General features: G+C 40.2%; 4 protein-coding genes across 9 annotated transcripts; 2 read left to right on the top strand and 2 right to left on the bottom strand.

Annotated features, from left to right (window-relative positions):
- Positions 1-2,025: 2,025 nt before the first annotated feature.
- On the bottom strand, positions 2,026-80,158 carry ddx31 (DEAD (Asp-Glu-Ala-Asp) box polypeptide 31). Its single transcript, XM_067969781.1, has 20 exons — positions 79,827-80,158; positions 75,797-76,071; positions 74,911-74,986; positions 74,356-74,399; positions 72,970-73,040; positions 71,456-71,520; positions 68,818-68,862; positions 67,708-67,749; positions 65,925-65,989; positions 64,658-64,777; positions 63,896-64,002; positions 62,771-63,003; positions 61,953-62,129; positions 58,568-58,627; positions 51,299-51,349; positions 46,245-46,384; positions 39,281-39,359; positions 30,588-30,696; positions 26,357-26,540; positions 2,026-3,493 (listed from the first exon to the last, which is right to left on the bottom strand). The coding sequence occupies exons 1-20, from the start codon at positions 79,938-79,940 to the stop codon at positions 3,343-3,345; spliced, it is 2,208 nt and encodes a 735-aa protein (XP_067825882.1). The 5' UTR covers positions 79,941-80,158; the 3' UTR covers positions 2,026-3,342.
- A 273-nt stretch (positions 80,159-80,431) lies between these two features.
- On the top strand, positions 80,432-95,229 carry gtf3c4 (general transcription factor IIIC, polypeptide 4). Of its 2 annotated transcripts, XM_067969780.1 has the most exons (5): positions 80,432-80,713; positions 82,622-84,436; positions 89,115-89,245; positions 91,861-91,949; positions 94,377-95,229. In XM_067969780.1, exons 1-5 carry the CDS (start codon positions 80,438-80,440, stop codon positions 94,439-94,441), a joined length of 2,376 nt encoding a protein of 791 aa, XP_067825881.1. In that variant the 5' UTR covers positions 80,432-80,437; the 3' UTR covers positions 94,442-95,229. The 2 variants fall into 2 exon arrangements, 1 of the variants encoding a protein (XP_067825881.1); XR_010958139.1 differs by lacking the exons at positions 91,861-91,949; positions 94,377-95,229 and adding an exon at positions 88,479-88,634 and having other exon boundaries at positions 89,115-89,196.
- Positions 95,230-103,182: 7,953 nt separating this feature from the next.
- Positions 103,183-215,326, bottom strand: ak8 (adenylate kinase 8). 2 transcript variants are annotated; one of them, XM_067969774.1, is made up of 13 exons: positions 215,073-215,326; positions 208,722-208,806; positions 205,596-205,645; positions 201,138-201,251; positions 198,118-198,186; positions 173,013-173,094; positions 168,505-168,576; positions 165,110-165,310; positions 161,732-161,863; positions 154,863-154,952; positions 142,346-142,487; positions 121,310-121,390; positions 103,183-103,997 (listed from the first exon to the last, which is right to left on the bottom strand). In XM_067969774.1, exons 1-13 carry the CDS (start codon positions 215,154-215,156, stop codon positions 103,751-103,753), a joined length of 1,449 nt encoding a protein of 482 aa, XP_067825875.1. In that variant the 5' UTR covers positions 215,157-215,326; the 3' UTR covers positions 103,183-103,750. The 2 variants fall into 2 exon arrangements, with proteins under 2 accessions (XP_067825875.1, XP_067825876.1); XM_067969775.1 differs by lacking the exons at positions 173,013-173,094; positions 205,596-205,645; positions 208,722-208,806; positions 215,073-215,326 and having other exon boundaries at positions 201,138-201,225.
- spaca9 (sperm acrosome associated 9) lies at positions 214,618-251,984 on the top strand. 4 transcript variants are annotated; one of them, XM_067969779.1, is made up of 6 exons: positions 214,618-215,418; positions 216,740-216,880; positions 228,828-228,973; positions 232,152-232,354; positions 241,922-242,074; positions 251,832-251,984. In XM_067969779.1, the coding sequence occupies exons 3-6, from the start codon at positions 228,830-228,832 to the stop codon at positions 251,863-251,865; spliced, it is 534 nt and encodes a 177-aa protein (XP_067825880.1). In that variant the 5' UTR covers positions 214,618-215,418; positions 216,740-216,880; positions 228,828-228,829; the 3' UTR covers positions 251,866-251,984. The 4 variants fall into 4 exon arrangements, with proteins under 4 accessions (XP_067825880.1, XP_067825877.1, XP_067825878.1 ...); XM_067969776.1 differs by lacking the exon at positions 251,832-251,984 and having other exon boundaries at positions 241,922-243,782; XM_067969777.1 differs by lacking the exon at positions 251,832-251,984 and having other exon boundaries at positions 216,740-216,894; positions 241,922-243,782.
- The last annotated feature ends 5,226 nt before the right edge of the window (positions 251,985-257,210 follow it).

Genomic DNA, 257,210 nt, shown 5'->3' with positions numbered 1-257,210 from the left:
TGCCATCACTAGTGGTGTTTGGATTAGTGCTATCCCACTACTGTATTAGGCCCTGTAAAACATCGTTATTTTCCCAGTAAAGAACCAACCACACACCTTACCTTCCATTAAATTATAATAATTTGGTAGAACTCCCCCACCCCCCATTTCAATCATGCAATGCAAAGTCACACATCATATCCAGTCAATCAGCGTGTAGGAACTCGCACCAGGATTGGAAAATAGTGGAAGTAGCGGAGTACCTAAAATTGGAAAGTTTATTAATGTAGAAATTAAAAAAAACAAACACAGAAGTGCCGGAGAATGAAGATATTCAGGTTCTGGTGGTTTGACTGCCTCTGCCTCCTCCCCCGCCCCAACCTGGCTCAGGTTCTTGTGTTGCAACTCACTCCCGGTCTTCTGTTATTCTGTATATAATGTGTACCAGGTATGCTATTCTCCAAGAAGGAGCAGCTATATGTAACCCAGTATCATAGCAGTTCACATCTCCTAGTATGTTTGATTCAGGTCACGCAACTTTGTGGCAGGAGCCTGCTGTCAATTGCAGCCAGCTAATAATACCCACCGCCAACAACAACAGAAAACACAAGAGGTGGGAATAAACCCCCTCCCCTGAATTCCACCTGTACATTAATTGGAAATAACACAGGTTAGAACATGTTTCACGGACTGAACACGCCTCAGGTTTGAGGTGGCACTGAGAAACTGCTCCATCTTTGCTCTTGTGGTTTAGGACATTATCTCAACTCCTCGCTGCCTTGTAAGGAATCCCAGTCCGGAGGTATCCTCTATGCCATACGCTTTAGCCCCTTCTTTTTCCCTGGGTTTCAATAGTTTCAAACTTGTGGAAAAGCACAAACTTACTCTTAATTCGGTCATTTTTCTAAAGTGTTTTCCAGACCCAATCCCCTGGTGAATTATACACTGGAATAAAATCTACCTGTTCCCTATTTTAATTTCTGTAATTATTTCCTCTCCACAAATTCACATTTCATCGTCGATTTGAGTAAACTGACGGCTTTGATGTCCTGATGAATAAAACTGGTCTCAAATGGAATAATTAGGGAAAGGAAACATAGACATGGCTTTAAAGAAAATACAATAAAACAAACGATTCAACAAACCAGGGGAGTTTAGTTTGGCCCTTTCATAACTTTTATCTTTTGCAACCTTCAGAATCCACAATCATCTACAATTCAAAAAGAAAATGCTCCATTTCTAATGTTGAAAATCTGAGCTGCGAGGAGCGCTTTGCTGTATTCTCTGAACAAAGATAAAATAGAATATATATTGGTGTGTTTACATCGGTGCAGAAAGGCTGCTGCAGCTCTCTAAGGGCTTTTTGAAAAAAAAAGTTGCCCGAGTGTGTAGGAGAGTTATGGCTAAGTGCACAGCAGCTGATTAAATCAAGATTTTTTTTTATATATATATTTATTTGGAGAAAATCCGCTGTTTATCTGTGCTTGTTAGCATGTGAAAGGGTCTGGCAAATCCCCCCGGCCTTGGACAGGATTCTAGCCGACTCAGGGTTAATGAAGTGACGGACAGAGTCTCTCTGAGACTCGCAGAACAAAAAAGCAGCACAACAAAACGAGAGGATTCTGCAAGGATTGACTTAAACCCAGGGGATGATGAGAGGTTTCTTATAATCTCATTGCTTAATAATGAAATCAAATAAGGGCACAACAAAGTTTTTTTTTTAAATTAAATTTATAACCTCTCACTCCCTCTCTCAAAGAATAAAAAAGAAACACTCCACTGGATGAGGTTTACAACTAACCTATAATTAAAATCTGAAGATTAATTCGCTTTTTTGTTTTGATGAGTTGCGAAATTAACCTAATAGCTTTCAAAAAATGTATTATGTATTATGTATACAACCCAGAAATGAAAGTCCACGTCAGCCCAGCAAGGCAGCCGAGTTTGAAAACCTTCAAGAAAAACTTAAATCAACATTAAACGTAATAAAAGAACAGATCTTTAAAAATCCGAGGCTTAAAACTGGACAACAACTGAAATGGATCAAAACATTTCGAGTTTATTTCTTTTCCTTTGTACAGTCTCAGTCACTGGTAATACTTGCATCAATTAAAGACATTTTGGTTTTAATAAAACCATCAAGGTATGAAATTGAATTAAAAATAAAAGCCTTTTGATAAAAAGCAATTTTAAGATGAAATCCACATTTTAAAATTTACAATTTGTTTAATGTGTATAAAAAAGACAATCTTGAATTTTAATAAAAGGCAGTCCTATCCTTTCATACAATCTTCTTTCTGCCTGTTTTTTAATTTCATAACAGTCACTGAGTTTTGTCATCCTTCTTTGAATTCAGATCACAATTAAGTACAGGAGTGACAGTATCCTGATCACAATTCTAGGTTATGGTACGCCTTTAGGCTGGATTACAGGTATTGTCAAAAGGGACTTCAGACTGCCTGAAAAGTATTACGATGTAGGTGGAACACATTGTATTGCTGAGCTGCAAAATGGGGAACTAATACAGTACAATCTGGGATATAAGTCACCATCTGATGTCTATTTCAAGCCCTCTCACTACAGGGCAGTGACTTACAAACTTGTGTGATTTATGGAACATGCATGAAACCAAGGTTCTGCAGATTATGCACCAGATTTGATAGACCTAAGACTTTGCTATCTGATTACCTGGTAAAAGGAATGGGATGGTTTTAGCTGGTTAGGGTCCTGCATTAGCCAGCTATCTATTGTCTAGTGGACATGGTGAATTTTCTTATTCTTTGCTTTAGGCGCAGTACTTGGAGTATTGCAACTGTGATTTTGTTCCACTTTCATGCACACACATCTTCCATCTCTGATACGGATCTGCGTGTAGGGATGTCGAACACTGCTCCTCTTATCTCTGGTACCTGGGTTTGTATCCAGAGCAGATAGATGGGATGAAGGTCTTCTCTCAGATGTGTTCCTGCTTATCAGAGTCTGTTAGAATACTGACCTTTCATCTTTGGGACCTGGGTTTGTATCTGATTTAGGAGGGGACTGGAGGATGTCCTTGCTCCAAGAGCTGCAAAGCATCCTCTGTGAAATTAATTCAAATCCATTTTAATTCAAGTCCATTTTATTCACCTCCACGTAAATATGAGTTGCAAGCAATTGTCTTAATGGCTTAAAAACACGCACGATTCCAACAAACACAGAGCATCAGTTTGTCCCACCCTTCAGTTTAGTACAGAGATTCAGGACAGTGATGATTCTGGAATTCACTGGACCTAGCTCAGTGTTGATAGCTTCATTTTGACGTCACTTGACCTGGGTTAATAGCATCACGTTTGACGACGTGTCCCCAGCTGTTTGTAGCTCGCTTCAGATGTTTTCTGACTGCGGTCTGCGGCTTTTTAAAGGCTTTCGTTGCTTCTTTCCCCGAGAAAATTTTGCTCCAAACCCATTTGAATATTCAGAATATAGTATTGAAGCCACTTGGCTCTTAGCAGACAGATTCCCACCCAAGCCAGACCTAAGGAAGGGAGAGAGAAAGCAAGACAAAAATTGAAAGAAGCAATTGTTTCGTACAGGTAACGTGCGAGTTTAGACACCAAAATACTAAAGACAGTAGGCCACTTTTGTGCAGGACAATGTATACAAATCTGAATTTCATGGAGATTCCCTCCATATCCAGACCCCTTTACAGTAGCATTAATTCAAACAGTCCCAATTTTATATAACCATGATATATACAAATTCCACATCTGGTGCAAAAATATAGCAGCAAATATTTTAAGTTATAAAATTGCAATGCAGATATGCATATCAATATTTCATACACGTACCCAGAGCTTCAGTCCTGTTTCCACATTAGATATTTATCTATGACCACCTTAAAGATTAGAAAAGAATTCTGCACTTTTATATTTTGCCCATCAGAGGAGGCCAAAATATGAGAATATTGGTGGAGCAAACTTCTGGGCTGAATTTTTGAATTAGGAAAAGTTTAGCATGGGACACAAGATTTTGCTTACATCCATTATTTATATAGAAATAAATATATTTGGGAGATTTTTTAAAAAAATGAACAGACTATATGGACATTGGAAAGAAGTAGTGGTATAGAAATTGGATGGGAGAGAACAGAATGGAATTGACACTACAATTTGAAGTTTTTAAAGAAAAACGTTTATTTTTTATTTGGTAATGATTCCTTTGTATGCTGATGGACCACGGTTACATGCAGTTGAGGGGACCTCTCCTATGAGTCATTTGCCTCATACACAGCAAAGCACCCGATGCTTTTTAGTTTTATTATAGGGAAGTAGTTGCATGTGAAATGTTACATACTATATATTTTTTTTTAAATCAATGCATTGTGTTTCTTCTGAAGGGCTGTTTGTATTCCAAGCAGCATAAGTCTATTTAGTTTAATATGTTATGTTAACTTCGCCAGATGCACAGCATAATAACTATAAATTACTGCTTCAGCACACATTTTAAAAAGTCTATGCTGACCATGTATATTTCTAGACACTGTTTTAATATCTGATTTAATTGGTATTTTCACACTTTTTAAACTGATGAAGTTCACAATATTGACTTGCATGCTCTACACCCAAGGTAGAATGCTCATTAAAGCAATCCAGTTTTAACTGTGCAAGAAAACTTTGGAACACAGCAAGGACCCCACGGCCCCATAAACATTCTAGTTAGTGATCTGACAAATAAAAGATGCTAGTACTTAATCAACAGTTACTCTGATCAGCTACAGAGAAAAAATGATGTAGGAAGGGCTTAGCTCTCTGGCCCATCACAGGGGGAAAAAAACCTTCTTATTCACACTAAAAGAGATGGGATTCCTTTAGTGCTGACCTCTCTAGGCTGTGCTTCAGAGATCAATATTAGGGGACATGCAACATGGCTGTTAGTGAAATATTGAAACATTTGTAAAATGTGGTAAAGGATCCTACAGGGACAAACATTCAGTTTAAGAAGCTGGAGAATATGCCCCCATAAATAAAACATCCTCTACCCAGAACAATTGTTTCTCCTATAGGGTTCCATATTGCATTTTTAAACAGCAAGTAAAATTGTTAGTCAGCTTGGTTACCTCTTAATATTTAAACAATACTCTTAAAAATTTACAATTCCTGATCAGGAAATGAGCTCGGTCTTCTACTGAGTCTATGCATTGATTGACACCTGTACACCTTATTCACACTTTAGACATTTTTTATTCCCCTGGACTTGTATCTTAAAAATACCACTGTCAACAGTCCCTCATGATCACTTGACAGCATGTGTGCTCACATCAACCAGCTCAGTCTTCATGCCATCTGAGATAGGGTGTCACACAGAGCACAGAGCACCAGCAACCTGACCAGGAACTGAGGACATTCTGGCTCAGTCAATGGTAATAGGTCCAGGATGCTCTGGGACCAGTACCACTGCCTATTTGATTGGGAATTAGGTGCTCTACCTCATGTATTACTATTTTCTCTTATTTTTGTAATTATTTGCAGAATAATAAATAGAAAACCTGAAAATTTAACCCTCATCTAGTATCTAATGGAATGATGGAAATGCACAGAGTGACAGCACATGAATGCATCTTGTGTACTCTTTCATTTTGAAACAATACATGAAAATACACTTAATATGCATCTTGATGTGGTTCTCAATTACAGACCTGTGCCTGTGTGTTGTTCCTCTTGCATTCTGAGCAATGGTCCAGGTGACAGGCTGGGCAATGATTAGTTGCTTAATCACCTTATTTGAAAGGTTGGGGTCAGTAATTGCTGTCTGTGACAGTGAAGAGCACAGGCAAGCCTCATCAAATTCATACACACACCTGTAATTAGGCCACGGACTTCTCTGATAACCAAGTCATTAGCACTGCACTACAGCCAAGCAAAAGGGGCAGGCGGGCGGACATCTTTAAAAGGGTAACAAATTATTTTAATCTTATTTGAGTTCTGTATTACAGACTCTGAATTTGAGTGACCTCCATGTTTTTGAGGGTCTCATGAGCTGGCATCAGGTTTCCAAGTTAAAACCAAAAAATGAGTGGAGCAGGATGCCTTCCCTTTTGGCCAATGGGAATCACATGTCTGCAAACTACATTAGGTGTGGCAGCAGGAAGAAAAGTAAATCGGCCAGGTGGTACATGGAGATGGCAGCTCTCCATATCATGCTGCTCCGCAGATCAACTTCTAATATGTGAAAGTGCTAGTCAAGCCATAGAGGGACGGATTGACCACCCATCAGTTCAATTACACAGTCATACATGAACATGTTGACCAGTAATTGCTACCAGACCATAATTTACATCAGACACACAAGAGGACAGACCAAGCTGATCATTAATTATCACTAATTGGCAGAAGGAAGAAGGTTCTCCCTTCACTCCACCAGTCTCATTACTGAATTGGTCGGTATTATAATAGAGGGATATTAGATGAAACTCTATAAAGAAACTCCATTAACTGTAAAAACATTCCAGACAGCTTGTAATTATAACGCACCTCTTAACATAAAGCAAAACAAAACACAATCTCTATTGAAAAAAACTCTCAGTACATGAAGACAATGATAAACATACTTTGTGATTCATGTTTTCCCCCTTCCACAACATACCTTCATGTAATTAAACTGCTCATCAGGGGCAATCAACTCCAACCATTTCTGGAGCTTTTGAACAGTGTATGAAGGGCAACCCTGGGCAATTTTGCCCTCTCCACTGACGGTTCATTTAGGAATTGTGACACACCCCCTCCAGAGGAACCAAAGAATGAATGACAATCAAGACTGGTCTTCAACATTAACCTGCCCACTGCCTTAACATTAATTAGAAGATTTAAGGATTTAATTTTCTGCCATCAAAATCCAGCTCATACTGTAATATGATTAACAGGCTATTGCGATTTGCAAAGCTGGGCAGGGGAAGGGAGAAAGAGAAGTGTTTTGGGGATATGTGAGAAGGCAGTTATGTGAGGATAATCTACCAAAAAGGGAAGGGCTTGGTGGGTCTAACAGCCTTCTCCTGTTCCCAAAAATTCTTATGCCCTTTAACCGTTCTTTCATCAGCACAAAGTACTATCTAAATTTGAATGGAATAGCTCATGAACAGCACTAACCTAGCTTTCAGTATGTACTTAAGTGTTTGCTCTGCAATCAAAATTGCACATGCAGCTGACCTTATGTGAGCGAAATGCTCAGGAACAAGATCAACTCAGCAAGAATTTTAGCACAGCCAAAAAATCATAATGATTATGAAACCCTAACACAACTCTCTCAGGGCCCAATGCAGCTCGTCATTCAGTTGGCTCCTATTCTGATTGAACTTTACAATGGCATAGGGTCCATTGTATTAGTAGTTGGTAAACTAAAGGTTAACTCAGATATAGTTGCGTCACTACAGGGTGAATGGCATGTAGACATTTTCCACTGCAGTTGGTCAGTGGAAGAAGGGTTAAAATCTACTGTCCCATAGTTTCCTAAAAATTCAATTCCAGTTTCATTTTGAAAGTACATTACACCAAATATATGTCTCAGCATGTAATTTGAGACAATGTGGACATAGACTGCCCACATTTACCATCATGTAACTGTGGGAAGAAAGAGGAGTGGAGTAAGTAAATAGAATGCAGCCTGAATTATATTCTGATCTCATGTAAAAGTGTTACAGGGAATAATACAGGGAACCAAGCAGAAATAATAAAATTACATATTACTTGATGGCACCATCATCACTCTGGAAATCCTCTTATGTGGACTTTAGACTTCTGCTATAGGTCAGTAAAGGCAGGCAATCTACTGAGATGCACACACTTTCTTCAAACTACCCCCACCCAGGTGCCACACTTCCATCTCTGACTAGGAGTTCTGGACTATGAAGCTCCCCAATACCACAGTTATTGCTGGTACAAGGTACCACTTCCATGGCATGGGCAGTCCCCCTGGCCTAGGCACCCGAGATGTATTTCAATGTTGCCATGAAAAGCGCCAACTACAGGCCCAATTGAGACCGGGTGAATCACACCCTATGATACAGATGAGCTTGAATACCAGTCAAATCTGGGATTCCCAATAACACTCTCTAGATTGCAGTCTAGAGCTTTACTCCGAGAGCAACCACACCACCTGAGCAATCATTTGAAAAAGAGGGATGCAGTAGCACAGTGCTGGGTTTACAGCGATAACTGCCCTCAGGTTAATCATCGAGTCTAGAAAACTTGGCTTTTAAACATTTTACAAGTTAAGCCTTTTAATAAAAATAAAATATAATCCAAGTTATACAGTGTAATTAAAAATGCCATACCTCCTCTTGCACGGTCTTATTTCTCCGTTTTCCGGTTCTTAATTTTACTTTTATTTATAACAAATAAAGTTTGTTTCATTTTCCCATAACTTTTTTTCTTAAATAAGATAACTGCAATCAGTGTACTGACCTTATCTCCCCCCTTTACCTCTTTGGTTCCATCTTCCATTCTGAAAGTGGGAACCATATTGAAAAACAATTCCCTCTGACTGGCTGAAAACTGGCTCCAATTTATCAGCTAATCAAGGCCTAGGGCCTTTGTGCAACCAGATCAACACTTAAAATTATTTTTGAATGTCAAAATAGGAAGACATGTTGCTGGTAACTTTGGCACTGCAACAATACGTCAATGAGATAACTTACTGGTCGCACTGCATTGGGTCGTAAGTCATTTTGTGTCCAGACACTTCCTTTTCAAGTTATGTTGTATTTTCCTCACATTTCTTTTTTTGGGTGGTCCCTTGCTGAGCAGACACATAGGCAATGTATTTTATGCCTAACAATGCTAGCCTGTAACCAGCCACTAGGAGGCACTCAAGTCCACCCGGAGTGGCTTGTTTCCCAATTCTCCTCCTCCCCTCCTCACTTTGTAACACCAGGCCTTTACTAACCGTCTTCCCAAAAGCACAGGCAAGATCAGTAATTTGACATTTCAATGGCCTGTGTTTTTCCATTCTGTGGAGGACCAATTATTTGAACCACCATTCCCCACCCTATACCTACTCAAGGTACAATACCCTATACCTACTCAAGGACAAGCACAACTAGAAAGAAAATAACAATACCACATACCTTTATAATTCAAAACACTATCTAAGCTAGTGCTATCCAACCATTTTAACACCAAGCTGACAATGCCCGTAGAACAGATTCACACTATATAATAGCGCATTCAAATTGTTCTTTCACTCATGAGACAGTCACGGGAGAGGATTTATTGACATTTCATGGAAGCAAAATGTTTCAGTGCGTGGTTGATGAGCTCTCTCCCCAATGGATTCTTTGCCTGTAAAATCCTTTTTCCAAAGTCACACTTGAGAGAGCAATGACAATACACCAAGCATAATGTAATATCCCACATGAACCTGGTTAGAATTTTTGTTCGGAACAGAAATAGTTACCAGTCCTCAAAGGGTTAAAGCCAACAGCAAGCTGTGTAATCCTGTGACACACTGCTGTCTCTCCTCACGGAGCATCTCACTGCACTAACGACAGTCAGTGCATTATTACTGAGGATCAAAGCCCCCAACCCTGTCTCACATGCTCTTTATCAGCTAATCACTCTATTCATCTCTGAATAATCACTCTGCTAAATCCTCTCCCTATCTCCCAGCACATGGGTATTTGATTCCTGATGGCCATCTGCCGGTAAGGGTCAAGCAGCAGAGTACAGCCTCTTGTCCCCAGTGGTTTCTCTAGTCAAGTCTGGTCCCTGTCACTACTTTCTCCTCAGCATTACAGATACATTAGTAAATGGCTGCAAGTGAGTTAAAAGACAATTAGGGAATCAAGGTGATGTCACCTTGTGAGATATGTGAAGCTGCATTTAACCCATTTGTTGCCATAATTACAATCAAACGATAGTGATAATTTATTTTTAATTGTTTATTTACTCACATGCTAGTTAATTTAAGTAAACACATCATGAATAATGCAATATGTAAGGATAGGTAATTTATTGATCTGAATGGGTAGAAAGGTACGGTCAGGCCATTTCTTGCAGTAGGCTTCAATGGTTTGGTTACATGTTCGTGTGAAATTCTTCTGTTTGCAGGTTTAATAAAGTTGTTAGCCCGTTTGCAAATTCTTTAACTGATGTGTTACAATGTGGCACAGCAGAATTTAAATCACCATTGTCCAGAAACTTAACTGGACCAGCCATATAAATACTGTGGCTGCAAGAGCAGGTCAGAGGCTGGGTATTCTGTGGCGAGTGACTCATCTCCTGACTCCTCAAAGCCTTTCCACCATCTACAAGGCACAAGTCAGGAGTGTGATGGAATACTCTCCACTTGCCTGGATGAGCGCAGCTCCAACAACACTCAAGAAGCTTGACACCATCCAGGACAAAGCAGCCCGCTTGATTGGCACCCCATCCACCACCCTAAACATTCACTCCATTCACCACCGGCGCACCGTGGCTGCAGTGTGTACCATCTACAGGATGCACTGTAACAACTCGCCAAGTCTTCTTCAACAGCACCTCCCAAATCTGCGACCTCTACCACCTAGAAGGACAAGGGCAGCAGGCACATGGGAACACCACCACCTGCATGTTCCCCTCCAAGTCACACACCATCCTGACTTGGAAATATATCGCCGTTCGTTCTTCATTGCTGGGTCAAAATCCTGAAACTCCCTTCCTAACAGCACTGTGGGAGAAACTTCACCACATGGACTGCAGCGGTTCAAGGCGGCGGCTCACCACCACCTTCTCAAGGGCAATTAGGGATAGGCAATAAATACTGGCCTTGCCAGCGACGCCCACATCCCATGAACGAATAAAAAAAACTGTCGCAAAACTTCCCTTAGTTTCCCTTTCCTTCTACAAATGACAGGCCATCAAAACCTAAGCTTTGCACACTGTATTCACTACTACTTTATCTATCTCATTTCCTCGCCTATTCCTTCTCACCTTAGCGGTGTCCTGCACTATGGGTCTTGGCTCTTCTCCTAGGTCTTGATTAAAATAAAATTCTCATGATCTTTCCAGTTCGCACCTCATAGAGGCACTTAATGGATCCCAAATTCATATGAGAATGGAATACAAAACAAAACAAATATCAGTCTGAACTGAAAGGTGGCCATAATGAGAATTATCTAAAGACCGCATCTTTATTCAAGTACAAGAGTCAGGAGTTACCCTGAATGCATCAGGAATATCAACAGTAAAAAACTTTCTAGGGTATGCATCATTCTTTTACCAACACTAGATGTCACTAGCACGATCTATAAACATATGATCGAGTGACATCAAAGGGCTGTATGTGAATACTGCACACACTGTTTTGAAAAGAAAATTCTCCATATTAAAGCCCATGGGATTAAAGGGACAGTGGCTAAGGAACAGAATGCAGAGAGTAGTGGTGAATGGAAGGGAAGTATACAGTGGTGCTCCCCAGGGGTCAGTATTAGGAACAGTGCTGTTTTTGATATACATTAATGACCTGGACTTGGGTATCCAGGGTATCATTTCAAAGTTGCAGATGACTCAAAACTTGGAAATATAGTAAATAACGTGGAGGATAGTAACAGACATAGACATACTGGTGAAATGGGCAGACACATGGCAGATGAAATTTAACGCAGAGAAGTGTGAAGTGATACATTTTGGTTGGAAGAATGAGAAGTGGCAATATAAACTAAATGGTACAATTTTAAAGGGAATGCAAGAGCAGAGAGACCAGGGAGTGTATGTACAAAATCTTTGAAGGTGACAAGATGAGAAGGCTGTTAAAAAGCATATGGGATCCAGGGCTTTATTAATAGAGGCATAGAGTACAAAAGCAAGGAAGTTATGTTAAGCCTTTATATTAAAAAAAAACTGGTTAGGCCGCAGCTGGAGCATTATATTCAATTCTGGGCACCACACTTTAGGAAGGATGTCAAGGCTTTAGAGAGGGTGCAGAAGGGATTTACTAGAATGGCACCAGGAATGAGGGACTTCAGTTATGTGGAGAGACTGGAGAAACTGAGGTTGTTCTCCTTAGAATAGATGTGGAGATGCCGGTGATGGACTGGGGTTGACAATTGTAAACAATTTTACAACACCAAGTTATAGTCCAGCAATTTTATTTTAAATTCACAAGCTTTCGGAGATTTTCTCCTTCCTCAGGCAAATGTTTCAAGAGCTCCTTGAAGCCTACGCATTTATACATATTGAACAATACATGGTGTTTACAGACTGCCCCTGCAACTGCCCGTTGCCAAGGCAATCACCGTGTTCAGACAGAGAGGTGTCACCTGCAGAACCCCCGAATACACATTCAACAAAAAAACAAACAGGGAAAAAAAAGAGAAAAAAAAACAGAGAGAGGCAGAAACATCCGGAAGGCAGAGAGAGCCAGCAAATGACCCATTATATTAAAAACAGATAACATTTGTTCGCTGGTGGGGTAACGTGTAGCGTGACATGAACCCAAGATCCCGGTTGAGGCCGTCCTCATGGGTGCGGAACTTGGCTATCAATTTCTGCTCGACGATTTTGCGTTGTCGTGTGTCTCGAAGGCCGCCTTGGAGTACGCTTACCCTAAGGTCGGTGGATGAATGTCCATGACCGCTGAAGTGTTCCCCGACTGGGAGGGAACCCTCCTGTTTGGCGATTGTTGCGCGGTGTCCGTTCATCCGTTGTCGCAGCGTCTGCATGGTCTCGCCAATGTACCATGCTCTGGGGCATCCTTTCCTGCAACGTATGAGGTAGACAACGTTGGCCGAGTCACAGGAGTATGAACCATGAACCTGGTGGGTGGTGTCATCTCGTGTGATGGTGGTATCTGTGTCGATGATCTGGCATGTCTTGCAGAGGTTACCGTGGCAGGGTTGTGTGGCGTCGTGGACGCTGTTCTCTTGAAAGCTAGGTAGTTTGCTGCGAACGATGGTCTGTTTGAGGTTGGGTGGCTGTTTAAAGGCGAGTAGTGATCAATGAGGACAAACACCTCGCTATGGCCATCCCCACACCTCCACTACTCGCCTTTAAACAGCCACCCAACCTCAAACAGACCATCGTTCGCAGCAAACTACCTAGCTTTCAAGAGAACAGCGTCCACGACGCCACACAACCCTGCCACGGTAACCTCTGCAAGACATGCCAGATCATCGACACAGATACCACCATCACACGAGATGACACCACCCACCAGGTGCATGGTTCATACTCCTGTGACTCGGCCAACGTTGTCTACCTCATACGTTGCAGGAAAGGATGCCCCAGAGCATGGTACATTGGCGAGACCATGCAGACGCTGCGACAACGGATGAACGGACACCGCGCAACAATCGCCAAACAGGAGGGTTCCCTCCCAGTCGGGGAACACTTCAGCGGTCATGGACATTCATCCACCGACCTTAGGGTAAGCGTACTCCAAGGCGGCCTTCGAGACACACGACAACGCAAAATCGTCGAGCAGAAATTGATAGCCAAGTTCCGCACCCATGAGGACGGCCTCAACCGGGATCTTGGGTTCATGTCACGCTACACGTTACCCCACCAGCGAACAAATGTTATCTGTTTTTAATATAATGGGTCATTTGCTGGCTCTCTCTGCCTTCCGGATGTTTCTGCCTCTCTCTGTGTTTTTTTTTCTCTGTTTTTTTTCCCTGTTTGTTTTTTTGTTGAATGTGTATTCGGGGGTTCTGCAGGTGACACCTCTCTGTCTGAACACGGTGATTGCCTTGGCAACGGGCAGTTGCAGGGGCAGTCTGTAAACACCATGTATTGTTCAATATGTATAAATGCGTAGGCTTCAAGGAGCTCTTGAAACATTTGCCTGAGGAAGGAGAAAATCTCCGAAAGCTTGTGAATTTAAAATAAAATTGCTGGACTATAACTTGGTGTTGTAAAATTGTTTACAATCCTTAGAATAGAGAAGAGAAGGTTAAGGGGAGATTTAATAGAGGTGTTCAAAATCATGAATGGTTTTGACAGAGTAAATAAGGAAAACTGTTCCCAGTGGCAGAAGGGTCGGTAACCAGAGGACACATTAAGATCGGCAAAAGAGCCAGAGGCGACATGAGGAAACAATTTTTTTTACGCAGCGATTTGTAATGATCTGGAACGAAAGGGTGGTGGAAGCAGATTTAATAGTAACTTTCAAAAGGGAATTGGACAAATACTTGAAGGGAAAAAAATTACAGGGCTATGGGGAAAGAGGATGGGAATGGGACTAATTGGATAGCTTTCAAAGAGCCGGCACAGGCACGATGGGCTGAATGGCCTCCTCCTGTGCTGTACCTACTATGATATTCACTTTCCAAGGACAAAATGCTAAAATCAGCAAAGTAGCTGAAAATTCTTATTCCTGCTTAATATATAAGCATTAACATTACTTATTTGTAACTTGAGACACACTATTTTCATATTTGTGAAACCATGATGTAATATGCCTTAAGATCCTTGAGAAAAATGTAAAACCAATGGGAGCGCAGAGCTTTCTCAGAATGTGTGGAGCTCTCATTCTTGAAAAATAAAATCGAATAATGGGCCATCACCAAAGTAAAATACAACTGCTGCCTCGCTCTGCCACGCTTTCACTTTCAAATGGGATTATGGGATAACTGGATAGCATGAGCTGTGGTGTCTGCCATGGCTGTCATCAATGCTGCTTTATGATGGACAGATGAGAAGCACGCTTCCCCAATGGCTCATGTTGTGGCGTTGGATATTGATTCGCCAAAAGGTCTAGGCAAGAACTGGCAAAACTTATCCAATGCACAAAATCTAGCTCAGATTCAAACTTTGGACTCTAGCGCTACAGTTATGGTGAATTTGTAGCGAACTTCAATTTAAAAAAAATCATTTTGCCTAAAATACAACACAGGATATAAAAGGAATGACTGATTTTACAATGCAAGGTAGAACCCTAATAATTAGCAGATGCTGGTAATTGCAGTTGGTTTAATTTCTTGCTCAGTGAATAGGAACTCTACTGCAACACAAATACTGAAGGCTTGTGTTAAGCTGGTCAGACACAATGTTACGGCTTCACATACCATCCAAATTTCTTGGCAGAAGATATTTTACACAGTGGTTGTAATGGGAGATACTAGAAGTTTTATCTCTGTATTTACAGGAGGAAAGAAAGTTATATTGGTACAAAGTCAATAAATCTAGGCCCCTAAACTGCTGCCAAACAGTCATAGCACAACAGACATAAAATTCAAAGAATAGCAGCTACATGACAGAACGATTCCCCACTGTTTCTGTTGTAAGGATTATAGAATAAACTCTCAGGGATCCCTGCAACAGAGGATGCACCATTCAGACAGCAGCATGAGAAGCTAAATACAATCTGATCAGCTGAATGGGAGCCAGTTAGTCGCTTACACTGGGAGCAACCACCCAAAGCCACTTTTGTTTTGTTCTCGCCCTTTACTTTTGATCACTGATTTCTCTGTCTTGCAGGCCGCTCAGCACAGGTTCGTCTCGGGTTTGTACAATCTGGACCACCTACTTTTCCACAATTCATTTCAGTCCCATTCTACTTTCAGCCAGCAGGAGGTGCAATTCAACTGAGGCAGTGTTAGCAAATTTGACTATGGTGCTTCACCCAGCACATTAATCAGGAATTAGTGAAATACCACAAACTGAGGTAGAGAGACTTGAGGACCATACAATGCTGGAATTTTAACCTCTGCTTGCCGCCTTAATGCTGGTTGACAGTTGCTACACAGCTCATGTTATCTGATAGTTCAACATTAAATGTACAAAGACCATTATTAAGGTAGATATTTAATCTGAGGATGTTGTTATTGGAGTGCAGCTCAGTCGCCTGACTCTAAAGATTAGATTACTGCATTCAATCCACCCCCAGTGTCAGTTATTTATAATGTTAGAGTAAATTCCATCTTCTGGTAATTTTTCTCTGGAGTTCTATTTTTTTTCATTGGCTTTCCAATCAGTTGTTTCTTGATTTTGTCACATCTTATGAACAATTCACACCTGTTATGTTTTTAGGTTCATGAAGGGGTTTACAAGGGTGCTACGATTAATAATGCATTTTGTGCAGACCAATCAACTAAGGATGTCATGGCATATTAATAAATGACAAGGTTTAATACTTACGTAATAGCATTTATATAGCGTCTTTCATGGCCTCAAGATGTCCCAAAATGCTTCACAACCATTGAATTACCAGTGAAGTGTAGTCACTGTTTTAATAGGTAAACATGGTAGCTAATTTGTGCATAGCAAGGTCCCATGAACAACACTAAGATAAGTGATCATTTACTCTGTTTTTGGTGGTGTTGATTGAGGGATAAATGTTGACCAGGACACTGGGAAAACTTTTTGGAATAGTGCCATGGGATCTTTTACATCCATGGAAACAGGCAGACAGGAACTCAGTTTAACATCTCATCCAAAAGATAGCACCTCTGACAATGCAGCACTCCTTCAGTACTGCATTGAAGCGTCAGGCTAGATTTGTGTGCTCATGTCCTGAAGTGGGGTTTGTACGTATGACCTTCTGACTCAGAGGTCAGACTACTACCACTGAGCCAGGCTGACACTAATAATAGAATTCTGCTTTGAGATAACGTGACTAGCACAAAGCATAATAATCAAGGTAACAGCAAGAAAGTGAAAGTAGTTCAGACTGTACCAAGGTAGGATTAAATATAATTCCATAAAATAATCACTGTCAACATAATGGGAGTCTTAAAAATAGCTCATTAAATTTATTTTCCTGTTCCTCTTTTAGGTCCTTCAATGCCGCACACCTGGCTAAAAATGAGACAAGTGACTGGGAAACAGCCAATCCTTCCTTTCGCACCTCCCTATGGCATATTCAAGAAACACCACAATCACCCCATTGCCCCTGGGCTGAGGGAGGGGGAGGGATGGAAAGGAGGTGGTAGAATCTGATCCTGATTGACATCATGTGACCCCTTCTGGAAAATGCATGTTTACCTATATCACGTAAGGGTACAATCAGGCTTAGCTGTGATGCCCCCCGTGGTAAAATATCCAGTTAACACTCATGGTCTAGGCTTGACAACAAAGACACTAAGAACTGGCATTTATATACAGTCTTTAACTTAAAAAAGTCAAAAGGCGCTTCACAGAAGAGATATTAAAGAAAGAACTTGCATGTATATAGCGCCTTGCACAACCTCAGGACATCCCAAAGCGCTTCACAGCCAATGAAGTGCTTTTGAAGTGTAGTGACTGTTGTAATGTGGGGAAATGTTAGAAGGGGGTGACCAAATGCGTGGTCAAAGAGGTGGGCTTTAAGGAAGGTCTTAAAACAGGAGAGGGCGGTGGATAGACAGACGGATTTAGGGAAGAAATTCCAGAGTGTTGAACCTAGACGGCTGCAGGCATGGCTGGCAACGGTGAGACGAGGGGAGGGGGGGAGGAATGCACAAGAGGCCGGAGTGAGAGGTGACAGAAAGGTGAGTGTGGTACTGGACTGCTGCTGTCACCCATGAAACTGTACTGCAGCAAGTCAATGCCTTCAGGAGAGGTGGGGAAAATCTAGAAAACAAATCAAAACAATTCCTATACTGACTTTGACATTTTTCAAAATGAAGATCATTAATTCATTTAAAGCTTCTAGCCAGAGGACAAGTATAAATCAATAGGTCAAACCTGCAAAGGCTGTTAAATCATTAGAACACCCTCATTTACACAATAGGCTTGTAATGGAGCCATGATGTGGTAAGAATCACACCAAAAAAATTAGATTAAAAAGAATTATAAAAGGGCAAAATAAAAAAAACTTTAAAAGTCATGCTTCAATTTAGTGAACAGTGGGTTCAAAGATACAGTTACATCAGTCTACTGCTATTCAACAGTTATCAACAGCTAAGCAATACAAAAAAATAACTAATTATAGCTCAAACTTAGTCACTTTAACAAAAGTAGGTTGACCGTGGTGTATCTTCTTCACCAGGGAGCCCAACAGAACCAAATGACAATGTTAGATTTTAGTCAAATGAAAGAGGCCCAACTTGCCAGCTGACAGGAGCATCCTTATCGAACAGGTGCTCAGTTTACACAAACCTCTTTTTGCTTATTGTACTAGGTAACAGCTGTTTACTGCACCAGTTCCCCCCCCCCAGCAATCCCCCGACACACAGAGGGAGACAAGTGAGTGTTTTGAATCGGGTCAAATTTAAATCGTTGTCTATTCTATTAGTTGCAGCACAAGCTGTGATCTGACACATTACTACAGGCATTACAGAGAATAATAAAAGGAAGTTATCATCAGTAAACAGGCCTTTTAAAAATAGATCCTTTTAATTAACATTACTCCTTTTGACTAGCAGGAGAGCGGAGCAATTGGGGCTCCTCTTTTTACATAATGGCTTTGATTTTTTGCTAATAGTGCTCCCCCCACTCAGCTTTTTAAAAGCTCTTATTTCTGTGTTATACCGTGCAGTAATAAGGTGCAGTTACATGAACATGAAGGATTTTATCTGGGGGCGGGGAGACATTTGTAAAGATAAAAATCTCTATTCTTCCTCTTATTGTAAAAGATGACTGAATCAGGTAGAAAGTTTGCTATATTAAGATTTTCTACTTTTACAGATGATACTCATAGTTCAACTTAGAAAACATGGATGAAGTTGCTTGCTTTGTATTGAAGTGTTTCTGGAGTTCGTACTGTGTCAAGGTAAACTGCTGTCGGAAGGAAATGGAACTATTCTTTTTCCATTGACAAGATTTTATTTAACACAAAAATCAATTTACACCCCCATCCCCCAAAAGATTTTGCTCCTTTTTCTCCTAAAGGCAATGATTCATGCTGAGGTATAATTACATGGGTATCGACACCTCTCCGGTACCATGCCAAAGCGTCACCTTCTCAGGGCAACCAGGGGCGGCAATAAATAAACATGGAGTTCACAATCAAGCCTCACAATTTTTAAATCAGGTTACGTCCCTCCCTCAGCTCTGAAACGGCCCTAACTAAAGTCATGAATGACTGTGACCATGATGCATTATCCCTCTTCATCCGTTGACAGGTTTGATCACACCATACTCCTCCAACGCCTCTCCTCAGCTGCCGAGCTCAGTGGGATTGCCTTCACTCGTAGCTAGAGTATCTCTCCCAATGGCTTCTCTTTCCACCTCTGCCCTGTGACCTCAAGAGGCACCCAAGTATAGATTCTTAGCCCTCTCCTCTTCCTCATTTGCATGCTGCCCCTTGGCGACATCATCCGCAGATGTGGGGTCAGCTTGTGTACTGATGATACCCAGCTCTACCTCTCCACTGCCCCTTGACCACCACCAATGCCTCTATATGGTCAGACTGCCTGTCCAACACCCAGTCTTGGATTAACCATAATTTCCTCTAGTTAAATATTGGGAGGACTGCAGCCATCATTTTCAGCTCCGGCCACAAGTTCCATCCCCCTTCCCAGCCTCTGTCTCAGGCTTAACCAGACTGCTTGCAACCTTGGTATGTGACCCTACATCTGCTCCATCACAAAGACCATTGACTTCTACCTCCAACATCCCCCTACCTCAGCACATCTGCTGCTAAAACTCCCATTTGCAATGCTCTTCTGGCTGGCCTCTCATCCTCAACCCTCCATACACTTCAGCTCGTTCAAAGCTCTTCTGCCCATATCTTATCCCGCAATATGACCCGCTTGCCTATCACCCTTGTTCTCACTGACCTACATGGCTCCCAGTCCTCCAACATCTCAAATTTAAAATCCCCATCTCGTGTTTAAATCTCTCTCTCTCTCTATTACCTCCTAAGGGATTGCAACCCTCTCCCCGAGCTCTCCATTCCTCTGACTCTGGCCTCTTGTGAATCCCTTCATCCGACCACGGAAGGCCGTGCCTTCAAAGTGCTAGGTCCCACGCACTCGAATTTCTTCCCAAATCCCCCCAGCTCTTCCTCCCTCTCCTCCTTTAAGGAAATCCAAATCACTGACATAGCTTTTGATTACTTTTCCCAATATCGCCTTCTCTGGCTCGGCACCTATTTTTTCTTTGTACTTCTGAAGTTGAAGGAGTTATATAAATGTAAGTTTTTGTTGTTGTGGACTATTTGACTTTGTGACCAAACCGGTCATCACTTGATGCCCACACATGCACATTCTCCAGTAGGGCACTGGATAGTGATCAGGTGTGGGAAGTACTGGACTATTTTGTCTCCTTTGCTAGCCTGGGTAAAGGAGGCTATTGTGGCACTCCATTACTGCCTTGGCTGAGGTCAGCAAATTCAGCTGAAATCAGATCCCCGCACTTCCTGGTCTACGTGGCTCAGCTCCCAGCACATGGCACAACGGCAGGGGTTGAAAGGGTGCGAAAAATATGTTAACAATACTAAATCAAAGTATTATATAACATAAGGACAGAATGTATAACTTTTAACTGCATTTATTATATAAGCGTGTTTTAATTTTCACATTCCCTAATACACAGTAAAATGATGAAAATAAAAGTGACAATCTTAAAAAATGAAAATAACTCAAAATCTCTACACATCGGCTGTAGCCAAATGGCCAGACAAAACAAACTATCTCGCTAGAACAGACTGTCTATCGAGAATATAGGCTTTCAAACTGGGGTCCGTGAAGGCCTCCCAAATGTTTTGTAGGTTTGATTTCTGTCATCTGGGGCCGGGCATACCATACACCATGGCTCAGTGTCTCCTTTAAAAAAAGTGTTTTCTTCAATAAGTACTGTTTTTCCTTTGGGTATCTGACAGTCTTTTATAAGTTATAATAAGGATTCCCTGAGAATGTGTCAATATTTGCAAGGGGGCCCTCCCACACAGAAAGGCTTGTAAACTACTGATCTAGAAAAGACTAACGCGTTAGAACAAATATCACAACAATTACATAGAGTTTTACAGCACAGAGACAGGCGAGTCGGCCCAACTGGTCTATGCTGGTGTTTATGCTCCACAAGAGCCTCCTCCCACATTACTTCATCTCACCCTATCACCATATCCTTCTATTCCTTTCTCCCTCATGTACTTATCTAGCTTCCCCTTAGGTGCACCTATGCTATTCGCCTCAACTACTCCATGTGGTAGTGAGTTCTACATTCTCAGTACTCTCTGAGTAAAGAAGTTTCTCCTATAATGAATTCCTTATTGGATTTATTAGTGACACTAGTTTTGGGCATCCCCACAAGTGGACACATCTTCCCTATCGAACCCCTTCATAATTTTAAAAACCTTTATTCGTGTCTTACCCTTGATACTCAATGATCTTCATTTGTAAAGAAGTTTCTCATGCAGTACTTTATCATAGGCCTTTTGGAAGTCAAGGTATGCTACATTGCACGGCTCCCCCGTCAATTTGGGACGTTACATGCTTGAAGAGTCAGAGGTTGACTGGGATGAAAACAGGTTGGGTCTCCACTGTGATGGACGCCCCCCCCCCCCCCCAACTTTTTAATAATCTGCTGACACTCACTATCTAAACTCGCACATGAAGAATGACCAGAGGAAATTGGGGGGCAATCAGTGCTTATGGAATGGTAACACCACCTCACCCCCCCCAAACATAAGAGAACATCACCATGGGCTGGGGAGGAAGAGGAAAAAAACAAAAACAAAAAAAAACCCTGGTGCTTCTAATGTTGTAACAAGATTTACTGAAAACTTACATCAGTATAGTTTAGGACTCATTACCATAAATACATAACTAGTTTTGCCCAGGATAATTCTGCACTTCAGTTGAAGACAATAAAGCAACAAAAGAAGAAATCCCATAGCCTCTGTGACAGGTGCAAGCACCACCCAGCACCATCGATATTAAAAATTTTATGTCTGCGCGCAATTCCATTATAGATTCCCATGTGCACATTTATAATGGAGGCAGCCTGCGCAAACATATCACACTGTAATTACAGCTTCATACTAGTGGCGGTGCTGTATCACTTTGGTTTTGTGTCTCCCAGCTTCTCCCTGTACTGCAGAGAAATTCCTGTGCGCCAACCCACTCTACTTCCCTGCTTCCCAAACTACTGTAACTTTTGCTAATTAGCTATATTAACACAAGTATTACATAAACATAAGGACAGAATGTATGACTAATTAAACTGGGGACCAAATTACATCTGCGCACCCTGGTCAAATTATACCCTACCCTCTAACCACGCTTCATCTAAAGACTGGAAAACTGATTCATTTATATCATTGAACAGCCAAGGGTATAAACAGCAATATACAACTAAAACAAGGAAATCAGCTCTCACATTGGTGCACAGAGTGGAACTGATGCATTTAAGCTGTGGAGAATTGAACATATACCCCTCTGTCCTTCACTTCACTCACCACCTCCCCTCCCCACCACCTCAACCTGTTGCCTAGAGCCCGAAGAGCATGAAAGCGAGATGGAAGTGAAAGAAGCAAAACATAAAACACGGCAAAAAAAAACATTCATCAATGTGGTATTTATCTAGCTTTTAAGATAGTGAACACTTTACTGGGCTCAAATGTCAATAACAACATCACAGTTTCAGGAAATCTATCCAAAATATATTAAAAATCTTACATCGTGTGCATTTTCTCTCCACGAATCCTTACTTCGTGTGGTCATGTTTTTGTCTCACTTCTGTCAATTTTTTTCCATCATAAAGTTCTATGTCCACAGCTATAATGGAAACTATCTATGTAAAGTTGTCATCACATCCTCCCATCAATGGTGGTGCTGTAGCACCTCAGTGCCTCTGAACTCCACAGCCTGCACTGTAAAGAAATCCCTATGTTCCAACCAACGTTACCTTTCAGCTTCCCAAATAAGGTTAGAATGTATGACTTTAAAATGGGCAACTGAATTATGTCTCGACAGACCATTTGCAATGCTACAGCAGATCAACTAGTATAAAATAAAAGTATTATTAAAAAAAGGAAGGATAGAATGTATGACTTTAAAATGGGGACTGAATTACATCTGTGTGCCCTGGTCCAATTATGTGCCGCTTATCAACTCCGCTTTATCTGAAGATTACACTTGGCCTTGACTTCTCATGTGTAACACCATAGGAGACCAATTAGTGTTATAAAATATTTTTATATTAAACCTCCTCAATATGAATTTTAGGTAGGCCAATGCACTGGATTTTAAAATGGAGATATGACTGTTAGCATTCACTTTGTATCTCATCTTGAGGCCTGTGGGTAAATCCAATACACGATATTGGCTAAAGACAGGCAGGAGATAATTGTCTGTGATTGTCATAGCCACTCAAGAGGCCGTCATGGCAGTCAAAGTTTCCAGTAGGCTTTGTTTCAGGCTTGAGTCAGTAAACAGATTATCAGACAGAGAGGAAGGTGCTTTTCACTTCTCACCCCTCCTCAGGTGATAGAAATAATTAGTATTCATCACCAGCCTGTTCAGAAACAGCATGGGCTTTCTTCAGAAGTACTTGCCCAATATGAAAGATCTTCTTTGACCTGAGGTGTGATATGCTCCTCGGAGAGGTACTTTTTGTTGCTAGCTCTCTAAGTTCTTGAATTCACTCAGCTCAATTGTATTTCCACAGCACAGTGGTGAGGCAAAACTTTATGTTACATTCACTCAAAATTAGGGTAAAATACTCTTTTTTACAAAAAAGGGTCTCTTCAGAATTTTTAAAATGCTTTGTTATTTTGTGTGAGCTTGCCTCAGTCAGGTTGAAGGTTCATGCCCCTCTCCAAGACCATAGCATATAATCTAGGTTGACATTTCAGTGCAGTACTGGGGGAGGTGCTGAGGGGATTGTTGGGGGTGCCATCCTTCACGAGATATTAAATGTTCAGATGAATACAAAAGATCCCATGGCACTATTTGTAGAAAAGGGGCGTTTTCCTAGTTTCCTGCCAACATTTATCCTTCAACCAACACCACCAAAACAAATTAACTGGTCATTTAAGTCATTTGCTGTTTGTGGGACCTTGCTGTGCACAAACTGCCAACATAACTGTGACTACATTCAAATGTAATTCATTGGCTGTGGAGCACTTTGGCACATGCTGAGAATGTGAAATGGGCTATACAATTATAAGTTCTTTATTTATTTTAGTTTCAGGAAACTGTGTCAAGCATTGCTGTTTGTTAAAAACTGTGTTGCTGTTTATCTGCTGTATCTTGCTACTGTTTAAATTTATGTCTTCTAATGAATTTGGTTTGTGGTTTTAGCTGGCACTGTATGGTTTATCAGTGCGGAGATTTTCTGCAATTAGGAGTGTATGATAGGCACCGTCTACATCTTCCAGCGCAAAATGACTTGGTAAGAGAGTCATTGTTGATCCTGTGGCACATTAACCTATTCGCTCCAAATATGAGGTTTAAGAGTTTTGGTTTGTAGCAGACACGGGCCTATCTTGGAAACTAACTGCCTTGTTACTTTGAGCATGAAGAGAGTCAGGGTGGGTACTAATTGTAACGGTATCATCTTTGGAATCACCAGTGTTCATATTATCAATTGCAAAAATGTCAATCTTTTTCAGTTGTAAACAATTTTACAACACCAAGTTATAGTCCAGCAATTTTATTTTAAATTCACAAGCTTTCGGAGATTTTCTCCTTCCTCAGGCAAATGTTTCAAGATCTTGAAACATTTGCCTGAGGAAGGAGAAAATCTCCGAAAGCTTGTGAATTTAAAATAAAATTGCTGGACTATAACTTGGTGTTGTAAAATTGTTTACAATTGTCAACCCCAGTCCATCACCGGCATCTCCACATCAATCTTTTTCAGCTGAAACAATTACAAAAATTGTTTCCATCTTTTTTCCACATAAATATATTAAAAATTTATAACAAACAGAATCTGTACCAGTCCCAGGGTACACCTGAATACAACTGCAGTTGTGACTCTTGTGAGTTTGTTATTTTTTTTACTGAATGTTGTAATTCAAGCTGAGGAATGTTAGTGCTGGGGAAATTAAACACGCTTCTATTTTGGCCACATGAATCAGCAAGGATATAGACAGATGCAGAGTAAAACTCCATCCCAATGTTGTGCTTTAACCCTAGCCACAGTGAAACACCCCCTACTGCAACAGTACAAACTCTGTGTCCTTGTGGTTTCTCTGGCTTGTGCCAAAATGTGGACAGTTTTTTGCTGTGGATCCATGCCCAGTAAGAACAAGGTTTCTGAGAACTGAGGGGGAAGAAGATTTTGATCATATATGTCTTATCTGAACTTGAACCTGTAACCCAGAAGTGAAAGAACAACATGCCAACCCACTGTGTCACCCAGTTCTTGACACTTTTGAATTATGGGTTTTCCCATTTGCAAGACTACGGCAGTAATACATGTATTTGGTTCAGTGTCTACTACTGAACTGTAGAGACAACTTATTATAAAACAAATCCATAATGGACCTGTAAGGCTTATCCTGGAGGGAATGAGAATCCCAACTGAATGCAGACAAGCATAGTGTTTACTGTAGCAGCTAGTAGATCCATCACCATGCAATGTTAAAACCCCCGACATAGACTTGTGCATAAAGCGTCTATGGCATATATGTTCGTCAGAATGAGTGCACTCCAGCCAAGACTGGAAAAGTACCAAGCATTCTGGATCCCTGTCAACAAGACCCAGCTCACAAGTGACATAGCACATACCTAGAGTGTGGAGTGGCTGGACACAAGAGGGAAGATGGTAATAAACCCATCACCTAGCCCCAGGGTAGGAATACACCCACCCTAAATGTACAACTAGACAAGTGAGAGCAGCCATTATACATTCTATTCAGTCACCAGTATCAAAACATCTCAGTGCTGAATTTCCTCTGGATTTCTCCCACTCCGCTGCTGTAACTTTAGTGGATGATTGGCAGAAATTCCATTTACGTGGCTAAATGGGAGTTTCCGCCAAAGTTACGGCAGCAGAGCGGGAGAAAACCAGAGGAAATTCACTCCCTCAATCCTGAAACATACAACGTTACTATACAGTATATGGAATGAAGACAGGGTTGTTGGATCAATTTACACTTCTGAAAATGCCAGCCAAGCAAAATTTACAACTGCACTCGTAAGTAAACATTGTAAAATTCAAATAAAACTAACCTATCTTCATAATTAGGGCAACACAATCTCATTTGAATGCTGCACAAGTAAATGTAAAACTAGATTATACAAAACTGAAAGACCCTGATAACATGCAACAATTACAATTTTGTTTGGAACACTGCCGTACTTTTGTGTGTAGCATTGAAATTGAGGTCGGAAATTAAATAACAATCAGCTGCTATATTTGTAGTCATATTGTAGCTGTGGACTTTATAGGTAATTAGAAACATTTAACGTACAAATATGCAGAACGTATAATGATGTATAATTATATATGCGTGTGTATATATATTATGCAGACATACATACACACAAACTACTTTGATCTTTTATTTAGTTACTTAACAAAAATAATAATTGATGTATCAGAGTCAAGGCCCTCACCTTTTCACCCTTGGTTTAAAATTCTGCTTCTGTTGATTGGCCATTATTGTGCTACCCAGGTTCTGTGGAGCATCTCGGAGCCCAAAGCTCTTGGCAGTGTGTCCAAGGTGAAGGGTCTTAATATGGAAGATCTGCTTTAGGCTTGCTGGATATGTGGCATATGCTCGAATGAATGACTGCAACGCTGAAAAACATTTTTAAAATGTGATTAGAAATCAATCCGATTGTGGTAGCAATTATACATGAAAAATGAAAATAAATGCACAAAGGTTCTGTCTTTTAAGGGAGCCTGGAAGAATTTACAATTTCTGTGCCACACCTCTGATTGAGATAGAATAAAAGGTGTGCCAACTTAATATTGATTTAAAATGTTGCATAGTTGAAAATTATGAAGCAAATTCATTGAAGAATTTTTGAAGCACTTACTTCACATTAAGTGGAAAAATAGACTAGGTTGTGGTCTGCTACAGGTCTAATGCACACACTAAGTTTAGTGAGTCTTTACTATCACGGTCTGCTACTGATGTGTCATGAATACCAAGCCTAACGCCTTATTAATAACCTGGTGTGCAGAAATTGAATTAGTGACATCAAACCAGGTGAATCATTAGTACAGTAATGTAGTTTGATGCAGGCATATCAGCAACACCAAATTTACCAATTTATTAGATTATTCGTGGAGTAGGACATAAACTCACACTTTTTTTGTAGGAGGAGGAAATTCTTCTTTACTGCTTGTTTTAAGCATGGATTGCAATTTGAACCTAAATTATTCTTATACAATTAGTCACATGTCATCAGGGGATTAGAGCGACAGCCCTTTCACTCCCATTCAGAAGACACATCTATATTGTATTAAAAATCTGCAGCACCACCACTGGCGAGAGCATGTAATTACACAGACAGTCAATTATAAATATGGACATGGAATTTATAATGGAAGTAGAAAAATAAAGACAGAATGCATGACTTTAAAATGGGGACTGAATTTCGTCTGTATGCCCTGGTCCATATATCCCCTGATCTTTAACCCTGCTTTACCTGAAACCTATACTTGGTCTTGACTCCCTGTGTACAACGCCAAAGGAGACCAACCAGTTACTAGTTAGTTTGGGGGGTTATTCCACAAGAGAACTTACTGAACGACAAAAGAATACAAAGCAGGCAGGATGCTTCTTTGAAGCAGCAGAAAATAAAGAGCAATTTGATTCCATGTTCAACTGTTTCCTTTTGGCATCGCCTGCAGTCAAGGATCAATGGGAAGGATTCACAATCTACTCATCCTGCCTCCAACATTGCATGTACTTTAACCCTTTCCACTGCTGAACTCCACTCTCAATATTCAGTACATGGCTTCCACAGGCAGAAATTTCATAAATTTAGGATTAATAGATATTGGAAACTATAAGCAAGGGAACATCAAATATTGCTAAGTCATCTCTTTTTTTTTTAAAAACGAGTTACTTAAAAAAAAGAGACCAAGTGCTACCAATTGGTAAGAACAAAGTCTTTTCACCTCTGGTACCTGGGTTTGAACCACCTCAGGGCTGATGGGATGAAAGTCTCCTTTCTTTGATTCCATAAGGGGTTTATATGGGTAGGTCAATCCCTGAAGGGGATCATGCGTGAGTGTACAGCACAAACCGGTCCACAATTCAACATCAATTCAATAATCTTGGATAGGCCACCTGATGCTTGTCAGTTGTCAGCAAGAGTGATATTCCAAAGCAGGAGTTTACACCAACATTGGGCCTGGGAGAAAAACGCTTATTTCTCTGCCTCTAACCTGTGCTGTATGAGCACTTATTACCAGAGACTAGGTGTTAGAATGTTCCACTGCCCAGAAAGGACTTCCCTCACCTGATGGGCACAAACATTTGCTGTACTAAACACAGTTGAGGGTTGAGTGGGAAAACTGGTGCTGGGGGAGGGGCTGTAAAGTGGTTAACTATAGGCTCCTTCTTAATGGGAGCGTTTCTAAAAAGTCCACAATACAGTTGAACTGTGACTGTGCTGAATGGAAACAGACACTATACATAAAATGGGAAATCAAGCCCAATACATTAGATAGGTACAGCCTGCCAGAGTATCAAACACAGCAAAACAGGAGTTCAGTATCCTTCTAAAAGGAAATTGGATCACTGCTTAAAACAGAAATATAATGAGATAGAACTACAAACTGATACTGAAATAGCCTGTTTAAAATCAAATCTAAATAGTAGATTGAGAAAGTAAAATTTAAAAAATATACATAGATAATGGACTGTAGCCACAGGCATTTTCTACTGTGGAGAATTTCAGGCTGAAAACCTGTTTGCACAAAGTTTAAGTACAATTGAGTGAGAGCAGCAGCACGTCAGTGTTTATGAACAGTAATAAAATGTGTCATTTTATGGATTTGTGGCTGACAGGACCTAGGGAATATTTTAAAGCTCTGTTTACAAGTAAAAGTGCGCTTATTTCAGATCGATACCATCTGAGTCAAAGCTGCAATGCCTTCTAAGCACTTAAATAATTCATTCACCTTTTTATCGCGCACGTGTACTCGTTAAGGTGAGAGATGGCCAGAATGAGAAATGAAGCATTTTCCCAGTCAGATTTTACACACAGGCAGAAGGTGCATCAAATTTACTTTGAATTCAACATTTCCTCACTTTGCAGCAAATAATTTACATGGACCTGGTTCAGGCTGCCATTAATTCAGCTTAAAAAAAGCTCCCACAATGGCAGGGCAGAGTCTGCTTTGCTTAGTGCAGAACTAAACCATTCAGACGAGGAAGGTCCCAGGTCTGATTTCTGATCTGTGTAGCTGAGCTGAACCAGGGCAGCAGAAGGGATATCACACTTGGCCTCTAGGTCCCTGGGCTTGTTGGGGGCGGTGGGGGGGTGGGGGGGGAAGCGGCAGGTGGAGAAAGAGGAGGGAAGCAAAAAATCAGCCAGGGTTATCACTACTGATTGCTATCTAGCTGCTTCCTGTGGATGTCGGGTGAAGACAGGGAGGAGGGAGAACTGCTATGTGTACTAACAATGTAAATGTATTTAAAAAGAACCAGAACAATTTCTTCCCTAGAATCGGGCTCCACTGTGTGTTTAATGTATTGTTTGGTAACAAGTTCAAATTAAATGAATGATAAACTACTCATGAAACACTACGCACACGATGTATAATTTAGCAAAAAAAAAATACAAATGCAACATTCCATATTTATTTTTTTAAATGTCACAAGTCTAATATGTACAGTATCAATATCCTTAATCCTGTTAATGGGACTGTTAGATAATCTGTAACAATAAACATTCTATAGCCCGCTAGTTATACGTGCACAAGAACAACATATGCCTTCTTGCTGGTTTTATTTTCTCCCCCATTTTCACATTCTCATAGACCACTATCAGGGATTTCTCCAGGGTTATAAGATGACTGCAGGGAGTCACATTTGGCATGCATTAAAAATTAAGAGTAAATTTGTTTTATTTCAGAAGATATTTGCCCATTTCAATTATGGAGTTTCTGCACTGAAATCTTCTGTGCTGGAGGGAGCAATGCATCCCTTCGGCTGGGACAGTAAATACAAAAACGAATTTAAAAAATTTGGCACCATTATGTGTTAGAAATTGAGGTAAACTTGTTTGCCTTACCTGCAAATACAGGTGCGACAAAGTCATACATTGATCAATAACATAGTCTCCTAATTTTGATCCGTGTGTGTGACTAAAGATTCATATCCAACCTATAGTCCAAGAGGATGAGTATAGATATTATGAGGTACTTTGGCTGTGACAATGAATACTGTCAGTTGAGTAATGTGTTCTGTACTCTTTGTGATAGCAACTAATCAAATAGTTTGTTCAGTACAGGTAAAACAGGCATTGCAAAAAAGAATTCCACAAGACATATGCAAACAATGACTGGTATAGGATAATCCAGTTCTGCTCCAGAGCCTTGACTTGTTTAGTCTAAATTTACCAGTTAGTTCTTTGGTTCTGATGTGGATTTATTGCTGTATCCATTATCCCTTCTTCAGTTTCTTAGTTTAGAAAACCGTGGATATCAAGTTATTCTATTCCTTGTTTTGTTTGTGTTTGAAAAATGAGTTAAGTGCTAGTTTCTTCATTAATGATGAACTAATCAAAGCTCTCCGTTTATAAAGATCTCTAATTCTTGTTTGCCAATGAAAACCACCAAAGGTTTCATACTGTTATAACCAAAGAGTAGTAGATGGCAACTGACCTTTCTTGGCTTGCAGGAGGGTTTCTTTGGTTGAATGGACGTAGTTCTCATACTCTTTTTGCAAGGTTGTTGCTGATTCCCTTACTTCCTGCAGGATAACACCTTCCGACTGCGTGTGTGAAAAAAAAAGGTGCTCATTAATTATTTATGTTCATTTATTTTTAAAACTTGCAGAATACACCTGGGTTACCCATCAAGTAACATCTGTGACAATAATAAGCACTCATTTCTAAAGTAATTGTAGAGAGATGCGCCAAATCCAACAATATTTCTTCAGTCAGTATTCTCTGAACACTTAAAAAAAATTAAAATCGTAATTGGTGCTAGACTTTCATTCCAATTGACAAACAGCACAACAGTCCTTGAAGGGTTAACTAAACAACGAGTGTTTCAGTGAGAAATAATGGATGGGTTTATAACAGATTTAATAACAAGAAAATTACAGAATAATCACAAAGGGGCACGGAGGTTAATCCCTTCAATATTACTGAAAAGAAATAATATAATGTAGCTAAAGATCACATTGAATAAGACAGCTTGGTGTTATTTGTGGACTGCAACAGCTCCCACCCTGTGCCTCTTGCAATTTCTTGGCTTTTAATATGAATGTCAAATTACTTTTTAAAGGATGATTGACCTTTCCCCGAGGACCTAGCGTTATGTTATTAAAGGAATAAAGTTTTTAATAATGGAAGGTATGTTTTTTCTTTCCTTTTTACTGTTTAAAATTAATGAGAAAGTGTAACAGTTGCTGGCATGAGATTGAACTCAGCAGCCAGTACCAAATAAGAGTGGAAATCCTTCTGAGCACTGAGCAAACATAGATTCAGCTGCTGAGCCCTGAGCTGGATATTGTATACAATGTGTTACACGTCTTCGAATAGATCAGGGGGGCCTGACTGGTGGAAAGGTTTTAGAATTCTAATAACCACTTTTATATTGAAGATGGCCTCCATCAAGAGCTGAGAGCTTGCTGTGGATTCCAGCAGAAATTGGGTCTAATCAGAGGCTTGCAAGTGATATTTGTCTGGGATATAGAATGGGATTTAAGCCCTTCACACACAGTATAAGATTGGGTTGTAACAATAACTGTTCCGATTTTAATGAGTATGAAGGAAACACAATCACCTTCAGTACGAGGTGCTACACAGTACCTTGATCAATCACATATACATCATGACTTACAAAATGTATCTATTATTGCCAAGTTATAATGCCAAGTTATAATCATTTTTCACTTCATAAAAATCAGCCAATTATATTTCACATGATCCTATCAATGCAGTATTTTGAGACCATGAATTTAAGAAGCACGTGCTTTCCCCTTCCCCTACAATTCTTTATTTGAGGAATGCTCATTCAAAATTAATTTTTAATTTTGGAGTTAAAAACTTTTAAAATAATCATAATGACAGGTTGTGTAATCATGCCTATCCACCTTGCAGTAAAACTGAAGGTACAAGATGGGCACCAGCTCCTTATAGCTCTGTGGGTAAAGGCGCCGCCTAGTGTAGTACTAAGCAAATAGTATTAAGTCCCACAGATCAGAAGGTCCCAAGTCTGATCCCCAGTCTGTGCTGAGTTAGCTCAGTAGTAAGACTGGTTCAATTCGTCTCAATGCCCCTGGAGTGGAAGTTGGGTGAGGTCAGAATAAGGCTTGGCTGTGATATCCTTTATGGTTGTTACATTTGCCAATTTCTAGACCAACACACGGAAAAGTAACAGAGGGCTAACCAGCACCCATGGAACCATTAACCCAGTAACAAATCAGTGGCTTCGAGACAAAATGGAAGAAAAAAATTGACATGATTAACTGCATCATAAACAAAACACAATTACAATTTTAATTTATCTGTTGCTCCAATTCTCCTACTCCCTGGTAATTCTCTTCACTTCTGCTTTTGACCAAGTGAGTGTCCAGGCCTCAAGAGGGATCGCAGGTGGCACGTGAGAATGCCATAGGTAATTATCTCCTCCAATTTATTTCACACACCTCAAGGGGAACTACCTTGTCTTTCCCCAGACAGTGCAGCAGTGATTGGAACTCAATGTATGGGGAAAGTCACAGCCACAAGGCAGCAGATTAGTGGTCAGTGACACAGCAACATTAGCAAATCAACACAACGCACAACCATATTGTCCATGCTCCCTATTTCAACAGCTTCGATTTTCAAAACAGAAGTAATTTTTAAAGTTTTGAACTCTATCATTTAGCTCGATCACACAGCAATATTATTGAAAGAAGTAACGGCGTACTACAGTTGCTATTGCACTTACTGGAAAATTTAGAACAGCGCTAATAGGGCAGTTATACTGCACATATTGTGCTCTTAGGTGTGATGCAGCTTACACAAAAAATGCACTAAAAGTGGCAATTTGAATTTCCTGCATCCGGGGGACGTTACGTCACACCACTTCAGCCTCAGCTTGGTTTGCAGTTACACTGCAATCAGTATAAAGCTGAATCTTGAAATTTTTCAAATGGTGATAAAGGGCCCTAAAGTTTAATGTTAAACTTTCAAGTTAAACTTTCAATGAAAGTAAACAACTTTCACCAGGAGGCCAGCGAAGGGAGCATTGTGCACATGTTTAAGTATACGTGCACAGAACTCTGTATTGCCCAATTAGAAAGTGGTATAAGGAGGCAGCTTAACTGCTCACCCTCCTGGCGGGGAAGAGACTTGTCATTTCCAGACAGTCCAGCTGAGAGTTGAATAAACTGTGTAGGGGAAGATCACAGCTACAAGCCAGCATCCTACAAGTCAACAGCACAGCAACATTAGCAAATCAATACACTTCGCCATTTTGCCCATGTTTACTATTCAACAGTAGGAACAGAAGACATAAATTTAAATTAGTGAGAAATAATTTTAAAACTATATTTGTATAAAGAGTAAATATTGTGAGAGAAATAAATTATTAGAATGATCTGCCAGGCAAGGTAGTAGAGGCTGAAAATAAGGTTGGATGTTATAGTAAAAGAGTTGGCGTACTAGAGGGATGAGCTTTGGTAGTATGAATGGCCTTTTCTAATCCATAAGAATTGTTTTGTTTGTAATGTTCAGATTGACAATTTGCACTATTCAAAAGACAGTACTGGTGTCAAACAGCACTTCCAATATAACTACACCACAATATCTCACAGGCCTCAGGTCTAGTTTTAGGTCCAGTGAGAATAATTTCAATAGTGTGAAAATATTTGTCCTTAGGTTTATCATAATTGTTCTTTTCTTGATAAAAAGTGACAGATGACAATATTTAGAGATGAAAACATTCTTCATACTCAGTGGTACATTAGGCACATCCAGTCATACTATGGCATAAATTAGAAGTTCTCCTACTTCATCCTCTGAAATACACCCCCTACGATACTAGTTTGATACTTCTGTCGCATTAGCTATCCTCACGCTTGTTGAGCAAGGTTACCCAATTAATGCAAAATATTACAGGTACTTTAAAAGGAGGCAACATATTAGTACTCCTGCAGTAGTCATGTTGCTCACCTGACAGACCATGTTGTATTAGGTCTAGTAAGAATAAAACTAGACAGACTTAAGATCGAAATTCTGTCCCAGTGTTCCTATAACACCCACCTGATCCATTTATTTCTACACACAATCATCCCATGGAACTGCAGACACCACGTGTCTCCAGCAAGTTTTGAAAACAAACAAAAGATGTTTCAGATTTTTTTTTTTAAAAAGTAGGATGCTTGTGATGTCATAAGGTTGTTTGGATTACTCCGTTATTTGAATCCTTGTGCAATTCAATTATTTTTCTACAGTTCTTTTAAAAGAGTTTCTTTTATAGAATGACAAATATGCCATGGCAATTTATTATAATCCATTAAAAACAAATTCATAATGCAATATATGTATTAGATTTGGTAAATCGTGATGTGCTCTTTTCTGCAGGAAAATGCAGATACTGTTTCAGTAACGTACCAGCTATTGAAATGTTGCTTTACTTTCAGTAGTAGGATGTCACTTCGTTACTATGCAAGACTCCGACTGCACGCTTAACCAGGAAGTAGTACCATTTTGATGGCTTAATGTATCCAAATACTCAATTTGTCATTTCATCAATCAATACAACATTCAATTACAAAGAGAATCAGTTGATAACTGCTTAATGTAGCAGGCCCAGCCCAGCTGCTCTAGATACCGAACTCCAGCAGTGCACATTAAATGCTGGGGAGACAAGAGATGGCAGCCCTAGAATTACTGCCTGAAGCTTAATTTCTCAGAAAAACATAAGTAATACATGTCTTAACTTTGCAATGTAGAGGGCATGAACTGCAATTCAATATATTTTAGGAACATATTATAAACCACAAATTTCTTTGATTTTCTAAGTAAAGATCAAGTGTTGGTGTTTTAAATTGATTTTTCTTATTGAATGCAAGGACCAGAATATTACATTGGGCTACTCAAAGTATATCAGGACATTATAGCGGAAGAAATGCAACTAGTCAATTCATGTTAACAGCAAGCTGAATTTACCAAGGCACAAAAATTACCTTCTACTGTGGATTTTTAAAAACCAGGAATTTTCCCTTTGTATCAATACAATATTTGATCCCAAGAACAACACAGCATGCTATTAGCAGAGGAAACCTAGAAAGTACAACCCATTAAATCCCAAAGCTTTTGGAGCTAGTTAGAAATTAGCTATTTGACTCAGGTGCTCCCATCAGATATATTGTTGAATATTTATTCCACTTGTATAATTCACTTATGGATCAAGTAGTCTTCATCACTGATAGAGTAGATACATTGTGAAGATCCCAAGAAAGCATGGAGTAAGGAAAGGACATCAGGCCCAACAGCAGCTTCCTTTATAGCCCACCGATTGAGCAAGGCTTCCCACTAGGGGTGCACAAAGGTTTGGAGAATTGGCACTACAGTGTTGTGGCCCTATCTTTGAAACGTACTCCCTCCAAGCCAGGTTCCCTGCTGAGTACAAGACTGGCGAAATTTGAATTTAAATTTCCTAAGTAGAAGTTCTGCAAATTTTTTGCCTGCCCTCAAAAGCACACTTATTTGTGTGAAATCTCAAAAATATGAAGATAACCTCACAACCTTATTATTTAACTTTGGTCTGTTGCTTTTCAGAACAGCACTTCCACCAGCCCAGCTGTACAGGAATATCACTCTGCATGAAATAGTTCATCATCTCTTTTTCTTATCCCTATAACTTTCAATCCCACTCCTAACTACACACTCATTAAGCCTTTTCTATCTTTTTTTTAAAAAAAAGACTCCAAAAAACAAGTTAACCACTATGCAACTAACTGCTTTTGCTGGGAGGCTGCTCCACATATCCACTACTCTGCAGGGCTGGGGGAAAAGAATCTTCTAACCTCCACTTGAGGCTTCTTAATTTTAAATTTGTGCCCTCCAGTTCAGTACTCGCCTTCCAAATTAACTGCCCTGCTTGCATTTACATTATCAATGCTCTTCAGCACTTTGAAGATATGGTTCATGTCTGTCTCATCAATCTTTTCTCCAATGCAAATAAACTGAGTTTTTCTTCATAACTTAAGAGTCCCTAGTTCTAGACTCATCCCTAGTTCTAGAATCCCCCCTATTGCTCTTTTCCAATGTATCAATGCCTTTTAGAGGGCAGGGTGTCTAAAATAGCATGCCTATCAGAATATACTAGGAATTTAGTACCATTAAGATAAATAAGCAAAAATCAGTGGAGAGAAGAACAAGCTTCTCATCAGGATTGCTCTAACAGAGCAATCGGATGAACAATGCTTTTGTACTGAATATAAAACTCTACATGGGAATCCTACTTAGTGGCGATAGTTATGGTTTCACTAAACAATGACATTTTAATACTGTACTATTGTAGCTCCACAACAACAAATAAATGCGGAAAATTTGGTTCAAGTAGTTTGTGGCACCAGGCAGCAGTATACCAATGGTGAGTTAGATAATTAAACAGCAATTATTAAAGTTTCTTAAATGTGCTTTTCTCCCCCCAAGTATTTGGAGGATAATACTATCAATAATACTGTCTCCATGAAAAACATGTTCCAGATGACAAGGAAAGAATGGCAGCTGTAATAAGTAGAGACAAGCACAATTATATGTAAGTAGTAGGATTTGCCTACTGGAGTATGCAACTCCAAGGGCAAGTACTTGAAGTATTTACCCCTAGATGTGTTCCTGGTATTACTATGATTTCCCTACAAATTGTTTTTTTTTAAATAATCGCCTTTTAATTGCCCCTCTGTAGAGTCCTGAAGGTAAGCCATTTGCTGTGGGAAACAATGAAGCGGACGTAATCGAGTGATGTCAGCCAAAGAGATTCCCGCCGAGCACGCCTGTGTGTTCAGTCTGTTTCTTTCTCCATCCTGCGACAGAATAATTTTGTTTTTGAGAAAAGATAAAAAAATGCCAAAGGAGTAGGAGAAAGTGGATTTGAGCTTTTAGTCACAGCTGTTCCACATGTGGGAGTACAGGGCAGAGAACAGGTACTTCCACACTGTCAGGATTGGAAATAGAGTAGTCAGCCCAGGCAGCTCTCGTGGTGTGCATTACAGAGCGGTTTTGGCACAAGTCACCTACCAGCCTGCCTGCCGGCCTGCCATTTTGTGGGCCAACGGAGCGTGGTGTGTAATGGAAAAAATAAGTGTACTTAACATTCAAAAGTCCCTACTCTCTTCTCCTTTAAAGCTCATGTTTGGCATTGATAGACTAACATCTATCCTAACAGCATGGCAGTACAACAAGTTGGTGTACCAAGATGTGGAGTATAACCTTCATTTAAAGAATGACAACTAAAGTTAAGTACTAAAGACTTTCAGATTACCTACAGCCAAGCAATCTACCACTTTTCTTCATTTGTTTGTCCTTGACACACCATGGTTAACTCTCTCACAGTGGTACCTCACAGTGGGAGAACTTGTCTGCCTGGGATCCATGGCAGGGCTTAGCACAACTATATTGACCTGCAGATCCTACTTTAGCAATTAGAATAGGCATTAACGTTTGGTGAAGGCAGAGATTAGTCTGAACTGTTCTGCATTTCAAAACGCCACCTGTCTGAAGCTTACCCATTTAATAGCTACTGCACAACGAGAGTGTCCGCCCAGCTTCTTCACGGAGGTAGTTCTGGTCCTGGCAACGTTGCAGAATGCAAGTCAGTGAGCCAGTCGTTTTTGGATATTTAACCTCCTAATATGTGATAGTCTGATACAGCCCCAACTCTACAACTTGGATACAGAATATACTTGCCATCAGATTACACCTTTCTTCATGGAGTGGGTTGGGGGTTGAGGGTTGAGGGTTGAGGGGGGGAAACGCCACAATCCAACAACCATGCAATGTAATCAACATTTCTTCTCATACATTAAGAAATAATGTAAGGAACCATTTTAGCCAGCAACTTCAACTGTTATGTGACTCTATTCACATACAACGCAAGCTTGCAGTTTGCTGACATGGAGAGCTGAAACCAGAGCCAAGAGAACTGCAGTTTTCAAAAGCAGTAGATTTTCTAAACCAAGAAAAACTACATCAACTTACATGTGAAAAGCAGAAACAGTCACTGGGTATACTTTAAATAGACTTGGTACTCAGTCTCCCATTGAGCATATGCCCATTATTTAGAATATAGCCAAACCTATTCCTTGACCGTGGTACTACAGCATCAAAGTATTGAGAGGCCACCAAAGTTGCAAGGATGTGGGGGAGATTGATCTCTAAGAAGTTAGTCCACTTCCCTCAACAGCTAAGCCACAACTTCATGGGTAACTGTCAGAACTTCTCTAATTTCTTGTACACTACTGGGCAGGCAGAGTTTTCCAGCAGTCCACATAGAGACTTTTTACAGCAATCTTCAATGGGTAAGTGAAAATGGGCCAATCATTTTTCCTTTTAAAAGGAACTTCTTCACGGTTCTGTGACCCAGGATGAGCCCTTTTACAGACTACAAAACAATGAGTATAAAACTCATTCATCTCCTGGTCACACGGCACACATTCTCTGTCGCTTGGGTGCAATAAATCTGTTATGCCGACCAATGGACTGGTTGAGGCCGACTTACTCCATTCATATATCACCTTTGATCCTACACGGCTGTGAGACCTATATAAAGTCTTGACACCACAAGAATTGGCAGTGATTAAGTCAGGCCTCCTAGTCTATTAAAGGAACAGGAAGCTGCTGAGGCTGCACCAATATTTTGTACCCATTCAAAAAATTAGTCACAAAATATGAGTGCTAAAGCTTTGTTTTTTGCTTCATGGCATTGGGACTTTCTCCCAGTCAGTGCAATTGCTTGTAACTCTGTCCCTTGTATGCAGAATTAACCAGCTGAACCAGAGTAGTTGGAGCATTTGTGAGGGGAAACCCTCGAGTTGCCCACCGGCATATCAATTTTCCAAATTGTGTGCTCCTGGAATGAATTCACGCAACATTTTTTTTGAAAAACACAGCTGCCTGTGGTAACAACAAAAACAAGCCGTTCAGTAGTGGCTCATGTGGAGATTGAAAATGCACTGATTATAAACTCTGAAAAATGGCCTGTCACCTATGTTGTCCAGGATAAGGTCCGAGAGGATTGGTGGCAACTGCCTTTTCCCATCCAGCAAATTTCAGCACTATTAACACAAGACTCTTTATACACTGTTACTTGAACACAACGCTGTAATGCAAAGGGCAACAAAAAAAATCACAAACCTTGTGTCCAGATTTTTTTCCATTAACGTGCTCCATCAACAGACTCGAAAGTATGCCCTCCATTTTTATTTCAGAGATGCTGAAGAAACAGGAAAAAGTAATTTAATTTATCATTTCCCAATCAGCTAGTGGTAATGCAGTACAGTTAAACAGATTTAATTTACCTGTGATCTACTGTAGGCTAACGTTATGGTTATGTTCCAGGAATTCAGGACCCCTGCCCCAATTTTCAGTATCTCACTGAAATTTGGGGCACCCATTCAAAAATGTGGAACTCCTCAGTCTAGAGTTGCCAGCTCTTATAGTAAACCTGGGTATGGTAGCCTAGTGGTTATAATACTAGGTTAGCAACTCAGAGGTCATAACTGTACAAATCCCACCATGGCAAGTTATGAAATTGAACTCAATAAATCTGGCAATTTGTGGACTGGCACCAGAAAAGTGCTGGATTGGTTCACTAATGCCTTTCAAGGATGGGAATCTGCCAATCCCTACCTGGACTGGCCCCCATATGACTCCAGTTCCACAAGACCCTAAATGCCCTTTGAAGTGGCAACTAGGGAAAGGTAATAAATGCAGCATCTGTTGCTTTTCTGTTCTCCCCACCCCCCCCCCCCCCCCCCCCCATATTCTTTTGGTCCCTCATGTCCTTATTTCTCATTTGGTCAGTGTTCTTATTTCTCTGGTTTCCATTGATTGTTTTCCTTTTTATTTTTACTTTGCAGATTGCCCTTTTTCTCCTTCAAGCTTAAGTTATTCGAAGTTCCGTTCCAGGCTGTTCTAAATGCACATTTCCTCTTTAACTGACTATGTATGTGTCAGGGGTACACTTAAGTGAAATGTACTGTATGACAATTATTGTGAAAGGTTAATGAAAACATCATGGATTAAAATGGTGGGGAGGAGGGGGTAATAGTGATAGCACTGATGTCATGCCATTCTCTCCTGGCAATCTGCCAGGCACCAATCTCCAAGATATTTGAACTGAATCACAGCAAGAAGCCATCATCCAAGTGCCCGTGCCAGGCTGAAGCCGCACTTGTCTTAATGAATCAGTGAATGAGCAATCATAGAGCTGAGAAATTGCAAGGCTGGCTGTGGAGCTTCTGTGAGCAGTTCACAAACAGAGCATGATGTACGTGATATAGCAAAGGGCGGGGGGGGGGGGGGGGGGGGGGGGAAGAGACAGTGCAACACAAGACTATACAACAGTCTTCAAATTTATAGCCAATATATTGCAAACTGAAATCTAGCATAATCACTAAATGACAAGTCTTCCCAACACTAGGGAAAACACACAGAATAATGCATAGTTTTTCAACTGCTGTGCAAAAAGATTTTAATTGTAATTTTGATTAGAATTGCTAATTAAAAATGGTCATAGGCCATCCTGACCAGCAATAAGTGCAGCCCGAGGCAAAAAGCCAATGGCACTGACAGTACGGGGATAGCAGGTGGTCTATTCTATTGACCTGCTCATCCTTCTTCCTGATTGGAGGAAATATGAAAGCAAGGCAGGAGTCTGGATTATTCTGTTACAGACTCTACTGATTTACTGCAATAAAGCTCTCATCTGAACAGGAAGTGCGTCCAACGTTAAACCTTCTGTGTAAAAGAATATAAACAAAATTCCAAGTACAACCATCAACTCCAGGTCACTGCTTCATGTAACACATCCTTCCCAAGGGTCTGAAAATCCTGCAGCTCCTTACCATCCTCCTACAACGGCACCAGCTAACCACTACTTCTTGATTTCTTTTCTGCTCTATTCACTGTTGGTGATGCTCTGCATTTACTGGCTTTACTCTTTACCTAGGTTTCTAAAATGAAAAAGAAACATTTATAGCAGCTATCCTACACTCGTCCACATTATTTACTTATTTAAGCACACACTGACTCACTTTAACACAAACCCATGAACAACTATTCACACACATCTGACACACCAGGCTGCAGTTTCAGTGATCTTTACACTTATATTTGCTAACTGAAGAGAAACTGGAACAAAAACCCTTCTGCAAGTCTAAAAATAAATAAAAATCCTGCTTACAAAATCTTCACTGATATACAAGGCTGTAAATAATCCTTGTACATTTTTAGGTTTTTAAAGCATTCCAATTAACGATTTGCTTCATTTATTTTCAGGCCGTTGCTTTAATAATCATTCCCGAAAACTTCTGCGACAGACACACCAAAGAGTGCGCAGTATTGTTGCCCTCAACCAGGAGCAGCATTCCTCCTTTTCACTTAATTACTAACCCCAGCACTGCAACATTTTTGTAGCTTTCTCTTTCTTTCCTTCTCTTCCCTCCCATCAGGCAGTGAACCAATTCAAACAGTTCTATGTAAGTGAAGAGAGAGAAAGTTAAGTCAAAAGAAATGAAATACTCTCTCCCATAAATACTAAGTTATTGAGGGGAATTTTACCCCCCTCTCCATGATGGCGGAAGAGAGTCGGGGGTTAAACTGTTAAAAATGTGAAACCCGATCCCAACCCGCCGCGAACGCGTCTTCTTCTGGTTTTACCATGGTGGGTTGGGGGGCGGCCGAGTAACCAGCTCTGGAGAGGCGGGTATTTAAAATCTCTCCCTCCTTCCTCGCTGCCTTGCTCCAAGCCCCCCCTCAATCAACCCCAAATCGTCTCGATTGCTGAGGACCGTTCCCAGTGGTAAATATCGGGCCATTGTGTCCGCTGGTCAGATTTGAAACCATGCACTTGAATCGCAGAAATTTCAATTTCTGTGGCACAATCAACATGATTTGGTACTTTTCATGAAATAGTTGAAAGCATCGCATGGAATTCTGCACCTAAGCTGCAGCTACTCAGCAATTAAATTGCGAAACAACAACATTCCCAAGTAGCCTGGCAAGATACTGATTCCATGTAATTTTAGGCAAACCAGATAAACTTTACTGATAGTAGCCGATTGCTGAGGTAATTACCAGTAAACTTTAGGGATCTGTTACAGAATGGGTGATATGAGTATTTTTTTTTAACATGTATGCAGCAGGTATTATCCAATACTGAACACCAGAGACAAAATCAGCAGCTACAAATGTAATACTCTGCAACGATTAAATAAGTGCTACCTGCTGATAAACATTTATTCCATATTTATTATGTGCATATGAATTAAATATTTTTGTATGTAATTCGTTATGAATAAACCAGACACTGGAAAAAACGTTCAAAGGTCAATGTGTAAGCTGCAACCATGAGATGTCAAAGTTTCATGTTGTGACTCTTGACTTGTGGAAGATAGAAGCCTGTATCTGAAACATTAGTTACCTGCGAGGACACAGAACAGAAAACATAGTGGACCACTGCAGCATGTTAGAGTGATAGGACGGGTTAGTACCCACAACCTTCTACGCTGTGAGTTACCTGCCTCTGGAGTATCCCCACAAGGAGACACTGAACAGAAGCCAGGAACTTTCCCATAGGGAAGGAGACAGAGTCACGCTGGGTGTCGACATATATGCCCTCGCCACCTGTTTCAAAGTACCCCTCAGAAGTATGGGAGCAGATCACCTGGCTACTATCGGTGAGAGCAAGAGGGGTAATGAGAAAAATACCTTAAAATCAGGGAGTCTTAGGCTTGAAAAAACAACAGTGAAAGATCAGTTAGATCAAGATACTGGACCAGTCCACAACCTCGCTCTTTGTCAAAAAACATTTACAGCAATCATGCAGAGTTTAAGAATTCTTAACAATGGGAAAAACTTAAAATCCCTCTTTCTAAAGTTAAAACAAATTACTTAAGAAATCTTTTTTTGCCTTTTCCCATTGCAAAAAGTATGTTTACACTCTGATTTGAACTGTTTTAATAAAAGTTATAAAAAGCATTTTAGACTACATTGAAAACATAGACAAGCTAGGCAGCAAGCCCAGGACAGCTCAGCTTGCAATCAGTGCTGGGACCTATACAAAACTGACTCAGTGAATGAATGAGCGGACTGTGGGAGCTGATGAATTGCACCAATGATCCATAAGGGCAGCTTGCAGCATGGTGTGACACATGCCGTCAAAATAAATTGCTGTCCGGTATTATAAACAGAGCATTATGGAGACAGCTCTGACAATTTAATTTAAGATTTGGGCCAAAAACTCAGTATGTAGTTTTTTTTCCCCCAGTACAGAGGACACTAACGCAGTGTTTTTAAGGGGTTTGCAGTTTCATGATCTTTGCAATAGAAGTGCTTAGGACAAGAGACTGACCAATACTAATGCAGGACTCCTCAAGAAGCAGGGGTTCACCAAGTTACGTAACTAAATAACTGTTGAGTACTGGTACAAATCGCCTTTCAATAAAAACACTTGCTCAGTGGCCTTGGCTAGGCATGATTTTATCAATCTCCAGAGTATACTTCGGACCCAAATTTATTATAGCTGTACTATATTGGACGTGTTCTATTGTTAGAGTGAATACAGTAAGACTAGTAACATTGTTGGATATTATATCGAACTCATTCCAGCAGATCAAATCTCTCTAGTTCAAAGAATGTCTTTCAAAATAACAAAAAAAAACAGCTCGACAGACAGACTATGCTGCTCAATGGAGTTCAGGGGCAGAAAAAAAAAGCACAAAAGTTTATTATTTAAGGAATAATGGACAAATAAGCATGGGCAGTCATTTGTAATAGGGGTTTCTCTTTCAACTTCCATTGCATTCACATTACAAGTTTCGTATCAATTCAAAATGATTTTGGCTTTGCATCAATGCTAAACCCACCCTCGACCCTACTCTGTCCTTGCAAACTGCCGCTCCATCTTAAACTTTCTTTTCCTTTCCAAAGTTCTTGAACATGTTGTTGCTTCCCAAATCCACGTCCATCTTTTCTGCAACTCCATGTTTGAATCTCTCCAATCAGGTTTCCGTCCCTGCCACTGCGCTGAGACGGCCCTAACCAAAGTCACAAATGTGACTGACCATGGTCCATTATCCCTCCTTGTCCTCGCTGCACCCTTTGACATGGTCAACCACACCATCCTCCTCCAATGGCTTTCTTCCGTTGTCTAGCTTATTGGGATTACACTCACCTGGATGCACTCTTACCTATCTGATCATAGCCGGAGCATCTCCAGAAATGTTTTTTTCCCACCCCATTATTTCCAGAGTCTCCCAAAAATCCGTCCTTGGCGACATCATGGGGTCAGCTTCCACATGTACGCTGATGGCATCCTGCTTTACCTCTCCACTACCTCTCTTCACTGCTCCATTGCCTCTACATTGTCAGTCTGCTTGTCCAATGAGCTACAAGTTCCTCCAGTTAAACTATGGGAAGACTGAAGCTATTGTCTTTGACTTGCTCTATAAACCACATATCTTTGTCACCGATTCCATCCACCTCCCCAGCCATTGTCTCAGGCTGAACCAGACTGTTCGCAATCGCGATGTCCTATTCAACGCCGAGCTGAGCTTCCAACCTCATATACTCTCAATCACAAAGACTTCCCAAATCCACCTCGGTAACATCGCCTGCCTCAGCCTATTTGCCACTGAAACCCTCATCCATGCTTTTGTCACCTCCAGATTCGACTATTCCAATGATCTAGCTGGCCTCCGATCCTCCATAACCTTCAGCTTATCCAAAATTCTGCTCCTTGTATCCTATCAGTCACCAAGCCCCGCTCATCTTTCACCCCTGCTCTTGCTGACCTACATTGGCTCCTGGTCTCCCAACATCTGCAATTTAAAATTCTCATCCTTGTGTTTAAATCCCTTCATGGTCTCACCCCTTCTGATCTCTGTAACCTCCTTCAGCCCTATAACGCCCCCCTCCCCCTCCCCAAACGCTCTATTCCTCTAACTAGCCTTTTGTACACCCTCCTTCACCCCAATATTGGTGGCCTTGCCTGCAGTCCACGCTCTGGAATTCCCTCCACCTCCCTCTCCTCCTAAAAGGCCTCCTTAAAACCCACCTTTATGACTAAGGTCATCCCTTCTAATATCTTCTTCCCAGGCTTGCCATCAATATTTGTCTGATTATGCCATTGTGAAGCACTGTGGTACATTTTGCTATTTTAAATGTGCTACATCATTCCTTAAATAGGATGTGAAAATTCAATCCAACTCCTACCAAAATGGAGCATGGCTCTCTAATCCAGTGAGTCTCACTCTACTTTGTTCCAGTGTCAGGACGGAAACAGACACTGAATTCAGGGGCATTTACAAGCCTCAGTACAAAGTGAAATCGCTTTTCACCAACACTGCAATTGTAGTATAAACTCAGCCTTAGATGCTTCTCAATTCCACAATGCTGTATGACATGAACTTATTACCATTATTATCAAACTGGATGTTTCAATTTCTGTTCCATTATTTTTTAATTCTTTCTTTGAACTAACCAAATGCTATACTATTTTACGACAATCTGCAGATGATGTTGGCAAGGGGCAGCATGTGGTTTGTTGGAACAAGGTTACGGAAACTTTATTCAAGGTTTGGTTGTGCCTAAAGTCAACACTTGACATGGACACCAGTGCCAAAGTGAAAGTGCTCTATTTCCCAACACACCTTTGAAAATTAACCAAAACATAAATTGAGCAAAAAGGAGGGTGTCTTGAGATTTCTTCCATAGCTGTGAAGCAATATCCAAAGATTTATTACATGCAAGAGCATACAGCCTCATTTCAACTATTATTTTAATTGACACAGAGCTATTCCAGCACTGTCTATTTGGGTGGGTTTCAACAGACAGACAGTTGATTTGAATTGTAATTGAATTGTTCTATAAGGCTTTCAAACTAAAGTATACACTGCTTTAAATGAATACACACCACAATCTGAGTATTCTAGGGTGCTAGCTACCAGACAGCCGACAAGTACAACTTTGCAATGCTGAAGTAAATGTACCAGAAAAACTTTAATTTCAATAACAGGACTTTAAATAATTAAAAGTTGAATAAATCTGTACTGTAACTTCAGAAAAAAATTCTTTGTTCCTTTTTGATATGACTGACCTGATTTGGTGAGACACAAGGGCATGTGCATATGCTGCTTCAGAGGGTGTGAGAAAAAGGAGACTGTTTCCAACAGAACCAATCCGGGCTGTCCGTCCCACTCTGTGAACATATTCTGCAGGCGAGGTCGGAGCATTATACTGAAAAAAGGAGAAAAAAATAAATTGATTTTTAATTCAATTCGCTCCAAGGCTGCTCAGTGGGGTTAGATTTTCCGCTTTCCAAAAAATGGGAGAAATGCCTGATTTTCAACTCAATTTCTGACTCGCTAACAGAATCACAAAACTTATGAGGGTCGATTTTAACCCTATCTGCCTGGCGAAAAACAGGCATGTAGGCAGTTAAAATCGACCAGTTGACATACCTGCCCCCTGGATCCTAGCCTAGTCTTCGATCTTAAGGTACTCTTCTAGACATGCAGAAAAGGCACTTGTCTAAAGCCGGCTGAGTCCGATGACATCAACAGGCCGCTACTGCTATTTTAATTCTGACTTGAGTGGGGAAGCCACTGTGGCAATCTTGCCAGGTGAACCCAATCAGAAAAGGATCGGAAGCAGAAGAGGCCATTCAGGGTAAGTTTTTTTCTTTCCTTTGTGGGGCCGGGATATTTGGCGAGAAGACCATAGGAATAGGAGTAGGCCATTCAGCCCCTCAAGTCTGTTCTGCCATTCAATTAGATCACAGCTGATCTGCGCCTCAATTCCATTTACCCATCTTCGCTCCATATCCCTCGATACTCTTACCTAACAAAAATCCTTTGATCTCCATCTCACAAATTTCAATTGACCAGCAAATCCCCAAATAAGAAAAGGATGAACAAGTTTATTTATGTCACTGAAAGAAAAAGATTAAATCTATTACATGAAGAAACTGATGCCATGTGAGGTAGCAATCGAGACAGTCTGGAAGGTATTGGGACTTGGAGATTGGAGGGGTGCACAGAACAATCAATTTATATATTTATCATGTATTCTATGATCTGCATATTATTATATCAACATGTTCATTCAGCTAATCATGCTTAAATTATAATAATACTAAAATAGATAATTATGCTTAGACACTCAATGTCCATTGGGTTTCTTCAGTGAAAGGAGAATCCAGTGGTTAACCAGACAAGCTGAAAAGCAACACACAACTGAGCACCAATTACCATTATCCTTATATGAAGCAGGTACTGTCACAGATTCTATACCAACTATAGGAGAAAACCATAATGATGCTGAGGCGGAAGGAGATAATAAGGCATTAAGCACTGTTGATGAAGGGACAGCAGTGGTGAGGGTTGATGAGGGGCCAGCTGGTACAGGATGGAGGTGTAACATGCTAAGTTTCCCTCCTGGGTTGTATGACACCATGCCGCTAGTGGGCCTGGTTTTCAACCAAGGTTGCTGGAGCGTCAACACTGTATTTCAGGGTCACTTATTCTTATTTTGAAATTACACTACATTGGAAGATAGTCTGAATTGCTTGGGGGAGTCCAACACCCAAATTCTCACGTCTCCCACAAGTGACATCAGACAGCAATGGTTATCTCCATTACAGTCTGACATTGACAAGTGTTACTACCTCCTGCACCAGGAAACCTGGCTACTCCAAAAAAACAGATCAACGAAGAATGTAAGCATAGTCTGGATCCGGGTGAGGATTTAAAAGAAAATGAAATTAGTTTGCTTTTAAGAAACAATTTTTAAAAATGCTATTTCATCCATGGTCTACATCAATGATTTTCATTATGAAGCTTGGTGAGGATATTGTGATCTATCTGAGCAGCTCCTCACTACCATTTCAGCTTCCGTGCAAATCACTGAGCGAATGGGAGCAGTTCAGCAAGATTAGCAAGAAAATGGACCATTGCTAATCTTGTTAACATGATCATCTAAATGAAGATTAAACAACTTGTCCACATATTCATAGAAGAATATACACATCTTGGATGCCTCATCAGCATGTTAACGCTATTTCAACAGTGTAAAAAAAAATATTGGAATTCAACAATATCAATTTTTATTTTAAAAACAGAACAATTGGTTTGGCCATTTTGGTTTTGGTAGGATTTTTGTGAATCAAACACTATGACAATTGCAGCTGTCAATTTCAATTGAGAAGGGCACTGCAGAAGTAAGTGTATAAAAGACTCCCACATATTAAAACACAACACACATATGCAGAGCTCAGAATACAACTAAATAGTAGGTATACTGTGCATGATAACTATTTCCCAGGTTAAAACCATAGCTAAATCCCGCTGTTGAAGTGTAGGTACAATACTGCTTTGACTGCTCTATGACTAAGAAAGACATGGAAGGATTTCAATATGGAGTTAAAATGTGTTCCTCACAAGATTTGCAAGGTTGCTAATATGACCATTAAATAAAAACATGTTTGTCATTGAAGGGAAAAAAAATATGCATACATATGCCAAGGTTGCAGGATTGCCATTCATCTCCATGGCAACAAGAGACAGCGATGTCACAGTTAAACTGTGGCTGAAGCCAGTGAAACAGACCCAAAATAGCCCACGCATCTTACACCTCGGACAGGTTTCGACATCCTGGCCAAGTTGTCAAGCTGTTGTAGTTCTAAGTGCTTATTTGTGAAGGCAAATAATTACTCCCTAAAGGTCACCTTCAGCGGACAGTGCCCCTGAGCCTGTGTAAAGTTCCTATACCTCCAACCACGGGGCCACGGGGTTCCCTGCAAGGGATATTATAGCCAGTCTCCTGGATTGCAATTACAGTCCAAGTTCATTGTTCAGTTCTTGGAAAATGTGGAGTACAATATGATACTAGATCTCATTTATGTGGCAGGGAAGGTGGGAAGGTACTGAGTTTCTTGGGAAATTCAGTTGTGGAGTTCATTACCACTCCCACTATGACATTTAGTTCTGCAGAATCCCTGCCTTCAAGCTCATTGGGAATGCACAACTTGAGTTTAACACCCAATCTGAAAAGGCAATACCTCAGAGCATGCAGCCAAATATCACTTTGTTTGGGAAGACAATAAACCAATGAAGTTCACTCCAAACTCAAAACTTTTGCTGTGTTTAAATTCAGTCAACCCCATACAAATCTAAACTCCCTATAAGGCAGCACAATGGTTCTTCAATACACTGTAGTGTTGCAAAGCACAGAAGCTTACAGCACAGGAGAAGGCCATTCAATCCTTTGTGTCTGTGACAGCTTTTTGCTAGAGCAATCCAAAATTAATCCCCCGGCCCTGCACTCTCCTCATATCCTTGTATCTCCTCTACTTCAAATATTTATTCATTTTGCTCTTAAAGGATGCAATGGTCTCTATCTCAGCTACTACCGTTGGCAAATCACTTCATATTCCAACAACCCTATGCGCAAAGAAATATCTCCTAACCTCTCTCTTCACTCTCAGCATTAAATCTCCTCTTATCCTTTCCTGCTCTGTTAGAAATAGTTCCAGTATCTCAAGCCTCTGCTCATAACTTTGGTTTTCCTCATCTTGGTGAATCCACACTGTATGGCTTTATTTTCCATTCTATAACAGGGCACCCAAAACTGTGCACAGTGCCCTAACTTGGGCCTAAACATTGCTTTGTACAAATTTATTACCTCTTTAGTCTTGTATTCTATGCCCCTACTTAACCCCAAAATACTATTGGCCTTTTTATGGCTTTATCTACATGTATTTGCAGAGTATCATGTATCTGAACCCTCGAGGTTCATTCACTCCCTTCAGCATCTTTCCATTTAGTGTATACATCTAGTAACCTCCTAGAAGGCTTCAAAGATGTACTACCTCACATTTCTCCATATTAAATTGCATCAGCCACCTGTCTGCCCATTCCACTAACCTGTATGTTTTCTTTAAGTCTTTTATAATCATCTTCACTGTTTGCCTAAACCCTAACTTTTGTGTTGTCAGCAAATTTAGATATGGTGTTTCCTATACATAGAACAAAAGTGGATCCAACAGTGATTCCTGGGGTGCACAATTTCCACTCCTTCTCCACTCCAAGCGACACCCATTAATCCTAACCCTTTGTTTCTTGTCCAGAAAGAATTTCTTATTCATGCTAAATTTCCCTAATGCACATGAATTTTTTTAACACGCCTTTTGTGATACACCATATTGTATGTCTTCTGAAAAACCATATAGACCACTTCTAATGCATTTCTTTTAACTATCCAATCAGCTACTTCTTCATTAAAACAATTAACCTGGTCAAACACCACTTGCCTTTAACAAATCTGTGTGACAACACTTGATTAATCTATGCATGTTCAAATGCTCAGTAATTTTACCTTGAATTATGGATTCTAAGAGTTTGCCCACAACTGCCATTAGAGTAACTAGGCTTTGGTTATCCAGTTTACTCATCTGCCTTCATGAACAGAGATGTTACCTTGAATACCTTCCAGTTCCCCGACACGATGTGGCTTCATACTCATGATTTTAAAATGTGTCAAATTTCAATCTCGGCTGTACCATTACAGGATGGCATGAAGCAGAGATCAGGCTTGCCCTCAGGAAAGAACTGGTCACTGGAACATCCACTTGGATCACTGGAGCAGATAGATGGGGCCTCAGTATAACACCCGAAAGATGCCACCAATGACAATCCTGCACTGAAATCTTTGAGTGGGGGCTTGAACTCATAATAGATTGCTATCAATTGAGCCAAGCTGACACTGGCTTAAGCTGTTTGCAAAGTGCCACTGGCAAAGGCCTTCGAATAGAGAGTGGGATGGTATAGCATAAAGGCCGGTGTTTATTCCCCCCAATCATTACTTCAAATTTTGAAATGAATTAGCTCGAATGAAGAAAAAAATCTCGGTAGATTTTGTTTGGGAAGAACCTTTGCGTAACCGAAAGCACAAAAATATCTGTTAGTGATGTTACTTTAAAAAGTAAAATACCACCGGCCCTTTATCTCACAGAAAAATAAAAAATGAGTAAATAAACGACTAACGTACAACAAAGAGAGTGGATCAAGGATCATTTGACAAATACACAGTGCTTATAAATCACGATGTACTTTATGAAGCAAGGCTGTAAGCCTCTTAAGAACTGACTCTTACCTGAACAATCCACGTGACTTCTGGCAGGTCCAGCCCACGTGCTGCTACGTCCTTTCAGAGGAAAAAGACAGACAGAATAGAAGATTACATGGTGCTGAGACAAGACCCCAGCATGCCACTTGGTAGGCTACATGATGCCTGAAAGTACAGATGGACCGCAGGGCAATCGGTGCCAGCTTGTCAGTTGGATTCAAATGACTCATTTATTTGGTGCAGAAGCTTGCAAAGCGAGCAAGCTAATGGGGAGAGGGAACCTAACGATTCACTAGGAGGGGCCACCATTTTGCCACTGTCATCCCACCATCCTGCCAAAAGTCATTATTGCCTTTTGCAGAAAGCCAGCAGCAGGGTAGTGGCCCCCGTCGTCCAGGCGACAGATTGTATCGTGCTATCAGTGAAGGAATAAGAGGGAGTTAAAGCTGTCAGAAGCGCCTACAACTGCTTGAAACCAGAGGAAACTGGCATCTTAGGTTAGCTCTTCAGTCCTAGGTGCACACAATTCATATGAATGACCTTTTCTAAAACTGTACCATTACCAAAAAGAACAGGGTCCAAATGAACAATTACACAGACAATATTATATGTAATTAAAAATCTGTGTAACATTTTAATGTGAGCAGGCTTGACTGAGGCAAGGCTGCATTTCTAGGAATAAATCCAAAATGAACTGCAGCTTTTTGACCTCAAGCTGGGAAATTTTTCATTAAAAATGGGGAATCTGCATAGAGATTTAAACAAACAATTAAAGCATCATTAAAGGTTATTTGTAAATGTGCATTAGCTGATTGAAGTTTAACTGCTGCAAGCTCCATTAAATTTGGGTTTTGTGGGTCACATATGCAATGCAAAACCGACACAGGAAGCACTGTTTAAACATCATCCTGCCATGTAGGAGCAAAAAATTGAATCCATCCCAGAGAAAGGAGATGAAGGTCCCTTCCCCCACAGAAGTGAAGAATAGAAAGTCAAACAATTTGGTTAATTTCATTCCAGTTCTTTGTGGACTCACTCACACCCACAGCACAGCCCTAAAATCAACTTTGTGGCATTATTCCAACAATTTTGCTTGAACAGGTCACTAGGACAGAGAGCAACGGGTGAATGGAAACGTATACAGTTCAAGAGGTAATAGTGCCTATGGTATTAAGTTCACTGAAAGGGCAATTTGTAACGGGTGGGGATGGGGGAAAAGAGAAATGGAGGGGAAGGGAATATCCACCTTCCTCTGGTTCTCACTGTAACACTATCACCAGGAGAACACATACACAAAATAAGATCAAAGGAGATTTTCTCTGGTACCCATGCCAGAAATGGGCTTCAAATTAGTACCAATCAATAAGTGTAAATAAGCATTTAGTTTAATAAATAAATAATGCACTCTGATGAACTATTCTGCATTGTCCTAGAGAAGGAGGGAAAACTAAAGGACAGGTCAAAATGCAACACTCTTGCACACCCTCTAGCAGCATTAGCAGTGGCCCATCTACAGGCTGCCAAACAAAAGTACAAGCGAGGGGGGAGGATATACGTGTTTGGAATTGTGAGGAAACACTTAAGATTCTACAAAGTGAATGGGGTGTGTGTTGGGCTGTTACAGGGGAAGATCAGTGTGCCGGTGGGTTTCTCAGTGTGGATCTGTTACAGTTTCAGAACTGAGAGAGGACTGAAGAGACTGGTTTAGGTATTGGACTGAATGGTTATTGATAAGAGGAATTTCAGCATTTTAAATTTTGTATTATTTACTGATCGCTGTGTTAGATGGAAAGGGACAGTCTGGCAGTAACCAGCACTGAGTGCTGTCAGGGGTTAATCGAAGTGACATGCACCAAGCTGGATTAAGCTCATGCTGAAAGTTTACTTGGGTCATCTGTTCTGGTCACAATGTTATTCAGTGGTTATAATTTAATGGTCCTTGCTGGTACAGCCCAGCTCAGAACTCACCACATGGGGAATTGTGGGCATGGGCCCATATTCTGCCACGCCATGGTACACCACTACAATATATGAGTCCCAACTTTTAAATAAAAATTTAATTTCAAGGATATGAAACAATACAATTTTCCAGCAAAAAAGGCAACACTGATAAACTTCAGGTTACAAAAGTGACCAAACGTACAAAGCCTTTTAATACACTTCAGTACTTTTGTACGTCAAGGTCAAAAGTTAACACTCTTGCAGCACTCTGTGCACAAGCACACGCGCAACCACCCCCCCTTATCTTAACAGGGTTTTGTTTTACCGTTTGTATTTAATCTGGTTACGGCAATATATTTGCAGCCATAAACCATTATAAGTTATAAGATATTATCTTGTTTAATTTTTCTGATGCCGAGCAAAAAAAAGTCTATAAATATATGAAAATCCACAGGTAAAAACATATATACATAAAGGAAGCTATTCAAAGTTGTGTACATTTATGCAAGTCTTAGAATCTCCAAAAAAAAATCTTAATGTTCAGGTGTTTTACAGGGAACCTCAACAGTGCATATTGTAGCAGGGATGATAATGTATCATAGAATGTTATGCAGAGGGATGGCTCAGCATAGCTTTTGCTTTTAAGCTGCACATTTTCATAAATTTATAGACTTAAAATATTTTTACTAGGTACCTGAAAAATTACACAACATAAAACCTTGTGCTGAAACTTGAAACGTACTAACTAGATTAAGCGTGAAAGGCAAAGTAAAACCCTACACAGTAATACCCTGTGCTCTTTACTCAGTGTTGTTTCTTTGGTGACAGCTTGCCTTGAAGGAGTGCGTCATTACAAACAGGATGAGCTCGGAAGGGTTTATCAGCGCTAATTACTCCCGATAGCTGTAATTTACACTTTTTCGGTGGGTGGAAATAGTCAAGATTCACACGTTTAGAGATCAGCATCTGCCACCTTTGGAGTGCAGAATGCCACCTTCTGCAGCCTAAGCAGTAGCAAGGAGAGCCAAAACAATCCAACACACGGCTCAGGTTAATACCTGACAGCAGCAGCTTGGTCATTTCTAGTTCTAAGTGGACAAGACACCTGTCTCTTTATTATACGAGTGCAATTAGTTCAAAACAAGCAGAAAGGCAGAACAGAACAGAATGAAGTTAGTGCATGGATAGTCTTAAATTTACAAAGCATGACCTTACTAAGTGCTAAGGAGACGAGACCTGCAAATACAACCCCATTATTCCACTGAGTTTTCGATGAAAGCCATGCTGTGTTGGGAGATGCCAAGCAAAGGCCTGCAACCCTCCCATAAAGGGAGGTCACCAGGTTACCATCACGTGCCTTCTAGCAAGCAGATGAAGAGCATGGTTAGTGCAGGTTCGGAAACAAGTCAGCCACCTTCCCTCCTGGCTGCAGGAGGTGAGTGGCCTGGTGATACCGGTGTGGAAAAAAAGGTTGAAGAAAAGAGATTTTGTATCCTCACTTAAAAACAAATCAAGAACACATTTTTTAATATACAAGATTAGCTTATTCTTTACATTTTTTAGCAGCGTTGTTTTAAAGAATTTAAGCTATTTTATCTTTTATAGTCTCGCCAAACTTTGGAAGGAGCTGCAGAACTATTCAAAATGTAATGGAATGAAAGTTTTCCAAGGTTTTGGGCTAGTCTAATTCTACAAAAACTAGCACTCTGGACATCTGCCTTTATTATACCTTCAGTAAAATTATGGTTTACTAAAGACCTATCACCCATGAGAAAATGGACCTCATGATTTCCGGCAACTGACATCAATCTGTAACAATGAAAGAGAAACATAAATACTATTGTCAGCTGACATCACACAAATATTCCTGATTGTTTTAATTTTAAGTGAGGGTACAAAATCTCTTTTCTTCACCCTTTTAAGATAATTGGCAAAAGAACCAAGGGGGAGATGAGAAGAATTTTTTTTTAATGCAGTGGGTTGTTATGATCTGGAATGCACTGCCTGAAAGGGTGGTGGAAGCAGATTCAATAGTAACTTTCAAAAGGGAATTGGATATATACTTGAAAAGGAAACATTTGCAGGGCTATGGGGAAAGAGCAGGGGAGTGGAACTAATTGGATAGCTCTTTCAAAGAGCCAGCAGAGACAAGAAGGGCAGAATGGCCTCCTTCTATGCTATAAGATTCTACGAACATAGAGGGCTTAATTACTCCCTTCACCGCTTGGGTGGTACTGGGTGAGTTCTATAATGGGTGGATGATTACTCTGCCAGTTTACTGCCCTGGCAGTGATGGTTACAACTCCCCTTTAACTTTCTCTGTTGCTGCCAATGTGGTCAATTCACAGAAAAGGGTTTTAGCACAACGTTCCAGAGTAAATAAACGATCAGAATGTGAAAATAACGGACCGTAACTTTTAAGCACATTCCCACCACAGATTCCCACCAGGTTGTGATATCTAGAAGCTTTCAGTCAGTCCTTTCAGTCAGTCCTTACTCTCTATTGTTTAGTTTTTCATATTTAAGTCTCAGATATAATAAATAATGATGGCGGTTCTCAAGTTTTACACTAATCTATCAGCCCTCGAATTACAGAAATGACTGAACGTGCGATTATAAATACACACTTCGACATTTCTTAAACCTTTGAGTGACAATTTACCACTAACAGTTCCAAACTTCAACCATCGATTAATTCTACAGCCAAGATAGAAATTATTAGTTGAATTCATAGAAAATTTAAGTTTAATTTACCTCTGTGGAAACAAATTTTCAGTTATCTTCGTCATTGATCCTGAAAATAAATTTGGCCTCTGGAGCATTACAATTTTTAACTGTCAATTCTCTGATATAAAAAAAGTTATGATGAAGGGCCTACACTTCAAAATGAACCTGCTGTTTCTCTTTTTATCTGCTGATCTAAGTATTTTCATTTCACATTTCCAGCACTTGCAGTTTTCTTTTCTGTGTGTCTTTGTTAAGCCAGTCCATCCACCTGTGAAAACTTACCTCAATGTAATATTTAGAACCGTTAAAATAAAGAGCCATTTTTAAATCTAAGTGCAATCCGACCTAAGTAGCACTGGAAGCAGCAGGTGTGTAATGTCACCATAGCATGTGGTAGTGAGTTGACTAAATGGTCGCAGGTTGTGGGGATTGGGTGAGAGAAAAAAAATGAGGTCTACAGCAGACAACCCTTGGAACTGCTGAGTGCTACTCACGCACGTTTTCCTTTAATTCCAATAGTGCTACACAAGCACTAAACTGGGATACCCAGTAATTTACTCTTGCTGATAACACCAATTTGCATATATAAATGACCACTTTTTAGGCTTCACTCTAAGTCCTTAAAGAAAAGAGTTCCATACTGAAGTGCTATGAAAAGTGGGTGATTTCATAGCAGAGCTGTCTTAGGATGCATTTACACTAGATTTTGAACACAACGCTGATCAGAAAATTTAGGCCACCGGTTTAGCATCGGTGTGAAGCAACTTGAGACCAATGCTAAACTTGTAGTGCAAGCCTGGAGTCAGGATCCGATCTCACTCCAGAGTGAAGTGGAGTGAGACACCCTGGAGGGGCTAGCTTTGGTTTAACATCGTATGGAGTGTAAATTCAGAATGGCGTCAAACCTAATTTATAAATTGCTCAGTGAGATTACTGAATTCTCTGGGCACTTTTTAAATCTACCTGACCACAACTTAAATATTGAAAAAAATCAGAGATTCTCCCTTCTCTGCTCTCTAAACATTAAATGTTTTAACTGTTCTAACTAGCCAGGCAGCAGCCAAGCAGTGTGAACAGGGTTCTGCCTGACTGCAACTTAATCTGGAGCTAACAATCCCAAACTGGCATCTGCAAAGTAAATGCACCCTTACTATGTGGGACTAGCCATCCTAAGAAGAAGCCCATCATCACCTTCTCAAGGGCAACTAGGGATGGTTAATAAATGATGGCCTTGCCAACGACACCCATATCCCAAGAACAAATAAAACAAAAAGTTTCACGTGGGCTATGGTAAAGATTTTCCAGTATCTAGTCATAACTACAATCTTGTGGACCCATCATTAATTATACCCATACAGGTTGCTACCTCATTAGGAAATCCAGAACTTAGGGCTATACTTCATCTCATTGCTATTAGTTTAACTCGTAAGTCAATAAAATACACTGCTAGCTCCTTACTTCATGGCTTAGTATGGGGTATAATGTATTATACATCATTTACATGGTGGATAGAAACCACCGAGTTAAATAAATTAAGTTAATCCATAGTTTAAAAAAAATGGAATACAATGAAACTATATTTATGTTGTCCCCAAAGCTGGCTGGCAGGCATACTGGAAATTCTCTGATCTGAGCAGGAATTTAGATTATCAAACCCCAAATAGAAAGGAAGATTTGCATTTATATAGCGCCTTTCACAGCCTCAGGATGTCCCGAAGCGCTTTACAATCAATGTAGTACTTTTGAAGTGTAGTCACTGTTGTAATGTAGGATACGTGGTAGCCAATTTGCGCACAGCAAGCTCTTAAAAACAGCAATGTGATAATGACCAGTTAATCTCTGGTAGAAAATGTAACCTATCTAGTGCTGGTTGAACTTTTTGGCTTTGTGGCACAATAGTAACTTTGACATTTAAAAAATTGCTTAGTGAGGTTTATATTTTATTCCAAAAAATACAAAAATGTAAATTCCAGTTAATAAAAGTAATTTCAACATTTACTTGAGAGGGCAGAATATGTTTTTAGGTGTTTTATTTAAAAACATATGGGCTGGGGGGTTAAATTGGTTAACTCCTGAAAACCCTCTGATGTACCATTTTAAAAACCATTACCCCCACCACCTTCCCAGGACAATAAATATAGCGTTGTTCTCCAATTGTTTCCTACAATTGGAGAACCAAGTAAAAAAGAAAAGAAAATCAAGACAGAAAAGGAAATCAAGACAGAAAAAAACTCACAGCACCTCTCACAGCTTTCACATAAGTCCCAAAGCATGACACTGAATGAACTATATTGTGCAGAGTCACAGTGCTTCCCTGTATTCCCTACCCCACCAGTGTGAATTTGTCCACTTCTCTCACTAAACATCCTAATGGACTTATGGCAGTGTGATTGCCAATTTTGGTGATAAATTATGGGCAATTTTGTTTTGTGTATCCATACCAACTGCATCAGCCAATCTGTCTGAGTTTTTTTTTCTTAATTATGCAACCAAGGGTTTAACTCGTTATTTTGAAAGCTATAATTAGCTTTATTTTGTATAGGCCACTAGAAGAATGATTTTCACTTACCCAGTCAAAAATAATCTAAAGAATTAGAGTTTCTCCATTCTTTTCAGAGGTGTACTTACTGTGCAAAGAAGGACACCCATTTTTGATTGCGAAAACTCCAGAAAAACTTGCTTCCGTGCCTGCAAGATAAAAGCAGCAGACACTATTACCATAATCTGAGTGTGCAATAGTATATAGTGCATTCCTATACTCATCACCAACATTCAGCCCCAACAACCATCATCAGCAGAAGTGCCAAGTGGATGATCCATCTCGGCCTCCTCCCAATATCCCCACCATCACAGAAGCTAGTCTTCATTCAATTCGATTCACTCCACGTGATATCAAGAAATGGTTGAGTGCACTGGATACAGCAAAGGCTATGGGCCCCAACATCCCGGTTGTAGTGCTGAAGACTTGTGCTCCAGAACTAGCCGCGCCTCTAGCCAAGCTGTTCCAGTACAGCTACAACACTGGCATCTACCCGACAATGTGGAAAATTGCCCAGGTATGTCCTGTCCACAAAAAGCAGGACAAATCCAATCCGGCCAATTACCGTCCCATCAGTCTACTCTCAATCATCAGCAAAGTGATGGAAGGTGTCGTCGACAGTGCTATCAAGCGGCACTTACTCACCAATAAACTGCTTACCGATGCTCAGTTTGGTTTCCGCCAGGACCACTCGGCTCCAGACCTCATTACTGCCTTGGTCCAAACATGGACAAAAGAGCTGAATTCCAGAGGTGATTTGAGAGTGACTGCCCTCGACATCAAGGCAGCATTTGACCGAGTGTGGCACCAAGGAGCCCTAGTAAAATTGAAGTCAATGGGAATCAGGGGGAAAACTCTCCAGTGGCTGGAGACATACCTAGCACAAAGCAAGATGGTAGTGGTTGTTGGAGGCCAATCGTCTCAGCCCCAGGACATTGCTGCAGGTGTTCCTCAGGACAATGTCCTAGGCCCAACCATCTTCAGCTGCTTCATCAATGACCTTCCTTTCATCATAAGGTCAGAAATGGGGATGTTCGCTGATGATTGCACAGTGTTCAGTTCCATTCGCAACCCCTCAAATAATGAAGCAGTGCGAGCCCGCATGCAGCAAGACCTGTACAACATCCAGGCTTGGGCTGATAAAGTGGCAAGTAACATCTGCGCCAGACAATGACCATCTCCAACAAGAGAGTGTCTAACCATCTCCCCATGACATTCAATGGCATTACCAGCGCCGAATCCCCCACCATCAACATCCTGGGGGTCACCATTGACCAGAAACTTAACTGGACCAGCCACATTAATACTGTGGCTACAAGAGCAGGTCAGAGGCTGGGTTATTCTGCTGCGAGTGACTCACCTCCTGACTCCCCAAAGCCTTTCCACCATCTACAAGGCACAAGTCAGGAGTGTGATGGAATACTCTCCACTTGCCTGGATGAGTGCAGCTCCAACAACGCTCACGAAGCTCGATACCATCCAGGACAAAGCAGCCCGCTTGATTGGCACCCCATCCACCACCCTAAACATTCACTCCCTTCACCACCGGCATACTGTGGCTGCAGTGTGTACCATCCACAGGATGCACTGCAGCAACTCGCCAAGGCTTCTTCGACAGCACCTCCCAAACCTGCAACCTCTACCACCTAGAAGGACAAGAGCAGCAGGCACATGGGAACAACACCACCTGCACGTTCCCCTCCAAGTCACACACCATCCCGACTTGGAAATATATCGCCGTTCCTTCGTCGTCACTGGGTCAAAATCCTGGAACTCCCTTCCTAACAACACTGTGGGAGAACCTTCACTACTCAGACTGCAGCAGTTCAAGGCGACGGCGGCGGCTCTCAAGGGCAATTAGGGATGGGCAATAAATGCCGGCCTCGCCAGCAACGCCCACATCCCAGGAACGAATAAAAAAAATTGCACAGTAGCTTAGACTTATTGTGGGTTTCCCAATACAATAATACAAATGAACCATTCTGAAATAAAGTCACCTGGTAAATTGTGGGAGACTGAATCACAGTCCCCATTTCAACAAAGTCGTAAACACTTTCATCTGATTACTGGAATAAGAAAATGATAAAACGTGCATTTTTAACATGCACGAAAATGGTCTGGGAGAAAAAAGGCCAATGCATGGAAATTACAGTGACATTTTCTGATAATGGGGATATATTGAATGGACAAATTAGAATAAGTAACGATAAGCAGCAAGTGACAACAGACAATGACAGTAAGAGGAATCTCACTGTATCTGAAATGCAGCAGTGCATCCACTCAGCAGTACCATATGGGGTATGCTATTTAGCTCCATTGAAGCTCTAATTTGAAGACATAATGCACTAATTATACTCAGGGTAATAAACATTAAAATTCCTCCCCTGACACCCATCCACTTAATCTTTGTTTTGCTAGGTAACAGCTGGTCAGGGTGTGTGCGGCCTTCGTACCCGGCCTGTACTGACTCTTGAAGTGCAATAGCTACAATGGGTATCAAACTGTCACAGCAGGTTTGTTTTCCTTAAAAAAACAACTACTTCTTTCTCCATATCCACACCATCTTCCTCAATCACAGAGGTAGGGTGGTTGTGTTCCAGTAATGCAGGAATGAACCATTCTCCAGCCAGTTTTCCCTTCCTCCCTTACATTGTCGATTTGACTCACTAACAAGTTAAAATCCTAACCATTGACTAATTATGTTTCCTCATTGGAAATCTCAGGATTTGAAATGCTGTAGCAATCAGAATACCTGGAACATTTGTGTTTTTTAAAAAAAATGTAATTGTCCATAGGCAGCCACATTCATAAGCAACCATTTGAGTTTTTCCAAATGATAATGCTATAAATGCTGCCAAAGAATCTGGTCCTCAGAGCACAGATGAAATAGAAATGTCTCAGGCTGCATCTAGAAAGGTTGTATGCCACAGTTTAAAGTTATACTATAGCATCTTACACAGGCTGCAGCACTAATGGCAACTTAAAAATAAAACTCTTGTCTTGTGGGATAGGATGATTCCACATCCCCCTCCTCCCACCATGATTTTCTTCACCTGCCAGAGACAGAGCTCTGCAATACTCCAAGGCTTTCCATCTAACAGCCTCGCCAAGAACCAGTGAATCTCATCAACTGGGGATTTTCTGCAACCATTTAAGTGAGATCCAATGGCTGTCTGGCGACCTGCTGATGCACATTGCATGCTGCACCATGATGCTTCTTCCCTGCAGTTCCCCACACAGAGAGTTTCTGATCTCACCCACGCAGTCTGGGTGATAAATAGTAGAATCAACCATGGCACTCCTGCACACCCCTTAGCAGCTGTTTCAAGAGTAGCCCAGGCAGAGGTTGCGGAAACTGCCAGGGTTAGTGAGTGGTGTTGGAGAGTGGGGATCAAAGGAGGCAATGGAAAATCATTTCCTCATGTCAGGTGTCAGTTTCTTCAAGCCTCAACGCACAAATAAAAGCACACTCACCTCCTGTTCCATGTTCCCATGCAATCGCAGAAACAGCATCTTACAAGCTGAGAAAGGTAATTGTTTTAGCTCCTTGTTGTCGGAATATGAAGTAAGGGCGTTTGTGAAAAGGGTGTAGTGAAATTCCACAGACTCGCAACTGGAGAAAAATATGATAATTTTCTGGTTTTTTTCAAACTGTAAAGAATTGAAAAAAATATCAGACATGTGGCAGGGTTTGAAATAAAAGTAGTTCCCACCAATCATTCACAAATGTAATAAGTAGAAATACTGCACAAGGAAATGCGACACTGAATGGTCTTTTGTTCTTAGGAGGAACCACCTTGGGATTGAGTCTAAGCTTATTCTGTGTTAAACTGGACAAAATTAATGGAATCCTTTTCCTCTGGTGGGGGAGTCCAGAACAAAAGGGGCATAACCTTAAATTTAGAGCTAGGCCGTTCAGGGGTGATGTCAGAAAGCACTTCTTCACTCAAAGTAGTGGAAATCTGGAACTCTCTCCCCCAAAAAGCTGTTGTGTCCAAGTCAATTGAAAATTTCCAAACTGAGATTGGTATTTTTGTTAGGCAAGGGTATTAAGGGTTATGGAATCAAGGTGGGCAGATGGAGTTAAGATACAGATCAGCCACGATCTAATTGAACGATTGAACAGGCTCAATATCCTACTCCTGTTCCTACAAGGATTCTCTTTTTGATGCCCATCCTCCAACTGAATTCAAATTCTCAAACTATCATGGCATTTGAACTTAGTCCAAGCCTCTGAATTACTAGTCCAGTAACATAATCACAACACTACTGTATTCTGCGTCATTTCTTACTTTGCATTTTTGGAGTATAAATGCTGAAAGCGTAACTAGTCGCAGTTTGCTGGGAACCAGCACCATAAACTGTTGAAGTTGTTCTGGAATTGAATAGCATTCTGAATCTTTCTTGATATTCTCTTGCTGTGTCTTCATTCCTTTTGTCTCAAATGCAGGCTTGCACTGATTTGTCTCTGTGATGTGTATAGTGACTGGCTCTTTTAAACTGATCCCAGCTAATCGATTCACTCCTGGAGTAGAAACACAGAGCATTTAGAAAAAAAAATCAAAAGAAAATGTTCATCTGAATTTTAGATTCTCTGTGATGTGCACAATTCCATTAAGTCTTCCAAATAATATTCTTGAATTGAGTGCTAGGAGGCAAAATAATGACTTGGGGTGTTGCACAGTGCCTGAAAAAAATGGTCCTAAAAACAATAGCAGCCTCGAGCAGAAAATAATTATATTCCGATAACTTTCATTTAACTTCAGCTCTGATTTTTATTAAAAGAGTTAATTAATGTAGTCATTAATTCTGGTTTAACTAAAGCTTTTAAAACCAACAGTACTGTGCAGAGCCAAAAGACTGATTCCTAGCATCAGAGGGTTGAGTTATAAAGAGTCCAGATCCTAGTCATGCACAAACTAAACAAATACAACATTTTAATAGATTTCATCATACACTACCCATTACCTGTTAGTGCGTACCACAATGGCAATATATAGAAAAGTACAGGAAAGTGCAAGACCAAAAAGGCTCTGCAATCCATCTGGCAGGTCCCAAAGACAAGTGAAATGTTTTTTTTTTAATTCATTCTGGGGATATGGGAGTCGTTACCAAGGTCAGCATTTATTGCCCATCTCTAGTTGCCCTTGAGAAGGTGGTGTTGAGCCTTCTTCTTGAACCACTGCAGTCCGTGTGGTGAAGGTACTCCCACAGTGCTGTTAGGTAGAGATTTCCAGGATTTTGGCCCAGTGACAATGAAGGAAGCGAAATTCATAACATGTGGATGGCAGATTCAAATTTCAAGCAGTCCTGGGACAGAAGCTAGCATCTAGTATTTTAATGGCTGTACAACAGCAGAATAGAAACCCCGTTTTAAAAAAAGTGATATATTTATTCATCAGGAACCAAAGCCTTACCATCTGTTAGGGTGGCAGAGAGGAGAACGTTTTGCCGTTTCTCATGTGCTGCGTTTAGAGCATTCAGTATCACAGTGATATCCTTTTCAAAACCCAGGTCCAGCAATCTGTTCGCAGGGAGAAAAACACATTATAAATAATGTTATTTATAAGAAATTTTTTTGTGGTCTCAGTAAAATATTAAATGACATGATGTTGGATGGAACCCAATGGTACTCAGACATTAGTTAAGACTGCAAGTAAGACCTATAAATTCAACACATCATGAGTGAAAATTAGTTCACAACCTGCCTGAGTTCAATTTACATAATTAGGTTACCCCCCACTCCAGAAAATGTTTCTCAAGTTTGTTGTGGTGATGCACTGTAAAGTACAATAGAGACATCTAGTGGTTGTAAAACATTACTACAGAAGTTTAATTTTTTTAAACTTTAGCTGCATAGTTCTACCGTGGCAAACATTAGCAGACAGGTTATTCCTGCTATCGCTTAATGTTACAGGCAGCAGAAAGAAAGAAAGGGATTCAGATGCTGCTCCCAATCTAAGAACACAACTTGACAAATCTCCTCGCGACAGGGAATACAGGGCTGGTATTAGGTCTCTTAGCCACCATTTCAGACAAGGAATCGTGCATGATGGAGATGAAAGAGAGAGAATTTTAAACCCAATTTTAGTTTTAACACAAAATCTCAAACCTCACTCAGCTATGAGTTAGCAAAAACTTGCCTACCTCTATTGAAGTACATGCATACACTCATTTACCTGTCAGCTTCATCAATAACAAGCCATTGTACACGGGCAAAACAAATATTCTTTGTGTTTTTTATGTGGTCCACCAGTCGCCCTGGAGTCGATACAAGAATATTTATACCTTTACGTAACCTAGAACAAGAAACCACAAATCTTGAGAAATTTGCATTTATATAGCCTCAGAAACTTCTCGAAGCACTGCACACAGTGAATTACTTTGAAATGCTGTGACTGATATATAGGCAAAATCAGCAGCTATTTTGCACATGGCAAGGTCCTACAAACAACAATGAGAATAACCAGTTAATCTGTTTTGAATGCTGTTGAGAGAGGAACGTTGAGGAGGACGCGGGGAGAATGTTTTGATTTTCTTCAAATAGCGCTGTGGGATCTTTAACGTCCACCTGGATCACTGGAACTGGCAGACAGAGCCAGGGTGTAACATCTCATTTGAAGGACAGCATGTTTGACAATGCTGCAATCCCTCAGCACTGCACTGAAATGTCATTGGAATGGGGCTTAAACCCACAATCTTTTGAATTTAAGAAAGGACTCCAACTGATAGCACACCTCCTACAAATTGAAATGCAACAATATTCTGACACAGCAACGTAGCACAATTTCATATTACATACGCACATGTACACTTTGACATACATAATGGATAATATTGTACTCTCATGCTTAACTCATTCCATAAAGAAGCCACTTACTTGAAAAAAAGGAGTTATTTTCTATATGGAAGATAAATCTTCAAAATGCCAATAAATTATCAATTTGCTCTTTTTACTCTGTGGTACTGCTTTCCTCAAGTATCTTAAGGTTGCAGTTTTTGATGCTCCAGTATCATTACAGCACACCTCACAAGGCCAACAATTTTGTTCATTTTAACGGGGTGCTATTGTGAATGTCCAATAACAGAGCAACAAAATGAGCCTCAAAAGAAAAAGTTGGCAACCCCATTCCAGCAGTCCCATGGCAGGGTTACAACACACAAAGCGTTATAAAGAGGGGGCAAAATCTAGCACATTTACTACAAATAATACAAGCAGCTGTTCCTTTAATTCTACAAATTTCTCTATTTCTATTAATACTGCTAAACATGGACAGGAATAAAATGTGCAAATAGTTAACTCAAATAACTAGTGGAGACACACTAGTTACTGTTCTCATTTTTCCATCAACACCTTCCTAATAAGATAAGAAAGCTGTGCTTTACTCAGCAATTTCATGTTTGTTTTGCTTTCTCTATTCACTTCACCGATCAGGCGAGACATACCTGGCTTTCTCAGATTTTCGTTTTTCTCCTCCCATCAGCACTCCTGGTACAATCCATGTAAATGGCTATTAAGTAAAAAGAAATTGCTGTAACTGCTCAAATAAGAAGTCAAATAAGAGCATGAACTGTACGATTGTTTTTTGTCCGCTTCACTGGTTTATTAATGGGGCACAGAAGTAAAGAAGTAATGATAAATTGTTACAGACATTGGTTAAGCCACAGCTAGACCAATGTCTGCCATATTAAGGAAAGGCCATTAGACCCAAATAGAGCATGCAGCGTAGATTCACTAGGATGATGCAAGGGATGGAAAAGTTATGAAAACAGACTTGAGCTACTGGGACGATTACTACTGGAGCAGCAAAGGTTAAGGTGGAGGTTTAATAGAGGTTTTTAAAATTATGAAGGGTTTTGATAAGGGTGAATAGGGAAAGACCATTTCCTCTGGTTGGGGAGATTGTAATGAAGGGTCATCAAATTAATGTTGTCACTGAGCATGAGGAGAGGTTAGAAGAAATGTCCTTACACAGGAGGTTGTTGGGCACAGATTGCTTTGCTGCAGTGAGTGGTTGACTATTGCATATTTTCAGGGAAAACTGGATCAATATTTGAATCAGAGGACGTTACAGAGCTAATGAGAAAACATGGGGCAGTGAGATTAGTTTTGGATTGCTCTAGCACAGACATGATGGGCTGAATGGCCTCCTGTGCAGTAAACTTATATGGTTCTAGGTTTCTAAATCCTGTTGCCTCCCCCCACCCCACCAATTTTCTCCATTCCTCTCGAGGACACTGATTCTTGGTAGGATAGGGTTCGACAGACTCCAGAGGCCATTCACCAAAGTCCATCCTTCACAAGTGAGCCTAGATAGTGAGTGTCATCAGGCACTACAGCTGGGACTGATCTTTTCTCATCTGATGTAAACACACAAAACTTTCCATTTTGGGGCACTGGGAAGTAACCTGTTTCCCCTCCATAACTCTGGGTGGAGGGTTCTGAAGTCAATTAATAATGCCCCAAGCCAAATAGCCCATGAATCAAACTTGAAACTTTGGTGGTCTGATGGCTAAGTACCCAGTTGGGTAGTACATTTTTCTATTAAGTCATAGGGGGAGTTGCAATTGTTACAATTATCACACTGATGATCTCTACAGCTTATCATCTGACAAGAGTCAAAGCAACAGAACTAGAATGGAGTCAGTATAAAATTATCTATCTCTTATTGCAATAATGATGGTGCCATCCTTCGTGGCTGTTTCTATGAATTACTGTTGCCATATGTTTTTCCATGGGCACTGAAAATGACCTTATTACATCAATAAAGACACAGTCGATTAACCAGATAAACGAAGAGATAAATCGTAACATGATGATTGTAGAAGAACAATAATGTAAAGTTGGACAAGAACAGATTTTCTTTGCCTATTATCCACTTTTGTAGGATGATTCACCTGTAACACCAGCCAATGATACTTCACAGGTGTGGCTGAATTCAAGTGCAGTCAGCTTATGGTCTCTAATAAAACTTCAAAAGCAAGTAGGTGGAGATGGGCTTAGTATGGAGATAGGTGAGAAAAACAATCTACAACATATACCTGAAATGACAGATGACTCCCTTTTCTCTTTCCCCCCTCACCCTGGTGCTTTCTAAAACGCTAAATCTTAATTGCTACATAACCAGGTCATGGTATGAGTCATTTCGTGAAGAAAATTTCCAACTAAGTCAATTTGGAAAGGAATGTGCATATATTAGTTCTCATTCCCGATGAGATGTGCACTTACCTTGAGCAATGTCTGTATGGTAACAAAGCTTTGCAAGGCCAACTGACGGACAGAATAAACAAAATATTAACATTTAATTTTTCTGAATATGCAAATTGCATCCTACTTTTCTTTAATGCGTGCATGTTTATTCTTGTTGAGCACTGGACAACAAAGAATTGCTCATTTTACACCTAGTTACAGCATCAGTCACTCAAGGTCAGGTCACTGCAGGCTACTTCCAACATTACACTGATAATGTATCTAAATGGTAGCTTTTAAAGATCTTAGTTGGATTTCTTTTTACACTATACATACAGTAAAATACATCTCAACTGCCAATCAAAATGTCATTTCACTAAGCCATACAGCTTTTCAGACAAGTCATTTTAAAACCTATGGACAGTCCCTTAATAGAGGAGACGTTTATCTCAATCCATATATTCCATAAAATAAATAGGATTTCTAGGGGGAGGTGCAAATAGAAAGGTGCAAAGGAGAATATTTTTCTTTCTCCCTGATGCTGAGATTGGGGAGAAAGAAAAATATTGCAGAGCAACTCATTCCAGTTCACTCTTATAAATCTTCTTGTTGATGGTAAGTGAGCAACAGAGGCCTGAGACCAGGTCCCCTGCCCACCCTCTCAGCTAAGAAAATGCATATCGTATGGGGAAAACGAAAGGGGCTCTGAGAAGATAAAATATACAAATGGGCGCTGGGGGGAGGGGCAAGGGAGTTAGTAGACCATCCTTCTGGCATACAAAGACATAACAGGGCATGTAAAACTTCCCTCACTGTTGGCTGTGAAGGCCCAATGTGAACCTGAAGTCAGTTCCTGGTGGGTGCAGTCTCTCAGCTCAAAACTGCCCAGTATTTGGCAATCTCACTCAGGCAGATGCAAGAGGTGGAACAGTTCACAGTAGTGCATTAGGGTGCTGTTCGGAGGTTAGGGGTCAGGCTTCCTGCTGGGTAGAGTAAAGCTAGCATTGCGATATAGCAGGTGCATGCTATACTTGACCTAGTAGTATTTGATGCAGAGAGAGGATAACTAAAACATAAAAGTATTTCACCCCCAAGTAAATTTAAATGCAAACTATTTATAAATTTTACATCTTTTTTGGAAAAACGTACCTCTCTGGTTGGAACGACGACCACAGCATATGGTCCATGACTGCGCTATGAAACAAAAACGAGAGAATATTTAAGGGATTGAGTATCATTATTTCCCCACAAGAAGTATTTTTTTGGTGGAGGATGCAATGGACAATTTACTTTTCCACTACAAAATGTTCGTTGATTCCATGTACAGAAGGAGCTCCAGGTTTCAGCTGTCCCACCAAGAGAAAAACAGTTCTTGACCAGATGAAATCCCTTTTTAAAAAAAAAGGGAGTCAGCCCAGATTGCTTTATCGCATCTCCATCTGCGAGCTCTCAGCCAGAGGAGGGAAAACAAAACACACACAACCCTGAAAAAAATAGGTGTGTTAGGAAGACTGAAATTTACTAACTACTAATCAACAATTGATGTTACGGACCAAAAAAAAAGTTTACCAAAATTAGACATTAGAAAGGTTTAGTCCATATTACCTACTAAGGGCTATGTGAAGAACTAAATAGATTCTTCTTTGCATAACCAGATGAGCCTTTTAATGTGCAGCCATTCTTGGTGTACAACCAGCTCTGTAATACCCATCAAGTTTTAAGATGTTATATATCAGTGTTCTATCATCACGTGCCTTAACAGCTCTATGCCCTAATCCAGGGCAGGGGCCAATTCAAATTGATACTGCAGCATAGGAATATATTAAAATTATATTTAAATTATACAGAGGGTTGAAAACATGAGTCTTTTGGGGGAAAAAAAGAGTATTTTCTTTCAAACATTTTTATATAAGTACAGGAATCTCATGCAGTGTCACAGGTTCTGAGCATTGGGGAACAGGGCAGGAGAGGAAGTTTTCAGGCTGGGGAGCGATAGTTGTAGACTGGCTGCTAAAGCACATGTCGCTTTGGGTCAAACAAACAGGAAGGCACCAGGTTGGATTGGTGTCAGATTAGAGGGAGAGGTCAGGATGGGATCAGCTGGAGCACAGAGATCATGTTGGATATAGTGGCTAAGGCTGGGACCCCAGCATACTGCTGTTCTCGGAGAAGAGGAGGTCTTAGTTGGCAAGAGTTGAGAGGTTGAGCATGACATGACATAGTTGCTAGGGAGAAAAAAGGAGAGGGAAGAACATTAAAATGAATTTTAAAAAAGGAAAACTAAAAATAAAATGTAGAGAATTAAAATATGGCTGCCTCTGGTATTCGTCTGGGGATCTAGCTGAATCTGAATGGTCAGTAGTGTCACGTGGACCAATCACATCAAGACAGACTCAAGATTGTCTTGAAAATCATCCCCGTTGATCCGCCCCCCAGATTCGTGCCAGCATAAGGCCCGCGCCATTTTGAGGCCCCGGCCTCATTAACATACCTGCAACGAGCTGCGACTGCCAAGTGGACGCGCTGCTGCAACTCACCAATTCTGGGAGGGCAGGAAATCTCCTGCTCCTCCTGGGTGCACCAAAAATTCTTTTTACAAGCTCCCTGGCTGTTTTTTTGAGCAGAATCCTTCGGTCCCTTTAAGGGCCACTGGTCAGGCCGATCACCGCCTGATAAGAAGTGGCTAGATCCATTTGTACCTGGAAATTGCAATCACGGTCCTACAACCCCGATTTGAATATTTAAGCAGCCTTCTGCCTATTCCAAGTGGGTGGGCTGCTCGCCCATTTACAGGCCCGCCTGACAGCTGCATCAGGTGAGTCGTGGGCACTAATGGAGCAGCTTAGGTGCCCCCCCAACCCGATTTTTAATTGCTGGCTGCCTGTTTTTCAGATGAGAAATGGGCCGCTAGCAGTTAAACATTGTCATTGCTTTCAAGAGCGCTAACAATTCTAAAAAAGCACCATTACTGATGTTAACCAGCTTTAGATCACAGGACATGTCAATTTTATTTAGTCTCTTTGATAATCTTTGTTCTACAATGGAATGATTGCATTCTTTCACAATGACACTAAATATCACTGCAACTTCCTTACTGATTAAATCATAACTGGCTTCAGAGAAATAGTCATTAAATTAAGCTACTTTACTACATTTTTACACTGATATGTTAGATATAGAGCAGGAGAGAGAAGAAAGGAACAAGCAATTATAAACTGCAAAAAAGAGGCAGTGCAGTTCAGTTAAAACGTTACTGTTTCAACATTTCAGCTTGCGGCATCAACTCTCATGCAGTTCTGTCAGCCTTTACTGTCTCACACACTAGCTAACTTGTGAAACTGCTTCATTAAATAACAGAGTAGTCTTATGGAACAGATCCCAGTTTAAAGTACAGCCTTTGAGAATTACAATCTTGTGCTTTGAAGCCAGGTCAGCTGTACTGCTGCAGCCTGCAGAGGGGTGTAGTTGCAATCAATTGTTGTACAGGGCTTGCATAATATTAATTCCTGTTTGCTCAATCTCAATTTTAACTATAATAACTGCAGGTCTTGGTTAATCTCTTTCACTGCTATACACAGGGCATTGTCAATCCACAAAAGAAACAGTAGCAATCAGTATTGGTATGTTCTTCATAGGTTTTACTTCCAGAACATTACATGGATTTTAACAGATACAGTAGCATTATGTAACCAATTAGAGCCCTAACACACCTCTTACATAAAACTGAAGATGCTATGCAACAGTTGGCATTCAAATATTTACTGATCATCAGGTAAGTACAACTTACCTGAATTTTAGGTTGAACAGACTGCAAGGACTGGACCAGAGGGACACCATATGCTAATGTTTTGCCTGCATATAAATGACAAAATTAGATTGGACAAGTGACACTGTTTTTTTTTCCCCTTTGCAATAATCAGCTGCTGTTATACACTAATTAACCAAACCTATAATTATAGCTTCAGATTTTTTAGATGAATTGATTCAGCTCAATCATCCTTTGAAAATCAAAATTTAACAATTTTTTTAAATTAAAGAAAACAAAATCAGAAATACATGGGAGGGCTACCATAATAGAGTTGCTTAACTGACATGTTTTTTTTGTTAATCTTCTATGATTTACTAGGACCCCTCAGCACCAAGTACTCAACTTGTACAGTTATGTAATGGTTAGCTGATTCAGAACAGCCTGTAGAAACAAAGATGAATTCCGATCTGTTGAACTGGGGCAAGAGCTCACTGAAACAACTCTATGGCTATATCAGTTGAACATATGCTAGGGCCTTCATTCCACTAATAATGGGAGGTTCCCATAATGGTGCAGCGCAATGTGAATTATTCAAAATTCTGTAAATGTTATTTATATATAAGTGCGCATCCCCTCTTTGAAGTCCCTGAGATCAATCATGAGTGGATACACAATGATCACTTGAATAGCCTGTAAAATTACGCTGGTCCTTTCCACTTTTGACTGTCGGAGTCCTGCATTATATATGAACACAATGCATTCCAGATAACATTCAGCATACTTACGTTCACCACACTGTCATTATTTTTACTCTACCAACAAAATGACATGGTAGTCAATGAAAGACATGCATATTAAACAGGTGTCATTCCATAGGAAATTTTAGAAAGCTTATGAATTCACTGTTAGTTTTGACAGACAATGAAACATTAAAACATTATTTGACACTATTCAAATCTCAGTGTCGTAGCAAACAGTGGCAGCTTGTGAAGGGGTAATCCTCAGCTCTTTTACAGGATTTCTACAGCCCTCTCATTCTTCACAGAACATCATCTTCCTTTTTCTTAGTGTTATTGATTTCTTTCCTTATTTCAGCAGTTTGTAGCTTTCTTTTGAAATGTTATTTGACTACTATAACCTACGTAATAACACTATATATGAATCTTACAGCACAGGAGGTCATTCGGCCCATCGTGCCTCTGCTGGCTCTTTGAAAGAGATATCCAATTAGTCCCACTCCCCTGTTCTTTCCCCATAGCCCTGCAATTTTCTCCCCTTCAAGTATTTAGCAATTCCCTTTTGAAAGTTACTATTGAATCTGCTTCCACCACCCTTTCAGGCAGTGCATTCCAGATCATAATAACTCGCTGCGTAAAAAAATTCTCCTCATCTCACCTCTGGCTCTTTTGCCAATTACCTTAAATCTGTGTCCTCTGGTTACCGACTCTTCTGCCAGTGGAAACAGTTTCTCCTTATTTACTCTATCAAAACCCCTCATGATTTTGAACACCTTATTATCTTAAAATAATTAAACAAAAAATTGCTTCAAGTACCTGAGCCAGTCTGTGATTGTACCAGAGCATCCTTCCCATCAAGCAACACCGGAATTGCTTGCTTCTGAACGCTTCAGAGAAAATGAAAAAAATGCTGATTATGAAGGATTATTATTTTCAAAATCAACCTGGGAGAAGAAATGCTCTTTCTTCAGTTTGAAGAAAGAACTTGCATCTATATATCATCTATCACGACCTCAGGACGTCCCAAAGTGCTTTAGAGCCAATTAGGTCCTTTTGAAGTGTAGTCACCGTTGCAATGTAGGAAATGCGGCAGCCAATTTGCACACAGCAAGGTCTCACAAACAGCAATGAGATAAATGACCAGATAATCTGTTTCTTAGGTGTCTATCGTCATTCAGTGGGGGTTTACAATTGGCTGAACACTACACTTACCCATATAGAAACAAATGAGAAGGAAAATACTGCAAATGCTGAAAATCTGAACTAAAAACAGAAAACAATGGAATCACTGTGTTTTTGATGCTGACAGATCTGCTGTGTATTGTCAGCATTTTCTGTCTTTATGATAGTGAAAAGAAATATTTGCATTTATATAGCATCGTACTATGTCAGCAAAACATCTCAAAGTGCTTCACACAATGAATTACTTTATGGCGTGCAGTGACTGTTATGTCATTCTGCATCAACATTGTCCTACTAAAAGCAATGAGATGAATGACCATTTAATCTGTCTCTGGTGGTACTGTTTGAGGAAGGAATGCTGACCAGTATACCAGGAAAACAACCTGTTCTGGGAGCTTGAACATCCACCTAAACAGGTAGATGGATGGAACTTTGATTTAATGTCTCATCTAAACAGCAATTCTGATTATACATCACTCGCTCTGTACTGCAGTGTCAGGCTAAAATATGTGCTCAAGTCTTGGTGAGATGCTCAAACCCACAGCCTTTTGAACCATATGTGAATGTGCCACCACCTGAATCAAGTCGACGCACAGTTTATTAGTAATTATAGACTGGCAAGAAAATATATGACTTAAAAAAAATATTGAGATGTAGGTAATGGGAGAATGGACAACAAACGCTGGATTTATTATCGCAATTTTTAAGTTAGAACTGGAACCTCTTTCGCTGCAAGTATAAATCTAGGTCTGCATGTATCTAAGTTTATCCAATCCCAGCCTGGTATTCTCAGGCTATTACTAGATTTTGATTAAGAAAAACACTGGATTGTTTCAGATGAGCTACCAGAAACAAACACAAATGCTGATCCTGTTGAACTGATATAGGCACATGCTAAATGGAAGTCCATGGGTTATACCAATTGAGCATGGGCAAGAGTCTCCACTGCAGTAAAACCTTCAAATGATAACCAAAAATATGTAATGCAATACAAAATAAATTTAGAGTTCTGGGCCTTACCTTGTCATGTTAGAGAGCTTCAGGATATTGTTGAGTGTGGAGACCTGAATAATAAGGCAGAAAAAGAGTCTTTGACCATAGAGGATGATGAATTTTATGCAGTGAATCTAGATTAAAATGATCCTCTACACCTCAGTCCTCAAACACCACATAAACCAATTATGGATTACCACTGAACGCAAACCTCCAAATACAGCAGCTACTGCGAATTAGGGGTACCTGTGCTGCTCTTCAATAAGACAGAAGAAATACATGTACTAGTTTAAAATCAGACCATTGGCCAGTTCTATTAACAGACCAGTTACTTACTTTCCAAGTTGAATATACTAAACCTGATCTAGGATGAGACTGGTATCCAAATTACCAGTCCATTTCAGTTCATATTTTGCTTCCTACCATCACCTGCTATAAAACTAGAAATTAGAACCTCAAGATCAGAATTACAGAGGTCAGTACATTAAGTACCCACACAAATAACAAACAGTCCAACTTTAGTCCATCACTACCCTGAACCTTGTGGATGAATAACTAAAGGCAGATAAACCCTCTACTGACCAGATGGGAATGGAGATCAAGCTCACTGAAAGAATTAGTTGTAAAAATCTTTTCCTTCAATGTTTTCACCACCTGTCTGAAAATAAAATCAGAACAATGAGAAAATTAGAAAACTTGTAAAGGTAAAAATATTCATACACTGAACTTCGAGGGCAAATGATTCCCTAGTAGTAAATGATGAATCCAATTTAATTTATTACTAAATATACCTTCAGATTGACTAACTGATCATTTAAAAATCATTGGTACTGAAACTGTGTTCACAAAGAAAGCAATAATTTTTCTTTTTAATTTTTGATTACCTGTTAAACACCTTTTGTTTCCCATTTTGCTATCTATGTCTTCCATTATCTTTTTGTTTTTGATTCTCTCTCCCGCTATTCCACATTTTTATTTTATTCATTAGCTCATCTTTCTGCCAGGGAAAGTTCATGCGTTTAGGAGACTCCATAAAAGGGATGGGAAGAAAAACAGAACAACAAAAATAAGTTCTTCCCGTCTCTTGTGGAGGTGCTTACTCACACTGGGGTATGGTTCAATGGGTGCCAGTAGCCCTCCAGTACCTGTCCAATGGCCTTTCTTCATGTGAGCTATATGAACAATGGCCATTCCAGTGACTGGCTGCAGATTATTCAACTATTTGGGGAATCACAACCTGGTTCTCACATATTCCCCCTCCTCATCCCCCACCACCATCTCCACAAGAATCATTTTGTTGATCAGGAAACAATATTACTGGGAATCAATGAGCAAGCCATGGTCTGCTCTGTCCCACTTTTCAGCTTAAAAGGGGCTAAGTGAAGATTAGTGACTGTGTCTTTTTGAAAAAGAAAAGTACAGAAAATACATTACTTAAAAAAATCCCTATTTTACGCTCAGCTCTTACCTATGTATCTCTGGGATCTCGGGGTTGTTTCTAAATAAAGAGGAGGTTTTGACAGGAGCCACCCCCTTTTTCTCTTCTTCCTCTCCTGGCTTTTCCTCGATTTTCCTTTTCTTTGGAGCCAGGCTGGGTAACCCGCCAGGTGGAGGTTGTTTCTCTGAGTTCTTGTATTTTCTTTTAGCAGTAGAAAATGTTTTGTTTGCTCGTTTTAAAGAGGAAAGGTCACTTCTAGAGCTCTCCTGTAACCTGTGTTTCTCTTTTTTGGGCTGCGTCTGTTTCTAAAAGCAATAGAGAAAACGTCAAAGCTTAGCGAAAATGCTCTGATAGAAAAGATTTTGCATTTTCACATGCTCAACACCCCTCCCTCCTCTCCTGCAACTCCCCGGACACCATGAATCTTTTTGGATCAGTAGAGTTGCTTTATTACTTTAGATACTGATGACATGACTAGAAGTTAAAAATACCAGGTTTGGCGCAACAAGACCTCTTCAATGGTTCAGGTCGATCCATTGTCAAGGTGATGCAGAGGCTACTTTGTGTTGCATCTGATTGATTTGATACTTGACCTAGAATACTCAATACCGTCATCAAGAGCATTTAAAAAAACTCTATTTTTACCCAAACTGTCAATCATTTTGATACCTTTCCCAATCAAGTATTTTTAAAAAATTATTTGTTCTTGAATTGTGGGTGATGCTGTCAAGGCTGCTTTTAATGCCCATCCTAGCTGTCCCGAGAAGGTTGTGGCCACATTCATTCCCATTCCCTGTAGCCCTGAGAAAGTGTTGGAGGACTAGGCCACTTCAGAGGGCATTAAAAGTCAACCACTTTTGTGGACTAGAGTCACGTATTGGCCAGACTGGGTAGGGGTGGCAGATTCCCTTCCCTGAAGGATGTTGATGAACCAATTGGGTTTTTACGACAATCTGGCAAATTTCATGGTGGTGTTTTCTGGTGGCGGCCCAAAAATGATCAGATTTATTGAATTCAATCTCACAACTTGCCATGGTGGGATTTTAACTCGAAGCATCTGGGTTCAGTACCATAACCACTACACTACCATACCCAATTTCCTCAAAAGCCAATTAAGAGATTCCCCTCCCTTCTCCTTTCCAAAAGCACTACACCAAGATACCGCTACTTCTCCCCAGTGAATTACCATTTACGTTTTGTTACACAAAATGGTACAAAATACCGTTTACGTAGTTGCTGAACCGCGTACCCGTGAGTGACAATGTTGCAAATATTACATCAGGTCAGATCCACCAGTCATGTAAAATGTAAACATCAGGAGCCTGTCCTTCAATGTTCCATTTTTCCAATTTTTCTTTGTGTGATTACATAAAATATGAAGAAGTTGTTTTTCTTATTTTTTGACAAGCATTAACTTGTGCCAGAGCAATGGTGGATGGATGTGTTACAGCGGTTATGGGTGTCACTGTGGGAGTTGAGGGAAAGAAATGAAGAGTAAAGCATAACTGTGATGATAGAAAAAAGTAAAATAACTATCTTATGGCCTGTGGCATTGCTTAAGGACAAAAGTAAAATAAAATCTTTGTCTCTCAGCATTCACCCCTGCTCTCTTTCTAATTTAAAAGTAGAAGGTTAAGTAGACAAAAAAAACAGCATTATGTGCTTTTGTGGGCAAGATTGGTCCATGCTAACCAAGTGATTTCACAGACTAATTGGCAACAGGAGAGCCTCACTGCAGTAAGAAACAATGGCAGAATTACTGACACAAGATATTTAATACAGGTAATTCCCAAGAGTAGAGACAGAAAGAGAGAAAGAGATGAGGTCATAAAGAGAAAACCAAGCTTGTTAATAGAAAAGGTTGACAGCAAGGATACAAACTATTTTTTCAAAGAAAATGGTATTTTATAAGTTTTCCTTCATTCTTAGGTTACATGTTTGTTTTAGAAGATTCAGTGTACACATCTGTTGTAATGCAGCCACGGAATAAAAGTAATCGCATTGTGAAATGGCATGGCTTCATTGGTTGGTCTGTGCCGAGCTTGCTGATCTCAGCTAGGTCAGCAGTTGGGGTCAGTGCCTCTGGACGAAGGGAAAAAAAAAATTCAGGCGGGATTCCCGTTCCTGATTGCTACCTAGTAACTCCTACTGGAAAGTCAAAGTGGGCATCAGATAAGGACAGGATCAGGCTCGGGCTCGGCTGTGATACAGTCTATGGTGAAATAGCCTGTTGACCCGTGCAAGGTCCTAGCTCCAACATGAACCGACCCGGTTTTGGCAAATACCAGAGGGTTGTAAACACAAGTGGAACTCTAAGAGTCACTATCATCAGCTGAGAAAATTGGAAAGAGGAAAACGGTAAACCCTATAACACTGTGCATTCAGATGTCCGATAGGCATTTGATAAAGTTTTGCTTGAAATATTACTAATTAAGCTCAAAGCTGTGGGCATTCAGGGAAAAACTTGGGTATGGATAAGAAAGTGGGGGAAAGATAGAAAACACCAGGTACTGGTTACAGGAGTAATGTCAGGGTGGGGATAAGTACTGAGTGCGGTGCCTGTACCAGCCAACATTTATCCCTCAAACAACATCAGTAAAACAGATTATCTGGTGATTTATCTCTTTGCTGTTTGTGGGACCTTGCTGTGCGCAAATTGGTTGCCACGTTTCCCTACATTACAACAGTAACTACACTTCAAAATACTTAATTGGTCTTGAAGCACTTTGGGATTTCCTGTGGTCATGAAAGGCAGTATATAAATGCAAGTTCTTTTTTTCCTTTCACTACTGTTTCTAATTTACATCAATGACTTGGATTCTGAAACTCAATGCAAATTGGGTAAATTTGCAGATAACATACTCTGAAGAGCAGTATAAAAAAAACTACCCAGAAACTACAGAATGAGAAAGGCAAAATATGTGAGTGTGCCAGAAAATGGCAGATGAAATTTAATGCAGACAAGTATTGCACACAGGAAGGAAAAATGAGCACAGGCATACTTCTTGAATGGTGATGAAACAGTAAAAGATGAAGTTGAAAGAAACCAAGGAGTCTTAGTAGATACATTTCCAGCCAATGCAGAGCAGCAATCAACAATGCCAACAGAATGTTTAACTACCGAGTCAAAACAGTAGAATACAAGTCAAAGGAAGTACAGTGCTCTGGTCAGACCACACCTTGAGTAATGTATCTAGTTCTGGTTGCCGAGAAACAAAGGAGACAGTCAAGCAATGGAGGTAGTGCAGAGAAGAGCCACCAGGCTGGTCCCTCATGTCAGGGTCTGAGTTATGAGGAAAAACTGGAGAGATTTGAGCTTTTCAGTCTGGAAAGGAGGCACCTGAGAGATGATTGTATAGAAGTATATACGATAATAAATGTTATGGAAAAGGTTAATCAGGAATTCTAGTTTAAATTACATTATGGAAGTTGAACAAGGACACATGGGTTCAAACTAGTAAAAGATAAACTTCAGGAATTATATTAGGACATTCTTCTTCACACTGGAAATGATCAACACTTGGAGTGGACTTCATAACAGAGCGGTAGAAACAAAAACGGTACAATCATTTAAGAAACTGATTCAAGTTGTGGGACCAGTACTTGAAGGGGGGAAATTTGCAGGGCTATAGGGAACGAGCAGGCGAGTGAGACTAATTGGATAGTTCTTTCGAAGAGCCGGCACAGACGCGATGGGCCGAATGGCCTCTTCCTGTACTATATCATTCTATGATTCTGTAAAACAACTAGGTGCAGCAATGACGGAAGTGTTGGGCTGTTCTAGATGGTTGGGCCGAATTGCCCTCCTAATCTGTAAATATCATTAAAAGGCATAAAATGCCAGCACGCTGCTCTCTGAGACCAAAACCACCATACAAATGAGCCACCATCCCTGGTATATAACAAACTCACTTTTTAAAAAAACTCTTCGCCTCAATTTAGCAGCTCAGTAGCTCACAGCGGCCACTTTTACCATCACTTACTTACAGCAATATTAATTCTTAATACTAACAAAAGACTAATTAAATATTGTGCATAAACCACATGAAATACACCTTACCCAACTTTCTGCATTTCTCAAAGTCTTGCGCTGATCATTCTTTTTCTTTCCTTGATGAAAAACGGGTGCCTTGGGGTTGTTGGTAATATTTAACATTAAATCATCATCAGCCATGTCTTAAATTTAATTTAAAGCTCGGTGTTCACTGTTGACAAATCTCCAGGAGCTTTAGCTTCTCAATCACACCAGCGACACGTGAGGAACCAGGCGTCGTGCTGGACCCCAAGGACTGCTCACAGCTCCCATCAAATCATGACGAGAAACGCGCTATCAACGCGTGTTTCTTTACTTATAATAATTACCAAAGATGATTTCTTTCACAAACAAAATGCATTAAATATAAAGTACTAGACCGCGTTCTAACAAAAATGGAGGCAAGGAGGACTCTCCAATTTATTTTCAGTATTTTGTAAGTTGGTTTCGATACAAATTTTTGTTTGTTGATCTTTCAATCCGAGTTATTACTGTTTTTAAGTTTCTAGCTGGTTGGTGATATCAGGCACTATAATCGGGCACCGTGGTTACTAAGGCAGGTGGGGGGGGGTCTTCTTGGGGTAAGCGGTCGCAATGTTTCAGCGTCAGCTCCGGGAGCAGAGGTGGGTTTATTTAAGATGGCGGCGGTACCTGCGGGCTCTGTTAAGAGAAAGAACAGCAGCAGTCCGGCCGTTGGGGTCGTGCTGACAAGCAAGCGGGAACCGAGTGTCAAGCTTCAGTACCCGGTGAGCGGCCCCGAGCCGCTCGGTTGGTCTGAGGACAATCGGCTCTCCATCACCACCGGCAAAAACATATATGTCCTGGAGCAGATCTGCGACATTCATAACAACGGGCTGGACATGGTGATCCACAGGACCTCGGTCCCCGCACCCAGCCAGAGCTGCTCTCTGAAGGTAATTCTTAGCACGCAAACAAGGAAGCAACACCTCACAATCGCTCTTGGATTCCTTCTAGAGAGAAAAGTTACTATTACCACCCATCCCCCAAAATCAGATGCATCATTTGAAAGATAATTTGGATCCATTATACACTCTTGGGAAGCATTTTTTAAAAGATCACAATTTTTCTGCTCAATAAACTTGCGTTGCACTTTAGGTAGGCATTCAATAGCAACTAGATTTACAGTTGAATTGCTTTAGGATAATTAAAAGGATGTGAACTCTAACAATTCACCTCAGGGGTTTGTTTTTGATTTGAATTTAGTTTTGAAATACTGGGGGCTATTAAGATAGCTCTTGTACAAGTTTGAGTACTTCTGTGGTATAGTTCTCACCCGATGTTGCTATTCTTCAGGGGTGATTGGGTAGCCCAGGAATGCTTTACTTTCAATCCATTGTACCTGATTTGTAGAGCTTGATGACAGTGCAGACTGGAAAGATGTTCTATTCTTTTTATGGTCATCCCTCACTTTGGGTACCTGGGAACATAATCAGACTTCAAAAGCAATGAGAATGTGAGGATCAAGAATGTGAAACTTGGATATAACATAGTTAGATGCAAAAGTTCCCTTTATACTGCCTTAGCCTAAGAGAACCAATGTGTTTTTTCCATTTTCCATGCCATTTTCAATTTCCTATGGTGTTGAATGTGATTGCATCTAATTCAGCATTAATTGATAGTTTTCTGCTGTTGGCCCACGTTCACAAGGAACTGGATTGTGATTGCCCAAACTCATTTCATGAAGGATCCTTGCAACCACCAGTCAGAAAACATTTATCCATTCATCCTTTCAGTCTGAACTGGATTTGAACTATATTCCAAGTTTCTGTGGTCCAACTTTAATTGAAAGTCCTTGTTTTTAAAAAAAAAATCACATGACAACTGATTACCAATTCATACCACATTTTATGAAATTTTAGCCCTGTTAAAATAAAGTACATGTATACAAAATAATACAGCACTCCCCCTAGTCACCTTGAGGATCAACTTCTCCAAAGCTCTCCATGCTGGCCTCTTCTCCTTTACCATTTGCAACAGTTAATCCAGAATTCTCTGGCCCAAGTTCCCTCTTGCAGAAATTCCTGCATGCCCATCATCCTCATCCTGGCCAAACTTCACTAGATCTCTGCCTCCCAGTATAATGGTTTTGTTTTGCTTCACTTCTCTGGCTATGTGTCCTAGTCCTCACCCTCTGACTCTGAATTACTCTTTGTTGTCTGCTCCTATTGAAAGCTATCATCTTTTGCTCATTGTCTGCTTTTTAGAACTTCCTTCCATTGCTACCTCATCTTGCTACCTTTCTACCTTCTTTCAAAAATCTCCTAGAACTTAACTCTTAAACTGCTTCCCCCTTTCCTGACGCCTTGAATCTTTTCAGTCTTCTGTTTGATGTTTTGCTCTCTGCTTTGTGTTCTGAAATGTTCTTCCAGTGGTGCAAGTTGTTGCACTCTCACTATAAACACTTTCTAGCTGTAATTTTACTAGCAATTTTTTATTTTAAATGGGGTGGGGGGCAGGGGGACCCAATTTCAGTGAACAAGTCCCAAAAGGAACTTGAGACTTGAAGTGAATCTATGGTTTAAAATTACTCTGGTATTTGACAACTAATGATTTCATATTATGGTTTGACTGTAGCAGTATGCCCAAAAGTTATGTTTTCTCCAACATTCATTCGATATTAGGTAAGGGTATCAAGGGATATGGATCAAAGGCCGGTAAATGGAGATGCGGTCCAGATCAGCCATGATCAAATTAAATGGCTGAACAGGCTTGAGAGGCTAAATGTTCTACTCCTGTTTGAATGTAACAAGAATTTTCATGCTGAAAGAAAATGCTAATTTTTATATTTTATATATTTTAAGGTTGGCTCTCAGGCAGAAGTAAGTGGCTGCAAGGACAAGTTCCTGAATAAAAAAGATCCAACTCTAAGTCACTCCCTAATGATGGACAGGGTCTTTAATCCTGAAGGAGGTGCTTTATCGCCATTGCGAGGGTTTAAATTTACCAGTTGGTCTCCCTTGGGGTGTGACCTCAATGGAAGGTGTCTATTGGCATCTTTGACACTGGACAATAGACTGTCCATCCAGGTGAATGTGAATAGATTGCAGTGGACGCCAGCTTTAGATATTACAGAAGTGTATGGTGAGATGCTGTACGAGAACAAATATGGGCATTTGGATGCGGACCTGGGTGGGGAGTTGAAGAATTTCTCTGAATTCCGAAGGAGACATTATATGCAGACTCCTGTTAGAATGGAATGGTCCAGTATCTGCAATACCCAACGTGTAAAAGCCAACAATGAGTGTGAAGATGTGGGCACCGTACTGTTGGCTGTCCTACTTGAAAATGGCGATGTTGTTATATGGCAATTTCAGATCCCATTTCATGGCAAAGATTCTATCATAGCGTGCAGTACCATTGAATCCGGTATTAATGACCCAAGTGTCCTATCATGGTGGGAATATGAGCACGGTAGTCGCAAAATGAGTGGGTTAATTGTTGGCAGTTCCAAAGGACCTGTTAAGATTCTGCCAGTCAACTTGAAAGCGGTGAAAGGCTACTTCACTCTCAGACAACCAGTGGTTCTTTGGCAAGAAATGGATCAGTTACCTGTGCACAATATTAAATGTATCTCTCTCTACCATCCCTATCAGAAATGCAGCTGCAGCTTGGTCGTAGCAGCCAGAGGAACGTATGTTTTCTGGTGCCTGCTACTGATATCCAAAGCTGGACTGAATGTTCACAATTCTCATGTGACAGGCCTCCACACTCTTCCCATTGTGTCTCTGACGGCCAACAAGCAAACTGGGAGTTTCTACACTTGCTCTGTTGATGGAACCATCCGAAAGCTGACTCCCGTCTTCACAGAGGTAGCGGTGAGGTTTGATCATATCTTAATCAAATTGCCAGAGTCGATTGGCTCAGTGAGGCTTCATGGGATATGTCTCAGCCCCAATGATGCATACCTAGCACTTGTGACAGCAGAAGGTATAAATAATGGTCTCCATCCAGCCAGCCGCACATACCAGGTGCAGTTTATCACGTTAAAAACTCCAGAAGAAGCAGCTTCTAAAATTTTAGAATCTTCCGTCCACAATTTATTCAAACAGGTGGACTTACTTGATCTTATACGCTGGCGAGTGTTGACAGAAAAACGTATTCCTCCAGAACTTGATGAAGCTCTAGACCATAAGCTCGAGACAAATCCATCTAACTACTTATGGCGGTTAAGACTTTTCCTCTTAAGGATTTTATTTCAGACCCTACAGAAGGCACCCTCTGAAGCACTTTGGAGACCAAGTCATCGTGAGTCAAAGATTCTGCTTTGTGACAACTCTGCATTGTTAAGTGAGAATAGTCGACAGCCAGATGAGGCAGAGACCAGTGCAAAAGGTAGCCAACCAAGTAGAGAGGTTGGGAGCCAAGCAGAGGGCTTGGCAGTGGACCCGAAGGAAGCCAATACTGAAGAACAGATTCGAGAGAAGATTTCAAGGAAATTGAATGCAATTCAGACTAGGATTGACGTAGTGGAGCTCCACTTGACTCGTGAACACATGAAACGAGTTCTGGGTGAAGTGTACCTTCACACCTGGATTACTGAGAACACCAGTGTTCCAACCAGAGGCATTTGTGACTTCTTGTCCTCTGACCCCAGCTACGATGATAGGACAGCCAAGGTAGGTCTCACTTGGGTGGCAATAAATTCATGTTAGGCAGAAGTTTGTACAAGTTCTCTTCCTGCCACCCTACTGACCCCTCCCCTATGACTTTGGAGCACTTTCAGTACAGTGTTAAGTACTGGTAATGCCATGCAAGGATTTGCTTTTTGGTTTAATTCTCTCTTCCTCCCCTCCCCCCCCCCCCCCCCCCAATCCCTCTTCATTAAAAGTTATGTGAATTTAAAGATGTTATGGTGATCACTCAGTCCATTGGAACTCTGCCACCTATGATTCTCTACTTACCTCACTAACTGGGAAGAACAGAGATGTTAGATTCTTCTGCAGCAGAGAGGGATCACCAAGGCTGCTGGACGCACCAAAGTAAATCTGTGCAAATAGACACAATCTTAATGGCTCTGTCATGCAGCATAAAAGTAGTCTCCAATTGCACTACTTTCTTCTTTTATTTCTCCACCAGTATGCTTTTCATTGGAAAGCTCCTATGTCTGTACACTATTAAATTCTTTGGAGTTTGCTGTTGATGTTTGAGGCAACATTAAAAATAATTTTGACCAGAAGTTCCAAAGTGGTCCTCCCAGTGCTGGCAGTCATTTAAATCTGTCTGCCTGTTTTTTTTTCCAGCCTTTTAAATTAACTTATGGAGGCTTAACTGAAGTGAGGCTTCTCAAAGAAAAATATAAAATTGATGGTGGTTCCTTTTGTTTTCTTCTCTGCTCCCCTTCCTCCCCAAAAAATCTTGAACTTGAATGTAATTTTTTGCTATGGAGCCAACAGTACCGTAAGGCAACATGGCAGTGCAGTGGTTACAGTACTGGGCTAGCAACCTAGAGGTTGAGTGTTCAAATCCTACCATGGCAAGTTGTGATATTGAATTCAATAGAAACGTCACTACAACAAAGAATGTTCACCACCACCTTGTCAAGGCAGTTAGTGATGGGAAATAAATGTAGCCTCGCCAACATTGCTGACATCCTGAGAACAAAATTTAAAATGAAACATAGGGGATGAGAAAAGTCCATTCAGTCTATTGAAGTCCTCCTGTTAGTATCCCAACTCACCTTGCTGCCACTGCATGTACTGACTGAGACAAAATTGACCAAACTATCCAATTGAAAATGGCTTCAAATAAGCTCTAGGTCTCAATACATATGCATGTCCCTAGTGCTGCATGGGGCTACAATGTTGATTTAAGATTTTTAGTCCTTGATTCAGTCATTTGTGTGCAATCCCTTGCAAAAACTAAACTCTCCAGTTAAGAGGACAAACAGATAGCAAATGAAATTTAATAGTGACAAATTAAAAACACTGTACAGTGGATGAAATAATGTGTAAAGTAAGTACAACGCAGACCACTTTTTTTGCTGGAGTAGGTAGCATAATGTAACAGAAAATGATGTCAGTAAATGGCAATAAAGAAAAAAATTGGAGTAGCTTAATTTGTCTTGGACCACATCTGTTGGTGTGTTAACAGTTTCTTCACTATATGATTCATAATTATTACTAATCTCACCTGTAAGAGGCAGCTCAGCCACCTTAGCATTTGCAGCAGTAGGAAGATAGTTGTAACTTGAAGCCCAGGGTTTACTTAAAGCCTTTTTCCATAATATGAACAAGTTTGTCGGTCACTAGGTGCAGTGCCTTGCAAGAACCAAAACCTTCAATGGGAAGGTAGAGAATTAGGGAGCAGCATCACCAGTGGCAGAAGCTGAGCTATCACCATCCTTGCAGCTGAGAAAGGATGTGTTGGGGCAAGAGGTATTGTTGGGAGGCAGATATTAACAGTAAATTTGAGAACAAAAAACATTTAATTGAAACAGAACTGCCACTAGCTCATTTAAATCAGCAAGATGCCTTCTCCGCTGTTACAAATGTCTTGCAGATTGTAGAAATCGTGTGTGCTGCCTCCAAAGAGATTGCTACAATTCCCAGCAGTGTGATGGTGGGAGAGATTGAATTGAGACCAGAGAATTCGTTGCACTCGCCTTTTGTGAGCAATCCTGGTTTTCTAAGTTGAACATGACTTTTTGCATGTAAAACTCATGCCTAGAGTTTCTGTAGATTTGATATTTAAAATGGAGCCATCAGCTCCTGCCCCTCTAACTTTTGACGCATACTTGAAAGCTGCATGTACACAAAAGCTTACCAGTTTTAGGAAGTGGGACATGTATTCTGCACCACAATCATTCTTTTAAACACTAAAATGAAATGGAAAATGGTCTTTAGTTGTGTAAAGTCAGCAAGGAAGAGAGACAGTATTCTAGATATTGCAGGAATAACGTGTACTTTATTAGCTGCAGAGAGAATTGCTCCTTGTTTGCACAATAAAATTCTGGGAATTTGTGAATCATTGAGTACTCACTTGGATATGACTTTTAACCTTAAGTAAACCTATTAAAACTTTGCCTCTGGCATGAAAAAGAATATATTTGAAGGTTCTGTCTTGACCCCTTTGATATTAATGTGCTGACCTTCCCCTTCTGTTTACCAGATAATTACAGATGAGGACCATTTAGCTCATTTTAATTCATCCATTTCTGAGAGACCTTAACAGTACCTCCATTCCAGCATCTAATTGTTTCTTGCATGATTCCAGTGCTGTATCTGGAAGTCCATTCCATATGTTTCACTCTTTGAGCAGAACTTCCTGATATCAGTCCTAAATTTATCTTTTATTAGTTTGAACATGTGTCCTCTTATTCTACTCACAATTTGAAAGTGCTTTTCCAGATTTCCCATTTCCATACCCATAACTATCTTTCAAACCTCTTAAATGGCTCTTTTCTAGGCTGAAAACACCGAACTTCTTCAGCCTTAATTCAACTTAGACCTCTTACACTAGGGATCAGCCCTGTAGCTCTTCTCTGGTCTGTCTCCAGTGTTTGTTTCCAAGAAGTCAGAGACCAGAATAGCATGCAATATTCAAGGTGCAATCTGGCCAGGTCACTATCAAGTTTGATCACTACCTCTTCTGACTTATAGTTTACTGTATGTAGTTCAAGATACTGTTGTCTCTGTTGATTGCTGCTCTGCATTGACTGGATGGTTTAGTGCCAGAGGGTGGTAGGGTTCTGGAACTCACTGCCTGAAAGGGTAGTAGAGGTAGAAACCCTCATCGCATTTAAAAAGTACCCGGATGTGCACCTGAAGTGCTGTGACCTTCAAGGCTACGAACCAAGCGCTGGCAAGTGGGATTAGGCTGGGTGGCTCATTTTTGACCGGCGCAGACATGATGTGCTGAATGGCCTCCTTCTGTGCCATAAATTTTCTATGATTCTATACAGACAGCAAGTGAACATAGTCACAGCGGTAAACAAACTTCACTTTCCTCAAAAATGAAAAAAAAATCCTGTCCTATTTATGGGCTGGCTGACTTGTTTTTGGCATAACATTTTCTCTCTAGACAATTTTTAATTGCAAAAACTGATCTCCTGTATCCTAACTTCAAGTTCAAGGCCTTTTGCACCTCGAGTCTCCTGTTTAAACCTGACTGCTCATGTGTCTCTTTCCTCCTATTCATTTATGTCCCGTTGACCTCACTCCCCAATCATAATTCGCCAATAGGCTTGTGAATAAAACCGACTACCTCCCCTTGTGGTGTGGGCCTCGAACCATTTCCTGGTATTCCCAATGAATAGGGACCATCCTGGCATCATGAGTCAATTGACTTTCATTGTCTCTTTCAAGCAGACTGTGAGTCATGACATTCCACAAACTAGTGGCTACAACCTATAGCTTTTTAAACCTGTGCAAATTCACCTTGTTTTAAAACACATCACTTAAAACTTATTGCTAAATCCTTTTTATGGGGGGAAAAACTCCAAAACATGGCAATCTCCATGGGTTAGGTGCCCCTCCCCCCCCATGCTCCAACAATGTGCCTTGACTTGAACTGAGCTCCTCCACTGTACTGTTGTGATGGTTCCATTTTGCATATTAGACTTCTGAGTTTACAGCAGAGATTAAGCTGGGTTTGAAATCTGCTTGAATGTATTCCTGTTTTAAGTACAAAATTACTAAATCTGTGAGTTTTTGTTTTTAGTCCCAATTTCCTTCATGAATGTCTATGGTGCATACAGAGAAGTGAAAGGCTGCTGCAGGTGTTTGCCCTCCTGATGTTCTTTTTGAAGTGAGGTGTGAATAACTATGGAATCATACAAGTTCAGTTGTGTACCTGATCTTTTAATGTCAGCCAGTGGTGAGCATTTTTTTCTTTTGGCCAAAAGTGACAAATGATACATGGCTTTACCAATACTAAACAAATAAATAGATACATTATTAGTTATGCTGGTTATGTGGCACAGCTAATATAATGAAGTTTATCATTATTGTTGCTTCTGTGTATAATATATATTTTGTTCCTCTGACCAGTGTAATTAGATCCTACTATGTAGAAGAAAGGCGGTCTTTCAAGTGAATAAAAGCAGATTCCATTATAATATGCCAAAACTCAACCTTCTGTAATTTATGATTTTACTATTCTTCAAACCAAGCATCTATAACAATTATGACCATTTGATCTCGCTGGTACTGAAAATGAGATTGCTTTACTGGAGCTGGTTGAAATAATGTGAAGAAATCTGGAAAATGAAAATTCTTTGTTCTGAACAGAATTACATTTTTGATGTGACAAGTGCTTGATCGTTCTCTCTTTCTGTGTTTTCCTTTGGGGTTGTAGGTTCTGATTTCTCACAATTTGAAGAAATTGACCAAACAGACGTTTCCCGAACACTGCTCTCTCTGTAAAGAGGTTCTGCCATTTACGAATCGTCGCAAGGCTGTCTGCCCCAATGGGCACATTTGGCACAGGTAATCACTGTCAGCAACCAGATGCTAGAGGTACTGTATGTATCCTATAAGGGTAAACTGATGACTTGTGTATCTTGTGCATGTGTTACCTTTGCATTTTTATAGTTAAAATTCACGGTGGCGTTGCAACACTTTCTGCCAGTTTTGTAGCTTTATACAAAGATGTCGTGACAAGAACTTAATTCTGCAACCTTTGGGAACACTTCAAAATTTTACTTCATTTTTTGCCTCTGAAATTTTTTTTTTTAAAAGCAGCTTTTGACAATGACAATTGTACCTGAGCTTTTCTTTTATACATGAATATTGACACAGACTGGTATAAATTAAATACATATTAGAAACAGAATTATAGCACAAAATGTACATACCTGTGCTGTTTGTAGGTTATGTGGCCTTTCACCACTTAGTTTATTTTCTATAGTCCACCACTTCTTACGATGGATACTTCATAGTGGGGGTGTGCAAGCTTTTGCCTTGATGGGCCACATAGGTATGTACCATGGAATCTCAGGGCCACATATAAAGTCTCAATCTGTGTTCTCATTAGTTTTCAAGTTACTGGTACTGACAAATTGTGGTCTGATTTAGGATATATCCATCAATGAGGCAACAGTGCTAAGAACAGCTTTTCCCAAACCTCTAGGCTCTCAAAATGCAAACAGCAATTAAGAAAAATAAGTGCCAATCGGACTGCATTGCCTGGGTTTCGAGAACCCGATTGCCACATCTTGGGAGTCGCAGGTTGGATAGCCCTGCTTTATACTATTATCCTCATTATAGTGTCTCTTACTTGTTTGGCTTTCAACCTGTTGTTGGTTGGACTACACTTGTATAGGGCTAGAGATTGCATGATTTTTTTTCTCCCTCTCCTGGATGAAAAGAAGCTAATGTTTAATTGTTCCTTTTCCCACATTGAATACACTATTGAAGTGTAGAGAATCATTTTCCATTTATACCGTGACCTAGATTTTCTGATCCAGGCATAACACTTAAATGATCCCAGACCAAGCATAAAACGTTCCTCATTACTTATACTTTCATTGCTCAGCACCTTGATGTATTAGCAGCCCACAGAATAATTCATCTTCTAGCCCACCAAAAGCTTCTGAAAAATTATTTAACAGTTTAAAATTTTAATCCATTTGCAGTATGAATGATTAAATAGAATGGGGTACAATCTTTTTGATGAGCATTTTATAGAAATCTAGCTCCATACCTACAATTTCTTAGCAATCTAGCTGGACACTTCTCAGGATTTGACTATAATCTCCGCAGTAGACCAACAGTATTCCAGTCAGTTTTTATTTTACTTCGTATTTTTGCACTGTTAATTGGAATTTTAAAAATATTGTTCTTGGGCAAGGCTCCATTTATTGTCCTTGTGTAGTTGGCCTGAGAAGGTGGCAGTGGGCCTTCTCCTTGAATCGCTGCAATATTTGTGCTGATGGTACTCCCACAACGTGTTAGGTGGAGAATTCCAGGATTTTGACCCAGTGACAATGAAGGAACAGTGATGTATGTGCAAGTCAGGGTAGCGTGACTTGAAGGAGAACTTGGAGAGTCGAGCTTTCAGGGCTAGGAGGTGCTGTTGAAGTAACTTCGGTGAGTTGCTACAGTACATCCTGTAGATAGTACATAGTGCAGCCACAGTGATGGAGGGAATGGGTATTGAGTCCAGTGGTGGGGGCTCCCACCAAGTGGACTGCTCAGTCCTGGATGGTGTCGAATTTCTTGAGTGGTGTTGCTGCTGCAACCATCTGTGCAAGAGGTGAGTAATCCATCGCACTGCTGACTTGAACCTTGTAGATAACGGAGAGGTTTTGTAAGATCAGGAGGTAAGCCACTCGTTGCTGAGTACCCAGCATGTGTCCTGTTCTTGAACACTGCACATAAATGCCATTGCCTGGTATTGACTGTACCAGTATGGTGTGGTTGGCTCTAATGTGGTTCTATGCTGCTGTCTTCAGTCAGACTGATGCACAGAAGAGTTGAAGTATAAAATTAATAGTTATTCATCTTGAAATCAGCAACATCCATGGCTTGTAAAAGTCTCAAAAGGTGGGGTTTAATCAGCTAGTGCATTTTTTGCTTAATTTGAAAGGCCCCTTAATTTAACGCTTTGGAAGCTACATCTTTGAACAGGAAGAGGCTAAATTTTGTGCCTGGATTTGCTTGGATTATGGTTCATATTGATCTATTTAATATGTTAAGATTGAAGTACATTAAAATGGGAATAACTATGGGTCTTTCTGGCAAAATGATAATTTACAGTATTTCCCTTTTTTTTTACTAAAATGGGGTACTCTTCAACTTGAGTGTCAGTAATGTTTTAAGGTATCTGCCTTGGCTCAGTGGTAACACTCTTGCCTGAGTCAAAAGGTTGCGAGTTCAAGTCCCACTCCAGAGACTTGAGCACATAATCTAGGCTGACACTTCATTGCAAAAGTGAGGGAATGCTTCATTGTTGGAGGTGCTGTTTTCAGATGAGACGGGGTTAAAGCAAGGCACCGTGTGCCCTCAGTAGGTGGAATAGAGTCAAGTAATGGAGCTAAAGGTATAATGATGTAAATGGTGCATTAGTAAAGTATAGCCTGATGATCTAATTCACTTTACAGATGTGTTTTGACGTACCATGCTTGCCAGAGTCTGACCTATCGCAGATGTCTGCTTCAAGACAGCATTGCTCGACAGCAGTTACCCTCAGGTGAGCTATTTATAAAGAAAAGTTCAAAACCTTTAAAGCAACTGATTTTAAAATCGGAGTTTTTGAAATTTTATAAATGTAGGTAGGTGAGCTTGAATGTTATGTTGCTGAGTGTCAGTCTCCAATTGATTAGAGAGAATACATGTTCTAAATGAACGGAAAGATGGAGGAGCAATGCACTCTTGCGGTTTTTGTTTTAAAAGTGTACGTGTGCTTCGCATTGCTGATGTCTCTAGCATTGGACACTGTTCGTTAACTGCAGTGTTGTGCTTCACGTATTTGGCTGTTACAAACTGCAAGTGACTATCTATATTAAACTCACTTTAATTTGTTCCTCTTCAAGGAATACTATTGTTCACATAAATGGGTGATTCCAAACAAAACTTGTTTTTGTTGCAGGAAAATAGTGGAAATAAAGTTGCTAAAAGAACTGTTGTGCAGCCTGGCAGCACAGCTCGCTTATATATTAACAAACTATTCCCACCACGAAAGAGCGTACATTTATTTAGCACCTTTCATCACATTCCAAAATATCTCACATACAGTAAATTATCATTGATATGCAATGAGTGTTAGGTAGCTACCTGATAGCTGATCTGCCTACAAGCAATAATGAGCTTAATGACCATTAATCTGTTTTTGATGGTCTTGGTTAGGGGAAGAATGTTGGCCAGAGTACGGAGAATTTCCTGCTGTTGTTCAAATAGTGCCACGGGATGTCTACCATCCACTGGAACAGACAGATGGGGCCTCACTTCAATATCTCATCCAAAGGACAGCACCTGTGACAGTGCAACACTCCCTCACTCCTGCACTGGAATATCAGGCTAGATCATGTGCTCAAGTCCTGCAGTGGGGCTTTAACACACAACCGTTAGGTTCAGAAGTGAGAGTGCAACCAACTGAGCCATGCTGACACTTCAGCTGGTCGATAGGATGTGGCTTTACCCCTGCTGTTTACCACATGACGAGTTCTTTTTACTCCAGAGATACTGAGGCAAATTTATACAAGTCAACAGTGTAGTTCATCGGTATTTCAAGTTCAAAGGCACCATTCACAAAAAGTTGTGAACCAAATCCCTGGTACTCGGGCAATGTTTTATGATTCCTAATAAAGAACAGGAAGAGAGAGGGGGAAAATCTTGCAAATTGTTAAATTCAAAGCTCAATTTTAAGTTACAGGATCCATGATCTTTGTGTTGTTGCATCAGCACCAAAAGAACTGACAAACCATTGCAACTTATAACTTAGCCGAACTTCTGAAAGTCAGGAGCTTTTTAAAAAAAAAAAATTCTCAACTGCTTCGCATCATTTTTTTTGCTCATTTACTAGAAGTGTTAAAAGAAATAGGACAAATTTAATTTACACTTAATGCTTCAGCTAGAAAATTTTAGTGAATATGGCCATCGTAAAACCTGACTCTTCAATAAAAATACAACTTCATGTTGAGGACTGAGATTGCATGCTCTATTAAGTTGCTTACTGTCCAGTTTAGAATGTAAATTGATAAGGTTTTTACTTGCTGTCTTGGGTTTGGCCATTAATTTTGGAGGTGGGAACCACATCATTTAAAAAAAAACTGGCCTATGGCTGACATTTCTAGTCTACTGGGGACTAGGAATGTGAAGATTGACTTGGTTATGTCACACTTAAACCAGGTCAACTTTTGATGTGATTATATTTTTTATGAATGAAGAAGGAAATGCTACTGCATGCAGCTCCAGCAGTACAATCGAGTCTCAACAATATAATTTGTTGGTAGTGCTCCCCAGGTTAGTTCACACAAGTTTGGATCCTGGATAGGGATTTTGCTGAGTGCCCACAGAATAGTGTATCTTTACTGATGACCTCTAATAAGACAGACAATTGATGAACTACGAGTTTCAGAGTTGCAAGTAAACTATGAAAGGCCACCTTGAATTTGCCTTACAGATGTGATTCTACACATTCCCACATTACTTAGAATGTTGGTACAATGCACTGTATAAATAGTGCTGCACAGCATTTGTGCATCACCACTGCATGATTTTTCTTTTAAAACATACATTTTTCTTAAGATGTGAACTTTTTAATGAAAACATTCTCTTTAAATGAGTTTGCCAAGGTCTGTTTCATGCAAACTGGGGCATTTTATATAGCCTCCTATTCAACTACATTTTTACAATAATGCATATAACATGCAATATTTTGATACACATGTTTCATACCGTATTCTATAGAATTTTGCAGATTGTGCCACTTTAGTGGGAAACGGTCTGATTGTAGTGATTTCAGGGAACTGAACATGTCATTATAACCTGAATTCAATAACCACCAGTCTTGCAAAACCAATGTTTCAAAAATGGAAGGTTTTTGATTTCACTCTACTTAACACATTTATTTGGTGGTATGATGCTTTGCATTAATTGTTTTTTTTTTCAATTGCAGACCCTGACTGGATAAAGCGCCTGCTCCAGAGTCCGTGTACATACTGTGACTCACCTCTCTTCTGATAAACTTTCAAACCATCGAACAAAGGAAGATCAGAGCGCACATCTGTATCTTAAGTTTAGCATTGAGAAAATGATGCTTAAGATATTTACTCTGCTCTTGGGGGAGAATTGTTTATTCGACAGTGGCATTGTCTTCTATCCAGAGAAGTTCAGAGATGCAGCTTCGATGGGACACAAAGAAAAATTGGAGGGTTCCTAGCACCTTTCCACCAACATCATGTTCATGAATTTCAAGGGCATTGTAGAGAGGACAGTATGTTAATCTTTCTCATCCACTTCCCTTATTCTTCAAGAGTAGAAAATGAATGTAAATTATTGCTTCAGTCTGAGAATATTGAGTGCAGTAGATTATGGGAATATTTTCAGCACAATTGAGCATAGAATGGAGAACAGGAATAACAAGGAAACTATCTGTTCAAAGTAGAATCAGATTTGAACAGGTGAAGTTTTACTCTGTCTCAATCAAGTTTTCACTCAATGAATTGAAATTACTGTCTGAAAGTTGACCTATGTCACAATTTTCTGAAGAACGCTCACCTACTTTTGCATCTGCAAAAACAGTTACTCTAGACTCTAAGATTGTCTTTGGGAAGAATACAAAAAGGAAGCTTTTTATATTACTTCGCCATTAGAGGATTTGAGTAATGTGTGATGTGTTGGAAGTTGTGGTATATCCAAGGTGGCTAGGGTATTTAGAAGTCCTATTCCAGTACGAGTCTCTCCTGACCACTGGTGAATGAATGGCACAAATACCAGGCCAATAATGGAACTATAATCCAGGATGAGGGTGGGGTGGGAGGGGGTGGGCAGTGGGGGGTGGGTACGTACTAGAGTTGGACAAGTAGCAGCCATAATGTACTGTGACCCTGTGTTTAAAAGTTAGGCTGGGAAAAATGAAGTACAATAACATGCTATTGGCCTTCAGAGGATCTGTACCAATCATTAAGTGGCTGGTTGGTCGCTAGCTTAGGACAGTCCATTAGACTTTCTCTTTGTCTTTCTTCATTTAATGTATGTTTTCACATATTTTAAAGTTTTGTTTTAATTTTTGTTTAACGACTGCAACTATTGCGTACATTTGTGAACGCAACTTAAGACTTGGTAAACTACTTTTTTTTGTACAATAAAAATTGTTTTCTCAATAAATCTCAGTTACTGTTTGGATAAAGTGTACCATCTTGTGAAATATAAACAAAAGTCTCTTGGGCATCCTGTTTTTTTTTAAAGTATGGTTGAAACTATTAAATAGCACAATTTCATTATCCTATACCAATTTTCAGATTACCTCCATGAAGCAAATCCTAATGGCACTCATTTCAAATAGTAAGATGGTATTCATGTAGTCTTTTTGGAAAGACAAAGGATTGATGGGTATTAATATTTTTGTCAATTTATTTTCTCAACCCTCTTCATACTACTGTAGGAACCATTTATAGGTTCATAGGCTTCTAAAACCAATATCATGGAACTAGATAACTGACATTTCACACCTGTTCCTGCTGCATTGATGTTGGCCAACAGGTAAATGCTGCCTACCTGTAATAAGCAGTGTTGCCTTTAGTAGGCCAACTAAAAACTATTTCTGGGACTGGACCCTATAGTTGTTGGAAATATCTGTCTGCAACATGCACAACAGAGTCAATGTGAACTGTTAGACTTTAAAATAAAATTCAGTGCAAATGAATTTACTATATCACCCTATATAAATATTGTATGAAGAATACAAGGTTGAACCTAACTCTTGTTTTCAGATCAAGTCGTGGAAAAAGGTGACCCATTCTTGGTCTTTTAGCATCTCCACTTTAGCTTCAGACTGTAGAGCCACATACATTTGATGGAACTGAGAACCTCAAACCCAATCAATGGCATTAGACCCTGGAATGGTGGGAGAACCTCTTTAACTATGCATTGAGAATTGCAATCTTGCACAGATGCCTTCTGTTTAGGCTGAATTGGTCTGGGTTTAGGATGTGCAAGGAGTTGATTGGGATAATAGCCTATCAATCTGATCAAACCATTGCGAATGTTAGCAATAGATCTGCTGATCGCCAGTTCTTTGTGGGTATTCTGGAGACTTGGACCCAGGTGACAAATCTTTGACCCCTTGTGGTTCCACTAAAAAGCTGAGTTTGGCCTTGCCTTTTTTGTAGATGTTTTGCTTTGGAGGTTAGCTCAGATCTGGACTGATGCTTCTGCTTATCTTGAGCACGTCCTCATCTTTTTTCAAAGAGCAATTTACCCTCAAAGATTCTCCCTATGACCATCCAGTTGAGTAGGGTGATAAACAGTATCCGAGTGCTGGAGCTAACCTCTCACGATTCATACTTTGAGAAGAATCACACTCTTGAAATCAAATTCTCTATTACTCTATCTTGTGATAATTGTAAACAATTTTACAACACCAAGTTATAGTCCAGCAATTTTATTTTAAATTCACAAGCTTTCGGAGGCTTCCTCCTTCCTCAGGTAAATGTTCAGGAGCTCTTGAACATTTACCTGAGGAAGGAGGAAGCCTCCGAAAGCTTGTGAATTTAAAATAAAATTGCTGGACTATAACTTGGTGTTGTAAAATTGTTTACAATTGTCAACCCCAGTCCATCACCGGCATCTCCACATCATATCTTGTGATAGGCTGTGAGGGCCTGCACCATGCTTTCCAGGTATATTATGTACCCAATGCCATTCTGCTTTTTAGATTTTTCTGAAGCAACATCAGGCTGCTTTGCCCTTAAACTGCTAAAGAGTCAAAGGGGATTCTCAGCCATTAGTTTTAATTGATACTCCAGAGAGATTTCCTTCATGCTACCCTTTATTTGCACTTCCTCTTCCCTACCATGCTCACAATGATTTGATGGTGTAAGCACATAAATTGCAATGAATACAATTGTATTTCAACCTATTATTAGAAGAATCTTCAACTACTGACTAATTTATCTAGTATTAAAATCACAATCATTAATTTTTGGAAATATGTTAACCTTTTGTACCATTTTATTTGTTTTCCAGAGACCTTTCAAACCAAATTCTATTTAATTCACTCCTAAATTAGGCAGTGTTGGAGATTACAAAAAAAAACTTTCTGTTAAAGACAAATGGGTGTCTCCTTTATGAAATTACTTTGCTAGTTTTGTAAATCAAAACTTAAAATAGAACGGTTGGGGCTCCTCAGTGTTTAATGAAGCAGACTGCAAAGGTTCCAGGCTTGATTCCCAATCTGCTGATTCCAGCCAGGGCAGTGGTAAAGAAACTACAATTGGCCTCGGAGAGGAATATCAGCCAGGGTTTGGATTTCAATCCAGTTTCTGCTTGAGGTAGTGTGAATTGAGCACCCTGTTCAAGTGACCCACTCACCAGTAAATGGGACAAAATAAGTTCTAAATAAAATTGGAGGGGGTCAGAATTAGCTAGAACTGCAACATGCTGAGAAAAAACAGTTCCACTGAGATTTCTTAGCAAACAGCAGCTCCTGCTGAATTCCTAAATTCATTGAATTATTCTTGAAGCATTTCTGAAATTATGTTTTTTTTTAATTAAAAAAAGTATCAGCAGTGAACTTGAGCTTCCTGCTGCAGGTTGCTCAAATTTTGATTCTCAGTTCCATACAAAGTAGAGGAAACCTTTACAAGGGATTTTGGTATTGTGTCTTTATAAGGACATGGAGAAAAAACAGGAGAGAGATCAGAGTGCTGGGCAAGGGGAATGTATTTTTCTTTTTGTTTTTTTCTTTTTCAGATCCGACATGTCTTTCAGTTAGCATAAGAGAGGGTGGCTCCGTGAAACACTGTTAAGTATAGAACTGGGATCAGGTATGTGGGGCTGGGAGCCCTGATTAGAGGCTTCAGGTTGGGGTTGAGCTCAGATGAGTGCACCTGGCTCCAAGATATTGGGTTACTGGATCCCAAAAAGCAGTGCTTACAATAAGCGAGAGGCCTGACCTCCATCAGCATTATCATGGTGAGGTTTCAATGTAATTCTTCAGGGATACTGTGAATAAAAATACCACTGACATCCCCTCTTCCTGCCCCCCCCCCTTTCCCTCTCAATCTATGTCTGAAGACCCTTTGGGGGCAAAAGGGAAAAAGAAGACACCCATTGAGGGGGAAGGGAAGAATCCATGTTGAATGCCTGAGAAGTGGGAAGAGGAGAAATAGTGAAAGACCATGTTGGCTGCTGGGGGGGGGGGGGGAAGAGAAAGAGAGGCACAATTTGAGACAGGGACAGGAGAGAAAGATCCTGTTGTGGGGGGGGAGGACCAGAGAAATAGACTCTATTACAGGGTAGTGAAATACTTGCATTGTTTTTCTCAGTGTCACCATGTCTGTATGTTAGTCAGCAAAAGGAGGATGGCAAACACTTGGCATAGGATGAGGGTCCAGTGTGTGGGCAATGAGGCGGGTTCCTGAACAATGCAGATACAAGTGGAAGATTAAGGCTGGGGTTGAGGCTCAAGATGAGTTTATCCTGGCCCCATGCTGTTGCCTATAATGTAGTGGAATTAGAAGGACCAGTATCTGAAGCTAATTTGAAAGCTGGATGCCTGCCCCCCATCAGGCATTGTTTCAGTAGGAGCAGGTAGGCCCAACCTCCATTAATATTAGCAGGGTGAGTTTTGTGTGTGCCTTCTCCTCATAAATACCACTGACTGTACCCCTCCTCCATTGCGTACTGCCTGAGAACCTGTTTGGGTGATGGGAAGACACCCTAGTGAGGAAGTGCGAATAGATCCTATTGCGAGGGAAAGGGAGATCCAAATGAGCAGGGATAAGAGAAAGAGAACCTAGTGGGTGGGGCAAGATCCTGCACAGAGGTGAATGAGGCTGTACTGAGTGGGGAAGAGAATGATACACCATTCCACTGGGGATGTGATTGAATCATGGGTTTGGGCAATGACTTCAGCTTCAACATCCTACAGGTGTGAGAAACACAAGCTCGGAACTGGGCAATGTGGCACTGGAGGGTTCACAGTACAAACATAACAGAAGGTGTTTCAGCCCTAAGTACGAATTACTTTTTATATGCAAGCAATAGCAAAGATGAAGACAGATACAGAGACAATGACAGAAATTGTGCAAGGAGCATGAAGAGAGAGAGAGGAGACTGAGTAGAAGATAAAAATAAAAGAGCTGGAAACAAAGAATTATGGAGTTACAGAAAAAGAGGCACTTTTCTAACTGAGTGCAATGCCATAAAAGATAGACTACTTGTTTTAATTACTACTAGTTCAAATGTTTTTTTTCCTCAAAGATGTGCTATACCATTTATGGCTTACAAACCAGAAATTACAAGTAAATTAACAAATTTCTAATAATGCATTAAAGATGGTTGTGGTCAGGCAAATTTTGCTGTAATTCTTACAGTGACTACACTTTTAAATAGCAGCACGAATGATAATGGCACAGTAAAGAATTTCTATAATTGTACTTTAAAAACTGCTATAAACATTGATGTTGTAACTGTCATGGAGAACTTCCCTGTGTATATAATTATTCTGAACTGGCTGCAGTGTCTACACAGGAATTTCTGCTGTTGAATTTTAACAACAATGCACCTTTAAATTGAAAACATGAATCATTCATTTCTCAGAAATGTGCCCTGCAGTACTATCTCCTAACAAGCTTCCATGCACTGCTAGGCCATATACAATGTAGCACCTAGAGAGAATGTACTTTAGGTGGTAAAAGGTAAGTAAATAGAACAGAAATACAGGTTAAGGACTGTTTTTTTATAGAAAACTGGATTTATTGTATTTTCTTGTATGGACCAGGCAGGTTGTGGCATCTTCCTAGGGAGAGGTCTCTACTCAAGCACATGACAAGCCTGTTTGGTGAAGGCAGGTGGTGTCAACCTCTTGAAGCCCTTTTATAATGTAGTTTTAAAAGGTTATTTCTTAATATTTCATTTCTGATTTAGTTTTAATTTTCAAATATATTTTTGGATCATAAAATGGCATTTGTAACAGCCTAAAAATATCCTGGTATTTTAACAACATTCCTCTTCTGTATTTAGGAAATCACTACTGCTTCTGAAATTAAAGCGTTTGCTATAGATTGTCTGCCTTTAATACCCAGAGCAGTAATTAGGCTGACTTGGTACACAGTTATAACGAAGAGCAATCTCTGTTGTTCTCCATTTCTGAGGGATCGTTAAACAAGAGTATTAACATGTTCTGCTGCCCCACGGCTCAGTGCTTGTTCTCAGTGCTTGTTCCCAGTGGATCGCAGAGGGTCACTGACTGACCTGAGTCTGCATGTACAACATGGAAAGGAGCAGTCGCAGAGAGCACGGCTCCTTGTTTGCATTCATCTGTGTACTCACCAAAGTGGAGAAAAAAAATGGAGACACTGCATAAAGCAGGTTTACTACAAATGTGCTGTCATTAAGAGAATAGCTTATTGCATAATTGGTATATTTACTTAATGTATTTTATCATCAGCTGGCACAGCACAGTGTCAGTGAAAGAAACTCCATAAATAAAAGCAGCATGTATTTAAATAGCAAACGCATGTCATTTATTTTCTGTTTCTTTGATACCTTCTACCCTTATGTTGCATTGTTGCTTAAGTACCTTAGTGGAACTAATGAAAGCAAATACCAGTAATTGAATATAAAATTACACAAGTGTAAGATTCAGCAGCTGGTGAACACAGACGATTCTAGGTTTGAGTCCCAAAGCTGCCAATCTCTTGAATTCACCCGGATATTATAAGTAGGCACCTATATGAAATAGCTGGGCACCTGGGACACTCATGTGCAGGCCCCAACAAAAGTGCTGGCAGGCGGATTACGAGCAGGAATGGGGCGGTAAATTCAGCCGCTCAATTTCCTGAGTGCTACCGCCCCATTCCAGCCCAAATACAGGGACATAAGTCACGCCCTCACGGTCCCCGTATCTCCTAACTAGAATGGGTGGTCAGCCATTTACTGGATTCAAAATGACATTTGGCCCCACACATACAACTGCCAAACAAATATTTACTGTAAGCAACCCCACAAGATGTTTGGAATTGAATGGAATGACTTGATCCGGTGATCAAAAAAATAATCCATCAGAGATAAAAATGCTTCAATACCAAAGCATTGTCTTGACCTTCCTCAAAAAGATTTTCCCATTATTGATCTCAACCTTTCACAGAAGAATTCTGATACTCCTCAGGATTGTGAAGCTTTTTTTCCCAAACATTGATCACTCAGTGATCTTGGATTCCAAGTTGGTGAATCACAATGAGAAAGATATGCTGTGTTTATATCGGGATGCGTATTTTAGCATAGAATGATTCCATGAATCTCTATCCTAAATCAATGTTGGGAGACTGTATTTCTCCAAGGTATGTCATGACAGACCAAAGAACCATCTGGATATAAATTGCAAAATTATGGTACATGTTTCTTCCTTTATTCTTAAATTACATACGAATAGGCCAATGATTTTTCTGAACTGGCTGTGTTTTTTTTTTGAGGCCACCAGCATGCTATCTTCAAGAGAGCAGGCCAGATAGTTTGATCTGGTAGTTGATCAGATATAGAGGCAGTGTGTTTGTATAACAAAGGCAGGCAGATATTACATCAGCATCAACAGTTTCTGAAAATCACAGGCACAGTGCGTCGTTGTTTGTTAACATGGTATTCTGCAATTATGTGTGTATTTGATTTTGATCGATAGTTCTGTATCTGAATCTGGAAATAAATGTGACATCAGTTGTGGTTGCTTCAGTGTTATCCTACTTTATTGTTGCGTTATATGTGCTGGGGGATGGTAGGGTGCTCCATGAAACTTGTCATCGCAGAGGCATGGACCAAGTTACACAAGAGAACTCCTGTGCTTTAGAACTCTTATTTTTTTTTAAAACAGGAATAAATTATCTAAACCTACTCTACTAGTTTTGTTTCTGTTTAATCTTATTTCTGACTAAGCATGAAGTAGCTTTAGTCAGAGACAAAGCTTTATCAGTGTGTTTACCATCAATCAGGAGTATATGGTGGTATCTCATTCTGTTTCAATAGTATAAGCGTTCATTGTTCACCAGATGCCCAGTATCTTAAGGTACTTTTCACACAAGGTTAAGTTTCAGTTCATAGGAAATGCATGCTTGCACAATATTAGCAAAAATTAAAAGTATCTGAAGAGAGCCTGAACTATAACGGTGCATACAGCAGAAACTGGAAATGAAGATTGCAAGTAAGTAGGTCTGTAGTGGATGTTACACAGAAAAGGGTTTCAATCAGATATCAAATCTTTCGGCAGTAAAGGCCCAGGTCTCTTAAATATGCAAAGAGGGACATGAGTCTTCTCACCATAAGTTGAAAGCATAATTTTATGTGATGGACACCATATCTTGCACATGTAGTCTGTCATTGGCTAATTGTTACCACAGATCACTCAACTGAGTCAGTACTAATGCCACTTAACACATAATTGGTCTCTCCCCTGATCTTATAACAATAGTGCATATAATTTTGACTTGTAGGTTGTGCAAAAAGTTTACAATAAACTGGTAAAGTAACGACAACTGATGCAAGCATCGACCGGCAGTTTTATTTACCTTTAGAACCAACCATCAGCTGGAGGCTGTTTGAACTTCAGTGACAGAATCCCAATTTTTCTGGGCTAGGATTGGCCTTGGCTGGGTCCTGTTTACTGATGTACTACAACATCACGGTGTTGTCCACATAATAAAGAGCTGACTGATTATGTATCTGGTTCTGGAAGAGTTTTAACATAAGGTGGGTCCGGAAGCAGAGCATTAACGTTGTTGAAAACATTTTTATTTGTAAACAGCAACAGAAATAATATGCTTGCAAGTCAAAAAATGCAGGATATTAATAAAAGGACAGATCGAAATCTAATGACCTTGCAGACCCCCTGAGTAACGCATCAAGATCAGAGGTGGTGATTGCAGTTTGCACCCTTGAAAGAATATTTTCTCAAGAGTTCAACCTGTCGGGTTCAATACTCAGACTTAGTTTACCAACAAGTAAATGATTAGAAGATCACTGAGATCATAGGTTGAGTTAGACCATCTTCATTAAGAATCTTTTATATAGCATTATTGTAATGGCTGCAATCCTTGGATCAAGAGCATGTAATAGCTATTTTTCCTACCAAGCTATTTGTAATTTAATTTCCAATGGTTAAGGCTGTTGTAAGGCAAGATCTGATAGCAAGGAGAAAAATAGAAACCAAATGTGTATTTAAGGGGAAAGTCTGAAATTAAATTTGTTGTTAAATAAATGACTATCAATAGGATTTAAATATGCAGAATATAAACTGTAGGAAATACATCACAGCAACTGTCTTATCTACAATATCACTCAAATGAAGATATTTGTTTCTTTTGGTAGAGGATTGACAACACAGCTCTCAATGTATTCAAATACTGTGTGGGGATCCTGGTCTGCATTGACATGGATGACAGGGTTGTAGAATTGCTCCAACTCAATAACATTGGCATGATACACTTCAAGCGCTGTTTGTACATTTTCATCTGAATCCTTGGGATTTATTTTGCAGTGACCGTAAACCTCACTACTTGGTGCTGGTTTGTATATGGAGTGATATCTAGAAAGCAGAATAATAATTACATTACAAAGGAACCAGTATCACAGGGAGTTAGAACTCTGACCACTTACCTTCATAACCTGGATTTAAATCAAGCCCAGACAGATGTTATTAGGATTTCCAATTTCTGATAGCCAAGGTTGTAATGGTTAGTTTCTATCTGGTTCCAATCAGAAATTAGTAGAACAGCCCTAAATAGTTTTTAATTTAGCACTAATTCTATATTCTTACTCGGGACATAGGGTTGAACTGTTACGGAAAAGGATCTGCAGAAATTTCAAAACATATCACTTTTATAATTAATTCATCCTAATTTGAAAACTTACTGAAGATATCTTGAGAATGTAATAATTTTGTTGTGTAGTTCACAGACAAGGAAGGGGAAATTTAATAATATTTGTTATATAAAAGTACAAGTTAATAAATTAAACATTAATATTAGGAAAAAGTGCTGAAAATATCGAATGCTACCATAGCACAGGGACATCAATGGGATAAATCTCATAACATTATCAGGGAATATTCAAAACAACTTTGAGGACATTAAAATTATGCATAACACATTAGAGATAATAACCAGATCTATAGCAAATATTTATGCTCAATCACATGACAATGATTTAAATTGAGATAATACTCGCAATGACTAATTAAATATATAATGTAATAAATATCATAAATTCTTGAGCACCATGCTGAGCTGTGCTGTAGTAAATGGAGCTGGACTGATTAGTTAATGTATATTATTGTTTTGTCAAATATATTTGACAAAAAATTAGTACTTCTATAAATAATTTATCATGTGGTGTAATTGGAGTTGGCTCCATCAAACACAAAAACAAATCAAACCTAAAAGAAAAGCAGTAACAGAAGACACGGAGAGCACATTATCAGTAGATATTAAGATTGAATGCCCACGTTAATTGATGCCTTTGAAATAAAATTGCATTAAACATTTATCCAATTTGCAAATACTGTAGGATTTTTTGAAAAACTTTGAAACACGACTGAGAAAAGTCAAGGCATCCACTGGCCAGTTAGCACTGTACCCGTCTGGAGCCTGCTGAACATTCATTCAGAAAAACATTCTACTGTGATGCAAAAGTGGGAGTCATTTATGACATTGGTCTATTGAATGGGTGTCTATTCGCAGTCCACATCCAGAGATTTGGGGGGTTTCGATCAACTAAAGAAAATAATGGAAAATGTATTCAATTTATTTTATTCTCCACCTGTTTCAAGTATAATGTGTTTAAACTAAACTCTTTGTCACACTGTAATCCAACTACTTCAGAGAAACATTAGTACTCCTAAACACAGTGATTATTTAAACTGCAATGGAAAACATTCACCTGCAGAAAAATAACAAAATCAATAAAGAATAGGGCTGTTTTGCTTTATTTTTGTTCACAAACATCATCTTATCTTTCAGTTTCATTTTCAATTATTGCTAAAAATAAACTAACCAAAAATAAGAGCATTTTGGCAAAATTCCATAGTAGAAACTAAAGCCAATGTGGGAAGCATAAAATACCAAATTTTATAATCCCAAAATTGAGGGATAGAGAGAAGAAAAATGTTTCTGAGAAATGTTTCTGAGAGAAGGAAAATGCAATTCTTACCTCTATTATAAGGAAAGAACAGAATCATAGAACGGTTACAGCACAGAAGGAGGCCATTCGGCCCATCGAGCCTGTGCTAGCTCTTTGTAAGAGCAATCCTGTTATTCCCATTCCTCCGCACTTTCCCTGTAGCCCTGCAATTTTTTTTCCTCAAGTATTTATCCAATTCCTTTTTGAAAGTCATGATTGAATCTGCTTCCACCACCCTTTCAGGCAGCGCGTTCCAGATCATAACTACTCACTGCCTCAAAAAGTTTTTCCTCATGTCGCCTTTGGTTCTTTTACCAATCACCTTAAATCTATGTCCTCTGGTTCTCGATCCTTCCGCCAATGGGGACAGTTTCTCTTTATTTACTTGATATAAACCCCACACGCATTTATATAGCATCTTATCAAATCTCTCAGCAACATCTCAAAGTGCTTCACATACAACAAATTAGACAGGCAAACACACCAGCCATTTTGCATGTAGCAAGATCCCACAAACAGGAAATTAGATGAATGGCCAGTTGATCTTTTTTTGATGGCATTGGTTGAGGGCCAAATGTTGGCTAAGATAGCAAGAAAATCCTCTAATTTTTTTTTCAAGTAGTGCCATAGGACCTTCAATGCCACCACAGCATGCCAACAAGGTCTCAGTTTAACATCTTATTTGCTCTCCATTTTCTACACTCCTACAAAAGATGAGGCCAGGCATAGAGGCATGGATTGACGATTGGTTAACGGATAGAAAACAAAGAGTAGGAATAAACGGGTTATTTTTGGGTTGGCAGGTTGTAGCTAGTGGGGTGCTGCAAGGATCAGTGCTTGGGCCTCAGCTGTTTACAATCTATATTAATGACTTAGATAAGGGGACCAAGTGTATTGTATCCAAGTTTGCTGACGATACAAAGCGAAAGTAAGCTGTGAGGAGGATTCAAAGAGGCTGCAAAGGGATATGGATAGGTTAAGTAAGTGGGCGAGAAGGTGGCAGATGGAGTATAATGTTAGGAAATGTGAAATTATCCACTTTGGTAGGAAGAATAGAAAAACAGAACATTTTTTAAAAGGTGAGAAACTAAGAAATGTTGGTGTTCAGAAGGATTTGGGTGTCCTTGTACACGAATCACAAAAAGTTAACCTGCAGTTACAGCAAGTAATTAGGAAGGCAAATGGTATGTTGGCCTTTATTGAAAGGGGATTGGAGTATAAGAGTAAGGAGGTCTTGCTGCAATTGTATATGGCTCTGGTGAGACCACACCTGAAGTACTGTGTACAGTTTTGGTCTCCTTACCTAAGGAAGGATATACTTGCCTTAAAGGGGGTGCAACGAAGGTTCACTAGATTGATTCCTGGGATGAGAGGGTTGTCCTATGAGGAGAGATTGTGTAGAATGGGCCTATACTCTCTGGAGTTTAGAAGAATGAGGTGATCTCATTGAAACATATAGATTTTGAGAGGGCTTGACAGGGTAGATGCTGAGAGGCTGTTTCCCCCGGTTGGAGAATCTAGAACTAGGGGTCATAGTCTCAAGATAAGGGGTCAGCCATTTAGGACCGAGATGAGGAAAAATTTCTTCACTCAGAGGGTTGTGAATCTTTGGAATTCTCTACCCCAGAGGGTTGTGGATAATGAGTCGTTGAGTATATTCAAGACTGAGATCGATAGATTTTTGGACACTAAGGGATTCAAGGCATATGGGGATAGGGCAGGAAAGGGGAGTTGAGGTAGAAGATCAGCCATGATCTTATTGAATGGCGGAGCAGGCTCGAGGGACCATATGACCTACTCCTGTTCCTGTTTTTTATGTTCTTATTATACCAAAGATTTTATCATGATGGTTATCAACAGTATTATGTATTCACTGGAATCAGACCTTTTAGGGAGTCGAGAAAGCTGGTTCACTGATGATTTGACTTCACCTGAAATAGCACTCTCCACTATATTTAGCAGTTTGGCTAAGAACTGGAGAAACTTGCTTATAATTAGGTTTGTGTGGGAGTGAAAACTGGGCTGCGACACCATCAGCCTCTTCATTACAATGAGATAAGCCAGAAAATACTGATAGGTAACAAAAGCTTTATTTTCTTGGTAAAGGCACACGCTTCTCATTTTAAAGTTATTTGATTCCCTTTTTTCCAGATCATTAATAACTGTAATCTGCAATCCCTTTCTTGACACATATTGATCTAAATCCATGTTAAAGGTACCAAATGATCCAGAAATAACTATTTTTTGATAGTCTGTGGTGGTGTACTGGTTAGATTTGGGCATGGCCCATGTTTGACCTCTGACCATGGAATTCAGTTGGTAAGTGCACTGCTGGGTGAGGAACTGATCCAGACAGGCCAGGTTTGGCCCCAGTCTGTACTGATCTCAGCTGCGGTGGCAGAAGGGTCACTACCACTGGGCTAGGAAGGGGAAACAAATTCAGACTTAATAATGCCTTATCAGCGAGAATTCTACACAAGATGTCTGTCGTCAAGGTGTCCCTTACCGTCAGCCTTAAAGCATGAAACAAGAGTGACTGAAAGACACTGTTAAGTCTTCTGCTGGTTCCTTTATAGTATCTTCAATTCTATCACAACTCAGTCGAAACACTTCCAATTTTAAAGACCCTGCACTTTACATTTGCTAGCTTGCTTGCAAATAACTTGCATCATTAAAGAGTACAACATGACACAATTTCTGAGCATCAACACGATGTCAATTACCAACCGTATGCGACTGTCTTGTGACATTGCAGGAGACATCTCGATTAGTCATCGCTAGTGGAAACAGCCTGTGCTGTTCTAATAGTAACGTAAATACAGCCATAAAGTCTGCAGGATGATACAGTGTGTGGAAGTGTTTAATGGTTTATACTGTCATGTGCTCCAATGCTTTATTAACTTGTTGTCTAGCCCTTTTTGAAGCAGTATGTGTGTCCTGTCTGCAGGGCAATATTATAAATTAAGAATAGAATGCCTAATTTTATTATGTCCTGAAGTAAGGAGGAAATCTTTTCTTATGTAGTGAATTATTCAGTTTTATTTGTGTATTGCTTGTTATTCGTGGAATATTACTGCACCTGTGGCTGTGGTACTTCTCTTTAATTTCATTTAGGAGCTAACTGAGGCATCCTGTATGAACAGCCATGTGCAGAATATGCCTTGCCCTCAAGTTTGTGATCTTTCCCAGAATCCCAGTAATGCCACAGGGCAGATCTAATGGCAAAACAATTTACAAACTCCGAAGATTAACAAGACACAGTAGGATCAAAGGTAACAGCTTCTCTGAACGTAGAAACAACATAAGTATAGGGGATATTTATATCCTGACATTGTGTGTGAGAGGCATGGAGGAGTGTGGGGAGTACTGGGGAGAGGGGTTTCCGAGGTCTGGTAGTAGTATGGGGACTGGGAGTGGTGAGCTGGAAGTGTGAAAGTAATGAAAAAGGTTGCTGGGATATAGCACTGGTCTTGGATGTAGGATCGTTGGGATAGGGGTGGCAGGGTAAGGAGCTTTGGGGAAGCAGGGTTGCTGGATGACTGTACTGAAAGGCAGATCAGAGGCAGGAACAGCAAGGAGCAATTACGTGGTCTAGGAACTTTGGAAGGGGGTCAGGGGTCTTAAAGCAACACAAAATGGGTCCTGAAGCAACACAAAATGGGTCCTGAAGTCTGGGAACAATGGAAGTGGGATGGTAGGGTTTTGGAGCAGCCAATGTGGAGCTGGAATTTGGAAGGGAATGCTAAGATGCGGGACTATTGGTAGAGGCTCACGGAATCTAGAAAATTGGGTGGGGGAGGGGGAGTATTGCAGAGTGGGAAGGACTGGGCTGGGGGAAGTCTGAGATTCTGAGAGGACTGAAGTGAACGCTAGTGTTGGGCAGCTGAGATGTGTCAAAAATTTAGGGGGAGAGAAGGGTACAGGGAAATGAATGCTATAAGTTTTCATCAGGCTCCCCACTCCACGACCCAAGAACTTTCCCAACAGTTGCTTCCTGGCCCTGAGCTAGGAACCCTGTCTTTGTTGTTAGCACATAGGGGGTAATTTTCTGAGTTTGTGCTCCCAGTGGGGATCCCATTAAAGGCTGGAAAATGATGGGCCGTGCACTCCTGAGCCTCTGATATACACTGACAGCAGGCAAGGCTGGGATACCTAACTGGGAAAATGACCACTTTAGTATGCTTAGAATGTTAGATTTTATGAATTTGCGCTATTGATGTACAGCTTTGCCCACCAGAGCACACATCAGGACTTCGGGCATATCAATTTGTTCTGGAGTCAGGTTGGGCCTTAACTGCAGATTTACACTACACAAGTTTAAAATTGGTGCGAAAGGGGATCCAGTTGACTGGCACTCCAGCCATAGTGTACATTAACCCTCAAAGAAGCTGCGCTTTATTTGCTGATATTTAGTAACCTATGCACCCTTTCCCCTATCCCTCTGGCCCCCTCCACCCAAGTATCTGCATTAAAGTTTTACAGCTGTAACATATTTCAAGGTGAGATCCATTAAAAGAATCTAGCACATGTATTTTTCCATTTTGTTCAGTATCTGACTTCAATCTAGAAAATGGCATAGTTTGACTGGCAGTTTAATTTACAAATTATGCAAAGGAATCAGTCAGCGTTTCGCTTTCTCTGTTTTCTGATGGTCTGTGAATGAAGCTGCCATTCAACCCATGGAGCTATTTTCCAGATTGAAATTAGACACTAAACAAAATTAAAAGTTCATGAAGTGATCATTTCACCTCATCAGTACTGTGGAGTTGCCTGCCATTCCAAGTCATCTTCCATCATGGTTGTCATGAGCTGGTTTTGTTCATCAAATTCATATGTATAGCAAACATATACGCCTGGAAATTCCGCTGGGGTTTTCTCCATTTCCTGCCATAACTTCGGCAGAAATCCGTTTATGCTTTTTCTCCAGCATTTGTTATGGTGGGATTGGTACAGAATTCTACTGATATGGCACTGAGCCAGTCAGCAATGGGGATAAAAGAATCTATGAAAAGATTGTAGCCTTAGACCCAGTGCGTTCCACAGAATTGCCTGCAATATTTTTGATGTCTATCTGAGTCTCTAAATCACAAACCCTGCCCTGAAAATCAGCTTATAACAGGCAAGAGTCCTAGAAGGTATGAAAATAGCAACTTCTAGAAATACACCCACTGATGCCCCAGATCGGCAATATATAGTTTAAAGATCTAGTGAGGGATGAATATTTTCTGTATTCTTGCTTTTTATAAAAGGTTTCCAGTTTGTTGATAGTTATAATTTAATAATGCTTGCTGACCTCCCGTGGCATTGTCTACAGCTCAGTTACAAGGGCTGATTTTCCTGGGCAGGCGTTGTTCAGGTGCAGCGTGTGTACAGCATACCGGAAATGTGCTGTGCCTGGGGCACAACTGGAGTGCCTGGATTTCCTGGAGGCACTCATTAGAATAGAGAGAGCAGACTATGAATGTACATGGAGAAGCACAATTGATGGAGAGAGCCAGGTGACAAGAGTTTCAGATACGCTTCGGACCTTAAAGGACAAGGCTGCTTAAAGGGACACAGAGCAACAGGAGGCAAAATTGGCAGAATCCTTGTTTACAGGCCCAGAGTATCCTGGAAAGAAACTGAGTGAGTGGTTTGGCTCCTCCTCATTGTATTTAGTCTTCAAAATTAAGGTACCTAAAGATTTTGCTAATAATACTTTAAGCGTGCTCCTGACTGAAGCCTGCCTTGGTACATGTGGTCTTCCTTGGTTTTAAAATTCCATCCCTTGATAACCTGCGTCAGGTTACCACTGCATTTGTGGAGAGTTCACAGCCTGTAGGAACACCATCCAGGATCCATGCTCGTGGGGATCAAGGGCTATCTCGTACCCAGCACCACGTTCTGGGGACACAGCATACGCCCATCCCTCCCTGTCTCCTGTCAGTAGGAGTTCACTTACCAAGAGTACTAGGATAGGTAGACATGCATCCACACCACCACCATGGAGAAAATGAGTAAAAGGGAAACACCGTGTTAGACATATACACACCCAACATTTATTAATAAATCACTATCGGAATGCGTTCATTGTTCTATTTGTGTTTTTGTTTAATGTAGATGAACAGGAAAAACAAGTTTGGGTGTGTACACTGAAGATTTGAGCGGAAGGATTCTCTTTATATTGATTGCGGGATGGATCTAATTGTATGGAAAGGTGGGAGGAGGATTCCTGCCTTTGCGAGTGAAGGAGTTGATGGTGGCTCTTAAAGGGGTTTCTCGTCGTTGTTCCTCATCTGCCCCCAAATAAACCTTCCCACAAAAAGGAGGGAAACCACTGTATGATATATGGCATCAATCAATGAGTGAAAAAGAGTCAGCAATCTGCAACAATTTCTGAAGCTGAAAACCCATTTTTTATTCACAAGACCAAAAGTAAAAGACCTATCTTGACAAGAGCAATCTGTCCCCCTTAAAACAATTAACACCTAAATTGCAGTTCAAAATATTTTTGTCTACATATTCAATAACCAATAAGCAGGACTTAATGTGAGCAGGTACTCACATCATACTGGCACAAAGATTATGCTGGTAAGCAACTGGAGTTTGTCCACTTGTTTTGACAAGCCCTTTTTCTCCTTTCTGGCTGATAACCCTCTGAATTCCCTTTCCCAATCTCTTGCTAAAAAGCAAATGACACTTTTCCACAAATTTTAAGAACAATGTGATTTCATTAGGGCAGATCATTTTTATCTCCCTTTCCACCTTCTCCATGCCTTTGAGATCTATGGTTCTGAGGTCTTTCCTTCTCTACATGTCTGTGAAATCTACTCTCCTCTCCACTTTCAAACAGTCTGCAGCGTCATGTTCCCTCCCCCCTACCCAATATCAGCATCAAACCCATTTCCTGCTTCTGTCCTTCCCCATCTCTCCAACACCCTTCATCACAGCTGCCACACTTTTTCAGTCCCATATGCAGGATTCTGCCCCACAGCGAGACAGCATCTAAGGAAAATAGGGAATTTCCTTCACTGGCACAGAGTATATCAAGATATCCGACATTGCTTTCTTCTGTGAAAGCAATGTTAAGGGGGAGCAGCAGCACAGTGGCCAACGCAGAGAACGTAGCAGCATCTAGAGAGCAAACCGATTTCACTAATCTGGACAGATAACAGGCAAGGAAAAAAGGTAGCAGGCTGGCAGATGGGGACTGCAGGAGTTGATTGAGATGCAAATTAAGTAAGGTTTGAGACATTGGACCAATGCAAGGAATGGGGCTGAGAAATGGGAGGGGTTGAAGATGACATCAGGCAGAAGCAAGGTCTGCCAGTCTGACAAACGTTAAGGGCAAGCGAAAAAGTTTAGATTCAACATATCAAAAAGTTTTGGCACAGATATATCAAATATTAATCTGGACAGACAACATTAAATATCAGTACTCTCATTGCTAATTTCTCTACTCTTATTCCTCTGTACTATTGTCTTCCTGGTTTAGGGCGCTAAACGGCCTCCTAAGCCTCCAATATGGCGGGCAGGAAGCGCACACTCATCACGAATCGGTAGTGCGCTGCGCACTATATTGGTATGAGCAAAAAACAGGCAGTAGGCCTTTACATATTCAAATAAGGGGCCTAATGCCTGCTTGAGACCACCATATTGGGTTGCCCTGAGGTGCCAACAATGGCTGTGGCTGCGGTCAGGAAAACCTGGCCTAACAAATGTGGCCCAACAGGCGGTCCTTAAAGGGACCGCTGCAGGCCCGTACCAAAAAGGTAAGATTTTAAAAAATACTTACCTGAAAGCGGAGCCGGCCACCACTCCCCCTCCCCATCATGATCTCAACCCCCCGATCACTGCCGCCACCCTCCCTCTCAATCCTGGCCACTGCTACCCTCTCCCCCGATCCCGGCCACCGATGCACCTCTCCCAATCCTCCTCTACTGGTCGCCTTTAATGACATATCCGAGGGCTGCTGCTGTTGTTGCTCTTCTCCGGCAAGCTACCTAGGGATGCTCATTAGGTGTCCACAGCTCACCGGTTCAATGATAATGAGGCCCGAGGCCCAATACTACCTGCGCCTCGGGCCTATCCATTCAGGCACAGGGATTGTTACCATTTTTGGCCGTTCTCGAATTTCTAGGCCATTGTGCAATATTCCTCTACTAATTACGTCAGAAGGAACGACTTAATATATCTGCTGCCCTCTGTGGGCTGCTTATGACACATCACCTGGATTTGTGAGCATATCCACAAGCTGACCCAGTGCCATCCCCCAACCCCACCCCGGTTACTCCTCCTGAAGGCTGCAGTAAGCTTCTGTGGTTTGTGGCAGCCCTGTGTATGTTACCCAAAAAGCCTCTCTTCATGTGTTAAGTGTGGGCAGGTTATCTGACTGTGGGGAATATCACAATATTGCAGAGACTGGAGGAACAAAAAAGTGGGCCTATAAGCGAAGATCTAACTTTAAATGATTACTCTTCAGGTTGCAAATATCTAGGCAAAACGTACTTTCTGCACGGTGTTACTGATTGAAAGGAGGAGAAAATGGACTGGAGGAGCAGAGAATAAAGACTGAATTTTGCATCTGGAATTTCTAAGTTAGGAACAATTTGCCCCTTATCAGAAGTCAGGATTTAGAGTACTTGAGAATTCTTCTCCATCTGCCAGGGCATTGTACATTTGTAAATTTAGAGAGCCTCAGTGAAGCATTTACAAACCTACAATTAAAGATCAGGTGGTATAAAATACAAATTGTGGTTATAAGATTTCAAAGGGAAAGCAAAGAAAGGGAAACTCTAATGGCACAAAGTAAAGAACAAAAAGATATTGGATATTTAATACGGAAGAACTCTATGATAATACTATCTTGATCTAAATTCTGGTCCACTTTTCACAAAAAGTAGAGTGAATGAGAATCAATGAGGTGAGTCTACAGTTTCCCTCTGTGCCTCTCTTGGCATCCGCCAAAGGGCCCATCGAGGCACTCTTCACCGCCTCCTTACAAGCAGCAACTCCAACTGCCCCATTCTACTCTCTCACCGACCTTCCCGCCCAGCACACCCGTTGGGGGTTAATCTTGCCAATCTTCTTCCCGTCCCACTCACCCCTCCCAGCGCTGGCCCTGTGGACTCTGCCAGCGGATCAGCTATCACCGCACCTCTCCGCAGCTCCCTCCAGTATGTCCATTCACTTGTGAACAAGGCCCTTGCTATCCACGAGCTTATTGTGGATGATTGCATTGATATCATGGCCCTGACGGAAACCTGGCTGATGGGTGGTGACACCTTCCCCCCCTTAATGAAGCCTCCCCGCCTGGCTATATCTTTTCCCGCCCAGACCGCTGCGGTGGCAGTGTGGCCCTTATCACCAAATCACACCTTGGTCTGTCCCTCTGGCACCTTCTCCTCCTTTGAGCATCTCACCTTGTTCCACCCCACTTGCCTCTCCTTTAAAATCCTCGTTCTCTGCCACTCACCCAAATACCACACCAAGTTTCTCACTGAGATATCTTCACAGCTTTCCTCCGACAGCCTCTGCACTGAGCGACTTCTCATCCTCAGTGATTTCAACCTCCATCTCAACTCATCATGCTCTCTCTCCTGAGTTCATTGCCCTCCTATCCTCCCTTAATCTCTCCTTCCGTTTAAACTTCTCTACCCATATTCATGGCCACCCCCTCGACCTTGCCATCTTATGTGGCCTTTCTACTCCCACTGTGTCAATCACGGATAAGGCCATCTCTGATCACTTCCTTGTTTCCCTCTCCACCACATCCCTCTTCCCCCTCCCAATCCCACTTCCTTCTGTGTTCACCCCTGGAAAAAACTCTCCCCCAAGTCACTTACAACGGCACTTGCAAATTCCCAACTGTCTAGCCTTTAGCCCTCCGTTCACCACAATATTTCTCCAGCTACCAATCTGCTCAATCACACCCTCACCTCCATCTTTGATGCCCTTATCCCCATTAAAACTATTACTCTCTCTCACCCTGCTCATTCCCCCTGGTACGGCCCTCATCTCCACTTCCTTAAGTCCAAGGGACGCAGACTTGAACTTTTATGGCGGACAACTGGTTTAGCCATTCATCTCCAGATCTGGCTGGACCACATAAAGCACTATCGGGTCCTGCTCTCCACTGCCAAAGCTGCTCACTATTCCAAGATCATCCTGGGATACAAAGATAGCCCCCGGCTTCTCTTCTCCACTACAAACCGCCTTCTTAAATCTTTCTCCCCTGCCTCCTCCACCCTCACCTCCAACAAGAAGTGCGAGGAGCTTTTAGACTACTTTGTCACTAAGATTGAGACAATCCGTTCAGCTGCCTCTGCCACTTCCCTCCCTTCCACTAGCCCAATAAGCCAAACTTCCCCTACGGTTCCCCCTGCCCTAGCCCTAGCCCTGAACTTGCATCTTTCTCTAGTTTCTCTTCCATCTCCCCTCATACCCTCTCCTAGTTCATCTTGACCGTGAGACCCACCTCCAGCTCCCACGACCCTATTCCCACTAAACTGCTGACCACATAACTTCCCTTCCTGGCTCCAACGTTAGCTGATATTGTTAATGGTTCCCCTCCCCTTCAAATCTACTGTTATCACCCCCTTCCTGAAAAAACCCACCCTTGATCCCTCTGTCCTTGCAAACTATCGTCCCATCTCCAACATCCCTTTTCTCTCCAAAGTCCTTCACCTCCCAAATCTGTGCTCATCTTTCCCACAACTCCAAGTTTGAATCCCTCCAATCAGCTTTCCGTCCCTGCCACAGTACTGGAACGGCCTTTATCAAAGTCACAAATGACATCCTATGTGACTGTGACCATGGTAAACTATCCCTCCTCATCCTTCTCGACCTGTCTGCAGCCTTTGACACAGTTGACCACACCATCCTCCTCCAACGCCTCTCCTCCATCGTCCAGCTGGGTGGGACTGCGCTCACTTGGTTCCATTCTTATCTATCCAGTAATCGCCAGAGAATTGCCTGCAATGGCTTCTCTTCCCTTTCCCGCACGTTACCTCTGGAGTCCTTCAAGGATCTATCCTTGGCCCCCTCCTACCCGAAAACACAAAGTCAAGGTTCCACATGTATGCTGACGACACTCATCTCTACCTCATCACCACCTCCCTCAACCCCACCATTTGTCATCTCTGTGACGTCCTCTAGCCCTACAACCCTAGAGATCTGCGCTCCTCCAATTCTTGCCTCTTGTGCATCCCCGATTTTAATTGCTCCACCATTGGCAGCTGTGCCTTCAGCTGCCTAGGCCCTAAGCTCTGGAATTCCCTCCCTAAACCTCTCCATCTCTCTCTCCTCCTTAAAACCTCTCTCTTTGACCAAGCTTTTGGTTACCTGTCCTAATATCTCCTTATGTGGCTCGGTGCCAAATTTTGTTTGATAATCGCTCCTGTGAAGCGCCTTAGGACGTTTTACTACATTAAAGATGCTATATAAATGCAAGTTGGTTTTGTTGTTGATACAGGTTAATGGTTCACAAACTTTAAGTTGGCTCAAGGAAACTGATCAGCTACTGAACAATCATTTTGTTGCAGGGCTAGAAGATATTCATTTGAGAAGGGCTATTATCTGGTCTGAATTTCTATATTTAATTTTATCAAAAGAGAAACTAATAAATATTCAAAAGTTGGAGTCATATGATGTCATTTGGACCCAACGTGATTATAATCCCGGGATGTGCAAGTTGTGCAGCGTGTGGAACACGCTGGGAAAAGCTGCCGGCAGATGGAGCCAGGGCCAGAAGAGGCCCAGCAAAGTAAGTTTTTTTACAATGTTAATGGTTTCCTTGAGGGCCAGGAGGAGTGAGCGTTCCTCCGGGTCCCAAAAGGAAACCATGGGCTTCCCCTGCCCCGGACTTAACATAGAAACATAGAAAATAGGAGCAGGAGTAGGCCATTCGACCCTTCGAGCCTGCTCCGCCATTCAATATGATCATGGCTGATCCTCTATCTCAATACCATATTTCCACTCTATCCCCATACCCCTTGATGCCTTTTGTGTCTAGAAATCTATCTAGCTCCTTCTTAAATATATTCAGTGACTTGGCCTCCACAGCCTTCTGTGGTAGAGAATTCCACAGGTTCACCACCCTCTGAGTCAAGAAATTTCTCCTCATCTCAGTCCCAAATGTCCTACCCCGTATCCTGAGACTGTGACCCCTCGTTCTGGACCCCCCAACCAGGGGAAACATCTTCCCTGCATCCAGTCTGTCTAGCCCTGTCAGAATTTTATATGTTTCAATGAGATCCCCTCTCATTCTTCTAAACTCGAGTGAATACAGGCTGAGTCAACCCAATCTCTCCTCATACGACAGTCCTTCCATCCCAGGAATCAGTCTGGCGAAACTTCGCTGCACTCCCTCTATGGCAAGAATATCCTTTCTTAGGTAAGGAGACAAAAACTGCACACAATACTCCAGGTGTGGTCTCACCAAGGCCCTGTATAACTGTAGTAAGACATCCTTGCTCCTGTACTCAAATCCTCTTGCAATGAAGGCCAACATACCATTCGCCTTCCTAACTGCTTGCTGCACCTGCATGTTTGCTTTCAGTGACTGGTGTACAAGGACACCCAGATCCCTTTGTACATCAACATTTCCCAATCTATCACCATTTAAATAATACGCTGCCTTTCTGTTTTTCCTTCCGAAGTGGATAACTTCACATTTATCCACATTATACTGCATCTGCCATGTATTTGCCCACTCACTCAACTTGTCTAAATCGTCTTGAAGCCTCTTTGCATCCTCCTCACAACTCACAATCCCACCTAGTTTTGTGTTGTCAGCAAACTTGGAAATATTACATTTGGTTCCCTCATCCAAATCATTGATGTATATTGTGAATAACTGGGGCCCAAGCACCGATCCCCACTAGTCACTGCCTGCCACTCCGAAAAAGACACATTTATTCCTACTCTCTGCTTCCTGTCTGTTAACCAATTTTCAATCCATGCCAGTATACTACCACCAATCCCATGTGCTTTAATTTTGCACACTAACCTCTTATGTAGGACTTTATCAAAGGCCTTCTGAAAATCCAAATAAACCACATCCACTGGTTCTCCCTTATCTATTCTACCAGTTACATCCTCAAAAAACTCCAGTAGGTTTGTCAAACATTATTTCCCTTTCATAAATCCATGTTGACTTTGTCTAATCCCATTGATATTTTCTAAGTGTCCTGTTATCACATCCTTTATAATAGACTCTAGCATTTTCCTACTATTGATGTTCGGCTAACCGGTCTGTAGTTCCCTGTTTTCTCTCTCCCTCCTTTTTTAAATAGTGGGGTTACATTTGCCACCCTCCAATCTGCAGGAACTGTTCCATAACCTATAGAATTTTGGAAGATAACAACCAATGCATCCACTATTACCATGGCTACCTCTTTTAGTATTCTGGGATGCAGATTATCAGGCCCTGGGGATTTATCGGCTTTCAGTCCCATCTTCCCAACTTCCCCGACTGAAATCTCCTCCTAACTACATAATGATGTATTTTTAGATTATGTCCTCAGAAACAATCAGTTACAGATAGATTACTATAATTATAAGTAACTTAGGAACTGTACGGTCACAGACGATTAAACAGGCAACAGCTTATTGCTTGCTACTGTCTCATTATTGATCTTTTCTTAATTTGAAGTTTTGGTGTATCTTTTTGCCTTTGCTGATGACAGTGTTATTATGTCAAGGTTCAGGGAACCTGATCTGAATGTAAGAGCTTGATTTGGTGATAGCACTCTCACCTCTGAGTCAGAAGGTTGTGAGGTGAAGCCCCACTTCAAGACCACATAATTTAGTGGAGTACTGCATTATGGAGGTGAGGTCCTTTGGGTGAGGTGTTAAGCTGAGGCACCGTCTGCCTATTACAGTGGGTTGCATTAAAGATCCCATGACCTTATTTGAAGAGCAGGGAGTTCACTTGGTATCGTGGCTAACATTCCTCCCTCAACCAACAGCAAAAAAAACTGATAGTCATTCCTGTTTGAAGGGCCTTGCTGTATGCAAAATGGTTGCCAATTTTGCCTGCATAACAACAATTGCTATACTTGTAAGCAAATCTTGTATGTGAAGTAGTTTGAGATGCAATAAGGTGCGTTATAAATACAAGTCTTTTCCTTTCCTAATGTCAGCATATTTGAGATCGTCACATACACATATGCATTTCAGCCATTGGTTAATTTACACAGAGATTATTTAATTAGATTATGCCCAATAGATCTAGTCCAAATAACACTTTGTCCCTGTACGGGTTTTGACAGCACATTTCATTGAATTTCTACCACATCCATCTCAAAGAAAAATTAAACACAATGATGGGAAATGGATTGTCTGTTGCTGTCAATTTTGAATATTTACATATTTTGATGATGTTAAGGGTGCAGATCACTTTTAGAAAAACATAATGTAAATATGCCCAGGCATTATAGCGATTCAAATGCTTGCTTCAACAATAATTCATATTTATAAAGTATCATTAACACAGCAAAATGCCCCAGAGCACTTCACAGAGGAGAAATGGATATCAAGCAGCAATAGAGTTAGGAAAGAGAACCATAAACATGGTAAAAAATCAAAGTTGTAAGGAGACTTTTGAGAGAAGTAACAAGATGTAAGGGTTTAGGAAGGGGGCTGCAGATTGAAAGGCCAAGAATGCTGAAGGCTCTGCCATTGTTGGTAGAGTGGAAGGGTGGTGGGGGGGGGGGGGAGCACAAGGTGACCAGGGTTGCAGGATCAAAGGGTATGGAAAGGACACAAGGTGAGGAGATTGTTGAGGCAGGGAATGGCAAGGCTTTGGATGGAATTGTGTATGAGAACAAGGATTTTGAATTCAGTGCACTGGGGGAGAGGGAGCCAATTGGCGTGAGTGAGGATAGGGGTAAAGGGCAAGCGGGTCTTACAGCAGGGCAGGATGCAATTTGATGAGATGGAATTCATATAGGATGGAGCTCAGGAGGCCATTGAGCAGGGTATTAGAGAACAAAAACATGGATAGCATTTCAGTGGTAGCAGTGATGAGGTGGAAACGACTTTATTGAAGTAAGCAGTTTTGATAATGAATATGGAGTTTGAATCTTGGCTTGTTGAGTGGCAAGGAGTTAGGTGGTGAAGGGACTGAGGTTACAGGTTGGCCTCATAGGAGAGATGAACCTGGTGTTGGTGTGATGGGGAGGAGGAGGAGGCTGCTGAATCTCCTGTTTGGATAGTCAGCGAGACATAAAGTCCTCGCTCTTAGCATCAGTTAGAATACTGTGCGCTGTTTTGGGCACCCATTATAAAAAGAATATTGGAGTCATGGAAAAGCAATGCATTGATTCACGAGGATAATGTTTATGTTGTATTCACTGGAACAGAGAAGGTTAAGAAGGGATTTAATACAAGTTTCAACACTTTGAAAATGTTTGAGAGTGTAAACAATAAAAAAAAATTCACAATTGTTTGTAGATCCATAACAAAGGAATATAAATGGGGGGGGGAAGGCGGGGGGGAGAGGCTTCAAAACAAATCTTTACAATAAATATGCAATACATCCTAATTTATATATATAGCAAATACAATCAGTGAAGTTTAAGCTAACTAAGGGGAAAATCAAAGAAGCTGGTTAAATATCAAAGGTTTCTATCCAACTTTTACCTCTCCAGTTATATAATAAAAACATAGGCCTTGAGGCTGAATTTGTGGTATAAAATGGCTTACACAATTGATCATTTGGAAAAAAGAAATACTGACCTTTCACCTGTAACTTGATCAGTCATCCTCATTGTTAGACGCTCAATGGCAGCATCATCAGGAACATCCAGAAAAAACACCCTATGAAAAGGCAGCAAATCAGAAACAGAAACTAATTAGTCTGGGTTTTGTGGAAGGTTTATAAATCAGGACGAGAATGAAACCAGTCAAATTACACAGTGGACAGAGCAAGCCAGCAACCTATCATAGTGTAGATGTATCCCAGAGTAAACTCTCATTACAAAAATGTATCAGTCCCTTGTATGACTTCTCTGTATCAACTGAAATGAAGGATGATACCCACTCAAATCTTTAATTTCACCCTTTTCTTGAAATTTCCATTAGGCAATGCAGTCGTCAAGGGTCAGGCAGCCGAGGAAAAGTGTGGATGTCAGTTATGCAAGAGGGCTTTCTATAGATAAAGCAGAACTTCAAATATGGCAACATTTTAGGAAAATGTTCTAAAAAAAATCCAGCTGAAACGTTGAAGGTAGGTGTAATGCAGCTGATGATAATAAGGAACAAGGACCATCACCGCATGGAGCTCTAGTGTAGCGCAGGAAGGGGAAACTCACGTATGTCCACTTCAAAACTGTCTTAAAGATAGGCACCCCTACATGCTTCCTGGGTGATCCACCCAAAATACACTGAGTATAATGAATAAAGAATGACACTGCATTCTTGTCAGACTGTACTGATGTTTATACAGTGATCAATAATCTTATCATCATCTAATTTTAAGCATAAAGTCCCCAAATCTAAAACAAATTGATTTAAATTTCTTTACAGAACAAAAATGCAAAGTATAAAAGAATTATATAATTATTAATCATGTTCACAATGTACAAAAAAAGTGCTGCAAATGGAACTGTAATATTTCATATACAATATAAGCCATTTTGGTAAACCCTGAATAAACCATATTCGGTATTATTTGGTTGCTCCTTTCAGGAGGTTGGTGCATCTAGTAATGCTCAGATACCGGCTGTACTAGACCTGTCTCAGAGATCGAGTTCCTCCAGCACAGCCCCCGCTGGCCATTTCTTGTTTAAGTCATAATTGATTGTGACAAATCTACCCCAGTTGTGAGTAAAATCTCTCCAGGGACAGAAGGGACACTGTATTTGGCTGCCATTAACTGCTAAATTAGCAAGTACTTCAAGCAAATTACAACATCAGATATAAAACTCATGAATCCAATTAAAAATAAAAGAAAAGAGAAAAAAAAGGCAACCTGTTGAGAGAATCTTGCAATAACCCCAACATATATTTTGGTGAATCACTGCTCAAAATTGATTACGTATTTAACCATTCATTATAAATTAATTTAGAAAAAACATCAAGAGCACCCCAATATGTTCAACCTTCCCTGGAAGCTGGCAATCTCACATTCAACTGTGTAAATGTTCTAAAAGGTCCTGAATATTTTATGAATATTTGTCATAAAACAGAAATAATAACTACTGAGCAAAGCTATTAGTATTAATATTTATGCTGCCTGTGCTGAAATATTCATGGAACAGAGAAAGGGTTGTAAGATGAGAATTAATTTACATTGTGCTCTGTTTACCAACCAGCCTGATGTTTAGGCAGTTGACAAGCGCTGATATGAATCTGTCACTCAATTTCAGTGTCAGAGAGGAAGGCGGCTGTCAGCTTGAAGATTGGGTTTCTGACAACTGAAATCCTGAAAGGTTTCGCCCTCCCTTTTTTTTATATTTTATTTGTCCACTTTTTCTCTGCCGCAGGCAATGTATGCCATCCGTTCATCCGATCACCCTTCCATCTGCTTAAATTAACGAATTAATGAGAGATACACTCTACACCGGCCCAAAATGTTTATTGGTGATTAAATTATAATGGGAGCTGTATAATTCATGAACCAATTAGTGGAAGTGTTAGCTGATTTGATGGGATGAGGAGGTACAAACTACATTAACTAATAGAGAGCTTGGGGCTCCTGCTGCCTACCGCTCGGATTACGTGCCTAATTGCTTTACTTTATCTGCCTGTCACAGATAGCCATGCATATTTCATCGTTCTCAAAGACTTCAATTGTTTACTTTCTTGTTGATCCTGTAATATGTAGAAGCTAAGCCAAGCTTTTGTGTAGTTAAAACCATCCGGAATTGAATCAGTTTTTGGCTGTGTGCGTAGAAGGCTGAAAGAGTAGCCCACTTATCTCTTTAGATCTACTTTGGAGCTCATTTTTCTTTAATTTCCTCTCCCATCATGCCTACTCACCTCCTCTTTCAGCTGGGAAATACGTGGTAGTCTCCTCCAATCCTATTTTTTTTTGTATCCTTATCAAGTTGAGAGTGACCATAGCAGAAAATAGAACTTGTACTCTTTACACCCAGAGACAATATCAATAATTTCCAGGTTTAATATGTGAAGTTAGAAGCAGTGTAGAGCACTCCACCTACTGCTCCACAAATGTGATTTAGTTCTTATCTCAGAAAAGCAACTCCAACCTGTAACAACACATTTCCACTGCCCACACCAGCTATCCTTAAGGCCTCTTTGAGCGAGATTGCCCAATTAGAACTCAAATTTGGGCAGTTTTATGTTATAGACTTGCATCCACTGGGAGCTGCTTGTGTGCCGAAATTCATTTCAGTAAGGACCCTTAACGCTTACTAGAGAGCGGAGATACTTTCATCTCATCTGTCTGGACTGACCCACAGTTCCTTCCTCCACTGACATGAGGCCCACTTGCTGTGGGGCAAAATTTATTTAATGCCATTTTTCTTCTGTGATGAGACATTCCGCACCTACATTCCCCTTAGGATTCTGGCTAAGAGCTGACAAGATCCACCGTGCACATGTGGATGAAGGATTCAAGCATCAGCCACAGAAATTATTATGAATCTCTGACAACAGCCATGTAAAGTGAATATCATAACTGCTCTAATACTGGGCTGCTCTATCACTTCTGAATTTACATAACCAGTTCTGGTCTAGAAGATGTCACCAGACTTGGCTTTCACATTGTCAAGTACACAGCATACAGTCCTTCATTATAGTCCATAATAGCTCACTGTTATTTTTTTTTAAATGTTGTATAACATATCTTGATCATTTAACATGTGGTTTTCACACAGTGGCTAATTGAAATAGTCTCCATGACAATAGGTATCTCCATGCTTGAGGTTAAACCAGTCTTTGTTCAGAGTATAATGTTCTGTTAGCGATCTGTTTGTTCTTGCAACATATTTTTCGGCTAATGGAGCAGTCATAATTTTCCTTTGACCATCGAGACACAGCAAATGATGCTTGGCAAAGAAGGAATGGGAGAGAGAGAGAAGAGCCCACAATTAATCTACCACTAAAGGGGCCGATTCCACTCAAGTCAATTTTATAGAGACAAAACACTCCCAATGGATTTCGTTGGCTGACATCAGCCCAGAGTATTTGGGCAATGAAATGGAGGCTCCATGTTGAAATCCTTCGATTAGGAATTTTTTTTAAAGTAATACTTAAACACATGGAGGTAGTAATCTATGGGTAAGTACTTTGTATTTTCGTTGCTAACCTGGACAATGACATTCTCCTCAAACTACTTCGGACATTTTTCTATTTCCTTTAAAAGCACTAATATATAGCCTTTTTTAGATACCATCAGATCTCCCTTTCCTCATTTATCAGCTTTTGCTCTCAAGCTACCAAATCTTTGCCATGTGAGCATGTGAAACTCCACAGATTGATAACTAGGAAAAGGACTTCCACCAGAAGAGGATTGTTAAGCATTAATACATGACAATGGTATGGTTACTTTGTTTATTTGAGCTTAAATTTCTTTTTTCTAGAACAAATCAGGATGTCATGATCCATCTAATTTACAATTATTTTGCTTTACAGACAAATATTAGGAAATGTTGATGCTATACTGAGGCGTATGTGTAGATTATACAATACATTAGTTTATTGTAATCATGGCTCAAAATGACAGGTTAGGAATAGAAGCAAATGGAACTTATAGGAGGAATAAACAGCCACTTTTAAAGGCAGTTACAGCATGTGTCATCCTAGAAATCAATGAGGTAGAGGTACAACCATTTTGAAGGGAAATTTCATCATTATTTTGGTTACTTTACACTGTTTGCACATTGTTGTGATAAAAGACAGTGGCTTCTAGGCATATCACAGGGGAGCACATACCATCAACCCAATTAGCAGCAGCACTTAAAAATGCTGCTCCACTGATTTCCCAACACTGCCGTGCAGTACATTGTCCAGTATACAACATTCAGCATTTCACTATAGTCCACAACAGCACATTTTTAAAAAATCTTGCTGTATAACTTGCTGTATATCTTGGCAATTTAACACAGTGGTTAATTAAAATACTATGGAATATTCTCTCTATTGTTCATAATTCAAGAATAACTACAAAATATTGTTACAAACAAGGGAGGGAACAAGATTATACTTCACTTATTACAACATTTTTAGATTCATGGGAGCAGAAATGTTTAAAGAAATTAAGCGTTCTAAAATTTGAAATTCGGCCATCTTTGACAGGCTGCACTATAGTATTTATTCATGGTAATTAGTATACAATAAAAGATGGAAGGATAGTGGAGGTCCTTCGTTCCACTAGGAACACTCTCCAAAAGGCCCATAGAATTGTCCAATATTTTACAACATCAGTTTGACTCCCTCCTGGGTATGAGTATCATTAAGCAGGTTATTGTTTGTAGATGACATCTTGTAGACCTCATAGGTTCCAATGTCCCATGTGTCTATTTAATTACTAATATCAAAAGGTTGATTGAATGGTATCTAAAATGTGATCAGTGTGTAATCTACCTGCAAGCCCCAGAAATCCAACTGTACATTTCTCTGTATTATTTGATTGGGTTTGGAATATTATCAAAGGACTGGTTTAATGAACAACCCTTGATGTACTGAGTATTTTTATTCTCCATCAAAAAAAAAGTACAATAAGGTACGTCTTGGGACTCATCCTTAGGACTGATGTACAGTTGTTGTTTAAGGTATGTACACTGTCGGTTTAATCAAACTGACAAACAGTAGCCCAGCTGGAAAGATATCAGGGCAATTGTCCTGGACTAAAGCAATTGAGGGGTACAAAGATTTAGTTGAGCTCTTTCACTTATAATAATTGCTTTGATAATATTTGTGTGCAACAACATTGTTTTAATCTTCCCATTCTTCTGAATATTTTAGAAACAAATTAATGCTACTAGCTCTTGGGAAACTTCAAATGGTGATTATTTTAAAATAAGCAATATCTGCCAATCCAGACACAACTTTTTTTTAGATGAAATAGTAATGAAAATTAGTGACTCGCATGCAGGTTATTTAATATTTTCTAAAATTATTGACAATCATTTTGTACTCTACAAAATTATAGTGGGCAAAGTGTGAACAAATATGAAGGTGGATAAATATGGAAGACTGATTTTACTCTGCACAGAAATATGTGACAGGATCAGATGTAACAACCTGGAGAGAGATGGGCAGAGGGGCTCAGAAGATTATTACTCTATCTATTGAAGGGGTTAACAGTCTTGACACAAACCCGCCAGATTCAGTAGATTCTAGTGGTTACTGTGTCTTTTATTGTTACTTTTCATTTTAATTAAACTACCAATTCTGTCCAATATATCTCAGTTTTGTAAATGGATATGAGCTTTTATTTACAGTTTTGTAAATCCCCACCTATCAATTTTTCCAAATATATTTCCATGCATATATCACTTATTCTTCTTGCACCAGTTAGATGTTCAGATTTTGATTAAAAGATAGCAAAATCAAAATATCCCAAAAATTGTAGCAACATTTACACCAAACAGTGCTCGACTTGCTATTTGTTGTTTTATTGCAAAATGGTTAAACAAGGCTTCTCCCAGGAAAACTACATCACATTAAAAGTAAAATCTTGTTACTGTCACTTCATGTTTACAGTCACATTTCTGCTTGGCAGATTGAAAGCAATTATAGTGCATGCCTTTAACCTAACCATTGTGTCCATCCTTAAGGGCGATGATTTATTCCTGCCTTTCTTTACATTAACATGTCATTTTTAGCAGTGCCTAGCTAGAAGGCAGTTACTTCCCTTTTGAATTACTGAATGTTCTTTGCAACTTGAAATTACTGTATGCACATAGGACTGAGAGAGATGGAGATGGATTTTCATCTTCACCTCCTAGGAGGTGATTGCCCTCCTTTTATAAACTATGAACTCGCTATTCAGGAGGAGAAAAGTATGATGTGGTATGAAACATGTTTATACAAGGCTAATGTTGAGTCATCATTTCTGCGTCGTGCCGAGAGATGGAACCTGAAAAAAATACAGGAGCAAAGGCTGATGCTTGTGGTACATATTGGCAAGGAGAATACAGTTTGTCCAATGCTAAAGTAATGTTAAGAGGTTTGTGTGCATTAACAAGGCATGTTACAATGAAAAGTTTGCAATAGATAGGGTGTGGCTGAAAATGTGTCCTTAGAAGGTGATGGAATATCACATGTATTAGGCAGATAATTAAGGGGGCCTATGACAGATGTCAGGTTGATAATACAAGTGAGAACCAGGCTGAATATAGAAAGTACAGAGGAGAAGTGAAAAAGGAAATAAGCAGGGCAAAGAGAGAGTATGAGAATAGACTAGTGGCTAACATAAAAGGGAAGCCAAAAGTCTTCAAGGTTCAAAAGTACCTATTCAATAGCCATAGCTCACAATAGTTTACAAAAATGATGAACTTCACAAAACAAGAAAAGCCAAATATAAATACGTAATTTCTATTCTCCCACTTTTGAAAATTTATGTTTATATTTGGATTTTCTTGGTTACATTTATCAGCAAAATAATAAATTGCAACGCACTGACAATTGGTTTTATTGATTTTACCCAAGCTTAGGGTTTCCTCTGGAGAGACTGTTTTTGGCAAATTCTTTTTAAGAATATTGTTTTGAATGAAGCCATTTAGCTTATCAATGCACTGTATAGTATACATGTGCAGAACTTTGGTGCATTCATGTGATGAAAACTAATTAGTTTAATATTTGATATGGAGCAGACAAAGTCAGTGTAGCAAATCTATCACTATTCCAGACATTCTGCAGCACGGTCTATGGTGACTGAGCATATACTGCTAATGGAGGATGTCAGTTCTGCAGTAAATGCATGTAACACTTACTTACAACTTGACAATTGGCACACTGGTTGGAAAAGGAAACAACTACTCAAAACTTCAGGAGGATGAACTTTACAGTACGTGAAAGAATGCTCTAGTGATAACCACAGATACGGTAAAGTGACTGAAGGCAGCCAACATTTCTGACTTGTCTTCTAGGTAGTAGTAACCAGGAAGAAAATACCAATCATCATCAAGTGGAATAACCAGACAACTTATAATTTTATAAGTGTAAGAAAAAACTCAAACCTTTAAGAAATTTGAACTAGGAAGTCATTCTAAATTTTAGGTTATGTCTGGAAATATTCTCTACACAGTTTGGGATTGCTGATATTAACCTCTTGAGTTTAATTCTCTCTAAGGATAGCTTTGCTACAAGATGCTGAAAATTCAGTAAAAGTTACTAGTTCCAATTTCAAGCATTCATTACAGGACTATAAATTATCTGGAGGATTTGATCTTGATATTTCAGGTTTTGTTTCTGGTATTATTTTGCTGACAAGTATACCCATGTCATTTCTACAATCTAATTCTTGTCAGAAAAGCCTCGAGGATTACTAGAAAGAGGTTGTTAATTATCAATGCAAAAATGATTTATTTATTAAGACAGACAAGGTTTATCCTTCATAAAAGTTATTTTAATTTTACTGATTAAATTATGCAAATTTACGACTAAAATACACTGGGCAAAATCTTCTCCTGTCATTTCCAATGTAAACCTTTCATTTGTCAGCATTGGTTCAGTTTGTAGCAATTCTGTCTTGAAAGTTGTAGGTCCAAGACTTGAATACATAATTACATAGAATCTACAGCACAGAAACAGGCCATTCGGTCCAACTGGTCTATGCCAGCGTTTATGCTCCACATGAACCTCCTCCCACCCCTCTTCATTTAACCCTATCAGCATATCCTTCTATTCCTTTCTCCCTCATGTGCTTACCGAGCTTTCCCTTAAATGCATCTATGCTATTCACCTCAACTACTCCTTGTGGTAGCAAGTTCCACATTCTTACCACTCTTTGGGTAAAGATGTTTATCCTGAATTCCCTATTGGATTTATTGGTGACTATCTTACATTTATAGCCCCTAGTTTTAGTCTAGCCCACAAGTGGAAACATCTCTACGTCTACCCTATCAAACCACTTCATAATTTTAAAGACCTCTATTTGGTCAGCCCTCGGCCTTCTTTTTTCTAGAGAAAAGAGCCCCAGGCTGTTCAGCCTTTCTGCTATGCTGCTACTTCAATGCAGTGCTGAGGGTGTCAGAGTTGCCGTCCTTTGGATGAGATGTTAAACCAAGACCCATATGCCTGTTCCAATGGTTCTGGTGGATGTTAAAAGTCCCCGATACTATTTAAAGAAGAGCAGGGAACTCTTGACAACATTCCTCCCGCAATCAAATCCATCAAAAAACAGATTAACTGATCATTGATCCCACTGCTGTTTGTGAGATCGTGGTGTCCACAAAATAACTGCTACATTTGCCCACACAATAGTCACTGTATTTCAAAATTAATTCCTTTCATTTGTGCAGAGAGAAACTCGGTATATTCCTTCCTGGCATCAGTAAACATGTTTAGTTTTGGTTAATCATATAGAGGGAGAAATTCAACATTGTAGCACCTATTTTTTGGGGAGTTAAGTCAATGTTAGGGGGATGAATTTTGGGTCGTAACCTCCTGCACCCAATCTCCCCCAGAAGATATATAATTCTCTACTCCTTCTTCCAAGTCATTAATAAATATGGTGAAAAGTTGAGGCCCCAGGACAGATCCCTGAGGAACACCATTTGTCACATCCCGTCAATCTGAGTACCTACCCTTTTCCCCACTCTCTGCCTCCTACCGCCCAACCAATTTCCAACCTTTCAAAAGGTTACCTCCAGTTCCAAGCACTCTCATTTATACTAATAATCTTTTGTGTGGAACCTTATCAAATTCCTTCTGGAAGTCCATATAGATACCATCCATAGACAGTCCCCTATCTACCTTAGTGACCTCCTTAAAAAATTCAACTAAATTAATCAAACATGACTTATCCTTAACAAAGCCATGCTGGCTTTCCCTGGTCAGCTCATATTTGCTCAAGTGCTCAGTCATTCTATCCTTAATGACTGATAGTAGTTTCCCCACAACTGATGTTAAACTGACAGGCCTGTAGTTACCTGGTTTCTCTCTCCCACCCTTCTTAAATAATGGAGTGACATTAGCAAATTTCCAATCTAACGGCACAATTCTCAAATCAAAAAAGCTTTGAAAGATTATGATTAATGCTTCTGCAATTTCCTCACCTACTTCTTTTAATACCCTGGGGTGGAAACCATCAGGTCCTGGAGATTTATCTAACCCAAGTCCCATTTTTTCCCCATTACCATTCTTTTTACTTATATTGAATCCAATAAGTTCCTCCCCTTGATTTCTTTTTAGTTTCCCTTCTAATGACTAGTATTTTATCCTCTTCCTCTACTGTGAAAAGGGATACAAAGTACTCGTTTAATAAATCTGCCATTATCTTATTGTCTAAACAAATGCCTTGCATTCGTGAATTGGGCTCCTAATGCTAGTTGTAGGACCCTGATCAAAATTGGTCAGTAAATGGGTGGAGTTTTTGCCACGCTTGCTCCACCCAATTGTTCTGGGTTTTGAGTGGCCACACCAGTGGTCCTTAAAGGGACTACTGGAGGCCGCTCAAAAATGGTGAGTAAGCTTATCAATAGTTTCACTTCTGTGGAGCCAGAAAGATCAGGGGTGCTTTGCACTGTTGCCAATGGCGAATTTCAGCCCCCTCATTTTCATCTGAAGTGAACGAAATTGGCTGGGTAATGGTATCTGCATTAATGATGTTGCAATAGTTGAGCCTGGAGGAGACTAAGGAACAGATAAGGATTTCATTGGCAGGGGTGGATGCAAACAATATTACAAAAGGTGGAAATAGGTAGGTTTTCCTCCTTTGTCCAACTCAATCAGATTTCCCTTGCTTGGTTCCACGCTTACCTATCTGATCATAGCCAAAGCATCTCCAGCAAGAACTTCTCTTCCTGCCCCCACACCATCACCTCCAGAGTCCCTCAATAAGCTTTCGTTGGCCATCTCCTCTTCCTCATCTACATGCTGCCATTTGGCAGAGTTATCCCCAGAAATGGCATCAGCTTCCACATGTACGCCAACAACATCCAGCTTTACCTGTCCACCAACTCTCGATCCCTGCCTCTAGAGTTGTCAGACTGCTTATCCGATCTCCAGTTGTAGATGAGCCGCAATTTCCTCCAGTTAAACATTGGGAAGACTGAAGCCAACAGTCTCTGGCGCAAACACTGTACCCTCACCACCAATTCCATCCCCCTCCACAGCCACTGACTAAGGGTGAACCAGACTGTTCACAGTCTTGGCTTCCTATCTGACCCTGAGCTGAAATTCTGACCCCATATCCTGTCAGTCATAAAGACTGCCTACTTCCAGCTCTAGCATCGCCAGTCTCCACTGCTGCCTTAGCCCATCTGCCACTGAAGCCTTCATATATGTCTTTATCACCTCCAGACTCGACGACTCTAATACTTTCCTGGCCAGCCTCTCATCCTCCTCCCTCTGTAAACCAGCTTATCCAAAACGCCTCTGTTCGTATCCTATCCTGCATCAGGTCGCGTTCACCTATCACCCCTGTTCTGCTGACCTACACTGGCTCCCGGTTCTCCAAAGCCTCCAATTTAAAATCCTCATTCTTATATTTAAATCCTTTCATGGCCTCACCCCTCTAGCCCTACAACCCCTGCCCCCCTCCCCCTCCGAACTCTCCATTTCTCTAACTTCACCTCCCTCTACTTTAAGGCCCTCCTCAAAAGCCACCTCTTTGACCAAGCTTTTGGTCGCCCCTTCTAAAATCTCCTTATTTGGCAAAGCATCAATTTTGATCTGACTACGCCTCTGTGAAGCGCCTTGGGATGTTTATCTACATTAAAGTCGCTATACAAATGGAAGTAATTGCTGTTGTTGTCAGCTTTGTGATAGAAACAACATGGGTTCAGAAACTAAGGTCAGAGTTGAACAGGACACCCAAGGTTGCAAATAGTCTGGTTCAGTCTGATACAGCAGCCAGGGAGGGGATGGAATCAGTAGTAAGCCTACAGCGTTTGTGCCAGGGTCTGAAGGGAATGGCTTCAGTCATCCCAATGTTTCCCTGGGGGAAATTACAGCTCATCCAAGATTAGATGTCAGACAAGCAGTCTGATAGCACAGGCGCCATGGAAGAGTTGAGAAACAGTGAACAGGTAGAGCTGGGTGTCATCAGTATACACGTAGAAGCTGACCTTATGTTTGAGGGAGCAGCATTTGGACAAGAAAGACATGGGGACCAAGAATGGATCCTTGGGGGGCTCAACCATTATACATGCACAAATTATCAATTTGTAAAATAACTGTGTGGACAGACTGTAAACTGACGTAGACAGATTTGTAAATGCACATGAATTTAAAAAACTAGAATAATGGATTTTTTGAATTTTTTTTTATCACCAGAGCTCAATGCAGAGAAATGCTGTAGCAATAACAATCCATCCATCAGGATTCTGGCCTAGTGCTTTCATTTAAGATTACCAACTAACTAAAATATTTTTTCACTAGTGTCAAAATATCAAAGCTTAATCACAAGGCTGAAGTAAAACATAATTTTGTTCACTTTTGATTTTACATTTTAAATCCTCAGGTAAATAAAAAAAATTCTCTTTAAAAGAAGCTGCTATGCAGTGGGTTCATTTCTAAACGCCTGTAGTTATGCAGTCTTCCACTGTGCATTGTGCTACTTCAGGTAATCAGATAGCTGTTAATTAATGAAAATGTCAGGTGAATCCCTCATCTTGGGTCATCATTATCCATTCAGAAACTGTATCCCAATATCATTAACAGTATCCAGTGCTACTTCCAGCTCAATTAACTTAATGTTATGCAAATGAATGCTCTCATCATCAGCTTAACCCACAATGTTAATAGCATAATTGGGCCCTCAAATGGGGCAATTAGACAAGGCTCCTTCCATTAGTCTTACAAGGCTAATTATTGTTAATAGAAGACGGGGACTACATCCCAAGGCTGCAATAGAGGGGCAGCTGTCTGAAGAATACACACTAAACACACATAATGTGTGATTATTAATTCTGCGGTACAGTGTGGGACCTTAAAAAAAGCATAACTTTAAATGCAGTACACTCTAATATAATATGCTGTATCTTTTATTTTTAGCTTAGGGATGCTTTTAGTTTTCATAAAGGTTATTTTCAATTTCAGAATTCTTCTCATGTTCCAGAAGTGTGTACTCCCCTGACTTTGAATGTTTTGTTCCACACTTTATAAATCATATGCACAATTACCATCCACTTTGATTTCTTTGGCAACCTGTATTTGTGAACACCACCAATTCTCAGAAATTTCCTGGAGCATCCAGATTCATTCACGTAGTTTCAAGCTTCCTGCATCAACATGTCTCCATAATAATAATCAGGGCCCAAGTTGACTTAAGTCAAAATCAGATTTAATTAAATGTGAATCTGGTATTTTTACATGTGTTTTAGGGATCACATTCCAGATTCAACTAGTGCTCTGAAAATAAATGTTGCATGGTTTAATCAATGCCTAGTATTGCAAGAGTTTGCCCGATTTGCCTTTCCAATATTACTTTCATATACAAGCTTAGTACAATTTGTTATTGTCTGCTTCAAGTTGAGAAATAAAAGAAATCAAAATTAATTTTTGCACATCACATCTAAATTAAAACAACCAGTTCAGAGAGAAATTTTGCATTGGTCTGTTGATGTCGTAACGATCTGTATTTTGCAATACAAATTAATGTTTCTTCACACATGCATTTTCACATTATGTGACTAGTGGTGTCCCACAGGGATCTCTGTTGGGGCCTCAACTATTCACTGTATTTATTAATGACTTAGATGATGGGATAGAGAGCCACATATCCAAGTTTGCCGATGACACAAAGATAGGCAGCATTGTAAGCAGTGTAGATGGAAGCATAAAATTACAGAGATATTAATAGATTAAGTGAATGGGCAAAACTGTGGCAAATGGATTTCAATGTAGGCAAGTGTGAGGTCATCCACATTGGATCTAATAAGGATAAATCAGAGTACTTTCTAAATGGTGAAAAGCTTGAAACAGTGGAGGTCCAAAGAGATTTAGCGATCCATGTATAGAGATCATTAAAATGTCATGGACAAGTACAGAAAATAATCAAAAAGGCTAATGGAATGCTGGCCTTTATATCTAGAGGACTAGAATACAAGAGGATAGAAGTTATGCAACAGCTATACAAAGCCCTGGTTAGACCACATCTGGAGTACTGAGTTCAGTTCTGGGCACCGCACCTTAGGAAGGATATATAGGCTTTGGAGGGAGTGCAGCATAGGTTTACTAGAATGATACCTGTACTCCAAGGATTAAATTATGAGGAGAGATTACTCAAATTAGGCTTGTATTCCCTGGAATTTATAAGATTAAGCAGTGATTTGATTGAAGTTTTCAAGATATTAAGGGGAACAGATAGGGTAGATAGAGGGAAACTATTTCCGCTGGTTGGGGAGACATAGCCTAAAAATTAGAGCCTGGACTTTCAGGAGTGAAGTTAGGAAACACTTCTACACGCAAAGGGTGATAGAAGTTTGGAACTCTCTTCTGCAAATGGCAGTTGATGCTAGCTCAATTGTTAATTTTAAATCTGAGATTGATAGATTTTTGTAAACCAAAAGTATTAAGGGAAATGGGGCTAAGGGGGGGTATATGGAGTTAGGTCACAGATCAGCCATGATCTCACTGAATGGCAGAACAGGCTCGAGGGGTTAAATGGCCTATTCCTGATTCTATGTTCCTATGTTGTTAAGCAGCAAAATTGGCTCTCGACAGGTCATTCAATTAGAAAACAACAAAATGTTTACATTAACTTCTGCCTTACATGAAAATGGGTCTGAAGTGGTGGAGGATGTGATAGAAAGTGAGCGCATCGTGCTACAAAGTAGTGACGTTGGAGATTTCCACATTTTGCTAACCTTTACACTGCTTCTTGCACCACCATGGAGGGACCACCATGGAAGGGCTTTGATCAGGGCCATAGCAACCCCTGTGAGAAAACCAAAACAAACTGCCGAGAAATCCAGCAGCAGATCAGGAGTCAGGCAGGAGGTGGCAGCAGATCTGGAGGTGGGTGGCAGAAATGACAACTGGGAAAAAATACTTTAAAAAATGGAGCTAAAGCTAAATTGATAAAAATCAGGATTTGCCGTTCAAGTGAAGAAAGCGGGATACCTTCAAGACAGTCCTGTAAGTTCAGAAAACGTGAGAGGTATGCTACCTGGCAGCCACACTCAGGGCCAGTATTTTAAAATAATATCTAATAGGATTGTGTGGGACACAATTTAAAGGCATCTTGAACCTTTTTTTTAAGGCATGTGCAACAAATTTTGAGGGGGCAACTGGAGAAATAAAAGCCCTGGGATTTTTAAATGATTGACAGCAAGATTGTCCATTTAGAGAGCAAGGTAGGTGCTTCCCACTTATAACCCCTGATCTCTGTTTGGTTGTGTCAGCAAAAGGCAGGAGCCTGTGTACCAACAACCACTTTCATTTAAACTGACCTCTGTCACACCAAGATTTTCTCTCAGATACAATTATTTAACCTTTGCTGTAACATATCATTTCTTGAAGATTGCTATTGTAATTAAACAGTGATATTCACATAACCTTAAAGCAAATCACTGACACTGAAGATAACTTTATGTTCCCCTGCAGAAAGCATCTTTTATAAATACAAAACAGGCTCGTAGAAGCAGTAAACGTGTGATATAATCAAGATGGGCAATGGCCGTCAAGGAAAAAAAAGTCACTAGTGAGTTGAGGCTACACGAGTCACTCATCATTTAGTTATGTGACCATCTGGTTTATAATTCAATAAATCACCAAATATCATTGTGTATGTATGATGGGATCTTGCATCGAACCCTAAAATGACAGGATTCATAACAGGAAATGCATGCCCTACGTGGGAGTATTGATTACTTCTACTAATTATTTGCGACAGAGAGTAAGTATATTTCATTTGCTGTCATGGGTATTCAGTACATAAAAAAATTGCTGCTTTAAGTTTCTCACGAGTTATTATTTATATTCCTTGCACCCCCATGTACAGATTTGACTTCCTTTCTCTCCCCTCACAGCCCCATATATCTTCTCAATACCATACTCCTTTCATCAGAGTGGGGGGTAGAATAGTCTTCTCCACTGACTTCTCCACAACCACCACCAGTGCCAGTGAGATCAGCTGACACTGTGATCCACTTCTATAGTGTGCTTGCTGGGAGCATGCCTGAAAACTGCCAAGGTCAAATGACTTGAAGCTGGGTGTTCAAACGTACTGCTATATCTAGATTTCACATGAGCTTTTTATAGCAGTGTTTTTTGGTAAAGGATGTACAACTAACTTAATAAAACTACTCCCATTTTGTCAAAAAAAACCCTAAAAAATAATCTGGAAAGATTTCAGTGCCTGAAACAAACTCTCACTACTCAAAGTCACTAGAAGGATTATTAAATCAGAATTATAAAATTACATGCAACTTGGTAACAAAATGAAGTCTCTGAACATAACTGGTAGGGCGAGATCATTGTCAACATTGAAATGTATGAAATAGTGCTTTTTTTTTACACAGACACAAAGATTCAAGTCTTAAAATGAATCTCAGTGACTGCTACTGAAAATCAATTACGTACGAAATGTTCGGTCTGAGTACCATAGTAATATAACACAAATTCTAAATCTTGTTACTGATTTTGAAATAATAATTTATGTAAATTAATTCTATCTTTGCAATTCTAGTGAATAAACAATTACAAGACCACAGACTTCTGGATGATCATAATTAATGTTAGAACATAAGAAATAGGAGCAGGAGTAAGCCATCAGGACCCTAGAGCCTGCTCCGCCATTCAATCAGATCATGGCTGATCTTCTACCTCTACTCTACTTTCCCTTGATTCCCTTAGTGTCCAAATATCCATCGATCTCAGACTTGAATATAATCAACATACTGAGACTGAGCATCCACAGCCCTCTGGGGTAGAGAATTCCAAAGATTCACAACCCTCTGAGTAAATAAATTTCTCCTCATCTCGGTCCTAAATGGTCAGCCCCTTAACTTGAGACAATGTTGCTTTATGGCTGGAAAGTTAAAAGTTAAAGCTACGAGTTTAGCTGTAACAAGGCGGTATTGTGGAATTTGTAGCAGCAGCTTATCTATTTAAGTCTGTACATGCCATTTCCAGAATGTGCTACCAAATGCTTGTTTTGGTGAAGAAAGAATTTTCATTTGCATAGCACCTTATCATCCTCAGGATGTCCTAAAGCCACACCTATGGACTACTTTCAAAGTGCAGTCACAGCTTTTATGTAGGCAAGTGCAGCAGCCAATTTGTGCACAAGATCCCAGAAAATGTGTGAATGACTGAATGATCGGATCATCTGCTTTTGGGGGCATTGGTTGAGTGAAGGATATTGGCCGGGACAGAGGGAGAATTCCCTCCTTTTTTTTGGATTGTGCTACAAGATCTTGTACGTCAACCTGAGCAGGCAGATAAGGTCTCGGTTTAACATCTCATCGGGAAGATGGCCTTTGACAATACAGCGCTCCCTCAGTACTGCACAGCCTAGATAATGTGCTTGAACCCACAATCTTCTAACTCAGCAACAGTGTTACCAACTGCACCAAGCTGGCATGCAAGCTGTTACCCTGCTGATGTTTCCTCTTACAAAACTTTTAGAGTGAAAATTCACCTGTTACATTTAACTCTTATTATAAATGGCATTTTAAATTCCATTTTCCTCTTAAAATAACAACTTCATTAAAATAATGCACACCAGAGTTTGACTAAAATGTGCTAAAAAAATAGTTCAGAGGAACTTCAACCCCAAGAAAGGAAGCCAAGAAACAGGCCTAGGCAGAATTGCATATTTGATTAAATTTTGCTTTGGACAAAGTCAGTGATGTTTGTACGGTGAATATAATTGGAAAACACACGGAAGAGGTTGTGAATTTACATGATATGCTTATTTGAAATTCCAGAATCCCCTGTCTCTAATGGACACAATTTCACAACCAAGTTCCTGGCTTGTTCTGTTTTCTATTTCACTGTGGAAGCAGCACAATAATCCTCTAAAATCACACCTTATGAAAGTGCTTTCTCTGCACACAGAACTAAAGAGCGATGAATATTCCACCGCATGCCCAACAAACTTTTTGTAAATGGCAAGGATAGAGGACAGGTACAGCTGTATTAGTACAATTAATGAGGAGTAAGATAGGGCGGTAGCATGCAGAGCGACACCTACCACTTGAAATGGCTAAAGACTGAGTAGCTGGTAATGTGGTTATTAACCTTGCTGGCCCCAAGATTGTGCTGGAGATTTCAACTCCATTTTCCCATTGAACCTTCTATTAATCTGCTGTGTGTTCTCAGTAATCCATGTGGGGATCAGCACTGGAGAATACTGAAGTCTGTGCAAACACAACACACTGATGAATTCACTTACCTGCGCTCAGGCAGTCAAAAGTCTACTGGTGAATTTCCCTGGACAGAGCTTGAATTTAGTCCAAGTTGACAGGTAAAATGGTAGTCATAGATTTTCTAGTCTTACTAGTCAGCACTCTACCTACTAGCAACGTTTTGGTAGTTCAGCTTTAATTTTATCATTTTAGTCTTGCTTTGATGCAAATACGAGCATTCATGATAGTTATGGCATAAGGCAGTACAGGAAAAAAATAATTTAGCCCTGTGCAAGGAAGTTAGATTAAATTTAATGTGTACTTAATTAGATTAAATTTCATGTGTACTTTCTCAGTACTAGCCTCATCAACAGTCACTTGTTTAGAGAAACTGATGATATCTGTACAAAGTATCCCCTGCCTACATTATTTCAGAAAAAATTTGAATACGTCTTACCTGTTAGGAAGTATCAGTGAGTTTATTCAGTAAGCAGCTGAGCTATTCCCAGGACATTCCTAGGTTCACTCCTTGGACTGTGCTGAGTTATCGGATTTCAGCCAAGGCAACAGAAGGAGCATTACAATTGGCCTCAGAGTCTCTGGGTTAGGGAGGGGAAAATGGTGAGGGTTCCCGCTTCTCATTATTATCCAGTGACTCTGCATTTGTGGATGGCAGGTAAGGAGAGGATTAGATTTAGCTGAAATTTCCTCTGCAGTTGAATAGCCTGTTGATACTCAATCTTACTTGTCAAACCGTACACCAACAGAAAGGCAGACAGGAAGGCAGCATCTTCAGGGAGTCAGCGCCCATCCTGGTACCGCTCCATTCATTAAATGGGAACTAGCACATCAGGCCAACATGGAAACTGATCTGGAAACATATGCAGATTAAGAAGCTTCCCAGTCCTGGATGACTAGAAAGTGCCCAACAGTGGGAAATTCAATAATTTCCTTCTCTTGTCCTAAATGCTGTTAGGACACGTCCAAATGTTTAAAATTCAATACCAGTCAAATACATCTTAGTACCAGTAGTAGAGTTCACAAACTTGGAATTCCCCAATAAGCATCCAGAATCAGAAAGCTTCTAAAATTTGCATATGGCTTTACCAATCCGCTAGGCTACCCCATCATGGTATGTGTGTGTACAGTGTAAGTATGAGACAGAGAGAGAGAGAGACAGAGAAAGAGACAGAGAGAAAGAAAGAGAGAGTGAGAGATATAACCTCAAATAAAACCCATGCTCTACTACTCTGTGACACGCCACCATGGAGGGCAGCATCCTGTTGCTGTAACTTCCAAGAATTTTTTTTAGAAGTTTTAATTCCTTGGCCTATGGTTTGTTTTGTCTCCTTTCTCCAACTCTCTCCCTCATTTCTTTTCCTCTCAATCTACTTCTCTGTATTTTTTTTTATTAACTGCTTACACCATAGAAAGATCATTCTTCCGGATATCACAAGGCAAAATCCCTTATGGTAGAAGCATTATCCTCAACACAGGGAAACTAACAAAGGCCACCATTTGAAAAAAAACACCCACTCAAGCCTAACTAATGTAATTGGACCACATTTCTCAAGTTTGGCAGTATCTTGACGGGGCACTGCAAATTATCTAACAACTCTAAGAATATCTACTGTACACTGCGGACCTACATGAAGTGAGGATGGCATATGATCATGTGGGGGTAGATTTTCCTCTTCAGCACTAGGGCGAAAGAGCTTGGCAGGATAGATGCCCTAATTGCAAAATTGGGCACCAGCTGCACAACAGTTTCTTACCACTAATTGTATCATTTTAGAGCTTCTGCCCTGCGATTCTCTTAAGCCCTGGTGCTGAAGGGGAAAATCTACCCCCTTTTGTGGCAGAATTTAATTAAATATTTGTAAATAAAGAATCTATTATTTACCAGTGATTCTATATAGATCACATGATGATTCTAGTAGATCATGTAGTATATTAAAGTCAGAATCGTATAACCCTATACTATCTATTAAGGTTTTTTGAGGATGTAATTAGCAGGGTAGATAAAGGGGAACCAGTGGATGTAGTATATTTGGATTTCCAAAAGGCATTCGATAAAGTACCACACGAAAGGCTGTTACACAAGATAAGGTCTGATGAGGTTGGGGGTAATATATTAGCATAGATAGAGGATTGGTTAACAAACAGAAGAGAGTGTAGGAATAAATGGGTCATTTTCAGGTTGGCAGGCTGTTACCAGTGGGGTGCTGCAAGGATCAGTGCTGGGACCTCAGCTATTTACAATCTATATTAATGACTTAGATGAAGGGACCAAGTGTAATGTATCCAAGTTTGCTGACGATACAAAGCTAGGTGGGAAAGTAAGCTGTTAGGAGGTCACAAAGAGTCTGAAAAGGGATATAGACAGGTTAAGTGAGTGGGCAAGAAAGTGGCAGATGGAGTATAATGTGGACAAATATGAGGTTATTCACTTTGGTAGGAAGAATAGAAAAACAGAATATTTTAACAGAAACATGTTGAATATTTTAACAGGAATATGTTGTTTAAATGGTGAGAAACTATTAAATGTTGGTGTTCAGAGGGATTTGGGTGTCCTTGTACACGAAACACAGAAAGTTAACATGCAGGTACAGCAAGCAATTAGGAAGGCAAATGGTATGTTGGCCTTTACTGCAAAGTGTTTGCAGTACAAGAGTAAGGAAGTCTTGCTGCAATTGTACAGGGCTTTGGTGAGACCACACCTGGAGTACTGTGTACAGTTCTGGCCTCCTTACCTAAGGAAGGATATAGTTGCCTTAGAGGCGGTGCAACGAAGGTTCACTAGATTGATTCCTGGGATGAGAGGGTTGTTCTATGAGGAGAAATTGAGTAGAATGGGCCGATATGCTCTGGAGTTTAGAAGAATGAGAGGTGATCTCATTGAAACATATAGATTCTGAGAGGGCTTGACAGGGTAGATGCTGAGAGGTTCTTTCCCCTGGCTGGAGAGTCTAGAACTAGGGGGCATAGTCTGAGGATAAGGGGTCGGCCATTTAGGACTGAGATGAGGAGAAATTTCTTCACTCAGTGGATTGTGAATCTTTGTAATTCTCTACCCCAGAGGACTGTGGATGCTCAGTCGTTGAGTATATTCAAGGCTGAGATTGATAGATTTTTGGACTCTAAGGGTATCAAGGGATATGGGGATCAGGCGGGAAAGTGAAGTTGAGGGCGAAGATCAGCCACGATCTTATTGAATGGTGGAGCAGGCTCGAGGGGCCATATGGCCTACTCCTGCTCCTATTTCTTATGTTCTTATGTTACAATGTGCTGGTTACAATATTACTTATGTGAAGATTTAAAATCTTATATTACACAGACTTACCTATTTGCTATGAATCCTGCGTCCTTTAGTACTTCCGCTTGTCTCACATTTTGAGGGAATCCATGCATCACCCAGCCCCTAGTGGAACAGTCCAGCTTACTTAGCCGTTGAGCCATACATTTCATGACCATAATATCTGGAACTAGATCCCAAATAAACAGAATTACACGGTTATTACATAATGTGGCCATGGTTATATTTCTGAGTTTTGATGAGAAGAAAGCAATAATTTTGCTATTTTTTCCATCCCACCTCTGTGTTTTTGCCTCAAGGTCTCTTCCCTAGATGGCACATGCCATATTTGACAGGGTAGATAATTGAATCAAAGACTTTTCCCAGTCTGATGCCAATTCCACACTCAGTATCCAGGTGATGGTTGACATGTACCGATGAATAGTACATACTTCCTAGTCAGTTTATATTTCCGCATTCACAAAATGCTCTCATTTAGGACTGATGATACACGTTCTATTTATGGCTGATAGATTCAAGTATCATGAAGAATAATTCTCAGTATAGAACAACCTTTTAATTTCCTCCTATTGCTAATACATTCCCCCATGCAATGCTGCAGATTACTGTAAAATTATTTTGTCTGTTGCATTACTTCAATGTATTTTCTTTTTGAAACTCTTTCGCAATTCAATTTTTCACAATGATGTAATCTTTAGCATTCACTGCGATGCAATCAATTCATCATTTATTTATCATTCACAATACAAGTGGAATTTAGAATAGCCTGTGAGGTTTAAAAGGTAGAAGAACCTCAAGGATTATAGAAATGGTTGGATTATAGAAATGGTTTATATTGGGGTTTATAGGTGCATGATGAATGAAACCTCAAGAGGACCTTGAATAGTAAGGTGCCACTCTGTCCTTGAGGTTATTGATGACTCTTATTATTCATCCTTATAGGTCATTGTAATTTAAATCCATTTCTCGGCCTATCTATTTTTTCCACAGGAATGTAGAGAGAGAAAATCTGTGTCCAAGTGAATATTTCCTTCTAAAATTATGATCAACCGATATGATCACATTCTATTCAAGCTCAATTTGTTATGATATAATTACCCATAAAACCAATTATATTATGTCTCATTTATAATCTAATGTCTCAACTCAGTTACTTAAAATAACGGAACATTTGTTTAAACAAGGGCCTAGAAATTGGATCTTTTACAGGCGCGCTTAAGGGTCCAATACGCCTGGTGGCGTGCGCATGATCATTCCATACCAGAAGTGTGCCCCCCGCCGTATTGAATTGGGCACCTTCATAGGTATTGTATCCAAGTATGTGGTTGTATGCTGCATGCTGCATAACTTCGTGATAATAAAGGACCTGTCCTTACCACCACCTGGGCAGCAAGGAGTGCAGGAGGAGGAAGAACAGCACAAACAGGAGGAAGAGCGTGAGCAGCATCGGCCACCACTCCTAGATGCCCGAGCTCTTAGAGAGCAACTTCACGCGAACCAACCCTTCCATCCCCAATACACCAACAGTCCCGCAATCATTATCACCACCATCCTTAACTACCATCATCTGATTGCCTTCCTTCAGTCTTATGGGTCTTGTCCTCAATTCACTACAAATATTAACAGCAACACTAAGTCCAAAAAAGAAATTTAATTCAACAACTCAACTCCGTATATATTTAACAGGAATAATTAAGAATCACCCCTGTACAACCCCTTAGTGCCTATCTTGTGAGCACTTTTGCCTATCCTAGTGCTCCTATGAAGTGTATCCCAGTGGCTGCAGCTTCCACTGAAGACACTTCACATGGCAGTGGTGGGCAACCTCAGGCAGCTGCGGGCCTCAAGGGCCCAGCTGCAGATTGCGGCATCTCAGCATGGGCCGAGGCAGTCTGACCCAGCTGGCTGTGTGGCACTTACAAGGGCGCCAGGGGATTGGGTGGCAAGAAAGCAGGCATGCTGTTGTCCTGAGAGAGGACAGCAGGTACCTCTCCCGTGGAGCCAAGACAACTCTCCTGGGACTGCGCCTCAGCACTCCTATGGTTCTGCACGAGAACACTGTCAACGCTGGCCCCCAGGGCCAATGGCAACTGTCTGATCTTCCATAGCAGCAGTGTGGGCTATCATTGACGCTGTCAGCATAGGCTCCACCATGATGAGTGCTACTGTCACGTTCATGCAGTTGATCACTCGCTCCACGTTGGACAGAATGGTCTCCCCGCTCTTCATGAAGCCCCGAGTGATTGGAGCTGGACTCCTCCATGCTCTGAGCCATTGCGAGCAAGCTCGCTGGCAGGCTGCACAGCGCACCTAGCATTTCCTGGTGTATGCCCATTAGCCTTTATCGGTAGACTGGGCCCTTGAAGTCAGCAGCTGAGCCCTCCGCCGAGCTGGAACCTGTGGTGTCCTATTTCCCTGCACACTTCTGTCCTGTGATTGAAGACCCATTCTCCAAGCTACCTTCTAAAGTATGCATGGTGCCATTCTCTGAGCTGCTTGTTGGGGTCAGATTGAGTAATGTTGCATCTTCAGGAAGGCTGGCTTCCTCTTCCTGAAGTGACATAGGGGCCTTGACATTTTTAGCACCTGACATGAAAATGAGGAACAAGAGTTAGCTTTTAGTGTGAAGGGACAGCAGAGAGAGATGAGAGGAATAATGAAAGCAGCTGCAGTTTATCATGCAGAAGTAAGAAGGGAAGTAAGAATGATTCAATATCATTCAGTACTATTAATTATTTTGTCTACTTTAAATCTTTTCCATTTTTGACATCAATGCCTTATCTCAATGCCAGAGTTGTAGCATAAAAACCAACAAGTAAATGGACAATGCACTCATAGTAAATTCAAAAAGAGAATGTCTTGGTGCACATTAAGAAAGAAAGAAAGAAAGAACGAACTTGTACTTATGTAGGGCCTTTCATAACCTCAGGATGTCCCAAAGCATTTCAAAGATTTACTATCAAAGTGTAGTCTCTGTTGATTTGCAGGCAAACATGGCAGCTAATTTGTATACAGCAAGGTCTTACAAACAGCAATGCGATAAATGACCTTTTAATCTGTGTTTCAGTAGTATTGGTTGAGGGATAAATGTTGGCCAGGCTATATGAAGTACTCCCCAGCTCTTCTTCGAATAGTGCCATGGGATCTTTAATGTCCACCTGAACAGGCGGATAGAGCCTCAATTTAACATCTCAACTGAAAGACAGCCCCTCCATCGATGAAGCACTCCCTCAGTACTGCACTGAAGTATCAGCCAAGGTTATGTGCTCCAATCCTGGAATGAGACTTGAACGGATAACGAGTGTGCTATCATTGAGCCAAGCTGACATTGGCTCAGGTTTAAAGGCAGTCAGTACGATGGCCGCCAAAAGTAGCAAATTTAAAGGTTAAAACAAACACTAACTGCCCACTGTATGACCACTCGCATTTTAATGATAAAAGAGTCCTGACTATACCATCAGCTCTCTGAAAAATATCACCAGCAATTGGAGATTGGTAAGCGGTGTTCCATATATACATTTGAATGCACATGCAAAGTGATCCTCCTGCCCCCAACCTCAGTGATTCAAGGGGCAAGTGTAAACATGGCTCTGTGCACATCAGTGCTGAAAAGAGAGTCAACAAAAAGGACAGTGGCGTTACCAGCAACAAATGCTTAATAAAGGATTTTTGATACTGCCTGCCATCTACTGGCGAATGCTTTTAACAGCAATTTTAATTACACATTAGTAGTTGTGGCAAAACAAGTTATTAAAATAGGCATTTTTTTTAATGATTAGGAGTTCATTAACCCCCTGTAGAAAGTTTTACAGGAATCTGCTCCATTGTGCCTCAAATGAACAGTTTATATTTTGGATGCAAAACATAGATTAACTGGAAAGAAATACATTTTTTTCATTTGCATAAATGAAATGCTGTGATTTGTACATTTTATTTACCATTGTATTGAACAAAGGAGAGATGCCATTTTGAGTAATTTATACTGTATTTGTCAGGACCCTGTCTTACCAGAGATAAGTCTTGCAGTTGAGAAAAGAAACAGAGTAAGATTGAGGGACAAAGGAGTGAGAACAAGAAAGAGCAGACACACAAGAGAGCACACAGAATCAAATTTAGTCAGGAAAGAGGATTATATCAGCAATCAATAATCCAATTTACATTAATTTTAACAGTTTACTCAATCTTACTCCATTAAATTAAAGGCTCTTTGAGTCTCCCTGATGCTTTTTAAACCTTTGACTATCAATGGTGCCTTAAGACATCTCACGCAGTCATTTCATGTATGTCACAGAATTTTAAAGCAACCATAGTGATGTGTGTCATATGACTTCTGTGCATATCATTTTCCACATATGGGGACAGGAACTGAAACCTTTTATCACTGATGAATAGTTAGAGGTCCTTAGCCAAAATAGCAGGAGATGGGAAGGCTGAGTTGTAAACTGAGACAGATTCAAATACTGCACTGTTTGCAAGGAATATTTATTATTGCACGTCCTGCATGGTGTGTTATAGCTACTTTGCTGAAAAACAAAGCATCCCGTAGACAGTACGCACTGCGACCACGGTGCGTCAGTGGTGGAAGGGGCGGATGTTTAGGTTAGTGGATGAAGTGCCAATCAAGTGGGCTGCTTTGACTTGGATGGTTTCGAGCTTAGAGTATTGTTGCAGCTGCACCCATTCAGCCAAGTGGAGAGTATTCCATCACACTCCTGACTTGTGCCTTGTAGGTGGTGGAAAGGTTTTTGGGAATCAGGAGGTCAGCCACTCGCCACAGAATACCCAGCCTCTGACCTGCTCTATTAGCCACGCCACTGGCTGGGCCAGTTGAGTTTCTGATCAACGGTGACTTCCAGGATGTTGATGGTGGGGTACTCGGCAATGGCAATGCCATTAAATGTCAAGGGTTCCTTAGTTAGGCTCTCCCTTGTTGATGATAATCATTGCCTCTGTGATGTGAATGTTAAAGGCACTTACTAGCCCGAGCCTGTATGTTTTCCAGGTCTTGCTGCATGCGGACATGGAATGCTTCATTATCTGAGGGACTGCGAATGGAGCTGAACACTGCAATCAATGAACAGCCCCACTTCTGACCTTATGATGGGGGGGCGGGGTGGGGGAAGGTCATTGATGAAGCAGCTGAAAATGGTTGGGACTAGGATGCTGCCCTGAGGAACTCCTGCAGCAATGTCTTGGGGCTGATATGATTGGCCTGCAACAACCGTAACTATCTTCCTTTGTGCCACGTATGGCTCCAGCCGCTGGAGAGTTTTCCCTGATACCTATTTTTACTGGAGCTCCTTGGTGCCATACTCGTTCGAATGCTGCCTTGATGTCAAGGACAGTCACTCTCACCTCGCCCCTGGAATTCAGCTTTTGTGTCCATATTTGAACCAAGGCTGTAATGAGGTCTGGAACAAAGTGGTCCTGGCAGAACCCAAACTGAGCATTGGTGAGCAGGTTATTCATAAGTACCACTTGATAGCACTGTTGATAACTCCTTTGCTGATAATTGGGCGTAATTAGCCAGGTTGGATTTTTCCTGCTTTTTGTGGACATGGCATACCTGGGCAATTGTTGGGTAGATGTCAGTATTGTAGCTGTACTGGAACAGCTTAGTTAAGAGCTGAAGCTAGTTCTGAAGCTGCGATGTTGTCGGGGTCTAAGTGTCCAGTGCACTCAGCTATTTCTTGATGTCATGTGGATTGAATCGAATTAGCTGAAGATTGGCATCTGTGATGGTGGGGTTCACAGGAGGAGGCCAAAAGGGATCATCACTCGGCACTTCTGGCTAATGATGCTTCAGTCTTGTCTTTTGCATTCATGTGCTGGGCTCCGCCATCGTTGAGGATGGGGATGTTCATGGAGTCTCCACCTGCCCTTGTCCACCACCATTCACGACTGGATGTGATAGGGTTGCAGAGCTTTGACCTGATCCATTGGATTGTAGGATCGCTTAGCTCTGCCTATAGCATGCTGCTTTTGCTATTTAGCATGCATGCACAGCTGGTGCAGCTCCCGCATGCTCTTCTACATTCTTCATTGAACCAGTGTTGGTCATCTGGCTAGATGGTGATGGAGGATTGAGGGATATGCTGGGCCATGAGGTTACAGATTGTGGTGGTGTACAATTCTGCTACTGCTGATAGCCTCATGGATGCCTAGTTTTGACCTAGCAATAGTGTGACATAGTCACACTCACAGAATCATATCTAATAGCCAACATCCCAGATTCCTCCATCACCATCCCTGGGTATGTCCTGTCGCTTGCAAGATAGACCCACCAAAGTTTTGAGCTGCTAGATCTATCCACTTAGCATGGTGGTAGTGTCACACGACATGATGGAGGATGTACTCTGTGTGAAGTCGGGATTTGGTCTCCACGAGGACTGTGCGGTGGTCTCGCCTATCAACGTTGTCATGGACAGACACATCTATGCCAGGTACATTGGTAGAGGAGAGGGTCAAGTAGATTATTCCCTTGTGTTAGTTCTCTCACCATTTTCTGCAAGTCCAGTCTGGCAGCTATGTTCTTCAGGACTTGGCCAGCTCAGTCAGTGTTGGTATTGTCAAGCCATTCTTGGTGATGGGCATTGAAGTCTCCCACCCAGAGTACATTCTGTGCCCTTGCTACCCTCAGTGCTTCCTCCAAGTGGTATTCAGCATGGAGGAGTACTGATTCATCAGCTGAGGGAGGGCGTTAGTTGGTAATCAGCAAAAGGTTTCCTTGCTCATGTTGATGGTTACCAGGGCCACGGGCCACGCCCCTCTGCCCCTCCCCCCCCCCCCCCGAGTGCATACCACTGTGCCCCCACCTCTGGTGGGTCTATCTTGCATGGGACAGGACTTACCCAGGGATAGTGATGGAGGAATTTGGGACATTGACTGTTAGATATGATTCTGTGAGTATGACTATGTCATGCTATTGCTTGACTAGTCTGTGGGACAGCTCTCCAAACTTTGGCAAAGTTGACCCTGCAAGTTCCTCCTGTCTAACATCTAGGGACTGGGTTTTGCAGGGTCAGCTTTGCTGGGTGTTCCTTTGTTGTATCCTGATTCAATGCCTAGGTCACAGCCAAGCGGTCTGTCCGGTTTGATTCCTGTTTTTCTGTCTCGCAGTTTGTTACAACTGAGTAACTTGCTAGACCGCTTCAGAGAGCAGTTAAGAGTCATGCACGTTGGTGTGGGACTGGAGTCACATATAGGCCACTTATAGGCCAGACCAGGTAAGGACAGCAGGTTTGCTTTCCTAAAGGACAAGGGGAACCAGCTGGGTTTTTACGACAATCCAACAGCTTCATGGTCACTAGTACGAGCTCTTTATTCCACATTTATTTATTATTATTTTTTTAAAACGGAATTAAAATTCTCAACTGCCATGGTGGCATTTGAACTCAAGTTCTCTGGATTATTAGTCCAGTAACATAGCCACTATGCTACCGCACCCATTAACTTGAGTGCAATTTGGTTGCCCTTATAAAAACACTGTCATGAAAAGGGTACGAAAGCTGCAGTAGCTTTATTGTACACTAGCACAAGTTCAATTAAATAAATGAAGTATTTCATCAGATGAAAGAGAGGCGGAAAAATGAGAATTCGGTCATGGCTACAAACGCTTTCGCTAACCTAATCATTATGTACTACTACTACTAAATTCCCGTCCATCAGCTCAGGAGCGACGATGGGGCCAATTTTGGATTCAGTGGTCTGGAATTTGCCAAGTGTTACTCCTTTGTCAAGTGTTACACCATTGCTCCTTGGCTACTCTCACTAGCATACCAACCGAGGCTGTGGCGCTTAGAATAGATCAAATGAGGAACACTGCTTATTTTCTATCTTACTTATTTTAAAGTTCTGTTTTAATGCTTATTCCAATTAAGTTACCACAATAAAGTCCATCAACATTTCAGTAATAATGCCACATATGCATTCTTAAATTTAATCCTTGGTGCACATCAATTTATTCAAGTGGATCAACTTTCTGTTTGTCATTATCTTTTAACACATCTTTCATCAGTCAAGTGCACTATGCTGCTCCTACTGCACACGTTGGACTTGCATGCTTAATAGATATATAACTAACACAATAAAATTGGCTGCCTCATGAATGTCTAGCTTACAGTCTGTTAAGTGGTGGCGAGCTGATTAAACAAAGAGAATTTATGTGGAGACAGGACTACACAATCCATGGATTTTAGACAAGAAAAAACATTTTTTGCAGATGATCACAGTAGCTAAATGGAAATGAAATCATTAGGGTAGATCTGGACTTTTCCGATTGTGTAAAATGGGTGATAGCGAGTCAGCAGCCCGTTTTATATCTCACCCAATTTTTATTTCCATTGAAGCCACACTATTGCACAAAGTAAAGATCTACCCCATTGACGGGAGATCACACAGTGGCTTGCATCATATTGATTACTGGTATTAATTAAGTGGCTTCATCACTCCGATGGGTATAGAATTATATTCAGTACAAATGAAAGGGATTACCGTATATTGGATTGTGAGGGGAAATTTGAAAAAGCAGGCCTGGTATGTTCTCTTTAGCTTTAAAGTATAACAAAAAAAGTCAAGTTATGTTAATCTGATTTATTTTTTAAAAATGAAATTGAAGTAAAATTGATATAAAATAAATGCATTACTCAAAGTTGGTTCTTGTATTTCTAATATCTTGACGGATTAAAAGTATGACAGTTCTTTGGCCAATCAAGAAAAAGGAATGTTACCATTTGAACACCATACAAATATTTTACTTTAGGAAAATATTTTAATCTTTAATATTCTTATTCTTTTCCTCCTTAAGATCCTTCCCCCCTCATAGTTTACAATTCAGTAATCTGTCTGTACATTTTTCTATTTGTCTTCCTCCACCTCAACCACCCAGATAAGGAAAGCAAATCAAAAATGTTGACATTCACAGTGTGATCAGTTACAGTATTGGGTTCATAAATATAGTAAAATTTACCCATAATGACCACCATTGGGGTAGCTTGAAGTGGTCTTTGTAAATAGTTGAGCAGCTAATATAGGTTCAAATCTGATTGATTTAAAAGTTGGGACTGACCATATGTGCCCTGATTTGAAAAGTTAGGAAGATATGCAAGTTTTAGGGATAGTTGTATTCACTGGTTATGACAGGGATGAGTTTGAGAAATTTTCTCTGGCAACTGAATATAGTGACCTAGGTTTGCGTCATCAGTTCAGCATGTTCTGAAAGACCGAAGGCATCTCAGATCAAGATGTCTAACCTCTTCTATAGGTTATCACAGATCAAAAAGTATACCTCTTATAAAATTAGGGCATGGTAGTGTAGTGGTTATGGTACTGTACTAGCAACCCAAAAGTCACGAAATGTAAATTGAATTTAATAAATCTGGTAATTTGTGAGCTGGTACCAGAAAAAGTTATCATGAAAACTGCTGCATTGTCATAACAACTCAACTGGCTCACTAATGTCCTTTTGGGAAGAGAACCTGCCACCTCTACCTGATCTGGCCTCCATAAGACTCCAGTCCACACTACTTGTTTGGTTCTAATGCCTTCTGAAGTGACCTACCAAGTGACTCAGTTGTACAAGGGATCAGAAATAAATTCAACTTTACCAGAGGTGCACACATCCTGAGAACAAATAAAAATAAAAATATGGTTGGGGAGCAGCCCAATGGAAGTCAAACAATGGCAGAGAAAAGGAAGGGAAAATAGACAATAAAAGCAGCACTCTTAGCTTTAAAGATTTGTAACAGCAACCTATCAATGTTGAGTTTCTAACGTTTGTCTTTTATAGGAAAAAAGGAATAATCAGATGGGCACTGGCCAATTCTCTTCAAGGCATAGGCATTTCTCTGATTTTATAAACAAGGAGGTCTTCCAGGTGTCTTCCAGCTAGGAAAGAAGGAAAATTGTTCACTCCATGATGTTTACATGCATCCCTTAGCTGCTAGCTTGAGAGGCATAAGCAGGGATCTGGAATAATCACCCTATTACATGCTTAGGTAAGGACTGTTGCATAGAATGAGAGATTTGAAGAAAAGGGCAATGGAGGCCTTTTTTAAATAAAGCAAACCAGTGGTCCATATTCTGCATATCTGAGACTGATAGATCTTTGCTAGCCAAGGATATTAAGGGATCTGGAGCCAAGACAGGTAAATGGAGTTAATATACAGTTCAGCCAAGATCTACTTGAATGGCGGAACAGGCTCGAGGGGCTGAATGGCCTACTCCTGTTCCTATGTTCCTATACACCACACTAACAATAAATTCATCTAGAAAGTAGTATACTTATATTTTTAAAATCACATTGGCACTGGATAGTGGTCATTACAATACTCCTTTCATCCCTGGGAGCTCAGTTTAAATGCAGCCCAGAGACCCAAAGCCAACGGGGTCTTTCTTTAAATTTGCATATCGGGCACATCTTTGGGGCATGACTGTTATTTTTACCTGAGGTCTGAGTGGGGGAGCATTGGTGGCCGTAGCTGCCAGGAGCTGCATCAAGGGCTTGAAGAGGCCCTATAAGTTTTTAAAAATTTATTTGATGTTTATTTGTGGAGCAGGAGTGCTCCTCTGGGCTCGACAAGGAAACCTTAGGTCTCCCCTGCCCCGGGCTATCTCCCTCCAACTGCAGTTCCCCTGCCGAGCGCTCCCGATCCACTTACCTTGTGCCAGGGGCCATTTCGGCAGGTGATCAGCAATTTTAAAGGCTGGGCATCCGCTTCCTACTGACTTCCTGGCCGTTTTGGTTGCGAAGTTGGAAGACAGCATGCTAATAAGGCCTGGCCGTTAAAATCGGCCTAGCCTCCCTGCTGCTGCTCCCGAACGGGCTGGCCATTTGCTAGGCTGCGTTTCCGCCCTGGGAGTAAAAATTGACCACACTGATTGGATAAAAGCCATCTTTCTCTGATTGCAGTTGAGGATCCTAAATTAAAACAAATTTGAGCTGTCTCAACCAAGTTTCCAGTGAATAAGAATCCTCAGGATGCAACGCCCCTCAAACTCAGCACACTTGGCAAACTCTCTCAGAGGAATTATAGGGCTCGATAATACAACAGAACATATATTTAGCTAGCTAGTCAAAAGACATAGAATCCACTAAATCAATGGTCTGATATTTTGATCTGCTTGTTTTTTTTTAAGTGTTGGCAGATTGAATCGATAGTATTATCAAAACCAGTCTGTAAAATCGTATGAAAATTAATTTTATATGTTCCGTTCCCCATCTTCTCACCTTGACAAGCGCAAATACAGAACACAAAAAAAATCACAGCTGCCTCCAAGAACATCAGAGTAATGAATACTAATTAACAGCTAAATGTCTATAAATTGATACATTGGGTATTGTTGGGTTAATAGTTCTTTAATCTACTAATTGAGAATTAACAGTATTTGTTTTAGCATTGCAGGTCACTGCTTTTGAGGATACATATGGGGAATGTATTTGATCATGTATAACTGGATAAGGGCATTTGACTTGCAATCTCTGGGCAAAATTAGTCATTGCCCCTATAAACCAGGGATATCAGAAATGCACTAATACTCTATATGATGTACTAATCCATTTTTAAATGTTCAGGCTCAACAACAAATTTTATTCTAATACTAAATGATATTTGGCACCAAAGATGTATGTAATATTCTATGATGAAAAATATATGAATACAATTCAAGTGGTAAAAACTAAATTCAAGTGGTGAAACTAAATTCAATTATTAAAAGAATTTTAAGAAGTTTAAAATTTGATTTTTTTTAAGTTTCCAAGTTGTTGCACTTTTGAAAATGGTTTACTGTAAAGGCAATATAATGAGGGCTGCTCATCTCATCCACCTTGAATGTCTGAACTTTAATAAATTAGCTTGTAGACCTCCCCACAAGTCCTTCTGGAGGAGGAAAGATATCAGCAAGGGATGATAAAGGGTAAGAAATGGGATATAAAAACACATATTAATATAATTTGACACTTAGCCACTGATGATTTTTTTAAAAAACTTTGTTTCATATATTTAAAGAATAAACTTTACGTATGGAAAATAACATTTAAAAAAACTTTTTGTGACAAAGAAAGATAGTGTGTTGCACCACAGGGTCCATTGCACCTCTGAAAAATTAAACTTGACAGATTCAAACTGTCCTATTTCCACTTCAAAAGAGCAAGGGCTCTGCTCTCCTCCTGACTCATCTTCAAACAGCAGCGCCCCAGAAACTTTCTTTCAGGCGAAGCTAAAGCAGCCTCCAGCTCCCTTAAGCACTGTACTGGTTACTGTAGCTGCTGCCTATGCCTGTCCTAATTATACCCATGTGAGTCTATTAATCAGTTAGTAAATTATTCAGTAACCCTTCTCTGCCTTCAGCTAGTACAAACATGCTCTAAGCAAGGGCTAGAGGGAAGTACAGGGGAAGTCCCTATGGATCTCACTCTGAGATATTCAGTTGTTCAATGTCTCCTGAATTCCCTGTTAATAATGAGGGAGAAAAGCTCTGGTGGTGTCTGAATCTTGCCCTTTGTTCAATATCAGAACACTATCAGTAGGGGGGTCAGGATCCTTACCTGGCTGCCTACTTTCAACATAGGGTTTAATGGTTTCGCCGAATCTTGTCTCAGCAGCGACAGCCTCCTTCAGTAGCTGTCCACAAGAAACTGGAAAAACAAGTATTCTTTTTAATTATAGGCATGATTAGAAGCAAAATTCCAGAAATAGAACAATCAGACAAATGAATAAATGCTTAATAAATGAATATGAATTAAAACAACATACCATTTTTTGTTTACATGTACTACATGGATCATTTTTCACTGAATACTTTTATCTGTAAACTCTTAAAAGTAAAAACTTTCTTGCTCAGATTGCACATCTTATGTTAGTTACATTCAAATGTACACTTGATCAGTATCTAATTCCTGTCCTACACAGCTGCTATGCCAATGGTCTTTTTAAACTTTTCATCAAAGTATAGCCACTTAATGAACAAGACATCACATCAATACTAAAAATGTATTTTAGCACAAAAATAACATTTTAAAATTATACATTTTTATTCTAATGATGTTTAACTCAAGAAATATTCAACTCTTGTATATATTAAGTGGTGCCACTCTTGTTTCTGAGTCAGAAGGTTCGGGATTCAAGCCCTACTGTTGAACTTGAGCTCATAATCTAGGCTGACACTTCAGTGCAGTACTGAGAGTGCTGCACTGTCGGAGGTGCCACCTTTCGAATGAGACGTTAAACCAAGCATCATCTGCTTGTTCAAGTGGACTTAAAAAATTCCATTGAAATTTCATGAAGATCAGGGGCATTCTCCTGGTGACCTGGCCAACATTTATCCCTCAACCTATACCAAAACCAATTAACTGGAGCACAAATTGACTGCTGTGTTTGTCTAAATAACAATACTTCAAAGGTAGTTCTTTGGCTGTATAGTCATTTGGGACGTCCTAAAAGGTGGTGGAAGATGCTATATAAATGCTATTAAATTTTCTTTGCTTACATTCATTATTCTAAATTTACAACATCTTTTAAAAAATGGATAGCACAGCAGCTAAGTTTAAATCCAAGTTGGATAGAATCAACTGGGTATCCATTATTAAAAATAGTAACTTTGTACATTTTAGTAACCAGTAAGCCACAATGACTTACTTTACTTGAAGTAAAGTGGTTGATCTCATGTCCCATAGCACTTCAGTCCAACCTGACACATCCTAGAATCATAGAAAGTTATGGAACAGGAGGCGGCCATTCGGCCCATCGTGTCCGTGCCAGCCGAAAAAGAACTATCCCGCTTAATCCCACTTTCCACCACTTGGTCCATAACCCTGTAGGCACTTTAAGTGCACATCCAAGTACTTTTTAAATGAGTTGAGGGTTTCTGCCTCTACCACCCTTTCAGGCAGTGAGTTCCAGACCCCCACCACCCTCTGGGTGAAATAATGTTTCTCAGCTCCTCTCTAGAATCATAGAAAGGTTACAGCATGGAAGGAGGCCATTTAACCCATCAAGTCCGTGCCGGCTCTATGCAAGAGCAATCTAGCTAATCCCACTGTCCAACCCTATCCCTGTAGCCCTGCAGTTTTTTTCCTTTCAAGCACTGATCCAGCTCCCTTTTATTGTGTTGTTTAATAGACAAATATTTTTACCATGCTGAGTGAAAGTTAGTGCTGATATTTTAGAAATATGTGCAAAGCTGCTATTTTCCTAATGCATGGGTGTGCAAGCCATTATTCTGCGGTTAAAATGGAAGCAGGCGCGTTCGCGGCGGGTTGGGGTTGGGTTTTGCATATTTGCCAATTTAACCCCCCCCACAACACTCTCTCGCCCATCGTGGGGAGGGGGGTTTTGGAATACCACGAGAAAGTGTTGCAAAGTGCATGATTACTTAATAGCAAAACAAAATTAAGCATACGGGGAAAAAAAATAGTAACAATGCAGTCAGCAGGCATTAGGCTGGCAAGGAACAATTAAGTAACACAATAAATTGGCTCTACAATATCTCACACATTAAACCCCCATATTCCTTCAAGTATAACAAGTCTGTGTGTTTCCAAAAACATCTAGGCCTAGGCTCTTAACAGGGATGGAGCAGATTTTCACCAGCACTGGCAGTTCCACAATATTTTCTTCATAACAGAGAAACAGTACAAAGCTTTTTGTGCGGTAAGCCTCAAGAAAATGTGGATGCACCTTCCTAAAAATTAATATTTTAATGTTAAATTTAACAAGTGTTCACTTAGAAAATACAATGACATACTCCAGTAGAGAGACATTTCCCATTGAGAACAGAAACAGGACTAACATCTTTTTTTAAAAGCCTCAGGTTTTTTTTATTAGATGTCTCTCTCGACTTTTACTTCAGAATTTCCCTTAAAATTATGTGGGGCAAAATTGGGCCAAGTAACGCCCGTTTTATAGGTGCTACACGGACACCTAAGCCCTAAAGATGGCGTCCAAGATGCGTACGCACACTTCCGACATGAAGTGCGCAGGTCGCCATCTTGGTAAGGGTGTTTGCGCACACGCACCTAATGAACGCCAGCAGCATGTAGAGTAGGGAGATTATGACGTGAATCAGTATGCAATGCTGATTTAAAGGGACCGTTGCTATTTTGGAAATCCACGCTCCAGCCAACACACTGTCTTAACCTCACACAGCTGAACAGGACTTAAACGACATGGAGAACCGCCCCCCCCTCCCCACCCGTGCTATTTAAAAGGATCATGCAGAAGTTACAGGTTAGTTGCTGGATTATTTCTACTTGATGCTGATGCATTTGTACATGTTTGTGGAAGTTTCCTATACTTGGATCAAGTTTCAGTACTCTACGATGAGTGGGCTGGCTAGCTGACAGGCAACATCAAGGGCACTGCAGAGTGGCAGGGGTGGGAGCAGGAATCTGTCACTCAGAGGGGATAGCAGGTTCATGTTCCATGGAGCCACTGCCACTTGCTGCCTTCTGTTATGCACCACCTTCTCCTGCAGGAAAGAGGGAAGTGTTTGGGAGATGTGGTTGTCATGGTTGAAAAGCTGCCAGTGTGTGTGACCTGTGAGTTGTCGGTGTGCGGTTTGCAACACTGGTAATGTGTGAGGGTGAGGTGAAACATCTGATTTGAAGAGTTGCGTACTGATGAAAGAGTTTGTTGGTAGGTGGGTGATGGGGGATGTAATGCATGGAGAAGTGGATGAGGCTAGTGGTGCACTTAGTAGGATATGCCACTTGATAGTTGAACTCACGCATCTTGACCACTTGTATCAAATAATTGAACTTCTTCCTGCACTGCATCCATGTTCTTGGCGCTATGCTCCTGGCATTGACCTCTGCCACTACTTCCTCCCGCTGCCTCCTGCCCCCCTGCACTTACAGGATGTCCCTCCTTCTCGCCTTCTCTTGCACTAAGGTCTCCAGTGCATTATCAGAAAACCTTCGTGCACACTCTCTCGCAGGTTGAGACATCTTCACAAAACGTCTTCCAAAGCAATCCACTTCCTGATTCAATTCCATCAGTCATAGTGCACCTTCCCTTTAAGAGGCATAGGCTGCCTTTAAGTAGCACTAGTTTTGTATATTCCAGGCATTTTTGGAGTGGTATTTTCGGAAAGATCTTGGGGCACAGCCTATTTCTTCCTTCCCCAATCGTACTCATAAATGATCAGAAATAAAGCGCAAGTTAGATTTGATTTTAAGCACTGTTTTCATTGTGTAGTTCAGCAGTATGCTCGTGCATTAAGTGGAAACGTGGACATAGCTCTTGATTCAAACTGCACATCCATAATTCACAGTGAACTGCAGTGTTCAGCAACTGATGGGACAGGTCAGTTTATTGACTGACCAGTTGGTGTTCTTTTGAAACGCACCATAGTTTTTACTCATATACACTGGGAAATATGTCGGGACCCCTGTTGACGCATGCAGGCAACGAACAGCGCAGGTAGCGCTGGCTGCACACAGCAATCATTTAAATCAGCAGGCAGCACAAATTTTACGTGCTGCCTGTATCGCAACAAACAGACGCGGGTTAATCATGCTCCGTGATCTCAGCGCCTGTTTTCGGGGCTTATCCAGTATAACCCCCATGGTTTCCATTCATCCCTTTCACCAATGTCATTCAAATAAGCCATTTTCCTCATCAGCAGACAAAACTAAAGCATTCTATAATTCCCCGCCTATCGCTCCTTCAGCATTTGGGAGACGAAAACTAGTTTATTCTAAATATTTGATTTTTGATAGGCATTGGCCTTAAATTAGATAATGCTGATGCTGGAGGCCACTTGGATGTGACAGGGAAGGGAAAAACCAGGGAGAAAAAGATGACAAATAGGAAAAAAAGAGGAAAATTGTGACCCACTAGAAATTTCAACAGGTAAATGGGGAACCCACAGAGAGCTGTAAATAAAGACACATTATCATTTTTACTTTTTAATATAAAAAGACTGCAGATAAAACCAGATACCATCCCAGCTGGCAACTAAAGAAGGTGCACAAAACCAAATCTTGTCAGATAAGAATCATAAGATTTTGGGAGATTGCAGAAATTGGCAAATTTGCCAGTTTTTAGGTGAAATCACTAAAAAGTAAAGACTGAAAGCAAAGAAGCAAGTTAATATTGTTGAAACAGAAAACTGTTGGACTGTAACCTGGTGTTGTAAGATTCCTTACATTTGTCCACCCCAGTCCATCACCGGCATCTCCACCTCATAAGTAACAGTTACAGGCAATTTTAAAGCCCATTGATAAGCTGCAAATTTGCATTTGTTTTGCTCCAACTACTCAGTAGAGAGTCAGGATTATTTACTTCCTTTGCATATTATGACACAGAAAATAAAAACATCCTTGTTGTACCCTCAGCGTAGATCTGGGCTGCAAAGATCTGTGTTGGGTTGGTATAAAATAGCTTGATCCGAATTTCAATACAGATTTAACACAAAAAAAGCCGTCAACTGACTTACGAGTAAATTTCTAACTCTTAGTCATACAGACGTTGAGAGTGCAATCAGATTGGGTCGCCGCAAATTGATTCTAATGGAATTATGTAGGATGAGAGGATAAACAAAGTTACAAATTACATCACTTTTGAATCATCAGGTTAGTAAAATACCCGAAACCAAGAAAACCTTGCACTTATGTAATGGCTGATCACATCTCTCAGAAACGTCTCAAAGTACTTCACATAAAATAAATTACATTTAATTGTAGTAATCTTTGTTATGCAGCTAACTGTGGCAGCATTTTGCACACAGCAAGATCCCACATAAACAATGGCCCGGAATTTGTTGGGAAAATAACGGCGAGTTAAATGCAGCCACCATCATTAGTGTATAAAAAACCCAGCAACCTTGTGGCGAGGAAGAGATACACCGTGAGTTTCGAATTGCCACAAATAGCTGGATGATTTGTGCTGCTTCGCCAGAACTCGCCAGCAACCTCCCCATGAGTTTCAATAAATTGCAACAATTGTGCTGTTAAGATGAATTAAGCTCGCTGCAAGAAGATAGGGCTGATATTTAATGATGTAAGGGCCCTTTTAATGATGAGATTTATGTTCCTGCAATGCCACTCAACCTCTCTGGTCCAGAAAGGGAACAATTGAATCCGTGGAGTCTAATTCCTGCAGGTAGTAAATTGTTCCTAGAGGTTTTTAAATTATTTTTTTATTTTTCCTTTCTGTCTCTTTTCTCTCTCTTTCTTAATCCAATCATTCCTTCATGCTCTTTATTTCTCTTTCTGTACCTAATTTGACTGTAATGCAGCCCATTAGCTATAACGTCAAGAGTGCTGCATTGTCCTCTGCATTGAAACAGAAATCCAAGTCCCTGTTTCAACTGAAATTCATTGTCAAACTTCTTTCTGTTCTGTAACTTTGCCAGTCTCAAATGGCTTGCATAGAAAAGGGATAGAAAACTATCTGTCTCTTTGTATTTCCCTCAGGTATGCCACCTGATTCTTTAACCAATATGAGACCTTGACAGCACTGATAGAGATATCTGAGGAATGGGCCATCTGTCCTCCTGGTCGCAGGAAAGAAAAATGAAACCACCAAAATATATAGATTAACAGTTTGAGATGGTCGAGCAGGAATCGTTAACAGTAAAAACAGAAAATATTGGAAATACAAAACAGGTCAGCCAGCATTTGTAAACAGAAAAGACAGGTTATGCCATTTTGGGTGTGTACCCTTCATCAGTTCTGGTGACGGTGAAACATCACAACCTGTCTTTTCTCTTTACAGATACAGATTGACTGGCTGCGCCTATTTTCATTTGTTCTTGGGATGTGAGTGCCACTGGCAAGGCCACAATAATTGGCGATCCTAGTTACCCTGAGAGGGTGGTGGATGGCACTTCTCTTTAAACTGCTGCAGTCCTTGTGGAGATGGTGATCCACAATAGTGTTATATAAGAAATTCCAGAATATTGACCCAGTGACGACAAAGGAACGGTGATATATGTCCAAGTCAGGATGGTGTGTAACTTGGAGGGGAACTTGGAGGTGATGGTATCCCACGACATTGCTGCTCTTATATTTCCAGCATTTGCACTTTTCCTTTCTAGTTTATCATTGACAGCTTTGGTTGAACTGGCACATGGCATCATTGCATAAAACTGTGCAAGCGTGACTCTTTGCTAAAAATTTCAACCTACATTCCTGTAGAGAGAAATACAAAGAAGGTATATTTATGACACATCACTGAAAATCAAACGTGCAAGCACTGATTTGGCAGCCACATTTTTGTGCTTTATGTTTTGGTGTCTCCGGAGGCAGTGCTGTAATATAAACAGGCCATAATATGCCATGGACCTACCACGTATCTACTGCCAGATTGTAAAGTTTCAAATGTACTGCTGTTATACAGCAGAAAACGCAAGACAAAAACAGGGAGAGACAAGAGTTCAATAAAGACAAAGTCCGACTGAGTTAGCACTCACCGTTAACAATTCTGTATTTTTGAGCAATCAGTGCTGCCTGCAGGCTTCTGCCACTGCCGGGGGGACCATGGAGAATGATTCTTGGTGTGTAGGGGGCGATGGATCGATGTCGGCTTTGGACATGGCTCAAAACTGTGTAGAGTAGAAATGATAGAAAAATAATCAGCAGTGACCCTGAACACTAATAATACTTAGAGGCAAGCAAGCTCATGCAGTATGAATGCTGTTAAGCCCCATTTGTAGGGGATTCCTCCCCCCGCCCCCATTTGTAGTAATTAACTGCAGAGTAATTAGATGTAATGATTCCCTGCTGATTTTCTTGCACAGTTGCACTAAGCTTTAAAGAAATCAGATTCAAGTGGAATTTTAATTTTTCTTTAAATTTTTTAATTCATTTCATCTTACAAAATACAAACAATTATGCATCAGGATCAACAGACACACTTACATAACCCTAGGTTTTTCTTTTAAGAGAAAAATAATTATACTGCAAAATTGAAGTACATCACTGCACAGATTTTTTAAAAACTCAGATTTAAAAAAAACTAAGTACCAGCAAAATTCTGCTTAAAATCTTTTTAAAAATCAAAGCGTTTTACTATTTATTGTTTGCGTTTTCTGGTCTTTCATGTATGAGACAGTCCAGAACACAGTTTTAATAAAAAACAAGGGCACAGTTACAGCATGTGGCAAAATTCATATATTCTGAATGGTTTGATAATGCAACACATGTAAAACTATCCTGCATAGACAATGAGTTTACATAGATTACGTGTTCCTATCCTTCAACTTACGGTTGTAAATTATTATAATTTATGCTAAAAAACAGGACTGAAATCTATGGAATGCTACATCAAATTCCCATGTTTTTGTTCAGCAGGATTTCTCTATTTGTAAATGGGAATATAAAGCTCGGCACTGCAGTGATATGATGGCTACAAACAATAAGACAGGTGATAGGCCTCCACAAAGAAACAGGGTTCATGATCAGTGGACTTTACATACTGTTTCGGTGCTGACATTTGTTGCTGACATTTTTCTTTTGTTTTCCCTCTTATTAATATTTGAGTAGGTTTGTAGAAGTCATCCAAATGTAGAATTTTCAGATAATTTTCATTTTCTGAGGCTACTTTCACCACCATTACCTTATTTAAGTACTTTGTCCAACATAAAAATGATATAGTTATTGAATGAATGGAGTGATGGCACAGTACATTGAAATACCAAAGTGTAGCACTAGCCAATGTGGTCTGATTCTCCTTCTCCTACTCCTCTACCCCCCACCATCCTCCATGCCCCACCCCCCACTGCACCACGTAATCCACTGAGTTTCAATCTGTTACATTGTTGTGGGATGAAAAAAAGGGACTATATGTCCCCATCTTTCTGTAAAGATTTATAACTTACTATAATTTAATTTATGTTGGAAAAAGTAGTCATCTCTGGGCCATTTCATACACTTTTGTAGTGACTGGTGGATGCCTAGAACAAATAATCTGACCATTCTCATGATCATTGGCAGGGCATGGCTTGGGAGATCAAGAGATATTAGGTAGAAAATGGAAGGTCTTCTATCTTCACAAAAAACTAGCTATTAACAGTTATGGTAGGGCTACACAATTTGGTGGAAACCACTTAGCTAAAAGTAGCCTTATGAGAAAATCTCTGTGGTCAACAACAGAAGCCTCCATTAATTCATTCCATTCCTTAGACACAACATACAATACATATTTATGAACAATTTGTGATGTTTCCTGGCGCTTTGATATCTATAAAGAGACTGTGTGGAATGTGAAATCAACCCTAACGAAGGGGTTTAAGCCTGTAAAACAAAGTAATGGAAAGTATGGACTCAGATCCAGTTCATCACTTGTGAATGCACCCCTAAGCTGTGAGATACAACACAGTAAGCTCGACTCTGGAATAGCGTTGAAGAGTTGGATAGCAACACTGTATCCAAAATTCTCTATTCCATAATTAATTACACTCGATCTGTGCAGGAACTGTGAGCTTAATTATGATTTCATCTGATTAAGGAAAATTTTGTTCTATATCTTTTTGTTGAAATGGGATTTTTTAAAATACGTTTTTATAATGCATCCAACTAATATCAATCTGACAGTATTGTTCATCTGGTAATTATGTTCTGTAACTCTTCCAGTTGTTTACTATTATGGATTAATTCCTGACTCTCAATCATTAATTGGTACTTTTAACAAGGAAGTATAGCAGTGGAAAGAAGTGATAGTTAGCTGCTGTTCATTGGAACATTCCTATTTGAACTAAATAAATAAATAAATAAATAAAGTAGAGATGGACGGAAGGTTTGAAAAATCTAACAGTCAGGTACTATCGTCCTAGCCAGAGTCAATTTGAATCAAAATTTCAGCTTACATTCAAAGTTGACCATCCTTATTGTGTCAGTTTTGCTAGATTCCAGTATGGCACTTTAAAAAGGTGAGGAGGGGGAAGAGGAAGGGTAAGAACAAGAACAAGAACCAGCAGGAGCAGTCTAGCTTTAAAAACCACATTGCCTGCTGGCCAAAACACAAACCAACATTCATAATAGCCATGGAGAAGTTTACACCCACACAGATCTTCTTCATAGCCTCCTGTTACTTTACAATGGTCCAAGAGGAGGTATAGTTTGCACCAATATGACTGGTCCTGCCAATTTTTTTCTACCACTCCTCCCCCCTCCCTAAGTCTCTGGAAGTGCTCTGTGGCCACACGGTGCTCTATCATGAGAGCTAAGAAAACTCACAGATTGGGGAACTGCTAGTTTAACGCTGTATGTCTGGATCCCCAGTTACCCTCAAGTTTGTAGATAATACTTTTGAAATGTCATAATCCATTTATGTGCAATCATATATTTTCTGCGTTTTATTCATAGCTCAGCATTTTTCATGTTTTTGTGATCATCGAATGTAACAGATGTCAGCAGAGATGAACTGATCACGTCTTGATTTTTTGCACCTAATGCCCTCGAGTAAAGCTTCTGCTTCACAGTACCCCAAAGAAATACCTTGACCCCAACCCCAGAAGGACCCTACCTACTGCACACACAAGATTTCTACTGGCAGAAAATTCTTGTGGCATCTTTGAAAAACGTTACTAATTTATGTTGCAAACACATGCCTACTAGGGATTTTATACAGAATGCCCCAACTCATTTTAAATTAGGAACCTTTCATAAAGCATATATTGGAGAGTCCCATCTCTGGGTTGGGTTTCAAACCAATTCTCAGAAATAAAAAGATGTGCAATCCACAGTTCCACTCATGATTTCACTTGCTACCAGAACCACAGCTCTCAGCAATACAGATGGTCCCTTACTAGCTTTTCTTACAAAAAGGTAGTTGATGTAATATTACTTACCCTGTGAAAGAACATCAATACTGGGCTGATCAGCATTAATGATATGGTATTTTTTACTGTAGCTATTCAGTATCCCATGACTGACTCTGCGGTATTCCAATATTCTTTTTACAGTCTCTTCCTCTGTTATCCCATTAGGTTTCTCAAGGCACTTCTGTACCTTAATGGATGTTGGCCAGTTGAAGGTTACGTGATATATTTCTAAAGTATAGAGGCAAAGGTAAAATTTGAAAAACGCATTGTTAATGTGTGATATGAAATAACAACTACTGTGTTTAAAGGAACGATAATCCAACTTTGTTCAATAAAGCAAAAATATAAAAACCACTTAATTGATTACACATATATATGGGCTGATCAAGATGTGTCAGTAGCCTTTCTTATTCAGTAATTAACACTTTCTCTGAGAACATTCTACCAATAACTTGAACATCTAAGTTGGTGATAAATAACATACACTTGGGTCAGCTGATGATGGGAGGAGTGCAATTATGCAAGAGTATCTGAAACGAATGAATAATAGGAAAAGTGCTATAAAAATACTTAAAAGATTTCTGCAGAACAATAATTTATCCTACTTAGAAGGACAGTGATTAAAAAAAAGTTAGTGATATCCAGAACTGAGCATTTATAGTCCAAGTTTCAAAGATAGTTCTTTGAAAATACTTTTAATTTAATTTTAATGGGGACAATGATAAATACCCTTTAATATGCCCCAGTTACGAGACAAATTTCAATGTTGAAAATCTCTCAAACAGCAAATTGCATAAAAAAGCATAAGATATAAAAGATTAAGGAAATGATGGAACATAATAAATTCAAAATAGTTACATTAAATGAGTTGGTAGACAATGGATAATATGTTCATTTAAAAAAACAACATAATTTCAACTTCTAGTGCAATCTAACTTCCCTCAATTTGAAAAAACTAGCAATTGGCACAGAGTACAGCTGACCAGGGAGCAGAATTATTGACTGAAGAAATTAGTAGCCTGTGTCACTCATGTTGCATTGGAAGGGCATAATATGTGTAAGATAAAAGAAGAGAAGGTATAGATAATTTAACACACATTGCAGTTGTTTTTCTCTTTATCTCAAAACCAGATCCTTTTTTTTACTCCTTTTGAATGAATAGCAAATAATTCAATTGTGACAGTATTTAGTAAAAGTTCTTCAACCTTAAAACAAAATCGCAATCATATTTTAATTCAAGACTTTCACTGGCTACAAAGTCTCAAGAAGACTCACAATTGCCTTTGTTACATCTCAGCAAAGGGAAGAGGGAGGGACAGTTCACAGCAAGCCAGAGCTGGAAGATCTGAACTGAGGATCCACACTGGAATATAGGGCTGGGAAGGTTCCAAAGATATGGAGAGAGTTGTAAATAAGGAGTATTTTCAATTCAAAGTGTTGAGAGATGGAGAGCACGTGGAGCTCAGTGAGGTCAGAGACGGTAGGCGAGCAAGATATAGCGAGGAAAGATTGCAGATGGCAAAATTTTGAATGAGTTGAAGTTCATGGAGGGTAGAGCTTAGAAGGCTAGTGAGAAGAGCACTGCAGAATTCAAACCTGTACATGATCATGGCATAGGTGAACATCCAGTGGCACTGGAGATGGCAGTCTTGGCGATTGATAGGTTATGGGATGTGAAGCTTAGATCAGGGTCAAAAAGAACATTAGTAAGGTTGCACACCCATGGGTTCAGTCTGAGGGAGAGGATGGGATCGGACGTTAGAGTGTGATTTGGCACGAGTCAAACAGGATTTGTTCATACTTGCCAGTATTAAATTGGAGAAAGTTCTGGTTTCTCCATGACATGATATTGGACAAGCAGTGGTTGTGGAGTTGTGCGGTGGTCGAGAGATAAGGCTGGATGTCATCAGCATACATATGGAAGATGAGTCCATGCCTATGGATGATGTTGTGGGGCAGCATGTAGATAGGGCGTAGGAGAGAGAAAAGGGTGAAAGCTTGAGGTATTTCCATGGTGAACTTGCAGGAGCGGAGAAAGAAATCATAGCAGGTGATGTGCTAGCTATATTAGGACAGGTAGGATTGCAACTAAAGTGTGGTGCCTCATTGCTGGACCATGGAGGAGAGACAGTGAGGGAAGGTGAAGGGGTCATCTATGTTGAACTCAAGGAAGAAATGGATGGATAAAGCACCACAGTCAAGGTCACAAAGGATGTAATTACTGACTTGACCAGTACTACGGGTAGAACAGAAATCAGACTGAAGGGATTCAAACAGAAAATTCAGTGTGGAGCTGTGAGGACATTGGCTAGAAAGGGGAGGTTCGTGGTGGCGCAATTGATAGAGAGGACAGAGGGTGGGCTTTTTGACAATAATGTATATACCTAAACAGAAGCTGAAACTAGGCTCCACATTTAAGACAATGTCCATATGTGATTCCCATGATGATAACTAAATTACAGGGATGAAAGTTAAGTAAGCAGCTAATGAACTGATAGTTACACCTGTGTTTGTACCTATACCAAAGGAATCAGAGTGAACTAATTGCAAAATAACTGGTATGATGGAATGAACTGAAACAAAAGACAGTGTGAGTTTGTCAGCTTCTTTTCAATTATTAAATTTCTTTTTTTTTCACTAACAACCAGATGACTGCCTGCAAGTGTCAGCCTTGATTCAGTGGTAGCGTTCTCGCTTCTGAATCCGAAGGTTCTGGGCTCAAGCCCCACTCAAAAAATTTAAGCACGTAATCTAGTTTGATACCTCAGCTCAGTACCGAGGGAGGTGCCATCTTTTGGATGAACTGTTGAACCAAGATTACGGGCATAAAAGATCCTATATCTAACATTTATTCCTCAACCAACACCACCAAAAAATTATCTGATCATTTATCTCATTGCTGTTTACGGAACCTTGCTGTGTGAAAATTGGCTGCCCACATTACAACAGTAACTCCACTTCTAAAGTACTTAATTGGCTGTAAAGTTGCTTTGGGATTTCTGGAGGATGTGGAAGGTGCTATATAAATGCAAGTCCTTTCTTTTATCTTTCTTCCTTCAAGCCTCATTGTTCAGTGTTCTTAAGTCTCCTCCTTCCCAGGGCACAAACAAATGAGATGTGTTCATTGCATTAGGGGTACCAAATAGACCATAACTTTTTTTTCCTATAACATGCAGGCCATTTTAAGATTCCTAACAATATTCCTACAAAGATGCCCTATTAACTGTAATACAGAAGAAGCATAACAAAACAATTTGTTTTTCCTCATAGAAAATTACAGTTTCTATGGTTAAAATAATGCAGTGTAAAAAAAGTACCAAATATAAGAGGGGGGGGGTGGCGAGAAAGAGAGAAATGGAGATGGCTACACAGCAGTAAAAGGTGTACCTTTGATAAAGAGTTAATAAATAAATATGTCTTACCTCCTGTGATCATGTCAATCCTTTTCCCTAGATTTCTCTCTATTAGTACAGTATCAGGGGCATCAAGTATGACTATGGATGGAAAAGATGCAGTTAATATTCAATTGTACAGTTACAATGGGATCATTAATTGAGCAGAAACCATACTGAACCCACTTTGAGCCACAGAAAACTCTCACACCACCTTCAAAGTGAGTTGAGCCCTAATATACAATTATATAATTCACTTATTGCTGTTACTGCAATGTACAGTTGCATGATGGAACAATTTGGCATCTCCCCAGGACTAGCGATTGTAGTTAGAAAGACATTTTACAGATACCAGGTAAACATAAGAAGTCACCTTTTGTTGACAAATTGTATTCATTAGTTTTAAAAACTTAGCAGCAATTTTAATCCTATCCACCCAGCAGAAATGGGGTGGGTTGACAGTTAAAATTGGCCTGGTGACCTACCTGGATCACGTCGTCTTCCATTTTAACCTGCTCTTCCGAGCTGGCAGAAAAGGCATCTGCCTTCTTTAAATATGCAGATCAGGTCCAATTTCGGGAAGGAGTCATAAAACAGGCATTAGGCCCTCTATTTTCACATGCAAAGGGCCTAACGTCTGTTCCAGGTGTGAGCCCTGGAAGCCAATACTGGATCCTTTACCAATATGGCAGGCGGTGCACTTCAGGGGTGGAATGTGCGCATATACGCTGCTCGCCATATTAAACATTGAGGTGCTCATTTTACAACGAATTTCTAGGCCTTTAGTGTCTAGGAGGTCCAATGGACCCCCCGAGCATTTTCATATTACACTGGAGTTACAAGTAATTTGTTGCAGCATGGCATCGCATAGATTTCTAGACTTACTGTGTGTGGCATGAATTAGCTTAAAAAGTCTGAGCAGACATTTGTCTTAAGCTATGTTTCAACCATACATGTAGAGAGCAGGGGTGAGTACAATGTCATCATACTCATGCTGTTACCATAAATGCAGTATTACTGCTGTAGTGCACCTGAAAAAGAAGGGTTCATGGCTGTGATGGAGCAAAGAGAAGAAGCTATGACAATAGTCCTCAATATGCTCATCTAAGATTGAATGGCCAATGAAAAAGAAATCCTACATGAGCAGTAGAATTTATCAGTAATACTTTCTGAATAGACAAGGCACAAATTCATTAATTGGATCACAAAATAAAACTTCCTGAGTGAAAACAGCTTGCACAAACTGGCCCAGTAAACAGCTTTTAAAAAAAATTAATATGCAAATAGAGGCATATTCCTCCCTCACAGTTGACATTGCCTATTGGTAAATTGAATCCAGGCGGGTGTATGGTAGCTAAAATTGCCCTTTAAAAATCCTATCTACTTTTGGCAAAACCATGTAGTGAATCAATTAGTTTCAATTCACCTCAGAAAAGAGTTACATTATCACTGATTCTAGTTGATAAGTCATCTGTCTTATCAGAAGGCGGCCTACAGAAGACTTAAATTGGATTACTGCCTTCGACCTACAGAGAGCTATTTGTAGTATTTCCAAATTTCTTGACGAAACATTTTCTCAGGTTGCAATGCATTATAAAATGCATTCTACTTTACAAATTGTATGGTACCTGCAAGTAAGTGTAATCATATCATGGTTCTACGTATTTGGTGAGGACCAAACTCAGCATGGGGTCTGGGGTCTGGGCGCACTGAGTCAAGAGGGCCTGCTGGACACTAGTTTTGGGCAGCAGATGTTTCCCATGAATATTTCAGTGGACTGTAAGGTGCTAGGGCCACCCCTATTTTTATGGTCCATCGAACTCTACAGATTTCAGGGATGGTCTGTGGTAGATAGTCCTAAAAAATGATTTTGCTTGCTATTTTATAGTAGAGATAGTGAGTGCAGTAGAGGCAGTGTGTTACACAGAGGAAAGATAATAATGATGTGACACAGAATTTGAATGGACATTATATGCCATGGCCATATCAAAATGTTTTTCTCTTAGACAACAGCTGCAAAATAAAATACATAACTTAACATAATTGCAGTCTCACCCACCAGGAGAACATAACAGGAATTTCGGAATGTGCACCCCACAACCCCATGATTTTCCACAGGAGCGGGATTTTGTAAAATGACCCCTGCCGAGTGCAAAACTGAGTTGTGTTACATCTGTGAAAGATCCACTCTACAGAAATTCGCTCTCTTCTTTTTTAACTTTATGAGTGAAAAAAATCCATATCACAAGTTGCCATCATCTATTATTCTGTTTAGTAGGTCTGGGACAAAGCTTTGTGTTCCTTTGAAACTTTTTATTCAACAGAGGCTTCAAAGATGTTTATTAAATCCCTTGAATTTTTCAAACTCTGATGATTACCTGAAATAGTTACCTGAAATGAAACATTCAGTACATTCAACTAGTTAAGGATTTGCCTAGTACAACACTGCAAGAACACCACCCACTGGCAAGTATAGAATAACCAGGTAATTTTTCTTTTTATCTCCAGGTTTCCTCTGCATAATTTTCCCGACACCTCTATTTTTATTTCTTCTGACAAGTATTCCCAATAATTATACCTTACCAGATTTGTCATGTAATTAACGAAATGTCAATTTCACAAGTTCGTTAAGAAGAACTGTAAATATAAAATTTGACAAGGAAGGCATGCAATTATTATTAAGATGTCTTTTAAAACTAGAAAAATTTGCATAATCACTGTTAAAAAAAAATTAGACCAAGCTGAATAAAAACATTTTGCTCAAGATTAGAAGAAATATTATTTTTATTATGCTTTTACGTGTCAGATTAATTTTTGCTCTAATTGAAATGTAATAAATTTTATAACTGTTATCTGATACATATGATCCAGTATGAAATCTTATGGCTAGCTACAGTACTGTTGGAATTACAGACCTTTTGGCCACTTTAAGCGAACATCTGTTCAATCTGAAGTTTGAACTGTGAACTGATTAAGGCCATGCTTCAGACTTTTGTACATCACACTTTTCCTGTGTTTTCCAGTTGTTTTTGTTGTATATTTTCCTGAACATGCAAGTGCAAATACACGAAGAACAAAGCAACAATACATTTTCACCTTTTTAAAAAAAAGTTTGTTCTTACCGGTATACGTACTGGGAATCAATCTGATCCAAGCTTACAATGTAATATTTATAACTTTAGTGTTCCCTGATCATGCTCAGACTTCCTGGAGATCATTAATTTTTTCATATATTTACTTCCCTGTAGGTTTTCAGCTTTCCTCATTTCTATTCCTCTTTTTGTATATTGGAATTCCTTTAGATATTGGCACACTCAGGGACAGCGTCAAACAAATTCAGCCAATCACTAAGCGGGCACAATGCTTGCATATAACTAAAACACAAAAGTTTATACAGAAAGAGTTTGAAAGGCTAAAGTAAACCCATTGTCCAGCAGACCGGGTGATGATGTGGGTTTTAACACTGGCCTGATTTTAAATCCAGCTCCAGGCAGATGGGATGAAAGTATCTGACAGCTGTTAAGGGTCCTAAATGAAATCAGTTTGGGCAGTCTCAAGCCAATTCCCGACAGTCACAAGTTCCACAAAACTGGCTTCGAATTCAGTACAACTGGCAGTAAATGGTCGGTCACAATCAGACAAGCCATAAGGATAGTCAAGGTGGGAGATGGCAATGTTGCACTGATGTAATAGGGGACTCTTTGAAGATAACATCCAATGCAGTGCATCAAAAGCTCTTAATTTGCACGACCCAATCTGGCTAGCTGCAGCCAGGAAACAGAGTAAAAAAATTTAAATGAGGTCCTGCCGTTAAATTCAACATCAATTCCGGTCGTTACACCTTCAGCAGCCCCCCCCTCCCCACTTCCCCATAAATATCGGGGCCATGCATCAGCTATCTTTTTCAATTTTATTTTAGCCACTTTTTTGTAACCATGTTTCTTAATGTAGATGTCCACATGGAGAAACTAGTAGCTTTCATTTTTAAGTCAATAGCCTCTTTAGTCAGACCAAAGTGACTGTTACTGTGCTGATTCCATCCGTCTTTATCAGTACGTTTGTGTATAGGTATATTTACAATAGTATTGCCTAACTCAAAGAAACAGCTCATCAACAAGGATTTTCTGCCAAATGCAAGGCTAATATTGCTTTTCAATTTTATCTGTGGTTAGCTAGATAGAGAGAAAAAAAGTGTTCTAAATTTAATTTGTGTTTTAAAATTCATGTAGAACTGGTGAAGAAGATGTGATGTCATCACAAAGTGTAGCAGAGCTAGTAGAAATGTGATTTCACAATACTGGATTACATTTTAATAGAGCAGCATTGTACACTTAAGGCTTTTTGGGGGGGCATGCACAGGGAAGAGAGGAGGATGCTTTTATAGCCTGCATCTAAAGCATTAAAGCCTATTAAATAACTTGGAAAAATATGGAATTAAACCATTCTGTCTGGGCTACAATGATCTGAATTGCTCTATTGCTAAGATGAATTTCTAAGACCTTTGCTTTTCGTTGCTATTCCTATCCATGCCACCTTACCAACATGTTCTGGTGCAATTCCTATTTCCTGTAATACGAGTGCCTGTTCCCGTGTTTTGGGAAAACCCACCAGGACCCAACCCTGAGAAAATAAACAGAAATGCAGTTGGTTATAAACATTGGGCATGATGTGGAGATGCCGGTGATGGACTGGGGTGGACAAATGTGAGGAGTCTTACCATACCAGGTTATAGTCCAAAGGCTTTATTTGAAATCACAAGCTTTCGGAGCTTTCCTCCTTCGTCAGGTGAGTGTAGGAGGATTCCATAAAGGTACAGCATATATAGTCAGAGAACAATGCCTGGTGATTACAGATAATCTTTCCAACTGCCCGTTATCTCACCTCGGCAGAGATATAATCAAAGCAATCAAAGGACTGGAATGGTGTTCAGACAGAGAAACATTACATACAAGACTACTGAATACACAATCGGTCAGAACACAAAGACAGAGAGAGGGAGAGAGAGAGAGAGAGAGAGATACACCCGAAAGGCAGAGAAAGAGAGAGAATGACCAGTTGTATTAAAAACAGATAACTTTTTTTCGCTGGTGGGGTTAACCCTCTCTCTCTCTCTCTCTCTGTCTTTGTGTTCTGACCGATTGTGTATTCAGTAGTCTTGTATGTAATGTTTCTCTGTCTGAACACCATTCCAGTCCTTTGATTGCTTTGATTATATCTCTGCCGAGGTGAGATAACGGGCAGTTGGAAAGATTATCTGTAATCACCAGACATTGTTCTCTGACTATATATGCTGTACCTTTATGAAATCCTCCTACACTCACCTGACGAAGGAGGAAAGCTCTGAAAGCTTGTGATTTCAAATAAAGTTGTTGGACTATAACCTGGTGTTGTAAGACTCCTTACATATAAACATTGGGGTGAGAGGGAAGTATGCAGTGCTAGAATTTACTACTTAAATGATACTAAATATACAATGCAGCTTTGTTAAGAGCGCAAGATTAGCTACCTGTTAATGTCAGTGTTGAGAAATTGGTAATTTTGACACTCTTTGCACTTAGCATCAGCATCAAGTGCTCCAGATGTGTAATAGCAGTACATCTTAACCCCAACTTTAGAAAAGAGTAGCCCACTGTTTCTATTTTACTCACCAACCATCTTTGTGGCTTCTCTTGAGCTCCCCCCGCCGCCTGCCCCCTAGTGGACTCACACTTACTAAGAACTGGATTGAAATTTATCAATCAAACTCATTTTATTCAGCAACCTTATAAAAAAAATCTTCTATTCATGAGTCTGGGCTGCATTTAAATCCAAATGCTAGAGGTGGAAGGTTACAGTTCTAACCTGCTCTAGCACCTGCCCCTCAGAGCAAATCCATGTTAAGATGAAACGAGGGAGGACTTTTACTCTTTTTGATACTTTTTGTGAAAAAGCAAATGTTGAATATAAAGTGTTGTTCCCTCCTTTATAGTCACATCTATGCTTTCATTAAAATTACCAAATGGGGGAAAATATAGACCTAATTTCTTTAGTAAAAGGGAGCTGAATTAATTAGGACTACATTGTACTGTTTATACACTTTTTATTTGTACTCAGCAACTGTACTTCATAACAAGAAACTGGTTTAGTACAGGTCTACAGTAAGACTCATTTGGTCTCATAAGAAGAAATAATGTGGAACAAGAAAAGGCCATTCAACCCAGCAAGCTGGTCCATGCCAGTGACATGTACATGTGGCTCATTATGGACTCTGCTAAACCCACTCAATCTTCTGAGGAGGGAAACCAACCATAGGTACATATCCAGGAAAATAAACTCTGTAAAATCTCTCCCAAACCAAGGGTAAAAAAGCAAACCCCAGAATATTTATCTAATTCTACTAACCACAATTTTTATTCCTCTTATACTCTACATATGACTCATTGATTCTCCCAGGAGCACATGAACTGTCTTGTTTCAGAAAGTTTTCAAGCCTCTGTGCCAATCCTTAGTATGGCTGATGTTCTGAAGGAATGGTTTCTGAAGGAGTTAAATCAGAATAGTATTCACTGTTTTTGTTGAGAGTCTATTCCACATGTTCATTACTCCTTTAAAATGTCTTCTAATCTTCAGCCTCACTTGATAATCACCATGCTTTTGGTGGGGTAAAAAATTCAGAAGGTACCCCTGTCTAAAGCTACGGTATAAATTTATATTTATCTATTTTCTCCAACTATTATGCCATCTCTGATTCCTCTGTGAGGTCTTTCAATGAGTCATTACCTACCATCTCTGTGCATAACTCTCCCAAAAGTCGATTAGAATCCCTTTTGTCCTGCGCTGCCCTTCTCATAGAGCTGAGACTGCTCTAGCCGAAGTCACAAACAGCATCCTCTGTACCTATGTGTGGTTTCCCTCCTTGCCCTCTCTGCAGTGTTTGATATAGACTGTGCCATCCTTCTCCATCTCCTCTCCCTTGTATGGTTCCATTCCTACCTGTCCAAGTGCAGCCAACGCATCTCCAGTAATGGCTTTTCTTCCCACCGCTGCACAGTACCTCTGAAGTCCCCTAGGATTCATCCTTGGCCTCCTCCCCTTCCTCATCTACATGCTGATTCTTAATGACATCATCTACAGGTATAGGGTCATCTCCAAAATTTATGCCAATGACAACAAGCTCTATCTTTCCACCAAATCCCTTGATCTCCCCGTGCTGTTAGACCAGCTGTCCGATATCAAATCATGACTGAATATAAACTTTGTTCAACTGAGCATCAAGAAGCCATTGGTTTCAACCTCTAATTATTCAACACTCTGTTGCCACTGATGGTCTCCACCCACCACCCCCCTCACCCCGCCCAGTCACTCTCAGGTGAACCAAACGATGCAAAACTTTGGCATCCTGTTCAACCTAGAACTGAGCTTCAAAATTCACACCCTATCCATCATCAAGAATGTTTATTTCCACCTCCACAACATCGCCTGCCTCCATGCACAGCTCTGGCACTGAATCTCTCATCCATGCTTCTGTCACTTCTAGACTTATTTTTCTAATGCCCTTTTCTTCTTAAATTCTTTTTAGATTTCTAAATAAAAAGATGTTTCCGACTGCAATATATTGATGCAAAGAAAAAGAAAAGTGGGGAATATATCAGCATCATTCTATTGATACAATGGGATTGTGCGGTCTTGCCTGAACTCAACTCTGATTGAATTTGGGAATTCTGTAAATCAGGTCGCAGTGTTCAAACAGAACTGTATTTCTTTTGATTCTTATTTCAATATCATCTGTGAGGATACATTATGATTGTTATTTCGTACAATCACAGCTGCATGCTGCCAAACTCAAACTTATAGGGTTATTGTACCTATGATTTAGCAAGCGTTGATAATAAGCTAGGAAAAGTGAGAACAAGGAGATCTCTAGAGCAACTCTTAGGTGCAGTGGAATAATGTCTGTACTATTTGCAGATGGAAATAGGCAAACATTCTTCAAGTTTCAAATAAGACATTTTAACAATATTTTGTAGGACATATTATATGTCTCCATCGCTTTTACATCAGTCCTTTGCCAGCAGATTTAGCTGCTAAAGATTCAGACTGCAGAATGAAAAAGAAATTCACTAAATTGAATCAGTCTCATGTGTATTTCATTTATATAATGAAAAGCAAAAGGAAGAAAATCCAACTAAAATGTTATGACTAGAAAAAAGCAAAGCAATAAGAGTCAAAGCAGCAGTAAAACCATCAGCATAAAGCACAGACTCGTTAGTTACAAATGAGAGCATCTTGCTAATGGAACACTCACTCTTAGGACTACATACAGTAACAGAGCTGAAAATAGTCATTTCCCACATGCCCTTGTTAAAGTAAATGTAAATGTATTACCAGGCTGCACTCTTTGAAAATCCGCATTTATAGACCTAAATATTATCTCAAGAGCACTCTTTATTAAAATTTCAATGTGTTTTGAATGCCATAGTAGTGACAAACACAGATCACTTTGCTTTTTCACAATTCTGAAGAAACTTGCTTTACAAGTGATGGTGAAATAAGGATGTAAAGAAACCTGGTAAAAAGGCTCTGATATTTACGAGGAGGCGGGGAGGTGGGGAGGTAACAGGTAGGTGTAGCGGCCGGGAAACCTGGAAATACATGTTTGCCAGAGGTCCTGCCAAATTTAGTGGCAGGGCCTGATTTAAATTTTTGCACTCCATTTCCTGGCTGCAGCGAGCCAAATTGAGAGGCTGGCTGGCTGTTGGGCAAGAAGGCCTGCGACACCAGGCTGCAGCCAGGGAGCGTGGAGGAGGGAAGGAAGGGGCCGGAGAGATTGGTCAGGGACCGGAGAGATTGGTCGGGAGCGCCAGAGAGATTGGGGAGGGGGGGGGGTTCCGATCGTAATTAGATTTGCCTAGTGAGCCGGGGGGGGGGGGGGGGGGGGGGAAGCACACCTGCTCCTCCTGGCCCACAAGCAATGCTGGAAAAGCATTTACCTGTTGGATCTTGCCGTTCTTGCCTCCCTCCAACTGCCGGGTTTCCCGAGCCCTGGGAAACCTGGCCTGCAGCCATTAAATTTAAAACACAGCTAAAATTTGAGGCATGCGGTCTCATTAAAATATTTAAATTAGGGACCCATCTCTGGAGAGCAGGTTAGTCCCCCGCCTCCATTAAAACTGGTGGTGGGTTGGGATCAGGTTTCCCATTTTTGAATTTTTAACCACCTCCCCTCCCGCCACCGACACCCATCCTGGGGGGTTAAAATCCCCCCCCCCCCAATAAATTCCACTTAGCCCATATAGTTCTTTGCAAAAACAAGCTATGTGTCGTCAGTATGCTTTTCTTACAAAATTAAATTTATTCATTCAAGATATATCTCATCCTGTAACACACGAGACTCCTTCCTTGGAATAAATGGACTCCAAAGGGTAGAAACTTGGAAGAAACATTATTTATTTATGAATTGTATCATGCATATTTGCCCTCATGTATTACATAGAATTAACAGCACAGAAACAGGCCATTCGGCCCAACCCTATCAGCATAACCTTCTATTCCCTCATGTAGAAACTGACTGGTTTCTTCTATTAAAAAAATAAACAATTCAACAAATACTGTACAGTATCCCCAGTAGGATAAGAATTATTTTGATAAATCAATGGCTGAGCCACAATTACCAACCATTCTTTTTCTTTGAAATGTTGCTTATTTTATGTGTAGCTTCTAAAGTTATATTCCAAACATGATTATGTACATATGAGTCATGGATTTTTAAAAACTACTTAAGCTTACCAGGAGGAGTTTTAAAATTGTTTTGGAAAATGTTCCTGTCATAACATAGTAGAAGCAGGTCTTTAACAGTCTATCATGAAGTAAAGCCAGGTAAAAAAGTGTGGAAGTAATTACAATCTTACACACAGGATAGGTTTTCAAACTCAGATCCCTGAAGCCTAGGAGCTCTTGGGGTCATGAGACTTCTAGATGCCATCAGATTCCTGTAATTATTGATTTACTAGTACGATGCTCCTCTTGCCGTATACAAATAAAACACGTTTTCTACAATTATAGCCCGTTTTCCTTTGGATAACTGACACTGCTTTGGAAGTTAGGACAGGGGCTCCCTGGGAATCTGTCAATATTTGCAGGGGTTCCCCCAAACAGAAAAGTTGGAAAACTACCTATGTTCATAAATGCACCACTATAATAATTTATTGGTTTACAAATGAAACAAAATAGCTTTGGAAACTATCTATTCTTACTATAACCACATACTCTGGTAATAATCTTACAAAAGTGTTCATTTCTCTTTCAGTTTCTTTGTGCTTTCAGTCCCTCTCACTAGATTATTTGAAGTACTGTTTTAGTGTAGTAAAAAGCTATTCATATTGTCCTTTGAGAGCTGCAGATGAATATACACATTGCTTTTACGCATCAAAATTGGGAAAAGTGGGCTGCCACGGGTCTTTAAAGCTGGTTTTTAGCCAATGAGAATCCTGCTCTTCCAAATACAGCTCGCTGTCACCTTCAAAATGGGCAGTTGGAGGAGAAAGGCAGAAACATGATGGCTAAACTAAACATGTTCGGCTTAAAAACTCTTACCCTCTCTTTCTGCAAGACAAAACATCACATAATTCCAGGGAGAGGGGAAGGTGCAACTAACAACTTAGCCCTCACCCAAGCAGAGCACAAAGTCCTGTAGATTAATGGCCCAGACAAAGCCATGAGCAGCAGGGAAGGTGAAGCTGGTGGCTTATCTGAATAAGGCGTTTGCATATTACTTGTAACCCTTCATTCACCTAAGCAAATATTCAGCAAGCTTCACAACTTCAAGCTGCATTCTCAAGACAGTCACCTGCTAATGTCCAACCTCACCATGACATCGTAACTCTTATCCCCTTTCTCTTTCGTCTAGGTCCTTCTCAGCAGCAAGGGCTTCCTGCAGAAGACACTTCAGAGGAGGACAATTCTCCTACGGCTACCCCGTCAAGCGCTTTATTCCTCCCAAGCACCAGCATAGACATTAGGTTAGTTAGTGAGCCAGAGCAGTCTATATGTGGTGTAACACCCAGCATGAGTGAGCAGGTACTCGTAGCAGGGACAGCCCAGGAGAGAACTCTGCTGAGCAGGACAGAGATGTGTACTTCAGGGGCCCAGCCATGAAAAAAAAACTGTTTGCCTCTCACAAGCAGTTATACCAAGTATTGTAAGGACTGCCAAAGAATTTCAGCACTATGGCTGAAAGTATGGAGCCATCCACTTCCAGCCTGCGTGATATCATCTCACATGACATCAACACTCCGCAGTCTACCATAGCATGGCGACTGACAGGGACACTGCAGCCATGCCCTTACAACAGGATTCAAAGTCACCAGCCTTAACATGGGCAAGAAATGAATTAAAAGGCAACTGTTGTGTTTGGAATTAAATTGGCACTTTGGTCTGCAGTGTGGTTTTACAGCAGCTTCTGAGTCTGCATTGTCATTGATACAGAAGTTGGCTAAATGGTTTCAGTGTTTTTTAATGCAGGTGTAAAGGGAGTGGTGAAGGATGTAACAAGGACTGTTAATGCAGAGGGGCTTTGTGTAAGTTTTCAGGGCAGGTCATCAAAATCGCTAAGCAATTAACCGATCCCACACATCTCACTGCAAGGTGTTGAGGTGGCCCTCCTTCTTCTGCTGCTTTCTCACCTTCACTCTGGTCGTCTTCACCCAATGAAGACTCCTGCTTTTCTGCCTCCCTTTAAATGCAGGCTCCTCTGATGACAAGGTTATGCAGTATGCATTACACCACTGTGATGTGGGGGACTCTGGGGTGATTTTAAACCCTTAGAACAGGTGGGTTGGGGGCAGGAGGGAGTTGAAAATAGTTGTTTTTTTGGGTCGCAACCACAAAATTTTCGGACTTTGCATTCCCAGCGGGAAGCCTCTACTTTTACATGCCAACGTTAAACCTGGAAATAAAGCCTGGTTGCGGTCGTGACCCAAAAACCAACTATTTTCAACTCTCACCCGCCCCCAACCCACCTGTTCTTGGGGTTTAAAGTCACCCCCTCTATGTGGGGAATATCGAAGCAAGCCCACAGGAGACCTGTCCAGACATCTGAACCTCTGCTTCAGCATCCTTATGGTGTGCTCAAATAATCATCCGGATGGTCTCATGGCATTGATTATGCCCGTGATGCTCAGGCGTCATGGGCCAAGTGTGCAGTGGGTACCTCTTACCCCAGCAACCATCCTGCCGTGTTGGTGAAGGGTCGAATATTGGGGATATAGTTGACTGTCGCAAGATAAAAGCATCATGACAGCTGTCTGGGTACCTTGCACAAACGTGCATAATCCTGTTTCTGTGATCGGAGAATAGCTGGACATTAATGGAGTGGTAGCTCTTCCTATTCACAAATGCTGTTGACTGGTGCCCTGTTGTCAACATGTTGGCAATGACGCTCTAGACGCAAGGAAAACCAGCCACTGCTCCAAATCCTCTAACTCTCTCTTGTTGACTGTTGAGGTCAATGGGGAAGATGATGTATTGCTTAGCCCTGGTGAGCAGGACATTGGTGACCTGCTTAACTCAGCATTGTACTGAAGACTGGGATATGCTGGAGATGTCCCCTGCAACAGACTGGAATGTGCAAGTGGCAAATAAGTAAAGGGGTGTGGTGATTTGAAAGCCACTGGCAAAGCATGGCTCCCTGGTGCAGCAGGTCCTGTTGCAGGAAGCTACAACGGTCTGCAACAGACTGCTTGGAGAAGCGCAGCCTCACAATACACTGGTATTTAGATAGATCCAAAAACCTGACTATTGGCCTGTACACCTTGTGTGCTGGGTATTTCATCCTATGAGTATCCCCGATCACGTTCAATCAGAATAGGAACAGCTGCTGCTCATGCAGGTTACTGAGGTTGCTGCTGCTCTTCTTCCTCCATCAATGAAATTGGTATTAGCAGCACCTATGATAAGCAGAGAGCTTACTGCAGGTAAGCAAGGCAAAAAGTGTGAGAAAGAAGCGATATGGAAGCTGAACTCTGTCCTGGCACTTCAAACAGCACTACGGCATATAGATCCTGTGACCCAATTACCCGCAGGTGAGTGCCCCTTTACATACTTCAGTGGATCTGAGAAACCAAACCTGCTAGGCTTTATTGGTGGATTGGGCACTGGGCAGGACTTCGTGATTTTTGCATTAAAATAGGGTCCTTCCTACCTGCATCATAGGAATCCGATTTTCGTATATTCAGAGGCCCCTGTTTACCTCTGGCGGGCGTCTAGGACGACTAAAAAAACAGCTGCAGTTAAAATGGCGGCTATGGTGAGAATACAGCAGTCAACATGGATTTGCTAAGGGAAGTTCGTGTCTGACTAACTTGATTGAATTTTTTGAGGAGGTAACAAGGAGGGTCGACGAGGGTAGTGCGTTTGATGTAGTCTACATGGATTTTAGTAAGGCTTTTGACAAGGTCCTACATGGCAATCTGGTCAAAAAGTAAAAGCCCATGGGATCCATGGGAAGTGGCTAGTTGGATCCAAAATTGGCTCAGTGGCAGGAAGCGAAGGGTAATGGTCGACGGGAGGTTTTGTGACTGGAAGGCTGTTTCCGCAGGGCTCAGTACTAGGGCTCTGGCTTTTTGTGATATCAATGGACTGGTCAGGTGGGCAGAAAAGTGGCAAATGGAATTCCATCCAGAGAAGTGTGAGGTAATGCATTTGGGGAGGTCAAACTAGGCAAGGGAGTACACAATAAATGGGAGGATACTGAGAGGTGTAGAAGAACAGAGGGATCTTGGTGTGCATGTCCCTGAAGGTAGCAGAACAGGTAGATGAGGTGGTTAAGAAGGCATACGGGATACAATGCATGTATTTTCTAATCTACAATGCCCAAATGTAGAAATTTATTCTACACAAAGAATTACAGTATTGTACAGAAAACAGAACATTTCTCCATTTTCATTGTTCTCTGAATACAATTTAAGAGAAAATCAATGATTCAGATGATAAAGGTTGTACTCCGCAGTGCTTTTACCCAACCACCCCATTCCTGCCGGGCGGAAAGGTCAAGATCTCCCCCAATATGTCAACCGAATGTCTTTATTAGCCAAGGCATAGAATAAAAGAGCAGGGAGGTTATGCTACAACTGTATAGAACACTAGTTAGGCCACAGCTTGAGTACTGCGTACAGTTCCGGTCACCACGTTACAGGAAAGATGTGACTGCACTAGAGAGGGTACAGAGGCAATTTATGAGGATGTTGCCAGGACTGGAGAATTTCAGCTATGAGGAAAGATTGGTTAGGCTGGGGTTGTTTTCTTTGGAATAGAGGTGGCTTTGGGGAGATTTAATTGAGGTGTATAAATTATGAGTGGCCTAGATAGAGTGGCTAGGAAGGACCTATTTCCCTTAGCAGAGAGGTCAATAACCATGGGGCATAGATTTAGTGATTGGTAGAAGGATTAGAGGGGAGCTGAGGAAAAATGTTTTCACCCAGTGGGTGGTAGGGGTCTGGAACTCACTGGCTGAAAGGGTAGTAGAGGCAGAAGCCCTCATCACATTTATATGGTACTTCAATTACGCACTTGAAGTGCCGTAACCTACAAGACTACGGACCAAGTGCTAGAAAGTGGGATTTAGGCTGGGTAGCTCTTTTTCAACAGGCAGAAACATGACGGGCCGAGTGGCCTCCTTCTGTGCCACAAAATTTTCTACGTTTCTATGTTTGTACTCTGCAGTGATTTTACCCAACCACCCCATTCCTGCCGGGTGGAAAGGTCAAGATCTCCCCCAACATGTCAACCGAATGTCTCTATTTTGAGTCATTTTACAGTCACTTCGTCAGTCAGTAAAACAAATATATATTTTTCATTGTCACCAGATATTGTTACCATGCATTCCAGATAAAGCAAGGAAAAGAAACCTTCACACACGTAAGGTTTATTGTTGTGCAATAGTTGTCAACTGTACTTGATTATGAACTGAACAATGTATCACAAAGGATCTCCAGCTTGTTTAGCCAAGGTTAATTGGCATTCTGATCATCCTCTCCTTACCTCCAGTGAGTTGGTTCTTTTTATCAGACATCAAAAGCCTGTGTACTCTGAGCTCCTTAAGCACGGCACTGATCTATGGACAGAACATCTGCATGAGCAAAGGAACTGAGGAGGGACAAGCAACTGAGCAGATGTCACAGGGAAAAGAGCTATCCTGGGAGTCAAATGGACGAGCATAAAACACACAGACATGACCTAACTCAACATTAGACAATAATGTACTAAAATTCATCCTTGCTAGATTTCACACCTGACTGCACAAACACAAATTTAGTTATCAGGGGTTAATTGCATACTAGGAACAAAAAGCAAACCAGACAGAGTCTATTAAAAAACAATTATAATTACAGGCCATTGACACTTATGATCAGTGCCTGTGGCCAGCTCTAATACTGTTGGTAGAAACTACACAAACACTAGCTTTATTTCGAAAATGCTTCTGAAGACCAAAAACAAAACCCCAAAAGGCAGGTTGGTCATACATTTGCCGACATGAAAGAGTGATATGTAATGTTGGGAGACCTTAGTCAAGGGGTATAAAACAACTTGGGAAAAATATATAAATTCGTGATTGCAATAATTAAATTCATTCAGGACAGTCACTCTGCATTAGAGCCCTAATCCTCATGTCACAGAGGGAGATGATTTTTGGTCCAATTCCCACGCTGCTCAGTTTCCAATCTGACTTGCACCAGCCGGGAAATATCAAGCCGAGGCTGTTAATTTTCCTGCCAGGGAAAGAAAGATCAGAAGGCAGAGTTAAGTCAGTTACATAGGGACACTGGTGCTTGTCTGGGAGCAGGCTATTTGCCCATCCTGTCAGCAGCATAGGCATAAAGGCCAGAGTGAAGAAACAGGTACTAACCTACCATGAAAAATTTGATAAAAGTTAAAAAAGGTATTTAAAAAAGTAACTACATATTGACATTGTCTTAGAAAATTATGTAAATGTGGACAATAGTTATATGTTGCAATTATATGGCATGCTCAGTTACTTCCTGTTACAAGTACTTTCTGAATACTTAGGGTTAGCTCTTTCCTGCATGTAAAGCAATTGCTACATGAAACTTTAGCTCATTTAGATTAGTAACAACATACAACCACAAGCCAAGATATCCCACAGAAGGTTAAATTCTTCAAATGATTTCTTGATCTTAACAGCATTTACCAGGTGCACTCTATTTTTAACCTTTACAATATTGCAAGTTTATTCTGTATCTTTCAACAATGCATGTATTTTCTAATCTACAATGCCCAAATGTTGAAATTTATTCTACACAAAGAATTACAGTATTGTACTGAAAACAGAACATTTCTCCATTTTCATTGTTCTCTGAATACAATTTTAGAAGAGAAAATCAACGTTTCAGATGATAAAGGTTTTCAACAGCACCTTGCATTTATATTTGTAAACAATTTTACATCACCAAGTTATAGTCCAGCAATTTTATTTGAAATTCACAAGCTTTCGGAGGCTTCCTCCTTCCTCAGGTGAATGTTGTGGAGTCCACAACATTCACTTGAGGAAGGAGGAAGCCTCCGAAAGCTTGTGAATTTCAAATAAAATTGCTGGACTATAACTTGGTGATGTAAAATTGTTTACAATTGTCAACCCCAGTCCATCACCGGCATCTCCACATCATTGCATTTATATAGCACCTTTAACATAGTAAAACGTCCCAAGGTGCTTTACAGTAGCGTCATTGGACAAAATTTGACACCGAGCCATATAAGGAGATATTAGCACAGGTGACCAAAAGCTTGGTCAAAGAGATAGGTTTTAAGAAGTGTCTTAAAGGAGGGAGAGGTTTAGGGAGGGAATTTCAGTGCTTGGGGTCCAGACAGCTGAAGGCACCACAGTCAATTGCTTAACAAAACCCGATAAGGTTTTGAAACCTTACGGGACAATAAATTGCTTATAAAGGCAACAAAATGTTGACATAGCTTAATAACACGTCTGCTGCAGATGTACCTGGGGAAAAGCAAAACCACATAATTCCTTTGAAATCAGGAATTAATTTGAATAAGCTTCTGTTTTTGCTTCCATAACACAGAAATATGCAGTTATTTTACATCATTCTCAAATAAAATGATGCAAGTCCTACAGATTCTTGTTTGAGGCAAGGATTGTTTTACATAGTTTGCAATATTTTTGGGGGTAACTTAATTCGATAAATATTGACGTCTCAACAGTAATTGAAATCTTTGTATAAGCAGCTGAATTAAACTTTTAAATTTTACTTAGTGCAGTCTGCTCCGTTTTCCGGTTATACAGTGATGTAACCAGCGACGCTTAAAGGGATCGCTGGAGGCTGCCGAAGAAGTTAAGTTTTACTTTTTTTAAAAACTTACCTTAATATGGAACCGCGAGGGGCGGATTTGCACTTCCCAGCTTCACAGCAACAGTGCGGGCCACTGCCGGCCTGGACATGCCTGCCTCCCGTTCACCTCTCCCCCAGGACTTACCTGCAGGTCAGCTCCGTATTTGAATCAGCCGGATTTTCCAGGGCCCCGACCGGCAAGTTGTATCAAAACTCCGATTGGCGTCTGCAGCTCCCCGGTATTATGGAAATGAGGCCCAAAGCCCAATTTCCAGTAAGCCTCGGACCGCCTTCTTGGGGCACATGTTGTAGGCGTGCTGCTCACTTCACCCCAGACCAATTTCCCGGCAGTTGAATACCACTTGACAGTACATTTTATCCATTTTCGACTGATCATTAATCACATTTTCTCAAATACTACTGTTGAATCAACAGTAAGTCAAACTTCCATACTATCACCTGTAATTGCTTTTACATTTTAAAAGTAAACCTTAAGTTAAAATATTAATGTGATCTTTGGCACTGCCAGTCACAGCTGGATCCGTGATTGCTAAATTGGGATTATGAATACTCATTGCAGAAAGACTGTTTGCTGGTCTAAAGGTGTTATTATCTTTATTCAGTCTGTCCTGATGTGGACTGTAACTTTATGGAAGATTCACGGTTCCAAGACAATTTGATAATTTAAAAATTACAAACTATGTATTAAAAAAAAGTCCGATTGTGAGTGGGAAAATGTTACCAAATGCTTGAGGTAACTTTCCAATATAAAACTCTCTTGAGCATTATAGAAAACAGATGACAATTACATTTGAGCCATTGCTCCAGATTATTTTATTAAAAATAAACAAAGCTCACTACAGCTAATAAAAAATAACTAAAGCTCAGATTCTCTGTTGGGAGGGAAATAAAAATTTCAGGAGCTCTCCATCTTCAAAGGAATAAAATCAGAACTCAAAAATAGATGGATAGTATTATAAATAGGAGCACTTTTAGTAATGGTTAGCTGTTTACTACAATACAATGCATTCTTTTAGGTTGAAATTGAAGCAAATAGTTGAGTTATTTTAAAATTTGAATAGTCTCAGAGGACTTTGTACACAGATTATTATATCTAATGCTACAAAATGGGAGTATTTAAATGTCAGAACTGTATTCTGGAAATTTAAAACCACTTAGGACAAAGGAGAGTAACAGCATAATTAAAGTTGCAAAATCTAAAGAAAGAATTTGCATTTATATGGTACCTTTCATCCTCAAGATGTCCCAAATAGCTTCACAGCCAATGAATTACTTTTGAAGTGCTGTTATGTAAGCAAATTGTAAGATGCTACAAACAGCAAATGAGACAAATGACCAGTTGGTCTGTTTTGGCTGTGTTGGTCAAGTATAAATGTTGGCTAAGAGATAAATGTTGGCTAGGACACTGGGAGAGCTCCCATTCTTTGAATGGGATCTTTTATATCCGCCTGAATAGGCAGACGGGGGCCTCAGTGTTAGCATCATCCAAAGCACGGCACCTCAAGAATGCAGCATTCCCTTGTATTGCATTGAAGTGTCAGTCAGATTATGTGCTGAAGTTCTGTAATAGGGCTTGAACTGAATCTTCTCACTCAGAGGAGAGAGTATTACCACTGAGCCAAACTAACACTTAAAAGTATAGTGCAATTATTTTTAATAACGTATTAAAATACTCCGGTCTAACAAAGTCAAACAACAGAAACCCCCTTTTTTGATAGTTTTCATCGTATTGAGTGCAGTAATCTTGTCTCAAAGTCACTGATGGCACAAATCCAAAGTACTTTGTATGAACTTGAAATAACTCCATAAATTGCAATGTTACTTTATTGTAATACATGGATCTCTCTTAAAAGATTCTTACAAAATATTTTAAAATCCCTTTTCCCTCATAGCAGTCAAATTAATTTGACTTTATAAAGAATCTAAAATACAGTAAAGAGTTTTAAGCCCAATATAGAAAATTGTTGGTCTATTTATTTGAATTTTGTAACTTGTAAACTAGATGTCACTTTTGATCCCCCTACTTGAGTAGTCATAAGCTTTTACTACTTAATTGCAAATAGAGAAATGACTAATAAAAGTAACCTTATAAAACATAATCATCAGTTATCACTTTTATATCTCAATTAACCCTGTGCTCTAGTACATTATATTGGGAGAACTATGTATTCACATCTTTTTTAGTGGTATTATGGATTATTTACCTTAGAAGACCCTACAAATAGCATGGATAACACTACCATCAGCAGACACACTTAATATTCAAACACAGTGCTACAGCATTTGTGCCCATTATTTACAGGATTCCTTGCATTTGTAGTTTTTTTTTAAAGTATTGGTATCCAATGGCACCTATTTCAAGTTTCTGATTGAAGGTCAAAGCAGAGTGAAGTACATTTATTTGACTTTTATGATTGTTTGCGTAACTATTAGCTTGGCTCAGTGGCAGCACTAATCTCTGAATCAGAAAGTCATGGGTACAAGCTCCACTCCAGGACTTGAACACCAGGACTTAATCTAGGCTGATATTTCAGTAGAGTACTGAAGCAGTGCTGCATTGTTGGAAGTGCCCTTTCAGATGAGGTGTTAAATCAAGGCCTCATCCACCTGAGTTGGCAGACATAAACGATCCTTTAGCACAACCTGAAGAGCAGAAAGTTCTTCCGGTGTCCTCACCAGTATTCGTGCCTCAACCAAAACGACCAAAACAGATTAAATGGTTATTTATCTCATTGATGTTTGCAAGACCTTGATGTGTACAAATTGCCTGTCTCTTTTACCTATTTTACCTATGTAACAATAGAGATTACACATCAAAGTTATGCACTGGCTGAGAAGTACTTTGGGATATCGTAAAAACATGAAATGTGCTATATAAATGGACGTTCTTTCTTTCCAACTGTGGAATCTGGAATATTTTTCTGTTTAATCCTACTCAATTCAATTATTTGTAAATATTAGTTAGTTAAAAAGTTTGTGCTGCCTTATTGCAATAGTTCCTTTCTGATATAATTTTTTCCCCAAAAAATTAGTATAGGCACTGACAAACTAGCATCATAAAAGGAACACTCCAGAACAAGCCTCTATAACGATTAAGACCAACACAAAAAACATGTACACTCGACAGTTAGTCTTTGGAACAGAGAAACCATTTAATACTAATTCCACAGTTTAGGAGGCTGGAAGAGTTGAGAATGTTAGGCAAGACAGATCCTGAGATATTACGTATCATCACTCATTTCGTGTACCTTTCTTGTTACCACCTAAGGTTTGCAAAAAAGGTAAACGAGTCAAGGAAAATGATGGGATTATAAAAAAACAGGAGTAAAGAAAGGAATAAAACAACTAATCAATATTGAAAAGCCTAGAATTAGACAAAGGATACCAATAATTTTTGTTCTTCCATTGCATGAACAGATTGAGAGAAATAGTCAAGCACAGTAAAGGGAGAAAGTAAGGAATTACAAAATAAATTGCTTAAAATTTAAACAGACTAGCTGAGGACATCAAAGAAGGAGGACAGGATATAACTGAAACAAAGTATGGAAATGCAGGAGCATGAGAACATTAAAGACAAAAAGGAAAAGTAGATTTTGATTCTGGAAGTACAAAGGTAAACAAATAGAAGCAAAAGGAAATCACGTGCTGATGGACGGATCCTAAAAGTTAATTTAAGATACTTACATTGAACAGCAGATCTGCACAAGTGGAATAATGATTAAATAAACTTAAGAATTTAGTCTAATATAACATTTCACAGCAAGCAACACAGACCATTAGCAATGCTCTGAGGTATTTTATACATTTGGAAATTGGAGCACAGTTCTTTTAAAAAGTGCCAGTGTACAAAAATACAAATAGTTTGTGTGATTAGATTTAGTTAATGCATTGGAAATCCATTTAAACAAAACAGATGCCAACTGTTCAGACTATGATAAATAACCCAATAATTTATTCACAGTGTTTACCATATTACAGCAATATTCATTATATTTCAACCCAAATGTTAATCAAGCAAACCAAGACTATTTGAATCAATGTGCTGAAGCAGAATTTTTTTTTTAAAACATTTTTTTTTAATTCTTGTTTTGGGAAGGGAACAAGTGATTTCTAGAAAAACCATGAAAATGACACATGGACGGCTATGGTGCAATTAACTTTAGAAAGCTTAGTGAAGATGAATTAAAAAAAGATAATCAAAAACTTAAAATCCGAAATAAAAACAGAAAATGTTAGAAAGGCATAGCCTTGAGCAAATAAAACTTACAACTTTTCAGTGCAATACTAGTTTATCTAACTAAAAATACCTTCATGCAGTTGAAACCACATGGCTCATACAGCTGCAATACTTCAGTAATACCTTACATGTGAGATACTAAATTTATTCTACTTTTATGAAGTAACAACCTGCCAGAACTACTTTCTCACAAGCCACCAAAAGTTGGGAAAAAAATTCAAACAGATGTGTGCTGCCACTCAGCAACAGCGAGTGCCAGCTGTAACCATAGCAACTCATTCCTAATAACTGCTGCTGAGCTTTTTGTGGCATCAGTACAACAAACAAATTACGCTTACAGTACACAGCAAGCACAATTTAATAATCAAACACCCTCACATTGGCAGTCATCTGCAAGCATCCTTCCTGAAGTTACCTTGCCCTATTTCCTTCCAATTCTCTCTTTCCTGAACCTCACCCTCAAAATAAACTCTCATACCTATAATCCATTATCACACCTTGACCTTGCTACATCTACAAAATTATGATCACCAACAAAGCTATCATTTCTTCACCTCTTTAACTTACCTCCTGATAATCCCTCTAGCCTCTCTGCCCTGTGAAAAAAAAACTAACTCATTCAATAGCACCCTCTCCAATTTCCAGCTCCCTCTGCTTTGGTCCAACGTCCTTACTGATTTCAGCACCTCTATCAATCTGCTCAATAATTACTTTACCTCCACCTTCGATGACCTCATCCCCATCAGGTCCCTGATGGTATCCCACCCCCATTGTTGCTGCCCGCAATCCAGACCCCTCCCCTTCCCCAATATCAAAGCCATCTCCATGTGCTGTATGACCAATCTGGCTGTCCATCTCAAGCAGTGATATCTTTTCCTCTTTGGAGCCAGATTCTCTTATTATTTCAGGACAATCTCAAACTTCCTCTTCATCGTGACTAACCACCTCCTCTGACCTCCCTCCCATCCTTACCTAGGTTTCTAGATGTTGCCTCTTAAAATCAAGGTTGCCTCTGCCTAACTCCTCCTAGCGCCCCTCTCCCACACTGCAGCTGATCCTCTTATATTCCTCACTATTTTCCTCCATGAAAGCCACCATCTGCTCCCTCCACCCTATTCCAGTCTAGCTCCTGACAACCCAAATACTCCTATTTGGCCTCATATAGGCTAACATTACTAACTTTTTCCTTTCTTCAGATATTGTTCCCACTCCTTTTAAGCTATTAGCCATCACATCCTACCTCCTTTAAGTCCTCCTTGGACCCCTTTATCCTCACAAACTACCACCCTATGTCTAACCTGACTTTCTCTGCCAGGTCTTGAATATGGCATTGCCAACCAAATATGCCATCACCACTTCCTATTTTTGAGTCTCCAATACAATATCTGACCAGCTTATAGCACTGGGACTTACCTCACTGACATCCATTGTGATTGCCAGTCACTGTCCCTCCTCAATCTCTCCATTACCTTCAACATTGTAGATCACAGTCCATTCTCGTCCACCACCTCTTCTTCATAGTTCTCCAATGAAATACACACTCATAGTTCCAATCCTACATATCCCAATGCAGCCACTCCATCTCCTCTAGTGGTTTCTCCTCCTGTCCCCAGATGGTCACCTCTCGTGTGCCCAATGGCCCCATCTTTGATCCAATCCTATTCTTCATTGACTTACTACCTTTTGGTAGCATCATATACAAGCACTGCATCAGCTTCTACATGTTTGCCAATGACATTCATGTCTACCTCTACCAATGCCACTGACTCTAGGGCTATGTTATATTATGTTCTGTACTTAGGATGAGAAAGGGCCATGACACACATATGCACTCACCCTATTTCTCACTAGATTCATCCCCATGTCCCCACCCTTCCCTCCCCTCATCCCCACCTCCTGGGAAAGACAAAAAAAAGAGATCCATAGCTAATTCAAGAAACCTTTGTAAATTAGTCAGACCTCTCAAAGCCAATCAGGCAAGCATGGGAGACTCCAAGCCCCTTGGTTGTTATCCAAGATCTTACCTTCCTTCTGCTATGATCTCAGTTTTGAAAAAGTTAATCTAATGCCTTCTTGAAGGACTGCAAGGAATCAGTCCTCACTATCGCCTTTAGAATAGCATTCCACAGGTTGATCATCTCTAATTAAAATAAATCTTCCACACCTCCAACCTCAGTCCCCGCTTCCTCAAATTAAATGGCTGGCCCCTAGGTCTATCCAGCCCCCCCAATTCAATCAAACTATCCACTTATACATCATTGATGCCCTTAATAATTTTAAATACCTGAATCAGATCCCTTCTAAGGCAACACCTCTGCGGTGAATCCAAACCCAAGGCAAGAAGTCTATCTCCATAACTCAATGAACTTAGGCAGGGGATCATCCTTGTTGCCCTTCTCTGCACTCTGTACAGCCACAAAAAGGTACACAACACTTCTGATAATGTCTTACTAAAGCATTATATAACCCTATTATCATGGCCCCAGTTTTATACTGTTTGGTCTTTCTCCCTTCTTGTCACCTTTAACCTTCATCCACTCATTTTATATTCTACACGTGAATTCTGTGCATCTGTCAGCGCCGGTCACACATCCACAGGCAGCTTGTACATTTTACATAGAAGAATATCAGGCCACTTGCCACGCCGACAGTGGCCAGAAGGTAAGTCCCAGAAGGGGGCTTGGAGCAGGCAATGGGGATGGAGGAGATCGCAAAGATTGTGTTAGGGTTAGGGTTAACACTTCTGCTCCTAGCTTTACAGGAAGGTTTTTTTTTTAAAAAACAAACAATTGTGTAAATAAACTTACCTTTAGTTGGCAGCTGCTGCTTGGGCCACAGCGACCACTGAAGAATACTGAGCAGGGCAGGTCCACTGCCTGCCTTGCTCATCGCTGCCCAATTTCTGTGAAGGGACTTAAATCAGGCATTAGGCCACTCATTTACATATGTAAAGTACATATGTACTGAAAAATGGCCCAACCCAATTCTCACCCAGCAGAATGTCAGACAAGAAATGCTCAATTTCTCCTACACAGGAAATACAATCTTAGAAAGCTTAAATGGGTGTTAATGCTGTCCTGGGGGCATGTTGTTTAAACCTAGGAGTCCATATATGTATATGCAGTAAGTGGCTGGAATTCCCATATTAATCTATCATGGGACACCAAAATCATTGTAATTGCTTGCCGGATTTATAAGTTTACACTATTATTAATGATTAGCAGTAAACGAGATGCTGAATATTGCTTGTAGTTTAGTTAAATTTGGTTCTATAGGGTAAGTGTCTTTTTACAATATCTTAAGTAATTCTGTTTTTGAGGGCTTATATTGAGCAGAAAAAAGTCACGAAACTCATGGAATTAAAGGAAATAAATCTCATTATATATGTTAATTCAAAAATGCTACTCCAACCAGTGTTAAATTAATCAAATTTAATTAAAAAAATAATTCTGTGTACTCTCATTAAATTTGTTTATATTAACTGCATACTTACATATGCAAATTCTTGTTGAAGGAAAATTAAACCCAAAATTTAACTTGAGCAGCTGATGAAATAAGAGGTATAAAACAAACTAAGTTGAAAACTCAGTTCAGAGATTGGGGAGTACATGCGGTTTCAGCAAATACTATAGTAAAATATATATAATGTACAAATGGCTACTTATACTTTAATTCCATTTCTTTGGCCTTTCCCTGTATTCATTTCAAATATTTATTCAATTCCATTTTAAATGATGTTATATTCTCTGTCAAAATAGTCACTTCTAGTAAAATACTCCATGTTAGAATAAGCCACTGCGATAAAAAAAACTTCTAATTTTCCCCTTCATTCTTCACAGATTAATGCTGAACCTATATCTTCTTGTTATTGAACCATTAATCCCATGGAAACAATAGATCACTATTCACCCTCTCAAAACCTCATTATGTGGAAAACACCTTAGATTCTACTTATTCTCGATTCCAATGAAAAAAGCAATGTTTGAAGATTTTCTTCATAACTGTAACTTCTCATTCCTGACATAATTCTACTAAATCTTTGCTGATCCCTTTCAATGGCTAAGAATCCCTATAATGGGGTGCCCAGACTGAAAAAAAAATCCCAATATCTTATTTGCCTTTGTAATGACCTTTTAAACCCAGACTCCCACCTTTAAAGATCTAAATATCTGCATATTTCCTTTCACTCTTTTTTCACAAATTGCAGTACTTCAATTTCTTCCACCTATCGCTATTTCACCAATGCCACCTATCTGTCCATTCCACTAACTTGCCTATGTCCTTCTGCTATCATCCCCACAGATTGCCACGCCTCCTAATTTGGTATCAACAATAAATGCTGATATTATTCCTCGCATTCCTGCTATACTTTTTATATTTGCCATTGCTTTCTTCTGTATTATCCCCATCACATTTACAATGGCCTTATTTTTGCCCTAACTTCTCTATCAATGCAACCCAAGCTTTTGACACACACATTTTACTCCTAATAGGAATGTATTTAACATGTGGAAGAAGTCCATAAGTCTCCAGTCTGATGTTTGCATGCCCATAAAATAATCAACTTTAAAAACATTGCTACTTCTTATCGCACATAATTGGGATTGGTTTTACATTGTCTTATGCAGCAACTAGGGACCATAAATATAAGATAGTCACCAAAAATCCAATAAGGAATTCAGGAGAAACTTCTTTACTCAGAGAGTGGTTAGAATGTGGAACATACCAAGTTTCTCTCTGCATAAATGAAAAAAATTACTTTTGAAATACACAGTGACTATTGTGTGGGCAAATGTAGCAGTTATTTTGTGGACACCAAGATTCCAAAAACAGCAGTGGGACCAATGATCAGTTAATCTGTTTTTGGATGGATTTGATTACAGGAAGAATGTTGGCAAGAACTCCTTGCTCTTCTTTGAATAGTGTTGTGGGATCTTTAACATCCACCAGAACCACTGGAACAGGCATATGCATCCTTGGTTTAACAACTCATCCAAAGGACAGCAACTCTGATAATGTATCACACCCTCAGCACTGCATTGGAGCAGCAGCATAGCAGAAAGGCTGAAGCTCTTTTCTCTAGAAAAGAGAATGCTGAGGGCTGACCTAATAGAAGTCTTTAAAATTATGAAGGGATTTGATGGGGTAGACGTAGAGATGTTTCCACTTGTGGGGTAGACCAAAACTAGGAGCTATAAATAGAAGATAGTTAGCAATAAGTCAAATGGGGAATTCAGGAGAAACATCTTTACCCAAAGAGTGGTAAGAATGTGGAACACGCTACCACAAGGATTAGTTGAGGCAAATAGCACGGATGCATTTAAGGGAAAGCTATATTGCACATGAGGGAGAAAGGACTAGAAGGATATGCTAATAGGGTTAGATGAAGTAAGGTGGGAGGAGATTCATGTGGAGCATAAACACCAGCATAGACTTGTTGGACTGAATGGCTTGTTTCTGTGCTATCCATCATACAGGAGCTAAATGTGAAGTATAATGTTGCTAGTTCCGCTCAATCTCCGAAACAGCACTGGCAGAGAACCTAGAACAGCTAGATTTCCACTGCTAGTGCTGCACATCATCTGTAATATAAATGCAAAACAGGGAGAATATTGGTTCAGAGTGCATTATGTCACAAACACTGGCATTATGGATGTGACAATGTGCAGTGCATACACATGGGCCTCAATAATAACTTGGAGCAGGGAAGTTGGGGGTGGGGGTTGCAGATTCCTAACAAATCTAATGGTAGAACCAGTTTTAAAATTTTTCAAAAAAGGTTTCCCGCCCAGTAGTCAAATTGATTGACAGGCTGCCTGCCTGTCGGGCAGGAAAGCAACTGGTGAAGGAAGTTAAGTCGGAAGGAAGTTTGGGGAGGGGTGGGGGGGGTGCGGTGGGGTGTTGGGGGCCGATCGCGGTGGGAGGTGGAGATCACAGAGGATGTGGGATTCAGACATTGTGGGGGGGTGAGCAGTCAAAGATTGCAGGGGGGCAAGCAGTCAGAGATCGTTGGGGGGGGCGGGGGGGGGGGTGGTAGATGCGGGGAGTTGCTCATTCCGGTGGGGAGGGGGGGGGTGGGGGAAGGGGGGAAGTCAGGCATCGCAGGTCCGATCATGGGGTCTGTAAAGAGGTTAGCTTGTGGGAGCCAGAGAAACATTCCTGCTCCTTTTGGCCCACAAGCAGTGATTTAAGTGCACTTACCTCATGAATCCAGCCCGTCTCACCTCCTCTTACCTGTTGGGAATCCCGCGGCATTGGAAAGCCGGCCTCCATGGGGTAAAAATAAAAATTTCAGTAAAGTGGAGGCACGCAGGCTCCTTAAAAGATTTTACTGACTGACACACCTCCTGAAAACAGGTTGCTCACCCGCCCCCTCCCCCCCCCGACCCACCTCCGACCCACCTCCGACCCACCCCCAACCTGACTTCCAGCCCACTTCCATTAAACCCGGAAGTGGGTGTGTTGGAGCCAGGTTGCGGTTGCGCTGCAAATTTCTGTTATTTCAACTTCCCATCTGCCCCCAACCCACCCGATTTTGGGGGTTAAAATTGTCCAAGATTCCTGGACTTGCAGACTTCAATTTCTTGTTAGTGGCACAAACAACTTCACACCGTCCAGTCACTGCACTCTGAAAACAATACCAATACCTCACCAATATAACAGCATGAATGAAATGCAATTTTTTTTAAAACTGTACATTGGCTGGAACCAAACAGGTACCAGTAAAAGTGAGGGAACTTTCATCCCAAACCCGAAGCAGAATCTAATACTACAACAGCTAAAGTATGACCTGAAACTCAATATTACATTTCTTATACCCCAAGTTAAACATATTGGCCAAAAAACTGAATTGGTCTGAATTAGTGCACAGTCCTGGTGCACCACACTCATTTGTTTATTAACAGTGAGCTGAAGACTCAAAAGGCAGTTGACCGGTCTCGGGAAGGATGGAGATTGGCCGGCTCGGACACCTATTGAGGTGGTAAGCGGGGTGGGGGTTGGCGGTGGAGGGAGGCAATCAGGAGGGGGTGTTGAGCGATGGCCAGCAGCGGCCCACAACTTTAATTTGGAGTTAGGCGAAGTGACCTAGCTCCTCCCGGCCCCACAATAAGGTAAGTTTAAAATGTTACAACTTACGTTTCGGGAGGCAGCCTTTACCGAACTCTTTAAGGATCATAGGTTCGGCTGCCAAGTGCCCGAGAATACTAACTACAGCATGCATGGTCAGTTGCTAACCAATTTTGTAAAGGGGACCTTAAGCATATGTAAAGGGTCCAATACCTGTTTCAGGTGCAGGCCCTAGATGCCCATACAGGAGCCCTCACCAATATGCAGTGCACTTCCGCTGCAGAATGTGTGCGCGTACACTGCCTGCCATATTGGATACTTAGGTGCCAGTTTTAAGCTTGTCAAACAGACACAACGCCAACAAATTTCTCGGCCATTATGTAGTTAACTGGAATTCATTCAAAGTATAATCCTGAAGTGGGAGGTACCTACTCACCTTGGCCGACTCAACTACTGTCCTGTTTTGGACAGTCAGAAAAACAGCATGTTGAAGTTAAGAAAATAAATTTAAAATAAAATAGAATTATTGAACTATAGCTGTATAATTGTTTTCCTAACTGTAAGAATGTGTGTTTTGTTGCACATTTTAGTACGCATTACAGTGTATATGCTAACAAGTAAATAGTCACGCTAAATAAAATTGTACTGCAAATGGCTTACTCACTAAACAGAAACTGACTGTACGGTTTCTATTTGACTATTTTGTCTGGTTTCTGGGTGACATAGCCCATCCCAGCCCTGAATACTGCTCCAGGCAATCAGTTGGATTCTGTGTTTAGTCTTTGATCAACACTCAACTATCAGATTAGCATATGCACACACTCATCCTGCACTTTATCCTCTTAATAAACTTTCAAACTCCCCCACTGCTGTTCGACAGAGCAATCAGCCTCTGCCTGAACTCATTCCGCTGCTGAATACCAAGTACGTGTGCATGCTGTGTAATTGCTCTTTGACTATTCCTACAGGAGCGATTCCTACCCGTTTGATGCAGTCCGTTTTTGACAGCCATTCTAGGATCAGCTTTGCCCATAGTGTATTGGGAATTTCCTGCAAAGCAAAAGAGAATTGCAAAGAGATGAGAGGGTGAATATTCAGAGCGAAGTTCAAAAGGAATTCCAAAGCCCCTACATGATTAGGCTGAAGGAGAAAAGTGAAGAAAATCGGCAGGCACTTTTTTTTGACAGTTACTGGGTCCCAGGGGTGGTTTGGCTCGAGACCCATGGTCCATCGCAGTGGGAGTATGGACTCACTGCTTTTAGTCTCACTGTCTTGTTTGTGGTGGATCACGCTGCTTGCTGCAGCAGCCAGTGTCTGCTGCATCCCTTTGAAGTGTCACATTGACAGAGGTTATGAAAGTTACAGACTCACTTCGTGTAGTCCTGCTATGACAAGCGATCTTTCAAAGTTGAGTTCGGGTTTTTAAAAAAATCTGGAGGAAAAAAATTAGTAAGAATGTCCAAAATGGTTACGATTCATGTCTACCAACTGGATCTACAGTACTGTAACTTCCAGGACATTGAGGATACACTAAGAATATCTGCAAGGATCAATTTATATGCAATGAATGAACAAACTAACCAGAGTGATAGTCAGTTCTATAAGTGGGATATAAATTATTTCTTCTGTCTTCATCGTGTATCCTATTTATACAACACGTTAGCTAAAAAAAGTATAATTCAAATGATAAACAATAGAACAGAAATCATTTTAATTGCAAACTGCACTTATTTGAGATTGGTTCCTGGATCATCTTGAATGTCTCGTCCCTCCACCGGCCCCGGCAGTGTTATTTGTTCTCAATTATGATGTCATGATATGATCACATGCAACATAAAAATATACTGTTGCTTTTGTTTAAATTTTTCTCCATTTAAAATGTGAATTAATTTGCCATCTAATTGTAAAGGTCTCTACATTGTTGATGCTAATGTAATATTACAGTTTCTTAAGGATTAAAGCAAAGATTAATTGATAATGTATTCAGTCATGAAAAAGTAAATTAAATTTTAACAAAGTGCATACATAATCTTAAAGTAATTGAATTTATTGCCTTGCAAAGTTGACTTTTATTCCACTGCATCTAACACTGACCATGGAAAGAAGTTCAGTTAACAATTTTAAGAGTTTCGGGGAGCCAATAAAATACTAATTTTGACTTTAGAATGTTATCTTTCAATTGAGGAACAGGAAAGAACAAAGTTTAATTGTCCCACTGCAAACAGGTCATTGTGTTACACAGTGAGATTGATGGCAATTTTGGAGCAATCAGCGACACTAACCATTGCTCCCTTCCAGCTTACGATGATGTGCAAAAAGTCAACAGTGCACACAATACACAACCGTTGAGAGGCTAAACATGCCTGGTGAAAATGCACAGCAAAGCCTAAGAGTTTGTATTCCTTCCAGAAGTTGCTCTTCTCCTACAACCTTCCCAAATTTATGCATACAATTCCTATAAACAGGATTCATCCAATGCCCATTGCCATACAGATCAATATATAGGAAAATAAACTTGAATAGAGCAATACTGAGGACTACCTTCACAAAAGTACAGTACCATAGGGTTAATGTTACTCCTTTCATTTGAGCAAATGAGAACTGTACTATACTAAAGTATCTTGAATCACAAAATACTCAAATTCAAATCTGAAGTACTAGCTAGTAAGCCACAGCAATGTCCTTCAAAACAATAACTACATGATGCGTGAATGTGCCCACAAGCAGTACAACTTAACTGCCCTGTAAATTAACAGTTGTAATTTTTTAGTTTATGCCTTTGTGAAGCAAACCCCTTGGGGCGTTTTTCTATGCAATATAAATGCAGGTTGTTGTTGTAGTAGTAATCAACTTTGAAGCAACATTTAAATTATTCTCTTCCTGTTTCAAATCATTATTTGTGAAAGGATTCTCTGCATCAACTCTGATCTAATTCCTGTACTGAACTGACCATATCTCCCCATGGTCAAAATTAATGTTAGAAAAGCTTCGGCCAACCAAAACTTTAAAGCCCAGAAAAGGGTATCATTACAGTCTGACACAAATACAATTTTTCAAGTCAAGAGCTAGTATACTAAAGATAATTAATGCCCCTGCTGCTCTTTAAGGAGCTGCACTACAATCATTTTTCCAGAGCTGTCATCTCCCTTGAGCAGAGTTTTATTCCTCTAATTAGCACTCCACTTATTTTCATCTAGTTTCAAACTATGGCGTTACTTAAATTAATTTAAATGGGCAGTATTTATTATTTTTTAAAAATGAAATAAGACCAAACTTTCTCAATTGCTCCAATTGAACCTGGATTCATCGGATGCAATGTATGAGAAAAGCAGAAAGGATGTCAATATCGCAATAAACTGCAAACATACATGGAGGAGCAATTCAGTTTTGCCAAGAGAATGAACTAGATGTCTGCTTCCAGGTCTCTGAACAGCATTTGATGCAAAATGCAAGTTGATTCATAACCATGGTCTGTAGTGATTCAACTTGGTCATTAGTTGGAACGCTACAAGTGGCATCAGCATTCCTGGGGTAAGAAAGGGAGAGGTGAAGGATATCAGCCAGAATTTGTACACCTAACTGCGATCCAGAACAAGTACATCTGTGTGCATGTCAAGTAAGGATACAATCATGCTCACTTGTGGCAGTCCCAAAGATCAAATAGCGCACCCTTTTTCTGTCTGTGCATTAAGAAAAGACACAGATGAGACTTCTGAGGGTTGGAGTGCTTATAAAACCATATGCCTCGTTATCACCTTTAGGAGAAAAATAGGCCAAAAAAAACTGGAGAAGATATTTCTCATTAGTCATTTAAGCTTGAAGATTCCTTTTGCAGGCACCTATTTCCACATGTATAAGTATACATATTGCTGGCAGTTTTTCTGTTGTGATCATCAATTTCTAACATCTGCTATTTGGCAACATGGAACAGACCACGTACATGTTTGAATTGGCTTCATGCAACATATCACAAAACAGCAGCTTAAGCTCTATTACTGTACCTCATTTTCCATGTTTAATCTGTGAATTTCGTTAGCAAACTCAGATTTTGCATCTGCTAGCATATTGTCCAAAGTAAGAAGGTTGGTACTGATCCGGTCACACAGCAACTTGGCCTGGTAAAAAGTATAAAGCAAAATCTCACACCTGGGAATAATGCCAGACGGTAGCTTAAGGTTAAAGCTTTAAGAATTGGCTATACTATACCATGCCGTAGAGATTTTCAAAGATTTGGGGCAACACTATAACATCACTGATAAAAAATTTCCAAAGTACATCTATATAAATATTGTCTTTGGATGATTAAGACTCAGTGAATTCCAGCTCCCATTGCTTTTGCCTTTAACCCCTCCATTGAGACAGAAAGAAAAATGTGTCAAATTCCCTATTTTTGAATGATTGTTTAACACTATGGAAATATAAAAATAAGATTGAGTATAAATTCAGAAACAAATTATTAAGTTGCAAATTAGAAATCAAAAAGCAAATTATGAAAGAAAGAAGAAAGAAGACATTTGGCTTTTTGTTATATTCATAGCAGGAAGAAAATTTAGACAATTGGGCTTCTGATGAATGAGAATGTAAGTGGAGCATTTCTAGCAGAAGTGTCAATATTTATACTAAACAGCAGGGGAAATATCAAGGAGTGAAAAATGACTAATATAGTACATACTTTTAAGAAAGGGAAAAGGAACAATGCTAGAAACTGTAGGCCACTGAGTTGCAAACTTTCTCACATGAAACTAAGAACAGCATGAATGATAGAATCAAAAATTACAGCACAGAAAGAGACCATGCAGCCCAGTGGCAGTTCTAGCTCTTCAACTGAAGTTATCCACTCTAATCCAATTTATTTGATCTTTCTCCCCCCTTTCCTTTTCAAATAGTTATCTAATTTAATTTTAAAATGAGGTTATAAACTCTGGGGTAGAAATTGTTCCTCATTGCACCAGTTTTCCAGGCAGAAAATGGGGGCAAAAATCAGCAATTTTGCAGAGCTATGACATGCACTCCAAGGTCACCTGAAATATATCTGACACCATATTGGCCTCAAACAATTCTCAGGAATCCCAGGTGGCTGCCTTAAACAGCCGTTTGGCTCCTTGCATATGGTAATAAGAGGTCTAACTCCCATTTAAAGACCTCCTGAGCAGGCGTTGGGCTTGCTCCACTCAAGTTTTGGTGGGATTACTGTTGACTAAGGAGCAGCCTGTCACCAAAAAGTAAGTATTTTCTCTTTTTTTTTGAAAAAAAAACTTGCCTTCCTATGCAGCAGGGAGGAGCAGGAGTACTCATCCCAGCTCCACAGCACTCCCACCAGGATTTACCTGAGGGCCGCTACCAGCAAGCCAGTAGTCCCAAATTTCATCTCTTGTTTCAGACGAGCTGCCTTTGGAGGCACAACACGTGCCAGCAGCTTGCCTATATTATTAAAATGAGACCCAAGGCCTAATTTCGGTTGAGCCTCGCGCCTTATTTTGGGCCTGAAAAAGGGCCAAAACCAATGTTTATCTAATTGTCTCAGCCACATTCCACATTCAAATGTGTGAAATTGTCTAATATTCCTTAATTTTCTAATGGTGATCTTCAGTTTTTGCCCACCTTCAACCAATTTGACAACTAGTGGAAACAATATTTCACTGCTTATCTTGTCAAAAACTTTCATAATGTTAAAAATTTCTAATAGATTTCCTTTTAATATTCTATATTCCAGTGAAAGTCTCCATTTTTCAAGCTTTTCTTTGTTACTACAATCTCTCAATTCTGATCTAATTTAAATGAATCGTCATGGTACCCTTGCAATGGTCCTGATGCCCTTCTTATCGTAGTGCCCAGAACTACTCCAACTATGACCTAACCAATGTCTTATACAAATTCAACATGATGTCCTGTATTTATAGTCAATTAATGAAACTCAGAATCCCCCATTTAAAGACCCATAGAGCTGCATTTCTAGATCTCTCCGTTCCTCCACTCTTAAGAATCTTATTATTCAAGGAATACTGCCTTTCACTGTTCTTTCCCCCCCTCCCCAAATATGTACTACTTCACATTTCTCTGCACTGAACTGACTTACCACATATCTGTACACTAGTCTGCGATGAATTGCCAGGCAGGTCACACTCCAGATATGTTCAAATTTACAATCTGTGGATTTGAGGCTACTGTTGTACCAACAAGAATAATGTGAGAGAGTCTGGCCAAGATCTAATGAGGATGAGGTCATTGAAGGTAGAGGCTAGGCAGTTATGGAGGAGATCAGCAAAGGCATCAATATCTTGATAAGTGGAGAGCCTGAGAAGGAGTTTGGGAAGGTGCGGCTTATTTTTTCCAAGGTTAGAAAGTGGAGTGGCCTTGTGCCGTCATGGGATGTGTATAAAAAAGGAGTCTGAGAATGCTCTCTCAGAGATGAGCACCTCAAGCGTTTTGAGGTCTGTCCAATCACAAGGTCAACGGGGTGATCATGTGTGGGTGGGGAATCAACGTGGAGGATGATGAGGGATGTGAGAAGGGAGAGAAATTCTGTGGAAGTTAGGAAAGATGACTTTAAAGGAGTTTGAAATCACCAAGAATCAGGAGTTGTTCAGTGCAGAGATGGAAGCTAATCGGGTGGGATGCGATTTCAGTGAGAAAAGGACCTAGGGGTTGGGGGTGGGGGGCAGGGGAAGGGGGAACAAAAGAGGTGGTGGATTCTAAAGGGAGGATTGGGCAGGGTGGTAAAGAATTATGTATCCAATTGCAGAACACGGGCCAGATGTATAGGGGTAAAGGCCAAGGTGGAATTTGGAGAAGACAGCTACGCTACCATCACAGCAGTTAGGGATGGGAGAAGACACAGGGGAATAAAAACTCAGGAGAAGCAACCTTAGCAAGAGGGTAAAGACTGTCATTGTCAACCCAAGTTTCTAAGGCTGATAACGCCAACGCGCTCCTTCACAATGATGTTGTGACTGGGAAGCGAGTTATTTCCGAAGCAGCAGACATTTTGAAGGGAAAAATGAAGTGGGGAGCATGGGATCAATTTTGATTTGGCCGAAAGGACAGAAGAGATGGGAGGCAATTTGAGGTGACATTGGAGAAAGAAGATATGAGGTGAATAGGAAGGAGGTTGAAGATGATATGCCCAAAGAAGGTTGGCAAAGAAAACACAAAGGGGATAACAGAACAGTTTAGGTGGCTTCTGGGACAATACTGGTGATATATGCCTCGATTGGCACATCAGTGGATGCCCAAGCTGGAACAATGGGAAGCAGTGAGCACACGTAGGATGGATAGGAGCCTGGAGAATCAGAAAGTGGAATTTGGAAATGAAGAAACTGCAGATGGAGCCAGAGTGGAATTTGGTGAGTGGGAAGAAATAAGTAAGATGGAGAAAAAGACAGGAGATGGCAAGAAACAAAGTAGGGAAGTAGAGATTTGAGAGTGCTCTGATTCAGGGCAGCAACCAATATGCACATACAAGATTCTTAACTTTATAGAATGAGCTAACATCTAGTTTAGTGAACAATGAACATTAGAATTTTTAGGAACATGAAAATGCCTTAGGCCCAAGTCCAGCCCTTATTGACTGGCAAAAGGTCCACAGAGACTCTCCAAAGGAAAATGGGCAGATAATTGGGGGGAGGGGGGAGTGAAAACAACATTTTAAACACAGGGTAATAAAAAAATCCCTACTGTACTAAATACTTTAATTTACCCCTGATATATGCCAGAAACAATCTTCATACCATTTCATTATCAGCTGCAACATTCTACCTTTTAATTTTTAAGCCAATTATGCAGCAATTTAACTTCACATCACGCAGATTTGATACTGATTATTACAACCATTTTAGTGGTCTGTAACGTGCTGACAATATTTTTAAGCTGCATTTAATTCATTTTCTCTCTTAAAACCAATAAAGCTACACTGACAGAGTTGAGTTAACAAGTAATGCAAACTTCAAATGAGGAAATGCAAATTATTTGGATTGCACGCTCAGCCCTAACAGGTTAACTGTGAATGTTATAACAGCAATATGGGTCACATTTATGTAAAGAAATTACAAAATCTTTAAAATACCACAAAACAGCACTAAATTAGTAAAAATAGCACTCCTTTCGGTTGGGGAAGTAGATCAAATAAATTACATTAAAGGAAATATTCCACTAAGGAATCTTGGGTCCAATTACTAAAGCTACTATTTAAATAATCTTTCAATATTGACACAGTGAAGCAAAAGCCTATAAAAAGTAACAAATTATAGGTCAACAAATTTCATAAGAATATATATCAAATAGCCACTTCCATTCTATAGTATAACTTTGATATAGCAATAAGGTGTACAAAAATATCAGGCAACACAAACACATTAACAGCTAACATCACTCCTCTGGAAGTTAAATTTAAAAAAAGCTTTGTTCATCCCTAGTTACAAGATTTTCCTCTTTAACAAAATTTAAATCTAGAATGCACTTACAACGGTAAGCTTGCCTGTGACAGGTGGACCCAGCAGAAAAATCCGGGGAACTATGAAACATTTAGAAGAAAATTAAATTCAATTCATTTTTTAAAAATATTAAACAAAGACATCAAAAAATCAAAGATAAATATTACAATTCCTTCCCAATGCTTGTTTTGTATAAAATTATGCCAAGCTAGAGTAAATCGTGCAGCCTGTCATATCACTTAAATGAACATACTAGTTCCTATTCATTATTATATAATTCATTATTATATACCTCAATTTATGAAATAAAGGAGCCTATTTTGTGTCATACAATAAAACTAGTCCATGTCTGTTTTCACAGTACAACTGCAGCATTGGTGCAAAGTGGTTTTACCTTGCACGGATGCCAATGTTGTACTGTAACTCCTGGAAGAGGGAGTCTAACTCCATTTCACTCCAGTGTCAGGTTGCACCCGACTCTGGATTTACACTCTAAATTCTTAGTGTTGGTGCAAAGGGAGAGCAATTCTACAGCTGTAGTGTAAGTGTAGTTTGAAATGGATTTTTATCAGCTCCCTCATACAGATTCACTTCTGAATTACTTAATGTTGAGATTAGATATAAAGTGGTCACTCTATAAAGTTGGCTTTTAAGGCAGGTATCACAGTACTTTTGTTTGAGTTACAGGCGTCTACCAAGCCCGAAATTAAACCAAACAACTCCATCCTCTAGGAGTTTTCCTTAATCTATTTAATTACCAACTGTAAACAATTTTACAACACCAAATTATAGTCCAACGATTTTATTTGAAATTTACAAGCTTTCAGAGGCTTCCTCCTTCCTCAGGTAAAATTTGAGGAAGGAGGAAGCCTCCGAAAGCTTATAAATTTCAAATAAAATCGTTGGACTATAACTTGGTGTTGTAAAATTGCTTACAATTGTCAACCCCAGTCCATCACCGGCATCTCCACATCATATTTAATTACCAGCACAATCAACATTACTCAAACCAGATTTATTTTGTCAATCACCACCTCTGGTTATTCTCACCTTCTGTTGGCACCAATGTGTGACATATTTACAACTATCTTTCTAGCAGTTCTACTAAACTCTGTTTAGTTGGTGCCCTAACATCTGCCAAAAGCATCCTTCACATTCTGCCACAATGCAGTTAGAAGCTGGTTCCCAGCTCTCTGATAGATGTTAACATCTTTTATTAAACTTTTCCCTATAGCGTTGCACTAATCATGACCTGGCCTACTGTTTTCCAAATTTTAAATTTCTATTCTTCATGTCCATTCTTTGAGATCACGAAGCTTTCCAGGTTCTCAAATCATTTTTGCCTCCCCAACAAACTACATTTTTAAAAATAGATAACAACAGCAAGAATTCCATGGAAATTATTTATGGAATTAATATATTTTAAGAACTAAAATAAGGTTGCATCAAAATAAGTGGTTTTTTGGATAGCACCAGTGCTTATCAGTAAAACACAGTAAAAATGGATGCAAGATTAATTAGTCTGTAACTACCTGTGAGTGTTTTGTCATCCTCTTTAAATATGGGCAACTTGGCAATGACGAAAGTCATTGTCTCACAACTCCAAGTATTTATAATATCATAAATCTAACATTAATTTTCCTCGTGTCATAAAAACTGTGCTGAGATTTTTAATTTGGTCTGATTAGATTTAAATTCCGCACATGGTGGAAAACTGTTGAAGGTTGCAACAAGTCTCAAAGTCAGCTGCATCTAACCCAACAAATACAGCCTGCCGATTGATCGATAGATATTTGTAAAGAAAGACAATGACAATGCTCTACAGGTGAGCACTTAACAGTGACAGCATTCACCCATAGTTAAATTTTTACAAGCAACAGAGAACTTTGAAGCATCACAAAGGATACCTAGCAATGTATAGGATTTTTAAAGGTTCCACAAAATATTATCTTGGAATTTATTTTAACGCAGAACTCACATGGGTACAACAGGGATAACATAACTAAATCCAATATCCAATGTTCAAAGTAAATACAGAAAACAATGAATTATTTAAACTCAATACAATCAGCACAAAACAAGCTCTAGCGCCATCGTCAGTAAATTTCTTTCAAACTACTTCAAAGCAGATTTTTCTTTGGCAGACAAGACTCTTTTGAGGATTGTCTAATCTCATCTGTAAGAATAAATCCTCAGGTGATTCAAGCCTTTGCACAGATTCTCCAGCTAAGGGATCAGTGAAAAGCAGAATGATTCTTTTATTAACACGAGGTCAAACTCTTGTTTGGGGAAACACTGCCTTGGGCTATTGTAATTGTTTATTCCATACAAAAAAAAGCTATACTTGCCCTAGGTCATATTTTTCCAATAAAAGGAAACAAAATCATTCTATAATTGGATTACTTCCTTTGTAGATTTCTAACTGACAAGACTGCAGCCACATTTTTCAGACACTACATTTTGCACACAGCTGTTATACTGGTGTGCAGGTATACACAAGTAGTGCACACATCAGTTTTAAAATAAAGACACTGAAACACAAGAAGAGAATATTTATAAGTAGTTTTATTTGTAACCAAATTTTCAAAAGTGTTTCAATGTTTATTTTAAGTCTATAAGTTCTGTCCTTTCCCTCAAATGATATAGGGATCCTCAAAATGACACTGTTATGGAACTGAAAGGCATTAACTGGGGTTCTTAAAATGACACAATCTGACAACAAATTCTGATCACACCATTTAAAGTTACATATAAAGTTAAAGTAAAATAATTTTTAAAAATGTTTTCTCCTAAAATGATAAATCATAGAATCATAAATTAATGGAAACGGGAACAAGATTTGTTTACAATAAGATATAAATCATTGCAGCCACTGGATTTTGGAACAAAGTATGGTCTTAGGTCAGGAGTGACAATGATTTATAAAGAAAGTGATCTTTTTCCCCTTCCCTCTTTTCCCTCAACATCCTCAACCAGGAGGTCTAACTCTGGTTAGTCCAATCCACAATGCCCAGCTATGATACTCTGGCAATTTTAGTTTTCTCTTTGACAAGACTTTCTAATGCTTGCAGCTTATCACAACACAATTAGTCCTATGCTAAAATGTTGAAAAAGCCTGAAAAACATTTCCACTGAGATGAAAAATTGTGTCCTTACCTTCATCATTTTCTTTTTTAAAATGATCTATCATATACTGAATGGGATCGTCTGGTCTATCCACTAGCAGACACTGCAACATTCTCTGAAGGACATAAAAAAATAAGTTTTAAAAAAAAAGGTTACACTTCCTGCTGATAGCCCTCACTTACACATCTTGCACTATTAGCTTTGTCCATAGCTATGTATTGTATGCAGGAATTAGGCACAAGTGCAGTGCCAAGCTGAAAAAGATTGAAGAAGTCATTTTTGCAATAAATAGGTTCAGCTAGTCATGTTTTCAATCCCAAGATCACAAGATCGATTCAGATGAAGTGGGCCCTTCAGCCTATTTGATTACTTCCTTTCCCAAAGACCAACCCTACTATCTTCTCATTACAGCATCTATTCATTTCTTAAATCAGTCCAGCTTCTTGGCCTCAACTCCTCTTCCTGGCAACCTCCAATTATTACAAATGCAAAAACTTTACTAGCTGCTTCGTACAATTATGAACTCAACCAAATCTGGTTCTCAATAGAGAAACAGGTTTGTATGAAATCTCTGTTGTCAAATGAAATGTTGGTTGATCATTAAGTGCACTAAAACATGCAAATATACAATATTTTTTGTTTAGTTGAAATGTATATTAAACTTTTCAAGCCTAATTTCACAATGAGCCTGGCAGTCTATATTTCATTATTATGGTGGCAGCTGGGTAGTGCTGCACACAGGAATACTAACAGAGTGATAAGATATAGATTCAAACCTACGATTTCCAACTCAGTAATTTCATAGGGGAGGTGGCAAGTGGAGTAAAGACACTTCCCCACAAATATGAAAGCAACAAATAATGCTCTTGTTGACCTTCTTAAACATCAAGAGAAACTGTCCCACCTGCTTCTAGACTGGGAATGATATTCTACATGCCTGGTCCCAAATGACAGGAGGGGATATTCAGATATATAAATCTTCAAGGATAAGAACATATGTAAATTTGGAAGAAGACTATTTAAAACATCAATTTAATTCCTTCCACAGTCCAAAAATGAACTCTTTCCTCTGCCAACTCAACATCTTTATACTGTCATTTTAACACTCATATGAATCAATCACATTTAACTTTAGTTTAAAGGATACAATAGATTTACCTGTTCAGTTCAATCTATACAAAAAACATTTACTATTACATCATACAATAAAAACACTTACATTGAGCTAAAATGATCCTACCTTTTAGTCCAATTTCCAAAATTATTTGGTGTCATCTCATGACATCAAATTACTGTCACGTGATCAGCTATATTTGTTCTACCTAAATATTATACAATCCTGAGTCAATGTTGTTTCCACCACAAAATGGTCTGTGGATCAAATAGACCTGATGGGTTCAAACACCATTTCCCATATCATATTTTCTTCTAAACATAAGCAAAGCCAATTAGCAGAACTGTAACTATAGCAAAAACAGTTGTGCTGTGCCCCTTTAATAAAGCATAGCTAATCTTCATTCATGTTTCATTAGAAATATCCAAAACCCTAAATCATAATTTGTGCAGAACATTTCCATGTATTTTGTATTTTCTACACTACTCAAAAATATAAAGTTGGGCAATTTCATTGCAGAAGATCAGACGATATAATATGGAAATACTTCCACTACTTGATGTCTGCCTTTGCTTTTGTCTGGGAGGTGGAGAACAGATGGGAGAGAAGCAGAACTGGAAATGGAAGGCAGGAAATTAGTAAGTGAGTTTGGAAAGCAGAGGAAACAAAGGTTAGAAAATAAACATAGGAGTTTGGCAGTGCTTAAAGGTATATACCTCAATGCAAGCAGTATAGTGAATAAGGCAGATGAGCTGAGGGCACAGACAGACACGTGGCAGTATGATATTTTAGCTATTACAGAAATATGGCTTAAAGAGGGGCAGGAATGGCAGCTCAACATTCTTGATTCCAGGGTTTTCAGATGAGATAGAGAGGGGGAATAAAAAAGGAGTGGGGGTGGCAATTAAGATTAAAGAAACAATTACAGCTGTGAGGAGGGATGGTATGTTAGAACGATCATCAAATGAGGCCATATGGGTTGAGCTAAGGAACAAAAAACAGGCAATCACACTACTGGCAGTGTACTATAGACCCCCAAAATGTCAGAGGGAGATAGAAGAGCAAATATGGAGGCAAATTTGAGAAGTTCGAAAAGAATAGGGCAGTAATAGTAGGGGATTTCAACTACCCTAATGTTAACTGGGATACAAACAGTTTGAAGGGTATAGAGGGTAAAAAATTCTTAAATTCCATTCAGGGGAACTTTAGCCAGTACATAGCAAGCCCAACTAGAGAGGGGGCAGTTCTGGATTTAGTTTAGGAAATGAAGCTGGGCAGATGGAAGGAGTATCAGTGGGAGAGCATTTTGGTGGTAGTGATCATAATTCAGTTAGATTTAGCATAGTTATGGAAAAGGACAAAGATAGAAATGGAGTTAAAGTTCTCAATTGGGGAAAGGCCAATTTTACTAAGCTGAGAAGTGATTTAGCAAAGATGTACTGGAAACAGCTACTTGAAGGTAAATCAATGTCAGAGCAGTGGCAAGCATTCAAGGGGTTCAGAGTAAACATGTTCCCACAATGAAAAAGTTAGGACTGCCAAATCTAGAGCCCTTTGGATGTCAAAGAGCATACAGGGTAAGATAAGGCAAAAAAGGAAAGCTTATGTCAGACACAGAGAGCTCAATACCACAGAAAGCCTAGAGGCATATAGAAAGTGCAGGGGTGAAATTAAAAAGGGAAATTAGGAAAGCAAAGAGAAGGCATGAAAAAATATTGGCAAGTAAAAATCAAGGAAAAACGAAAGTTTTTTTACAAATACATTATAGTAACAGAGAGGGTAGATGAGGGCAATGCAGTTGATGTGATGAATATGGACTTTCAAAAGGCATTTGATAAAGTGCTGCATGGTAGGCTTATCATCAAGATTGTGGCCCATGGAATAAAGTGATAGACTTCAAGAGGCGGGTGGCATGGGCGGATACATGGCAGATGAAATTTAACGCAGAAAAATGCGAAGTGATACATTTCAGTAGGAAGAATGAGAAGAGGCAATATGAACTAGAGGGCACAACTAACTCTAAAAGGGGTACAGGTGCAAAGAGATCTGGGGGTATATGTGCACAAATCATTGAAGGTGGCAGGGCAGGTTGAGAAAGCTGTTTAAAAAAGCATACGGGATCCTGGGCTTTATAAATAGAGGCACTGAGTACAAAAGTATGGAAGTCATAATGAACTTTTATAAAACACTGATTCGGCCACAACTGGCGTACTGTGTCCAGTTCTGAGCACCGCACTTTAGGAAAGATGTAAAGGCCTTAGAGAGGATGCAGAAGAGATTTACTAGAATGATTCCAGGGATGAGAGACTTTAGTTACGTGGACAGACCGGAGAAGCTGGGTTTGTTCTCCTTGGAACAGAGACGGTTGCGAGGAGATTTGATAGAGGTATTCAAAATCATGAAGGGTCTAGACAGAGTAGAGAGAGAGAAACTGTTCCCATTGGCAGATGGGTCAAGAACCAGAGGACATAGATTTACGGTTATTGGCAAAAGAACCAAAAGGTGACACGAGGAAAAACTTATTTACACAATGAGTGGTTAGGATCTGGAATGCACTGCCCGAGGGAGTGGTGAAGGTAGATTCAATCGTGGCCTTCAAAAGGGAACCGGATAAGTACTTGAAAGGAAAAAATTTGCAGGGCTACGGGGATAGGGCAGGGGAGTGGGACTAGCTGGATTGCTCTCGCTTAGAGCTGGCGTGGACTCGATGGGCCGAATGGCCTCCTTCAGTGCTGTAACCTTTCTATGATTAAGAGCAAGAGGATAACTAAGGAAAGAGCAGAGCCTATTACAGACCAAAAAAATAACCTACGTGTGGCAGCGGAAGATGTTAGTATGGTTCTTAATGAATACTTTGCGTCTGCCTTCACAAAAAAGAGAGGGATGATGCAGACATTGTAGTTAAGGAGGAAGAGAGCGAAATATTGGATGGGATAAACATAGTGAGAGGGGAAGTATTAAGGGGATTAGTATCTTTGAAAGTAGATAAATCACCAGGCCTGGATGAAATGTATCCCAGGCTGTTAAAAGAAGCAAGGGAGGAAATAGCGGAGGCTCTAACCATAATTTTCCAATCCTCCCTGGATACAGGTGGTAGGGGAGGACTGCAGGACTGCTAACGTTGTACCGTTGTTTAAAAAGGATAGAGGGATAGACTGAGTAATTAAAGGCCAGTCAGTCTCACCTCAGTGGTGGGCAAGTTATTGGAATCGATTCTGAGGGACAGGATAAACCGTCATTTAGAAAGACACAGATTAATCAAGGACAGTCAACATGGATTTGTTAAGGGCAGGTCGTGTCTGCCTAACTTGATTGAATTTTTTTGAGGAGGTAACAAGGAGGGTCGATGAGAGTAGTGCATTTGATGTAGTATATATGGATTTTTAGCAAGGCTTTTAACAAGGTCCCACATGGCAGACTGGTCAAAAAAGTACAAGCCCATGGGATCCGAGGGAAAGTGGCAAGTTGGATCCAAAATTGGCTCAGTGACAGGAAGCAAAGGGTAATGGTCGACGGGTATTTTTGTGACTGGAAGGCTGTTTCCAGTGGGGTTCCGCAGGGCTCAGTACTAGGTCTCTTGCTTTTTGTGGTATATATTAATGATTTCGACTTAAATGTAGGGGGCGTGATTAAGAAGTTTGCAGAAGATACAAATATTGGTCGTGAGATTGATAGTGAGGAGGAAAGCGGTAGGCGGCAGGAAGATATCAATGAACTGGTCAGGTGGACAGGAAAGTGCCAAATGGAATTCAATCCAGAGGAGTGTGAGGTAATGCATTTGGGAAGTTCAAACAAGGAAATACACAATAAATGGGAGGATACTGAGAGACCTTGGAGTGCATGTCCACAGATCCCTGAAGGTAGCAGGACAGGTAGATAAGGTGGTTAAAAAGGCATATGGATACTTTCTTTTATTAGCCAAGGCATAGGATAAGAGCAGGGAGGTTATGCTACAACTGTATAAAACACCAGTTAGGCCGCAGCTTTGAGTACTGCATACAGTCCTGGTCACCACATTACAGGAAAGATGTAATTGCACTAGAGGGTACAGACGAGATTTACGAGGATGTTGCCAGGACTGGAGAATTTTAGCTGTGAGGAAAGATGGGAACAGAGGAGGCTGAGGGGTGATTTAATTGAGGTGTATAAAATTATGAGAGGCCGAGATAGAGTGGACAGGAAGGACCTATTTCCCTTAGCAGTGAGGTCAATAACCAGGGGGCATAGATTTAAAGTGATTGGTAGAAGGATTAGAGGGGAGCTGAGGAAAATTGTTTTCATCCAGAGGGTGGTGGGGGTGTGGAACTCACTGGCTGAAAGGAGGTTAAGGCAGAAACCCTCATAACATTTAAAAAGTACCTGGATATGCACCTAAAGTGCCATAGTCTACAAGGCTATGGACCAATTGCTGGAAAGGTGGCTCATTTTCCGCCTGCGAGGACACAATGGGCAGAATGGCCTCCTTCTGTGCTGTAAATTTTCTGTGCTAACAGATCGATCAAGTTTCCCCTCCCAATTAGAGTGAGACTCTTTTTTGGTAGCTCACACCATGAAAAAATGAATCACAGCTCCATACCTTTAAATGGATTTGCAATTTATCTTAACTGAGTGACCACTGACAACGCAGCCGACCTGTATCATGCATGATTTCACAAGACTATTGACACCGCAGCGGATTCTGCATCGCGTTACTGTGTTTTGGGGTTGGGTTTAGGATTGGGAGTTAATGATTAGGATTAGAAACTGCCATTGACAACGCTGTTGTCACTAGACGCGCGTGTGTTTGTAAATTCCTCGCTTCAGGTCAGAAACATCCAGCCGGAATGATTTTTTTTACTTTTGACATTTTGAAGTGTGAAGGAGGAACAGTGGTCACCAGACTTTTAGACAGATATAGATCTTACTTGAAACTTTTCCAGAGCTGCAGTTAATATTGGCAAAATGCTAATCCTGAATGAGACCGGTGATCAAATACTGAGTGAGACTGGTGAGTGACTCAGATCACCAATCCATTCAAAACGCACGGAGCTACGTTTATTTTCAGAAGCGAGATGCAGCAAAATAGGTTCTATGTTTAAACTAAAAGGAGTGAGACGATGTTGTTTTTTGATATCCACTGCAGCAACTTAGCACCTACGTAATAGCAAACATTTACCCACAACAACGGAACAAGCCGAATCTTTTTAATTTCAGGGAAAACCACCATACGTATAAGATCTATAATGACATTGATTTGATAATAAATGACAAGCACTGGCGCTGTTTACCTGCAGCGTCTGAAATACTCCGTGTTTCTCCGCGTAGACACCGAGCTCCGGTGAAATCCGCAATCGCTTATGTCTTGCGTCCATTTCTTTAGATTTTAAAAATAAAATACACACGTGGAGACAAGACCCTTCAATTAAGGGTGCACGAAGCGGTGGAGACCGCCCAGTTCTACCGTTATTGTATTTATGTTTTCTTCTTCACCGAAACGCCAACCGCCCGTTTCAGTTGAAGGCCGCGTTACCAAGGGAACCAGATGACGACCTGCAGCCGGGGCAACAAAGTTCAAACAGAGCGTTCGGAGTTACAGGAGTTCACACACTGACACCTTTGCAACAAAACAAAAGGGTAAACATTATTGATATGGAATTGAATTTTAAAACCTTTTAAGGCAACCATTTCATAAAGATAAGGACTAATTATGGACGGGCTGTGCTTTGTACATATTTTCAGATCGAAAATATTCTAATTGATGCAGCTATGTGGAAAAACAAGGGAAGGCAATTTTAAGAACATAAGAACATAAGAAATTGGAGCAGGAGTAGGCCAATCGGCCCCTCGAGCCTGCTCCGCCATTCAATAAGATCATGGCTGATCTGATCCCAACCACAAATCTAAAGAACACAAGAAGTCGGAGCAGGACCCGGCCACATAGCCCCTGGGCCCTCTCCGCCACCCACAGGGCATTGACCGATCCGAACTCAGCTTCATGTCCAATTTCCTGCCCGCTCCCCATAACCCCTAATTCCCTTTACTTCTAGGAAACTGTCTATTTCTGTTTTAAATTTATCTAATGATGTAGCTTCCACAGCTTCCTGGGGCAGCAAATTCCACAGACCTACCACCCTCTGAGTGAAGAAGTTTCTCCTCATCTCAGTTTTGAAAGAGCAGCCCCTTATTCTAAGATTATGCCCCCTAGTTCTAGTTTCACCCATCTTTGGGAACATCCTTACTGCATCCACCCGATCAAGACCCTTCACAATCTTATATGTTTCAATAAGATCGCCTCTCATTCTTCTGAACTCCAATGAGTAGAGTCCCAATCTACTCAACCTCTCCTCATATGTCCGCCCCCTCATCACCTCCTTGTAGACCCGAATGGTAAGAATGTGGAACGCGCTACCACAAGGAGTAGTTGAGACAAATAGCATAGATGCATTTAAAAGGGGAAACTAGATAAAGACATGAGGGAAAAAGGAACAGAAGGATATCCTGATAGGGTTAGATGAAGAGGGGTGGGAGGAGGCTCCTGTGGAACATGAACGCCCGCATAGACCAGTTGGGCCGGTAACCATGACTATAATATCTAATTTACAGGATGCTTAAACTGCTCTGAAACAAGAGGTCAAAATCTTAGCAATTCCATCCAGAACCTTTCAACTAAGTCTCTGATGAATGCATTGACCAGCGACTTGTTTCTGTGCTATAGACTCGATGTAACCAAAACTGTATCCAACATTTATCCTCAACAAAACACTACTAAAACAGATTTTCTGGTCATTTATCTAATTTCTGTTTGTGGGACCTTACTGTGCTCAAATTGCCTGCAACATTTGCCTGCATTATTACAACAGTGACTACACTTCAAAAATACTTAATTGGCTGTGAAGCATTTTAGACAGACGGGGGATGTGAAAGGCACTATTTAAATGCAAGTTCTTTCTTTCAGATGAAAACTATCAACCCTGCTGCAGTGTTGCCAAGCTCCAGGACACCCACACCAGTTCTGCAAAACCCAAGATGCCTACCTCCAGTACAGTACATGTTGCCTAAGGTCTTGCTTTGAACCATAGATTTTAAAAAAGATGAGGTAAAACAGATTGCGTAAGTAAAGGAACATATAATAAATAATCAAGGCCGCTTGTTTACAATTTTCACAGACGAGTAGATAGAATCATGACGTTCATTACCAAAAATACCAGTAAAAATCCCAGAATGCCATGTGATAAAAATGCAGTTTTACTTATTCATCCACCAAAAATCATTGACCCTGATAACATGTTGTGTATTGCATTGCATAACACTCCTATTGTTATAAAACACCATGAGCACCCCAAAGGTCGTCTGCTAGTATAATTATAAAAATGGTGCGTCTAGTATGCACTTGCTGTCCGTCATGTTTTAAGTATCACACTCAACCAATTAACCTTAGATCCAGTCTGACCTCTAATTGACATGACATCAAGGAAGACAAGAATATCTCTGGATAGCAGTCCTAGGATGTTCAGTTCCCTTTTCGCCTACCTGTTTGTGTCACAGCAGTGGGAGGGGTTCCAATAATTAAGTACCCATCTGCATTCATCAGAGTGTTAGTTGAAAGGTTCTGGATGTAATTGCTAAGATTTTGACCTCTTATTTCAGAGCAGTTTAAGCATTGTGTAAATCAAATATTGTAGTCATGGTTACTTGCTGTGTAATCATATTCCTTGTAAGTAAATTTGACTAAATTTTAGCCTTAATGCTAGAGTCTGGCAGTGTAGTGTCTTTTGCTTTTCAGAATGGACAGAAGCATTTGGTTAGTCCTGCAGTACACTATCCCATTTACAACATAGGAGATAGGGGGCCCAATTATGGAAACTGAATTTTTGCTGTGTACCTAGTAAAGAGTGTTGGGAGAAACTTGAATCATAAAAGTTAGCATACCTTGATCTTTACCTGTTGTCCTCCCTTCCCTCTTGTTTTGGCCAGCCCTACTAAGAGGCTCACTTGTCTTGAGTCAGTTCTGATAAAGCATTCCTCCCAAAACATTAACTTGTCTTTTCTCAAATTCTGATGGCCCTCATGTGCATATCCTGCATTTTCTATTTCTGCAACAAATTAATACTTAATCCACTGAAAAGTTCTGCTGTGTACAAATGGATTGTCATTAAGCTAAAGATTACCTTTAAAAATATATATATATATATAAAATTGTGTAACATATTACAAAACAAAGCAAACCTAACCAGTGAAAATTTCACCTGGCCCCACAAGATGGCGCTGTTCAGCTCTCTAACACTAAGAGGTTGTGGGAAGAACATAATCATGAAAAATGCAATTCTGTGTTCAAAGATGATGTAGCACATTAAGGTGATGCATGGAAGTAATATTTTATCTAATTATATATTGAAAATAGTGCAGCAAAAGGAAGTGAAAAATAGATTGTTAAATTATTTATTTTTGCAGAAAATAGTCCATCTAATGCAACAACAACTTGCATTTATATAGCACCTCCAACGTAATAAAACATCCCAAGACGCTTCACAGGAACGTTACCAATCAAATTTGACACCGAGCCACATAAGGTGATATTAGGACAAGTGACCAAAAGCTTGGTCAAAGAGGTAGGTTTTAAGGAGCGTCTTAAAGGAGGAGAGAGGTGTAGAGAGGAGAAGTTTAGGAAGGGAATGCCAGAGCTTTGGGCCTAGGCAGCTGAATGCATGTCAAACATGGGCATCGCACTTTTCTATATGCAAATTGAGTATCCACTAAAGATATATTAAAAAGAGAAGGAAGCCCTGCCATTTCCATCCTACAAAGAAGTTCTCCAAGCCACAGAAAATATTGACACAGGAGTCAATAGTTCCTAATTTACTTTAGCAATCATAATTTTTTGATAAAAGCAAGTCTGACTCCTAATTGATATGAGCATTGAGTTCAAAAATATAGAGCAATTACATCCTGTAGTCTTAAAGAGACACACCTTTTGAGCTTTAGCATCAGAATAATGTTGTGTTTTACATTGTGATGTGGTGGGGTGGTCTCTTCCTCTGGCACATTGAGAGAAAAAAGGAAGAGAGGTTAGAATGGTTTCCTGTGGAATTAATGTCATTTGTGTAGGAATTACATAATTGTTTCATAGTTTCACTGACAGTGAATGCAGGGTAATATAAAATGCGAGGGAAGAGAATTAGAAAGCTATAATGAACTCATAGTAACAGGAATAGGCCATTCAGTCCCTCGATCCTGTTCCTCCATTCAAATATATAATGGCTGATCTGTACCTTAACTCCATTTACTCACCTTTAATCCATTTCCCTTGGTACCCTTAAGGGATCAAGGGAGAGGGCGAGAGGTTTTGGGTCTGCCACCTGTAACAGTTCTCTCTCAGCTATTAATATCCTTGCAAAAGAAAGCAAAAAGAGCCAAATTTCCTTTACTATGACATGTGGTACTACATATTTCTTCTTAGCATAGATCACATAATGGGTGTGATGATATATGTATATAAACATGCAGCTACATAATATGTATAGGTTTTTGTAAGGTAAAAGCACTTATAGATGGAGATTGAGTGTGTAAGGGTCACTATGTCACCTAATGGACATCTATGGTGAGCAATTCAAGCCTTCTGACCTAGTGTGAGGGGGAGGACAGAGTGGCAGTCAGATAGGTTTCCTTCTCCTAATCCTCATCCAGTGACCCCTGCTATAAAATGTGCATGTAGATATTGGATAAGGACATGATGGGACTCAGCGGTGATAATCTTCATGATTGAATAGCCTACCAACCCTCACCTATGTAGACTTACATGTGAAGAATGTCCACTTGCACAGCTGCTGCTGCCTAAGTCAAATATTTACTTACCCTATTGAAAGTTGGCATTTAAGGAGAAAAAAAACTTTAATATGTAATTTTTTTTCTTTTCTAGTTAAGAGTACTGATTAATACTGATGTGCTCAGCATTTAGTGTTATATTTTTCATGTCATATGCCTTGCTTGGCTTGTCAGAAATATAACAAAAGATGGCCATTCGTTATTTAGTCATCTTTTCCCACCTACTTAGATGTCACATAGAAACAATACTTTTTGCCAGTAGACATTAGTTTATAGATGTTGTTGGTAAGAAAACAATGTTATCAGGCCTGGCCTATTGAGACAGACGACAGACACTGTACATGACCTGATGTCTGCAGGTTTGGTTAATTTGTGACACTTTATTGTGGTCTTAGAAAATAATTTCAGAATATGTACACAATAACTAAGTCATGAGAAAATAATTTATTTTTCATTTATAGTTGGCTTCCTGTTTAACATATATTGATATTGCTGCAGCAGATGTTCTACATACAAAGCTAATACTATACTAATCATCTCTGGAGGATGAATAATTAGTACAGTGTTATCAGAATGCTGAGTTTCAAAAATCTTTAAACTCACTGGGGGTCATTTTCAACTTTGCCACCTGGGTGGTACCTGGTGAACCAGAACCCCCCTCCCCCTTGTCGGAGCCCGACCATCTCATAACTTCATTCGACAAACAATGGTCCTTGACCAATTCATACTTCATACCACATTTCTTTTAATTCACTCAACACAAAGTCACCTTTGACAACACCTAGTACACTGTCCCAATACACCATACCTTCGGTAACACCTAGTACACTTTCCCAGTCCCAGGCTCTTTCAGCTGTCTGCAGCTACCTTACAACTGCTGTTCAGCTCATTTTTTTGGTCCATCTGGCTGGCCCCAGAGTTCCAGCTCATCAGCTCCATTACAGGTCTCAAATTCCAAACCAACCCCAGCTTCCTCTTTTAGCTATGTTCAGGGAGCTCCCTTTTAACTCTCATCTGACTCTGGAAGGTCTCCACCCACTCCAGCCTTAATTACTTCTTAAAGGTGAGGTCGCTTAAAAGGGCCATACCCTTACTCGGGGATCAGGGTCCTCAGTTGCTCTGCTGCACCCTTTGTGGAATCCAACCTTTTTCCCATTCCATTGATATCCCTAATGCTGTTAGTTGTAGCATGTCTATATACCAATGCGGTTAAAACTTTAATGTAGTAAATTTTGAGAGTTAGGCACTAGATCATTCCTATAGTACATAGGCATGTACAGAAGAAAAGACCATTTTGGTCCACCTGGCCGGCCCCAGAGTTCCAGCAGAGAATACAAAGTTCACAACCGACATCCTTCAATTGATTTTCTGACCAAATGTCTGTCCAACTCCCTTTTTAAAATTATGATATTATCAGCCTCACTAATGTCTCTGGAGCACTCATTCCAAACATTCATAACCTTCTGAGTGAAATAGTTTGATATGTCCATTGATCTTCATCTTTTGAGCTTCATCCCATTCCACTTTGTTGTCATTCTCAGGACCATTGTAAACAGTTTCTCAGGGTTCAAGTGATGTTAGGCTAAGTAACACAATTTATTGCAAGTGAAGTGCCTCAAAACATTTGAGATGTGACAAGACAGTATATAAATGAAAAATAATTGTAAAAATTCCACATGCTTTCATGGTTTATGATGTCATCTAAAGTCCAAGACTAGTCTTGTTTCTTCTAACCATCCATTACACTATATGTGATTTTAAATTGGGGTTAGGATAGCATTAATAAACCATTTATTCTCATAGGTTTGTGATGTAATCTGAATCTTAGAAAGGGAGATTGGAGAGGCTTGACAGTTGGAGGGGATGGATGGTCAGAGGGTAGATTTTTTTTTTGAGAAGTGAGATGATTATGGGTTTAAGGGGAGAGGGATGGTGCCTGAGCAGAGGAAACTAGGGTCCAGGGTGGGGAGTTGTGGTCAGGAATTGAGTGGGAAGAGAGTTTAGAGTTGGGTGTCATGGACAAAATAAGCTTGGAGAGGGCTAGGTGAAAGATTTCAGAAAGACAAGGGTTCAGGGCTAGGGTGGATGGATGACAGAGGAGGTGGTAGAAAGCAAAGAAGGCAGCTACACAAATGGTTTCGGAGACAGAAACATCCAATGAGCTCTTCGTATGTGGTGTTTGAAGTTGGGGGGGGGGTGCAGGAGATTGCAGTAATAAAGTAGTCAGAGATACCCTTGTTAGAGATCTAGACTTGAGTAAAGAGAGACCATGAGCGATGGTGAGGTCAAAGGAGTGGCCAAGGATATAGGTGAGGGAATTTATATGGTGAGATTGATAGAGGACACAAGGGCAATGAAGTCGGAAGAGAGGGAGCTTACAGGATTTGACATTTAGATTGAAATCATCGACAGTCACGGTACAAAGGTTAGGAGAAGAGAGGGCATCTCAGAGAGGTAGTTAGAATGGGGCTTGGGGGTGTTAAACAATAGCCAACAAAGTCCATCTCCAAGTCACACACCATCCTGACGTGGACATCTACCATTATTCTTTCAAGGTCACTGTCAAAATCTTGGAACTCCATACTTTAGACCATCATGACAGCAATGGTTTGAGAAGGTGACCCACCATCAACTTCTCAGGGTAAATAGGGATCGGCAATAAATGTGGCCTTGCCAGCATCAACCATGCTTAGAGATCAAATTTAAAAAGACAATATAAGCCAAGATAAAATAAAAAGAACAATCTTTGCAGAGGGGACAGAAGGAAAGTAATACATAAAACAAAGACAAAAAATAAAATCAGTAAAATTACTATAACACCATCTTCATACAGGCCAAATTTTCAATAGTATTTAACCGCGATTAATGCCTTAGGAGACCCACTGGTTAATATGGAGATTATATATATATATATATACGTGAGTGAGATAGTTAACGTGAATTACGTGTTTTGGTTCAGCCCAGTTGCTAGGTAATGGAGGTAAACAATGGTCACTAAGTGCAGTATAGTGGCAGCTGAAATTGTTTCTAGTTAACGTAACAAACTAGCCAAGTTGGGAAGAAAAAAATCCAACCAGAACACAACGCAACGGACTGAAATAAGGATTTGTGAATAATCCGGGATCCGTTCAAGGTTTGAGGTAGGCTATTGTTTCATTATTAATGATGCAATGTTAAGGTGAAATTATATATACAATTATTTGCATTGCAAATCTGTATTGTATTAGTAAACAATCTTTAGGTTAATACATTCAGATCATTAGCATACTCCATCAGTTTTATCATTTTTTACTGACATTTAATCGAGTTAGTTTTTAAAAAAAAATACTTTCCATGTTTAAACCCAGACTGAAGATTAGTGTGGTAAACGCAAATAAATGTCATACTCGGTGTAAGTGACTAATTTACATTTGCCAAATACAAAAGCAAATTCGATTTGTCTCACCTGAAAGAGGGACGGAGCGTTGTGAAATTTATTTATTATGTAAGGTATCATTTGTTTTGTTGCACGGTTTTTCCCTCGATCCTCAACTTTGATCCATCTCCTTTTTATTACTAAAATCTTGCAAACCACGTAATAAATGGGACAACTACAACTTTAACATGTTTACAAATGATGAATGCGAAACTGTAATATGAAATTGCAATAATACCTTCATTGTTTACGCTATGTAAAAGATTGCTCCATATGGAAAACATCAGCTTTATAGCAGTACGTTACAGTAGGGCATGTAGGAGCGCTGTGCAAAGTTAATACCTGAGTTTCACTCCCCCTTCCCCTTAAGTTTGCAGTTGATCATGGCATCATGACTTATAATACCATTCAAGCAGCACAATGGGTTGTTAGATGAGCACAAGTTCTTACTTGCATTTAATATGATTTGAAGCTGACTTGTAAACTGTTCACTTGGATATCCACCGAAGTAACACACAGAGAATTCACTGCAGAGCAAACACCATATAATCAATTGGGATTCGTTTTTAGCATTTTAATGTAACACTATCACACATTTATACAACCTGATATTTCTGGATTTTATCCATATATATTACATGAGAAGCTTTTAATTATATCTGTCCCATTACACCTTTGTAAAGTCTTACACTTCAAAGTGTGACCTCAGAAGTATCACCAAAGCATCACATGTTCTTAGGTCAAAAAGTCATAATTGGCTCCAATAGAACTACTTGTCTGTTAAGTTACCAATCTCTATATCAATGACTTGGATGAAAGGACTGAATGTATGGTTCCTAAATTTGCTGATGACACAAAGGTAGGTAGGAAAGTAAGTTGTGAAACGGTCATAAGAAGTCTGCAAAGGGATATAGATAGGTTAAGTGAGTGGGCAAAAATTTGGCAGATGGAATATAATGTGGAAAAATGTGAACTTGTCCACTTTGGCAGGAGGAATAAAAAAGCAGTATATTATTTAAAAGGAGAGAGGTTGCAGAAATCAGGTACAGAGGGATTTGGGTGTCCTAGTACATGATTTAAAAAGTTAGTATGCAGGTACAGTAAGTGATTAGGGAGGCAAATGGAATGTTGTCATTTATTGCAAGGGGAATGGAATATAAAAGTAGAGATGTTTTGCTACAGTTGTACAGGGCATTGGTGAGACCACATCTAGAATACTGTGTGCAGTTTCAGTCTCCTTTTTTAAGAAAAGACATAATTGCTTTGGAGGCGGTTCAGAGAAGGTTCACTCGACTGATTCCTGGGATGAGAGGGTTATCTTATGATGAAAGGTTGGACAATTGGGCCTGTATACATTGGAGTTTCGAAGAATGAGACATGATCGTATCGAAACATATAAGATCCTGAGGAGACTAGAAGGGATAGATGCTGAGAGGATGTTTCCCCTTGTGGGAGAGACTAAAACTAGGGGCCACAGTTTAAAAATAAGGGGTCTCCCATTTAAAACGGAGATGAGGAGAAATATTTTCTCAGAGGGTCGTGAGTCTGTGGCACTCCCTTCCCCAGAGAGCGGTGGAGGCAGGGTCATTGACTATTTTTAAGGCTGAGTTGGATAGACTCCTGATTAACAAGGGAGTCAAAGGTTACAGTAGGTAGACGGGAAAGTAGGGTTGAGGTCACAATCAGGTCAGCCATGATCTTATCAAATGGCCTACTCCTGCTCTTAATTCTTATGTTTGTAAATATTGAGTTGATGAAATGTAAATCAATGAAACATCAGCGAAAAGTAACCAGCAATCAAACCCCTCAATCTTTTTTCAAAACTGCCATTCTAACCATCAAGTACCACAAAACTGAATTAGTTTCCTCTATCAGCTGCCATTTTTATTCTTCCCTCAGGCCAGTGCACACAGCTTGAAATAACATGTATAACATAATGAACATAAAAAATGTACACATCTCACTAAATATTACCCACAGAATTGGTTATTGGAAATGTTTACAAGAAGTTTCCTCCACTTAGGCCAGCCCTTCTATCTGGACCCTGGGACTTGAATTGGAAATGTCACATGGGCATGGGAGATGGGAGTTTTCAGTTCCTGTAGGGAAATTCTGGGGGGCTAATTTCCACTTTGGGTGCAGATGAACATATGAAATTGACGGGCAGGAAAAGACCAGCTGGTCCATCAAGCCTGCCCCACACAATGATGGCCAGAGCATCATGAGATCATGACGGAAAACTGGTATTTGCTGATCCGCCACCCAATGTACACCTCACCCAATTTTCCTTTCCACTGACAATCCGCAACTGACAGATTTCCGCACGCGCCCAAAGTGAAAATGACGCCTTCTATTGTGTGAGCTAGAGAGAGAAAGAAATGTATTATGGGAGTTGTAGTTTTCAACTTGCTTATGTTAAGCCCAACGTGTACTGTGATGACCCAGGCAATTCATTTACAAATATGAACGAGTGGTGGAAAAATACGTTTTTTTTAAGTGTTTATACAGTTTGAGCTTTTAAAGGAAACAATCTGAGCTAATGATGTTATTAGGGATGTGTTTTCTATGCTGCTGAGGGGGAATAGGGACAAATGTTTCAGATAGTTTGGACATTGTGGCCTAACTAGTGAGTCAGTCAGCCAAACATGGATGTGGTGAATGATCACCTGTTCAGGTATTCGGTCATTGGAGTCTTAGAGGGAAAACCTCCCTGGATACTGTACACTATTGACAGCTTCAGCAAGAATTACAAATCCATGGTGAGAAGTAATGAGGTGGGGGTGGTGATGATATCTTCTATAATCATGTATATAACTTAGAAAAAAGAATAATTGAGAAGGAGGAGGGACTCAAATAAGTAAATAAAACACTTGAATCTTAAACAAATACTTCAAATTCACTGTGGGAGTTAAAGCAAAATATAAAATGTTATAATATAAATAATGATATAAGATGTTTTCAGAAGGGAAGAGAAAAAACATTTAATTAGGAGGGACAGTAAGTAATGCAGATGGGAGCAGGAAGTTGCAAAGGGACATAGGCAGATTAAATGACTGGGCAAAACAATGGCAGATGGAGTTTAATGTGGGCATGTGAGGTCATCCACTTTGGATTCAAGAAAGATAAATCAGAGTATTTTCTAAATGATGAGAAACTAGGAACTGTAGAGGAGCAAAGAGATTTGGGAGTCCAAGTACACAAATCATTTAAAGCTAGTAGACAGGTACAAAAAGCAATCAAAAAGGCTAATGGAATGTTTGTAATCTAGCCCCTTGAGATAAATACTTTTGGGGCGGAAGTTATGCTTCAGTTATATTGAGCCTCGGTCAGACCTTATCTAGAGTGCTGCATTCAGCTCAATTTTGGGCACCACCCCTCAGAAAGCATAGATTGGCCTTGAAGGCTGTGCCACGCAGATTCACCAGAATGATACCGGGGCTTAGAGGGTAAAATTACGAGGACAGGTTGCATAAACTTGGCTTGTATTCCCTTGAGTATAGAAGATCGAAGGGTGATCTGATTGAGGATTCGCTAGGGAAGATACAAAGAACTATTTCTTCTGATGGGGGTGGGGGGGGAGGATCAGGAATGAGGGGACTTAGTCTTAAAATTAGAGCACGGCCATTTAGGAGGGAAATAAGGAAGCACTTTGTCACAAAGGGTAGTAGAAATCTAGAATTTTCTGCCCCAAAAGGCTGTGGATGCTGGGACAATTGGAGCTTTCAAGACTGAGATCGGTAGATTTTTTTTTAAGGTAAGGGTATCAAGGGATATGGAGCTACGGTGGGTAAATGGAGTTGAGGCATAAATCAGCCATGATCTAAATGAATGGTCGAGCAGGCTCGAGGGGTTGAATGGCCTACTCCTGTTCCTATGTTCCCAAAGATTCTTGCATTGTGAAAATGTTTTGTAAATGGTAGGTAAATACTATTACAAATATTACATCTAAGGCCGTATCTTGAAATATCAATATGCTATATAATTTTTTTTTACCTCAAATCAATCATATGATTCATTGCTACAGTAAATGTGTTGTATTACAGCATTGGATTAACCAATCTCATGTTTATCTTGCAATGGAGCAGTAGTTAACCTCAAAAGATGCATTCCAATTCCTGCAATTCCTGTGAATGATGTCACAGGACATCTACTCGTATCTATCAAATTAAATAGGGGAGGAATAAATGAATAAAGCTTAGCAGCAGCAGAAAGTAAATCAGGATTGTGTGTTCGGAGGAGAATTTCTAGGACAACTATCAGGCTCTTCGCTAAGGGCAAAGTGGTGAACTTTTTTTTCAAAAAATATACTTTATTCATAAAATTTGCAGCAATACATACAATACAGTTGTCATATCACATTCCAAACATACACTACAGATTATACAATTTGCAGGTTACATCAAGGAGAGTTCAATTAACACATTGTACATAATTACAGTTCATGACACTCTAGGGTGCCTCATTGCATTACAGTCAATACAGATTATTGGTTACAGATTAATTACAGGTACATTACATCAATTTGAATTTTACATTATGCCCGAGGGGTTTTTCCCTGATTGCAGCCCCTCGGTATACAATGGCCCACTCACTTAACCTGTCTATATCCCTTTGCAGACTCTGTGTCCTCTTGACAGCTTACTTTCCCAGCTAGCTTTGTATCTGAACTTTCTGACCAAACTGTTGCAGCTTTCAAGTTTCAAATTTCATGTTCTTATTCATAGCCCTTTAGGTTTACTCCTTTGGTGTTACATTTGTTACAGCATCTGAACTGTAAAAGTTTGTTGTGACTCACTTAGCTCATGGATTTCCATCAGAACAGTGCTTGGGCCTCAGCTATTTATAATCTATATTAATGACTTAGATGAAGGGACCGAGTGTAATGTATCAAAGTTTGCTGATGATACAAAGCTAGCTGGGAAAGTAAGCTGTCATGAGGACACAGTCTGCAAAGGGATATAGACAGGTTAAGTGAGTGGGCAAGAAGGTGGCAGATGGAGTACAATGTGAGGAAATGTGAGGTTATTCACTTTAGAAGGAAAAATAGAAACAGAATATTTTTTAAATGATGAGAAACTATTAAATATTGGTCAGAGGGATTTGGGTGGCCTTGTGCACGCAACACAGTTAAAATGCAGGTACAGCAAGCAATTAGGAAGGCAAATGGTATGTTGGCCTTTATTGCAAGAGGGTTGGAGTACAAGAGTAAGGAAGTCTTGCTGCAATTCTACAGGGCTTTGGTGAGACCACACCTGGAGTACTGTGTACAATTTTGGTCTCCTTACCTAAGGAAGGATATACTTGCCTTAGAGGCGGTGCAACAAAGGTTCACTAGATTGATTCCTGGGATGAGAGGGTTGTCTGAGTAGAATGGGCCTATACTCTCTGGAGTTTAAAAGAATGAGAGGTGATCACTTTGAAACATATAAGATTCTGAGAGGGCTTGACAGGGTAGATGCTGAGAGATTGTTTCCCCTGGCTGGTGAGTCAAGAAAGGGGGCATAGTTTCAAGATAAGAGGTCAGCTATTTAGGACTGAGATGAGGAGAAATTTCTTCACTCAGCTGGTTGTGAATCTTTGGAATTCTCTACCCCAGAGGGCTGTGGATACTCAGTCATTCAAAAATGACATCGATAGATTTTAGGACTCTAAGAGAATCAAGGGATATGGGGATCGGACGGGAAAGTGGAGATGAGGTTGAAGATCAGCCATGATCTTATTGAGTGGCAGAGCAGGCTCAAGGGATCATGCTCCTATTTCTTATGTTCTGATCTAAACTGATGGCTTTTATCTGCTTCCTTAAAAGCCATGAATGAGCTGAAGGCTACCCTGCGAGATCTGGAACAACGCTATGCACTCTTCAAACAGCAACAATTCACATTTATTGCAGCTCTGGACCATACACGTGAGAATGCCCATGACAAGACCAGATCTGTGACTACCCTTTCACAGGTAACTAACTATATGTGCTTATTATATTATAGGTACTCAAAAGAGGATTCTGCTTAAATCAGAACTGTATTAACGGGGCTATTTTTTGATTGTTTCCATTGAAAAATCAATTAATACATTTAGATCTGTATCTAATCTATATTTAAACATGGAAGAACTTCCACTTACTATATATCTATAATGCATGTCCCATTTAACCCTGATATAGTTTCAGATGTCATTCAAATCAGTAACTCAAATGTAAAGTAGTTTCATTTTAATTCTGTATAGCTCATTGATAAGTCCACATTTGGAATATTGTGTGTTATTTTGGGAACCCTATCTTCAAGAGATTGTTGATGCGGAAGAATGACGAGGATGATTTCAGGAGGGACTGGAAGAACTGAAAAAGATGGTTGAAGGAACATGAACCAGATTTTCAAAATTCTGGACAACATGGATAATGTAGATTATCTAACATGCTTATTTAATGTGACTTCTGGGTGTAGAATAATAGAATCATATAGGAGGAGACCATTAAATCCATTGTGCCTGTGCCAGTTCTTTGAAAGAGCTAGCCAATTAGCCCCACTCCTCTGCTCTTTCCCCATGGCCCTGCAATTTTTTCCTTTTCAAATATATATCCAACTCCCTTTTTGAAAGTTATTTTTGAATCTGCTTCCACCACCTTGTCAAGCAGTGCATACCAGATCATAACTTGCTGCGTAAAAAATATTTTCCTCCTCTCCCCCCACCCCCAGTTCTTTTGTCAGTTATTTTAAATCTGTTTATTGACCTTCCTGCCAGTGGAAACAGAGTCTCCCTATCTACTCTATCAAAACCCTTAATAAATTTGAAAACCTATTAAATCGCCCCTTAACCTACTCTGCTCTAAAGAACAATAGCAGCTTCTCTAGCATCTCCACAGAGCTAAAGTCCCTCAGCCCTGGTACCATTCTAGTAAATCTCCTTTGCACCCTCTCCAAGGCCTTGACATCCTTTCTAAAATGTGGTGCCCAAAATTGGACACTATACTCCAGCTGAAGCCTAACCAGTGATTTGTAGCTCTGCAAACATCAAACATCTCAACAATGCAAAGGTAATCCACATACCTCTAAGCAGCATTCTATGCTTGGAATGCAGACCTTCAATTATATCAACTTTGGTGGCTGGATCATCCTTGGAAATAGGGGTAAAGTTTTGGGCTGGAACCTCAGCAGATACTCTCCTTTCTTAAGGAATTGTGATCCATATTTCCACCCTCTTCGCTAAACCAAGGAGCACAACCCCAGTTTCTCTTGTCTCTCCCTATGACTGTACAAAAAAAAATCACATACCTCGTTATGCCATCCCTGTATCATATATATTTATCTTTCCTAACTCGTTGAAAGGTGGCACCATGAGTTAATTACACAAGTGAGCATTCAATTTCCAATATAAAACAATGGCTAAAAAGTGCAAAACCATAGCTTTTTCCAATGCCCATTTTATCAAAGCAATTTTTTAATTACTGCATTTTGTGGTGAAGCCTTTGGGCCATTTATCATGTAATATCACTGGTCATTAGGGTGACACTGTCTTTTCATATGTGGTTGAGGTTTTCACTCGAGTCTGGAATGATTAGATAAAGTTGCCCTCTCCCTGCCAGTAACAAGGGATGTTTATGCAGTGATCCACAGAATAAAATTGGCCTCCAATCCAACAAATGTATTATTGGTGGTCTCACTCATTGGGGCCAAAGGGATAGCTGGCATGAGAAATAGAAACATGAGCACTGCTGCAGTATGGGGTGTACTCTTCTGGGAATTAAAGCAGGCTGGATTGCCTCTGGTTGCTGATTATGAGCAACATCATAGCAGGAAGCTTTCCTTTGATCACTGTTCTAGCAAAGCAGTGAATGTGTTATTTTAGATCACTTTTATGATTTTGCTAGGGTCAGTGCAGCTCTAACAACACTCAAGAAGCTCGACACCATCCAGGACAAAGTAGCCCGCTTGGTTGCTATCCCATCCACCACCCTAAACATTCACTCCCTTCACCACCGGCGCACCGTGGCTGCAGTGTGTACCATCTACAGAATGCACTGCAGCAACTCGACAAGGCTTCTTTGACAGCACCTCCCAAACCTGTAACCTCTACCGCCTAGAAGGACAAGGGTAGCAGGCACATGGGAACAACACCACTTGCACGTTCCCCTCCAAGTCACACACCATCCCGACTTGGAAATATATCGCTGTTCCTTCATAGTCACTGGATCAAAATCCTGGAACTCCCTACCAACTAGCACTGTGGGAGAACCTTCACCACATGGACTACAGTGGTTCAAGAAGGCAGCTCACCACCACCTTCTCAAGGGCAATTAGGGATGGGCAATAAATGCTGGCCTTGCCAGTGACGCCCACATCTCATGAACAAATTTTTTAAAAAGTGAACACAATATTAATGACATCACTAGCACTTAATGACCAGAAGAAATCTGCCTCCTTTGTTGGAACAAAATTAAGGAAACTTTACTCTGCAGCTGGCTTATGCTGTTTCTGATCTGGGAGTATTATATTTCCAGCAGTGACACTCCTCACACTGGTGAGCACAAAATTCAACAAATATGTACCATTTCATATTAGACTCAAAAATGGCAAAAGCTTAAAAATTATGGGTTTTCTGGAAATAATGCAATCTTTCTGTGATGAATAATGATTAAATACACAGTACCTTTTATATTATTTAATTAATGTTATACAATGGAACTCTAAGACAGCACACAACAGTGGACATGGTTAACATCTGTAAACCCCTAAGTCTCCGCCGAACTGCCATTGATGACACCAGGTACTTTCTCGCTCTCTCTGGAAGGCATAGAAAGTCAGGGAGGCATCATCATCATTGTCTACTCTTGTGTAGCTCTAGTCAGCTGCTTTCACAAGCACATTGGTAGAGGCCTAGGAGCAGGCTGGTGGCCTAGAATGAAGGTACATACCTGTCATCTGAGCTACAGACAGTCTGTGACATAGGAACACAAAAGAAAGGGGAAGTAGGAAATATACTGTAGAAAGTGCTCTTCTCAGTTATTTAATTGTTACTGTCTAAATACTAGAAATGATGTGGAGACAAGTCATCAATAATGGTAAAACTTCTTTTACATTGTTAACTGATGTCATTAGATCAATTTAAATTTTTATTTTAACTTTTCTCTATGTAGGTTCAAAATTACCTGGACCACTACTGTAACAATGCAACTGACAAGCGAGTCCTGATCATGTTCCTAGATCTTTGCAAAGACCTAAGTCAGTTCTGTAGTAAACTCCAGGATTCAAATCCCAATGCATGCTCATCTGATGATATACTGGAGAAGTGCAAAGTCCTTCTCAGCTGCAACCATGACATGTCTAAGATCCGAGCCAAGTAAGCAGTAATATTACTATAAGGCTTGCATCAATGTAGTCAACCTAACTTCACAATGATACACAATTTTGCTAAAGAAAGCCTTGTCTTGGTGTGATCCAGTAGCTCAAGCAGTTAAATGTTTCACTTAAAACTGAAAGGTCACAAGTTATATCCCAAACCCATTTACTGAAATTCACTTACCTCAGATCAGTAGTTCATGACCCCATAGCTGGGTTTATCTGACCGATTTCTACATAGAACATTGATAATAGTCAAAAACTTTGGCATAGTTTAAACTTCAGAAAATTAGACCAGATAACCCCTGCAAGTGTCAAAATCTTGGCAGTACCTTACCCATGTCCAACAAAAACATACTTTGCATATATATTTGGCTGCTGTTCCAGATCCAAGCCCAATGTTATAAATTGGATAACCAGGTGGTGATGGATAGAACACTAAAGCCTGGTCTTCAGTTGCTTCTAAGCCTTTATTCACAGAGCTCCACATGACACCCACACCACACCCTAGATCAGCTCCAATATAAATGGATACAAGAGTTCCCAATTGATACTCACCACCTGAATACAATTAACACTAATTGATATAAATCACATGGATACAATTAACACCCAATCCTTCCATCTCCCTTTTTTTTCTCTTGCCGTACTTAGGGCCTTCTCTGCTGTCTCCTCCCCTTCCTGTCACCCGTCATACCACCTTTCATTTTGCCTTTTGAGTAACTTGCCCTCTTAATCCCTACCCCAATCCATCATTATTATTCATCTGGCTTCCTACTCTCCTACCACTGTCCCAGGCTTGAATTTCCATTGAATAAGCCCATAGCTACACTCTGCCTCTCTTGGCGTTCTCTGAAGGGTCCACTAAGGCAATCCTCGCTGCATTCCTATGACCAACTGCCCCATCTGTCTCTTTCGCTCACCTTTCCTCCCAGCAGGCCCACTTGTGTTAACCTTGGTAACCTTCTTCCTGTCCCACTCACACCATCCGCCACTTCCTTATTGGACTCTGCCAGTGGATCAGCAATCACTGTCCCTTTCCGTATTTCCCTTCGAAATATCCTTTCACTTGCAAACAAGGCCCTTGTCATCCACAACCTTATTGTACATGATTTGATCTGACATTTTGGCTTTGACTGAAATTCAGCTTATGGGTGGCAACACCTTTCCCCTTACTGAAACTTCCCGCCTGGCTATATTTTTGGCTACATTCCCTTCCCAAACTGCAGTGATGGCTTGTGGCTCTTATCTGTTCTGGTACCTTCTCCTCCATCAAGCACCTCACCTTGTTCCATTCCTCACATCTCTCCTTTGAAATCCTTGTTTTCTCCCACACCCCAAGTCTTTCCCTCATTTTTCTCCCCCAAGATATTTCCCTTTTTTCCTCCATCAGCCTCTGCTCTGAGTGATTCCTCATCCTTGGTGATTTCAATCTCCATCTCAGCTCCCCTTGTCCTCTCTCCCCTGAATTCACTGTCCTTCTGTCCGCCTACTTCCACCTCCATAACTACGCCTGCCTCCACCCTACCTCAGCCCTTCGGCTACTAAAATTCTCACCCATGCCTTTGTCACCGCCAGATTTTACTGTTCCAATGCTCCAGCTCATTTTCAAATGACTTGGTAAAACAAACACATAAATACTATTATAGCCTGAGGATAGACATGTTTCTAGTTGTTGCACAAAGGGAATCATACTGATGCATACTGGACAATTTTAAATGCTGAACACCATCCGACTACGGCATCCTGGGATTTGCAGGAACAAGTTAACAATTCTTTTCAGCTGATGGAGTGATAGTGCTAGGAAAAATATTGAGTAGAAGCCAAAGCTTTTGAGAGAAGCTGAGTCCTCCAAGAGAAAAATGTTAATGAAGGTACTCAAAGACACAAAGGACAATTATATAGGTAAGTTTAAATCATGTACTGCGAAGTATGTGATTTTTAATGTTTTTATTATATTTGGAAACCTTATTTTGAGTTCTGGCTATTTGACTTTGAGAATGAAAAATGGCAGGCAAATATTTATTCTGATTTGTTGCAGCCAAAAGGATTTTGGGGGAAAAAAATTAGTGACTTCATTGGTTCAGATACTGCATTTTTTTAGTACATTTCCCTCACAGCTCATAGTTGATTGGCTTATATTTCATATTTGTAAAAAAGCAATCAGATGAAAGAGTAGCACAGAAGTTTGCATATAGACTACCTGGCACCTGCAGTGTAACAGAGACTGAGTGTGATGATTTATTATACTATAGATCATGAGATGTGCAACTGACATCCTGCCTTCACAACTCTTACATGTGATGTTACCATTCATACCAGTCTATAAATATATCACTTCAAAATGCTGAGACAGAAGCATTAGAAAGAGTCAAAGTCTACAGTTTTTGTGGAAGTGATTCATAGACGAACGTGTCAAGCACATTGACAGCTACATGTATTGAATGTTCATTGTTATCCATTTGCCAACTTATGCCTGATGACTTTTCTGCAATAATTCTTTTCTTCTGCTGTTAACACTTTGTTTGCTTCAAAGTTAGTGCTGTCATGCTTCACATTTCTAGACTGTGTAATGTTCAGTTTCCCCAGGTTTCTGGATGAGCATTATGTTCCTTAGATGTTTGCTTCAAGTTAACTTTGAAAAGTTTCCTCTGACTCTCTACTGTCCTCTTTCCTGCCATCACATGCTATAGAATATAACTTTGTGATACCATGCAGAAATCACCTACAGCCCACCAGAGTTTCACCTGTATAGCCATGACTTTGATGCTAGTCATGTTGGTACACTGTAGCACTTTGGTGTTTATCACTCTGTTTTTCATGCCACTTAATTTTCACAAGAGATTGTAAATGCTTTTGATGCTTCTTGCTGCTTCACATGCTGATGGTGAAGACTTAAGGTTTTGCAACTATTTGGAAAGGTAGTGAGCACATTTGCATTGTGCACCCAAAACTTCGGCTGTCTTCTTAGCTTCAAGCTTCATTGGTTCTAAACACAACCTGCATTCATTGACCTTTTCATGTGGCTGTTGATTTCTTGATTCAACTGCATCACTACCGAGGTATGTAAAACTATCTACAGCATTCAACTTTGTTGCCCCATCACAATCTTGGGTTTGTTCTAAAGTTGATGGATCACAGTTTAGTGTATAATTTTAGTCCTTTTTATGGAGATTTTCAACCAATAAGGCAAGGTCAACCAAACAAAGCAATTCATAATATGCTGTGGATCAATTTCAGAATGCGTAAATATAGTGCACTCATCAGCAAATAAAAGTTCGCAAATGCATCTTAGTTCAGCTAGTGTTGAAAATCCTGCCATCTGCCTGAAATGTGGAAAATTGCCCAGTCCACAAAAAGCAGGACAAACCCAATCTGGCCAATTACCATCCCATCAGTCTATTCTCAATCATCAGCAAAGTGATGGAAGGCGTCGTCGACAGTGCTATTAAGCGGCACTTACTCACCAATAACCTGCTCCCTGATGCTCAGTTTGGGTTCCGCCGGGACCACTCGGCTCCAGACCTCATTACAGCCTTGGTCCAAACATGGACAAAAGAGCTGAATTGGTGAGGTGAGGGTGACTGCCCTTGACATCAAGGCAGCATTTGACCGAGAGTGGCACCAAGGAGTCCTAGTAAAATTGAAGTCAATGGGAATCAGGGGGAAAACTCTCCAGTGGCTGGAGTCATACCTAGCACAAAGGAAGTTGGTAGTGTTGTTGGAGGCCAATCTTCTCAGCCCGGGACATTGCTGCAGGAGTTCCTCAGGGCAGTGTCCTAGGCCCAACCATCTTCAGCTGCTTCATCAATGACCTTCCCTCCATCATAAGGTCAGAAAATGGGGATGTTCGCTGATGATTGCACAGTGTTCAGTTCCATTTTCAACCCCTCAGATAATGAAGCAGTCTGTGTCCGCATGCAGCAAGACCAGGACAACATCCAGGCTTGGGCTAATAAGTGGCAAGTAACATTCGCACCAGACAAGTGCCAGGCAATGACCATCTCCAACAAGAGAGAGTCTAACCACCTCCCCTTGACATTCAACGGCATTACCATTGCCGAATCCCCCACCATCAACATCCTGGGGGTCACATTGACCAGAAACTTAATTGGACCAGCCACATAAATACAGTGGCTAAAAGAGCAGGTCAGAGGCTGGATATTCTGTGGCGAGTGACTCACCTCCTGACTCCCCAATGCCTTTCCACCGTTTACAAGGCACAAGTCAGGAGTGTGATGGAATACTCTCCACTTGCCTGGATGAGTGCAGCTCCAACAACACTCAAGAAACTCGACACCATCCAGGACAAAGCAGCCCGCTTGATTGACACCCCATCCACCACCCTAAACATTCACTCCCTTCACCATTGGCGCACCATGGCTGCAGTGTGTACCATCCACAGGATGAACTACAGCAAAGCGCCAAGGCTTCTTCGACAGCACCTCCCAAACCCGCGACCTCTACCACCTAGAAGGACAAGGGCATCAGGCACATGGAAACAACACCACCTGCACGTTCCACTCCAAGTCACACACTATCCAGACTTGGAAAAATATCGCTGTTCCTTCATCGTCGCTGGGTCAAAATCATGGAACTCCCTACTTAACAGCACTGTGGGAGAACCTTCACCACGGACTGCAGCGGTTCAAGAAGGCGGCTCACCACTACCTTCTCAAGGGCAATTAGGGATGGGCAATAAATGCTGGCCTTGCCAGCGATGCCCACATCCCATGAACGAATAATAAAAAAAAGAAAATATATGTAAATGTCCTTGTTCAAATCTCTTACAGCATCACCCAGCATTGCTGTGAAAAAGCTCAGGGAAAGTACGAGACCTTGCTTGACGTCATTTGCTATAGAGAAAAGAAAGATTTGCATTTATATTGGCACCTTATTATGCCTTTACAAACATTTCAAAGCATTTCACAAATGAATTACATTGAAGTGCCGTGACTGTTAATGTAGGCAAACATGGTAATCATTATGCACACAGCTGATCCCACAAGTAGCAATGAGATGAATGACTAATCTGTTTTTTATGGTGTTGGCTGAGGGAGGAGTGTTGGGCAGGCTATCAGGAGAACTCTCTACTCTTCTATGAAAAGTGCCTTGGGATCTTCAGCATCTACCTAAACCACAGTAACAAGCTGGCCTCAGTTTAACATTTGATCCCAAAAAATGACAATGCATTACTACCCCAGCATTGCTCTGGAGTTACAATTTAGATTGTGGTCAAGTCCTGGTGTCGCCATCAGCAATTTCTGTACTCATCATGTTATCAGTGAGTTGCCTGATTATGTTAATGATCTTATCAGGATAGCAAAACTTGTTCAGCTGTTATCAAAGTCCTTCTCTACTAATGGTATGAAAAGCCTTTGTAATATTAATGGATGCTGAGTGCCAGGTATTTCTGCTGTATCTATCAGGCCATGAAGGTCAAGTCAACTGTCCCACTGTTTGCAAAAAAAACCACATGGTACTTCAAACAGTATGTCATTCACAGGTTTACTGAAAGTTGATTGGTGAAATTGAATTTAATACATCTTCACCAGGAAAAAAATTACCATGTTGGATTGTTGTAAATACTCAATGGTTCACTTACGTCCTTCAGGGAAGGAACCTGTCATCCCTACCTGGTCTGACCTACATGTGGCTCCATTCCCACACTATGGCCGGGAATTTCCTTGCAGCTGGTCCCATTCCTCTGCTAGAAGTACGGCAGAAGTCCTGTTTTAAAAAAAAATGTCTCCTCATCTCTCCTCTGGCTCTTTTGCCAATTACCTTAAATCTGTGTTCTCTGGTTACCGACCCTTTTGCCAGGGGAAACAGTTTCTCCTTATTTACTCTAACCATTCATAATTTTGAATACCTCTATTATATCTCCCCTTTAACTTCTCTGTTCTAAAGAGAACAATCCCAGCTTCTCTAGTCTCTCCACATAACTGAAGTCTCTCATCCCTGGTACCATTCTAGTATCAGCACAACTTTTAATGGAGAGCATAAAGGGTGTTTAGGCAAGCCACCTGGAATGGAAGCCTCTATAACTTCTGATAAGCCCTGGCCACCCCCATCCAGTGAGACCTTCTAGAAACCTCCTCCCTGCAACTTACCTTGTTGCCCGCGACTGTTCCTTTGGTGCCAGCCGGCAGCCTCCTGCCACCCGAAATTGTGCTCCCACCCAGCTGTTGCTTCTGCCTGTTACAGGTGGGCAGCTGACTGGCAGCATATTTATAAGGCCCGGAAGTTAAAATCACCCAGGCCTCAAGCTGTCGACCTCCGGTGGGTGGGTGGAGGGGGGGAGTTGACGTTCGCCATGATGTTCGCCATGACCCTCATCAGCTCGATTCCTGTTCTTAGATAAAATCGGGGCTATAGTCTTTGGTACCCCCTGCAGATAATTTTTTTTTTTGCTGAACTGATGCCTAAGCAAAGCAGCAGCTTTAACATCTGTGAGAGTGTAAATGAATAACTCACATGTGTGAAATAATACCTTAACTTTATATGCTTGCTGCTTACCAGTACCAAGTAAAACATCTTGCCCTTATTAAACACACACGTGAAATAAGTAAAATAAGAACATAAGAACATAAAAAATAGGAGCAGGTGTAGGCCATATGTCCCCTCGAGCCTGCTCCGCCATTCAATAAGATCATGGCTGATCCTTTACCCCAACTCTACTTTCCCACCCTATCTCCATATCCTTTGATTCTCTTAGTGTCCAAAAATCTATCGATCTCAGTCTTGAATAAACTCAATGACTGAGCATCCACAGCACTCTGGGATAGAGAATTCCAAAGATTCATGCCCCCGAGTGAAAAAATGTTTCCTCATCTCGGTCTTAAATGGCTATGACCCCTAGTTCTAGACTCCCCACCCAGGGAAAACAACCTCTCAGCATTTACCCTGTCAAGCCCTCTAAAAATTTTATACATTTCAATGAGATCACCTCTCATTCTTCTAAACTCCAGAGAATATAGGCCCATTCTACTCAATCTCTCCTCACAGGACAACCCTTTCATCCCAGCAATCAATCTAGTGAACCTTCATTGCACCCCCTCTAAGGCAAGTATATCCTTCCTTAGGTAAGGAGACCAAAATTGTACGCAGTACAGGTATGGTTTCACCAGACCCTATATAATTGCAGCAAGACTTCCTTACTCTTATACTCCAACCCCCTTGCAATAAAAGCTAACATACCATTTGCCTTCTTAATTGCTTGTTGTACCTGCATGTTAACTTTCTGTGATTCGTCTTCAAGGACACCCAAATCCTTCTCAATACCAACATTTCTTAGTCTCTCATCTTTTAAAAAATATTCTGCTTTTCTATTCTTCCTACCAAAGTGGATAATTTCACATTTCCCCACATTATACACCATCTACCACCTTCTCACCCACTCACTTAATCTGTCTATATCCCATTGAGTCCTCCTTACAGCTTACTATCCCACCTAGCTTTGTATTGTCAGCCAACTTGAATACATTACACTCGGTCCCCTCATCAAAGTCATTGATATATATTGTAAATAGCTGAGACCCAAGCACTGATCCTTGCGGCACCCCACTAGTTACAACCTGCCAACCCGAAAATGGCCTTTTTATTCCCACTCTCTGTTTTCTGTCCATTAACTAATCCTCAATCTATGTTAATATATTACCCACAATCCCATGAGCCCTAATCTTGTGTAACAACCTCTTGTGTGGCACCTTATTGAATGCCTTTTGAAAATCCAAATATAATACATCCACTGGTTCCCTCTTATCTACCCTGATAGTTACACCATCAAAAAAACTCTAATAGATTTGTCAAACAAGGATTCCCTTTCATAAAACCGTGTTGACTCTGCCTAATCATATTATGATTTTCTAAATGCCCTGTTAATATCTCCTTAATAATAGATTCCAGCATTTTCCCTACCACTGATGTCAGGCTAACTGGCCTGTAGTTCTCTGTTTTCTCTCTCCCTCCTTTCTTGAGTAGCAGGGTTACATTTGCAACCTTACAATCCACTGGGACCATTCCAGAATCTAGGGAATTCTGGAAGATCAAAACCATCTCTTTTTTTTAAACTTATGTCAGATTGTATCTTGTTCCTTCAATCAAAATATAAACAGTTCTAAACAGTGTCAGGTGGCAGTTGTGAGGCATGACTTCACACTTTTGCAATAGAATTGTTCCATAATAATCTTGAATGATGTATCCCTCTGTAAGCTTATTGCATTTTGTCAATTAATGGTATTTTTCCAAGTCACCTGAAATGTGTGGACGGATATGTTGATATGAGCGCTGATTAAATAGACAAAAGAATCCAGTTTCAAAACCTTTGAAATGTCAGCAGTGACTTATATATTTGGAAAATTTGATGGATTTGTTACCGTGATGTATTTTCAGTCGTCCCAAAAATGCGTAATTTTCCAAGCCGTGCCATAAAGAATGTGAGCAGATCTTATTTTCAAATCTCTTGGGGCATTTTCTTACAAAAAACAGTGGATATTTAATCTCCAGTTTATTAAATGCAGATTGCTTCTCAATGAACTTGCAGTAATAGCATCACAATCATTAATCCTCTTGTGTGAGCATCATCGCACATTAAGGGCACAGCGTACACTGACAGTTGCTGTCAGTATTGACAACCACGGCAGACAGGAAATCCAACTAAAAACAGAATAAAACACCCACATAAAATCGAAACAGTATATATTATAAATAATAACAGCCATGGAATCTCTAGAAATAGGGTGCAACCATCAAACCATAACACTAGTTCACAGAATCGATGGTTTCTTGACTTGCTTTTTATGTATATACGTGAAATGCCAGTAGTCCATGCACCAAACACAGATAAGATGATCGCCTCACAACTGAATGATGTTTAGCAGAGCATCTATTATGTGACATTAATAGTAAGCTTTGGTACCTTTTCCATGGCTTATTATATATTCAATTACTCTAGTGTCCGGCCACTGACAATTTCCCCTTACGTGAATTTTGTTTCCATATTGTCACCTATAAATCACTATGCCTAACACCTCTGGTGTTATTGCAGCACTGCTTTGACAAGAAAAAAAAACCTCACTGCAATTAATTTTGTATAACCATTTTCTTAACAATGGGAGAAATATGAAAACTGTGAACAAGCAGAACATGTGGGTTTACGTGAATACAATAAGAATGGTTACAGTGGATTACCCTTGTGACACGGGGTTTTGGCTCCATGGGTGTCAGTAGTAATTCTGCATCTGACTAACTCCATAATTAACTAGAGCAAAAATGGAAGCTGTAACTAATTAGTTAAATATTGGCCTGGATCCCATTTCTCACCATAGTCTATTTGAGATTCATGAACGAACCACACTAATTTCACACCCTGTGAAAGCAAAGCAGCAATTAATTTTTGAGGGGACTTTGTGCCCAATTCTGTTTTTAGTGCCTTGCATAGCAACCAGGAGTCATAGCTTCTAATTTGGGATAAAGATTATATACAGTAATCAAAATCTCATGACTAACTTTGCTGCAGTAAACTTATTGTGCGGTAAGTTTCAGTGCAAATTTTATTTTGACACAGATATCCCCATGATGAAGTGAACCACCTGAGCTGTGATGAAGCAAAGCACCACTATGGTGCTGTGATCAGCATCTTGCCAATTGCTCTCGATTTCATAAAAGAAGGTATTGGCGTCATCGAAACAGCCCAGTATGAAGCTGCAAGAAATAACAGGTATGAAATGTCAGCTCAGTGCAACAAGAATGCGAAAACAGCAGAGAACAAAGAGAGCAGCGCACAAACTGTTCCAATGCAGATGGAGGATTGTGAAATCAAATCCATGAAGTGGAAAAGATCCACCAAACAGAAAAATAATTTGTTAATGTCAAATGAACCGTGGATACCACCTGGTAAAACCAATGGTCTCTGAGCCCTTGCAATACACAAACCTCCCACTCAGCACCATCGTTAGAGCTTACCTATTGTTTCGATGACCTTCGGTAGCCATTATTAATTAGTTGCAGCCCTTCCAATTTGGAAAAATATTTCCTGCATTCGAAATAAACTGAATGAGTTGTTACTGGATTTCTGCACTACACATTTTCCAAATTTTTTTCAAAACAGGTCCTTGATGTTTGACTTTCACTAAAAAAGAAAAAGAAAGACTTGCATTTATATAACACTTTTCATAACCTCAGGATATCCTAAAGTGCTTTACAGTCAATTAAGTACTTTTGAAGTGTAGTCACTGTTGTAATGTAGGAAACACAGCAGCCAATTTGCATACAGCAATGTGATAATGACCAGTTAATTTTTTTTCGTGATGTTGGTTGAGGGATAAATATTGACCAGGACAAACTCACCTGTTCTTCTTTGTATAGCACCATGGGATCTTTTACGTCCACCTGAGAGGGCAAACAGGGCCTGGGTTTAATAGCTCATCTGAAAAACGGCACCTCTGACAATGCAGCACTCCCTCAGTACTGCACTGGAGTGTCAGCCTAGATTTTGTGCTTAAGTCCCTGGAATGGGACTTGAACCCACAACCTGCTAACTCAGAGGCAAGAAAGCTACCACTGAACCATGGCTGACACCTAGTTCTCTGCCATTGCCTCAGTAGCCAGATATAGTGCTGTATTGATACTGAAACATACAGACCAGGAGGTCCTGCCTTCAATTCTTGAACTATGCTGAGTTAGCTGACCTCAACCAGGATATTGATGGTGGGCTATTACAATTGCCTTCAGCCACACTGAGCTTGGTAGGAGAAATATTAGCCAGCGTCCCTGCTTCTGATTGCTATCCAGTGACTCCTGATGGAAAGCACACATCTGTGAACATTGGGTGAGGCCAGGATTGAGCTCTGCTGGCCCGTATGTTTGAATAGCCTACTAACACTCAATCTCTGGGCCCACGCATGGCCATTTGAGTGAGGCACTAGAAGGCTGCCAGCATCTGTTGAGCAGTTTCCCAGCATAAGTTCCCACTTTCGGGAAAGAAACAAAGAAAATTAGTAAAAAATACATTGTTGTTTAGAGACTTGCTAATGATATCCACTTTTGTGCTTAAAATTTTATTGGTTTCCCCTCAATTCCAAACTGATAGAAACAACCAAGAACACATTTTCTCTGAACAGTATTTAATTATTTCAGCTCAACTAGAGTGGTCCAAAATATGGGCAAAATCATGATCCTACATGGATTAGCTAACAAGGTAGAACTATGATGGAGTGAGGTCAAAAGCCTGTCCTTGAAGGCACTCTGATTTGTGGCTTAGAGGAGAACTGATGAAATTGTACCCATCTGTCAGGTGGATTTGAGTGACAGTCTGCCTGGTTGGGAAGTTAGTGCTATAACTCCTACAAAATGTGTTACTTAAAAATTTTGTTTGTGTATTTAATATGGAATGTGTATCCAGAGAAATGAGTTGCATTGTGTTTAATTAATTCATTGGTAAATTGAAACAAATTTATTTCTGGAACAAAATAAATGTCAATAAAAGCATTGTAGTTTGGATTTGTTCAAGCATTCTCAAAGTATTAAACATTTACTGTGACATACTGTAAGAAAATGAAAATTTTGTGGAATGTAAGGTGCAAATAGTGTTTAAATAGTATCTCAGAGATGGTGTGCATTGTGTGTCACTGCAGATCTATCCACTTCCTATAAGAGATAGGTCCACAGTACAAAACTGTAGTCTTACCCAAACCTGATGTTTGGGAATTGAAAATGTTAGGTTTCATTCATTTTGAAGTATGTCACTTTTAAAAATGAACACAGATCCATGGGTTTGTGATCTGTCTAATGCCTTTTGATTGTAAATATCATCAAATATCTCCCTAATACTCATAGCCCTTGTAGTAAGGCGATAAGCATCAGAGGTTAATAGATTGAGGTGCATTATTGGAACAGAGCTTTATTCTGCATCTTATCTGCATTGTACCCACTTTGATACAGATACTTAATGCAAATAAGCCTTTGGGTTTAGTGGTAGCATTCCCACCACTGAGTCAGAAGTTGTAGGGTTTGAACTCCACTCCATACATTCCCGGTGAGTGGAGACTGGAGCTCTGGCTCTGAATTCTGGGTTGACATCCAGCGGGATACTCTCAGCCGGTGGTTGTCGGTGACCCCCCACCCCTCATCATATGGGTTGTGGGAGCCCATAAATCCCTCCCGCCGTATGGAACTAATCACTGTATCGGCTGGTATAAAAATGGCCATGACCATGGAAGGAGCATTCACATCGCGGCCTAATCAGCCTGTGACTGTAAAGATGAGAAAACAACAACAAAAGGGTGGGAAAAAACAATCCATCTGCCCTGATAGCCCTCATTTTGAGGAGAAAATTTACAAAAAGATAAATAATTGTGATAATGTTAGCAATAAGTCAAATGCAGTATAGATGGGATTGAATAGTTTCCAGAAAAAAATTTCTTTATCTGAAAGTTATTAGTTCTGTTGCATTTTTCACTTCTGCTTTTTGGGCAAATTTTCCAATTTAAGTTAAGGCTCCCAATCGGCACAAAGCTGCAATAATCAGTTTTGCATCTTACCAAGCAGGAAATGAGGTACAAAAGGATAATACTGCAGATGCTGGAAATCTGAAATAAAAAACAGAAGATGCTGGAAAATACTCAGAAGGTCAGGCAGCATTTGTGGAGAGAGAAACAGATTTAAAGTTTCAGGTCGATGACCTTTCATCAGAACGTTAACTCCGTTTCTCTCTCTACAGGAAATGAGGCACATTGCCCCTCTAAGTGACCAGGCAGTAATTAAACTGCAGAGCTGATCAACATCAATGTCACTGAAAACCAAAAAGGCAGGATGTCAACCTAATTGTGGAGGAGGAAAATCCCAAGGGGGTAGCAGTAGTTGGGTCTGCACTCCATCCTCCCAAATTGTCAGAAAGAGATCTGGGAGGAGATTACAATATCTACAAACAAAAGGAGTAAGGGAGACATTTCCATGACAGCTAAAGAAAATATTGTATTCAACACCATGCCAGAAAGTCCACAAGAGGAAAACACCAGTAGCTATCAGCTATGAGCAAAACGTTATAGCTAATCTTCCTGGAATCAGTGGAGGAAGTGACAGAGGCTCCACTACTGACTGTAGTAAAAATCTTCTCCATTTTGTGATGCCTTCTAGAACATTGATACAATCAGAAACTGGAGATCTATTAATAGAAAAGTACAATAGCAGCAATGCGGATGTCATGCATTATGTTATACAATAACTCTTGGCAATAACTATCCATTAATTCCACTGATGGCACTGTTGTGAAACTGACATGATACTCTCCTCTCCATAAATGAATCTGAACCACCTGGAGCCAAGGAACACTCAAAACAACATACTGCACTATTGTAGACTGAAACAAAATGTTTCCAAGCATACTTCAGCAGGCATAAATCCTGAGACACTTGCACTATGTGAGCACTTACCCATCACCGATGATGCTTGTGGTCGAAGAGGTTGTGCAAGATCATAGGCATCACAGGATTGAGGCGCTAATGATGAGCAGGTAGTATAGAACTTAGTGAGCCATTCTTCAAAGTTGAAGCTACAACAGAATATCTACAGTGCCAGCCAACATAGTATGATTGATGAGAGATCAGGAAGAATGGAACCCCCCCCCCCACCACCCCCCAAAACACATGTGTCGGTCTGCCCACTTAATGCACTGCAGTACAGTGCAGAGGAAATTACATCTGCAACCAGAGGTCTTGAAACGTAAACGGATCTATTCAAAATATATAAAATCAACTCTCCAAACAAATCTGTGGTTGCAGCTGGCAGATCATGAGAAAATATTGCAGTCTAACATTCATGAAGGTTTTCAGGATTTGTGGAGATCCAGCAATCCATCCTCAGCTAGATTGTTAATATCCAGGGGCAGAGGCACTGTACCAGAGGACCGGAAACCCAAGCTTAGTATATCAGAGCCAGGTGTTGGGCTTCATGTCAGCAACCTGACCTTGATGTTGGAGAACCTCATTCAAGTATCCAAATAAGGCCCATTCAAAGGTATGGCACCGTCTATGAGGATTATTCGAGGCAGTCTGTACCCTGGTACACCATTCCAACTCCAAATCTTATGTCCGCAATTAAATGTGGCGCCTTCCACCAGTGGTCCAGGTCCCCACATTCACAAATAACTGGGGATTCAGTGGGAAATGCACGGGTCCTATGGAAGAAAGCAGTTATTTATATATTTATAAGGCATGCACAATTTCAATGATTAGAACAACATAAATTATTATTGAATACCATAACAATTTTCAGGTGCTGGGGGTGGTGATAGGTGCGATTATAAAATACAGATGGTCTTTCAGATCAATAAAAAGGGGAGATATCTGATTCTACCTCTATATCATGCTCTGTAAGTTCAGTGAGTATAGATGTACTTGTATGTGCAGGAAAAAGTGGATGGTTCACCTCACATTAGCATGGGGCTGTATCCTTAACTAGGATAGGTCAGAGTGTGTTATTGTGAGCCTCCACCCACTCCATGCCAATGGTAGCTCATCCTCGAATAGTACAGGCCAATCGATTCCTTCATCCTCCATAGCCGTCACTCAGGGCCATTCCTCATTGATTTCTAAATGAAGGTCCGCCTGAGTGGCAGGGTTGTGCAACGTGCAGCAAAACCAGAAAGATTCTTTGCACTTTGGCTAGTTTATACTTATAAGACACATAAGAAATAGGAGAAGAAGTAGGCCACATGGCCCCCTCGAGACTGCTCCACCATTCAATAAGATCATGGCTGATCTTCTATCTCAACTTCACTTTCCTGCCTGATCCCCATATTCCTTGAATCCCCTAGTGTCCAGATATCTATCTATCTCAGCCTTAAATATATTCAATGACTCAGCATCCACAGCCCTCTGGGATAGAGAATTCCAAAGATTCACAACCTTCTGAGTGAAGAAATTCCTCCTCATCTCAGTCGTAAATGGCCGACCCCTTATCCTGAGACTATGCCCCCTAGTTCTAGACTCTCCAGCCATGGGAAACAACCCCTCAGCATCTACCCTGTCACCCCCCTCAAAATCTTATATTATGATCACCTCTCATTCTTCTAAACTCCAGAGAGTATAGGCCCATTCTACTCAACCTCGCCTCAGGACAACCTTCTCATCCCAGGAATTAATCTAATGAACCTTCGCTGCACTGCCTCTAAGGCAAATATATCGTTCTTTAGATAAGGAGACCAAAACTATACACAGTACTCCAGGTGAGGTCTCACCAAAGCCTTGTGCAATTGTAGTAAGGCTTCCTTACTTTTGTACTCCAACCCTCTTGCAATAAAGGCCAACATTCCATTTGCTTTCCTAATTGCTTGCTGTACCTGCATGCTAACTCTTTGTGTTTCTCGTACGAGGATACCCAAGTCTCTCTGAACACTAATATTTAATAGTTTCTCACCATTTAAAAAATATTCTGTTTTTCTATTCTTCCTACCAAAGTGAATAACCTCACATTTCCCCACTTTATACTCCATCTGCCACCTTCTTGCCCATTCACTTAACCTGTCTATTTCCCTTTGCAGACTCTTTGGGCTCAATTTTAGACCTAAGTTACGGGTGCATTGGGGGCGGCGGGGTAGGGGGGGGAAGGTTGCGAAAATTGCAGAAATGCAGAACGGGTTCGGAAGCCGGCTCCAACCCGCCGACTTCCAAGTTTCCCACAGACGCACCCGTGTGTGCGCGGGCATCCTGAATCCGGAAGTCCTGCCAGCTTAAGAACCAAATGTACTTAAGGCATTTCACTTGTGACATATTATGTAGTTAGAACGATTTTTAACTTACCTGGGTGGCTTTCCCATGACTTCTGATTCGAAGGGCCGGATCAGGCAAAAAGAAACGAAATAAATTAAATAAGAAACCATTGCACAAAGTTAAAACACAAAATCAACCTACCTTTCCACCCTGCTCCAATGTCCGATGTCCCCCTCTCCCCCCCACCCCGATCGTCCACTCTTCCCCCCCACCCCGATCTTCCACTCTCCCCCCGAGCTTCCACTACCCCCCCCCCCCCCAATCTTCCGTTTAAGCACCGGATGACGTCTCGCTCTCTCTCTCTCCCCTCCCACCTCAGCGTTGCAGCTCCTGTCGGCTGGCTGCCGAGCGCGAAACCCAGAAAGAACTTTAATCACCATCAATTACATTGCGATCGCGTCGGAAATGTTAAGTTTTTTTTATTCAGGTTTGCCACATGCATCTTCACCACCTCCCCTCCCCCGCTGCCAACCAGCCATTTCAAAATTGAGCCCTTCATGTCCTACTCACAGCTTACTTTCCCACCAAGCTTTGTATCATCAGCAAACTTGGATACATTACACTTGGTCCCTTCATCAAAGTCATTAATATAGATTGTAAATAGCTGAGGCCCAAGCACCGATCCTTGCGGCGCCCCACTAGTTACAGCCTGCCAACCTGAAAATGACCCGTTTATCCCTACTCTTTGTTTTCTGCCTGTTAACCAATCCTCTATCCATAGGAATATGTTACCCCCAACCCCATGAGCCCTTATCTTGTGTAATAACCTTTTATGTGGCACCTTATCGAATGCCTTTTGAAAATCCAAATATGTGGCATCCACTGGTTCCCCTTTATCTACCCTGTTAGTTACATCCTCAAAACCTATAATAGGTTTTTCAAAAATGATTTCCCTTTCATAAAACCACGTTGTCTCTGCCTAATCATATTATGATTTTCTAAGTGCCCTGTTATCACTTCCTTAATAATGGATTCCAGCATTTTCCCGACGGCTGATGTCAGGCTAACTGGCCTGTAGTTCCGTGTTTTCTCTCTCTCTCCTTTCTTGAATAGTGGGGTCACATTTTCTACCTTCCAATCCGCTGGGACCGTTCTAGAATCTAGGGAATTTTGGAAGATCATAACCAATGCATCCACTATCTCTGCAGCCACCTCTTTTAGAACCCTCGGATGTAGGCCATCAGGTCCAGGGGATTTATCAGCTTTTAGTCCCATTAACTTCTCAAGTACTTTTTCTCTACTGATATTAATTACTTTAGTTCCTCACTCTCATTAGAGCCTTGGTTCCCCACTATTTCTGGTATGTTTTTTGTGCCTTCTACTGTGAAGACAGATACAAAATATTTGTTTAACGCATTTGCCATTTCCTGATTCCCCATTATAATTTTTCCTGTTTCAGCCTCTAAGGGATTAACCTTTACTTTTGCTACTCTCCTCCTTTTTACATACTTGTAGAAGCTCTTACAATCCGTTTTTATATTTCTTGCTAGTTTACTTTCATATTCTATTTTCTCTCGTTCTATCAATTTTTCAGTCATCCTTTGCTGGTTTCTAAAACTCTTCCAATCCTCACTGAACCACCCTCCCCCCACTCCCACCCCGTGCTGGTTCTCCCGCTTATCCACTGTAATTTTGGAGGAAGAGCTGCGGAAATTCCGGAAAAATGGCCATAAATGTTGTTTGCGCCTTTTCTGTAGTTTCCTCAGCTCTTCTGTCAAAGCTATGACAGACGAGCAGGACAACCTGCATGGAAACTCATGGCCCGTGTGTGTTCTGTCTGATGGATTGTGTTGTTTTGTGTGCCTACTTGTGGTATTGTGGGTTGTATTGTGCAGTCATAAAGCCATTATTTGTGAACTACCAGCCTTGGAGTTGGTTAACCCACTCAATCAACACAAGCACATAGGACTGGCTAAAGACAAAGAAATCATGTCATGACTCCAAGCATTGTACATTCAACATGCAAAGGTTTTGTGAGCAATGCAAACAACCTGAAAATTGAGGGAATTATAATTGATGTAACTCCTTGGATTGACTTTTGGTACCTATCTGTAACATGCAAACATTCAGCAGTGCCCAGCAACCTGTGGGAGCCAGCAGTGGCATAAAACTGTTGCTGCTTGTCTTCATAATTATGTAAATGTATGAATTTAATAAGCCTTGCAGAACAGTGCATTGGTCTCCTCTTAAAAAGGAGTGGACTTGATACTTTGTCCGCTGCCAGAGAAATCGCTTGTTGGTGATTGGAAAGTCCCAACAGCCTGAAAATTAATGGCTGCCATAATTTTTACAGCTTCAGGAGTTAGTTAGAGACACCAACAATCCTTTTTAAATCATGTTACAGAGTAACTTGTACTTTGTCAAAGCCTTGCAGGAGTGCCTTCCATTTGTACTGCTTCTCTGATAATTGTAAACAATTTTACAACACCAAGTTATAGTCCAACAATTTTACTTGAAATTCACAAGCTTTCGGAGGCTTCCTCCTTCCTCAGGTGAATGTGGAAATGATAACTTGGTGTTGTAAAATTGTTTACAATTGTAAACCCCAGTCCATCACCGGCATCTCCACATCCTGATAATTTTAAGTACTGTTATATAAATGTATCATGTGTTTTGTGATACAAGATGAACGGTGTTAATATTTTAAAAATAATTCCAAATGCAGCTTTTGTACAAGTCTTTCCAGTTTCCTGGAGGACAAATGTTATTCATTTTGTGAGCAACTTGATGCTGTCATTGACAATTTGCCTGAATCTGAATGCATGCAATAGAGTTTGTTGATTAAGAACTTGACTACGAAGCACAACCACAACTTTAGAACTGCAATAACTTGAAATAAATGTTTGAAAGAAAGATCATTTTTTCTTAAATTTTAGAGCACAAGTGAGCTTGTCTAATGGAATAAGGTAGGTTTCCACAGTGAGACAGTTGGTTAAAGAGTCTATCAACCTGATCAAATTTGAAATCAACATAATAACAACATATACAGGGTTCATGAGGACCACTTTACAAGTGGTTATTCAGGTTTAAAGAGAACCGCAACCAATTTGGGGAAATCAGTACTTTCATTATATTATTCACTTTTTGCTTTTTTTCCTTTTTGGACTAAGATCTTTTCTCTGATTCTGCTCGTTCCTGCAGGAATATCTGTCATTTCTTTCAGATACAGCCAAACAAATTTCATCCCTTTTGAGTAGAAAACATTAAAGGGAACTAAATCCAAGAGTTGAAATTAGCCTTCACTTCATTTTTTTTGTCTAACATGTTACCAGCCCTTTGGGTAGAACATCTTATAGTTAGACATGCTGGGCTAACAAACATCTGTGAAGTCTGGTATTTCCTGTGTAGAGCACACCCTCCATGACATAATTCCCAAGGTAATCTCAACTGTGACATGGAGGATGAGTTCAACGCAGTACTCAGTGACATCATGCACAGTAGTTACTAGCAGGGAAAAGGATGTTATAGCTTCAAAGAAAGCATGAGTCGACATGTCTGTAATAAAAGTTCTGCCTTATCACTTGGGTTTAGCACCTTCAGTTCTTTTCCCAGAAAGAGGTTTTGGAGTTTTGGATATATTCACAAAATATATCAGTATATTCCTCCATCTGCATCGCCGTTAGTTATATGTTTATCCTGTGGACAGTGTTAGATGTGGAGTAGAATCTGTGCAAAATTTTAACCTAAAGATCCTTCACTCTGTTACAGATGTGAAATGCAAAGAGCCGCATTATCTAAGTGATGGGTGTGTCCAATTTCCATTCCCAGAAACCTGAGTGTCATCATCTCTTCCAATGTCATTTCAAGGAAAGTGTTGCAGGAATTTTAGTATTCTGAACTAGTTTGTTTGGTGACCTCAATAAACATGTGAAAGGCAGCAGCGTATGTCTCATTTTGTAAATTGATATTACTATAATATCTGATTTGAACAAACATTAAAATGTGAATAGATAGATCATATTCTGTATTTGAATAACTTATATCTTGAAATTGTGATGTGTGATTAGTAACAAACGTGTTAATTATCACTTTGGTATAAATTTCCTTTGACCGCTATTCTGACAAAACCTGTAACCCATTTTAAGAGGGTTAGAGCCTGTGTTTAAATAGTGGACAGGCATTAACATGTTTGTAACTAATATCATACAGCACTAAAGTATGCCCTCTGAAACAAGTATCCAAAAACTCTCAAACCCTTTTGTACACTACTCTTTGAATCCCATATCCATTGCTGTTGATAGAAAATTCCTGTTCAATAATGGGTATTATAGGAACATCTGAGACAAAATGATATTCTAACAATTTGAAATTATCTTTTTTACCTTCTTCCTATAGCGCTAAAATTTTACTTTCTCTGTAGTGTGCAGTTTCATGCTGCCAAATTAATACTCTTAATCTTAATTTAAATACTCTTTCACCATGCACTTCTGTTGCATTATTCCTGAAATGTCAGAGGACAAAGAGCAAAAATTGACCAAAGAAATTAAAGAATCAAAGGAAGAGTCCAGATGCAAGCTACAGCTGAGGGACTGCTCTGATTCTATATTTGGGGTCTAAGCTGAAATATTTTATTTAAACAGATGTTACATGGATAGTTTTCTTTATACGAATGCCACTGTTGTCTCTATCGCTTCCACTAATTGGCATATTCAGCGACATCTTGTCTCTCTCATTCACACATGGGAGGCTGTGGTCCATTGAATAGCTTTGTGTTGTTTGTTGACTGGATTGGAGCTGTGACATATCTGACTCTTCAATAAAACTGATTGAAGTGCCACGTTAAGCTCCTGTGGTTGGGTAATTCCTCCAATGATTTGGTAAGTCATCTGTTGTTTTGATACAGTTGGTATCTCTACTTAAGGAACTTGCATCTGGATTTTCTAATCTAGTTCTCTAGCTCTGTTATTCAAACTTCTTAGCACTCCCCTTGGCTCTCATCACTGCTGTACCAATTTCCTCATTTTTGAATTTTAGATTTTGATTTTCTTCTTCAAATTCTCTCTGAATATTTTTGCTCAGTCAAATAAAAAAAAATCTGTCCTGTTACACAGGGTTGGGCACTCTTACATTTAAATGTACATAAGAACATAAGGAATGAGAGCAGGAGTAGGCCACATGGCCCCTCGAGCCTGCTCCGCCATTCGATCAGATCATGGCTGATCTTCAACCTCAACTCCACTTTCCTGCCTGATCCCCATATCCCTTGATTCCCCTAGAGTCCAAAAATCTATCTATCTCAGCCCTGAATATATTCAATGACTCAGCATACAAAGCCCTCTGGGGTAGAGAATTCCAAAGATTCACAACCCTCTGAGTGAAGAAATTCCTCCTCATCTCAGTCTTAAATGGCCGACCCCTTATCCTGCAACTATGCCCCCTAGTTCTAGAATCTCCAGCCGTGGGAAACAACCTCTCAGCATGTACCCTGTCAAGCCCCCTCATAATCTTATATGTTTCAATTAGATCACCTCTCATTTTTCTAAATTCCAGAGAGTATAGCCCATTCTACTCAACCTCGCCTCATAGGACAACCCTCTCATCCCAGGAATTAACCTAATGAACCTTTGCTGCAATGCCTCTAAAGCAAGTATATCCTTGTCATGTATATCCATCTCAATGTAGATGGTACTATTCATGGGAATGGTTTGAGGGTGTTATATACAGCTCAACTCTTGGTTCAGGATACTACTGGGTAACTGGTTACACTATTGAATGATACTGAGGCTTAGAGGGTTAAATTATGAGGACAAGTTGCATGAACTTGCATTCCCGTGATTATAGGAGATTGAGGGGTGATCTGATCGAGGTCTTAAAAGGATTTGATAGGGTAGATGTAGAGAAACTATTTCCTCTGGTGGGGGAATCAAGAACAAGGTGACATAATCATAAAATTAGAGCTAGACCATTCAGGAGCGAAATCAGGAAGCACTTTTTTCACACAAAGGGTGGTAGAAATTTGGAACTGTCTCCCCCAAAAGGCTGTGGATGCTAGAACAATGGGAGCTTTCAAGATTGAGAAAGATAGATTTTTGTTAGGTAAGGGTATCAAGGGATATGGAGCAAAGGTGGGAAAATGGAGTTGAGGTGCAAATCAGCCATGATCTAACTGAATGGTGGAGCAGGCCCGAGGGGCTGAATGGCCTATTCCTGTTTGTAATGTTCCTATGACACCTTGGAAATTCCCAAAATAAAATATATGGTAGCCAAATGTATCTTGGCAGGGATCATTCTGTCATATGAATCTAGTGATATTTTAATGGAATTGTTTTCCTTTTTTGTCTCCTCAGCTCACTTCGGAGACCAAACTATTCTAGAATTCTAGCCCAGAAATGAGTTAGGATATTCTCAAAATCTATGGATGAGTTAGCTGATCCAAAAATTACATTTTCAATAAAAATTAAGAATCAGTGTCCCTTCTGCAAGCAATTGCTGGTAGTTTATTCAGCTATAACCACAATAAAGGAGCCCTAGATGGAGTCATGAGTGCATATGATGCCACGGTTTACAAAACATCCAAAAAAAGCATCAGTGTTAAGTAAAAAAGATTCAAGCATCTGACTTTTTAAATTTTTGTGATAATTAATTAAAAAGATGAGTACTTTGAATTTTTTTTCTGAACGTTCTTTTAATGAAATTTTCATTCTGTTCCAGGTTAACGATGAGGAGACAGATCCTCAAAACATTTTACATTCACCTGTATCATTATACAATTCTCCACATCCTTGTTTACGCAAATATGTGTATTTCTATAGGAAGACATGCTACCTATATTTATACTAAGTGACATTTGCTAGGTTCAGTGTATTGTTACTAATATTCTTTTCCATGCTCCTTTCTTTCTTATGATTGTGCCCCAGCTCTAATTTTAGAATTTATGGAGCATTGGAGCTTTTAAAATCAGTCAGTACTAATACAAATCCATGTTCTATACTAGATCAAAGATTATTCTATTTTCAAGGGCTTCATTTTGATCGCTGAAGTACAAAGTCATAAACTGCAGCAGAATAGACGTTTATAGTGTCAAACACATCCACTGTCTTGTCCAAAGGATTAAACCCTTCTGCTTCAACCTGTAGAAAGACATGAATTTTAATAATTCTGCAAATTAGTAATGTGAGGATTGCTCCGTAAGGTAGTTTCATCAGTTGTAATAGAACTACTTCTGTGGTTACCAATCTCAACATGTGGATTCAGAAACTACAGCGGTCTAAGAATAGAAAGTGTTGTTAAATTTGAATGACAAACAAAATACGTGATTTTAAAGCCCCTCTATTTTTTGTGATCATCCAAGTCAGGTATGTTAGCCCTAGAAAATAAAACAGTTTTCCAGTCTGGCTACCCAGTGTCAACATAAAACACTCTGAGGTTCAGTATAGGTGAAGGAAAAAGCACTCTCTACTGTGCATAGACATTATGCTTTAACCTCAACATCAGAACAATGGCCTGCACTCCACCTGTGTTACCTTCCTTTCATTTCCTGTATCAGCCATCCTCGTGGCCCTTCTGAATGAATTGCCAATTTAGTGCCTTAGAAACGGTTTGGAGCTATAGGCCCATGCCCACTAAAAATTGGTTTGAGATGTCCAAACTTATTTCATGTAGGGCCATTGCAGTCAACAGATCGAAAGAACCTTCATCCCATCAGTCTGGACTGGCTTCAAAGCCAAGACCTAGAGGAAAAAGGATGGTGTGGTAACTCAATGGGCCGTCCTGTCCCCCATTTTATGGTTAAAATCAAGGTACTTACCAAATAAGTAACTGACAAAATCTGTGATGTACATTCAGTTTTTAAAATGTGGAAATAGAATATTTGTTTCATTGAATTTAAAGTGATTGCTTTTCATTTCTGTGTTCGATTCAGTTCAAGTTTTTTTTTAAGTAATTTTATTATTTTTCCATTTTTCTTCCTTTAGCCTTCCTACATCATATAACTTCCTGAAAAACAAGAACAGGCAGGAATCCTACTCCCACCCACTTCGCAGCGCCACTCTATAACTGGATGTTAGGGGGTATACAAGAGCAGCCGAGGGTGACCCCAGTTTCAGCCATGCCCCTGTGGCGGAGGCCCTGAGTGGAGGCCAGCTTTTTCCCCATTGGAGGAAGGGAAGAAAATGGTGCAGGAAGATTCTGTCTCATTTCTCCAACCTGCCAGTAGTATTGGCAGACAGCTCGGAGTACGTCACCTGCATGGTTCATTACGTATAGGCCATGATGAGGAGACCAAAGAAAGAGTCAAGGAAAGAAAGGTGGGGAGTCCCACCTTTAGAAATATATAATATATAGTTCTTAGACAGATTTTAAAAAACTGAAAATGAAATTGTTACCAGGTTGTTTCCCAAAAATTGTTTTTGAAATTATTAAAACGTTGGGCCAGAAATCGCGCAGAGTGGTGAGGCAACGCTCACCGCAGCTCCTGTGAATTTAATTAACGAAAATACTTACTGCAGGCTCTGTGGTGTCCAATTGCTTGAATTTGAACTTTAAACAAAATGTGCGCTATTAACCCAGCCTCTGCGCAGCGTGAGTTGCCGGCAGCTGGAAATGTCTGTGAGGAGAAGACATGTCCACAAAATCTGTCAGGAAGCGAAGTCACGCCCACAGATTCAGGCGGCATTGCTCAAGCAGGCAAGCAGACTTCATTCATTTAAAGTTAGTATTCTGGATGTCATTGTAAATACAAATTTTATTTTTTTTATATAAAAAGCCAAAGAAATAATTGAATTCAATTAAAGAGACAGAAGAGAAAAGTAAAAAAATACTTTTTAATTTTTTAATTTTTAATTTTTTTTAATGACCAAAGACTATTAAAATAAAGAATAACATGAGACTCCTCATTTGTAAAAGTTAATTTTTAGTTGTTTGGAAGTTATTAAAACTAACCATGCTTTTAAAACTTAGTTTAGACCTAGTATTTTTAAGTGTACCTGTTTGGTGGCGTAATTAGTTACTTTCCAGCTGGGCAGATAAGCAAGTTGGCACTTTTTCAATGGTTTCTCTGATTGCAGCATGTGATGGCCCTTTAATTCAAAGCTGAATATAGCCAACGAACCACTAGGAGCAAGTTCATGATTTCCACGTTTTACTGCA

Source organism: Heptranchias perlo, chromosome 31 (assembly GCF_035084215.1).
Source record: "Heptranchias perlo isolate sHepPer1 chromosome 31, sHepPer1.hap1, whole genome shotgun sequence".
Taxonomy (NCBI): Eukaryota; Metazoa; Chordata; class Chondrichthyes; order Hexanchiformes; family Hexanchidae; genus Heptranchias; species Heptranchias perlo.
Note: the sequence above shows the minus strand (reverse complement) of the source record. Positions and strands in the feature narration are given on the sequence as shown.

Bases quoted from the DNA above. Each gene is read 5' to 3' on its own strand.
- ddx31 (XM_067969781.1), bottom strand. From the start codon at position 79,940: ATGGCTGATGATGATTTAATGTTAAATATTACCAACAACCCCAAGGCA. The intron at 71,521-72,969 runs GTACTTGAAGCA...ATTTATATGCAG, and splicing joins ACAATCACAGACTGGCTCAG to GCAAAACATTAGCATATGGT. The intron at 68,863-71,455 runs GTAAGTTGTACT...TTTGTTTCATAG, and splicing joins CTGTTCAACCTAAAATTCAG to CGCAGTCATGGACCATATGC.
- gtf3c4 (XM_067969780.1), top strand. From the start codon at position 80,438: ATGGCGGCGGTACCTGCGGGCTCTGTTAAGAGAAAGAACAGCAGCAGT. The intron at 84,437-89,114 runs GTAGGTCTCACT...TTGGGGTTGTAG, and splicing joins ACGATGATAGGACAGCCAAG to GTTCTGATTTCTCACAATTT. The intron at 89,246-91,860 runs GTAATCACTGTC...TTCACTTTACAG, and splicing joins AATGGGCACATTTGGCACAG to ATGTGTTTTGACGTACCATG.
- ak8 (XM_067969774.1), bottom strand. From the start codon at position 215,156: ATGGACGCAAGACATAAGCGATTGCGGATTTCACCGGAGCTCGGTGTC. The intron at 161,864-165,109 runs GTAAGTAATATT...TACTCTACACAG, and splicing joins TATTGATGTTCTTTCACAGG to TTTTGAGCCATGTCCAAAGC. The intron at 121,391-142,345 runs GTAAGTCTGTGT...GCCTTTTCATAG, and splicing joins GCAGGATTCATAGCAAATAG to GGTGTTTTTTCTGGATGTTC.
- spaca9 (XM_067969776.1), top strand. From the start codon at position 228,830: ATGAATGAGCTGAAGGCTACCCTGCGAGATCTGGAACAACGCTATGCA. The intron at 228,974-232,151 runs GTAACTAACTAT...TTCTCTATGTAG, and splicing joins CTGTGACTACCCTTTCACAG to GTTCAAAATTACCTGGACCA. The intron at 232,355-241,921 runs GTAAGCAGTAAT...ATTTTGACACAG, and splicing joins ATGTCTAAGATCCGAGCCAA to ATATCCCCATGATGAAGTGA.